Here is a 285,253-nt window from a genome sequence, read left to right as displayed (position 1 = left end):
TCCCACATTAAAGCCGTTATATGGATTATTTCTTATAAATCTCAAAGCTTGTCAACTGGCCTTGGTTTAATTCCTGCTTGACGAATGGCAGGAGGAACGCAGCGGTTATGTACAGTGCCTTTAAGTGTTTATACACACAAGCTGGAACCATGTATTTCAGAAACCCAGAGATGGAAAAATAGCTAGAAGGAAACCAGCAATGAAAGCAATCCAGAAGAAGAGAGCTCAATAAAATACAGTGTTAAGAGTTTGTGCTTATAACGACACAAACTATAAAAACGTTCTCAGGTTATGTACACATTTCCAAGGTGTTGCATCTGTAAACATGAGACAAAACGAAAATTGAAACATTAAAAGAAAAAAAAACATGAAACAAAATACGTAGCACCTGTCTTTGTGTAGAACATGATTTCATTCTTAAACTCCTTGCGCTCCTCCAAGGCCTCGTCGATGCTCAGGATGATGCTTTCGCTGGTCTCGGGCCCGTACAGGAACTTACAGGCACAGCTCTTCTGCATGACCTCTGTCCGAGAAAAGCCTGTGAGTTCGCAGAAGCCATCGGAGCAGTAGACGATGGGAAATCCCTTCGACATCTGAGCATTGGCCAGGATGAAGTTACTGTCTGCAATGAAGCAAGAGAGGAAATAAAAAGTGAGCAAAAGCTGTTCTGGTCAGTGGGGACTTTAGTTAATTACTGTAACACTGTAAATGGAACATTTGTAAAAAGGGGGGCGGGGGGAAGCACATTCTCTGTCTATTTCATTTTTTAGCAAAAAACTAGTTATGAATCAAACCACGTGATCTTTTTTTTTTTTTTTTGTCTTGTTTATACCACAACTGCAGGAGTTTGTGTCCAACAGCGATGTTCCTATTAGGCTAAAGCCTCTGACTCAGAACATAGCAAAACGTATCTAAAAATAGAATCATAAAAAAGGAAGGCATAAGAAATACAGAGCCAAACAATTTTTTAACATTAGGTTTTAAATATGTTTATGTCGCCCATGAATTTTGACATTTGAAAGTGCTGAAAAGGATAACATTTGAGCGCGGCGTCTGCGGGGACTGATAAAGGTTTACGGCCACCATTAAGCTGCCGTTCTAAAAAGCTGTTATTTTTTCACTCTTGTGTTGAGCCTGGAAGTTGGGACTGAATTTGGCTTTTAGCAGAACTCCTCCTAAAAAGTATGCGGCTTGAAATGAAGTTTAAGAATAGAAGAAAAAAAACTGAATTTGCAAGCTGATTTTTTTTTGTTGTTGTTTGTTTGGATTCAATGTGAAAGTCAAAAATGCGGCAGTGGGGGATTTTTCAGCTACAACACAATATGAGCTCAGAGCATAAACTGAACATTAACCAGCATGTCTTTAGGCAACAAAGCTGTGGTTTTGAGACATGCATGTTTAAACCTTGCAGTTCCCCCTCACCACACCACCAGCTTTAAAAACTTCAAAAATGGAAACAAACGCAACTGGTCAAGTGGCGCCTCTACAGCTCTGCGAGAGAGTTGCTCTCAGTGGACACAGGACTGATGATGTGACTTTTAACGCAGCGATCCACAGCATGATGGGATCTTCAGTTCAAGCATATGACGGCCTGGTGTAGGTTGAATGAATAGAGGTCATGTGGTTCGGTGAGCTTCCCGTTTAACTGCACGCTGGAGAGCAACTGAGCCCGACAGTTTACACTCAGCTACATTTTCATATTATATTTCATATTAAAGCTATATGCAGGACTTTGTTTTGGCAGATTTGCATCTAATGATATTGGTTTCTTTCTTTTTTTTTTTCTTCTTTGAAACAAACTTTTATTCAGAATGAAGTTGATGATTGGGGAAGTTCTGAATTGACGACGGAAAGAAACCTCACGCGAGTTGACGTTTATCACAGTTAATTAGCCAATTGAGGCTCATTCTGGACAGCCAGTCGAAGCTAAGCAGCTGTTTATACCTGAATATCTACGATGGCTCACAGACCTGCTATACCAACATACACACATGGTGCCACAAGGCTGAGCTGTGCTGATAGACAGCTAATATATCCAGCACAATACTCATTACACATGGCAGTGGACAATGAAGGTTTGACAGATTGTGAAAAGTGTGTACTTGTGGATTTGAGTGTTTCCTGCTGCCATTTGATAAGCAGCCGAACAGCGAACCCTGGCCAGCCTATTATACAAGTGCACTAGAATGGTCTGACACAGTAATTGCAGAACAAATAAACTTTCAGACGTTTGCGTAATTACAGTGAACGAATGAGTCACGCACACATTTCCAGACGTTCACACGCGCAAACATGAGCAGCGGTACGAGACGTCCACCAAGACGGCTTGTTTCAATTACACTGCATTACAAAAATCTATTTTCTACATCGATAACTCACTTTTTGAGCAACCTGGTTGTCTAAATTGCTTTATGTCGCAAGTCAGGCTTTGTTGAGTAAAAGCCACCTTCGGTTTGAGCTACAAATGGAAAATCAGAGAGTAAAAGATTGCATGTCCGGTTCTCGAGAGGAATCAGATGCTTGTTTTCCATTCTGTAGGAGACATTTAACTTTTCATGCTATTTGTCGAAAATAAACTGCATAACTCTTGTTTTAACTGAATTTTAGGTGAGATTGTCGTATTAGTTTAAGATATACTCAGCTTACACTGTAGCTGAATCCATTGCAGACAACAAGACACACCCAGATATGTCATATAAGAGATGACACTTTGATGGGACAACCCGGACAACTGCAGGTCTCTGTGTAGGGACTGGCTGTCAGGGGCCACTGAGGCTCTGCTTAAAGAAAGACTGAAGCCACTGTGTCCCTGACAAGGGCCTAAAGCGTTTCTGGTACCAACTCAGAGCAAAGGAGGCTAACAGAAACCTAACGTTTACAAAGACATACAACTAGCATAACATTTTTATTATAGCGGTTACGCAGATGACATGTTGTATATTCTAAGTGTTTTTTCTGGAGGGAAGAGACTCAAATTGATGCCACAGCTAGGAATGGGAATTGAATTTAACTATTTCAATTCCATTATCAGTATCACTTATCGATTTGATTCCTTATTGATTCTCATTGAAATAGGGAATAAACTCCATAACTCTCAGGCAGTCCACTCCCAACTACAATCATAATAAATTAGAATATTAATGAAAAAATCATGAGTTTCAGTAACTCAGCTCACATAATTCCACACAGATTGATGTTTTAAAGCTTTGTAAATGATAATGATTGTTTGCTTACAGCTAATGAAAACATATTTAAGATCAGAATATTACATCAGACCAATAAAAAAAATATATATTCTTAATGGAGAAATAGGGGTCGAATGAAAAATTTGATAAACTCGAAGGTTTAGGTTTTTCAAAAGGTGGTTTTAATCTGACAAACGAGCCAGAACCCATACTCTAGTTTATTGAATGTGACTGCAAATCTTAACATGAGACGGAGATTATTCATAAAGCATGGTGCTAATATTACCTGGAGGAGGACCGAAGGAGTTAATCGTATTGTCTTCATGGCAGAAGACGATAAGCTCGAAGCTCCCCCAATCGAGTCACCGACGTCACTAGGCAACGTCAAACACTTTACATTCACACAAATCTGTTTGAGGGTATTGGAGGTATTTTATCCTTTTATTGGGATTAAAGCTCTGCACACATTGCAACTGAGAAGTTTTTTTGTTTGTTTGTTTTTGTAACTTTTTCGGACCATGGAACGCCATCTTGGATATTATTCCCAGCGTGTAGGAAACGTCATCACGCAAATACGTCTGACGTTATTGGAACCGACAAGCGAGATCGTTTGGCAGGCAGGTTCACACCTCTTCCAAAACTTCTACTTATATTGTTGTGATAGTAAAAAGATTACTTTGGCCAGAAATGGCGTGCTTACACAACTCTCTATCAGTTATTAAACTAATAAGGCCACCATCAAAAACATATATGAAACTATGTAACTAACAGCATTATTACATTATTAACTACATTCTTTTTGTACTCTTTCCTCCTCTACAAGTGTCCACACCATCTCAAGATGAAGAGGATATTAGGACCTGCTAATATCCAAACCTCTATGGACAAGATGGTGACAGATATTAATATGGCACTCTGTCATTTTTAGTGGTTCTGCAAAGTGAATTTAACAAGCAACTAGAGTAAGCAACATGCTGTTGTACACACTGCATTCCACATTGGTTCGGTTATCAAAATAATATACTCAGATACAGTTTGTGCCCTGATAATGATGTTTGTGCTAATTTTAATTCAAATGTAATTCCTTTATTGGGGAAAAAAAGTGAATGTCTGCATCCTTTATTTGTACTTCTGGATTTCTTTAAATGCACTCTAAGCATCTACTGCAAATAATGAACCATAATCCTCATTAACCTTTTTTTCATTTTGGTTTTCTCCTTATTGCTCTAATATATTCTCACCTATCTTCCCCTCCTTACCTATTGCTGTCCTAGTTTCTCCTACTTCCCTCTCTTCTTTCCTACCCCAACAGAAACACATCCCACTGCACCACACATCTCTATCTGTTTTCTACCTATGCTCCACCATGTAGCCTCCCTTTCTCAGTCTCAGCAACTTTTCAAACCTTTCACCTATCATCAACCTTCACTTCCTCCCCATCCACCATTTTGGATCTCTGGACCTAATTTCTCTTCATCTTCTTCAAACCTTGGATTTCAACCAGACTCCATTTATTTGCTTCCCTCCCTGCTTGTGTTCACCTTCTTCCCCACAAACCACCTCCGTAAAACCATCATCTGTCTATGTTTACGCTCCCCCTCTCCCCACACGCCCCAATTTAGATGCACAGTCTTTGGCAGAGACTTTTACTTTCATTCAGTTTGTCTTCAATTTCTTGTTCTGCAGCTCAGTGACCATTTTCTTCCATTTCTCCCTGTGTTTCTTCCATTCAGATTTTCCCTTTGGTTTACTGGCTACAGTAGCAGCCCATAGATCATCTCAACATGTGCTCACACTGCTGCCTGACAGCTGCTGAAGTAATCCGACAGGTACACAGAGGATGGGAGGAGACGAACACAGGCAGGAAAATATACTGTGATTCTGGGCAAAATATTTGAGGAGCAAAGGAGATTTTACACAATTTAATGTTTGAACGAAAGAAAGCTTAGTGAAAATTAATAAATGTTTGACAGTAAAAACAACTGAGGGTATTTTCTGCTTAAAGAATGATATGAATCTTTATCCTGAGGAGCTCAGGCGCTGATCTATATGAATGTAAATTTCTTTTTTATTTTGTTACAGTATGGCCAGTCAGTAACATGTCTGTTTTCAATATTTAATGTCTATACCTGCTAATTTAGAGAACTTAATTAACCTAAACCAGAGTACCAGGGGAGAACCCATAAATGCAGAAGGAGAATATACAAACTCAATGCATTAAGTCCCTAACTTCACAAGACAATCACAACAAGCATACAGTCACGATACATTAATATTTTTATCAACCTGCACACACTTTTAGATGAAGCAGGGCTTTTTTGTTTTGTTTTTTTTTTTTCCAGGAGCCTTTTCCGTTCTTCTGCTATGTGCACCTATCTTATGAAACAAATACCTGATGGGCACAAAACATTCTCCAGCTCATTGACAAGCTCCCTCAATTCCCGAAGCATTCTGGGGGCTATTTGAGGAACAGGTATAATTCCTACGGTGTGTGTCCAAGCACTGGGAAGCAATGAACATAGAGAAAGAGCGAACAGGAGATGAGAAAGTGAAACCAGCAGAGCAGCACAGCGGGAAGAGAAGCAGATGAGACGGAGAAAGAGAGAGAGAGAGAGAGATGAGGAGAAGGTGGACAGGTAAGGGAAAGGAGAAGAGCAGGTTAGGAAATGTACAGAGGAAGACATATGAGTGTGTTAGGAGGGTAGAGGGCGAGGGGGTGCCAAGAATCACTGCAAGCAAGTGGGATGGAGCTGCAAGAGGCAGGATGATGAAAGATGGAGAGGAAGTGTGATAGAAAAAAAATGGTGGAGAAAGTGGGGAGATGGATGGAAAGATATTTTTCCGTCTGAATTTCTGCAGGTCCTCTAAGAAAACGGCTACAACGCAGTTACATAACTGTAAAAAAAAAAAAGTCACTTTTCAGTTGCCACAGTAACCATTGACACATCATGGAAACCAAGGTTACAACTGTACAAATTTCCTTTTGCATAGAGTTGCAGAAATGTGTGGAAAACAAAAATTAGGTATCATATTCATCACTCTATGCGAAGTACCAACAGACTGGAGATTATGAGTCTGTTGCCTGGATTTTGTGTTGGACACACCTGAACTGATCACACGAATGCAAACCATGACAGAAACACAGTGGCATGAATAACAGATTCATTTCTGTTACTACTTTTTTTTTTTTGTCTTTCTCAGACATTTTTTCAGATCGTCAAACAAAAACCTCACAAAAACCATTTTGCATTTCCTAAGACATCAAAACTGTTCGTGACCTGAAACATTTTTAACTGTGACAAGAAAGCAAAAACAGAAGACCCCTCCCAAGGGCCTAATACTTTTCTCAGAATGGTTAATGGTAATCCATTCACACTGTATAACTGAAAGAGAAAATCATTACTCAAATCCACAGCTTTAATCACTGCTCTCTGCTCTTCATCACACATTCCCCAAGGCTCCCACCCAAATGACACATTACACCAGCCATTAAATTCCAGTAATTTGCCAGCTGCATTCAGCTATTCCCCATCTCTCATCAATATCTTATTTTATTTAATTTTTTCTGCTTTCCCCTGAAAAACTCCTATGAAAAGGCTTCCCTCTTGTTCTCACGAAACCAATAATTAACCTGGTCTAAAAATGGAAGGACTTGGCCCAGACTACCTCTGGTGAAACCCGGTTTGTCAATTGTTTTGGACAGTCCGTTAGACACGCCGATTGGGAGAGGAATCTCACTAATTAGGTGGTGTAACAAGGCAGAACAATCTCGGTGACGCGCAGGCTCTCATTCAAAAAATTTTGCGAGTTTGATGGAGCGGAAAGGGATGTTGACCTCATTTGAATTCGTAGCAACCCTCTTTTTTTTTTTACAGAGACGGAGGGAGAAAAAAATGCTTGCTGAAATGAAATTCTAAAGGTGTGCGTATGGAGTGAATACTTTATAAAAGTCCTGTTTAATTCAGGAAATCATTACCCTGTTGCCATCATTTGAACTTTGTTTAGCCAGAAAACGCTTTGCCAAAGTCTGGCTAAGACAGCTGTATGGTGGTGCAGTTGGTGACGCCGTTGCCGTGCAGTGAGAAGGTCCTGGCTCTGGATCTCAGTCTTTCTGTATCGAGTCTGCGTGTTCTCACCACACACGCGTGAGATCTCTCCTGATACTCTAAGTTGCCCTTAGGTAGTAGTGTGTGCATGCATGGTTTTTGTCCTGTGATGAACTAGTGACGTGTCTCGCCCGATGACCCAATGGCGACCCCCGCAAGGACAAGCGGGCATAGTTGATATAGATGATGGATGAATTTGAGATTTTAGCTACTACTACAAAAGCCCATGTTGGTGTATAATGTGTTAAATCGTGGAATAAGTATGGATTTTAATACTGTTGCATTTTACTGTTGTATTATAACACCGTGTAGAGTCTGTTGTAGAGTCCACTCCGGAGTCTAGGACTTGTTTTTAAAAGCGTGCATAAGCAAGCAAAATGAGGATTACTTCGTTAAGAGTTTGTTCAGTCTTAATTATTTCAGGTGGAAAGTAAGAAGCTGCATGAGACATCTAAGATGGGTTTTAGACATCTAATAGATGTCTGCGTTCAGCCAAAGTTTGCAAAAATAATTAAATGGTGTCAGGGTTGCAGATCCAACTCATCAGCTCTGGGTCTCAAGCTCAACCTCTTTCTTTCATTATACTGCCAAGCAGTACGAATGACAGAGCAGTGCCACCGTACACGTCAGTGACCAGTCCTGTTTGTTTGCAATTCATGTCTGTTACAAGTGCATCATAGAGTTCAAGTGTGCTGCATGTTGGAAAACGATCATTCCTTTCACGAATAACTTCAGGAGATTGATTAAGAACCCTATCATACCTTACCCACACCTGGCAGAGCTCAATCTTTCCTTGATACACAAATTTCTGATAAGACAGCTAAAGAGGTCTCTAAAGAACATTGCCTCAATTCATCGGACTGTACAGAAAAGAGTCTATAAATCAAGGACCTTGCAAACAAGTGCCATACTGCCCAGTTCTGGTCACTACAAAGAAGTTCACCCTAAAAAGCAGAACGGAAGAAAACATCTACAAAAATCCTATTACCTCATCAGTTCACCATCCTACAAACCACCACAAATTTCACTGCGTATCAGAGAGTGCTTGGAAAAGATTTGTCACCATCTACTTAAAAACATAAAGTCGAAGCAGAACTGTACCAGGCAACCTGACAAGGATGCCAGAAAATCCACCAATGACCGTCTAAGATTCAAGAAATACCGTGGGAAAAACCCCTCAAACATCTCACAGCTGAAAGTGAGGAGTGGGAAAAACTTTCTGCACTCTGATGTCAGAGATTTAGATGAATCACCTCACTGAAATTATTTTAGCGATTAGTGCGTAGAATGTCAGAATATTTCCCTCTGGGGGGAAAAAAACATCTATTTGTTTAGATATTTTGCTCAATGTGTAAAAGGAAACTAAATTCTTCTTGTTAAAGTGAAATTCAATTCTTTTATTTCCAGATGTAAGAAATGCTAGTTTGTGCTGATTATGTGGTCATGTACAAGAACATGTTAAAGTACATATTGTGATTGTTATATAAGTAAATAATTTATTTTGAACTTTGAAATATGGGACAGTGTCGAGCATAATATACCGAATACGATTAACAACTAATCTTTCACGAAGACTTGTGAACAAATTTAAGGTCACCGTCTACTTACTCTGGCCTTCTGTGCCAATTTTGCTTATATTTTGTTAACCAAACTTTAAAAAAAAAAAATCATTTTTTTTTTTTTTTAGAAATAAACAACAAATTGTACAACAGTGTCTCAGCTTCTTATAACGTTGCAGCTGGTTAACCTCCCAAAACCAAGCTCTTTTTTTTTTCTATCTTAGATAAAACTTTCCCAGAATTAATTAAGCTCTGGAGAAAATTGGAACAGTTGTAGCAATTCACTGCCAGTGAGTGAGAGACCTCCCGCACCCTGCAGCGGTACAGTCAATGATGATTGATTACTCCGTCAAAGTCTCATAACTACTCTCATTATTTCTTCCAGACTCGTACTCTGACTGGGGTCAACAACACACTGGACTAATCACAACTTTACATCATATTATTGACTAACAAAATACTTTTAAATTCCCATGTAGGAATGTTAAGGTGTGGCAAATCGCTTTGGCCTCTTATTTACTGAAGTAAACCTCGCTAAAACGTACATGTGACCACACGGTCATATGCATCGCACCTCCATGGTCTCTCATGTTTGGTAATTATCTCTCTTTGTCTTCCTGGATGGTCAGAGGATTGATGGTAACAGAAATCCCCGGGGACACTGTACTCTCTGTAGCTTGAATCTCCTCTATTGTGTAACATTCTTAATTGGGTCTTAAAGCGCTTGTCTAAAAGCAAGTGGTAATTACAGTGTTAGACCACTTTGGGTAAAAAAGTCAGCACATAAAAGTGTTAATCAGGCAGTCAGGAGAATTGCTTTTACTATTTTAATATTGTCAGACAGCTGAGCGCACACGTAGACATACCAGGCAAAAGACACACATCCTCTCATAAATATGAAAAGCAGGAAGCGCTGCACACTCCTTTTGCTTTTTCTGGCTCAACTCCTTTCCCTCGGTTCTTTATGGAACCGGGACTAGTGTGTATTAATGTTAGAAAAATGGCAGTGTGAAGGGCTGGTTCAGAACGGAGAGGAGGTAGCACAGTAAGAGGCTTTAAATCCTCCCTCTGTTAGAACAGAGACACTAAAATGTCTGCTAAATTTGGCAAGAAGACAGCTAACTTTGGCCCATTTCCCCCCAGTAATGGGCATCACTAGTTATCTGAAAATTCAAGTCAGCAATTATTTTTGAAAAGCACCTCGTCTGGTAAAGGAGTGTCCTGTTTACTTGAAATGACTGAGTTCTGCTCTGGTTGTAGAGCGAGTCGGTAACTTTTCATCACGATAGAGGAGTGGAAAAATGTATGGATGAATAATGTGAGTAATATGCAGTCAACCATTATGTCCATTACTAAATAAAGGAATGAACCAGTGACTATATTTCAGTACTTTACCAAAATAAAAATACCAGATAGCTGTTTTTACAATTGGCATGACGTCGGCTCCGCCCCCATATTTAAGTAGAGTAAACCTCCAACAAACAGTGTTATAATGGTAGAGGTAGTGGAACTCAATGTGCTGCCCTAGACATCTTTGAGTAATTTTAAAAAGACACTGAAATGTAAATGCTACATTTACTGCAGCACATGTTTACCATTGGAATTTGAACACATAAAATCAAGCATAGCTAGCTGCACTTATTGATCTTTGATATTACTATCAATAAGAGTTGTTGTGACAAAAAAATGGGATGTTTACTACCAGTTACCTTCTGGCAGACAAACATGTGGTAGTTGCCTTAGATCACAGTATCATTCAACTGCATGAGGTCAACTGCATGAGGCCATTTTGAATATGGCTTCCTATTATTTTCCTCAAAATCTTTATGACCACAACGCGCTAGCAATGACCAACCTAGTAATGTTGACGGAAGTTGAGTTCTTCCAGATAAAGGGCATGTACTTCGAGACAAGTACCGACCGCTTATTGGTCAGTTGCTGCCAATCCATTAGTTTAAAGAGGAGGTAAATACAAACTCTGTACTATTATTTCCACACAAATTACCTAGGCGATTTAACAATCTATAACCTATGAACATTTTTAAAATAAATATGTGAAAGTTACATGGAGTATTGCAAAACAGATAAAAATCTAAAGCCGGCGGTTCAAATTAGGGGACGCGTTTCAAATTACTGTGGTAATTGCCAGGCGACAACATACGATTTATAACAAGCATCAATCCCACACCTTACAGCAGCAGTGACGGACAGGTGGTGACATTAGTCACCTGCATGGTTGCACAGTCGTAAGGTTGACAGAAGGTGTCATTCTCACACAGTCACCATTGAGCACAGCTAGTCAATGTTTCCACACATTTGTAAAGAGAAAATAATCTATATGCAGAGATGCGTTGATCTCAGCAGCAGTGTTTAAATTTTCAGTACTATTAGCAAAACGTGCTCGATGTTATGTAACTTATTCTAAATAACATCTGCTAACTTCAAATGCATTTTATCAAAAATTGTTGAATATAGGACACATTTATAAAGGTAAGTATCCACTGTGTTCTGAATACCATAAATAGCCTCGATCTTTAAACGGTAGCTGTTGACTTGGGTTACGAAGGTGGCATCTCACGTTACACAAACTAGCCGAAGTATGAAAAAGGAGCGCAATAAAAACCTACTGGAAAGCACGAAAACAAATACTCCTCCGTTGAAGTTCCACCAGTAAAAACATATAAACCTTCTCTCTGAGTACAAATGAGATCTTGTTAAAGAGCTGCCCGCTCGAAGGTTCGGCCATTTATCACTCTCTCTGACCCTAATCTGGGCGATGAATGACCTCGAAGGGGATCCCGCGGTGATAAAACCTTAGTTCTGTACTAATATTTGCTCTTGACCAGGCTATCAGACCCAATTTGTACCGTCAGGCTCTACTGCCTCCAGGTCCGCTCCATCTAGCACTTCAGATCCAGCGTTAATTTCCTCCACCTCGCCAGCTCAAGGACAGCAGCTCACTCTTTGGAGCTTGACAAACTACTTGTGCTGCACAGAACCACTCTAATTCTCTTATGTGGGAGCAGAGCTCGTGCCCATGCAGGCAGTCGAGGCTTTTTTTTTTTCTCTTTCTCTCTCTTTAGTTTGCCACTAGACATACTGTACACTAGCCTGTTCTTACTTGTACAGTGATGCTGGATCAATAGGTACAGGGGCTGAAATCTTAATGGATATCTCTGATTATTATCAAGCTTCTCTGGGTGTAAGGGCCATGTTTCAGAAGGCTGCATAACGGCTCAGGTGAGAGAACGGTGTTATTATCATGGATGTAACAATTTTAATTAAAAAAAAAGTAGGAGATACTGCTGCACAGAGAACAGGTTAGAAGACAATCAAATGAAAAGAAAGGTTGAGGTAAATTTAAATTAGAGCATGAAGAATTAAAAGGGGGGAAATCATTTATTGTATTTTGACAAAATCGGTAAGTCACTCTCAAATCTTTGCACACGTGAGAGTACTTTGCATAAATATTCACACTTCCTATGAATTTTACCCTAATTTTCACATCCTAACCACAAGCCTCAAAGACATTTACTAGGATTTTGTGTGATAATGATGCAAATTTGCATGGTTTTGGGAGGTGAAAAAAAGTGATACATGGTTTTAAAAAAATGACAAAATTCAGAAAAGTGCTGTGTATCATTTACTCTGATGCCCTTAAAAGAAAATCCAGTGCAGTCACTAACCTTTAGTTGTCATTTGATTTGAAAGTAGAGTACCCCATGCATGTAACTATTCTCAGAGTAAATGTGGCTGTCCTGTGAAGGCTTTGAGGTTTGTTAGAGAACATCAATGAATAAACAGCATCATGAAGACTACAGAAAGAAAACATGCTGACTATTGACAAAGCTGTGCAAAAGTTTAAGGCAAACTTAGGTCACAAAATGATATTGCAAGCTTTAAATTAGTCATCAAGGTAAAATGCATTACCTGAAAAATTGAGAGAGCAAGATAAGAGAAGCAGCCAAGGCAGCTGCTGTAACTCTGGAGGATCCACTAACACCACACCTCAGACGTGATAATCTGTCAACAGTTCCTCACCTCACAAAGCTGGCTTTATGGAAAAGTGGCGAGAAGAATAAGAGAAGTGTAACCACAAACGTTTTTCCAAAGTCTCACACAGTAAACACAAGTACGGGTCAAATAAGACCAAAGTGGAACTTTTTGACCTACATGTAAACCAGTATATGTAGTGGAAAAACTGAATCTGCACATCACACAGAACATACCATCCTCACAGTAAAACAAGGGAGTGGTAGCATCATGCTGTGGGGATGCTTTTACTCAGCAGGGACATGAAAGCTGATACCTAGAAGTTTTAATTTGCCATAAAAAAGTCATCCAGAGCTACAATAATTTTTTTTTACATGTCCTGTCCAGCAGTGTAGAACTCTCCCCAATCCCCCACCAAGCTGGACTCCCCCAGTGTTCCCACCCAGCAACAGTGTCCCACAGGATGAAACCAAAGGCCGCCCATCACCAGTAGGTGACCAAAGGAGCCCAGAGAGATTGATCTGATGTGGAAGCAGAATTTGAATCCTTCAAATTGATCTATTCAAGTGTTAGAATGGCCCAGTCAAAGTCCATTCCTTGGTCCAACTGAAGATCTTTGAAAAGACATGAAAATAGCTATTCATATATGTTCTTCATTCAATACATCAGAACTCGGCTGATTTTGCTGAGCAGGATGGAAGTTGAGCCTAACAGAGTAAGACAGTTCACAACCATGAACTTTTATCAGTTAATTGCATAAATAAAAAACAAACAAACAACAACAAAAAAAAACTGTTAAATTTGGTTGTAGCATTGCTGCATGTAAAATAGTTCAACATGTTTCACAAACATTTCCCATTTATTTCTGACTCCAAAGTTGAAATATAAACAAACACACCTTTAAACTTTTATCCAGGCTAACAGGATATTCTTAAAGGTTGCTAAAAGATACATTAAATTACAAGAAGTAAAAACAAACACAAAGAAGATCTTTTTTTTTCTACTTTTTTATGAGATAACGACTCTTAGCCCTCCAGAGTTTAGAGGAAGGATAAAAGAAGGAAACTGCGTTTATGTTCTTGTTGTGGAGCGGCAAACTTTGATTCTTGTGGACTCTGTTTTAAGACCAGTCATGACAAGAAAAGCCAACAGGTCACGCTGACAAATAAATGCAATTTATCTTTAATACGGGCTGAAACTTTTAAAGAAATCCAGTGAAACTGAGGGAGAACCCAGTTAACCCTTATCGTCGCTGTCCGAGGTGCTGAAACCTCACCACCAACAGTCTGAACTCCATCCTTTGGCCTAATGAGCTTAGTTGAAGTATGCAAACATTTGGATGCAATATTTAAACTGAACTGAAGACAAAAGATTATCATCATTATTATTATTTCTTTTCTTTTCTTTCTTTCTTTCTTTTTTTTTAAATTTTTTTTAGCAAACCTTATTGTTATTTTTTTGTTTGCTATTCTGAGCAACCGCACGGATCAAGCTCTGCTTTGTCAAGCTTCACGCAATCAGACCAGCAAACAAAATTAAAGACAAGACAAATAGTTCGGGTCAAACTTACGAGTGCCATCAAACCGTGTGGCTATGGTGTCCAGGAACGTGTTCTGCGGCGCTAATAATCCCTTCATCACAGGCATTTTCCCAGCCTAATGTCGAGGTCCCCATCAAAGTTACTGAAGAGAGAGAGAGGGCGCAAGTCGTCCGAATGCGTGAGGCGCTCTCATTAAAGGTGCTGCCGAAGCTCCGAGCGAACCAGCAGGCAGGCGAGGGATCCAGTCAACACAGCACTACAGCGAACCCCGGATGGGGGAGTTGGGGGTGGGGGGACAGTGCACGTCATGCGCGCGGCCGTTTCACAGTGGCCTGCGGTGACGAGGGAGGGAGCTGGAGCCCGCAGCTGCAGATCACCTAACAGCCAGAGGCGACGGCGGCAGACTGAAACTTTTCTGTCATCGGTGCGATAATTGTTTTTGAGCGATTCTTGCAGTGCGCTCTGCCAGGACGGGTGCGAATGCAGCTCCAACGGAGAAAAAAAAAAAAAAAAAAAAAAAGTTTTATAGAAAAAAGAATTCAGGTTTTACAAAATTTTCCATTGCATTTTCACAGTACGTCAGACACATTTATAAAGAGTGTTGTCTTTTTTTTTTTACATAGCAAGAAAAAAAAGAGTGAAAAAAGATTTATCCATCAATCCATCAAATTTATTTGAATAACGCATTTCAGCAAGAAGGCAGTGCAAAGTGACTTACATCACACAATAATTAAAACAAAATTTTGCCAAATGTCGTTATTGCACATTAAAATGTATCCATATGACTCCCACTTACTTTGAAAACGTTTAAATTTGCAGAATTGTGTCATCGCTTTCTTCACTCTTTCTCTCTCTCTCCCAGTGTTCATTGGAAATTTCTAGAGTTTTTATCACCACCTGCTGGTCCAACGTAAAACGCTGTGCGTGGAGCTAAATGTTTCTCAAGAAACGCTCAGTTCAAAAGGATAATTGCACAATGGCGCCCTCGTGTGAGCAATTGGCTGCAGAGACAATTCTTCATATAACCCTGTTTCTGATCAGGGCTGATTCCCATGTCTTTCCGGTTTTTATTTAAGGGATTCACATAAATGTTCCACTCCGCCAAGGAGGTGACACATCATCAGACTCTTTGGATGTAAACTTATGTACTTCTCGTGTAAGCAGCTATAAACCACGCAGTAGATGTCAGGAAACTTTGTTTTTTCTTATTAAGGAAAAAGGAAGATCGTTTTGATGTAATGTTCTTTAGCAAAACGATTGCCCACCACATCTCAATCTCACTCAAACATCTTCGTGATCAATTTGACTGTAGACTCAGAAAACTGTTCCCAGCAGCAGTGAAAATTGATCTCCGCTCAGATTATCTTGTTCCTGTTCTCTCATACAGGAACAACCCTGAATGAATGGACAATCTGTTCCAGGTCATTTCATTTATCCTGAAATGTTTTTTTTTGTTTTTTTTTAAGGAGATAATCTTAAATCCAATTACAGACTCTTAGCCTTCTGAAGCCTTTTGAATAAAGATGTTAGAAAGCTCTTTAGATCTTGGTTTGATAATAATAAATGTTACTAGCAGGGAGAGCAGCATCTCCCAGAATAGATTTTAATCCCATGTAGAAATCCTGACATAAAAACCAAACGGTTAGAATCACTGAAGACATAGAAACACATTTATATCTATGTTATTGCCATTCATACATTTAGATGTTTATTTATAAAAATGGCTGTGGAAAAATAAAGTAATTTATGTGTCTGTGAGTTTTAGTAATTTTGGCTATTTATGTAAATTTGAAGTGTTAGGCCATTTAAATGAGCTAATTCTTTTAATTGTTCACATGATATGCAGAATTGTTTAAGGCATAAATATTTCACATGGGTTTTACGTGTGTGGTTGTGACCTTGGCCACGTTTCACTTTGCACTTTGTTTTCCAAAGAAGGACACTCAATTAACCTTATTGCTCTTGCAAAATCTCCAGGTTCATTATTGCTGGCGTTTATATTTTGGAGCACTTACTATGGATATTAAAATAATTGCAAATCTTTGGTTTCCTTTAATATTTCTTGCCGTAACACACAATGCTTGCAAAAGCACTGATAACCCTTGACTTGACCTCCCTTACAACCTTGAATGTTGTATTTTATTGTAATTCATGATAGAGCTGATCAAAGTAATGTACTGTCGTGAAGAAAAAGAAAAATAATTGTTCAAAATGTTACTAATAAAATTGAAATGTATGGTGTACTACCAAAAGTCATAGTTATGAGTTTGATAGGATATCTCTGCCGAATCAAACAAACTGAATAAAAGATTCAGCAAATATCAAGAAGCGTCATGGCTTCGCACTCCAAACCATTCACATATGCTTCGGAAATGGGACACAACCCACCTCCATTCTAGATCAGCAACACCAAATGCTATCAGTCAGGCTCCGTGACTCCTACTCAAATCCTCCACAAGACAAAGAGGCTGTAGCTGCGGTGATGTCAAAGTTTAGTCATCAGGTGCTCCGAGGCTCACCGCAGCAAAGCAAACATCTGCTGAGCGACTTCAGACGAGCTCACAAACATTCAAACAAACCCATTCGGGACGCGCAGTGAGAAATCTGTGACTCACGTCCCTGAGGCGAGGCACCGAGAAGTAGCTAAGCACCACCGAGTTACTTCCATGAACGTGGCGGCTAATAAGATTAAAACTGACAGCCAAACAGACAGGGATGTTTCACCTGACTAAATAAATAGCTAATGCATCATTTAATCCTGATCACTGTTCCAAAACGCTTCATCTGTACATGTGTGCCATTATTAGGTTCAGACTGAAGGGAAAGTTGAGTCAAAGTTAGTTTCCGTGGCCTAGACAGAAACTTTATGAAAGCTCCATGAGTGTAGTGATTGGAGTGTGCTTGCTCCAATCCGCCTCTGGTGTTCCTTCGGTTTTCAGCCAAAGTATATTTGAGGCTCCATGTAAAGTCTTTGCTGTAGAGGCATTCAGCTAGAATCAATTTTATGATTTCTTTTTACCTACTTTTTCTACCTGGACAACGCCTGCGTTCAGCGGTTTTTCCAAAGAAAGTAAACTTTCTGAAATCACATGTTCAACGTTCCAGTTTCAAACCATTTGGGGTGATTTCACTGTTCATGCTCTTTCGTCACCATAATCTGTTACAGATTATGGTGACCAAGTAATCATGTTACATAAACAACTGTTTGACAAGACATGGTGAGGAAAATGAATAATTTTATTGTTTGCAGGAAGAATGATTTGAGTGAGTCACTTGTTGCTTAGAGGTCACATAACTTCAACAAACTGGAAAATGTTTGATGCTTAGGGTTAGCGTCAAACATTTTTTGTTCTTTCAGGTGGTGTGAAGGCAGAGCTTTTTATTACCGTACTTTCACCTCAGGCCTGTGTGTGTATTTTATATATATATATATATATATATATATATATATATATATATATATATATATATATATATATATATATATATATATATATATATATATATATATATATATATATATATATATATATATATATATATATATATGTTGGTAATGGCGAACCAACCGGACATTGTGGTGGTGGATAAAGAACAGAGGAAAGCCGTTGTGGTGGATGTAGCAATACCAAGTGACCACAACATCAGGAAAAAGGAGCATGAGAAACTGGAGAAATACCAGGGCCTCAGAGAGGAACTGGAGAAGGCCTGGAAGGTGAAGACCACAGTGGTGCCTGTGGTCATAGGGGCCCTCGGGGCAGTCACCCCCAAACTGGAGCAGTGGCTAAAACAGATCCCAGGAACAACATCAGACATCTCAGTCCAGAAATGTGCAGTTCTAGGCACAGCCAAGATACTGCGCAGAACCCTCAAGCTCCCAGGCCTCTGGTAGAGGACCCGAGCTCAGAGGATGAAAGAGACCACCCACGGAGGGTGAGAAGGGAATTTTTTATATATATATATATATATATATATATATATATATATATATATATATATATATATATATATATATATATATATATATATATATATATATATATATATATATATATATATATATATATTGGAGAGGCGACATTTTCAATGAGTCAACACATACATCCACATGCCAGCTTCGTACTTGCATGTACTTTGCTCCGCAGTCCGGGTGCGAACATACTTGTGATCGAATGAGAGTATAAAGTCAAAACGCGGAATGCAGAGAGCTGGGTAAATCCGCCCCCCACACCTCCTCTAACGTGCCAACACGATCCCTCCACCCATCTAACAGCAGCAGGCTCACTAACCATATCATGAGTTTATAATAACCACATCACATCCGAGGCGAATGAGGCGGAATGAAAATCTAACCTAATTTAGGGGGGGGGGAGATACACGGCTGTGTAAGTAGTAGGGTGTCCCCCGAGACAGGGCTCCAATCGAGGGAGCTGTGTGCTGCGCTGGTAGCATGCTCTGCGAGCGTGTAATGGTCTTAATTATCATTTAGCATGCCAGCCTCATCAGCGCTGTATCGAGCCAGCGATAAAATAGCAAAAGCTGAGGTTGACGGGGAGGGAGTGCAATTCGATCCCATAAAGATCGGTGGTGGTGACAGAGGTAGACGCAGAGCAGCGGAAGATAACTTTAGAACGAGCCGAACTTCGACGGCAGCGTACCTGGAGGTGCACGTGGGAAGATGCAGACCCAAACACACACACGCACACACACACACGTTGGCAGGGCTGCTGACTGACATCTCTCTCACTGAATTAGTCACGATGAGTGATGTGTAACCAGCCGTGACTCGTTCTGGCTGGGGAGATAGTCTAATTCACTTTGTTTAATTAGTCAAAAGTAGTTGAGCATTGGCTGCTCCCTCTCCCCAACCCCCTTTATGTTGCTCAGCATCTACCCATCTGTGGCGAAAACAAACCTGCAATCACACCTGCTGGAGTTTCAGGGGGTCTGGGGTGGGGGTGGGGGGGCAAACAAAAGGAGCTCTTAGTGCCTCGAGTTCTTTTCCACCCGACACGCTCGCTACATTTGGCCTTTGGATACCTTCACAAGGAATCCTTTGGACCACATTTGAGAGGGAAAGAGTGCATCTCAACAATGTGGGGACTCCTGCTGATGCATGGCTGAAGTCTATTGGTTCTGCAAACAGGAAGAAGAAGATTTTTTTTCTGTCATTTTTAGTACATCCTTAAGAGGTACCGATGATTTACGTTTTGTTGTTGTTGTTTTTTTTTTTTATCTTTGACTTGGTCCTAAAATTTGTCAGCACATCTCAGTGAGTATATTTCTACAATTCGATGCTCTACATTTAACGAGAAATACAATACTTTATCAGAAAACATATCAAACATTTGGATACTTTTTGGATTTTAAATCCTGTATTACGGTTTTTTTTTTTTGCCACAAATTTGAATAAACATTGAGCATTAAAGGCCTACATACGTCATAGTCAGATCTATTCTGCGCTGTGTTTTGATAACAGTAACTAAGAAAATGTCAAGAGAAACAGAAAAAAATATTTAGTGATTTAATAATTATAGCTTTGGAGCAATTGCACATGTTAATATTTTTGCGGAGATTTTGTGTCTGACCTTTCAGTAGATGTCAGATCTGACATTTTATGTTTTCATATCTGACATTTTATGGGTTTTTTAATCTCTCTGATATGTATTCTATGACCTTTTTGTTTGTGTCTGTGAGCATGGTGTGCCGATGTTTGTACATAGGTTGAATGTGAAAGGGGAGTAGAAGTCCTGGAGCATGACACAAGCAGTAAAAAGTAAATAAATAAATAATGTCAATTGCGACCAGAAAAAAAATCAGTCTGACGTTTCCACGCCTAGTGAGTGAGTAACGGGCGCCCCCTTGTGTTGGGAACCGTGTAACACTAAAGAAAATGTGGGCACACTAGCAGATGGCTAATAAAGTTAAGGGGGTATCTGATGCGCAGCTTCCAATTCAGAGCTAAGGTAATGAGCTCTTCCTAGGATTTTATGTTGACTAATGCGTTTTGAGCATTTATAGTTTCAAATCCAAAATTCCCTGACAGGTTAGAGAGATGTTACATTGTTCTAAATTGAACAAACGCTTGTTATGAAACACAGTTTGGGTTGATGTGAAAACAGAAAGGGAAGAATTTCCATTGCTCTCCTGGCATGACACAATCAGCTTGTGTATGTGTAGATTTTTTTCAGGTTGCATGAGAACTGAAGGGTTCTTGTTTCATATTTAAAGGACCTACTTGGGCTCTAAATATAACCCATTCAGACACCTTGTGAGTCCTAGTTGAGTCTGGTATGTGTAGGTAATGAGAAAATGTGTTTAAATAACACAACAAATCCTGGACCCATATGGGTTCCACTTATCGAGAGATGATCTGCATCAAACCTGTATTGTTAAGTTAACACAGGCCTATTATGTCCTTGTTTGTAATAGTGAAACATTTTACTCTATTGTTGAAAGAGAAGATGCCAAAGTATTTATAAAACCTTTGTGTTAAAAATATCTTCAGGTATCTATAGATGTTGCCTCATAAAATGCTGGTTTATTGGTTGAGTGCACCATACAAATGAATTTTGGAGGAATATTAGCCATTAGAAGCATATCAATTTTAATCAAGCTTATTGGTTTGGTCTGGGAAATGAATGAGACCCCCCGATTAGAGATGATCTTCTGGGGAATGGCACGGAGCACTGAGCACATGATGGATTAGGGAATTGGCAGATAGTGCAGCAGGGGGTTGTTTGTCGAGGTAAATGAGTTCACAAGCCTTGGAAAATCTGTCTCTAGTGGCTGGGATTATGTTTTGTCCCTTGGATGGTAGAAAGCCAAAATGGCTACTATGGGATGTGAGACTAAAGGATGGCTGGCAAAGCTAAAGGTTGATGTTTTTTTGTTTATTTTTTTGTCGTATTTACTTTTGTCCACAATCTATACAAGGCAGGAGAAACTCTTTAGCATATTTCAAGTAAAGTCAACAGTGGAGTGAGAAAAGACCTTGGATGCATAGTCAAGTGCAGGACTTGTGAACAGATGGGAGCACTAACATAAAGTCAATTGAAAAGGCCATTATAAGGTTTGGGTCAAGACAGAGCTTGGCTGATATGGCCCCTAACGTCCCAAGAGAAAACACCAGGATAGTAAGTAACGGTAAAGTTAAATGTAGGTGACCAATGTGACAGACAAGGGTTAAAACTCTTAGCTGACATTAATTATGATAAATTCTTGTGGTCGGTGCAGTTTGCTATAAAAAGTGCAGTTTCATCACGCCGAGTTCCCAATGTTGAAGGGACAATTTCACTGCAAGCAGTTCTCTTTTCCGACAACGTAGATTCTCTCTGGGAGCATCAAACTGCAATAAAGTAAAACATGTTGTACCTTAGGATAAGAAATCTCCCAACCAGAAGCACCAGTTTCAAACCAGGATCTAACTGGATCCAAACTGGTATCTCAGAAAGTAATATGGGTTTTTGAAATGTTGGGTCACCTCCATGTAACCAAGACAAGGGGCTTTTTTGATTGAGCTGCGGTTGGAAGTTTTGCAGATAGTCACATATATATATATATATATATATATATATATATATATATATATATATATATATATATATATATATAATTCCCTTCTCACCCTCCGCGGGTGGTCTCTTTCATCCTCTGAGCTCGGGTCCTCTACCAGAGGCCTGGGAGCTTGAGGGTTCTGCGCAGTATCTTGGCTGTGCCTATATATATAATCCAACAGTAGTTTATGCGTATTTTAGTAATGAGCTCTAAGCCTTTGGGGTTGGAAGGCAACATTACTCAATACTACTCCCAATCAGAAGAAAAATGTTGGTGACAAAAACAAAAACAACTTCCACATTTAAGTCTGCCAGATTACGATTTAATAAGCTTTTAAAAGTTAAGTAAAAAAAAAAAAAATCCACCTTGCCCTGCTGCGGTTTGTTACCGTGGAGGGTTCCAACACCCTAAAGACAATGAGTAGAGCGTGAACAGCATGCTGCAGAAAATAATAAATAGATTTATGCGCAAATGTCACATTTAATACAGTTACGGCGCGCGCGCGTGAATTCATTATTACACCATATGTTAATGCAGCTGCTTCTGTGTAATTCCGAGTGTGAGTGTGTGCGTGTGTGTGTGTGTGTGTGTGTGTGTGTGTGTGTGTGTGTGTGTGTGTGTGTGTGTGTGTGTGTGTGTGTGTTGAAGTGGGGTGGGGGCAGTGGGTCTCTTCCTCTCTTTCTTTCTCCGCGTATTCGCGCTTTGAAGTAAACCAACAACTACTGTCCTGGAGTCAGCGGGTGTGGAGCCTTGAGCGTGGTAGGTCGGTAGGCAGGTAGGTCAGCGGAACCTTGCAGTGCATTGTTCCCTTTTCTGCAGCCTGATGCAGGGACATAGAGCAAGTCCCGGTGATCTGGATGGGTGACGGGAGGTCGTTCTGAACTTGTACCGAACCCGATTTACCGTTCAACCGAGGAGCAAAGCAGCACCGGGGGGAAACATTCGATGTTAAACCGGGGAATATTCGATTCAAAAGAAAGAAAAGGGGACCCACGAGGAGGAGAGTGCACCGGGGAGACGCGAGTCTGCTCCTCAGCTGAAGATCGGTGGAAGCGACCGAAACACATGGACGGAGATTATTTCTGCGGGAGCGGGTTGTTGATGAGCGATCGCACCTCGGGTCGTGCACAAACAGGTTGGTTTGACTTCGATCAAACTTCATCTGACGCCAACAATCGGAGCTCGTCGAGATGCGAAATGTTGAACTCAATTTGCTGTCGGGTTGTGCACAGCGACGCGCCTGGTGGCGACGCCTGGGTGTATTACTGGAAACTTAGCCGGACTTTAGTCAGATGTAGGGCTTTTCTAAAAACCCTACATCCGAATGAAGGTCATAACCTTCAGTATAAAGGACGTGTTCCGGAAAAAAAAAAGATAGTTAGACGTGTCTATAATATAAGATAAATGAATCCAAATTTACTATTCATTTAATGCATTACTTGGTTGACGATCTTTAAACTCTCAATGTTGCAGAGAAACCCTATGAATTCAAATCAGTAATTCTATAGTTTGTCTTTTCCCCCAAAATCATTTCTTACTTCCCAGTTTATTTTGCATTTATCATAGAAAAAGTACTAGGTATTTAATGTCTATGGTTGAAAGTATTTGTATTCTAAAATACAAATCGTTTTCAAATAAAAAAATAAAATAATTCAAGAAGGGAACATCAACATCAAAAACACAGTCAAATTAAATATGATCAGAGACACACAAGCTATGTGTTTGTATGGGAAGAATTCCCACTCAGCTACAGCAAACATTTGGAAGAAGCTGCTCTGGTCATAGCAGACCAATGTTGAGCTTCTGGACTATTTGCAAAAATACTAAATATGGGGAAAAGCTAACACCGTACATAACCCTGAACACCACCACAGTAAAACAAGGTGGCGGCAGCTTCTTGCGCTCGGAATGCGTTTCATCTGCAGGGATGAGGGATGCTGGTCAGAGTTGATGGGAAGATGGATGAAGGTAAACACATGTAAGGCGATGAAATGTGGGGGGCTGCAACAGACTTGAAATGGTGACGACACAGGAAAACAGTCCTAAATATTCAGCTTTACTATAGAGCACGTTCATGGCCTAGAGTAGTCCAGCCAAAGTCCAGATGTAAATCCAGGTGAGAATTATTTGCTAAACCTGACAGCTGATATTTAGATGATGTCCTTTTCGGTCTCACCAAGTTTGGCCCATTCTACAAAGGAGACTGGGCACAAATTTTGCTCTCCAGGTGTTTTGAGTCTAATAGAAAAGATAAAAGATTTGTATAACCTACCTTGATCACCTTAGCACAATGTTTGGTATCGGTTCGGTTCCAAATCCTGGTTTCATCACTGCCCGTTTTTACTTTCCCTGTTTAGATTTAAATTGGTATGAGAACTTAAAATCACTTCCTTTATCCTTCTAAGAGATGAAGCATAAACAATTTTAATTGGGGCAGTTTGATCTCTTGATTCTTAAACCTGCCTTTAAGAATCACTGTGTAGAGTGAAGTTTGTGTGTTCAGATGCTGGCTGTTTTATGTTGGTCGTGTGTGCTTCTTTTGTTTAGGTAATCAGTCAATAGGTACATTTTTATTAGTAATACAGAAATATTCCAATTTTGAGAATTAGCTCTCGTTGATTATTCCATTCTCATCTAAGTTGTTTGATAGATTTTAAGCAAGTTTTTTTATCCTGACTTCCTGATTTTGTTTTTCTTCTCTATAAGTTTCTCAGTGGGAAGGAAACAGTTCCACCCCTAAGATGTGGTTTTATGAGGCTCATTGATTTTTACATTAAAACAATTAAACAGAGTATATCCTTGCTACAAGACTCTGGTCATCTTTACACTAGCTTGAAATACTGCTGTACGTAACGCAGTGGACAGCTGACTCCAGAGCTGAAATCGTATTACACATGAAGGCAGCCATATATAAACTCTGGGCTGAGCTCACTCCTGGCAGACAGAGAAATGGACAACAGGGAAATCTTGTTCTTTGGGCAGATTAGTCCACTTTATTGAGGTATTTTATCTGTGCCAGTGGGTGCCTGCTGCTATGCCCCATTATTGTAAAAGTCAAACGTATTCCATGCTACTTGCAGCTAAAGCATGGAGTCAAACATAAGGAGAGCAAGAACAAACCTATTGTACAGCTGAGTATGAACTTCTTTCCAAGGCTTTTCCGTCTGTACGTCTGGATGTGTCTCTCTGTTTCAGGATGCATTTGCAAGCTGTAGTCAACCTTTCTTGAAGCTGCTTTTGGTGCAATTGCTTCTTCCTCTCAGAGTGGCCTTTTAGCCCATGTTGGTTCAGAACAGCTGACTGTAAATTACTCAACTCTCTTGCCAGCTTCACTCAGCAGCAGCTCCACAAGATTTGAAGCTCCTTATATGTACAGAACACTTTCATCTCTGGAGCACAAAACACATCTTTTTTCCTGAAGAAAAGTTGTTTTTTGTAATTCGCATTTAGCTACACATTTCTCTTCCAGGTACGGCAGCATAACTGATTCGTTTTGATTGTCCTATGATTGAGATGTGTGTTCGTGTGTGTTTTTAAACATCACCACAGATGCAATTTCATTTTACTCAGTACTTACTTAATTACAGTGTACTGTACTTACTAATCGGCAGCTTCCAAAGTATATTGTATATCACCTCATGACAATGCGTGTAATCTTGAATCAACATAAAAAATAAAAAAAAATTCTGAAGAATACACAGGTTTTTGAGCACCAAGAATGCTGAATTACATTCATTCTGATGTTCAAACATCTCTGTCTCAGAAGTGTGAAACCACAGATGGATCCACTGTGTGATGGAATCAAGAAAACCGAGTCCAGTGATCTGGCTGCAAACTCTCGGCCCCCTCCAGCTAAGATGGCTCGGCTGGAGCAACACAACGCGGGACCCTCGACCCCAGAAAGGACGAGGCAAGGGAGTCCTTTGCCTGACAGTCCCTGCCCGACCCAGAAACCCACCACAGCAAGTTGGCACTCCAAAGGTACCTGGTCACAATGACGAAAACTGTCCAAAACTTTTTATGTCGTTTTATGTCAATAAAACAGTCCATACTGTTTTATGGACAGTAATCATAAAAACTTCTTACAGCACGTACTGTGTGTCTGGTACCCCAGGAACCCTGCTGCCCGTGTTCTGTGTGGTGGAGCATCAGGAAAGTTCTGTGGAAGCAGAGAGGAGAGACGAGCACGCTGAGTTCGTGTTGATCAAACGGGATCTGCTGTTTAATCAGCTGACAGAAATGGCCCTGCTGGCGCTGGGGTACTCCCACAGCTCTGTGGCGCAGGCTAAAGGTAAGCAGTACACACAGACACGCGCACAGAGAGCACAAGCACATTCGTACAATTTTAATTTTCTTTCTTTTCTTTTCTTCTTTTTTGTTGCCGCGTGTATGAGTGTGTAGGTCTGATCCAAGTCGGCAGGTGGAACCCAGTGCCTCTGTCGTCTGTGACTAACACTCCTTATGCGACAGTGGCTGATATGCTGCATGATGTTCACCATGTTGTTACGCTGAAGATCCAGCTTAACAGGTAGATAATGAAGTTACATTATTCTTCTATGAGCTATTTTTATCTGCAGCCATGGACAGACTTAATGAACGTACTTTCACTCGCCCTTTATGCACTTACTCCTTGCCCCTTCCTTTGAAGTCACTAGCAGTAAAAGAAAAAATAAATAAATAAATCATCCAGTTTTAACAAGCAGAAGCCATCATCAAACGTTGCGGATTCCTTTAAATCAATTGGAAATGTGAAAGTCATGTTTTACACAGATTTCATACGCACGGCGTCAGAATCAACGCCATTCGCTAGGTTTGCTCTAGTCTTGTATGAGTTCTGGACGGAGCGAAGGTCAGCCCTGATGATCAGGCTCTCTTGCAGACCTGATTTGTTCATTCAGTCCTGTTTTGTGACTGACCCGAACCGCACAGTGACGGGTGTGGACAGGACCTGCTGAATAAAGCCAGTTTAGAGCAGAAAACAAACATACTGTTGCAAATAAGTGGCAAAGGCAATTATTAACAAAGTCAGCAATTTTAATCATCATTACCAAGTCGGGGCGCTGCCTGATTGTCGGGGAATAATAAGCCAAATACCTTTCAGTCTTTCAGTTTTTGTTCTACGAGTATCTGCCTGGTGAGGTGTGGCACTATAGAACAATAGATGAAGAATTACTTTCAGCGGTGATGTTCTGAAACAGTAAGCCCTGCACATATCTACAGTACAAAGACAGACACCTTCTCTTCAAATATGTAAGAAGATAACAAAATGTTAACTCATTCATCACTCTGCCTAATCTAGTAATTCCTAACTAAACTAAAGTAAAAATGAAGGGTAATAAACTTCCAAAAGTAAAACAGCAAAGGGAAGAAAAGAGACAACAAACAGTTTAGCTTTTATCCATTAGCAACTGAAATAATTGGCACAACAGCTTATTTTTAGTAAGAAAGCAGGAAAAACTACAAATTAAATGGAAATAAAACGAACTTTACCAAACTATTAGTGCGTAAACCACTAATTTCACTAACGTTTGAATTAACGTCAGCTTCGGCTTGCTCTAGGCCTGCTCTGGCACGACCCTATTCAAGTGTCAATACTGCAAAAACCTGATGAAATATTAACATTTATCATCAACAGCAGAGTCAACAAAATAGTTGCGTTTGTGTATTTTGCCATGCTACGGCAGGCTAAAGATTCCCAGCAACCCATGGGGGAGTCGCAACCCAAGTCAACAATTCTCTCTAGATATTTATGGGGCCGAACCATTTTCATGCTCGAGCCGTCGTACTCAGCCAAACACAGCCAAACACAGCCCTGCATTTCTAATCTGTACTCAGGCGCCAAACAGAGCTGGAATCAGAAGGTCAGAGGACAGATGTTGGATAAAAAAGAAAAAAAACAAAAAAAAAACATAAAGACACAACTGATATTATGCTCATGAAATATCCGGTTGTGAGAACCCATAAAATGTCAGGCATTACCATCTCCAAAAGAGCCAGATGCTGAATCCCAGAAAATGTAATTATTTACTAGTGTGTCCAAGACAGCCTGGGAGGCGTAATTCACCAGCTACGCTTTCGGCTTCCATTTACACATACCTTTCCAATAATCAGGGTGGAGGTTGTTTGGTTTTTGTACCTTTTTACTCTTTCTTCAGACTCTCCAACATTGATTTCCAAGTGGAAAGTGATAGTTTTGTCTGTGTGCTGACTTTTAAAAGTACTGATTTTAGCAGCCGTTCCTGCCCCCTGTGTATCTCCTTGAACTCCTGAATAGGCTTTGTGTCACTACACTGTATCCCCTGCTGCCAGTGTGCCTTTTTTTTTTTTTTTTTTTTTTTTACTTTTTTTTGTTTGTTTTTTTTACTTCAACTCCAACCTTTCTGTGAAAGGCCAGTTTCCTTAGCAATGACCTTTTATGGTTTACCCTCCTTGTGTAACATGTGTCAGTGACTGCTGGACAACTATTAAGTCAGCAGGCTTCTCCATGGTTGTGTTTGGCTATATGGCATGACATCTCTGCATAAATATCCCTTTTATTATTATTATTATTATTATTATTATTATTATTATTATTATTATTATTATTATTATTACTATTTTATTTTATTTTTTTATTTTATTGCTTCGAATAATATTTTTATTTTCTGAGAAATCGAATTTCATTATTTCATTAGTTCTAAGCCATCATTATTTTAATACAAATAAACACTAGAAATATGTTGCTGTATGTGTAATGAATATGTATGAGCTTCACTTTTTGGATTGAATTACTGAAGCGAGCAAATTAACATTTGATGAAATACAGATTTATTGAGATGCTCTTTTAGTCAAAGACTACATAAAACTTGGCATTAGAGTCGCTGTTGAACTTATAAAAAACATTAAGTGAGAATTAAGAAGCATTTCCCTCTGTTCTTAGAGCTTGCTAACAATAGTACAGTTATAAAACAGCAATGGCAATACACAAACTGTACAAATATGTCATATATTTTTCTGTGAATACTTAAATTAATGTTTGGTGGCTGTTTAATATTAGGGTATATTACCAAGAAAGAGAAAAATAAATGAAGACTATGTTGACAGACAAACAATAGTTGATACAGGACATTGTTGGAAAACACTGGAGCAGGGTTTTGTTTGTTTGTTTGTGTTTTTAGCTTTTCCCTACTCCAATTTGGAAAAGACTGATTTGTCTAAGGTGTAAAAAAAGAAAAAAAAGTATCTAATTTGCAGTAAAATACTGCCAGCTGTGGTTGCCAATAAAATCTTTAGAGTCCTGAACTAAAGAACTGAAGGAAAGTGACAAAAATAAGATATGAATACAAAGGGAACTAAGCAAGAGACAAAATGAGAATCTTAGCAAATGCACAAAGAACAAAACACAAGAGTTATGCAACACCCTTGAAATTTTCTAGCGCCAACTACTGTTAGCATAGGAAGTGGACATCAACAGGTTTTGCTCAGTTTATATAACCAAACCATCAGAAAGAGCAGATGCAGACTTTGATGATGCTCCTCACGTAGCAGTGTTATTGGACATTAAAGTAAGCTTGTCTCAGAGATGGTCAACTTTCTTTGTTGAAATTTTTAATCAGTGATTCTTCTAGAATCAAACTGAACAATGTGTTTCTTTTTTTAAGTGTTTGTCTTCACAGTTTTTAAGGGTTAATTCCAAACCCTTGATTTTTTTTCTTTCTGCCTGCCTACAGTACAAACTGCCTACAGTACACTAAGAACATTTTAGTGTTTTTCTTCTTTTCCTTGCTTTTTTTTTTTAAGTTGTCCCAAACTGGAAGACCTGCCACCAGAGCAGTGGAGCATCTCCAATGTGAGAAATGCTCTGAAGGAGCTTCTTAAGGACATGAATCAGAGTTCCTTGGCCAAAGAGTGTCCGCTTTCCCAGGTACGACGGACGAAACTCACACCTTAACTAACCACAAATGGTTTAAAACGGCTAAAACAAAAGTCATTTACGCAGCTCTCGGTTTGCTAAATCACAAAAAGACCTCGTATTAAAAACATACACGAGTCACGCGCACAAACCAAACACAAAGAAAAGGACAAACACGAAAGGAATATGCATGTGTTGCCCTTGGCCTTCATGTTTCTGTGTGTTTGCCAGGCTGCGTTCATAAGCTCGTATGTGGTCCAATAAATTTGCAGGAAGTCGAGATGCTGGGGTTGATAAGGTGTGGGGGCAGGGTGCAGGAGAGAGAAACGGATAAAGGAAGATGGCTATCTCTTAAAAAGCCATACCGCCCAGACTGCTGCCTGTCTCTGTCTACTGACTGGAGGCCAGTATGTCTGTCTGTGTAGCCTCACCAAACACCTCATGAGACTATCTGTTCATCATTTGATATCTATTTTTTATAGACTATTTAAAGTGTTTAATGTATTTAATTTAGCACAAACAGCCAAAAAGGAAAAAAATAAAAATAAAGAAATAAAAGGGTCCTTTTGTCATTTAGTGAAAATTCTCATATGCATATTTCTAATTATCATTTTAGTCAATGTTATATTGCCGAAGGGAACAGAGTCCAGTTTTAAAAAATGGCCTCTATTTCAAATTATTTTCTTCTCTGCAGCCTTAAAATCTGATACGAACCATTTCCTCCTCCCCCACATCCTCCTAACCCTCTCACCCCCGTCCCCAACACACACACGCACGTGCGCACGCACGCACACACACTTTCTGATTTGTGAGTGGCAGATTACAATAAAGATCCAAAGATGAAACATGTAATCAGATGTAAAGAGTGCACAGGATAGTCTTCAGGGGGGAAAAAATAAAAAAGTACATCATCTACTAAAAGACAGACATTGTCTCTGATGACCTCTAGTGTTTTGTCTGATTGCGCACACATGCTTGCACACATTCATGCGCGCGCCCAGCTCACGCGCCGACACACACATCTGTCTTTATTATGCTGTTTACCTGGGGGTCTTTTTAATAACACGGATCTGAGTTCATTAATATCAGATGTGTGAGCAGCTGAGGCACTCAGGCCGCCCAAAATGTAATAAATACCTTTTGTTTTCTCCCCCCGCTTCCCCCCCGCTGCGTTTCAGGGAATGATATCATCTGTTGTAAATAGCACTTACTATGCAAATGTCTCGGCTGCCAAGTGTCACGAGTTTGGTCGGTGGTACAAGCACTTCAAAAGGTCCAAATGCCACCAAGGTAAGAGTTTTTCTAAAAATGTGAATTTTAAATCTCGATTTCGTTGTGCTAATGTATTTAGAAAAATGCATTTAAACTTTACCTTTCTTTAATATCACAGTTTTCAATCATTCGTTTAATTTGAATCGGTTCACATTGAACAATTTAAAGTCCGTTTGATTTTAAGGAATCAAATCCTTCTTTCCTTCTGAACGCGTCTTGTCAAAACTCACATGTTGACCAAACAGAGCTTGCAATAGTCATTCTGACATTCATGTTTAGTTTAGTCCCTTTTTTAATGATAACACATAAGCCCATTTGTTTTTTTTTTGTGTTTTTTTTTGTTTTTTCATCAGACGTAGAGTGCTTTTCTGAGCAATCCTCAGATATTCCTCACATCCAGCAGCCGATCCCAAGCAGCCCCGTCGATCAGAACTCCAACCTTCTTTTCCCTCATGGATCAGTCGCCAACATCTGTGGTCGGCCATCGCTCGGTCTTCACCCTCCCGGTTTGGTCCCGCAGCCTCTCAGCTCCCAAATGGTGAACCAGCAGCTGATGATGACCCAGTTTCTCAACCAGCAGTATGCCGTTACCCGCATTCTAGCCGGCCAGGGTCTCTCTTCTTCGCCGCAGCAGTATCTCAACCACCCCCCAGTGGGGAGGCCTCCTGCCAAGGCCTTTTCCAAACCCTCTGATTCTCAAGCATCACAGCAGGCACAGTGCGGTTCTGGAGGGTGTCCAGCAACGATGCCGCAAAATCAAACGGCGGCTGCGATGTCTTCAGTGGCACCGACAGACGTACCGAGTGACATCTACCAGAATGTGCGAGAGGAGCTGAGGAGAGCGGGCATCTCCCAAGCCATCTTTGCCCGAGTGGCCTTTAACAGAACCCAGGTATTGTAAGATGGATGTGTAGAGTGAATGCTGACACGGTTTCCTGTTAAGGGTTTGCGAAAAATAAAATGTTAATACTTGTACTACATTTTTGGAAACGTTAAAATGAAAAGAGGATGGCACAACTTCTGCTGCATCTACAGCAGAGCCATTTTTACAAGAAAACCACAAAAGCTAATAATCTCTCTTTGGCATGACCTGCATCTGGAACAGAAAGCATTTGGAGAAGATGCTCTGGTCAGGTGAGACCAAAAGTAGATTTTTTTGACCAAAATGCAAACCATTGTGTTTCATGGAAAGATTACACTAAACATCAGCCAGACCACGCCATAATAAGAGCGGTGGTATCGTATAGGAGTAAGTATGCTTTTCCTCAGCTTGAACAGGAAAGCTGATCAGAGTTGACGGGAAAACAGGTGCAATAAATATATATAAATACCATAGTTAACTTTTTTTTTTTACCAGTAAAAATGTTGAAAAATATGCGCCCCTGCGTAACATTCAAGTTCCAGGGATAAGGCCACTTTTGCGAGGCTTTGTACTTTTGGCCTGCTGCTGGTGTTCCAGTAATGGTTATGGCATCTCGGTTCGCACGCTGTCCTCGCCTCTGCTGCACTGACCCCCTCCCTCTGCGAATGTGTGATTCTGTGTATGTGTTTGTGCCGACACTCTGCAGCACAAAGCCGGTGCCAGCAGTAAAGCAGCTGCTAGGCCAAGTAATCACAGCCCCTCAGAGAAATGTTGTCTCGCTCCCTACCTCCTGCTCAATCTCGCTGTCCTTCTATTATGCCACCTTTCACTCTGGCAACTGAGATCCCTGCTCTCTTCACTCAGTGTCTCAGACAGAATATATGTCTTTTTTTAATCTATTTTTTTTATGTCCTCTTTGTCACTATGTGTTTGTGTCCAAAGCAACCTGGCCCAAAATCTTTAATTCCTAAACTTACCCTGAAAATGTATTATTATTATTATTATTATTATTATTATTATTACTACTACTACTACTACTAATAATAATAATAATAATAATAATAATAATAAATCTCTGCTGTTATTTGCTGTCCACCCCCATGTTTTTCTGTTTGCCAAGGGTCCTCTCGTGCCAGCCATAAGCATTAGGCATGATGCCAAAACCCTATCTCAAAGTACAAGGCATGTTTGTCATTTGACGATTCGCACAAAGACCCGTTTCTGTTTGCAAGCTGGCGTTAGCTATGAGAGTCTCCAATGACTCTCATAGCTTTCTCAAACGCCCTGTTTGAGAAAGCAGGGCGTTTCATCTCATGCTATTTCTTTTGTCTTATTGGAAAGGCAGGGTTGCTGTTTGTGCACAGACTTTAATACGTACGGCGCTGTTGTTAAACTGCACGATGCGAATTGAAAACGTTCCAGATGTGGTCACTGCAGGAATATGTCAATGGGTTAATGGGGTAGTGTCTCACATTATAAGACAACAAAAGTGCAGGTGAATTCGAAAACAGTTCATATTCGGTTCAAAGTGAATGACTTGGTTTTAGCTTGACGCTCCATTACAAATGATACCGCTACGCCGTTTGGGTAAACCTAAAGTATATGTCTCAAAAGATAAGATAATGAACTAGGGTTGTAATTTAAAAAAAAAAAAAAAATTAGGAAAAGTTATTTTACAAAGTTCAACAAAGTTGATATGTCAAAAAATTATTTATATCCTTTGTGATAATTCATAGGAAAAGCTTAATGGACATTTAAGCGATCAAACAATTTTTATATATACTGAAAAGCTTTCTGTATTTTTACATAGACAGTTCATATTTGAGCTCTAGGACTCTTAAATTAACCTTTCATGGAACTATGACCTATTGTTTTGGTCCAAGTGTGAAGATAAAGCATAACTAACACTAGCATCATTTGCTAACTAGCTTGTAAAGGGCTAACTTTATCCTAAGTGAACAAACTAGTTTACTTAGAATTGCTGGGTCGCATTAATGTTCATTAATGTTCATTAATGCGACCCATTGCCATCAATATTACTACACAGAATAATTTGCCATCTGGCTATTTATTATTTCATCCGGCAAAGGGAATCAGTAAAGTCCGATCAAGCCGAAAAGTTTAAAAACGATTCTCTATGAAGAATGTCCTTCAAGTTCCTTCTTTAGTCTGGCAAGCCGGATCAAAATTTTTGACCCAATGTTTTGGTTGAAATCTTCTGTCCATGTAGGATCTGGATTAAAGAAACTCAATCATTCTTTTAGGTTAGATATCTATTAACGTGTTTGTAGCAAATGATCATAACACACAAAAGAAAAAGAAAAAAAAATGAACCTACATTTATTTTTGCTAGGGTTTACTCTCAGAGATCTTGCGTAAGGAGGAGGATCCGAAACACGCCTCCCAGTCTCTGCTGGTCAACCTGCGGGCCATGAACAGCTTCCTGCAGCTTCCTGAGGCCGAGAGAGAGCGCATGTACCAGGAGGAGAAGGAGAGGAGCATGACCGGTTTCCCACCCAGCTGCAGCAACACGCCCCCAAGATCCACACAGGTCAGCCAGCGCAGAGACCTTTATTTTCCTTTAAAGTGCGTCTTTAGTCACACATTAATATTCTGTGCCCACCTAATCATGTGGTTCCCTCGCTGTGAGGCGACAGTACTAATAACAATTGTACCCTTTTCTTTTTCCAATCCTAATTTGGTAAAAGCCTATCTGACTAACAATCGGTGGGCGGCTGATGGACTGGACATTGAAAGAAAAACAACAAAAAGTCTCTCCTAGAAACAACGATCCAGCCTTACTTTCTGTTGGAGGGATAATAGGCAGATGGAAAACAATAATCAAAGAGAGCGCACCAAGTTGAAGCAGATGGTATCTGTTTGTGGCTTTTTTCAGGAAAAAGATGCACTGAGACCCAGATACACTGACATAGGAGTACCCTCTATATACTGAGGAAAAGAGTGGAGAAAATTAGCAACTGCTGCAGTGGCTTCTTTGTTCCCACAATCCTCCCACAGTCTAAGCCTAAAGCAGCATACCCTCTAAAATATCTCCACGGCGAGCTTAAGTTAATAGTTTAGTGTTATCAAAAACAAATAAAAAAAAAAGATAAGAATCACAACAGCCATTTCCTCACTTGTGCCCACAGATTTCTAGTTTTAATAGTTTTCTTGCCTCTGCTGATGAGAGCACAATCCCACATATTGTGAAAAAAAAAAAAGAAATTGACATAATTGTAGCTCTGCAATTAATAACATTTTATTTGCTCTCATTCCGAGAGTAAATCCGACTCCCTTTTTATGCAGTGTGCATTGAAACCGTTTCCTTCCTTCTTGTCTGTTTCCTGCAAGGCGAGACTGTCACCGGTCACAGCCGACAGAGGGCTCAGGACGGACAGCTGTGTTCTTAACGTCAGCGCCTCCATCTATGACGAGATCCATCATGAGATGAAGAGAGCCAAAGTGTCCCAGGCTCTGTTCGCTAAAGTTTCTGTCTCCAAAAGTCAGGTAGGAGGCTCTCTCTCGCTCCTTGCCAGCGAAAATCCACGGGCTTGTCTAAATCCCGAACTTGTGCGCAGTTTAACCGCTCATTTTCGTTGCTTGATTAAATGTTTAAATTTGGCATTTTTAGATAACTACATGCTCCCATTTAAATCAGAAATAGCTAATGTGTGTGGAGAAAAGCCCAGATAATCATCCAGCAGCTGTGCTCTGCAGAGGACTATCGTCGGTGCATCAGACTGCTATTGTGTCCTAAATTATCGCTTTAATAGTCAACGTGCACGCACTCGCGCTGCCTGCTCATGCACACAGACGTACAGTCAGACCGCACGCGCCAATACACACTTGCGCCGACGCGCACAGATCCGCTAATGCAAACGCACACGCGGGCATGATTCGAGTGTTTATTGTTCTCATTTTTATGGCGGCCCCATAAGCTTGTTATTGCCTTTTGTTTTGAGGATAATTTTCCTTCATAGAAAAGGGGGGATTTGAGCTGTCTCGCTTTCCCTCCTTCTACAGCAGAACCGCATTTCCTTTTTTTCATTTATATTATTTTTCTTCCATTTTTCTTACCTTGTGTCTTAATTTGTTTCTATTTTTTTCTTCCTATCTTTTTCGTTTTCTCTCTTTGTCTTTTTTCTTTCCTTCCTTCTTTCTTTCTAAGGTCATCTTGCGGTCATGCAAGTACAGATATTAAAGACCCCCAATGTTCTATTTCCCTTCTTTTTTTCCCCCCCTCTGCCTCTTATCTTCCTTCACTTTCTCCATATTGTTTGTGCAGTTTGCTCTCTCTTTTCCACTTTCTTTTTTTCCCCGCTTTATCTCCTCTTTTCCTCTCTCTAATTTGCCCAGTTGGTTGGCAGACAGAACCATGCTCAATCTCTCTTTCCTATCTGCACTGTGCATCTGGATGGCTTTCAGTGCTGAAACTGGGTTTCAGCCAGGTGTGTGTATGTGTGTGTGTGTGTGTGTGTGTGTGTGTGTGTGTGTGCGTGTGCGTGCGTGTGTGTGTGTGTGTGTGTGTGTGTGTGTGTGTGTGCGCGCGCGATTAAGCCTGCTTCCAATCATGTTGCCATTCATGAATAAAACTGGGCTTTATGCTCCTCATTTTCCTCAATCTGCCACTCACAAGTTTCTTCTCCTGTGATGCCGAAACAATTAAGGCAGACGAGAGAATTTCAGTGGATTAGTGGCATGGAACCAAGAAATTCACCTTTTTTGCACGTTTTGTAAGTAAGATGACAAGCATTTTTTTTTCAGTTGTTGTGTAAAGAAAATGAGAAACTAGACCTAGAAACAGGAAAAGATTTAGTTGAAGTGCTTTTAAAGCTCTCAAATAATAATCTGAAATGTGTGATGTGCTTTAGTATCCACTCCTTGATTATGGTACCCTTAAATGAATGAAAATCTAGTCGCACTAACAGCCTTCAGTCATCACCTCTTTAATGAGTTATTGATTTGAATGTTCATCGTCACGATGTGGGAATGCTTTTCTTTGGCAGGGACAGGAAGTGTATAGTCTAAGTTGATAAAAAACAAAAAAATAACATAATACAAATACACACCACACTTTTAAGATTTTATTTGTAAAAAAAGCTTCAAAAACCATTGAGCGTTCTCGTTTATCTTCTTGGGTATATTCCCAGCGTCCCCTCTCTCCAGACCTGCAATCTGTGTACAGACGCTATCTGAGCATGCTCACAAATCCAAGCAAACAGGTCACAGGATAAAATGTCAAATAAATGTCAGATATGAAATTCATAAAATGTCAGACCTGAAAACCTATGAAATGTCAGATATGAAATCACCTTAAAGGTTAGGCATTTAGTCTCAAAGATGTCATTATGTACCGATGTACCAAAGAAGTGAATTTAAGACATACATTACTAACTACATTTCCATTATGCCTTGATAGCGCTACTTTGTGCTTGTTACATAAAATTATCAAAAATATGGTGAGGTCTGTGATATTTATGTGACACAGATGTAAGAACATTCAGCAGGTATGAAGACTTTTGGATGCAGGGATGATGCCTCCTGCAAAGCAGTGCAAAAAGCAAAGTCCACAGAGGTGTGGATGAGCGAACTTGGTTTGGAAGAACTTAACCGATCAGCACACAGTCCTGATGTTGACTCTGTGGACGAATTAGAGCAGAGACCGTCGGGGCAGGCCTTCTCATCCAACATCAGTGTCTTACCTCACCAATGTGAGGAAGATTGGTCATATATATATATATATATATATATATATATATATATATATATATATATATATATATATATATATATATATATATATATATATATATATATATATATATATATATATATATATATATATATTTTTTTTTTTTTTTTTTTTTTTTTTTGGGGACATTTTATGCACTCAGACACAAAATGAGTATGCTTATAAACAAACGTTATACATAGAACTAGTTTAACAAGATATAGTCCACCAGTAATTGCAAAAAGTAGTTTATTTACAACGTAATTTACTGTTTATGTTATTCGGCCATATTGGATTTGAGGCTAAACACCTCGGGAAATAACAATAATTGGAAAATTGTAGCTTAAAAGCATGAACAGAAACACCAATAAACATGGTTTAAAAAAAATTGATAAATTATATATTAAGCCGAAAAGAACCGTTGCACATATTTGCATATCAATGTCGTCATGTGGTTTTGGAGGGCTGGCTGTGTGAGCTTCTGCGGTGGAAGGAGGATCCCTGCCCAGAGAACCGAACGCTGTGGGAGAACCTGTGCATGATCCGTCGATTCCTCAGCCTGTCCCAGATCGAGCGAGATGCTATCTATGAGCAGGAGAGCAGCAGCATGACTTCCCAGCACTGCGCCGACAGGCTCACTCTGCTCGGCAATGACAGCACCCTGGTAAGAGGACATCAGTAACGCACACACAGATAGCAGTTCTAAATACTAATCAGTTTAGGCATAAACCTTTCAGTTTCGCTGCTATAAATCTGAAGGTGAAGGTGATTTGTTTTTAATCAAAGCACATGTCCTGATCATTTAATGAATGACTTTATTACAGGAAAATTAAAGTTTTAGTTGTTGTGATAGCTGAATTAAATCTGACTCATCTGTGGATCCACCTTAAGGTAGGTTCCTGACAAGAAATCTCACAATCCAATTGACAGAAGTAGACTTTTGCAAGTAAGAGAGAGGGCAATTATGTTACAAAGCTAAGATGTGGGATGTTGTTGGACTCCTACCAAAGCAGACTAGGTACTGTAATTAAATCAGAGTGCTTTAACAAAATATTAGTTGATTCCAGTCCACTGTGCACACTTCTTTTGTACACACACACACACACACACACACGCACACACACACACACACACACACACACACACACACACACATATATATATATATATATATATATACATATATATACATATATATATGTGTGTGTGTATATATATATATATATATATATATATATATATATATATATATATATATATATATGGTTTTTTAAATTATTTTAACAGTTTTGTTTGTTTTTCAGCTAAATTGTATATATATATCACATAATTTTTACCAAAGTCCCTTGTTTCTTAATTTTTGCATTTGCAACTAGGAGTGTTTAGTCAGATGCAAAAAATTCTGACCACTGCATCTCCACCCATAAACGTATATTCTTCTTCTTTTTTCTTATCACTGTGTATTTGTCTCAACAGCACCAACGCAACTGCATGATGTCTCAGCAACATCATCTTCAACCCCATCACCCACTGCAGCCTGAGCCAGGCCTTGAGCTGTCTCCACCCCAGCCATGCGCTGCATCACCTGCCGAATCCGAGGCCGGGGCCGCCTGGGGGCACTTCAGAGTAAAACTGCACAGCAGACCCAGCTGGGCGGACGAAAGGGAAGACAGTAAGGAATGGGCCGAAGGGGAGAGAGAAAACGCTTATAATCCAGGTGTGGACTGGGGCGTTACTGGAAGAGTGGGGTGCACTGGTAGAGATGGTGATGTGCAGGAAAGGGATGTGACCATACGCCTGGGAAGTCAAGGCGACTTTAGTCACAGCAGCAAGAGTGAAAATGTCAAGAACAACACGTTTGCGACGAGGCCTTCCGTCAAGAGCGAGAACAACGGCAGGGTTGGAGTTTGCTCCGGGACAGATAGTAAAATAATTGTTAAAGAAGAGGTCCCAGGTGACAGGTTGACGGTGTCCAGTGACGCCCTGGGAATCCTGCAGAGCTTCATCCGGGATGTTGGTCTCTACCCGGACGAAGAGGCGGTCCACACCCTCTCTGCCCAGCTGGGCTTGCCCAAAGACACGATCCGCATCTTCTTCAGCAGCCAGGACTTGGAGCAAAGCCAAGACAACAGCCGGAGTCCGGCGCACGGTCACGACAGCCGGCAAGTCCGTTCGAACCCAGACCTCCTCGTGGCAGACTTAACCGCACGGGAACCGGACGTCACTGTGAAGGCAGAAAGGAAAGAGATCGGGTTGGAGAGAATCGGTAGAGACACAACAAGCGAGGTCTCTATTTCACGGGAATCGGATGTTGCCACACAGACACTTCCGCCAATGAAGGAGGAGCAGGAGAGCTACGTCTGAGACATCCAAAACCTGGTTAGAACAAGCAATATTTTCTCTGTGAGCCCCATAACGGATCTAATCGTTATTAGATCCACGAGTTAATAACTCGGCTGGTCTTGCATCTTCTTTCAATGCAGTTGACTGTGTTTTGGCACAAGGTAATAGGCATGTTCTGTTACACGCAGTAGAATATTACTTGGGCTGCATATGGCATAACTTCTGGAAAGTGTACATGTACGTGGGTCTGGACATTCTTTGTTGTTGCAACCACATCTGGATAATATTTTCTCGCAGATGTTTAAACGACAAAAATTTCAGAGTTGATCCCACAGAGGACAAAAAAAACATATAGTAAACATTTATTGTTGACATTTCAAGCATGTTAAAAATGCTCTGCTGTATTTATACATGTTTTTTTTTCTTTCTGTTACAGTATCCAGTGTTATTGGTGCAGTAGTTGGATAAATCCTCGCTAAGAGATGTCAAAAACTAGCTGTGATTTTTTTTTTCCCTGTTCTTGCACTTTCTTTAAGTATTTTAGGACTGTATTGCGCTCTTAGGAACTCTACGTTCAGTCACGTTGAAAGGAAAGAACTGCCTCTTTTAACTCTAAGGCTTTATGCATTAGTGTAATTAAAAATATTCTGGTCCTCGCCTATCAAGTGCCAAAACGTTCACAGTACGACACGCGAATAAGTTGTCATATAAGTATTTATTTGTGGAAATAAGTTAAATAAAGAAACAAATGCAGAAATAGTGCATCAAAGATAGCATTTGGATCTGCTTTGAGGTGATTGGGCTTTAGTTGATTTGCTGTGCAGGTTGTCTCTAGTGCCACAGTGGCTGTTTGAATGATTTCATGAAAGACATTAGCGCAGGAAATATGAAGTAATCAAATAAATACTAAAGAAAACCAGGTTTGATTTTTATTTTTTATTTATATGTGACAGATTTTATGTTCAATTTTTGATTTGCAACATTTAATTGTCGGAACACTGAAATAATAGTACATATATTTTAATATGTCAATAATATGTCAATCACAGCTTTATTTTTTTTTTTATTTACTTATCAGATGTGAAATTCTAACAAATTATTTACTTATCAGCCAGTTGGACTTGAGGTCTTTGATATTCACTACATATTAAAACTAGGACAAACAATACATCAAGTTTTATTAATATTTGTACACCTAAAATTTTCAAAATGAAGAGAAACAAGAACAACCGAAGGGTATTTTTTTAATTTGAAGCGGCTGCAGTGATCACCCTACTGCCATGTTTCCTGAAGTTTAGGGTGTTTTATAGTACACAGGTTGATATTGGCTTGTTTAAAAGGTTTTGTAAACAGAACTACCAACACAAATACCTAATGCCAGCTTTTTAAGTACAGAGGTAGGAGAGCCATCATTTGTGCTTTTTTGAGCTCCTGCCATAGAAAATTTGATCATCAAAAGTGAAGCTGTACAATATCTAAAACCTGGTCCCAATTTGGCAATCAGATAATTAGTTCAGCCCCACCTAAAGATCTAAAAAAGGATGCATGTTTATTAAAATGCTGCTGTGAAGCATGAGATATCTTTTTATGTCAAAATAAATGAAAACCTGGGGCTAATCTGACAGAGAAAGCTCATTTTTTTAGACTTATTTTTAACATATTACCTTATCTAACCCTATTTTTAAAACTATCATTGCTATTTTTTGCCCTTACACTGGAGGTCAACTGTGACTAAGTGTACTGAGGTTTGTAAATGGGTGATGCGTGTATAGTATATCTGTCAAATAAGGTGAACCAATTCAACAAACCTCAAGCTCTTAGTGTTTAAAAGGAGTAAATTGTTGCTAGTTGTCGAGAAATGTAGGGACCAATAATGCCTGTTTGAAAGCGGCACTGCCTTCCTCTGTCTGTCTTTACCTCTTCATTATTTACCATCACAGTGATTTGTAATATGTACTTGAAAGTACTCTTGTGAGCTGGTTTTAATTTGTCTAATTTATTAAAAGTTGATTTTTGTTTTTTTCTCGTAATATGTTTACTGACTGACGCAATAAAATTCAGGTCTACATATTTCCTGTGAGGTTGAAGAATTAACTTTTTTTTTTTAAATAAAGATGGTTGAACATGTCTGAGTAAAACAACGAAAAGCAAACGTGAAACTTTACGACGGTGCTGACTGGAGGAATTTAAAAAAATCAAGTAAGTAAAGTGTCTTTCCTGAAAACACCAAAAGGCCGGTTACTGTTTTATTGTGCTTTTTAAAGAACCAGCTTGCTTATGAACACATTGTAGTTGACACACAGTATACTTATCCATGCATGAATTTGCAAAGTCTCTCGAATTATGTTTCAACTGGAGCGATAGCCTACTTTTAAAGTTTCCACAGAGACCATGCTGACGTTTGAGTGGACGGCTAACAAATAACTATTAATGAGACAAAAGTTGAAAGCATAACAAATGCTTTTATTTAAATCCTTCATTGTTCAGTGTTGCAAAAAGATGCACATTTGTGTAAAATTATTTATTACTATCTGTTGATCTGATTTTAAGTACAATTTTGTTCACATCAACAACAAGCGGACAGCCGTGGGTTACATTTAAGAAGTTCTTAGATGCTGATCAATTTAAATACATTAACTACACATTAAAAGTTATGTTTATTTGCCAAAAAGATTATTAGGGGTATCATTCATTGTGTCATCAATGATTTAGTTTAAATACTCTCAAATTAAATTGTGGATTTTTTTTTCCAGTAGGAGCTACAATAAAAAAATGCATTTATTCTTATAAATGTTTATGAGGGTTTGCCACCTTGGTTTGCATTTGGTCATATTTAAGAGGATGCGAAGCAACTGATTTGCAGCACAGTCTGCAAGTCGCAACATTTGGATCACAATAGGAAACGGTTCAAATGATGTTCGTTCAGCAGGGACTATTTTTATTGTGCTCATGAAGATTTATTGGGGATTTAACAGTTGAATAGAATGCTCTGCTTATTTTCTTAGCACCACTTATTTTCTTTCTTACATGGCTGCTGGTGTTTCTGTGAATTGGTGTCATTGTTTTCAGTCATTAAACAGTATTTGTGTCTCTCTGGTCACATGCCCTTCGGTGCCTTCAGCGCTTTCTCCCTCTTTAGTCTCTCGTTTCAAGTCTTGGAACAGTTGTTTTATTCTTGGGTCGGTTTCTTCCGTTCATGCCCCCCCCCCCCACACACACACCCCGACTCTCAAACGTCTCTTCTTCAGGCTCGCCGCTTCATCGCTTCTTTAGTGTACAGAGACGAGAACAACATTCAAGCCCCATTTGGTCATAAATAGCTTCACAGAGTAATTCAGCAATGCCGTGCACTTTGCTGTCGCCTGTTTCCATGACAATACTTTAGGAAGGGCCAGCGAAAGGTCGTGAAAGCCTCATCATCAGTAATATTAGCTGTAATAATGATGATAATAGCACTCTTGAACTGCCTTGCCTCTGATAATGATGGCAATAGCAACGACGGTCATTATTTATGCTTCTAACCACCACGCGAAGCAACGGGAACATTTAAAGGAGTAATGATGTGTAACATGATTATCTGTATGAAGTATCAGAGATTTCAGTTTTGTCTTGCTACGGCCATTTGATGGTGTCCTCGTGTTTGGAGGCGTTATTTTGATAAAGGTGCTTTAAAAGGCACATCGGCCTGACTTGTTTGACCTCAGACATGGCAGCGATCAAGCTGACACAAAGATACCTGTTGTTTCGTAGGATAAGTGCTAAAAACAGACATTCGTCTTAGTGGAAGGAAGTCCTTCTTGATGCACGGTATTTATCATCTCTGCTGGGCCTATTTGGCAGAGGGAGTTTAAAATAACTGTGAAAATTATGTTGAAGTTACACAGAGAAGAAATTTATGGAGATAAAAAAAAATAAATAAATAAAATTATTTTCAAACTTGAGTTTCAAACTGCACGGCGTCTTGTTATTGGCTATTGGGTCCATGCAATGCAAAAAAAAAAAAAAAAAAAAAAAAAAATCAGAGCAGGCTGGATTCTGTTTGTGTGTAGAACATGTAGTTATGAAGACAAGACTGTCTGGATTTGAACCTCAGGGTTGCAGCTTTGTTTTTTGGCAGACGATGTAGTCCTGCTGCTGCATCCTTAGAATGTGACCTTCAGCTTTCACCGGAGAGGTTCACAACAGAGTGATAAACGGCCAGGACAGGAGTCATCTCTCTCTAACTCATGTTTCTAACTGGAAACAGATTAGATACTCCATACATCCGGCAAATAAAACTTTGCAGAGTCTTATTCCTGAAACATCACCACAGCAGCATCTTGAAGACACTGACAGAATACACCAATAAGATAGGTTTACTTCCTTCTCTAACCTGTTTACGCCCCTGGATGGATGAATGAATTTAAATATTATTATATTGATTATACATTGAAAGAATAAAAGAATGGAAAGAATGAGGAGAAAGATTCTGAATAGGTATGTCAATTAATCAGTGGTGAAGGACCGTGGCTCATTATTATTACTGACCTAGATTAACCAAGTCCTTTAATGATCCAGGAATTTCTTTACAAGAGTGGAAGGACAAGACTTTTAGACAGAAGAAGTAGGGAGAAAAATCATTTTAGGATGAGCCTTAACCGTAAACTTGTGGACAATTTTAACATAAAATGAACAGAAAAACATAGACAACCTAATTCTCTTAATTTATAAAATGATTATTTTTTTCAAAGTTGACAAAATCCTAGTTCATCCTTTGTTGAACAATGTGACCTTTAGGATATAATAGTTCTTACAACTGTAGTAAATATATTTATTACTTCATGGAGTATTTTCTTTATGACAGGAGTGTTTGCACTTTTTGGGGGACTCCGTATCACCTCTAGTAGTGTTATCAGCCTGTCTACAACTGGTTACAGCATAATTTAAACCACTTACCACATGAAAAGCACCAAATATCTTGCTCTGAATAAAAGAACAACTAAGAATTTCCTTTTTGGCTGCATAAAAAGTCACATTTAATGAGCTGATCACATGACCAGTCAGCTGATCTTCAGCATATCCGCCTGACCAGCTAGTGTTTACAAATCAGCAGTCAGTCTCACTACATCAGAATGAGGGTCCCTGCATGATACGGAGAGGTAAGTGAGCAACTTTCACACCTCTGTAGCTGCTCATATTCACGTTACTGCTTATGGCTGCCGTCCTGTTGACCCTGGCTCGCGAGAGGAGGAAATGCGCGTGTCACATTTGGTCTCGTACCAGTGTGTGTCGGAAGTAGCGCCTGGGCCCGTGCACTGGCTCGTTTACATGCTAATGGCCTAGCTAGCGACATTAGCTGTACTGTCATCTCGGTTCATGTTCTGTGACAGCTGACAGCTACATTTGGTGGTGTTACTGCTTTTCAATTAGTTTAGCCTTCATTTTGCGTTGCAGCAGATAGAGGCCACATGCTAGCGAAGCTGTTGTTCGGTTTTGTAATGTCCGAGTGATGGCTGGCTGCGACTTTCCCACAGCGCAGAATGAAAACTGTGAGCATCTTGCAGTCAGTGTTTTATTCTTTGCTCGTTTTATGACACGTAAAGCTTGGTATTGTTACAGTTGGGTTGAATTGGACTTTTTGTTCTTTAGTTTGTAACTCGAAACTATCTATAATCGGACTGAACTGGATTGTGTACAATTGGATTTTAATTTCCATTTTCTGTAAACTCATCCTGACATTATTTTGCATGCGAATTATATCAGGACTTTCCTGGTTGATGATACAGATTTTTTTTGTTTTTGTTGTCCATTTTTGATTTATTACAATTTTCTTTTTTTATAAGGAAGCGAAATGTCCTTCAGTTACTTTAATAGTAAGTAGTTTTTGAAATTCCAATAGCAATTCAATGAATTACAAAGATTTCCCCTATGTATGGATTAAAATGTTGTTGTTTTTTTATTTGTGGATCATGCTACATCAAATTACAGAGTGCTGCTTGAATGGCTAATACTCCTAATATTGCATGAATTCTTATTTTTGATTAATTTATAGAAATGAGTTTACCAAAGAGTGTTATTGGCAGTGCAACTTGCTAACGTTTACCTGTGTTGCATTCACTGTTCGCAAAGAAGTGGGACGTTTAGCTTCCGACCTGCTGATTACTAATTGGTTCCAGTGAAGTTCTATGGTCTCCAGTAACCTTGTTCTCATGGATATGATTTCTCTAATAAGAGCAGATTTTCCTTGCGGGCAAAACTTTTAACTCTGTTTAACTTTTTTTTTTTTTACTGTTGTTCAAGAGTAATTTTTCTGCCGCAGCTGGCAATGCGGATTACAGGGCATTTTCAACACTTCAGCTAAAGAATGCTTTCATTGTCTCCTGTGCAGAGCACAGACAGGATTCAGGTGCTAAAACAATTGAGTGAACCCTAATAAAGTAGTTAGGAGAGAAAAACTATCCCCCGTCTATTTTTTTTCTATCATGACCTCTTGCGGGGTGTTCAAACCCCCCAGCTGGTCTGCTAGTCTTCGAGTTCATCCTTTAAGCACAGATGCCCGCTAATTGAATCAGTCAAGACTTGGAAACTTCATGGTATTTTGTAAAGGCAATGATTCCTAGTAAGTTCTCAGCTCTTTGCAGAGCATGTGACTGTAAAGGCTCCAGAGCTCTCGCTGCATGCTGAACTAAAGACATGTGAGTTTGTTTAGCTGGGATGTTTCTCTTTGACTGAACCACAGGCCACCTTTTTTTAGTTTTCACAGCTCCTCTCATCGTGAATGTTTACTGGCTTTCGTTTTCGCAGCAGTCTACTCTGACGAAAGTGGATCTTGTATTAAACCGATTTGTCATATTAAACCGATTTGTCTAATTCGACTGACTAATCTGGCTGTAGTTACGAAAATAGTTTGGCCTTTTGTGTTTCTTTATGGCAGTGAGGAAAGTAACTCTTGATTGTGTTTTTATCTAAATCCTTTAGCTTTGATATCAACATCATATGTTCTTCTCTCAGGGTTAAGTGAATCTGCTAATTAGTTTAATCGTTTTATTCTTAGACATCAAATATTGTTCCGTAGTGACTCTGGAATATTCTCTTACTTTAAAGAATGTTATGTGCTCTCTTTTTTCTTACTGCAGGATGAGTAGGAGTTCAGGTAGAAAGGAAATTAATGTGAATCCTGAAGCAAAGCATCTTTTTTTGAACTTGAAATTGTTTTGAGAGAGCAAGTGAGGCCACATTTTTTTTTTCTTGCTTAAGGGCAAAAAAAAAGTGTGCTTACATTCACTCTTCCTTTTGCTTCCAGATGATTCTGTACGAGACAAGGAAAGTAATTCTTCCTGTAAAACTACAACAGTTTCACCTGTATTGATACCTATATGAATTCAAAACCTGAATTGTTTCACGTGATGTAATTTATCGCATGATAAAAAATAAACAGAAATCAACAAACCTTATGATTATCACCACATGAGTCTTTCCAATTCACACTGAAAAATGAGCTCAGACTAGCGCTCGGCAACACGTCTCTTATTTATCGTGTCCCACTGTGCAGACACAAAAAGTGGCTAATGTATCCAATTATTACTTCCTGTATCTTACAACCCATCCATAAACCCTGGGCTTCATTATTATGGGAGTGTTTTGCTGTTTTTTTTTTTATTGTGTGTGGTTTTTTTTCCTTTGTTAAAATTTAACGTCGGCTACCTTCAACCTGAGACTGCTAGTTTTCCCAGCAGTTCCATAATAGAGCATTCAAATAAAGAGAGTTTCATTAGCCTTTTGTCCTGAGTTAATTTATTAGAGACATAATAATAATAATAATAAAAAGTCAGCTTTTCCTTCACTGTGACCGAAGTTGGATTGGATGTTGCGGTTTTTGGACAATTTAATTTAAGAGTCTCTCTGAACGGCATTTTCAAACCTGGCCAGCCAAAACCAAGATTGTTTTCTTTTTAGTTATCTGTGATTTCAGGCGACAACACAAATGCTGCTAATCACAAAAACATGTGTAAGAGCAGTGCTTAATTTCCCTGTGGAACTGCAACAATCAGTCAAGCAATCTGGATGTTTGCATTTCAGTGTTTCTGTTCAAACATTTCAGGTACGAAAAATATACCTTGAAACAGATGGACTGTTATTTGTCTATCGATTTATTCATGCAGCTCATTACGAATTGATTTTGACTGTCTCATAAAACATCTTTGCTGTTAATTATTGAAGGTACTCTAGTTACGGCGGATTAAATAATACACAATCTGCGTTGAATACTCCCAAAGTTTCCCAGTGTTCAGTTGCCGTTTTTACAGCGGAGGCGTTACTTTATACCGGATTGTGGAAACACAGAAAGGCCTCAAGCCTTTAGACGTGCATCTTTCATCCAAACGACAGACGCATACGAACCTGAGAAAGTTCTAGTTTTGGAGAGAAAATGAAAAAAAGCGTGATGTGTGTCTGCAGACCGGCTTGTGGAGAAAAAGGATTTCTTAGTCCTTAATTATGAATTGATATTCATTACTAACCAGATTTTTCTGCCAACTCAACTCAAGCACCTATAAACCAGTTTTGTTAAATTGTTCAAGTAAGGTTAAGAAAACGATATTAGTTACCTTTTTCAGCAATCCTCTGCTGTTCTCTAGTTGTGGATTAGTTCTGATCATTTACTGGGAGGGAGAAGAAAAAAAAAAACAACCGGTCGACTCAAGGCTGAGCGTTAGTCTCTGAGTGGGACAGATGTTTCCTAACAAAACAGAGCCATGCATTATTCATACCAAGTCATTTCTATATTCCTGGCATTTCTTTGCCAATCTGTCGTGCCGTGTTTCATCCACACCGTTAATGGGTTTTACGAGGCCTCTTTGTTTCGGTTCTTTCCACAATTAATAAGGGGAAAGTCTGTGAAAGAAAGACCGCGCTCTGCAGATCAGTGCTGCTATTCTGCGGAGCTCAGCTTTAGCTAAAGCATTATCATAAACACGGAACAATCTTAAATTTTGTCGCGAATGGAAGATAAATAACCGGGTTAATCTGGAGTGTCTCGTCGAAGTTACACTCTTCTAAGAAGTCGGCAGGGATGAACGGACTCGTGGTTTACCTGCTCGGTGTTTCAACCCAGTTTTCTTTCGGTCTGCTTGGTTGCTTGTGATTCGGTGCTTCTTTTAAAATCTGCTAAATCAAATGATGAAGTGACCTGAAAACTTGACTAACGGCCACACTGATAAATGCTTGCTGAGTAAATGATTTTCGCTGTTTCCCCTTATTAATTGTGGAAAGAACCGAAACAAAGAGGCCTGAACCAGGATGAAAAACCAGCAGTTTCTCATGCTGGTATTTCTCCAGCATGAGAAACTGGAGAAATACCAGGGCCTCAGAGAGGAACTGGAGAAGGCCTGGAAGGTGAAGACCACAGTGGTGCCTGTGGTCATCGGGGCCCTCGGGGCAGTCACCCCCAAACTGGAGCAGTGGCTCAAACAGATCCCAGGAACAACATCAGACATCTCAGTCCAGAAATGTGCAGTTCTAGGCACAGCCAAGATACTGGAGGAGAAGCTCAAGCTCCCAGGCCTCTGGTAGAGGACCCGAGCTCAGAGGATGAAAGAGACCACCCGCGGAGGGTGAGAGGGGAATTTATTTTTTTAATATATTTTAAGAGCAAAGAAAATAAGTACTTCTGTTTGGGTAAAATACTCTAGAATATCCATATTTACAGCAGAAATGTCAACGTAATAGTTAGATTTTCAAATGTGATGATGAAAGCTGGTTTAGAACATGTTTTCTGAATAAAGTTTTTTGCTTGAACCAAGTAAAAAAAAAAAAAGAAAGCCCCTCCTCCCCCTTGTCTAGAGGACTGTCCAGATTTTGAAGCACTGGGCAATAAAAACACAAACATTGCCACATGTTTAATGCACTAAGCCACTTCAGTAAGTTCCTCAATCTAATCACAGTTCCTCTAAATAAAAGCAGTTCCTCTTTTGTTTCATTTGGAAATTTGTCATCGACATGCATTGACACATTGCTACTATTTTTTCTTTGAGCGTAAATGCATTTCTTTTGGAGTGGTTGAGAAACTGCTTCTAATTTAATAGATAGCCTTGTTGTGTTTTTTATTTATTTTTTTTAAAAAAAGGGAAAAAGAATCTCTTCATCTGCACCTTTTTGTTATTTTACAGTTTTATTCAATAAATTAGAATTTACATCCTGACGCGTCTCGTTTGTCAGATTAAAAGTATCTTTTCATCAGGTGTTAAACATACTTATCAATAAGCCCACATTGCTATTTTTTAAAATAGTTTGTCTTTTTTTATTGGTCTGTGATATTCTCATTTTAAATGTCACTTTTCATTAGCTGTAAGTGGAAAGTCATCATGATTAAAATAAAGGCTTTCAAACATCCATCTGTGTGTAATTAATCTATATAATGCGTTTCACTTAGTGGTAAAATTCCTAAAACAAATGGGATTTTTAAATAATATTCTAATTTATTGAATGGCTCTGTGCCGTTTGGATCTACAACCCTAATGGAAGGCTAACATTATGTTTGTCATATTGCTTAGAAAAGGAAAACAACTTCTGAAACGACCATTATTCAACAATATTCAGTTAGAAAATTTCAGGGTACCTCTGGAAAGTGTGACTTTCGAGCATCTATGCTCACACCTTACCACGGAGAACGTAGCTGGCTCTGCACAAACTTGTTTTGTAACCTAAAAGCAGCAAGAGAAGGTTTGCCTCAGGGCGGCCTTCTGTTTGGATGTATCAACATATCTCATCGGGGAAGTCGGCTCCTGGCTCTCTACCCAACTCCTTCTTAATGACCCAGATTCTCTCCCCGTTCTCAAAAGTTGATGTTGCCATGATTTCTTTGGTCCTTTGCTGCCCAAATTGCAGAAACTTCTCCAGCTGAAGCCAAAATCCGGCCTACCTTTTAGGTTTTGTTTTGAAGTAGTCGTGACGGTGAAAAATATGTCTCCTATTCATAAGAAATGCTGTGGATTAAGCCTGACTGTACACTAGTTTGGTACCTGGTTGGGCTTCGGATTCATAAAGGACGTTTTATGGTTCCCATATTTCAGAGACGCCTCAGTTTGTTTTCTATTAGAAGGAAAGTCTGGCATCAAAACATTTAAGTGATGCATTTATTTGCTTTTCTAATGACTTCATTAGCTTTGTCGACTCTCTTCATATATCAGCGTGAGCTCAGACATCTCTGGTGCTGCTTGTTAATTTCAGTCATTCTTCACCGACTATAACCGCTGTCAGAGTTCTGTGAAGTCCGTATCGGGTCAAAGAAAATGGCTTAGCCTTTTTTTTTTTCTTTTGGTTAGCTTCCCTTTTTGTCGATGCATTACTGATGTGACACTTTCCTCCTGCAGAAACATCCTGGCCTTCTGAGTCTTGACCTGGGAGAATCTCGCGGCTTTGTCGGTAAGACTTAAAAAAGCAAGTTAAAAGTTGATTGTTTTATTTTATTTATTTATTTATTTTTGTCAAAGCAGAGCTCAGGTGTTGCTAAATCGACTTGGTCAGACATGATGAGGAACGTTGGTGATGAAGTTTAGTTAAATATCCTGAAAATTGTTGACTCATCTATTAGTAATCTGCAAAAATAATTGCTACTGTTACTACAGAGACAAACTGAAATGTATTTAACTGTGATTTTGATCTAATAAATGGTGACCAACATGGGGTAGAAAATGCACACATTTACATTTTCTTTGTTTTACAGCAACAACAAAAACTAAAGGAACTTTAGAGAGATTGGCTAAGAATTAATATAAATGCATGGCAGATTTAACATGTTTTTCCTTGCCAAAAACAAGAACAATCTACCATTCTCATTTATGCACTACTGTAAGTACTGGTCTGTTACACAAAGTGCAAATAAAATGCGTGGCGTTCCAAGTCGTAATGTGAATGAACAAGAAAAGATTCGAGGAGTCTGAATGTTTTTAAATTGCATTGTAAAACAGTGTTTGTGTTTTGCCTCACTTTTCTCACTCTAGTCCAGCTGGGCCGCAGTCATGCAGCACCCCAACTTCGAGACCCGCCACCCGCTCCAGACAGACGAGCAGCAGGAGACCGGTTTCGACCCGCTTCACAACTTCAACAAAAATCGCAGCAGTATGTCAAACCCTGAAATAATTTGATTCGTTTCTAAACCGACAGACGCCTAACCGGAGGTTAGGGGGGTAGGGGGTCTCTAGCCAGTTGAGGTTCACGACAAGTGTACAAGCCAAAACAAAGTAAAACGAAAGCTGACTGAGGTTTGAGTCACAGGCGAGACGGGGTGCGCCTCGGGGCGAAGGATGTTTTTTAGGTTTATGTGGGAGAGAAAGAAAATATTGTGGAACTGATGAATATTCATTGTGAGCGATCTACTCCTTTAACTAATGCTGATAGACAGCGCTCTGACTTGAATGCTTGTTTACCTGCAGGCCAAATTAGACGTATTACCGCCAATAAAGAGCAAGAGGCAGTTTGCCACTTTGGTTTCTGTCATGACTTTCCCCCGCTTCTGGCCCGTTTCTGCTCCATTGACCGTAACGAAGCCAATGGAAAAAAAAAAGAAAAAAAGAAAACAACCAGTCATTTTTGGATGCAGCTCCTGTTAGGAGTTTACAGAAAAAACAATCATCAAAGAAAAATTTATTTTTCTTTCACTTTCCAGCACTAACACCTCCCTCTTGTGGTTACCTTTCAGGAGGATCCCTTGACAGCAGCTTCTCCTCCCAGTCTCAGTCCACCTTCCTCTCCTACAGGTCTGTTCTTTCAGTTTCACTTGAACCTCTTCCCTTCTGGAGGACACTGCCGATTAGTCGTGGTGTCAGATTTGGGTCGAGCAGCCCAAAACCTCTTAATCGTCTTTCTCCTGACGTGCAGAAAAGAATGGGACGACTTGTTCCTCAACAGTAATTACCTGGCCAGGATCCGGCAGGCCGGCGTCAACGGTCAGCTGAGGAGTAGTCGTTTCCGGAGCGTTTGCTGGAAGGTAGCCGTCGAGTCGATCAGGCCGTCTGATCGAGTTTCGATTAAATAATCTATTTTACTTTCGAGGAAAGTAGAAGCTCAAAGTTTTTAAGTTGTGGAGGGTCCGATTTTTTTGGCACATCTCAATGCGATGTCCTGTGTTGGCAGCTGTACCTGGAGGTCCTTCCTGAGGACAAGGGCCAGTGGATCAAGAGGACCAAGGAGCACCGGGCTCAGTATGAGAAAATCAAAGAGATGGTGGGAGTGCCATTCTGCTCAAGATTTAGTTTATTTTTATTTTACTATTACTGCTGTATCACTACATTGTTTTTTTTCCTTAATATCTAAATACACAGTACCATACTAAAATTGTTTTGGAATCAATCTTCGACCTTTAATGTACGATGCTGTCGTATAGCCAGGCTAACACTTCCCTGGATAATGTCTTTAGAAGTTATTTTCATACATCTACATGGTGTTCTTTCTTGATGAAGCCCTGTATTTTGTCCTCAGCGAAGACATGTTTCGCTGTAGTCCATCTTAGCAAGGTCTTTTAACTTTGTTCTGTGTTTACACTTCAGGATTTCTCCCAGTTTATTATAGGCCTGGCGGGCCGCCAGGCTTTACTTGTGCCCCCACCAGGCTAAGCATTGCTTATTTTTTTAAGTCTTTTTAAAATGTTTACATTTTTTAAGACTTTATCGTTGGTGTTCAGGTATTCATTTTCCAGTCTTTCAATAACACATAATTATCAAGTGATATTTTCAAATTTCTTGTCAACTTTAAACATTTTTTAACTCAAAAACACGACGGGCTCCTGGATGAATGACGGCCCTAGCGCCCAACCACTGGGCTTAGCAAGTTTTCTGGGGAAAACCTTGCACTTCCACTTTGCAAAACAGTGGAAGGGATTGAACCGAGGAGCTGGCCCCGTTTCCAAAAAACAAAATCAAAACCCAGTTTATTGGCCTCTCAGATTGTGTGTGGAAAGCAACTGTAGTCCTTCGTCTTTCTGTCCCAGAGTATCAATGTTTATTGTTAATTTGTCACAGCACATCACGAACCCCCGTAAAGCTGCGGGCCAGCAGGACCTGGTCGTCAACAATCCGCTGTCCCAGGATGAGGGGGTGAGAATTTCTGCCTTTTCTTCGGGTTTTGTCTTGGATGTTAACGAGTGAATATTCTTAGCAAGTCACATCCTGATCTCTCAGCGTTGGTCCCAGATGCTGCTGACAGTTGCTGCTCTACTTGTTAGACAGTTCCTATTAAAGAGCCACGTCAAATCTTTACGTGGTAAACAGCTGGAAAGCAGAATGTAACATATGTAAAATGGTTTTTATGACAGCCTGCCAGATGTTGGTGCACATAAAATGTTTTCTAGTGATTATAGAGATCAATATGCAGTAACAGGAAGATGGAGCGCATCATCCTAGTTATAAAGTCCTTATACTGGCTCCCTGTAGCTCAGACTTTAAAATACTGTTGCTGGTTTATAAATGACTGAAAGGCACCAAAATGAATCAAATATCTTTTGTTGATCTATCAACCTTCCAGACCTCTCAGGTCTTCTGGTTGTGGTTTCGGTTCTGCTCTGCATCCCCAGAACCAGAGAAGCAGCATTGAGCTTCTGTGCGCCACAAATCGGGAACAAACCTCCAGAAAACAGCGAAACACCCGAAACACCGACTTCCTTTAAACCAAAACTAAAAACCCAGCTTTGTAGAGTTGCTTCTGAACCGTAAACAAATGAAACATTGACCAGCATATTTGATGTGGATGATTTTGCTGCTGGCACTGATCAAGGTGTAATGTTTGTTCAGTTGTTGACAGCATGGTGTTTTATGATGTGAAGCATTTTGCACCGATTTGCTGCTGAATTGTGTACAAATGTACTTAATTGAGTGACACTCACCTTAAGTTAAATTCAACACTTGCTGTCTTCTTGTACTTTGAGACAAATTACGTACATTTTTTTCCCCCCTGGAAATTATGAAGAGGTTGTCTTAAAGTTTTCTGATGCTAAAAATCTCCCCAAGTTCCCTTCAGCATTTTATATTCATTTATATCTGTCTTAACAAAAGGCATGAGCTTTTGTTAATCCATTAATTTATTCAGCCCACTTATTATCGTGTCTAATTAATGTGGCCGCACGTTTATTTCTCCTGCTGCAGATCCTTCAGATTTGCCTAATTCGTGTCTTGTTTTTGTCCCCAGAGTTTGTGGAACAAGTTCTTCCAGGATAAAGAGCTGAAGGGGATGATCAAGCAGGACGTTTTTAGGACGTATGTAACCGTGTCTCTGTTTTTTTTTATTTTTTATTTGTTTGTTTTTTTTAAATATTTTTTTTAACTCACATTTTCTGCTGCTAGCATGAAATCACGCATTTGTTCTTATCCTCCTGTAGATTCCCTGAGATCTCTTACTTCCAGAACGAGGACGTGAGGACCAAGCTGACCGACATTCTCTTCTGTTACGGCAGAGAGAATGAGCAGCTGCTCTATAAGCAGGTGTCACCTTTTGTTTTCTTTCTGTGGCCGAGTCAGGGTGTTGATGATCATGATTTTTGGATGGATGAGGCGGTTAAAAAAGTGTAGGGTTTATTTTCTTAATCCATTTTCTTTCATAATCCCTTTTATCTTTTCGTTCTTGCTCGTTTTCATTTCCTTTCTTTCTTTCTTTTCCTTCTTCTGCTTCCTTTCTCTTTTCTCTTACTCTGTTTCTTACTGTTGTTCCCTTTTTTCTTTACACTTTCTTTCTCATACTCTGTTACTTTCCTTCTTACTCTCTTCTTCTCTCTTTCTTATCCTTCCTTTATATTTTACTCTCTTGCTCTTTTGTACTCTTTCTTTCTTACTTTCTGCATTTATTCTTTCTCTGCCTTCTTTTTTTAAGAGCAATTCTTGCTCTTTTTCTTTTCTGTCTTCCTTTCTTTTTTTTCTTACTTTCTTTTCTGCCTTCCACTCTATCATTCGCTCTTTTTTTTTTCCTGTCAAAATGGCTACAAGCTCCCAGAAGGACCCTGTAAAGACGAGGAACAAAGCTTGTAGTAGCGACACCTCGTCTCGGCCGAGGCTCTCCAACCTCGAGGAGCTCAGGCTGAGGAACAGAATGCCTCCGTAACCTTATCGTTATCGGTGTCAGTAACAGGTGCCAGCAAATAAATAGATGGCTAGTAAAACATCTACTTTCCAAACTGGAAGTGACACATGGCGGGGCATTGGCTAATAATGTCTAAATTAAAGCTGCCATCAGGAATTAGAAACCTCGTGCATCATTATTAAAAAGACTGATCACAAATGAAGCATGCTCCTCCGTCTATCGCTACCCTTATAGCTCAATGTGTGTGTGTGTGTGTGTGTACGCGCAGGGGATGCACGAGCTGCTGGCCCCCATAGTGTTTGTGCTGCACTGTGACCATCAAGCCTTCCAACACGCCAGCGAGACGGCCAGCCCCAGGTCAGTGTGCGCTGAATCCGTTTCCCTTTCGTTCCAGCCAACGTCTGCTTCTCTGCAGTCGGGAGATTCTGATTTTTGTTTCTCCCCCCCCCACAGTGACGAGATGAAATGTCTGCTGGACCCTGCGTACCTCGAACACGACGCCTAGTGAGTGCAGAGCGCATTAAGGGGTTTTTGGCTTGTGCAAAGTGAAAAGTGCTGTCGTCTCACTGCTTGCCTCTCTCGTGCCACCGCTCTGCGTTCAGCGCCATGTTCTCACAGCTGATGGAGACGGCGGAGCCGTGGTTCTCCACCTTCGAGAGGGAAGTGAGGAAGGTCAGTGTGATTGCGCTTCGAGAAACGGCGCGCTGCGATTGTGCCGCCTTAGATTACACCGACGTTAAGTAATAATCCTGAATCAGAGGCCCCTGCTTGATTTGATGCCACTCAGCCTGTTGCCATGGTAACAGCAGATGCAGTTTAAAGTGCAGGCTACCAGAGGATAAGCGGATGCTTTGTCAGACGTGAAGACTGGCTGTGTGAGTTTCCAATATCTGTTTAATACAAAGACAGCCTTTGTATTAAACAGATATTGTTTAATACAATAAAGAGATAAAACTTTTTTTTTTTTAAATAATTTTTCAAGAAATTATTAAACAGGGAATTTTGTCCTGGAAAAAGCGCCACTGTCCGCCTGCTTTTCACCTCGTTTGAAGTGAACTGCAGTAGAAAGTGGGAAGCCGCGCCAACTGTAACCTGATTCAGTTCTGCTGTGGCGTCTGAAAGCGGACCACGAACGTGGAGGCTGTGAAGTAAAAATCAAATTACTTGCCGCATAGTTTCATATAAAACCATCACGCTCGGCTTGGCAATTTAGGAATGGCAAGCTGTGCTGCTCGCAAGAGAAACGGTGCCCACGAAGACGATCGGCGCAAACTCGTAAGTAAACAAGCTCGCAGAAAGAAACTCAGCCACGAGTGTTATTGCAGACAAGGCCGAAGAAGATGATGAAAGTTTTGAATTTAAACAACGGAAACGACAAAACATTGACTCTGTTTCTTCTTCAAATTCTTAGTACACTTTGAACATTTTTACATCTTAACACATGACAGCCAAGCAATCTATTAATAAAGTCCTGTTGTCTGCAGAAATGAATTGAAAATTAACCTATCAGAAATAACGGTTCATCTTTGTATAAGTTACATTTTACAGTATTACTGTGAATCCAACTGAGGATCTTTGGAACTGGTGTTTTCAGGCGTCCAGTCGGACTGAGTTTGAGCTATTTTTGTAAAGAAAATGGCCAGATATTCGATCTGTAGATTCACAAAGGTGGTAGAGACACACAAATAACGGCTGTACATATTTTTCACTCAGACCAGGCGAATTAAAATGCAAATCTCACTATTTAGATCACCATTTGTAAAAAGAAAAAAAAAAGGCAATTAATCCTTTTCCTTCCACTTACAATTATGCGATGCGAGTTGTTTTATCACGACGCAAAATTTTTTATTAAAAATGCACAAGTTGCAATGTGACAAAATGTGAAAAGGTTTAATCGCTAATACTACTTGTGCTGGACACTGAAACGCCCGCTGTTTGCTCACCAGTCGGGTGTTTATCTGCCCGTTTTTCATACGTTCATGTTTCTCCGCAGGGTAAGGAGGAAATGCTCACCAGCATCCCCTTCGCCCGGCCCCAGGACGCCGGCCCGTCGGTCGCCGTGGTGACCAAAGTGAACCGCATCCAGGACCTGCTGGTGAAGAAGCACGACATCGAGCTCCACATGCACCTGAACCGGCTGGAGATCGCTCCGCAGATCTACGGCATGTCAGTAGCCTCTCCTTCAGCTTAGCCTCAATCTTTTTCTCATCTCTGCACAGACGTCCCTATTTTGATTTTTGATTTATTTATTTATCCCCACCCTCCCCGTCTCTCAGCCGGTGGGTTCGCCTGCTGTTCGGCCGCGAATTTCCCCTCCAGGACCTGCTGGTGGTGTGGGACGCTCTGTTCGCCGACAGCATCACTCTGGATCTGGTGGACTACGTCTTCGTGGCCATGCTGCTCTACATCCGAGACGCTTGTACGCTCCATTTATTGCCCAGATCCTCCAGTGAAGAAGCCATGCGTTGGCCTTTGTGGCATGTAATCTGATAAGACACTTGTGAGCTGAAGAATCACATTTACTCTGCTTCATTTAATCAGACGAGGTCGTATTTCTTGAAGCAGAAGGCAGCGATGCGTTATTTCTGTTATACATATAGGCAGGTTGGGTTATGTTTAAGGTTTTTGTTTTCCTTAGTAATCTATTATTACCTGAAGATGTGTTGCATTTAAATGTACACTTACAATTTGCACTTTAAATTCTGCAACAGAGACAGAACGTTGAAGGTTTTTACAGCTTGTGCAGTTTCAAACTTGTTTTAAAGTGCAAAAAATCTAGTTTTTTTTCACGCTTGTTTTTGTTTTCCTAGTAATTGCAAGCAACTTCCAGACCTGCCTGGGATTACTGATGCATTACCCTCCCATAGGCGACATCAACTCTTTACTGCAAAAAGCCCTGTTCCTCCGAGATCCCAAAGTAAGCCGACATTGCACCAGAAAAGCAACATTTTGTTGTCTGTCCCAGTTCGCCTGCTAAGTTCTGCTACGTTGCCACTCCGTTCAAACGGGGAACAGAAAGTGAGCGGCGTCGAAACAAACGTGGAGGGCGTTTACGAGTTCTCCGAGTCGAAGCTTTGTCTGTCTGCTCCTGCTCAAGGAGGGATTTGCTCGACTTTTCCTGTAGCACAGGGAGAAGATTTGCCAAACTTAACCGCCCACGTGGAAAGCAGTGGGTGGGAATCCTCCAGCAACACTGTATCCAAAAAAGACATCTTGTTGTGCTGCGACACTGTGAATGAATGATAAGGGGGGTGGGGGGAGGAGAAAAAAAAAAAGTCTGAAAAATTGGCGTTGAATGTTTTATTTCATCACATTTCTTCAGCGGTTGGGAGGTTTTGACCGTGAGATCCTGAAGCGCTCCAAAGGGTTGGAGATTAAATTTCAGTAAACTGTAGGGCGTTGCCTGGATACAGCGACTTAAAGTTTAAAAACCAAAACCAGGCATCAATACTGTGATGTCAGTTAGATGAATCAGAATAAATGCACGATAGATTTCACATAATTGATTGTGAATTACATTTCTTTGATTACATTTGTGTAATTTTTATTGTATATTTACTGAAATACCTCCACAAATGGAAAACATACTTCAGGTTTATAATCTTTATATGGTCTAACTTGCTTTTTATATATATATATATATAATTTTTTTTATTATTAATTATGTAAGACATGAAGTGATGTTGGATGGTTTTAAAGCTGAATTTCTAATTTCTACTTCCCACTCTTGCACTGAGATTAGGTAATTATTTTAAAATAACAAATGAGGAAGATATTTTGTGTTCAGTGTATTTTTTTTTTTTCTTTTTACCTCTGGACCAGGTGCTTGGTCAAATAAAATGCAAAGATGATCCAGATTCCTTAGCGTTAATTAAACTTAACAAAGTTGTGTGTATGAATAAAACAAAGGGGAAAAAAATAACAGCAACAGCCATAATGGCAATAAAAATAGAATTGGACAACCAATAAACTATAGAGATATAAAAATGCTTTTAGGTCAGCTGAGCCTGATAAAATAATAATAGATTATGGCCAAAATAAATTCAGAAAACCTGCTGCAGAAGGATATTATTTTACTCGTGTGACTACATTTCTTTATTTTGGTAAATTGAATAAAATGACTCAAGATCTCAAGTTGTTAAGCAGGTGCACAGCCTCCATGAAGACAACGGGTAAAACAAGAGTTCAAAAGTACTACAAGATCTGCACATCTTGGAGCATGTAGTTTTCCGCTCACTTTGCTCTTCATTGGAATAAAACGCTTAGCCAAAAAACTGTAAACCCAGATGGGGGGAAAAGAAACAAAATTGCCCAATTTGTGCCTGTTCTGAAGTTTTCTACGAGTTTCTGGTATTAAAGCTCTTCAGAATCTAGTAAAAGTTTGTGTTTTTTTTTTTTTTTCCATCCTCGCTTTCAAATTTTGCGGTTTTAAATTGCACTATAATTATAACTGCACATGAAGTGAAATGTTCTGAAATGGCCCAGCGTCGGGTAAACGGGATGAAAACGTTGCCGTTTCCCCACAGTGAAGGCCGCCTGGTTGCTGCGGCAGCTGCTTCCTCCTGATGCAGCATCAGATAATGTGGGACCATCTGACTGTCTAATCCATCCAGCCTCATTTTCTGAAACCTGTGACAGCAAAGCACTGCCTTGTTTAAATACTGGGTTGATCTTAAATTTCGGTCGGGTTTTCGTCCAACGTGGTGTTTTTTTTTTTTTTTTTTACAACCTGAATTAGCATCCGCTGTGACTCAGAGGCATTTTCTGTAGTTATGCAGTCATGCATGGCCGCAGCTTGTGGGTCGTTTCCTCTCCTCTGATCTTCATCACACACTCACAGATTTTATTTTCTTTCTCTCGTGCAGAACAATCCACGCCCGGTCAACTACCAGTTTCAGCAGAACCTGGATTACTACAAGACAAGGGGAGCCGATCTGATGAACAAGACACGGTACGGAGATTTTACGAAGTTTGGTTTAAAGCTCCAAATGTACATGGTGATGCTTCACTTTAGTTGGCAGATTTTAGTTTGTTTATGAAAGTGTTATTAAATTTATTTTGACCTTTTCATTGATTCATGTTTCTCAAGTCGGTCTGATTGGTCTCAAGTTTATTTAGGTTTATTCCGTTGCCTTTGTGGACTCGTATAAAAAACACTTATATTTATGACGACGTAATCAACTTGCCACCGATCAAAGTCGTCCAGTTCTTCCTTCATCGCGATCTAGTCGGTCTTTAAACACGTCAGCAATGTTTTGATGGACGATGTAACGTCAGAATCATCCTGGTCAAAGTTCCAGATGAATTTTTTTCTGTTCATATTTTTGCCGTTCTCGTCTTCATCCGCAGGTCCGCCTCTACGGCGAAACCCGCTCCGCTGAACATCAACAAGGTGTCCAGCAGCCTGCTGAGCTTCGGCAGGAAGCTCATCGCTCCGGCCATGTCGGGCGTGTCCACCAGCGTCGCTCCCATCAACAGCGAGGTGTACTCCTCGTCCTCCTCCTCTTCGTATTCCTCCTCGTCCTCCTTCACGCCTCCTGCCTCGGCGCCCGCCCTGTCTCACCCGCTCTCTGAGCCCTCGGCTCCGCTGCCGCAGGTCCAGGGCCAGACGCAGCACTACCGTCTGCTGAAGTCTGAAAGCATGCCGGTCCACCTCAGCAAAGGTGAGGACCAAGAGACGGCGGGGAGTGGGGTGACAAAAAGCTAATCAGAACAACAGACTCCTCCTGCTTTTCTCCCATATATTAATGTGTATTTTTGTTCCCAGTTAAAACACTAAAGTCTTCTCTGCATGTCGTTAACACTGATGAGTGTGTGTGTGCGCGCAGCCACTGGGGGGTGTGGTTGTGGCTACATCAGCTTTGACTCTCCTGTCTGTTAGATGGAGTTTCAGGTGCGGTGTCTCAGGGCTCTCTCCCAGAACAGACTCTTACTGACACACAAGGTAACCGCTACCAAGGCAACCGCTTGTGTGCCATGCAACCCCTCCCTCCCGCTTCCTCCCCCTCTAATTTGGTTGTGCTTTTGCAACTCCATTAGCCGCTTTTTCAGCAAACGCGTCCGCTCCTCGCTCCTCGTCTGTTTTGCTCGTGTGCTGCTGTGTAAAATGCAACTTGTTGCTGTAGAGCAGACCCGAGTCCCGCACGTGGATGTGACTGCAAGCCTTGACCAGCAGGGGGCGATCGTAGCTTGAGTGTGATGGATGAGTCTTTAGCTGCCATAAACACTGTGAACACTGACCTGTTTTTACTGCCGGATCTGATGGCTGTAAATATGCTTTGAGGTCACTGATGTATGGAATATGTTTATTGATAGTTACACTTTGTAGGATCTCCGAATAGATCTGGTTTGTAGATGTTTCACTGCAGCTAGTAGGTGGTACAGACTTATGTTCTGATTGTTTTTTGTTTGTTTTTTCAGACTCTGTTAGCCGTAAGAGAAATAAACCCTTGAAATACATTACTTTGTGTGTAATGGGTCTTTAAATAACGAGTGTCCCTTTTTATCCCTGAACTATCTTGATGACAACAATGTCCTCTTGGACCCACTGACTTACATTTATTTGATCACATCCACGTGCCGCAATGTCCCGAATTTTAGTCGATTCTTCCATCTGCATTTTCCCAGTTACTAAAGTCAGGAGAACCAGAATGTTGCTTAGTATTTTCAATAAAAATGTGTTGCAGTTCGTTCGTTCTTTTTTTTCTTTATTGCTTTGTTTTTGGTCATTTGAAGTCAAAATCGAAACATAAATTCTGCTAAATCGAAAGATCAAAGCCTGGGAGCGGTCAATTGAAGGGCAGAGTCACGACTTTTTAAAATTTAAATGACATGATTTGTTTTCTGACATTATATATATATAAAACCCTGACTTTAACACCTAAAAAAATCAGCAGATACTCAAAGGATTCATAAGAAAAAGTTTTTTTTGTTTGTTTTAATAAGATTTCTCTTTTACCAGCTATAGAAATTTCATAGTTCATCTGCTGTGCTTCATTTGACCACCCAGAAAACAACAATGAACAAAATGTACTCAAGTTTAATGTTTTAAGGAATAAAAATATGTCTCAAGTTCATACTATTATTTTCTTCTGTTTTTTCAATCTTCTCACCTTTCCTTCCCTCCATCTTCCAAAGGCCAAAGCTCCAGGACGGTCAGCTCCTCCCCCAGCACGGAGAGCCTTTCAGGTGGGCAGGGCCAGTCCACTGCGTCCCCGCCTCTCCCGCCCTCCAGAGGGAGTGACGTCAGCTGCTCGTCTCCTCCCCTCTCGGCCACCAAGAAGGAGTCCTTCTTCAACATCACTCGCTCCCGGTCCCACAGCAAAAGCATGGGCAAGAAAGAGACGGTGAGCTGCTTGCCTCGCTCTGCTCTTTGCTTAGCAGTAACCTTTTAATTCCTCCCCTTTCATTCGAGCTTTGTTGTATTTTTTTTATTTTTTTTGTATGCCAAAAGGACGAGGATCTGGAAGCCCAGGTGTCCTTCCTGCAGGGCCAGATTAACGACCTGGAGGCCATGAGCAAGTACTGCGCCAAAATGATGAATACGCACATCTGTGAGTTCCGACGCGGCTCCTTAAGTTATTTATTTCCTGAAATGAAAAACACAATATTTATCTCTGCATCTAAATTCTTGTCGACATTAAGTGGGGTCAGGATGTTTAAGTTTCGTAGAACTATTTGATTTGGTGTCATTTTAAAAAAGGAGCTTCTCTGCAGGTAAAATCCAGGAAGTGATTCTGCAAGAGCACCTGGAGAAAGAAGATGAAGTCCTCATCTCTCTAGCTGGACTTAAACAGGTGGGGGGGGGGGATGTTTTAATTACGGATTGTACAGTTCGACTCTCCAGGCTTCTGCTTTTTCCGTTTGTTTTAATGTAATAAAATGTCGTCAGATCAAAGACATCCTGAAGGGAGCGTTGCGCTTCAACCAGAGTCAGCTGGAGGCCGAGGAGAACGAGGAGATCACCATCGCCGATGACCACTACACCTCCACCGCCGCAGCGACGGAAACCTCCCTGGACAGCGCGCGTTACCACCGCGAACGGCTTCAGGGAGGCGACGGCACGCAGAGCAGAGACTCCTACCTGGACCGGGGCGCGAGTGCGGACGAGAGGGACGAGGAGACGGCCACGACGCCGCCTGAGCAGCAGGTTGTTAGATCGTTAGTCCTCCTCTTGACAGCTGTAAAAGTGTTTTTATATCGCTTGAAGGCCCTTAGGTGAAAACAACTAATTGTTTATTACTTTGGGATTTCATGTGCTTTAGTCGGTTTTAAAAAAATTGGTACCAATAAACATGTGAAACGTGTGGAATGCATTTGGAGTCGGTACATTTAAACACCTTTTACTTCAACCACAGCAACAAAACGGTAAGAATTTGTGCTCAGCATTGTTGCGTAGTTATTTTATCTCATGCCCCCCCTGAATTGAAATACTGTTGTGAATCAGATCATATTTATTTACATGTACAAACCATTGGCACCGATTCCATAACATTATAATATAATTTCTTAAGCTTTCTTTTTTCTTTTTCAAAAGGTGTAGCTTTTTAACATTGTGCAAAACTAGCAACAATATTGATTACAGCAACTTGTCAGAAGTGATGAAAAGTACTTAACATTTTGCATTCACAGTAGGCTTCCTCTGTGCACTGCCCCCCCCCACCCCATGACATGCAGTTACTCGCTTACGTTTTCCTTGTTTGTTTTTAATATACTAATGAGAACACAACAAACTGCGTTAAACTGAGGAATACAAAGCATATTATGAAGATATAGTTGGCATCGGTTTCACGAGTAAGAAAATCATATTTTAACAATTATCAGGACTTTGAAACAATTATTTAAACGACTGTCCGCTTCGAAGAAAGAACCACGGACTTGCCAAGCTGGTCAAGTCGCATCTTGATAACTCCACCGAAGCTTTTTTTTTTCCTAATAATTTTACCGGCAATGTTGCGTTTTTATACTGCCAATAGTATTACTATTGTCGTAATATTCTGACTCCGTTTTTCTTCTCAAGGTCACAAACTTCGTTTCTCCTGTATGGAGATATGTTTCAATAATCCGCGCTTGTTTCCTCCGTTAGGTTAGCTCTGTTTACACCGGCCTTCCACTGGCTTGCGCAGATGGCCTGTTGATTAATTTGAACACTGCCGCCACCTAGTGACCGGAGGTTTGTTTGTCGAGCATGAATAAAGTCCTGCTTCTCGTGCAAGAAGTACCGATGTACGACAATGTTAAAGTTTGCCACAGACTTTCAGTTAGATTTAAACACGTGAAGAAATTTTGATCTATATAATTCCTTTTTAGCTTTTTGGCTGCATGTTTAGGGTGGCCGTTCTGGTGGTAGTGAACCTCCACTACAGTGTTTTGCAGCCTCTGTATGTATCATCATCCACACTGAGGATCTCACCTTACCCTGCTAAAGAACAATATCCCCTATGAAAATGTTAAAGGGGTACGAATATTTTTGCACGCCAATGTATGTGACCTCTGCTTGTATATGTACACAATGTTGATCTCTTTGAATCTCTTGCCTACAGGTGGCATCGTCTCTGGGCTCCGAGGGAAAGAACTGGGACGATTACATCCTGGTGTCTCAGGACGGAGACCTGCTAGCCGAAGGGAGGGAAGCCGAAGGAAAGCTGCCGGCGAGGCGAGGGCGCGCCGCCGTGCGAATGGAGCCCGAGGGCTCATCCGGGACTTTTCACGACCCCTTGACGACTGGCGCCACATCGGGCTCCTCCAGCCCGGAGGAGGGCTCCACCAACAGCAAGGACTCCGACTTCACCATAGTTAACCCCAACGACCTGTGAACGGACGGCAGTTCTCCCTCTCTTGCACCCGTTGTGGAGGTCTGACAAAACTGAGTTCACAGGGTCGGGAACCACCTGCTGTTGGTGCCATACCACTAAAAAGTTGCACATGTGGACTGTGACATGGAGAGTCACAAACGCCCCTACTCTTCATCGCTTTAGCCGTCATCTGTACCATGCAAGTCCTGTCTGAACTGATGCTGTAAGCTGTCTCATCCAATGCCTGCTAGGCCTTTTTATGGATTGCTTCCCCCCCCCTCTCCCCATCACCCGTTTCCTATTATGATTATTGTAGTGCCCTTCTCTGTAGAGAGAGGGCACTGTTGGACTGCTTTACTCCATCACTACACGGTTATTCTGAAGGACCTGAGACTGCAGTTTTCCTGCAGGGGAAAACTTTCTCCTCCTGCTGTGCTGATTAAGAGTGCGAGGATGTTTTTGTATGAATGTGGAGATCCAGCCATACTTCTGCCTGTGGTGTGTATGTGTGTGCGTCCTCGTGGAGGACGCCGTCTTCTCCGATACTGTAACAAAAAAAGGACGAGGTCCTCCGCGTCGTCGTCGAGGGCAGCTTTCTCCCGCTTCTAAACCAGTGCCTCTGACCATTCTTCTCTCAGCCAAACAAAACCTAACTCTGTGATTTTTTTTTTTTTTTAGATTTTTTTTTTTTTATTGTCTAGAATGAATATTTTTTAACCCTTTAGATTGTTGATTTTCAAGATAAAGTGATTAAATTAAGGAATGAGTCTGATTTAACTTTGTTTTTAGATCTCAACTAGTTGCGGACATTTTAATGTGACAAGTCGGTTCTCGCGTCTGATGTGGGTTGTTCCTCCTGTTCTGTGCGAATCATGTGCGGCGGCACGCAGAGAATGTTCCTCCAGCTGCCCGTTCAGCGTAATTAAACCTAGATCAATAAAACTATATTGCTCTTGCTACAAGCTGACTGCTGTCTGGGGAGTACTTCTCTTACTTTTAAAACACATTAAGCATTGAGGTTGAGCGGATTTTGTTTTAGCCAGCTGTCCGATATTTATAAATGCTTTATTCTCATCTGCATGATTAATGTCCAGTCGTCAAGAAACAATCAGGGCATTCTTGTTTTATAAACATTTTTAACTTTAGGTTTGTACGAAGTAGTTGTAAGAAGATTTGATGGAAAGGTCTTGCCCTGTTTTACTAAAACACCTACAGCTAGCCAACAATCCAGCATGATAGTGGTAGCACTATATATACGTGTGTGTGTGTATATACACACACACACACACACACACACACACACATACATACTCACACACACGTAGGTTGACAGGCGTCTTGGATAACGGTTTTACTTTTTGGAGTTGCGCTGAAACTATTCTTGAAGTCTTCATGTATCCAAACAATATATATATATATATTTATTTTTTTTTTTTTCAGATTTCTAATATGCACCCGAGTATGGGAAACTTCATTGAACCCCATATATTTAAAGAAAACAATCCACACCATGATGCTACCACCTATATAAGTTCAGTCCATTTACCATTTATGGTAACACTTTATTTGAAGGGGGTTGAATAAGACTATCATGACATTGTCATAAACATGACATAACACCTGTCATGAACATGAATAAGCCTTCATGAATATTTATGACTGTTGTCATAAAGGGTCATTCGGTAAATTGACACTTTTAATACAGAGTTGACATTATTCAAAATGTCTTTATGACAACTTGACATTAACCAGGAAATCATTACTGTTTAAACTTTACCTTTAATAACAAAGATACCTGATTTTTAAAGTGCAATCAGTAATACTTTTATAACAAATTTATACCAGTAATGATTTCTTGGTTAATGTCAAGTTGTCATAACAAAGACATTTTGAATAATGTCAACTTTGTATTAAAAGTGTCATAATTTACCAAATGACGCTTTATGACAACAGTCATAAATATTCACAAAGGCTTATTCATGTTCATGACATGTGTTATGTCATGTTTATGACAGTCTTATTCAACCCCCTTCAAATAAAGTGTTACCCCATTTATTTACCACCACCATTTTCTCTGGAAGACGAGACGTCTGGAGTCGCTGCGTCTCTGCAGAGTTACCACATGGTATGTTGGAAAATTAAATCTGAATACTTAATTACATCTTGGATGAGGAAAACCAGGTTTTGGCATATTCTGTCAGTCCTGCGAGGTATGGGAGCGACTCTAATTTGGTGCAAAACTCCAAAGGACTTGAAAAATAAAGAAACGTTGCAGTGAGACGTGCCAAAACTTCACCATTCTGCTCGTTAATGTCGACTCCTTCGTCCCCCTCCAATGAATTCTTCAAGCTACAAATGAGCTCCGTTAAGCTTAACAGCACATATGCAGAGGGCCATATGTCTGCCACCCATACCCAGCAGATGAGCGTCCCCAGCTGTCTTCTCAGCCCCACACAACTTATGTCGTGATAAAATGAATGAATATTAGAAAGAGCTTGCAGAAAAATAAGAGTAAAACACACACAAGCATTAGTCACTTTGGAAAAAAAAAAAGTGTTTATTTCCATCCATCTACTGCCACAACACCAACACGCATCTGGAATGTTTTTTTTTGTTCCTTTTTTCTTCATTCAGCATCAATAACTTATGCAAAATATTCTTCACAGCAAAAGGATAGAATCAAATATTAAAATACTGTACAGTGTTTTGCACGCAAAGTAAACGCTTTCGATGGCAACGGCATCGGTTCCCTGGAGGCAGAAATCAACACCTCTGGAGTTGATCGGTATGGCAGGTACAGTAAGAAGGGTTTAAGTAGCACATGGGGCCCAGGGGATTCTGGGAATTACAAAAATATAGAATACTGTTTGTAAGACAACATTTAAAAGGGGATGTCGGGGGGGAGGAGAGGGGAGGAAGGTGAGGTTTGGTGCAAAAACAATCTCATGGCAACTGAGTTTAGAGCAGCAATGCGGGAGCAAAACGGCACTCGGTAAAAAAAAAAAAAAAGAGAGAAGCTGAAGACACACGAGGCTCCACTGGTCCGCACAACGAAGGCTGAAGACTTCAAATATCTAAAGATTTACACACAGAGTAGGTTTTCTTTAACTTAAAGGGCAAGGCGTCCTGTTACCTGACCTGGTTTGTTCCCTAAACAACAAATTGACAGACCCACCTCACTGGTTGGCATGTAAAAATGGCACACTTTAAACCTAGAAAAAGTTCACATGAGAGAGAGATCGTTAAACATTTGGCAGGTTTACAACAGTACAAACAGCAGAACCTTGGCTTCAAGTCCAACTACATTCATCTCTCCGCCGCTGCGATTCTAGGATCTCCTTCCGGCAGCACATCGCCCTGATTGTATATTCAAGATTTTTACTTTTCATGAACACGTTTGTCGGTCTCGGAGCTCGAGAACCCTCTGGCGGTGCGCGAAAAGTTCGTCACAGCAAATATGGCAGCAGTGTGGTCGCGTCGCTGAGGCGAGGCGTCTCAGGCGCTCGCGGTGTCATCCGGACCTCGTCCCGTTTGGGAGCGGACGCGCCTCAGTCCTCCCCCCTTCTTGCTGAGGTTTCCGGTCAGAGCGGCGTCGTGCACCTGCTTCATGTTCTCCTCCACCTCGGCCTTGGCGTGCTTGAGCAGGTCAGCCTGACCCTGAGGCAAAAAAGAGGAGGAGAGATCGGAGGGATTGTGAAATTTTGAAGCTGGAGGCAGAAAGATGTCGCAGTAAACTTCCTACGTGACGCTTCTTTTTTTTTGTTTTTTCCTTTAAAGTGTGGGGATGAGTGACTCACCTTCAGGATGGTGATGTTCCAGCTGAAGCTCTCCAGCGCTCGACTAACCTTGGAGCCTTTCAGCCCTTCCTTCATCGCCAGGCTTTGCAGCTTTTCATGAAACTCCATCGCTACAGAGGAAAAAAAAACAAAAAACAAAATGCTAACATTATGACTTTGGAAATATTATTATGCCAACATGGCTAGTGGGCGAAAAAAGAAGGTTTACATGTGTCCAAACATGACGGAATGATTGGGAATTTGGGGATCGTCAAAATCTCTTGGGTCACTTTTAAAGAGCTCCCATTCTGAATAGAGCGCGTGTGTCGGGATCGAGGGTGTGGATCAATTCACAACGTCCAATGTGGCCAGACTTGTTTTTTTGGTGCTTCGTTTAGTCCCCCTTGCTCCGTTTTCAACACGCATCCAAGAAAGACGACCTGCTCAAGGAAAACTTCTGGAAAAATCAACGGTAATGAGATTCTAATCAGGCGCACATTGTTCAAAGCAATGACTCAAGTTTTTTTTTTTTTTTTTTTATTTTAACTGAAACCCTTTGAAATTCCAACAGCAGGTCGCTGTGCTGCATTCTAAGACTAGCTTAAACATGAACGGGTGCAGCAAGCTTCCTGCTTCCAACCCTGGCGCCATTTACCACAATATATTTGGGGCTAAATGCAAGATTTACCCTCCGACTTTCCAGAAACAAACTTTAGATATTTCTTGCAGAAAGGAAGCGCAACCGTTTCCCTCAAGGTGATCTTTGTTGTGCTCAGCATGTGTGTGTGTGTGCGTGTGCATGTACGGGCGGCCCTTCGGCTTGTTTTAACTTGGCTGCAACGCCTTTGGCTTCGCTTTATGTGTAGGAATTTAAATTGAAGGATCATGCCCTAACCATCAGCACCAACAGAATAAACAAACTTATTTTTTTTCCACCCCTATTTTATTATTTGTGTGTTTAAGAGACGGCAAGGATGAGACGAGGAAATTGTCTAGGCACTTTTTCCACTTTACTCTCACGACCGAAGATTTTTTTTTTTCCTCAAAAACTCCATTTTTGTCACTTAGATTCGCAGTTCAGACGGCAAATTAAAAAGAAACGGCCACACCCTGTCTGAGCTGATGGATGCACGGTAGACTTAAAGGACTAAATGAACCACTTGTAAAAGCCTCCAGTCATTTTTCTTTCTGACGGCAAAGCACTAAATGTGACCCTGTTGTGTCTGAACTTTTGACTGTGAAGTTTTGTACTCAAATTTAACAGATTTCAACTGGTTGAAATGAGAGTAATTTAGGAGCGTTAAAATGTCTTAAAGCGTGTAAAACCGTTGCACCAAACTTCATCCGATAAATTCTGGACAAGCTTAATTATTTTTTTTATTTTTATTTTTTAATGCGAGATGGCATGAAAACGCCTAGGGATAAATTTGCGGATCACGGTGAACTGGCGGCGCTTGTGCAAACACGGAAGCCATATAACTATGAATTATTATTTCAAAAAACGGCAAACAAGGATCAGCCTTTGATAAAGATGTGCGCACACAAGGATCTTTTCCAAACCCCTTTACCTGGAGGCAAAGGAAAAACAAGTCAAAACCAGGGTGAATACTTTGCAGACATCAGAGGCAGAACTATGAAGAGATTTCACAACTCTTGAGCAAAGACGAGCATGGAAATCTGAGCAACGTATGACGAAATCTGCATAAAAAAAAAACAACCCTCCAACAAGGCAGGATCTCAGAGTCCAGCCTGCAGCTACTCAGAGCGTGTGCGCACCAAGTTGTTTCCTTGTGTCTGGCTTCCTCTGGCCGCCCCGGGCCACCGTCCCGCTGTTACCATGGAAACCCGAAAGTGGGTTAACACAGGGCAAGGCATCACAGCGAGCCATCAGCCAGAACCTTGACGTTTAGCATGCTAAGTTGTGGGCCTCTTTCTCTCGCGCACGCAGAGAGAGGAGGGTGAGCAGACTGAGGGCGAGTTCGATTCCTCACACGGTTCCTTCTCTGCACCTTAAATGTCTGCAAGCATGACCGCACACCTGCACACGCACACACACACACACACCAGTCCCTTCTCCACATTTTCACACCTACATAAGTTGCCTTAATAATAACCTTTACCACACAGTTGCTAGGTAACTCAAAGCAGTGTTGTTCCCTCTGCTGGCTTTCTTTCCGAGGGAGAAAAAAAAAAAAAGGATGCATACAATATATCCAAGTCAACACACAACAACGTTTTGTTTTTTTGTATTTTTTTTTGCATATGCAAACAAAAAAACTAGTCCCGTCTGACCCGCAGGACACGGTAAGCGTCGGGGCCGACTCATCAGGATGTAACACGCATTTCATCACTTCTACTTCCTGCACATCTGAAGCGGAGGAGGAAATGATAAAAGAAAGAAAGAAATTCTCAAATCCTGGTGTGTTTTTTTTTTTTTTTTTTTGTTGTCGTTTGTTACACTTCCTGGTGTGGCTCAGAGGACTATGCTGTACATCGCTCAGCCAGACTGGGAGAACAGCTGATCGCCCGAGGTTGAGAAAAGGTCGACGACGAATATGGGATGGTGTGAAAAAACCGTTAGCAGATGAGGACGCCGTTTCTTGGAAACGCCGAGTTTAAAAACAGACTTTCCATCCAATTAAGATCTGCTCGTCACTTTGCCTGCAGCAGTTTAATTTCTCACTTTGCTGCTCAGGAAGCGCACGACGCACGCTCGGGCCGCACCTTCGTGTTGTCGTTTCTTATCGTTTGTTGTGGTACAAATGGTACGAGTGTACACAATACTGACGACGTGCTCGTAGTACAACGAAAACAACAAAAGATCCGTATAGTACGTCGCATAGTACGCTCCCCGTTGCTCCGATTGTCCACAACGAACATTTACGAGTGTCACAAACATCCTGATGATCTCTAATCTAATCTTTTACGATTCAACCTCGTCTGAAGCTGCAGCACATCTTTCCTCTCCTTCCTCCTTCTCCCCTTCCCCTCCCCCTTCCGTTTCCTCTCTCTGCCCTGATGTGACTTCCAGACATCCATCTCTGCCACCAGCCATCCCATACTTCCCCTCCAAGTGACCCATATAGGCCTTCTTCCGGTGCGCGCCCTCCTTTCAGACCACAGAGTGGACCTCCGCCTTGGGGATCACCTGATCACCATCTTTGCCCTTAACACACAGGAAGAGCTTTGTTCAGAACATCGGTCTCCGGGCTCCATAATCAGATGAACATACAAACAGTGGGCCGACTCCCGCGGGCGGGAGGAGGGAGGGCTGAGCAATCGCAAACTTAAATCTGTTTACATGTGACCGCCGGTGAAATAAAGGATTCATCCAGAGTTCAGGGTGGCAAGATGGGATCGCGGCCGTGTTGCAGAAAAGGTAAAAGTGTTAAATGAGAGAAGTCGGTTCAACAAAAACCCACGAGGAGGAATGAGAGATGTTTTCTCGGAGAGAAGAGTCTCCAGATTTGTTAAACAACATTAATCAGATCGCATTTAGCTTTACGCAGTGACCCGAGATGAACCCCGACTCTACAGAAACGTTTCGCTTTTTTTTTTTCTTTCCCCCAAAACAAGCAACTGATCATCATTTCTGAACATCAAATACACAAAATGTACAATATATACGCCCAAGGAGGATCTGACTCTTGTATGATACAGCAAAAGTCTGGCTGTTAAGAGTCAGACGACCCAAACTGTCCCTTGTTGAAGTAAACAAAAAGCTCATGCCAGAAACCACAGACGGGCCGGATTTCAGTGACGGAGAAGCAACGGTGATGTTAGTTTAAACCTGCTGCTTTCAGAAAACATGCATATAAACCACACCAGTGCAAAAGTTGTGACCTAGTAGTAACTTGCAAAAATGATTCATACCCCTTGAGGTTTTTTCTCCCGTCTTTTTGTGACGTTTCATTGGGGTTTTATGTAACAAGTCACCATCGTGACAGTGCAGAATCATGAGTTTAGAGGGGAAAGGATTTAAGGCTTTTCACAAATAAAAATCTGAAAAGTGTGCGACCTGCCTTTAGATCGAGCCGTACTCAGCTAATAATTCACAGAGCCGCTTCTCATTGCAAATTATAATTGCAAATCATTTGGGGTCAGATTTTGCCCAACTGTCTAACCAATTGTTCTTTGCAAAGTAGCCCAAACAGACAAAAAAAAATCCAAGTTTTACCAAAATCTTACATTTGGACCCAAGCCTGAGTCATCTGAGTTTAAATTACAAACAGGTGAACTCAATTTACCAATTAGGTAATCTATAAGGCTTTTATTTAGGGATATAAAGGCCTAGGAAGATTCATAAAAACACATCCCCGATTCTCATCTTGAAAAATAAAATTGTTTGTCTCTGTTTTAGAACATTTGATGCACGTCTTTCTCATCTCTCTCCTTCCGGTGCCCAATTACTGTTAAAAAAAGGTTGCAAATGCCTAAAAATATCTTTAAAAAAAGAAAAAAAATATGGGGACTAGAAATCAAAAAGCAGCATAAATGAGGTAAAAAAAAAAAAAAAAAAAAAAAGACATTTATAAAGTAATTAAAATAAAATACAGAAAAAGGAAGGAGATCCGCACAAAAATAAGTCAGAGCCTAAAAAAAAAAAATAAAAAAAAAATCAAAGTTGGGAAACGTGATGGTAAAGTAGCTTTGACCAGAAGAGAATAAAATAAACTTAAGAAAAATGAAAAGAAGCAGATGAAGTACAAAGCATCGTGCGTGGGAGCTCTCACAAGCACGAGCCGGTTATATGAGTTTCCCCTGGAGTTATGTCCATCATAAAACACCTACTCACCCGTTGTCTGTATGTGCAGGATTTTTTCATAGATTGCATCTGCAAACTCCATCACAGCTTTGCTTGCGTTGACCATCTGGGGGGTGGGGAAAACAGGAAACGGACACTCCGTTAGCAACAGGGGGCCATAAATCGCATTTATTTAACCGATAAAATCCTACCGTCAGGTACATTTGCAAAACTTTTATTGGGTGTAACATAACAGAGCTAGCTGGTGGATCTACAACGAAAATGAAAAAGCAAGAATCATTTAAATGGAAGACACGTCAATGTGTTCTGTAACACACGGAATTACTGCTCCACATTGATTGGTTGGAAAAGAAGTAAAAAAGAAAAGAGTTTAGACTCAAAGTACGACTATATGAACGCACATACAAAGCTACATATGGATGACATGCAGAGACTGACTGAATAATGAGACACGTCCTCTCAAAAAGCCTCGACCCCGAGTGGGGAGGGGGGGGGGAGAAAAGAAACGCTCTTTTCAAGCAAATAAGGGATTTTACTACCTCGTATCGCCGAAAACCAGATCAAATTCCACCAGAAGTGCATAATCGGATTCTCATTTCCTGACTCTTCCTTTCTGTGTGTCGGGGACTCAGGCGAGGAATCCATTTAGCCAAATCGCATTCAAATCTATGCTAATGGTATTCAGCGGCGGGGCGAGCTTTTGCAGCTCCGCTCCGTTCAGCTGGAACGGAAGCGACTGGAGACACAGACTAACCCACTTGTATGTGCTAGCTGAGACCCGCGGTGCACAGGCCTGCGGTCCCACAAGCGAGATGCACAGCGCTGATAAACAGCTGTGGGGCGATTTAAAGTGTCCCAGATTGTGCACTGGAAACCGTAATCAAGATCATTTCAACTTTGCAACTTGTTCTTGTCTGAGAACCTGCAGCACATCAGCGGTGCATCTTCACACCCAAGATATTCCTAAAAAAAAAATTATAAATAAAAATACTTAAAGTAAAATAAACATTAAAAGTAAAAAATAAACATTTACAGGCAGTCTTGGCAAAAAGTGGCCTCTTGGGGTCACTCAACCTCTATAAGAACCCTCAGATGCCTTTTGCATACCGACTAGTTGTTTGGGAAGAACGCCAGGAAAAAACCCATTCTGTCCTACCACTTCAAACGTAAATATCGGCAGCTTGCTAAAATCTACAGGTAGGCCTGTCATGGTTTATCTTGCTGGATGATAAAATGTCTCAGAAATTAATGCCATAAATGATGATATAACCTTCAAGGAATCTACTGATAATGGCATAATAATGCAACTTCGTCCTCTCAAAGATCAATAAACTAATTTAGTAAAGAACATTTTAAATGTCCAAAACAAAGCAACCAAAAGCAAAAAATAAAACTCGTATAAAAACTCACACACACCACCGAAACCAAGAAGAAAATGCATTATAAAGTCTCTGTAAACAAAATTGCCCTTCAAAAAAATATAAATCAAAATGATTGAGGTTATTTTTAATTCACCGTGCGATTCATTTGTTGCTTATCGTGGCAGGTTCAGCTACAGGGACTTTATGAGAATCCTGCTCTATCAGATGAGACTGAAATTCAGCTTGCTTTAGCAATTACTCTCCGATCCCTCTACGTGAAATGAGGTTCCAATAGCTGTGACAATATTTATTTTGTTAGAAAACAAAACCAACATATTCTCACCATGGTTTTCTCCCTCTCCCCCCAAACCGTCTCCATTTACAATAAAGTCAGCATTCTTCTAGATTTTTCTGTCAGACTAGGCTGATGATTATAGTTTACCCAGTAAGTGTGAAGAAAACTATATTTTCAAACAAATAAAAATAATAATAAAAAAAGGGGCTAGTTTCCTCATTAAAGCTGCATGAAACCCACTTATTAAAGAGCGACTGGAGCAAGTTCAGCCAAAACAAACTAGGGAGGAAGAATATAGAGGGAAGAAAGACATTAAAAGACAAACCGACACCAAACATAAGCAAGTGTAAATAAAAGCAGCTTTAAACCTTTTTGAATACAAAGATTTATGCCTCCGCCACTGCCGGTCTGTGAGACGGTAACTAACGGATACGCCTTTGTTTTCTTTGTTTCTTTCAGTCTTTTTTTTTCTTCCCTGCAAATTAACTCCTCATCGCCTGACGCCCGGTCGCGTATATTTAGAAACTATTCCATAAATCAAATCTGGTGAACGACTTTCCCCTCCGTGCTCGGTGGAAGTCTGTGGTTTATTTGGGTGGAAACACATGGAGGCTTCGCGCCAACATGAGGATGTTGCCGGCAAGCTGAAGACAAACGGAGGGTGGTGGGTGTTGTCTGCGACGCGACAATGAAAGCTCACTTTGTACTTCGAAGCTAGCTGCCTCAAAAAGGAAGCGTCTGATTGTCGGGTCAAAGAGTCAGAGGGGAGGGATGCGACTCGCATGCCATTTCTCGTCATTTGTTTTTTTTTCCCCCTTTCGTTTCTGATCGCACGTTTTCCAAGTTTCATTCTTTCCTCACCGTATCGTACGTAGAGACGACTCGGCGCAGGACGTCCGGCAGGGGCCCCTGGGGCTCCAGCGTGGGGTAGCCGTCTCTCAGGTCGAACAGCAGTAACGGGGTCCCCTCTGGGCCCGACACTCTGGAGCCCAGGGCCAGCACACACTGCATGAGGTTGGCCACAGCCGACACCCCACACAGCTCCCTGAATACTGCAACGGAGTTCTGTGAAAAAAACAACAACAAAAAACTCGTATTATTTAAGTATTTAGAGAATATAAATAATTTTGTATCCTATTTGATCTAAAAAAAAAAAAGGAAAAAAAAAGAGACATTTTTAGCCTGATATAAATATCACAAGTGTGTGATGCGTTTCACGCATAAACATCTGGTTTCAGTTGTATTTCTGTGGGCCGACAGAAACTCAACATAATTTGTAGAAAGTATCAAAACAAATAAACCCGGGATAATTGTGAGATTTTTTTTTCCCCTCCTTCCCATTACCGACTTGATTTATTTTCTCCACAAAGCAGTTTGTCTTTCCTTTCAGAAATCATTTATTCTCCTGCCGCAGCAGTGTTGCGAAGGTTCGAAAGAAACGCCGGCAATCTCGTATTAGTGACAGTTTAATTGGCATAATTAATACAGGCACTTACAGACCAAACCGACTGACTGACTGGCTCATGAAGTACGTTTTGAAAAGGAATATTGAATAATATTTCACACTGGAGTGAATATTGATTCTGTTGAATAATTACCAAACTGAACTGTATGTGTTTATGAGTGTATTGAAGTAATTAATGGTGGAGTAAAGCCGAAGCTAAAGGCAAGATTAAAGAAACCGACTGGTTCGCAGTGGACAAACTGTGGCTTCGCTTTAAATGGCGCAGAACTAACAACTGGCCACTTTGACCTTCGTCGGCTCTGACCGATGGTGATCTGTAACACATCGGTTAATGTTTGCCACATTTCATGGCTGATTTAAGACAACGCTTACCCGAATTAGTTTGTAGGTTTTACCGTCTTCAGAAAGAAAATCTGAAAAACCTAAAGACAGACCGGGAATCTGTGTCGGCCATTAAAAGCCTGACTGGTGTAAATCTTCTACAGGGACGCACGAGGTCATTACGTTCCACGTTTTGCTGTCGGGTGGTGTTGACGCCAATGCTGATGTTGCCTAGTGTTTGATTTGGCAAAAAGACGTAATCTAATTTCACTGCAAATTATGCCATTGTCAGACTCTGCTTAAATTATAAGTGGTTAAGTTTGATTTTAAAAAAGGTGAGCAGAGGTGACTTGATTAGCTGAGTCACATCTTGGAAATCTTCCAAGTGAGGCCCTTCCAGTTCATCTGAATTGAAATTGGACTCAGGGGCCTCTGGTATTTAAAGCCTCTTCCTGTAGTTTGTTCCACTTTCTTATTATTTTCAAATCCATCTATGACCAAGTCTTAAAATGATATTAACTTGCTTTGTTGAGTAGAAGTAAAAAGGGTGGGATAGTTCACGTTATCTACACGGCTTTCTGCACATAGATTTTGCTGAAAAGCTTCCACTGCTTGCTGCTTTCCACAAAACTGAAAGATGCGAGATGAAGATTGATATTGAAGATTTCCTAAATAAAACCTTTTTGGAATCCAGTCACACCAGTCTTTAGGACTCATCTGCTATCAGCCGACCTTTGTTCTCTTTTTTTTTTTTTTCTATTAATCTGAAACATATCTTCAACACCATTGTGTCAGAAATACCGCTCTACAGATAACAAGCAGTCTGTACATTTGTCAAGATGTTTCATCTAAGCCTTACATTGAAGCACATATTCCATGAATTGTTTCCTCACCTGCATGTTACCCCTCAAGTCTGCCGCTTCTCTCAGAAGGGGGGCGGCCATCTTGAAAACCTCGTCGACGGTCCGAACTCCCAAGTCCCTCAGAGCTGTGTACTCCCTCCCTTTTCGAGTCTTTCGTACCGAGAGGCCTCTTTTGTAAGGTTTTCCACCTCCTCTCCGGTTTGTGAGGGCCACATGTACAAACAACTTGGCGTGTGGAAGGTCCTCCCCAGTGAGGGACTGGAGGGGCACGTGTCGGTAGCCAGGTTGGAGGCACTCCAGTGGTATAGTATACTGGCCTGCAGTGGTTGAGAACTACTTTAATTGCAGCGTCACAAAGCAAAAGCTGGTCATTGCTAACCTGAATGTTTCTTTCTGTTCACATAGCATGTTGGACGTATTGTGGTTGTGACATCTACACAACAACAACAACATTTCCCACAGTACTGCCACCGGAAACAGGTATTTCCACATCTGGTTGCATCACATCCTGTTTTATGTGCACTAATAAAACCTTTTTGTACTAGATCACATCTCTCACAAAAAACCCCCCTCTTTGTTTGCTGTACGGATATGAACAATTAAGAGATTTCCTTTTCCAATAATAGACCCAGCACACTGACCTATGAATTCATCCCCAATGAAGTCATCGTCCAACACCACAAAACGAACCATGGCAAGCTCTGGCAAGTTGATCTGGAACTCGAAGCTCTCGTCAAAGATGGGGTTGTCCCCGTTCTGCCTCACCGTCCTGGTGCGGCGCTCGCTGCAGTCGGCTGGGATGCCATGGATCTCCACGTACACGTATGGGTCTACAACGTCCCCTTTGGCCCCAGAACCTTTTGGCTTGGGCAGATTCTGGCCACTGATCACCTGGAAGAAAAACACCAATCGTTTTTAGTGCCCACATGGTAGCAACACATACGCAGTCCATTCTTTACCTACAACGAGGTGAGTTGTAACATGGGACTTTCTAGAACTAGAAGATTACAATTACAATCCTGGAACTGACTAGTAACTTTTGACAGGGTTGGCAAAGAGAAGAACTGACTTTTAACTTGGTAATTTCTCCTTAAATTATTACCATCTGAAATTTTAGGTTTACTTTTAATTAGATAAGCGTATTGAAAATTACAGTCATCATTTCTAGACATCAAGCTGTAATATGAGATGATTTACAAAGTGACCATTTTCTGAACTCCAGTGAGTCTTTCCAGAGCTTACAGGTAACGCTCCTTGAACTTGAAATGATACTTTTGGAAATTAAGTTGCATCATCAAGCGACTCAAATTCTCTGTGGTGCTTTCCAGAATTTTGGGAATAGTTTCTATAACTTACCGTTCACTTTAATTGTTTTATTAGGTAACTCGTAACATGGTACCATCAGGAATGTGCACGTTACGTTCCTGTAACTTATTAGTTTAGAGGACAAAGCGGCTTGTGTTTTTGCACACACCTGAACTTTGAGGTTACTTTAAAAAGACAGGTGTCCAAACGTACAAATAACTTATGAAAAACTACCTCATAAAAGTAGAGAAAAGTACCCTGTAAGTAAGCATAAGCATTTCTGAAAAGTAATCTGTAAGTTTCAGGAAATTCCCCTGTAATTTCCAGAAAGTTAACACTGTTATCCATTACAAACATACAATGTTATAATAATGCAACTGAAATTGATACAGTCTGTAAAGTTCATACTTTGACTGTCAAGCACACTCTAACTCTTATTCAAGTTCCCTAATATTTGTTACTTTTAATATAGTTTGATCAACAAATTTGCCAACGTTTTGAAACTGGATGCTAGCATCTCAATCATTTCTAGCACATAATAATAATTTATTATTTAATGATTTATGCTCTACCTTTACATGCAGCAGCTGTGGCGACACGCCCGGTACAGTGTCTTTGGTGTCAGCGCTGAAGTAAGACACTTCCTGCCGCATGATGGCCGGACGCAGCACGTAACCGCAGCTCCCGTTCTGCCGGAACCAGGCCGTGTTCAGGTCCATCATCAGTCCTGCCGTCTGAAAATTCATTGACACAATCTGACAGCCGCACTTCCACAGGTCCTGGGGATTCATATTGCTCGAGTCAATGCGCATGGGATTGGGGTAGACTCGAGACAAGAAATGCTTGTTGTGATTGACGAAGTCCCCAGGGCTGTCGCCAGCCAGACGCAAAGCCAGGGACTCGTGGAAAGAGCACAGTTCCCAAGGCTTTTGAGCCTTAGAGGAAGTTTTAAAGTCTTTAAAGCCAACTGAATGACACAGAGTTACCAAGTCGGACAGTTCCCGCAACAGCTGGAAACGTTTTGGGGAAGGATGAGGCATGTTGGACTGAGGGACAGATGTGAGAGAGACACTTTTCTGCACAACGTCCTTCTCGGTTCCGCCAGCATTTAGCGCTTTTATCCTTTGGCTCATTTCTGCTCCTTCATCTTCCTCACTCACCTCCCCATCTGAATCCGGCCCGAGCTTTTTACCCTTCAGCAGGATTCGATGTCTTAGTTCCTCTGGCGACGGTAGGTACAAAGCTCCTTCAGCTGGTAGATCTCTATACAGTTTATCCCCCAATATCCTTGTGAGATGCTGCAGCAAAACTTTTTGCTGTTGCAGCGAACAGTGATTTTCAACACAGAGAATTAACGGGTACTCCGACGCCACAAACGCAAACTTTGCAATTGCCTCCAACACAGAATGCAGAGCCAGTGGACGGGAAAGGCTGTGACCCGTGCACACCACTGGCTCCCCGTCGGGGCCGTCCCAAACGTCCACCTCCACACAGCGGCAGCCCATCTTCAGGGCGCGGATGTAACCGGATTTATCGGAGGGACCTCGAAACTGGTCCTCGATGAGGTAGGTGTTGTGGGAGGAGTTGATGTAGTAGTGAGACAAAGGCTGGGACATGTCTTGACAAATGGTGTCATGCTCCCGGTCGAACAGGTGGCACTCTGACGAAGTGAGGTAGCTGGTGAAGCCGTCCAGTGACAGGTGTCCCTGCTGCCGACCCTCTTCTGACGGCTCGTGGGCCTGGATGAGTTGCAGACTCATTTCCTCACTCGCCTGGATGGAGAAAAAAATTAAGACCAAGAAATATATGGAGAAATTACAGACTACAAGGAGGAATAAAAGTCTTAGAACAAGAGCTTGTCATCCAAGTAAAAGGAACATTTTTACATTTGACCCGTTTTCTGAATTTATGCATCGTTTCATGCTACCCACTTGTGCCACGCCCTGCTCAGCTTCTATGAACCTCATCAGGTCCTTTGCATCCAGGTACTCTTTGTTGCTGGAGAACTGCACCAGCAGAAAGTAGATCTCTGGACGGGTGCAAAAGTCATGGAAGACCTCAATGAACTCCTGCTTGGTCACTTGCTCCTTTCTCGCTGATGGCTTTTCGTTTTCGGCGTGGTCTTTAGAGCCCGATTCATTGCACGACGTAAGAGCGCCCGTCTTCTCCCGGAGTCTCTGGATCTCCTTAAACCTGTGCTCCACTTTACCGCTGCTCACTCCAGGATTCACACTTTGTACCAACTTAACAGCCGACTGCAAGGGAATCCCCTCCTCGATGACTTCCTGTTTATTTTGATCGGCGGCAGAGGAAAACAACTGCTCCAGCCAGCGAAGGCGAAGGCTGTCCTGACTGTTGGCCAGTATGTCAAGGGCGTGTCTGCCGTACTGCATCAGATACCTAGAAGCAGATAAGAGATGGAAGAGCGCCGATTATCTAACAGGACACATTACTTTGTTTTCAGGAAAACAAACGATTTCCCCCCACCCACAACTTTCCAAGAGACGCGTGGCTGAGAATTTGCTTGAATGCCAATCTTGATCAATGGCAGTGGCTTTTAAAACGGGCAAAATTCAGACGAATAGGCCAGTAGAGTAACCCACCAAAACTCCTGATTTGACCCAGTGGAAAAAGCAAGCTAAACCCTAGAACATGCAGCAGTATGCACATATCTTGAGTCGGTTCTCTAATGAGACTTTTTTTTTTTTAAACTCATTTCTGATATAGTTTACTCGATGAGACACAACCTACAGAGACTGTTCATCCACTGTAGATTGTCTTTTGTCCTTTCTGCCGACTACTTTCTGATTTCTCGAAAGATACAGTTCCTCCGACGTTCCGACATTTGTCCAATCACCTGAAGGTTTTGGGTCAAAAATTACTCATTTAGTTGGATTTAGTTCCCGATTTTAACCACCTTGACTAAAAGCCTTGTTCCATCTGAAAATAATCCCAGAGCATGATGCATTCACGGCCATATTTCGTTGTGGTTGTGGCATTTTTCTGGAGATGCTCAGTGGTGGTTTTGTGCCAAACTTTCCCTTTGGAATTCCATAATAAAAACTATTTGATACATTGAAGGTTCTGAAATGACTTTTTTCATTTCAGAACCTTCAAAGTCCACTGTATGTCTCACAGACCTTGAGGCTTACATAGTAAGTTTATCGATGAGTTTTGTACAGTTTAAGTGCCAAATCTGCTTTTAGTTGTACGTCTTGCCTTACCTTAGACCAGTCACCCAAATGTTCGCCACTTCAGCAGAGTTGGCCACCAGGTCCAAGCTCTCGTACATCTCTCCGTAGATGATGGAAAATGCACAGTCCTCCGAAATTTGCTCATAAACTCCACTGGTGCGGAAGGTTTCCGTGTTACGACCTGTCCGGACCTGGAATTTGTGATTCATAAAACCTCACGTCAGACGCCATATAAACCAAAATAACTGCTGCCCTCAAAAAGGTTGTAAATATCTCTGAAGCTTGAAAAACACTCAAAGGTCACGTATAAAGGAAAGGCCAGGGAGGGCTGCTCTGATGGTCCGATGATCTGCTGCTGCACTCTGAGCAAAACAAACTCACCTCGCGTATCGAGTCGAGAAAGATCCGCGCTTTGTCCGACTCCTTCTTGGACGGCTCCCAGAACAGAGCCTGCAGGCCCGCGTCCAGAAGGTAGTAACGCTGATATACACGAGAGTTGGGGCGGATTTTTTTCAGCTCGCTGCCTTCGACCTGGAAGACGGGACATGAAAGCGACCGTCACTCACATGAGCTCCCAAACTCTGTTGACAAGCTCTGTCGGGTGTTTGACAAAACAGAAAGCCCTTGATGCGTGTGTGAAACATTAAATATTTCATGTACAGTCGTGTAACTCTTGTTTATTTTTTTCGGAAGGTCACACAGTTGCAGACGCACCATGGAGTGGATACACCCGGCAGCGCTGCTGATCTTCTTCTCCGACAGGCTGCTGCTGAAGGACACAGTCTTCTTTTTCTCCCGACCGGCACGTGAGCCATCCTGAACAGGAAGGAGGGAGGGATGAAAGGATGGGACAAGCAGGGGAGGAGACATGGCAATAAGTTTATGAAAAATGTTTGCATAAACAGAGACATCAAGACAATCAGTCATTACTTTAAAGACTATTCCCATCCTATTTATGACATTTTTAAACCACGCAATGGAGTTCAAGGGATTAAAAACCACGAGCTTATATAAGCATACAGATTATTTGGCTTTCTCATGCCGGTCTGTTATTGTTTTTTTTGTTTTTTTCTAATGCCAAGCTAAAAGCCTTCATTTGCCCTTGCCCTTCAAAACTAGTCCATTAATCAAACCTGACTAGACGGGAGGCAGCAGGCCGCAGCATTCTAATTCTGCCCCATCCACGACGACGCTCAATCCGTTTATCCGGGCTCGCCATCACAGCTCGTCCTTTTGATTTATCGACTTATTAGACATCGCCCACGCAAAGAGCCCCGCGCTAACGGATAAGAACATGTAGTATGTGGGCAAAAATGATTTAATTGCGGCTGCATTTGTCCAGAAGTAATCAAATCAAAGTGCTAAGTAGAGTTAGTTTGAGACTGGATAAGCAGGGTAATGTAATTACATCGGGAGAGCAGGTAGGACGGGGTGTAGCAAAACACAGAACCGCTCTCTCACTGCAAAAATGTGGTTCACTAAGGCTTTTCGAAAGACCAAAATTTAAATAAAAAGGAACTAGAATCAGTTACATTCTGATTTGTATCACGTTTAGCGCTCCTACACATTCCCTTAAATGTTTTTCTTTTCCCCCTAAGTGGAACACCTGAAATTAGATGACATGTTTATATGCACTAAAAACTGTTGTTTTTCTGTCTTAGGTTAGTTAGGACTAGGAAATTTTTCATTTGCTAGATGCCAGCAAGTGACTTATCAAAAATATATATTTTAACCTCAATTCAGAAGCTGACAAATTTGCTAGAATGGTCCTTTTAAGCAATAATATTTTAGATACCTCCCTTAACCTTCCCATAATTAATTTGGTGAAATTTTGGCCCATTCTTCCTGACAAGAACTCAGAGGCGATCACACAGACTGAAATCTGCCAGAAAATGTTTAAGTTTCATTGCAATCAAGTTAATTCTTTGCTACATTTTGCTTTCCATGGATTCGGAGGGATGCAAAACATTGCAAGCGTTATGCCGACCCAGAAAAAGAAAAACAGTGACTTTTTTAATCTAAACATTTGGGTTACTCGACAAGTCGCCTGTTGACAATCTGACACGTCGCTCTACTTTTTGAGGAGGCGAACGAGACCAGCATAAATCAGCCTAATGCGTTTTCCTGTTTAGGGTAAACATCTGTGGACACTCGGCGGCACCCCCATCATCATCATAACTCTGGTTTCATTCAAATAAGGCTTCATATTCACCTCGAGAGCACTTGTGCCTTTCATGTAAAAACAAAAAAAAAAAAAGAAGACATGAGAGAGATGTTAATATGAAAGAAACATGAGGGGATATGAAAGGCTACAAGAGACAACAGATAAAAAGAGGAGAGGGGTGGGTCAGAGCCGCTTTTCATCTGAAGGACGTGAATTAAGATGAGAAGGACGAGACTCTTCTCCCCAAAACCCCCACACCCCCCAAAAAAAAAAAAACAGAGGGAACGGCAGCCCAGCAGCATCACTGATTCTCACACAGTTAATTGAACCTTTGCAAAGGAGAAGCGCTCCCAACATTTAGAGGGTTCAGTGTGACGACTGCACTCTAAATATATACCTGCCTGGGCCTTTAGGGTGTGATGGAGAGACAGGCTGGAGCTGAGGATCCCCTCTCCCTCCTCCACCCGCCAATTTAATTGTGGCGCGATGGAGAGGAGGAGGGATTTTGTCACTTTCCAACTCTCCGAACCCAAAACAAGCCTCGCATTAACACATTAGCAATGTGAAGCCACGGCCCGTAAACGAGCCGATGGGTTTTCAGCTCGTTAAAAATCCTGCCAGAGTGCCTCAGCAGCACTTCTAATTTCTGCTCTAAAGTAAGGGGCAAAAACAAAAGTACAAGAGTAATTTAAAGAGAAGTGTGAAAAGCTAATCGGGGTGATGCTCTGCAAGTTAGCCCCACTTAATTTTAACAAGTTAGCCCCACTTAATTTTAAACAAGATAATAATCGGAGGGAAAACTCCCATTCGAATTAAAATTACAAACCTCTACATAGTTTTTACGGCTCCACCACCATTCAAATTTTTTTTAATTTCTATTTTTTCATTTTTCAGTTCTGCATTGCTGGCAAGAGGGAGATTAAGGTCAGTTTTAATCCACGGCTCCTCTTCGCGTGCATTTTGAAGAACGCCACCTCTGTGGCTCCATTACCAAGCATTTGCTACCCAGCAGAAACGCAGCACAAGTAATTCCATCTCCGGTGGTGTCCAACCGTCTGACAAGTGGGTTACACACTGTCCTGCATTAATAAGTAATAGGATGAAAATCCTGCAGAGGTAAAGGATACGATTTCTAAACAAGCTGCCAAGATGTGAGCCGGCTTTGGGTATCAGTGTGCATCAACGCTACAAGAAGACGCCGTTTCCAAACCGCAATAATGTTCCATCATGCCGTTCTGCTTCAGGTCGAATCGATTACACGTTTCAGAATACAACTGTACGGAGCATAGGCGGGGATCCATTTCAGCCCCACCCCCACCTGTTGCCAGCAGGCAAAAAGAAAGCTTCTGCACCTTTGCCTTGGTTATTGTAAAGTCAAATTTGGTAGCTTGGAAATATTACATGGAGTAAAAATCATGGAGTTTGATGGATGTCAGGCAATTAGATCATTTAAATTCATTGGACTTAAAACAGATCCAGTTTACATGCATAAATGTGGTCAAACTAATCAGATTTAACCAATTTGATTTAGGTGTGATAAAATGCTATCTCGTTCAGCTTAAAAGATCCAACAAAGCACTGCCTGTACGCCACATTAAGGTAACACTACTTTCACTCTAGAGCTGGCAAGTTGGGAGCAGCATGTCTGATTCACACCCTTTTGCAAAACTAAATTAATTAATTAACCAGGTAATATGAACAGGCTGTACTATAAAGAGTATTGAATATCCTGTGCAATAAGCACTTAAAGACATGTGACAAAATTAGTGAGTGCCTATTCTAAAATTAGTTTTTCAGATCAAGAATAACTGAACTATCCTTTTCTAAACTTTTTGTTAACTGTGTGTATTATTGTGTAATACCGTATTTTTGACACAGGGTATATGTCCTGCTGACCCCATGTCTGCTGCACTTGGAAGTCAGGATTCAGTTATCAGACACGGCCCTTAATGGTAACCTCAGTTGACCTACAACTTTAAAAAAAAAAAAACAAAAAAAAAAAACATCCTGAAAGTGAGAAAGCTCAAACGCACGACACCGTCTCTTGGTCTGAATAAATTGCCCTCACTAGATGAGATTAAAGGTCAACCATTCCCCAGCAAGCAGTTTGAACAGAGTGAAATCATTTTTACTTTCCCACTTCAACGCGAAAGCAGAAGTTATAACAACAACAACAACAAAAAAAAACAACCAAGATCATTCTCCATTCACAGACATAACTCAGGTTTCATTCCCGCCCATTCTTTGTACGAGACGTCTGCATCACAGACGCTGTGTGTTTTCTCACACATGGCAAGACAAGCCTTCAAAACCGCTAGTGTGCTTCAAAACAGGAAGCAGCTCATCAGCCAGTCACACAGAGCTTCCTGTAACGCCACCGAGACCAGAGATGAGCGACAGCAGACGGGAGAGAAAGAGTATTAAAGAAAAAAAAAAAACTGTCATGCGAAACCCACTTTACTCTCAAATCTAGATATGGGTTTGGTTATTTATAGGTTTCACACTGAGCCCTGGCATGTGATGCAGAGCAAGTTCATAGCAACGGTTCCAAAAGCTCTTTTGTAAATTTTCAACACATGGATGTTGAACATATTCCATTTCTACCATTTATTGTTCAATATTTTTTCTCCTCGACAACATTTGATTTAGTAGTGAATATGATGCAAATGTACTTAGAAGGCATTTATTTAATTAAACACTTAACGAGTTCTTTGTTCATCCTGCATAATGACTGTTAATATCTTCATTTAAGTTCATTTTGTTCTCGGTGCTGCACATTTTAAAGCTGTGAATTTAATATAAATGTGAATAAAATTGCCGTGGCTTTAATAAACCCGCAGTAGAGCTGTACACAATATCATTCACAGCTGGTACAGTTGTCCTATTAAATTTTAAAGTAAAATTAATATTTTTGTTTATTTTCAGATAATTGTACAAATGTATATCTTTTTGGCTGTTTGTTACCTTTTTTATTTTGTTAGACGTTGCGTTTCTACTTATTTAAATTGCTAGGATATAGTACGCTAGCCACTATATGCTGGCATACTAGCTACTATATGCTAGTAAAATATGCTAGCAATATTTTACTAGCCTATTTTACAAGCTGAATAACACAGGATAACATTGTTCAAATTGTCTTTATTAAGTGCATTGCAAAGGAATGCAGCAGCCTTTTCTCTGCTGCTAAAATTATTTATACTTGTAGGAAACATTAAAATCCAGGGTTTAACTTTTGCTGTTTTTTGCCGTTTGTATAAAACATAAATTGGGCTGATTCCTTCTAGGCCACAAAAAAATATGTAATTACATTTTGAGATACAACCTCCTTGTAGACACAGAGACAAATCAAAAGTTGCAACTGAAAGCTAATTTGAATAAAGTTATGACAAACCCCAAAGGAAGTGGCCCACCAAAAGACAAATGTTGAAGTGAGTCATAAGATGGGACTGCCAGGAAAGCATTTCAAAGATTTTAGTTTTTCTACTGGTGTCGACTTTAGTCTTCCAAATGTTGGATTTTATCACATTTACTCTCACTGACCAATTTATACATCTGTTGAACCGATTCCTATCATTACAATCAACCCAGCGACTCGAGGACATTGGGCAACGTGGCGTGATGGAAACGACTTGCTGGTTGCGTTCATGCACGACTATCTCTCAGGTGTAGACAGAATGTCCCAGAAAACAGAAACTACCCAGCGGGGAGCAGTTGTGAGGACCAGAAATGCTTTGTAAATGTCAAAGGTCAAAGGAGGATGGGCATACGGGTGTAAGATAATAGAAAGGAAACAGCAGGGCAATTGGCCAGATCGTTACAAAAAAGTAATCCAGGATAGCATCTCTGCACAAAACAGCTCAGAAAACTTTCCGGCAACTTGTTGGATCCAACTCCTCGTGCGTCAATACAGCTAGGAAGAGAGAAGGGAGTTCAATAAAGTGGTTGATGAGCGTTTAAACAGAAAAAGATAGGAAACCTCAAAACAGAGGTAATCTGATGGCTGATTAATTTTAAAAAGCGCCCAGCAAATATCTGAAATTAGGTCGGAAAATACTAATACAGTCGTCGAACCGTAGTAGAGATGATGCCATCTGATAAGCACTCGCTCTCTGTGGGAGTTTCCTCCCACAGAAGCATCACTGTTAGTTCAATGGGTTACTCTAATCCGTCCTTGGGTACGAGCGTGTGTGAGTGGTTGGTTGCTCTGTGTGACTCTGTGTTGCCCTGTGATGTACCGGTCCAAGGTGTACCTCATCTCTCGCCTGATGGAGAAAGGTATACACATTTTGCCATGGGATGATAGTCAAACTCTAACACGGTGCAATATTTTAGCAACAGTGGGACTATTTATTTTTCTGTTAGAATAAAATCAATTCGATTGCGTTTGCTGAAATGTTCCTGTAAATGCAGTAACATTGTTTTACGTTTCATGCTCACCGGACATGGACATTAATGACCGTGCTATTCCCATTGCAGCATGAGACCGAGACACTGAACAGATGGACAAATGTCTAAATAAATGCAGTGCGTGAGAAATGGAAGAGAGACCGAGAGGCGCAGCTTATAGGATGCGGTCGTTACAAAGGAGAATGCGAGATTACAAACGCGTCACACAGAGAAAATTATGAGACATATACACAAAAGAGATTAGACTCCAGTTGGGAAAGTAAACTGCAGAGTATCTTTTGTGTGGAAAAAAAAATAAAAAAGGAGAAAAAAAAGATTCTCCCAATGCCTTCATTAGGCAGCTAACGGGCACGTAGAAGTTGCCTGACAAGGGCCTTTGTGTGCAACATGCTTGTATCACTAATTATAGCTTCTCAGAGTCAGCAGAACCAAGATGTGGGTCATTAGTGGGTGGCATCTTTGATCCACTAATTAAGACAAAAAGAGAGGGAAAGACAGTTGCTAGGTGAGAGCAGAGAACATCGGCGGGGATGTGAGAACAGCTCCGCCTGTGGCCTGGTGCGAGTTGTTTGTTTGACAGAAGATAACTGATTATTAACAACGCTGTTTATTTAAAGAGGCACTCAGCCGAGAGCGCAGCACCACCGACGGGGCGGGGGGTTGATTTTCCTTTGTTAGGAATAAAAGAGTGCATGTGAAAGAACTTTTTCGAAGCGACGCGCCAACGTCGACAACAAACGCCGCGGCAGAAACGTCTGCGCAGGATCATAATAAAACAGCTGAATTACACCAGACACTAAACAATAGGACAACCCTGAATCACGAGGAGCCAACTGCGGAGATGCTTAGCAACAGCAGCTAAGCTTTAGGTTATGTCACCAGTCAATCCTAATTGATTTACACTCGACGAGGGTTAATCTGGTGAAGAACAATCTTTTTTATTCACAGAGAAAATAATGGACAGAAAAAAACAACATCCTGCCACAACGGTCTTTCTTGGTCTTTACTTGTACTTGCATTTACCTTAAGAAGGGTGAATATACTTGGGGCTATAAAAACTTAGAAATACTGAATGTAGAAATTATGTAGCCAAGCTTTTCACCATTGTTTATGCAAATACAGAATTTTAAAAGCCCTACTCCAAGACAAAAAAGAGGACAAAGGGAAATAACAATAAAAGAGTAGCATACACAGATGATGACACATAGCCTGGTTCCACAGAGTTCATATGGACGTTAGGCGTAAGGCAGACAGTTTGGCGTTTTATTTTGAACGGAAGCGATCGTTCACCAGTATCGTCACTTTCTCCGGTTGAAGTCTTGGTTTAGAGCCAAACGACGTATTGCTGCGGGGAAACTCACTGCAGTCGGATTCACTGAGTTCGAGCGGTGTGCCAGATGCTGTCCAGAAAAACGTTTTCAAAGCTCCACTAATGGTGTGTGATTAAACCTTCATGGTTAAAACAGAGATTGTTTATGTGGAGAAAAGTGAGGCTTGCACAACCGCTGCACAGCCACCCAATATCAAACAGGTCAAGGATTGACAAGCTCCAGGGTTTACGAGACGGCATCCTGCGTGTTTAGACATTCCCTCTGCTTCGCAAACCCAAGTCAAATGAACGTTTCGTTAAAATTGTTCTGAAAAAAACTTGAAGAGGTAATGATGCCATTGGTCGGAATAAGGCAATGTCTGCGAGTTGAGGCAGTCCCTTGAGGCTGTAATGCTGCTACAAATGTCAAAATTACACTGCATTGGCCAATAAAGATTTGACAAAATCCAGGTAAAAATCAGAGCAGAAGTTACAGAAATATAGTGTTTCAAATTTCAGATTTTATTATAAGTGTTCACTTTCTTTTGAAGCAAGCTACAGACAGATAATTTTCCATCACAGAGTACTTTTTAATCCCTCTGCACAGTGCCGGACTGTTGGGTTTCCAATGTACTGCTTTGAAACCACATCTGCCTTGACTTCCTCTTTCTCACTGGATAAACTGCCTTCACTTTTGAAGATGGTTTACGAACGCAAAGACTTTGATACATCACTGTGCTACGTCCCTAGGGATGTGTTGACATGTTTTATACTTTGTGCATGCAAAGGTCTCCAGGACAACAACTTTTAAAGTCTGCACCAGAGGGAGTTAGACTTTCCCTGGAGATCCGCCCTGAAACGGTGTTTTTTTTGGCAGTATGAGGTTTGCGTTCGTTTGCATCCTTAAAGTATTTTGATTAATGAGTATCAAGAGAGAAAACCTCTTAAAATAGGAAGAGCAAAAGAAAAGCAAAAATCATTGACCATTTACAGTTTGCTGAACCTTTCAGAAGAGACGGGAACCAAAAGTGAGTGCTTCACAGAAAGTGGCAAAAACACAAGCAGTAGGAGAAGTAATATGAAGGTACAAGTCTGTCATACTGTCATATCTTCACGGATAAGCAATATCATAAGAAGTTTCGTTCTTACATTTTTTAATACTTAAGCGTTTTATTAAAACCGTGCTGAAATGCAGCTGCAAGACAATTCAGTACTTTAGAATAGTTTGCTCTGCTGGAAAGAACAGCAGACTGATCACATAAAGCCCAGCGCACAAGAAATGAAAAGGATTGACTGCCTGTTCACCTGCATCCTCTCTGATTCCCCCTTAAACTACTTTACAAAAACACACTGGTCTGCCCGCTCTCTTACTGCGTGCAACTGTCGGATTGAGCTGCAGGATATTACACAAACTGGAATTGCACATCTTTTTCGGCAACAAATGCCAAGCTTGGGGTGGAACACAGCAGGAGGGCCATTTCTATCAAAGCTGACTTAATTGCACAGCAGTCACACCTTTACTTTACTGGGGAAAAGAGTTGTTCAAAAAGCAAAAGTAAACAGAAAAAGTATATAAAAAAATTGCATTAGATTTCAGTTTAAAGCTCCAACAGTGTTATTCTTTGGTTTCTAAACTGTCTGTCATTAATATTGTTCCTGATGCTTAACGTTTTTTTTTTTATTTTTATGAGATACCAGAGAAAGTGTTAGAGCGTCTGCTCTTTTTATCTGTCTGTGCCCCTCCCTCACCTGTTGCTGCACGCTGTTCTTTAAGTGTGCAGTTTAGAGATATTCCCAGTTACTAAAAAAAGAAATAAAAATGTAATAACTGGAAATTAAATACCTATTACCTATGACTCTAAATAAGCTAAGGCCCTTTTACAAACACACTTGATAAGCTATGAGCAGCATGTCTGTAATGCAGGTGACTGCAGGATAACTGCTCAGGCAACTTATAATGACTAACTGCTATAACTAACATGTTGGCAAAACTATAAATTATATTTTTCTTCATTTTAAATGAAAGCAGTAGATTTTGTTGTGCAGCTTTATTTGCATTTTTTTTGTCATTGAAGATACCATGAGTATATCCTATGACATGAAAAAAAATATATACATGTCAAGCTATGACTAACTACAACTTGTCACACTAGTTGCCGTTTGAACAGCAGGTCCTGGAGTTTCTGGTGATATGTACAAGAAGTCCTGAAAATACCACTTGGCGGGGGGGCATTTCAACCACATCTCCTAATAAGACACCTTGGATGATACACGATGTCCAGCCACTCCTCAGACGCCATAATACTGTCAAGTGGCAAAGTTACAGAGGACAGCCAGAGAGACATCTTGGGAGAAGGTATGAAAGCAGCCAAGGAGGAAGTGTTACATCACAACTACAACTTAACTACACCATGTCAAAGTCAACTTTTATTTATTTATTTTGTACTTAAAAGAGAAGATGCATTAAAGCTCTGCAATGCAAGAAGAATAAAATATTTGACTGGAGTAGTTAAGAAAAAGAAAAGGGAAAAAAACAGAATATGCAAAAGGAGAAAAATAAAATAAGAAATAGAAATACTTAAAACGCTGTATTTAATTTTAGATTTGGGAATATAGAAGCACTTTAAAGAAAAGTCTAAAGATTATGACCAGCTCTTATATGGATCTGTTCAGGGGATCGGACATAGAAGGTCCCCTTAAGTTTCTGACTGGATCTCAGAGCAGCTGGTTCTTTGATCCTTGTGTTCTTGCGAATGTACAGCCTTTCAGAAGAAAGAGTGTACTTCTTATATTTAGAAGATACTCTAAATATAACAGGTTGAAACCATTAAGAACCTTAAAAACCAGTTGGACATTTTTCTTTTTAGATCAAATCCTGTGCAGAAGGGGGTGCCAGTGGAGGGAATCCCGAACTGCAGTCATACGTTTCCGTTTTCTAGTTCCTGCTTTTGTAAAACCTGCAACTGATTAAGGCATGACTGCCTTAAAATGACATAGAGAATTACAATAATCTAGGAGAGCTGAATAGAAGCATGGATCAATCTTTTAAAAGTCTTAAGAAAAGAAGGCTTTAGTTTAAAGAGTGGTAGCTGAAAAAAAAAACAGATTTGTTTTATGAATTTCAAGATGCAGTCAAATAATAACTCCAGATTCCTGATAGAAGACTAATTGTTAAACACAAAGGACTCAAGCATGAGACTGAAAAGAGTTGTTCTCCTAAATACCATAACCTAAGGTTTAGCTTTGCTGAGATGGAAGTTGGGAGTTCATCCAAGCATTTAGATCAGCAAGACAGTCCAAAAGCCAGCTTCAAAGAGTAACTTTTTAATTTTTTTTTAGAAGTGCATAGATAGATTTGAATGACAAACCATAGGTGCAACATATGAGGGAAATAACTGTGGCTCTACGATGGATCCTTGAGGAACTCTACAAGTTTGGGGTGCTGCGCCTGAGGAATAAGCATCTATCTGTACCGACAGGCTTCCTATTCCTTTAAACCACTGTAAAGTGGTTCCATTAATGCCCACACAAAGCTCAAGCCTTGATAAAAGGATACAATGATACAGTATAAAACATGGCACTTAGTTCTAAAAGTGTCAAACAAGCAGGGCTTCCACAATTAACAGTTATAATAAGGTCATTAACAACCCTTTTCATTTGGAAAAAAAAAAAAAAAAAAACAGAGCTTAGAAATAAGTAAAATCTTACAAGGCTGTCATACAATTGTTAAAGTTGGTGTTGGGATTTACACTTTTTTTTTTTAAGCATAAACACCTGACACTTTTCGTGTGATTTAAGTGGGGCTGTTGCAGCAATAAGTAACTGAGTGAAACAAGCCACGCTCAAAATCATTTCCCATAATCTCGGTATCCCTCCAAAGCTGTCCATCCGTAATCTTAATGACTACAGGTCAACTGCAGTCATGGCAGTTCTCATGAAACGCTTAGCGGATAAACACACATCATGGCTAAACATTAAAGTGTACAAAAAAAATAAATAAATAAAATCACCGAAGCTCTTCATACCGAGCCACCTCAAACTCCCAGAAGGCTTTGCTGCAGTACTCCTCACAGTCATTAACTTTGTCTGAGGATCAAGACATGAATCAAAATAATAAGCCGGAGCCAAAAAGTTGACTCCGCCGCCTCACCTTTCTCAATTATTCTAACGCCGCGCCGCAACATCGACTGACCCGAAATGCTCCAAACACGTGCATGACGATGCCATAGAGTCACAGAGGAATGCGAAGAATCAGGTTGTAGAGACTAAGGTCAGAGATCGACAGCTGGCTTCCAGGCAAACAATCTGATGAACTAATGACCCGTCAGCAGAGCGCTCTCTCAAACTTTAAATTTCCTGAAGTTCTGTGATCAGAGAACCTCTAGTGATTCATGAATAAGGATTGCTGGTAAAAAAAAAAAAAAAAAAACCTGCTAGAGTGGCCGGCTTCAAAACAAGAAATATTCAGATTAACAGCTGATAAACATCTCGACCTGTCTGATGCCTTTCCTGGAAGATCTCTCCAGCACTTCATGCGTTCAAAGGTAATGTTAAAGATTTAGCTCAGCAAACACATTTCCCCCCCGACCCTCTGCAAGACGATCTAGGAGGAAGGAATAGTTTGGGTTCTTTTGAAGAGTGGGCCCGTTATCAATAGTTAGCGTGTAGCCTGCAGTCGGCGTCTATCTGAATGACCTCAGTGAAGAAAAAAAACATTAGTTCTCTTTGGAGAGTTGACCCAACACAATGTCAGACAGAGGTCACTTTCAAAGAGGATTAGTGCAATCTTTTACACAACTGGAGTCTCTCAGGTCTCTCCCTTGTTCATATGAATATTTATTTTATAAATCTGACGGTATGTGCAGTCAAATATTTAAATATTTAGAGTCAAGTTGTTGTCCAAACAGGGTTAGCAAGGTCAGACAAGTTTAGCCCAAAATGTTCCAAAAAAAAAAAAAAAAAAAAAAAAAAAAAGCGTTATACTTCCCCAGTGTTATATTTTGCCACATTACAAGTTCCGGTTTATTTTCAATTCACTTCAAATTAGTTTATTTATCTAGCTCTACACTTGCAGCACGTCCCATCTCAAGGCACCTCACTGAAGAAGTCATTTCGATCCAATCAGACATGCATTCCAACGCATCTCAATTGTCAGACAGTGCAGTTAAGTTTGGTTCATTATTCAAACTGGTTCAAAAGCTTTTTATCTAACGAACCCCAGCAGATTTCATTGAGTCATTGACCTGCGGTCTTCACTCTTAAGCTTGCATGTAGAGATGGTGGAGAAGAAGAAACCTCAAGCAGAACCTGGTTCAGTGTGAGTGGCCATCTGTCACGACTGACTTGGGGTTTAAAATGGGGCTATCATGAGATTGACCAACACAAAGTAGAGAATAATTCTAAAGAAAATTAAAAAAAAAAGGTGTAATATACATTTGGATTCAGCCTCCCTAAGTGTATATACACCCTGTCAAATTACCTGTTGTTGCAGTAACAGCTGGAAGTCATCTGGGGTCTGTCTCTTCCAGCTCTTGCACTTATAGAAACTGACACTGTTGCCCATTCTTCTTTGCAAAAATAGCACATGCTCAGTCAGACTGACAGAATAGGGTCCGTCAGTCTGAACATCTCATTTCAAATATGGGCACAGATCCTCAATTGGATTTAATTCTGGGCTTTGATTGAGGAAACTTTCATAAATTAATTAATATGACTTGACTTAGGTCGCATTATGTCCGAAAAACATGTAATTGCAAAACTGCTGGTGATATCACATGATGGGGGGGGGGGATCTATTTTTTTTCAGTTCTTTTATTTCAACATTAATTGTCCTCACCACTCTCATCTGAAATATAACAAAAATAATGCAATGTGTGATTCTGACATTACACACACACCAATAAAGGCAAATGTCACTAATTCATCCTGAGGTGGTGTGTTCAGGGATAATCGGCAATGTTAATGCTCCACCACATGCAGCATTTTGAAAACAGTCCAAAACAATGAAAATGATGGTCTCATCGCAAGCTTCATTTCCTGTGTCCATTCTGTTGTCAGCGGTGGTTTTCTTCTTTTCCGTAAAGGCCAGATCTGAGGAGGAATTAAATAATTCGTGTTCACTAATGTTCACCAATAAAACCGCCCGAGTTATTCAGAGGACACTAAATCCAATCATGTTCTACTCCGCGTCACACCGTCACAGATGTTCTGCACGTGTTTGTGCAAAAAATTGAAAAGGTTCGAGAGGCGTGAAAGCCTACACAGTGGCAGCGGAGCGGGTAGATTCTAGAACTTCAAATGAGCTCATCTAAATGAGTGAGTGACACATGCGCTCAGCCTTCAGATAAAGGTAGAAGAGGAAGCGGTGTGGTCAGGTCAGTCTGCTCGGGGTACGGCAATTATGAGCTACAGAAACTGCGGCGAGCGTGTAGTCTCAACTGCTGTCTGCGACGATAAGGCCCGGCCCTCGTGGTGAGCAGAGCAGCAGATGCTCTTTAACGCTCCGACCCTTTGATGCCCCATGTGGACACGTACGCACGATCGCTAACACATGCAACAATGCAGTGAAGCAAGTAAAACAAACAAAACAAAAATCAAAGGGTTGGTTTCAAAAGGTCATCTTCTAAAGGGAGCTAACCACAGTTTTTGCTGATGAGCGTCACGGATGCATTGGCGGACATCAAGAACAGACAGTCAAAGTGGTGATCAAAGCGCCAAGAGAGATTTGACTTTTGCAGAGAACAGAACAGGAGATAACCATGTACAGACTGCATAATCAGAGATGTTATGAATATAAAAAGTGCCTAATATGAGTAAAGTACACCTGTCTTTGGCAATTCAACTTAGCTATAATTACATTGTATAAACCATTTAGATCTGTGGTATTAGACAGAATGTACTTTCTCCTCTTAGAAAATAAATAACTCTTGTTATGAGTTGCAGCATTAAGTCCCTCTGATGTCTACAGAGAGTAAAAGAACATCTGGGAAGAGGTCCCAGTAAGTTCTAATTCAATAAAACAAATTATATAGTTAAAAATCTTCCACGGAGCCAAAAAAGAAATGGACCCCCAGGTCTTTGGCACTGTCGTGTTTCTGAGGAAGTGACTGTGGTGATTCACATCCTGTAGAGCTGCCCTGAAGTCACTTTTTGTTTCCCCACACATCTGAATTTTGGAATTCATTTTAAAGATCGCAATCATAGACGATTCGGATTTTATACAAACACAAATGATTGGCATTTAAAGAGCAAAAAAAGTACCAAAAGGAGATAAAGATGCTTTTAAAACCATGCTTTTAAATAAGGTTGTGACACAAAATGTTATGATATGAAGATACCATGATACTTTGTGAAAGAGAACTGATGAGTGAAGCATCAGGTGGCGGACGGCATCGCTTTTTGTTTGATAATTTTTGCAACTTAAGCCAGCTCAAAACAAAAAGATTCATAGATTTTCTTCTGATGAACTATGCCCATCTTTCCATTTCAAGTTTGTTATTGGACCCTGCAAGAGAACGATGGGTAAAAAAATATGGATTTACATAGCTAGTTAGCTTCCGCTACCTCTGAGAAGTACATATCTAGTTCTGCAGAACTAGATAAAAAAATAAGCTAACACTTTATTTGACGGGGTGTGCATAAGACTGACACGCCACTGCCATAAACGTGACATAACACCTGTCATGAACATGAAAGAGTCTTTGTGAATATTTACAACTGCTGACATGAAGTGTCATTTGGTAAATTATGACAATTTTAATGCAAAGTTGCATTGAAACATGTATGAAAAGTCCATTAAAAGTGTCAAGTTTGCATTATTTGAGTAAATAATGACACTTTTAATACAACATTGCATTAAAACTTGTATCAAAAGCCCATTAAAAATGTCAACTTTTCATTAGAAGTGTCATTATTTACCAAACGACACTTCATATGACAACAGTCGTACACATTCATGAAGACTTCTTCGTTTTCACGACAGGTCCACAGATTTCAAACTGTGGAGATTCCTAGTGTTGTTCAAAATCTGCAAGTGCAATTATTGTGAGTAAGCTCAAGCTAATGTTATAAGCTCTATAAGGGAACAAGAGTGCTTTAACCCTAAAATCCGGCATACATTTGAGGCTCTTTTAGTGAAGAAAGCAGCTCTTCAGTTGCTTTGTGTCGACTAGAGGTGACAAATCAAGCAGGTGAAATCACTGGGATTGGAAAGCAGCACAAGATCAAAAGACAATGACTGTTTGACGTTTTTCTGTTTTAAACGTTAAAGCACACCTGTGCCAAGTTAAGCCTCATCAGTTGTATTTCCTCCTAAAAAAAAAAAAAAAAAAAAACTACCCTTGGCTGAAGTCCAGGGATCCGTTCGGTCTTGTCAAACAGATGAACAAGCCGTTCAGTTAGTATGAAATGGAGGTAAATGAAGCATGGCGCCACAGTTGCAGTTTTGTTTTGGGTTTAGATTTCCCAGGGCAGCTGATCACACGCGGCAACGTAGAATCACTACAATGCACAATAAAGCTGGAAGGGCGTCTCACTTCAAAATAACCTCGTCATTAGTGGGACTGAGAAGCCCCCATTTTTATTGCAGACCTTTCATAAAACATACTGATTTAAGAAAAGTCTAAGCTTCGAGTGTTTCAGACAGACACTTAAGATGCCAACAACACTATGAACTTACTGAAGAAACCCCCACCATTTTCACATCCTTTTTGTTGCTACATTTTGGACACTCGGTAGAGAAGAAGAGAATGTGGTAAACAAGATGTAAACAATTTGAAAGAAGTGTAAGAAGAATACTACGAGTGGCTAACCATTTTCACAATATTAGCTTAGTGGTGCCAAAGTTCAGTCCTTAGGCTCTCTTGGATCTTCTAGATGCACTCCATGTCAACACATCTGTATCAAATGGCTAAAGTCCCTCACCAGCACGTCATTCACCTCTCCAGAGGCCTTGTATTGAACCACTTTTTTGATTCTGCCTTGTTAGTGAAGGAATCGCAGCTAGAAGTTGGAGGATAGCAGCTCTCAGGGGCTGGAGTTGCCTCGGGCACACCTGGCTTAGCTTGATTTTGTTTGCATCTTTTAGTGCACAACTATTGCAGAAAACAGACTCCCAGATCTTAAGTCTTACCTCCAATAAATTAGAATTACTAATAATCCTGAAGCAAATCTCCCAGGTTCATGTGGGGAAAACGGCACATTTATGCGAGCACCCCAAAGGCCAAACTTGAGCAATTCGCTGCACCACTTCACTTCACTACAGTGTTTACTTAAAGAAACGTCCTGAAGGTTTATGGCAACAACAAAAAAATGCTAGTTTTATTAAAATGTTTAATTTAGATAAACAGGGGGGAGGCTGCTATATCAATAACAGCAGCATTTCCTCTTCGCTGCAGGACAATAAGCAGGGAGCCTGACTCCCTCCCCGTCTCTTACTCACTCCAGTTAAAACAGTTTAAGGCAGGGCTTGAAATGAAACTGCTATCATCCCCAGGATTTGTGCTGACACCTTGCCTTCAGTGAATGCTTCCCCCTTCAGGCTGGAGAACAGGCACAGACGCAAAATGCTTCTTCACCATCAGACATGCATATATAATACAGGCCACACATATGGCACCCCAGAATTATATATATTAAAAAACATGTTAAAAGTAGATTATTGCAGTGGCAAAATCTCACACTAAAGAATTTAGAAGTGAATCATCATCAGCAACCCTGCACTTAATAATTTGTGCAGCTGTACGGTACTCGGTTTGCTCCAGTAATTTATGTTGTTGGACCGTTCAGAAGGAAATATCTTTGAAGACCATCCCAGGTTCTCCCTTATCCTCACTCTCCCTCTTCAACTCCTCACACTTTAATTGAATTTAGACCGAGAGATCCAGAAGGCCATACAGGCTGATTTAGTTTCCGATTAAAAGATTTGTGTTGACTGTTGACCCAACCATATGCGTCTGATTATTCCGCTGCCGAAGCCTATAAAATATCCAAGCACTTCAAAAGTGTCATGAATCCAAGTACTCTGACAAGCCTCCCATGGCCTCTGGAAGAAAAACTATCCATCGGCATCACAGATATCCCACAGCGCTCGGACGGCATGAGGTGTTTTTCCACGCACTCGTCTTTTCTTTCGCCCCAAATCCACGCTGGAGTTCTTGTCGCCAAAAATCTTAATTGAAGTCTCATCAGAACAAAGCACACAGTTCCAGTTAAGATCTCAGAGTTTTGCAAACTCTACGAATTTGCGTCTGATTTCCCGACAGAAAACTGCCCCCCACCCCTGTCATTGTTGAAGAAAAGAAAAATACAAGCTTTAAACTTGAGAGAGAAGTAGAGGCACCATCCGAGACTTCTGGAATGCCAATTTGCCGTTTTAAGTGGAATGAAAAGCACACAGAGACATTAAACGGAAAGCCTGTTGGTGTCTCTTGGCAGGACAAATGAGGATTTTTTTTTTTATTCCCCCTTCTGATAATTTATTACAAGAAAGGTCAGAACAAATGGGTATCTTTATTAGGAAGAGAGGTGAACGACTGATATCTACATCTCAGATGAACTTGAAATGTACTTAACCTAAATGGCTGTCTTTTTCTGCATCTCCTCCACGCAAATGAAGGAGACAGAAACCTCCCCTCCCCAAAAGGAAAATTAGAGGACAGGGCGCGATACAGACTAATGAAATACTCTCATTAACTTTGCCAACAGGACCAGGAAGACACAAGCGCACACAGCGGAAACAAAGCCTGAAGTCCTGTGAAAAACCCATTCTGGAATGTCACATTTCCTGTTTATCAACCCAACATACCACCCCGCAGTAAAGCATTGAAGAATCTTGACTGTGACCTTAAGAGTATTGCAGCAAAGCAGACACCCATGCTATTATGTGGACAAACTGGATTAATAACGTCTAACATTACGAGGATGAGCTACAATCATGAAAATCTGCATGTTCTGACATGTTTGGGGTGATCGTAGCATCACGCAAACCATTGATCTGATTTGGTTAATGACGTCCGAGTCGTGACAAAAAAGCCTTGGATAGATTTAGGTCTGGAGTTTGACTAGGCCACCTTGGAAACCCATACATTTCATGCAAATCATTCCACAGCAGCTCTACGTGTATCCTTAAGTGTCGGTTTCCTGCTGGAAGGTGAACCCCCTGCTCCAGTCGAATCATTTTTGCCAAACACGTCCACCGAACCCACATTTGCCAAGCGACGCAAAAAAGAAGACGGCAAAGCAGGCGCCGCGTTTTGATCGGCCCCGTTCTTTGTGAGTCACCACACAGTGGTACTCTAAAGTCGTTGAAACATCAGACGGGACACCGCATATCAGACTCCTCACCGGGAGTTGCTTAAACACCACTCTCGGCGCCGTGTGAGGCTCCAGAAACTTCAGTCCATTTCAGACTGTTCGTGTTAGGAGCCGGCTGCGGCAGAGGAGCGTCTACGAGAGCAGGCCTGTGTGTGGGCAAAGAGGTGAGAAACATTTGTCTGATTTTATGTGCATGCATGTGTATGCGCTCCAGGGAAAGTGATTTGTCACCACCAACTGCTCATGGCTTAATAGCAATATTGCAACACAAACTGTACGAGGAAATTGGCCAACGGGTCCCGCTTCCTGTCTTGCTGAGTCAGAGCCAATCACTCAGGCACACACACACACTCGCATATATCCACACAGAGTAAGAGAGAGGGAGAGATGATGGCATGTTCAAATAATCATGTCTTTGCAGGCAGCAGCCCTTCAGACGGGCTACAGCTGGAGATCCTTAAGACCTCCCACATGCCCCCTGGGGGACCAAAACAGTAAAAGGCAAAGTCAGGGAATGAGGTATCGATTAGTGGATATTGATATGGCAATACATTAAAGGTTAATATCATTCAAAAGCAACGGTGCGCGAAGAATGTGGATATTTATGTTTAAATAAAGTTCACTGTTTAACTGTGAACTGAAGAGGGGAGAAAAGAAATGTAATTTCTCACTTCAATCAAAATGGACTGTGGATGACTTCACTTTTCAGTTCAGCACGGTCAGCCAAATCCGTGCTTATGAGCAGAAATACCTGCCGTCTAATAATATATGCAAAAGCATTCATGCCCTTTAAACATTGTTAAACTTATTCACGTCACAACCAGAAACTTTGATGTCTTCTGTAGAATGTCTATGTGATAAACTAACAACACGTAGTAAGAAAGATACGCTGAAGAAAAATTATGCGCGGGTTTGTACGAAGCAGCCCCAGTCAACACTCTTTCAGAAATTGCAAGCTGTGGGTCATCTGGAGTTGAACTCTACCCATTTGTCTCTGCAAAAAATACATCAGTCTTCTGACAGAAGAGTAAAGACAAGCACCCCCACAGCATGATGCTGCCACCACTATGTTTTATATTTTACCACACAAAGTAAAGACCAAAAAGCTAAATCATGGTCTTATCAGACCAGAATACCTTTTAACACATTTGCAGTGTCCACGGGTATGGTTTGTGGTGACTAGCATAGTATTAATATGGTTTTATTTTTTTATTTTTTTATTACAAGTTATATTAAATACAAGGTGGACTCTATTTTCTATGTTTGCCCGTCACAAAATCATACTCAAATACACTCAAGTTAGTGGTTGTAATAAGACAAAATGTAAAAAAAAAAAAAAAAAAAAAAAAAGTTTCACTTTTGCAAGGCATTGTGTAAACTACTTTGGAATCTTAAGTACGTTTAGCTTTTAAAATGACACATTTGGCTGTTTGAGAATATGATCATTCATCACTTTCCACATTTAGCGTCACATTTCTGGACCTGTTCAGCAGAATTTTGAGAATTTTCTCAAGAGCAGCCGGCACATGTGCAGAGATGGTGTGACTGATTATTCTGCTGGTTGACATGCAAAGAAAAAAAAAAAAAGCTGACGGCAGGCCCGTTCACTGAATAACAACAGTAGTGGTCGTATCTCGGGTTGGATGAAAGATGTGTGTAATGAAACGCATCTGTCTAATATTACTCAATGGGTTCTTCCAATCTAACTTTGTTTTTCATTTCGTGGTATTTTCCCATGAAGACAACCTTCCTGCATGGCTTCTGTTGAAGATGCATCTACAATAAATCCTGTATTTGGGTGGCATGTACGCCTGCCGGTTATTAGAATCTATTCGGGGATTGCTCTGTATTTTTCCATAAACATCTGTGCTTAAAAGAGCCGCTTCCTCCAAACCGAAGTGATGACCTACCTTGATCAGACTGCTGCGTCGAGGGATCGCCGATTTGAGAGCCGACTCCGAGCCCGGGTTCTCCCACGTCGGGGACTCGCAGCCGGATTCGTTCTGGACCCGTTTGACGGTGTCCGGCGCGCTGCAGCTTCCGTTTGACACGGGCTCTCCTCCCCGGTGCGCCTCCACGCTCATTCCGGCGCTGGCCCCGCCGCACGCCGCTCTCCAGCCTGCAGCAACCGGTGGGCCGACGTCGTTCTTCTTATGTGACCCGAATTCAGACATGGAGACACTTTCTTTTAATTGTTTTCTTTATGTCGCTTCTCATAGGAGGTAACGGGGATCCCCAAGCAGCGGCTTCGCACACAGACGCAGGCGTGCCATCGTGTGAAGTGAACGAATCGGCGACAGTGTAGCACCAAAAGGACAGGAAACTTCTCTTTCTCTCTCTCTGCCCCCCCTGTCAGTCTGTTTCTCTCGCTCCTTCTCCCTCCCTCTCTTTCTCTCTAACTGAAAGGTGGGGGGAGGCGACCAAAGCTGGGGCGACAGCAACAGCTAAAAGCGACACACCTTCCAGTCCGTCACCATCAAACATTCCTCACATCTCCGTCACAGCTGGGCGTGCGCCTGCGTAAAGAGAATTTAAACAGCTCGGGGGCTCGATCTGCCTCTCTCTCTCTCTCTCTCTCTCTCCAGCTGGGCGTTAAAAACCCCTCAACGCTGTCTGGAGCAAGAAGATGATGTCGACGACTTTTTCAATTCGCCCTTCTCCTCTGCTTCAATCAGGCTTCTTTGGATGGACTGCCTGAGGGCGAGAGAAAGCTCATCATCTGGGACAATGCCGATGTTGCTTCATAGTTGCTTACGTGTTTTATTCGTACAAGTCATGTTTTTATTTGTCTATAAATAATAATAATAAAAAAAGCTACGTGTGCATCTAAAAAAAAGTGGAATATCATGGAAAAGTTCTTTAATTGCCATCATGAAAAAAAAAAATAGATAGATCTATCCAAAAGATATTATATAAAAAGACAATGGTTATTGCATAGATAGCTACCGGGAGAACTTCCCTTTGCACCCAGTTTTAAACACACCTCACCTCTTCCCACCAAAAAAGAAATAATAATAAAGAAAACGCTGTTTTAAGTTTTCATTAGGTTTGCACTGGAGCGTGCATGTGTTCTGGAAGAAAATCTTATTCATCCATCCATAGGACCTGGAGACTAAGCTGGTGTGGATATAATATTTCCTGTGCAGAAAATAAGGAAAGAAAAAGAATGAGAAATGACCTTTGCAGAGAATACATCTTCACCCACCGGTTGGCAGCATTGTTTGCCTGTTTTTTGTTTTTTTTGTTTTTGCTGACAATGAGAATAAACTCCTATAGCTCTTTGACCAAACTGTAAAACTATACCACTGAATTTACTTCAAAATTGCGATGCGGTCCACTGTTTGGACATCATTATTAATCAATTGTCAGTGAGATAGCTTTTTTTCTTGAAATCTTTCAGCTGAACTTTCTAATTTGCACCGTATGAACACAAACAGACAGAATGTTAATGCCCTAATTTTGACTCTGCCAGACTGTGGGGCTCTGCAGAAGAAACACAATCTCTTATTTTGACAATCGTAACACTTGGACAAATTAGGCTCAACAACACCAGCGAGACGTTGTTTTTCAGGGCCATTACGGAATTTTGAAATACCGAATCTTAATTTGAAGAGAAGATATTCTCTCCTCATTTCATCATCAGGTTCACGTTTACATGAAATAACTGTAATAGGTTAGACTGTAGGCTTTTACTGCTCAGGGATAAAACTATAAAACTGAAGGAACATATCGGTAATGAAAACTGAACAAAGTAAGATTCTCTGGGGCTCCAGTCGGACTGCAGACTTCATCAGTTATATTTATACAACAGAGCTACAGATTTAGGCGGATAAAGGAGCATCTGCTAACTCTAGATGTTATAAAGGAGGAAGTAAGTGTTTGATCCTCCACTGGTTTAGTGAGTTTGTTCATACACAGAGAAAATAAAAGCATTCATTTGGTGGTTTCTTCAATCCCAAAAGGGTTGAATATGTAAAAAAATAAAAATAAAAATCAACTAAAAGTGGATGTATAAATAGTCATACATGGCCTCTTGGTAGCCTGATCATGATTCTAAATTTTATTTTAGTCAATTCAAGTTCTCTTCTAAAGCATATGTAATTAACCAAAGGGCAGCGATCCTGAAGAATAAAACAAACAAATGTAAGGGAAATGATAAAAAACTGAATCTTACATAGATTGAGTTTAAGTTGAGTAAGAAGTAACGCAATAAAACTGAGTCAAACTCATTGTGATTCAAAAGATGGAAAGCAAAAGCGGATTTTCAAGCAGGATTTGAAAGCATCTGATGTTGGAGAGGTCGTGACATGGAAAAGCAGTTTTGGTCTCCCTGGTGCTTTGATTTTGACCAGCCAGGAGCAAGCTCTGTGTAAATCACAGTGATCTAGAGAGGGGCTGTGCGCACTCGGAGAGGTACAAGATGTTAAATTATGCAAAGCTTTAAGACAAAGTAATAATATAATGCCCTTTGTAAGAGCTCTTAAAAGCTCTTACAAAGTGTCTAGAACAAAGGTATGGCTTCACTTATGCGAGTGATTTGACATGTAAGACAGTAACTTTGATGTCAGCATTGATGTGTTTGTCAAAAGCAAGAGAAGTATCAACAATATAGGAACCTAAAGGACCAAAAGTGTGGAGGTCACAACCCCCAAACACAAACACAATCACCTCTGTTTTCAGCTAAGTTAAGCTAAGAGAGTTTAGATTATACATTAAATATTAAGCATCCTAATTTTGAGAAAGTTATATTTAAATTTGGTTTGGCGATATATGAAAAATATTCGGAGGTGTTTTTGTTTGCCTTTATTGGGACATTATTGAAATTCTAAATAAAACAATAAATGTATGACTTTATGGCAAAACCATTAAAACAGAATTTTACAACACCATAGAAGTTCAATGGTTTGCCTTTGCTGCCATCTAGTGTCAGACCTGGATAAAGACGTATAGGATACGTTTTTCAAGTGTTGACATGATGGTAAAACTCCAGGTCACACATTTGTCTGATATAGCAGATAAATACGTTGATCAAGTATTATGATTTCAGAGTTACTTTATTATCAAAGGTTACATTTTAAACCGCCGTGCGGTGGACTAGCAACCTGTCCAGGACGTGTCGGGCCTCTCGCCTGTTAAACGCTCAATACTAGCCAATTTTCTGTTTCTTGTAAGCAAAGTGTAATAGCCTTCTTACAGCTGACTGGCAGTTTGCAGCATCAATTGTGGGAGAGTAACAGTGTTACTTTATGCAGCCAACAGCCAGATAAAACTCCAATCCTACTCAGACTTAGTAAACTTCCCCCTTGCTCGTATTTCTTGTGGTTGTAGGAGTCTTGTCTGTGTTACCAACAATTTAAATAAAATAAATAAATAAATAAAAAACCTAGAATATTTCTTGAATTGCAAAAACATGTATTTCATTGGCTTGTGTAGCAGCTGACAAGATCAGCAGCTGTTTAAAAACTGGTTGATTGTTAGTCGTCAAGCTGGCAGAGACACGCCACCCCACGGTTAATCCAGTGTTTCTGTGGCTTGTCAGAGGGCAGCTCGATGGACAGGACATAGTTGGTGGAGTGCCCGGTGGTCGACAGCGTACCTCGACGGGCGCTAGTTTTGTAAACAGGGCAGACGTAGATCTTCTCGTGCAGAAATCTGTCCATTTCTCCTGGTTTGAGCTTAATGATGGGCAAACAGTCAAAGAGAATCTTCGGTAGAGACTCCCCAATGACCATGTTCTCCCTGTCCCAGCGCGCTCCTTCCATGAAGAGACCCTTAATGTATGCCCCATCTTCGGGCTTTTGTTCCATATAGGTCTCCTCCTTGGTCACCTGGTATGTGGATGAGAATGTAAATAGAAAATAAGACTGCATTATTATGACTAAAAGTGACTAATTAAAGTTAGAAACCAAATACTTGCCTCAAATTCAAAACCAATATAGTCGATTGGGATGGTGTACTTCCTGGCAAAGTTCTGAGACACTCCAGTTAGAAACGACTGGGTAAAATAAAAACCAGAGATCCAAAAAACTGTAGGTGGGCCCTCATTTATCCAGTCCTGTACAGATCACCATCATAATACGTAAAGGTATTAGAATCTTTATATGAATACTTTTTAAGTATCAGAACTCAAAACAGAGACATGGAAATAAGAAAGCTTTACAGACCATTGCAAAAGTATTCATTCCCTTTGAACTTTTCCACATTTTGTCAAGTTAAAGCTACCAATCCCAATGTATTCTAAAATGATTTTATGTAGTAGGCCATCACTGATTAGTGTATAATTGCAAACTGGAAGGAAGTGGTGAGTATCTGTTCAGTCTTGTAGACCTAAATAAAGTCCAGTCAAACCAAACAGGAGCCTTTAGAAGTCACCTTATTGGTAAATTGAGTACACCTGCATGTAACGTAATCGCAAGATAAATTCAGCTGCTATGTGAAGGCTTCAGAAGAAGAATAATTAATTATAGAAGCATCCAAGAGGCTTGTGGTCACTCTGGAGGAGCTGCAGAAGTCCACAGGACAGCTGGAAGAATTTATTGACAGAACTATTATCTGTGGTAAGAAGACGGCCATTGTTGAAAGAAAGTTGTTAGATGTCCCAACACCCATATAACAATGGGAGAGGGCTGGAGCTAAATGCATTAGAAGCTTGAGTTAAAAAAAAAAAAACAACCCAACACGAGTGCAACAATTAGCAATCGCAAATACCTCGAGAGAGAGGAAGGTCACATTTCAGCAGAATGACTAACATCCAGTCAGAGCTACAATGAAATGGTTTTGAGGAAAGTATGTTGACCTAGTTAAAGTCCAGAGTGAGAATTTACGGAAAGATTTGAAAATATAAATCATGTCCATCAAACAATCTGACTGAACTTCAGATATGTTCCAAAGAAAATGGGCCATTAACTCAGTATCCAGATGAGCAAAGGGCTGCGCTAGTGATTCTTACAAAAACAGGTTCTACAAAGCATATACTTAGTTGGGTGAAATACAAATGCACAGCATACCTTGTAATTATTTGAAAAAATAATATAAATAAATAAATACATCCCAATGAAGTACACATAGGTTTGTAGTTGTGACATAAAAAAACTTTGTAGAGTTCAAGGGGTATGAATACTTTAGTATGACAACATATACTGGCCTAAACTTGCAATGATTCTTACTTGGAGGAACTGTAGTCTGCTCAGTAGATCAGCCACATAGCTCCCTAGTGGTTTAAGGGAGGGATACGACTTGGCTGCCCACATTCCTGGTACTTTGCCAACCAGCATGCTGTTAAAGACATCCTCAAGCTCAGAGGACATAACAATTTGGCCCTTGAGAGCTTTGCAAATGTTTATCAAACTTTCACGCACCACCTCCGTGAGTCTAAAAGAGAAAACAGCTTAAGATGTAAATTATCACAGCTTTTCTAATGTGACTGCGGCGGGACAGAGGTCAGTCTTACCTGTTAAAGCGGATAATCTCTTGCCTCAACACAGTGTTCATCGACTCTTCATAAACAACTGGATATAATTCCATCACCAAGTGGATGTCAAAGTCTTGTGGTAGCTTTGTCAAAATATCCTCTGAAAGTTCCTCGACTACTTCCTACAACACAAAAGACGCATTTACACGAACGTATTAGTTAATCCATGAGGCTGATCTGAGGGAGTCAAGACAAAACAACTCCAGTCTAAATCGAGGTCGGAGGCAGAGTGCCACCAATAAAACACCAACTGAAAATGTGACATGATGCATTTCTGGAGAGAGGGGACTGGTAAAAATATGGTGTTAAAAGCAAAAATATTATATTAATATTTATGACTAAATAATAAAAAGGTTTTTGACATAAAGACAAGAGGTGTTATAAAATAATGAGTTTCAGGCTCAAGTAATTAATTACACAAATTATTTGGTCCTATGAAGTCCAAAATAATTGGTCCTTGAGTTATCAGCAGCAATTATTAGATTAACTAACCGTAACCTTGTGACGTAACCTCAGTTAAAATTTTTTGAACCGTTCCTTTCGAACCTGTGAAAACATAATCTATTATGCTGCGATCTAGATAAACCATTTCAACACTTTGCTGTTGGATTTTTGTGTCTACTTTCAACATGCTGATTTTAAAACATTTCTTATTTCGCTGCTTGTTGTCCAAGCCTATCGGATGTTTATTTAGCACATATTTCAATTCCCACAGTTTCTTGAATGACTCCATACAACATAAACTATGTGATCATATTTAGACACATATTGCAAACCTGTGGTGACTTGCCCCCTCCGCCAGTCTGCCTCGGCAGGGTCAGCAGTATTCCATCCAGGAGCTGATTAGTTTCTTGATTGTCTTTAGTAATGTCCGCATTGCTATGAAGTCCAAACACGCTTGGATCGGTACAAATCGGCAGACTACGAATGTAGTTTACATACGCCTGGAAAAAAGTAAAACATGTGATGTTCTCTCTGATTCTTTACAGATTTAGGTTTTCATTTAGCCTTTTTTTACAAGGACAATATTTTCCTATGAGAGAAAAATTGGTTAGTTTTTTTCTTACCGTACTGGCCTGTGTTTATTGTGGCCAAAATGAACAGATAAATAGCATAATACTGGACAACCCTCTCTTGCATTAAAATATAAATTAGCAATACATGTGTGGACTCAGGCAGTACCTGATAGGGTCCATGAACTGGGACATAATACTCATCTCCTTCACTCAGATGGTAGCAGTCCTGCTCAATCAGCTCCCAACTGTAGAAGGTGGACAGGAGGGACAGCAGCAGACGTCTGTCTTTGTCATCGGTCACTCTGCCTCCATAGTTACACTCACCTGAAAAAAAAAAAAAGTGACCCCAGTTGTTCTTTAGGAATGGCATGTAATGAGATGCTTTGATAGAAAGAAACATCTTGTAGTTGTGCATGCAATGAAACAGAGTCCTAGAACGTTTCGACTCTGGTAGCTGGGGCAAATGTGTGTGTGTGTGTGTGTGTGTGTGTGTGTGTGTGCCTGAACACAGATGCAAGATCCACTTTTCAGATTTTTATTTGTGAAGCTTTCCTAAATCCATCCTTTGTCCATTCGGTTGAGTAAATCTTGAGTAAGATTGTTGATTTTCTAAGAAAACCAATGTGAAATCACCTGTGAGGTATGTGAGCGCCTCCAGCGGAACATCCACGTATTCATCCAAGAACATCTGGATCTGCCTGACGCTGATTCGCAGATCTGACTCGTTAAACTCATAGGGAATATTCCACCCTGAAGATGGGAGAAGAAACAAAAATTAATCTAAACTATCTAGTTTTGAACAAATACTTAAGCTTGGAGAAATTAAAAACAAGAGGAAAAAAAAGCTGTTTCAGCATTTTTTGATTTTTTTTTTTCTTTTTTTACCAAGGGGCCCGAAGTTTCTCCTCTCCTGAACCAGAGCATGGAAAAAAGTGAGACCGAACAAGAGCTTCTGCCAAATGGCCTGTTTTTTGGAGCTGTAAAAGAAATCAGCGTCCGAAATGGGGTCACTGAGGTAGGAGCGCAGCAAGTTGGCTCTAATTCCTTTAGGAGGCTCATTAGTCATCTTCAATCCATTCTGCAAGATGCTAACTGGGAACTTGTCTGATGGATAGCTAGTTAGCCACAGCCTGTGGGGAATAGAAATAAAAAAAAAGAGTCACAGGGGCCAATTTGAATTCCTATTCCACTTTGAAGAGAGCATTGTACCTAAAGCTTGGGTGTGTGTTATCTGGAATGATGATTTCTTCACAAATCCTCTCCAAAGCGGGCATCCAACTGGTGGCCAGGTGGCAGTTTTGCAGTACCACCCAAGTGCCGTCCACTATGGCTTTGTCAATCATTTTAGCTGCAATGGGACCTTGTCCTTGACCAAGAGAAATGGTCTGGAGCTTGCTACCCCCCATATCCAGGTCATCGGCAAACTTCAACAGCACTACAAAAGCCACCCGACATGTAAGAATTTCTGCATTTTCTTATGTATAAATAACAAACTTTGGCCTGCTATTGTGACACTTCAGCGTATTTATTACCTGCAGTGGGATCTGATCCAGGTGACAGCACAAAAATGAGAGGAGAGCAGCAGTTTGAGTCTTTGTAGCTCCCTGCCAAGTCGAAGGTGGGTGGTTCGATGTAGGCATGCCCCATATTCAGCTCTATGAAATCCTGCACAGCCGGAACCAGTTTGTCTGGTCTAAAGCACCGGATTACAACCATTCGTTCTAGTCCCATTAAGTTATCCCAGTGGTCAGGCAGCTGTTCATCATGGGGTTTTGCTGAATCATAAAGATCCTTCCATTTGGAGATGCTTTCTCTGACGTGAATGAAAAGATCATTTAGGTTTGGAAGTTTGGAGGCCCTGACAATCTCTGACCAAGATTTGTCGGACAGCCACTCAGAGGCAGGGTTGGGATAAGGGTTATCCAAGGCGACACCACCGGTTAGGAGGAAACGCCACACTTCATCATTAACCTGACCCTTGCCTTGCAGGATGCCTACTGTGAGCAGCAGGGAGAAAAGCAACTTGTCCTTTTCAAAAAGTGAGCGGCAGACGTTGTTGTAGATGCAGAGGGTGAAGTGCTCAATAATATTGTTTATCCTTACAGATACAACATCGCTTTTCGTACTCTCGGATATGGAATACTGGTACAGATTAATGAACCACGTCAAAGAGTACTGGTACATGGGTTCGATGTTGGCCATTTCTGAAATGCAGAAAAACAGAATGGAAGAGTGCTCAGCTACTGGACGGTAGCCCATGCGGGTGTTGTCTATCTCTTTCTCAGTGATGCTGGCGACCTTTTGCTTCTCAGAAATCTCCTCAGAAAGTATTTTGGAGGACGAGAGAATCTTGATGGCTGTCTCATCTTCCAGAATGTTGCCCTTGGAAGAGGAGAGGACTTCCAAGATCTGATCTTCAATTTCTTTTAGCTGCTTGCTGTTAGCAGCACTCTCTAAAATAAGCTGGTTCTTTTTTTCCTCCAGCTCTGGTTTCTCCTTTGCCGCCACAAGTCCTAAAAGCTGGTCTTGTAAACCCTGTGGAGTGATCATGAAGTTCAGCAGGCAGACTTTCACAGCTACCTCTGGAAGATAATGAGGGTTTCTCAGCCCAGTGGTCATGTAAAACAAAAATTCTTTAGAATATTCCACAACATTTTCTCCAATTTTCATGTACTCCACCCCTTGTTGTTTGAAGGTCTGCTTCAGCAACACAGGTTCTAGAACTGGATCTAACTCCTCTCCAAGTTGTTCCATGAGGACTGGCTTCCCAAACTGGATGCAGTTCTCCAAGATTCTCACATAGTTTCCATCTGATTGCTTGATGACTGAGAGATTATTAGCCTTCTCCATGTTTTTGACCCACTTGTTGGCCTGACCCTGAGGATCAATCATCAAAGGCCAACGGCGAGAGTTGAACACGATAATACCATTGTCTGTGGAGAAAGAGTCCACAGGCAGTCCAGCAATCTGCCAAGCCCTAATAGCCACCTGGTTACCTAAAGTGCTGGTGAGGGCAAAGTCTTCAGAGCAAGGGATTTTCTTTTCTTGACACAGTTTGTGCCATTGTTCCTGACAGTCTATGCGGTAATCCACTGTAAAAGCCCCAAGGTAGGAAACAGTTCCAGAAGAGAGCAATATGTCACCTGTTAGACTGATGTATCTGTCAGAGAAAAAAAACAAAGCATGGCAATTATTGCAGCTGGAAATGTGAATAAGAATTCAGTGCATTTATAACTGTATTTACCTTATACCCAGTTGTCTTGCAGCCTCCGTCCACCGATCCTTCTCTCCACCCAGCCCTCCAATCAGTTTCTCTGCCCTAACGAGCTTTTGAGAGCACAATTCAATGTTGTCTTCCAAATCTTTCTTTTTATTAATCATTGCATCCAAATCATCATTGAGGCTCTGTAACCGATCCTCAACCTTTTTCAGTTCAGCCCTTTTCACAGCCAGCATGTCCATCTGTATAGCTAGTTCATTCTCAGCTAGCTTCAGTCTCTCCCTTTTGGGGGCTACAACCTTGATTACGCGCTCATACACCTCCATTGCTCGTACCCATTTACAGAGACCCTCACAAGCAGAGGAGACATTTTTGATTACAGAAGGCTGGAAGTCAGCATGCTCAATGAATTTTTCTCTGATTTTTTTGATGTACAGAGGAGAGATATTGTCCTTGTCATATGATTTTAGGTTATCCAAAAACTTTAGGTCTGAAAGAAGCTTCTTAGATGGACCCCAGTAGTCCTCAATCATCTTACCTGCAGCATAGTTAGTTACAACAATTAAACTACATACTTATTCATTATAATGAATGCTGTAAAAGTATGAAATTTGTCAGTAGGATGGCTTCATATGAAACATTATTCTTTCTATTATGTAACCACACCTGAGCCACTAGGATCAGGTTTTCTTTCAGGTTTGATGCCCATCATAACACATATGGACTCCATCACCAGTTTTATTGGCCCTGGTGGATTCGACATGGACTTGACAACTGTAATGTCAGCAGGTTTCAAAGTATCCAGGGCTGAAAGGGCAGCCTCCAGTGCAGGCATTGCCACTGCTAGATCTCCCTCACATTCATCCTGGAGGAAAACCAGTAAGCATTAAATTGTATCCATAAACTGGAATGCTTTAGATCAGATTATGGTTACAATATGGTCTTATGAAGCCTTATAAAAATATATATATTGGCTGTACCTTGATAGCTTGAGCTGCAGCTGCTGCTTCATTAGCCACTCTCTCATCAGCAGAAACAATTTCTTTTTTAGCATCAACTTCTATTGTTTCACTTTCTATCTTGACCATCATCTTGTCTGTCTCAGCTGAAGTCTGAATGAGCTGTGGCTGCAAAGCTGTCAACTCTTGCTGCATCACTGAAACCTAATAAGACATAGCATTATAACAGTCCTTGTATGAGTTCTATAAGGCTCTTTTTTAACCAGTCACTTTTTAAAAACTTTGCATAGCAGCCATTTACCAAATGTCAAATGCAAATTTTAATGGGCAAATATAAGCAGATGGCACACACACCTATGCAAGTATATATATATATATATATATATATATATATATATATATATATATATATATATATATATATATATATATATATATATATATATATATATATATATATATAGTATCTTTCATTTTATTACTTGCTTAAGTGCTATATCATCAACCTGTGTATGAGGACAAATTAAAAATTTGCTACTTGGCAAAATCGGGTCCATTAATTGGGTCTAACTATTTTCATCATTTGTCAAGTTCCCATTTAAAAGAAATTAATCTTTTATTCTTATTCTTCTTGTCATTGTCACAGTTCATTACCTGAGATGCAGCAAATTCCAACTTCTCAAGACCAACAAGATAGCGGTTCCTTGCGGTGTTCACCTCGTCCCTCTTAATCCCCAGCAAATTCTTGAAGGTAAGAATAAGTTCAAGATAGGATGTGGGAGTGACATAGTTGTGTCTTCTTAATCTGGAGAAATAAACCTCAGACATCTCCCTGACACTCGTCTGGAAGGTCTTGCACATCTCTACAACCCTTAGTAATAAGGAGACAACAAATGTCATTTACTAAAATTCTTGTAAATAATTTACTTTTTCATAATTTTGCATCCTCTTACTTCTGTCTGATGTCACTTTCCATTTCCACATCCTCAAGGAAGTGGTGGGCTACCATTTCCAGAGCATCACTCGGCCATCCATGAAACCAGTCAATAGTGCAGCAGTTGATGAGAGAAGGAAACATCCTTAGACGGTTCCTAAAGGCATCTCCAATGGGACTCATGGCTATCAAAACAATAAATCCTCAATTATAACCAGTTGGCCAAATCCGAGTCAAAGCTGACATAAAAGTGCCTACCTAGCACAATGTGAAGGTTGGCCTTTACTCGGTCAATGAAGTAGTTGTACACTGACAATGGAGTTGAATCAAGTTTTTTCCCTTCCATCCGTGCAATACCCTGTGCTTTATCAATAATTTCTGCACGTTCATCGGCTGCAAAAATGTTTGGCACGTCGCCAGTGTTAAGTAACATGTCGACGTCTTCTAGCATGGCTTCATCTTTAATTTGGCTGTCACTGAACAGAAAGACAAGACACTTTCCTTCAATGCCTGCTTTGAGCATTATCCGTTTGAGATCATCACGCCAGTCCGTCATGCTGTAGTTTTTGGTCAACTCAATCTGAAACAGCACATAATCATTGATGAACGTGCCCAGTTTAGACGTGCTCTGGCGGCCAGAGCCACCAATACCAACAAGCAGAAGGTGACCATTGTCTTGTTTCAGAACACGACAAATGCGGGAAATGTGCTCAATGGCAAACTTAAACATCACGAGGGACATGGGTGCCTTGCTGCTGCTGTTGTACTCTTCCAGATATAATTCCATCACTTCTTGCAAAGCTTGCAAATCTGTGATTTCATCATAGGCCCTAGTGTCTGAATCAGGCTTGGCGTAGTCACCAAAAAACAAGCTACGGATGTCTTCATCTACCACGGTGCCATCTGCGCTTAGATGGCCTAGGAGCTGGGAAAAAATAGAAGATAGGAACATTTAAACAGAAAAGCTGCAGTTGTAACACTGAGATTTTTTTTTGTATAGTGCTCACTGAGTTACTTTGTCCAAATCCATCTTAAAGACGGCAGAGGTTTTGTCTTTGACGATTTCAAAAAACATCTCCTTGTCTGCATTGTCAATAAGTCGGTCATAGAAAACACGGTAGACTTCATGAATCCACAACCGGATAAGTTTATCTCCATCCTGAAAAAAAATGAACAAATTGAATGACACATTAAAAGGAGTGACATAAAAGGTACCCAGGTTATTTTTCCCCCTCACCTCCATGTGTGTGGGTGGTGCCAGAAGCACACCTCGTATGACCCTGGAGAAGTCTCGCAGGTTGAAAATGTAATGAGACTTTGATGGGGTTGGGAGAAAGCTGTCAATAGTGGCTTTATAGAGGTTCATGGTGGCCTGAACCATGAGCTTGCCAAATCTAGGACAGGACAATACAGTACTTCCTAAATGTATTCACACATCCCTTGAACATTTTCACATTTAGTGTATGACATTACAACCTCAAACTTCAATATTTTTTTATTTTATTGTATGTGACAGACCATGAGATGTAATGCATAATTGTAAAATGGAAGGAAACTGATATATGGTTTAAAATATTTTGTCCTCAAATAGAGATATAAAAAGTGCAGTATGGCTATGTCAGCACCCTTGATATAATAGTCTAGCACATACAATACCAAATAATATTAAAGTTAAATTAGGTTTGTGGTTGCAATGCGACAATATTTTCAATAATTCACATATTATTTCCAACATCCTCAAATAAAAAAAAGTTACCTGATAAAAGATCCATCAAACCCCTTGCTGAAGTGCCAGTCAGAAATGGAACTGAATATCTTAGTCAGCGTTTCATCATCAAAGCAATCAATTGAGATGATATTCATGTGTCGAGTAAAACGTCCTGCCATTTCAAATATTTTGTTACCAACTCTTCTGACTGATGGATGTCTCGACACGCAACAAGTAACTTTCATCTCAACATACCTGTAATGTCGCTCTTTCCACCACCAGGAGGCCCCATTGCAGACATGAACAGCACATCCACTATGTGCAGAGTGGAGGTGTCTTTCTTGTCATACCAGTGGTGGTGATCAATCCATTGTCTCAAAAGCTCAATGGGAGGCTGAGCACCATACTTTTCCTTAGCTGGCATATTTAGGTCATCTTTGGAGAGGAGGGGGAAAACAATCGCTATTTCTAATTTATCCCACAATTTAACAACACAGAGGTTTTACAGGGGCTAGCATACTTACCAACAAAAACAATAGACTTCTTTCCCATGGGAGGTCCAAACACTCCCTTCCTCCTTCTGTCCAGCTTTGCCATGATGATGTCCTGGGTCTGGTTAGCTGAGGTCCTGGCTGAGAAGTTTATGCAGTTGGGCGTGTACTTCTCCTTTGGTAACTTCACTAGAAAGCTTTTGTTGATGGCAGATTTGCCAGTGCCCGTGGGACCCACAAACAGCATGGGGATTTCATGTGACAGGTAAGTGTGGAGGAAAAATGTCTGACGTGCCGTCTCTACTGTAGGGATGATCAGGTCTGACACCTGGTGATGAAAAAAAACAATGTTGTATGAGAGCATGGCTCTCATACAACATACTCAATACTTGTAATCTGCTTGACACAATAATACACTTATTATTTACAGTTTAATTTCTGAAAAAAGGAGGTTATTTCACTTTCACGCTGAAAGACGGAAACTAGAAAAGAAAGATCTCACAGTTGGAGCAGGCAAGGAACAGTATACACATGGGGATGCTGACTTTGATTCCAGCTGGGATGATACTCTCTTCTTTAGTGATTGCTTCAGTCCAGGCGTTCCACTGTCCATATCCATCCTTGTGGAAGTAGTAGTCATAGACAGTTCCTGCAAAAGTATGGTAGTATGGTGTTGACATGAAAATCGCAGGAGTTTGGCTGATATTTATATGCTAAATTTATGCTTGATATGTGGTGACCTCGCTCCGGGAAGATGTTGTGCTTTTTAAGTTTGATGCTTTTGGGACGAGGGTGCTCAGTGTCAATGCCCAGCAGCATGTTGCGAAAGAAGAAGTCAAACTTCTTTCGACTCTCTCCAGTGATGGTACCTCCCACAGTCCAAACAAGGGCAAAAAGGAACAGACCCTGCAGCCACATGGTTATCTGCTCACTGGTCATGGGGTGTGCACTCTCGGATCCTAATGCAATTAGCTCATCTGATAAATAGATATATCAAAATAAACAAGTTGGCCAGTTAAACAATCATCATTATGCTACTAAACTGTGTTCTTACTAACCCATCAGACAAGTGTACAGCTTCATTAGACTGAAGGCCAAGTGAATCTGAGATGTCTGCACCATAAAGCAACACTCCTTCTCCATGAAGTCCAAACATGGCTGAACTAACCAGTCAAACAGATCTGTGATCTATGAAGCAAAATATTGAATGAGAAGAGGCAATATATGTTTTAAGTCTTCAGAAAGGCAGCGACTATTCAAGACTTTAGGAAATTAAGAAAATACACAGCATCTGTTTTCTAACCAGCACTATGTGTTCATCTTCCAGGCTTTTAGGCAATGTTTTCAAGTAGGAATCTCGTAGGGGAGTCCATCCAAGCTGCTGAGGCTCCATGTAGATCATACCACACCTGCCGATGAAAAGTTACAGAAAAAAAAATAAAATAAAATAACACTAATAATTTAACCTGTGTTGTGGAAGTTCTTATGTCATAGCACCAAAAGCTGCTGTAGATAGAAAAGACAGTTCTTTTTTTTTGCAAATATAATCAGAAATATAATCTTATTTCTGCTTACAAATAAGATCACTGCAGCTGCTTACCGACTGACTGTTGCTGGAGAAGCTTGCTCCAGGTCTGCAGGCTCAAAGATTAGACTCATCTTGGCACTCATCTGAATGATCTCACCACTCATCAAACAAAGCTGTTGAAGGGCAGAGTGAACGGTCCTTCTTAAAACTCTCAGAGGATTGGTACTAGACGAAAGTTCATGAAGTGCAGTACCTTCTTGTTGTCATCCAGCACAGTATTCATGTTCTCAATCCAGACTGCATCGATTGGACCATCAAAGATGATCCATTGACGATCTTCTAAGGGGCAAATTGACTGATTCCTGAAGGTGGTGGCCAGGACACCATCAGACCACTCATGGCTGACTGGATCAAAGCAACCATATAGTTGACCCATTGTGATAGCTTTAGGGTTGATAATGCAGTAGCTTACTGCAAACTCCTCCATCTCCTCGGCTAAATGAGGATGATTTGAAATCATAAAAATCAGAGCATTTATAACTGACCACAAAAAAAAGCAGTGGTACATTTTAAATTCTTATAGCAACCTTCACAGAGGTCTCCAAGGGCAGCAGCAAGAACTTTATAAGCAGAGGTCTTCCCTCCAAGAGGTTCTCCCACTATCATAAAGCCGTGGCGTACCAACATCATCTCATAAATCTAAACAAAAACAGATTAACTACATTAGTAGATCATTTATATATATATATATATATATATATATATATATATATATATATATATATATATATATATATATATATATATATATATATATATATATATATATATATATATATTTAAATACTATTATCAGAGCCTCGATACCTGGATGATTTTGCCAATGAACCAAGGCACAGACTGGAGGTTAAGCTTTGCAATATTGTCATCAAGTGCCTTGAAAAGTAGATCATAATCTGGTTTTGGGAGGACAACTCCAGGAAACAAATCTGAGATGATGCCCTGTAGCCACCAGCACAATGTGAGACATTGCAGAGAACAAACTCACGGATGACCAGTGTGTAGAAATGGCATGAAGTCATGTACCTGAAACAGCGGCACGTCCTGTGCCAAAAACTTAGCCATGTTGACATCCATCAGCGCCCTGAGTAAAAGCACACTCTCATTCTCTTCTGGGTATTTCAGCTTTAGGTTTCCTGCCGCAGTCAGGACAGACTTCACGGCTCGCATACCGTAGTCGTAGTGGTACTGCGAAGACAGCTGCTCGGAGCACAGCCGGTAGGTGGCCACAATCTTCTGTGCAAGACTGCCGGTGAAATTTGAATTAACAGTTTGTATTAAAATCAACTCATAATGCATTTACTAAGTTTTGTATTATACCTGCGAGAATCAATGAACCCCATTGAGTAGAGTGAGATCTCTCCAATGAGAGCATAGTCTGGCACCATCATAGCAACTGTACGAAAAAGAGCCTGCAAGACAAAATAGGCAAGTGGACAATTAGAGTTCTTTACAAATGTGCATCAACTTGAAAAGTTTGACCTGATAAGTACCTTTAGGTTGTCAGGGAGCTCAGCCCTGCCTGCATAACCAGGATTCATGGTAATGAAGACAGAACAGGTTGGATTGAGGGACAGCTCTGTCCCCTCGAACAGGAACCTCTTCAAATGCTTAGCAATAGCCTGTTGTATGCAGAGCACCTGCTGGGCCACCACAGACAGGACCTCCACCTATGACACCAACATATGTTGTCATTGAGATAATTCTTAAGAGATAAATGCAAGCTCCTTTTAGTACTTAAGTCTGTATGTGTTGCTGTAAAAAGAGCCATAAACGACAACAAGCTGAAAACCCTTCTTTACATTTTCCTGTATGAACCAAGCAAATTTTAGTTTGTCTACAGACTAATTAAAAAAAAATGTTGCTGAGACCCAACCCATGTGTAAGTTCCTGGAGACAACATGACTATCTGTTATATCTCCAGGAAACCTTTATTAAACCTATTCCCTGAGTGTCCGTTGGAATTGTTTGCAGCCTCTTCAGGGGAGCTTGTGTCACACTTGCCCCTGTTTTTTTGTTTTTGTTAATGTAAACATATTTTGATTTTAAATCTTATCTTAAAATATTGAGAGTATATCTATGAATATTGTAGTATATATCTTTTAATATATACCCTAAGCATCTCAGCTGGAAAATTTGTTTCAAATAAAACAAAAACAAATGGCCTGGTGACCTTCCCAATTGACTGTTGGAGATAGCCACCAGCTCCCCCATTTAAAAATATATTAGATAGATGAGATAATGTATGCAATATATTAAAGTTTACATCCTGAAAGTGTCTGCAAAAGGATTACACAATTAATTTTTAAATAAATTACTAGCTGTGTAGTTATTGGTGAGTTTGTTTTTTTTTAAAGTACATTCGTTAAAAAAAATACTACAGCGATAAGTGATGCCACTGCATCCAAAATTACACAGAGTGATTTCAAACAATTACAAAAGATAATCATCAAATAGAACCACTAGCCCCTAATTGTAAAAGGTTTTAGCACTTGGAAAATTCCTTTTCAGGAAGTGAAGCCGGTGTGTGCTTCATCTGACAGGCTGTCAAGGAAGACACACTTTATTTATTAGGATTCCGATTGAGCTATTGTGCAAAAAACAAATATTACACTCTCTGTATGAAAAGGTGCTGGATAAATTCCTCCTCTGTAATTAATCCATATAAATAAGTTGGATCATTTAGCTTTTAGTCATTTTAAACCCCCTCTGGCAAAGTTTTAAAAAGACTGAAAGCAAACCTGGTGTTTGGTTCATTATGATAAACTGACATGCATCCACAATTCACCAACCTAATACAACCTGAACTCACCTCAATACGATTAAACTCGTCAAAGCAGGCCCAGGCTCCAGACTGAGCGAGTCCTTTGAAGAATTTACTCATAGCTTTATAGTCTAGACCATCAGAGCAGTTGAACACCACACACTAAAAAAAGTAATGTATTTGGCATCAATATTGGGTTTCATAGAAAGTGGATAACAACTGAAATGTTCTGATTACTGTATACCTGTTTGGCCAAAGCTTTTGCAAGATCCTTCGTAGTTTCAGTCTTGCCAGTTCCTGCAGGGCCTTCAGGAGCTCCACCTAAATTCAGCTTCAAAGCACCCATAAGTGTCCTGAACAATGTAATTGGACAAATGTATATTTCTTAATAAAAACACTCCAATTCAACGTAGATGTTGTAATCTGTAACGCACAGCACTGTGCCTTTCTTTATGTTTAATTTAGAGACCAGACTTTGACTCCGCAAAAGTTACCTGTAGCAGCGATCAGTTAGAGGCGTGATGACCAGACGAGGAGAGTTCCCCAAATATTCATAGCCGTATTTCAGGCAGGTGGTAATCATGCGGAGCATCACTTCATCGTCTTCCCAGAAGTAGCGCAGTTGAGAAATCCATGAAAAGTCATTCAAGGAGGATATACGATCTTCTGCCAGTTTAGCGACAACATCCCGAGCTGCAAAAAAGATAAAAACAAATTTATTTAATGCAAAAAGAACATACTTGGTCACTTTTATTTAGCTTAGAATTTAGAAATTACCATGAACGTCAATGACAGTCAGAGCCCCGAGGGTCATTCGAGCTCCTCCTGGCAGCTTTCCTCGCACTAGCTCCACAATGTCAGCAATCTGACCATTGCACTTCTCCACATAAGCCTTTGAAATACATAATCTCAAGATGTGGGACAACCTCACAATAACTGCATACAGCTTTTCTGGAAAAGATCAGGATAAATGATTTGATAACCTACCGGCAGACTATTAGCTTGGATGGCCTCGCATACTTCGCTGGTCCAAAAGATGGACGAGGCACAGATGATAACTTGGCCAGGCCAACTCAAAACCCACTTCTTACGGGGCATCTGCGGGATAAGAAAAGGGGAAACATTTAATAAAGTTAATTTAATCCAAACTAATGATTTATTTAAACTATAATTCCTTGCTTTTGCAAATATGTTTAAAAATTAGTTCAAATGCAATAAACAACTCATTTTTGATTAGAGTATTCATTAAAACTTGAATTTGTTTCGTAGTGAAGCACATACACTTTGGATGTGACCTTTGACCTACAGAATTGTCCGTCTTCCAGGTCAATTCGAATGGCCTCATAGAATCATAGCTTTAATCAGGGCAAACACTCCATGCAGGTTCTTTTCTGTAAAGCCACATCCGATTGTTCTGTAAACTCTCTCTACTGCTCTACCCAGGAAGTTAATGCTTCTGCTGAGCTCGAATTTCAATGTCTTATCAGAAATTTAGCTGTGGAGGTAACATGTTCAGGAGACAAACCCAGACCTTCCTCTCTCTAGAAACACTATCCAGCTCATTCACATTAAATCTCAAAGCATTACCAGACTAGGAAGGAATAGTACTTCCTGCAAGTCTGTCCTGGAGTCTCCTCCCAGTGAAGCATGCTTATAAGCCCTCCAAAGCATGGCACTGAGCTCTTACTTTACCAAGACACAACACGGCTTGAATTAAACATGCAAGACAATGCAATATTCACAGATACCTCTGCATACTGAATCATTCCTTCATAGATGACATGTCGAACGCTCTTTAGCATAAGACTCTCCACCTCCAGCAGCCACTTCTCCACCATACCCTAAAGAGCAACAGCAACACGGCCCAACATAAACGAATCCACCATACTGTTCTCTGTGAGAAATGCAAAGAAAAGTTCAAAACCTTTGCGTGGGCCGGATAAATGTTGTTTGTGAAGGGCACAGACTCCTTCTCAGAGCTGATCATGCCAGTAATCACCAGGTCCTTAGTAAACTCTAGTTTTGCTATGCCCTCAAAGCACTTCTTCAGGTGAGGTTGTACACGCAGAGGATCTTTGGTTTGTGACAGAATTTCTAGCAGCTCATCGTTTGAGAGAAAGAAGAATCTGAAACAACACAGAGAATGACACTATGGACATTTCTTCCTGAAGGTGGTAGCTGTGAAACAGAGAAAGAAGCAACCGTTGGGAACCAAAACCTTGGGAAAAACAGCCTCTTCATTTCCAAGTAAGCGTTGAGGCCTTTCTGAATATCGTCCAGATAGTCATTGGACTGCTGCAGCCGCTCCAGCATGTTGGGCTGGCCTGTTGCCACTAGCACATGTGTGTCTTTAACCTGATCAGATGCAAGTGAGCACAAGATTACCGGAGCAAGTTAGAAATGATGGGCCTTGCTTTGCAAATCTCTTACAGCTTCGGCAAGTATGTCCTTCCAGTATCTGTCCACGATCGCAAATTTGCGGCCTTCCTCTGGCATTTGGGCGATGATGTCCTCCGAGCTGAAGATGGGTTCCAGATAGAGCCACGTGACCTGACATTTCAACATGGCATCCAGAATGTCCTGCATACTTAGTAGCTTGTCCTCCCATGCCTATAACAAAGGAAGTATCTGTGAGAGAAGGGTAATTAAAACGAAACAAATCCATACATCCTTAACGTTAGCAATTGATCAATATCTTGATTCACAGACCTGTATACCACCTGAAGCACAACATCTGATCTCGCCAAGGATACAGTTTTACAAAACTGATTACCTGTAATCAAGCTGTTCCCATATCTTACCTTACATTCAGCTTCTATCGGCCTAATAAATGGTGAGCCTCGCATGGTTTGTGTCTTAATGATGTGGTCATCAAGGAGGACTTGGATATCATCTACAGCTGACACAATTTTAGTATCCTACAATAAGATATAAAACTGTCTGAGTAAAAGTTAATAAATGAAAGAGTAATTTCATAGAACTTCATTGTAATGCTGTTCACAAACACTTCAGATCTAATCATTCACAAAATACATGTATTTTTGTTTTAACTGCTGCATAATACACAACACAGAAAAAGATTGAACTTGTCAATCAAGCCATATCTGTGTGTTTTAGGCTCTCTTACAGTATCTCTGTAAGCAGAGAATGAGAAATGCAGGTTAGCCCATTCTTTTTTCATCTTGTCCATTGATTTCTCCAGAGAGTACTCTTTACTGGCTGTTCCTCCAATCTCCTCCAAGCTTATTGAAGTTAAAGAGATAAAAGAAAAAAAAAAGTCAACAGACCGTTTGCCAAACTCATAAGTCGTTTGATGTGCAATGTTCATACTCTTTGGAAAACTGGGAAAGCCCGAGGTCCAGCATGCTCAACAGCGTGTTGTTCTCCTCTGGATTGACTTCGAAGCCCACAATGGTGCTAATCTACAGTCAGACACAAGGAGTCGTGAATCATTCCCATCTACTTTGCTGATCATTTCAATGCAAGACACTCCCAGATCCCGACACTGAAACGACAATTCTGACCGAGTCAGCTTGCCTGATGACGCTAATGAAGTTTAAGGCACCAACCTTCTCCCAGTGGCGACTCTTAAGACCAGGGTTACAGATGGTCGTCAGGACAGGCACGTGCTGCTTGAAGCGGTCTATCCTGTTTTTGAAGGTATTAGCAACAGAAGAAGGCCCGTGAAGACTAGAAAATGCCTTTATCAGCTTATGCATCGTCCTCCACATGGTGTCAAGCTCATCGGAGATTTTCTCAGCATCCAAGCCCTGGAAAGGACCTATAGTAAAAATCAGAAGAGATGAACGACAATATGAGAAAATCTTTTTTGTAACTTAAGCAAATGAGAGCACTTAGAATATGCTTGCTGTGGAGAAAAAAAAATCATGGGTGTCATTTGCTATGTGTAAGTTGCCTACCATTCAGCCACACTTCTGACTTGCTCTCAAAGTTGAAGGCTGTATTCCATAGATGTTCGTAAGGCTGTTTATCTGCTATAAGTGTCTGGAGCAACGGAAATTCGCTCTGGTCCCTCTCAAGCAAAGACTGCTCCTTATTGATGTCCTATTTGAATAAAAACAAAAAAATCATCTCTATTATTTTTTATTTTTTTTAGCTAGACTTCATTACAGTGCTTTCCAAATCACAACCATTACTATAATTTTCTTTGCTTGGGAGGAGTGCACTGTCTCACCTCCAGGTCAGTGACAGCTGCCTCCAGGTTGGCTGTGATCTGAGCGAGAGTAGCCACATTCTGCTGCATTTCTTCCATGTTCGTCATCTCCTTTTTCCTAAAAGCCAGGATCCCCTTGTTCAACTCCTGCAGCCTCGCATCAAATTCAAACACCCTGAGACATCCAGACAGAGATGATGCAAATTTGAAGCATTGTACGGCTACAGAAATAATCTCCAAAATACAAACCTTCAAATATGACAATTTTTTTTTTTTTTGCTGTCCACTTGGTCAAGCTAAATATCTTCTATGGAAAAGTTTTACAGTAAGACAAGACAAAGATAGAGTTTTTTTTTTTTTTTTACAACAAATAGTTGCCTTTGATTAGTAATAAACCTAACACTAATCAACATATTTGGTGTGTATTGATCATTTTGATTATAGCATTGCTGGTTGTGGAGGTGGCGCAGGGGAAAAGCGCAACCCATGTTGTCGATGTTTTCCTCCATTTTCACTTCCCTGTCTCACAACTGTCTACTAAAGGCCACAAAAACCTTAAAAAAAAGAAAAAGAACAGTTCTTGCAAAGGATGAATGGGTGGATTAACCTCTCTTGGAGATGTTCTTCTGCCTGTTCTCTCAGGATTTGCAGATGTAATCTGCTATTTTCTAGTTTTGACACAATCCGACGGGGCCAGCAGAACACACAGGTGTTCAGATTCAAGTCAAAAACTAGTGTAGGAGAAACCAAAGAAAAAAGAACAATGACAAAAATGTACAAAAAGAAAAAACTTGTTTCATTTTGCAATACATTTGTTAAGAATTTAGTCAAGTATTATCTCGGGAACAAAGAAAATTCAGAGAATAGTTGATATCCCGGGTAAACAATTCACATTTGTGTATATGCTATATGCTATTTCATTAATTTAATAATACCATATACCTGACTGAGTAGCATAGTCCATGAGGAAGCTGAGACGTTCACATGCATCTTCAATCTCCTCTATTATTTTGTGAATGGTGTAATCCTGGCTAGTTTGGACGTACTGGATGAGGGTCACTAACTCCTCTGTATTCTTGGGGCTGGTTTTGGCAATGTTTGTAATCTCCTCGTACTTTTTACAGATGCTAAGAAAAGAGAAAAAGCTCAAGGGTCGTTTTTCCCATACCTCAAATTTCAGCTCTCAATTTTTGCTCCTACTCTATGTTGAGTCTCCGGTTCTCATCCATTTCAAACGTAACAATCCTGGCAATCAGTTTGTTTGCGCAGTCACACAGGTAATCGTTCAGGTCCCTGGCATTCAGGCAGAACATGGACAGCGGCACTGCAATGCGGAGTGAAGCTATCTCCATCCACATACACATGATGCTGTCAATTTTCTGAGGATTCAAACAACAGGAGTTGTCTTTAAAAACACAAGTAGTATCGTGAAAAACTAACAATGTCATGTTTCAGATCAAACAAACTTCCTATAAGACAAAGATAACTTCAGTAAATATAAATTGACTTAAATCCATTTGATCACACACATACATTATCTATCTATCTATCTATCTATCTATCTATCTATCTATCTATCTATCTATCTATCTATCTATCTATCTATATAGATATAGATATATAGATAATATTTTATAATATTTTTCACATCATAGAGAATTATAAAAGAAAAAAACAAGAAAAGAAGCTGGAAATAGTGCAGGTTTCAGACTGAATCACCTTGGCAGAATCTTGTAAAGAGTGTGTCCCTGAGAGAAATTCAGAAATCTCCTCATCTGATGTATTGTCAAGAAGATTCCTGTATTTTTCATATAAATCCAGGTACCTAAAGAATAAAACACAATGTTGACAACTTCCATATTCTTCATACCAAGCGAATTTTAAAATCTGGTCATGTGTCATTACCTTTTTGGACCGACTGTGTTCTTCTGGAAAGCTTCTTCGACTTGGGAAAGTATGTCTGTGACCAATGACTCATCGGGTTTGACAGTGCGTAGATACTGTCTGTCAATATCAGAAAACAGCTTACATTCCAGCTGGTCAAAAAACACAATACGTAGTATTAATGTATTTTATACAATCTCACAGAGAAGTTGAAAAACGCAAAAACAGTAGAGACATGTACAAATCAATTTAAAGTTTTTACTGTTAACAGATCCTCTGCACTTCTGATGATCTGCATAAAGGCTTCACGAATAACTTCCCAACATTCCTGGAAGCTGGGAGAAAACTCAATCTCAGAATTTTTCACTTGTAGTTTAACCAGCAAAATTTGAGAATGAACAAATATCAGCACATCAAAATCTCCACTGAAGTCATTCCCCTCCTGGGAAGAAAAAAAGAAAAAGAAAAAAATCAGGAAATGCTCTACAGGAGTAATAGCTCTGAAAACTCTCATGTTAACTAACAACTCTAAAAGAAAGCAGCATGTTTGCAAATGTTATTTTGAAATTTCAAGCATTATGTCCAAAAAAAAAAAAAAAAAAACCTCAAAAAGTCCACACCTTGTGTCTCAAGAAAAACTGTAGCAGATCCTGTAATGAGTCTATGACCAGGCTTCGAAGTTGCAGCGACATGAGTGCAGCCACGCAGTGGAAGAACTCGGCAACCAGGATCGGCTCATTCTCGGGTAAAAGGTTCACCCACATGTGCTCATGCACAACAAAGAGTGACACACAATATGGCAGCCACCTTAAAGAAAGAAGACATCTCTGTTAAAGTCTAAATAGAACAATCCTGATCTCAGTTATCAAAACATATTTTAGTGTCCAGTAACATTCCTTTATTTAATGCAACAGGGAATATTTCTAAAGAGATTTATTTTCACCTCAACATAATCTGCCATCAACATCACTAATCCAAATCTGAACAGTGTTCATTGATGGCTGTGTTTGTTGAAGGAATACATACTCAAGATAAAAGAAAACGGAAATTATAAATATTATTTATGAATAAAGTTTGTCTGCAACTTCACTTTCTTAATATTTTGGATCAAATAACTAAAATACCTTAGTATTTTCCTTAAACTGACCTTAAGTCTTATTCAAACTTTAGTTTTCTCCTTTTATTATTTTTAAAATTTTAGGCGTAAAAACTAATCTACATCAAACAACCTACCTGTTGTTACTTCACCATACTCCTTTTCAGACTCACCGAACACTTGGTGTATTTATATGTATTTGAGTATATATATGTGGTAATTAGGTATTGTATTTACACTTAAAGTCCTAAAAGTCCTAAAAAATAATGGTTTGATACTGATTAAGCAACATTCTTGCCGATTTTCTGGAAATAACTGTCTTACAGTTAAAGACACAAATAAATTCGAAATGAAACTGTTTAATTCAGTGAAAAGCAGTCTGACATGTGTCTGACAAAGTGGACAAGATGGGAACATCAGGCTTCATGTTAGGTTGGGTTCCCTGGCAGAAGCTAGCAATCCAACTACGCTGATTAACTCTGGACAGGAGAGGAAGAACAACTTATCCGACAGGAAGTACTCACCCTTCATCCAGTTCCTGTCTGGTGGCTTCGCACTGTTCCTGGATAAAGATGACAAACTCAGATGGCGAAAGAGGGAATGTGGTGGAGCACAGGTCTGTCGTTTTCACAAATCTCAAGGATGAATAGCTGAAATAAGAAATGTGAAATGCATCAACAGTGGAAGAGTGAAGAAAATAGTAAAAAATTACATTACAGATAGAGTTATTTTTGTTTGCTTTTTTTCACATCATTGAAGTTTACAAGATAACAATAAATCAAGTTTCTGATCATAAGAAATGTTCACAATAAATGATAAATGATATAGATAAATGGGCACCATTTATTATGATTCACATGCCACTTTTACAAGTTGCAGCTGCAAGTCGAAGTAAGCACTACACTTACTAAATATGTATTTTTAATGCATTAAAGAACATGAACTACTCAAAACAATAATTGAACAGCATGCCTTACCGTTCTATCCAGATTTGCTGTAAGAGGCCCATAAAAGGACACACATTAAAAAGATGTTGCATTTGCCACAGTTTGGCTTCCCTGTAGCTAACAGCCCAGGGAACCGGAGGACGAATCACCCTCCTGGGAAAAGGCTTTGGAATGTTGTTTATTGTCAGTCGCTGGCCCTCCGATGGGTCCATTAGAATGTAATCCACTGATGAAAAAGATCAAAGCATTTATTACAATGATTCCAGAAGGTGTTTCATCATTTATTACTGTTAACCTTGTCGGAAAGTGGACAACGTTCTAATAAAGCCAAAGATGACCGTTAGGCCATGATTCCAAAAGTAAAGTTTTGCACAAACATTATACTGAGTGTTACTTAAAACAACACGATGACAACAGTAACACCTGGTGGAGGCAGCATCATGCTGTGGACATAATATGTTTTTTTCTAGAGATGGAAAGGCATTGTGAGTCTGAAGGAAATTAGGAACAGCTCTGCAAACCAGTTTATGAAGAAAAAAAAAACCATACTGCCAAATTAGAATGCACATGCATATTGTTTTTCCCCTTATAAAATGTGACTTTGTTTTTCAGGTACATTCACACGATTTGTGTCTTGGTTACAGGTGGACAACATTTTGGATGAATTTATCAGTGTTCTCACTTTCTATGTTACAGAAATCTAGAAATTTATCAGCACTACATGCAGTTTTACCTATGCTCTTCCTGAGGTTGAAGTAATAACCTTCTTCAACCTCCTCTGTCAAGTTATTCCTCAGGGTTCGGATGGGTTTTTTCACACCCTCCTCTGGCTCAGGAGGCAGCATATTCTTAATGTTGACCATCGACTGCTTTGGGTAGGGGGCCAACATGTAAAAGGGGATGCCTCTTTTGACGTAGTATGTATACCTCTGTGTGAGAAAAGTTAAAATTGCCAATGAGTTCAAATCAAACACAGGAGGATGATCTCTCGAAGTCTGTGAATTAATTCACTGCTTCTTACCTCCAGGTCTGTCTCACTGTATTCATTCTGAGCATTCTGAGTTTCCTCCTGCTTGTGCATGATGACAAGCTGCTCAGAAGGACTCATTGGCGGGCTTCTGCATATTCTTGTCTTTCTTCTCTTGGATTTTGTCTGAGTGGGGCTAGGTGGGCTAGGTGGGCTGCGCAGTGGCCTCCTGTGAAAATCAGAATCACACGCATGACGTTCTTCAAGATAAAGAATACGGCACGCATGAAACTTCTTTTGCAACATGTGTGGAGTGTGCTATTACACTCTCTTTGGTCCAGTTGCCGTTGCCGAGGACTTGCGTGATGGACGATGTCTGGTGAGGTTTTCTATCTTCAAGTCCTGCGCCTTGGGGCTGTAGTTGTTTCCGATAGACTCGCTGGGAGCTCGGTGGTGCCGTTGTTCTTTAAATGGAACAGACACGCGGCATGTATTGGTCTGAATGATGGGTGGGTAGTTACTATGTCTTTGTACCACCTGATAGAGTGAAATGACAGGAGTTCAAGAAACATAAAAAAACTGAACTTGCTAACAAGTAAAACTGTGTTTGACAGTCTTACTTGATATAGGTCTGATGGATAGGCAGCACACTTTTCAGGCAGGGGAGGTGGGAAAGGGTGGTCTATAGCCTGACCCAAATTATAGAGGGAGTCATCTTCCATCTGTGGGGATCAGGAAAGGAAGGGAAACATTTTTATGTTCATGTTAACCATAGTCTCCAAATGTGAATTACAAACAACTGTAGGATTTAAATAAAGTGTTTTGCAGAAGCGTTCACATGTTATTACATTAAAGCGATAATATTGAATGCATTTTATTGAGATCTTAAGTGATAGATGAACAAATAATTATGAAGTGATCAGAAAACAAGGTTTACAAGATCTTTTAAAAATAAAAATCAAATAAGTATAGTGTGCACCTGTACTTAACTCCCTTTTACTTTCTCACATATTTAGAGGTTAAAACATTTTTTTAAAACATGTTGGTGTATTGCATAAAGTAGTCCATAAATACAATACGTTTGAAATTACGGAGTCACAAATGTGAAAGGGTTCAAGAGTTATGAATACAACTTTTGCAAGGCATATTATTTTTCTGCAGCAGTTAAGGTTTAATCCGTAAACTTTAGATAACCATGACAGCAAAAAATTGTTTAATTTATTATTTTTCCAAAATTCTGACTGAGAGTGAATTATAATGTGGGAAAAGCTGAACAACTCGTCAGAAAGAGAGTCAAAACCTTACCTCCTGAAGTCGCTCCATAATTGTTCAGCTTCAACAAATCTAATGGGGGAAGAAAATGGACATGTTAGAACAAAATTCCACATGACGTCGGACTTTTTTCTAATCATTAAATAGCTTATTACCAAACACCTGTGTACCTTCTCCCGTGTGCTGCTGGTATGTTTTAAGGTAACAAGCGGTGAAAAATAAAGCTCTACTTAAAAATACATGACTGCACTCACCTGCTAAACATGAAACTATATCAATGTGCTGATATTTTCTCTGCTGAAAACTTTAACCCGGGAAATACCATCAAGTTCCTGTAAACAGAAACACTCGTTGGTTTCAAGCAATGTGGTCTCCGTGGCAACGTCAATTACCGTTTTTTTCTCCTCCCATAAAAGGACGATAGGCTAAATACTGTGCAAATACTATTGCTGAAGATTTTATCAAAATGTACGGTCTAAATAAAATAATAATAAAAAAGGGAGTAATTTTAAATATTTGTTATTTGGGGTTACTTTATAAATGCCTGTAAAAAATAAAACCCCGCAATGCCACTGTCTTTTCCGGTTTCTTGTTTACAACCGAGATGTTGAGATTAAACAACATTTAGATAGGTGTTCATCAGAAACTTGAAATATTAAGCGAAAAATGATAGTATTTCATAAATAATTATATTTATTTATGACTATTATTTTGAAATGTATAATTAGTCTGAAGCCGTGATTACGGATTCATAAACTAGCTAATGCACATTCCAAAACATTTTTGAATAACATGTTTTTTTTTTATGTTTTCCTCGCTAAAAAGGCAGGTAAAACGTAAAAAGTGCTATTTAAAAACAAAGAGGGTTTTACTAAATAATTAGAGAAGCATTATATATAAAAAATAATTATAAACGTACAATTTAAAAGTTATATGAATTATGTCACTGTGAGAAACAATTTAAAAAAAACGTTTTTATTTGATAGATCGTTCATTTCGACAAACATAACATTTCGCAGGCAAAGTTTGTTCACATTTTCAGTAGCTAGAATCTGGATTTTACTTATTTGCTTGTGAGGTCTGCAAGCATCTTGAGTCACGTGGTGAGCCTTGGGTGTGGTTTAGTCTTACTGCAGTGGTTGTCTCGGCAGAACGCAACAGGTCGTCGGCTTGAGAGTCAACCTAAGTTATTGGTTTTTATTGTTTTAGCCATGGTAAGTCTCTGTATACAACGTAGAATGCATCTTAGAGGTATAAATTATTTAAAAGAGCGTGCTGACTGGAGATTATTGGTAATAACGATGATATGCTAGCTAACCGATGCTAGCTTGAGCTAAAAACGGCGGAATATTTCCACTGGCAAATGTTAGCTTGACCAAAAACAAATTTAACCTATACTTAACATTAGTTTCGCCCAAAAAAGTGAGTCAGGTCAACAGCGTAGACGATTTTGTCGACGTGTCTTTGTTTCTTTTGTGCCCAGTGATAAAGTCTGTTCTTGTGAGCTAAAGCGGGAGTGTTCAATTGTGGAAGCACCAATATGTGTTTTATTCGTAATCGCCTTAACACTAGAGCGTTAAATTCCAGAACAAAACTCCATATTAGTTACAATATAAGTTGTTTGCTTGAAAATTGAATAGAGAAATTGTTGAATTTGCATATATCCATTTTTTCTTGTAAAGTTTTTTTTTTTTTCTTCAGGCGAGAACATGGCCGCCATGTTGTTAGACAATGTAGCCTGCTGCTCAAGTTCAAAATGTCAACAAGCCCCGACTCCAAACTTTCCAACGATGTAGATTTTACTACGACCAGTTTCTTGTGATAGTCACACGACATTCATATATCTCAAATGTAACTTTTTTTTTCTGCAAGGATTTCAACAAGCCAAGAACCATTACCCAGACTGTACCTTCTTTGAAGTTATCTAATGGATACATTCTGCCAGAGGGCAGACTGACCCCCAACGCCCTCTTTGTGGGTGGGATCGACATGAAGGTGAGCTTACACTTAATTGTACTTTCATTGAAATCATATATAGGTTAGTAATGGTTCTGTGTGGACTGATGCTGAACTGGGGCTAATATTTTTGTTCCTTCAAAAAAAAAAAAACATGGCTTATTTTAATTCTTGGAAATAATAAAAAAACAACAATGGGATTAATTAAAAGCTGAATTCTAGAATAACAAAAATTCTTATTAGCCACAAAAGGATTTTTAAGTACTAACTTTCTTTTTAAATATGATAAATCTGTGTGTTAGTCAGTGTAATTTTCACATTTTTAAATAACTGCATTTAAAAATAAGAATAATTTTTCAACTTCAAAGCAATCTGTTTTGATATTGAAATACTAGTTGTGCTTCATATTTCTCGTCAGCTTCAGCAGTTTCCAGAGGATCCAAGCTTACAACTCTTTTTTTACTTATCCAAAAATATGCACTTAATTTAGAGTGAATCCATTTAATTCTACTACAGCCCTAATACATAAGCAGCATCAATTTCTGTTACATGCAGCCTCATTCTTTTGAAATTGCAATCCAGTCTTAATTTTATGCAGTCAATCTCAGTTGATCGTAGGCCAATTAAAAGATTATGTGTTTAAAAACCATAGCAATTTATTATTTTTTGTTGTTTAAACCATTAGGTGGATGAAAATGAAATGCGGGACTTCTTTACAAGATATGGCAATGTCAAGGAAGTAAAAATAATCACGTACCGTGGAGGGGTTTGCAAAGGGTGAGTATGTTTAGAGGTGTGTTGTCATAGTTACAGTTTAAAGTTCATACAAGTTTGTTCTTGAAGAAGGGTTAATGCAAATTTGTGTTAAGTGGAGACAATAAGTCTAAGAATTAGCTTTTTTTTTTTGAAAGATATAAAAAAACATGTACAAAGTAACTTTTACTTTGTTCACTGGTTTAATGTTTTATTTTTAAACACACCTGAAGTAAGCCCTTCTCCCTAACAGGTACACAGCCTAAGCTTTCCTTTTGTGTTAATGTTACACTTTTACTTGATTTACCACTCTGTAGAGAGGTTTGTGTCCATTTAGCACAAATTTTACTTTCACTAGATAGACGTCACAAGGACAGTAGCTAATACTGCCACCCTGTGGCAACACAACACATTACACGCAGGTCATTTGGCACCTAGACATTCCTGCTCACATATTGGTGAATGATGCAAGTTAGATCCATTCTTTAATGGGTTTGCACAATGTTCTACTGTATATTATTAGTTGATATGAGTGAAGGGATTTTTATGGCTATTTTCTGCTTCATATTTTCCATCATTAAGCATGTGGACTGCTTTGTGTGTTCCTAGGTACGGGTTTGTGTATTTCAATGAAGATGTCAACATTCAGTCAATCATTGAGGTCAGTGAATGTTTTATGCATACATTTTTTATGTAACAACCAAGATTCATATTTTCTGCATAATGTTTTATATATATATAGATTTTTATTTTATTTTTTTCGTCTGTTACAGCAACAGATCAGTTTTAAAGGGCGGAAACTCAAGCTGGGCCCTGCAATCATGAAGCAACGGAGTCCACGTATGTTAATTTCTCTTCACATTAATTTCCTGGGAATAATTCTTTGTCTTTCAACTGCGTCAGTGTTCATCAGTGTGTGTAAGCTTGACAAAAACGACAGTGGTACCTCTAGAACAGTGGTTCTTAACCTTTTTTGAGGTACCGAACCCCCCCAGTTTCATATGCGCATTCACCCCACCCCCCCACACACACACAGAAAATAATTTGCGGTATTCTGATTTATTAATGTAATTATATTAGTTGTATTACCTCCTCCACGCCACTAGAGGCAGTACCAACCCCGAAAAGATGTGACTAAGGAGCAGATTTAGACTATAGAATTTGGTAAAAACGGTGAGCTTTACTGAAGTAATTAAAGACACAAGTTCAAATCCATGCTGAGAGTGGAACTCCTTCCCGCAGCTCTGATTGGCTCAGCAATGTAACGTGATCCTCTGCAGCAAGTGATGGCAAAACGGGGCATCATCACGACTTTACACAGTGTGTCTTTACCTCCGCGGCAGAGGCTCCGCCGAACCCCTGAGACCGACTCACCGAACCCCTGGGGTTCGATCGAACCCAGGTTAAGAACCACTGCTATAGAAGTAATGGAAATGTCCGCAACTTAAAAAAATGAAACAAATAGCCCTTTTGGGAAAGTTCAGTGTGGTTCACCATTGCCAAAAAGAAGCTGATGTCCTACTTTCTTTTTACTTTTTTCAGGATCCATACCATCCCGTCTGGTCGGATCCGCTCCTTGGATGAGTCCTAGCCAATATATCTACTGTGCGTGTTGCTCACCAATGGGAGGAGGGGTTACACAGCCCTCACCCGTCTACAGCGGAGGCAACCCGTATAACCAGGTAACTGTTTTCCTCTCTCCGCTGTCTTTCATCTCCACGTTAACTGTTAATAAGCCTGTTCTTACTGGTTCTTGGAGCAGCCGTACTCCTACAGCAGCTTCAGCGGGGTGATGGTTCCACAGGTGCCGATGAGCTACGCACAGAACCCCTACCCCTACCAGGTAAACGCATAAACACAGCAGATAGTAGGATTTAGCCTGCATTGCTTCTTTCACTGTAGTTTCTGCTTGTGAAATAGACTTTAGTTTCTCTAGCTTCAGTTTTCTTTAAGAAGCGAGCTTGTTGGGTTGTTGCTATTTGCTTGACATCTGACCTCTCCCCCCTCCCCCCTCCAACACGCAGTACACCCCAGCTCCCTGGACCCCCGACCAAAGGACTCGGCCTGTCAATCAGGTGATTATTTATCTCACTCCAATTCATTGGAAACACTTGTTTTCTCCCTTTTTGTTCAAACCAAATTTTCAAAATAGTCTTCTGTTTTGATTGTAATATTCAATCCCACCACTAGAGGTTGCTGTTGTGCATAGGAATTTTTAATCAAGTACATGACCTGTCTGTTTTCTGATCCTAAATCCTGTTTTTAGAGCTTTGTGGATTGTGGAGTCCAGACTATGTTGACTGTGCTGTAGATGAAAGCTACTGAGCCTTCTGCAAGGTAAAGCTACATCTGTATGGTTTTGTAAGCAATGTGTCCAGGAAGGAGATAAATTATTCTCAACGTTTGACATAAATTTTTGTACTTCAGTACAATTATGGAGGAATTGAGGAATGTAGTTTTTTCGGGCTGCTTAAATCTTTGACAAACCCCCCTTTTTTTTTTTTTTTTTTTTTTTTTACAACTAACCAAAGACTTTATCTTTGGATGGAATTGATAGAATTTGTACTCTGAATTTCACACTGCATTTATGTAGCTGGTCGTCAGTTTTTTTTATTTTACTGATACAATAAATTACCAGAAAAACAATTACTTGAGTTTTCTTTATCCTATAACCATAGTCATAAAAATTAACTAGTTTTAAGAAATGGCTCATTTCTTTGTGTTCTTTCGTCTTTTCCAGACGCAGACTGCACTAGTAGCTTCAACAAGTCAAGATGTGGACATGGTGACATCTTGGCATTCTGGACGTCTGAAAGCATCCTGACTCGCCAGATTGTTTTCAGAACGCCCTCGTCTCTCCCGTCAAATCTTTTTTCAGAGCCGTTTTAACACCAGACTTCTTGAGCTTTCAACGTAAACCGAACCACTTCGATCCAAGTCACTTGAACCAAGATCGGTGAGGTTGACCTGTGGTCGGCTGCTTTTAACTCACACAGATCACAGAGACTTTTATAAAAGATGAGAAGAGCACATTTGGTATACCAGCCGAAACATGGGATCACTTTTTTTTTTCTTATTTCCAGTCCCAAGCATAAAAAAAAAAGAAAAAAAAAACGGAAAGGCTTTTAATCTCACTTTTTCTGTTTATTTATATATTATGTTTAATTTATTTTTTCCTGTTTTATTGGTTTTGTCCAGTCTGTTTTAAGGGCTCTCTGTAAATAGGAAGGAATGCGTTTGTATATTTGTACATTGTTACAATCTGTTCTCTACAGTGGATTGTTTTTTTTTTTGTCAGGTCTAATGCTCCTCTGATTAAGATCTTTATTAACTTTCCTACAGCATAAGGGCACGATCATAAATTTTAAGCACTGGCATTTTGCGCTCCCTTTTTATTTCACTGGGTGTCACTGTGGTAAATGAAAGGCAGGCTTGGCCTCGCACCTCATCACCATTAGTAATTTTTGTTTTGGTCTTTAGTTGTAAATGTTCGTCATGTGCCTCCAGAAGTTCACAGTCGAAGACAGTCGCAGCATCAATTCACTTTGCTTTGACTCATTAATCAACTAATGTTAGGATAAAAAGGAGAAAATGACAGTTTTTCAAAACTTGTTACAGCCTGTTTTTCACTAGTTGGGTTATTTACAGTTCAGTTTTTACATATATATATATTTTTTTTTTTTTTTTTGATGGGGGTTTGTTTGATTGCATGTCTTGCGTAAAGGATTATTTTAAACATTTAGTAAGTGAATGCACCGGATGTGATTTTAAGTTTCATTTTAAACATAGCTTAATATAGATGCACATTAGCATGTGGTGTACATCAGTTTTTCTTTCCATCTAACAGTTTCTGGACGTTGACTTTTGAGTTGCTGAGGCACCATTGTTTTGAGACGTTTTTGTTCAGAGAGCCTGAGAAAGTCACAGTTTGAAGTCTTTTTTTTTGTTTGTTTTTTGTTGGGTTTTGGATTATTTTGTTCAATAAATAAGTTCAGTTTGTCATAACTCTGTCTGATTTTTACCGCAACTTTGTGTCGAAACTTGTAGGACGTGTCTCGGATCTGCATGGAGCTGTCGAGAGCGGCGTAACTCCGATCCGCCCTCCCCGTCGGTGGTTGCCGCTCCTCAAGTCAGGCTTGCCTGGCAACAAGCTCCTCGTCTTCTGGTCAGAGGGCGTTTTGTTTTTGTCACAGCCTGATGGTGTGACTGTGGGTCCCCAGAGTGCCCTTTCCAGCCTTTGGCCCACCCTCCCCTGAGCCCCCTGTCAGACGTTTCTGAATTATGGATTAGTCTGGATAGCTCCTTATGAAATATAAATTTTCCTAAGAAGACCCTTGAAAAACATACAGGTGCTGGTCATAAAATTAGAATATTGTGATAAAGTTCATTATTTTCCATAATGGCATGATAAAAATTAAATTGTCATATATTTTAGATTCATTGCACACCAACTGAAATATTTCAGGTCTTTTATTGTTTTAATTTTGATGATTTTGGCAAACAGCTCTTGAAAACCCAAAATCCCTGTCTCAAAAAATTAGAATATTATGAAAAGGTTCTCTGAACGAGCAATAAAAATAATCATCTGAATCAACAAAGTAACTCTAAACACCTGAAAAAGATTCCTGAGGCCTTTAAAAACTCCCAGCCTGGTTCATTACTCAAAACCGCAATCATGGGTCAGACTGCTGACCTGACTGCTGTCCAGAAGGCCATCACTGACATCCTCAAGCAAGAGGGTGAGAAACAGAAAGAAATTTCTGAACGAATCGGCTGTTTGCAGAGTGTTATATCAAGGCACCTCAGTGGGAAGTCAGTAGGAAGGAAAAAGTGTGGCAGAAAACGCTGCACAACGAGAAGAGGTGACCGGACCCTGAGGAAGATTGTGGAGAAGGGCCGATTCCAGACCTTGGGGGAAGCAGTGGACTGAGTCTGGAGTAGAAACATCCAGAGCCACTGTGCACAGGCGTGTGCAGGAAATGGGCTACAGGTGCCGCATTCCCCAGGTCAAAGGTCAAGCCACTTTTGAACCAGAAACGGCGGCAGAAGCGCCTGACCTGGGCTACAGAGAAGCAGCACTTTGGACCACTGTTGTTCAGTGGTCCAAAGTACTTTTTTCGGATGAAAGCAAACTTTGCATGTCATTCGGAAATCAAAGTGCCAGACTCTGGAGGAAGACTGGGGAGAAGGAAATGCCAAAATGCCAGAAGTCCAGTATCAAGTACCCACAGTCAGTGATGGTCTGGGTGCCATGTCAGCTGCTGGTGTTGGTCCACTGGGTTTTATCAAGGGCAGGTCAATGCAGCAGCTATCAGAAGATTTTGGAGCACTTCATGCTTCCATCTGCTGAAAAGTTTTATGGAGATGAAAATTTAATTTGGTCTGGAATCGGCCCTTCTCCACAATCTTCCTCAGGGTCCGGTCACCTCTTCTCATTGTGTAGCGTTTTCTGCCACACTTTTTCCTTCCTACTGACTTCCCACTGAGGTGCCTTGATATAACACTCTGCAAACAGCCGATTCGTTCAGAAATTTCTTTCCGTTTCTCACCCTCTTGCTTGAGGATGTCAGTGATGGCCTTCTGGACAGCAGTCAGGTCAGCAGTCTGACCCATGATTGCGGTTTTGAGTAATGAACCAGGCTGGGAGTTTTTAAAGGCCTCAGGAATCTTTTTCAGGTGTTTAGAGTTACTTTGTTGATTCAGATGATTATTTTTATTGCTCGTTCAGAGAACCTTTTCATAATATTCTAATTTTTTGAGACAGGGATTTTGGGTTTTCATGAGCTGTTTGCCAAAATCATCAAAATTAAAACAATAAAAGACCTGAAATATTTCAGTTGGTGTGCAATGAATCTAAAATATATGACAATTTAATTTTTATCATGACATTATGGAAAATAATGAACTTTATCACAATATTCTAATTTTATGACCAGCACCTGTACATTTAACCTTAATGGTAGTTTTATGGGATTCACGCGTAGGCTGAACAACTTGGTATTAATTGAAATAATGTGGAAAAACTTTACTTATCCAAGTTCATATTTGTCCACTCACTCATCCATACTTCCATTTATTCCACCATCTATCCCCTCATCTAGTCTTCCATTTGTTTAAATCCATTCATTTGTGCCACCACTCATTCATTTGGCCGTCCATCTACTCTGTTCATTATCCATTATTTTAATGATGCATCTCTCCATGTTTTCTGCATCTTTCATCCACCAACCAATCTATTTGTCCATCATCCATCCATTTAATCCTCCAAGTTATCGTCTGTCCGTCCGTCCTTCCATCCATCCAGCAGCTATTAGATTTTTTTATTTGCTGATCCATCTCTTTTTGCATTTATCAACTATTTTTCATCTATTCTCTCCATCTTTCCTCCACGCACAGGTCCACTGTTTCAGTTTCAATTCAACATTCTTTAGTTATACTTTTTAAGTCTTACCTGTTCGTCCATTTTACGTTCAATTATTGTCAAGTTTGATGTTTTCCATTTATATTTTTACATTTAAAAAAAAATGGACTGGGGAACTTTGGAAGTGTATAAAGTCTTGAATTTTGACATAGGGAGAAAACAATTACCAACTAATCCAAACATATAAAAGAAAGATATTCGGTTGCATACCTCCGCTCAGTTATAATATTGTAGTTTAATCTTGCTCGCTGTTTGTATGCAACCACGTAAATCACCTGCATAGTCAGTCATCTCATAGTCCTTGCAGGACGTGCGTTTTTCCTGCAGCGTTTGGTGCAGCAAGAAGGGAACAACAGGAAGGCGAGGAGAGATGATAATCCGCCCTCTCTTCTCCCCTCCTACCCCCTCCTCAAGCAGTCGGAGCCAGACGGAGTGTTTACCATGAACCGAGCTTCCACTCAGTTGTAGTTTATAGATGAAGGATTCATGTTTTCCTCCCATTGGATCGCAGTGGCTGCGGGAGCCGCACGGGGACAGACAGTGAGGACATTAGAGAGAGAGAGAGAGGAGGGACTCGGGAGTGAGGAGGGTTTCAGTCCACTTTCTACTTCCTAAACAGACCGAGACCACCTCTAACGGGTAAGTATCTCTTTATTTGCTGCTTTTTTTTTTTTTTTTAGATGGGTTTATGCTGAAGATGTACAGTAAAATTAGCGACCGAAGTTAAGTCCGTTATAACTTCCTAAATATTCTGACTGAACATGTTTTTTATCCCCCCCCCCCTCCTAATGTAACACGTTTAAAAACAACTTTACAGTTAGCTAAACTTACTACACATTCTCAGACTCTTTCACAATAAAACTAATGTCATCTCCGAGCATCCTGTCATTTCACTATTGCTTTTCCATTTGTAATTGAGCAGCTGAGCGAACTGAATAAAGCCCTTCAACTCGCTGTCACAGGTTAGAGTGAACTCGGCGTATGCGTGACGGAGTGCGTGTCCGTGCGTAAATGTGTGTGCATGTCACGCGAGGAAAAAGCCGTGCGGAAGCGACCTGTCGCGTATCAATTATCTTTCATCAAACCATTGCAGGATCTACAAGGAAACTTTTCAGTTTTACGTGGTTAACTTGCTGCTTGTCAAAAATCTTCATCAGTTGACCGAAACTCTCCGATCCAAAACAAATATCGACTGATTTTCTATATAAAAGTACTAATGATAGATCATATAATCTCTTAAATCATTTTACTATCCTTAAACGCTCTCTACGTATGTTTAAACTTGAATATAAAATCCCTGGCGTTTATGTTTATGTTGTATTTAAGACGCTTTATTTTCTTTATACTCTATCAATTTTGATGCAATGTCTTAAGACTTAAAAGAAGGAAGAAAACAGTACCACAGGATCTTCCACAGCCATGTGGGATGAACTTGGCTGTGCTGACCCAACAACGTACTATTTCAAGCAAGGTTGCACCCACACAACATGTAAGGGACATGATGAGAAATTTCACACAAGTGCCCACTTCCAACTAAGCCAACATGAAAGCGCCAGTATAAGACTCTCAATAAAGAAGAGAATATAAGAATAAGAGAGAATAAGAATATCAAAATAATATATAAATATGCATTTCACAAAAACAAAATTGAGTTGGAAAATATTAGTGTAAAAATGTTTAACATCCCAATCTGTGTTACATATGTTTCAGTGCTTTTACAATTAACCTCAAGTGTTCATTAATCTTAATTTTACCTTTTAATAGTGTTGGTTCTTTGTATCATAAATCACTTTAGGTTTGACCAGTCTGCTTCAAGTAAATGAAATTGTCAACTGCAGACGATTCAAAAACAATCCAGTGTCTTTAAAAACAGTGAAATAGCCATTTAGCTTAAACAGAACTGGCATTAAACAACTACAACAGTTTCTTCTGAACATTACCGCTCTCTGAAGGTAGCATGCCCTGGGTGGAGGGTCATATTTTCAATTTTCAAAACCTCCACAGCCTGCTTTAATAATCTTTTATTAAAAACTCACATTTTCTCAATGTTGTCAGATAACAGATGTCTACTTTTAGATCACATTTAAACCAAGCAATTTTGTTCTTCTGAGTGTTTTAAATATCTTTGACAAACTTTTAAAAGGTCCACAAACAGTCTATAAATAACGTTGAACTACCAGAAAGCACATTACAAATCTTAAATAATCTTCTTTATCTATGTGTGAAAAAGAATATATATAGATTTGTTTTAGCTAAGAATTGAGAAAATGATGATAGATAGGAATCCATGTTTGAATGTTGGATAGCAACATATTTTTTATCTTGGTGAACATTTTCTGGATCCAAGATGAAGTTGAATGAGTCACATTTGTAATTTCCAGCCAGAACCTCTATGCTCTTCTAGTTTCAGCACCTCTGCACCTTTTTTATTTCCCAGCTGCCCTCCTAACACGTATGAAGCAGCTCTGACTGGGTTTCTGTAAGGCAGAAGAGGAATAGAGTTTCACAATTATTACATTTTTTGTTTTAAGTCATATGTAAAGGACAGCAAAGTCATGGTATAACTACAATAAATGAGTTACATGTTGTTCATTAACTGTACAGTTATGGAGCTAAACTCATTAAGACTGAAGACTTCTAAGAGTAAGAGTTTGGTCACAGTGCATGTCACTTTGTTTGGTGTGCTTGTCAATCTTGCGTCTACATTTTAGCTACTAATAAACAACTACAGATCTGATTTAAACTCCCAAAAATTGTTTACTTTTTGACCAAATACACTATCATTTTAGCTTAAGCACCTACACACAATTTACATGGATATATTTCCAACCAAAAAATGCTTACCAAGACAGATTTAAGAATATAGAATAAACTAGGATGCATGATACGTTGGTACCAACATTGGCACTGGCTGATTGGCTCAATTAGTAAAACCGGGCTGATATTGATAACCAATGTTTATTTCCATTTTGTACTTGTTTCTGCATGTGTTTCGGGAGTGGGATGGGTTGAGTATGTGATATTTGTTTACGTATGAAACAGTGATGCAGCACAGGGCTTTTAAAACAGAAAAGCAATGTCAGTGGTGGGGTCGTTGATTTTCACTATACCAAATGGGTATGCACCTACCTAACTAGCCATCAATCAATTAATCATGGGCTGTAATGGCAATATTCATATTGGTTATCACCAATATTGATATAAAGATTTGATATCACCCAGAATAAGCATCATGAAAACTACTTCTGTAGTAGTTGGATGACAACTATTGCTAACTGTGGTTTTAAAACTGTTTTCTCCTATTTACCATGATGGTTGGCGGTGAAAAGGATGTCAGTGTTTTTCTTCATCTGGAAATATTTCCAAACAGCCAAATTTGAGTTTTTTTTTGGGGGGGGGTGTGGGGGGGTTTGTAAACAGGATATGAGTGGAATGGCTTCATTTCTGCAAGCTGACATGCAGTGTGCAGCAGGGAATTGGGGGCATATGCAGTATTTAATTTCACATTAGTACAATCTAGGGCAAAATATAATGGCTTCTCTCCTATAACCAGTTATTTTTTGTGTGTAATCCTCTCTGTTCTGCCTAAGCTGCTTTGTTTTTAGGGAACTGTGCAAGAAGTTGTGTGGCAGACCAATACATCACTGTCATAATTAGTTTTTATCCTCCTTGCGCAGCCTCATTAAAACACCGTTTGAGGTGACTACATTTCTGCATGGAGGAATCACACCTCCCTCCAGGCAGCTTGACATGCTCCCCACTCTGCTCCCTGCCTGTCTGTCTCTCTCCATTTCCTCCTCCTTCTGTCTTTTCCTCCTCATTTCATTACTGCCCCCCCCTTTTTATTTCCTCCCTCCATCCATGGCAGCATCCCACATCTGAGACTCGGTGCAGCCCAGTGGGAGGGAGGCCCCACTCCGCAGGAATCGGTCTGTCACCTCTGATTTTGAAATGCAGTGAAATACTGTACGATCATGAGGTGTACATACAAGAACCATAAAACTACAGACTGTTGATTCTGTCTCGGCTTAATCAAATTTTTATTATTGTAATTTATAGGAGACAGTACTGTGCAAAAGGAACTAGAAATGTACCCAAAATCTTTCCAAAAATAATTAATTACATTATTTTTTTTCAATTAGAGATAACTAGAAGGGAAAAAACAATCAAATCTGTTTTTTTTTCTTTAAAGCATCCAAAAAAAAAAAAAAATCTAACAGGTCCTGTTGAGCATCTTTTAGTACTTGCCACTGTGTGTTTCTGCAGATATAGGCTGGGCTCTGTGGGCGTCAAACCATCTGTTATAGGGATCTTGTTCATCTCACTGCTGAAAAGATGGTTCTCCCTGCTAAAGTATTCCCTCTCCAAGGATACCAAAACAGACACATTGCTAACTAGGGTTTTGGCTTTAGGAAAATGTCTAAAAAATGCTTTATACAACAAGTAACAAGCAATTTGTCATCTTTTTATGCAGTGTTACAAAATCTTGTTTCATCAATTGATTCCTAAGCACCAGTGCTAGCTAGTATGTTTATCTGAATTTGGATATGTCACAAAGAGGATTGTATAATCAAAAGCGCAACAATCTTTGAATTGTGGGTTTATGTGCTGCATGCCTGATTGCATATTTAAATAATCATTGCCCTCATCTGAGGGATAACAGACAGGTTGCTGCTAAGCCAGTTTTTATTTCTTGTTTTTGTTTGGTTGTGTCATAACCAGGTTTTTAGCTAAGAAAAAAAAACTGCTGCCGATCTTTGTCCTGCAACTTTGAAATGTGTTTCTGCTTCAACACACCTGAGTCAAATAATGAGGTCATTAGCATGACTCTGGAGAACATGGCTATATACTGCGAAAGTGATTCAGCCATTTGACGCAGGAGTGTTAGATCAGAGACACGTCTAAAAGTTGCAGGACCCCAGACTTCAAGACCCCTACTGTATAGCAACCATGCTTTTCTAATCTTTTCTGGAATTTGCTTAGTCTTCTGACAGGAAATATGATTGAGTCTCCAATCTATAATTTTTCTTTTTTCTTGGCAGAGATGATGTGAGGACCCTTTGGCATAATTTTATTTTATTTTGTTTCACTCTACCAATTTTGCTTTTTCTGTTTTTATTTTTCCAGATTTTAGGATGTGAATGTTAAATGTTTAAGAAAAACAAATGGCAAAAAAAAAATGATGGTACAAAATTGGAAATGGGACTTATTATGCCAGGGGAGAATTTTGCTGCTACAAAGCAGCAGCTATAAGCTCTGGTGTTAGTCTGTCCCAAAACCTATCAAGTAAAATAAGTCATCTACCATCATCCATTTATCATATTTTTCACTTTATGCAAAACTGAATATAACTAAAGTAGATTTAGTTTCTTAAAATATTCTTGCATCAAAATACATTGAAAGAATTGAAGAAAAGCATTTGGACTCGTTTACCTGTTCACACCATTATTTCTTCTGGACACATGATGCAACTAGTAGAACCATTTTAGTTTAAGTCATAAGTTGCATTCAAGTATACAAAAAAAATGGCATGTAATTCTTTCTTTTTTTATGCAGTGGTTTTGACTTAAGATAGTGCTTAATGGATGGGAGGGGAAAAAAAACATGTCAATCTTTTAAGAATGTCAGCCTCTCAAAGGTGGTTTTACCTAATTTCACTTTGATTTTTTCTTGGTCTGAGTCCATATGCAGTTTTCTCTCCAGATGAATAATGCTTCTTGTAAAACCATCATCCCTCAAGTGGCACTGGAGGTAGTACAGCAATGACAAAGTGCAGGCAGATTATGCTCTCACATAAATCCCCTGCCATTTCAAAACCTCTCCGTTACAAGAGATTCTCTAATGAGAAGCCCTCCGCTACTCCCCGTCTTTCACCTCAATCTCTTTTTTTTTTATTCCTTTCATCTGTCTCACTCTTGTCTCTCCCTTTTTTTGGCAAAAGGGTCTCTTTTTTGCTGTCAATGCCCTTTTTCTCCCAGTGTGTTTGTGTCACAGCAAGGGAGCGGTTGTATTTGAAGTCAACTCACAGAGAAAAGGGCCCCAGAAAGGCCTCCAGTCTTAAGCTCAGATGAGTTTCTCTGCCACCACAACCTTATGTTTTCACATCGGTGTGTTGTGTTCAATTAGAGATGTGTTTTTTTAACCTTCTCTGACAGAGTTCATCTGTTAAAAGTGAGGTCTAGGCTTAGAACTGAATTGTCGGTATACAATTAAAGAGCAAATGAGATGCTGGATCAAACACCGACACACTTGGCTTGTCAGAACCTAGACGTACAATCAGTCACATTTCATCTGAGGGAGACAAAAATCAACTGTCATTTGCAACATAGCGAGTGTAATTTCAACAGTAGTTTAAAACACTGCATGGCGCAAAGGAAATGGAGAGAAATATGGTTAAAAATGTGGGTGGTTTAGTTTAAGTGCCTTGGATTGGAATGGGGTTGTAACGACATATATTCAAATCTAACCTCAGAGGCATAAGAATGTCTGCTTTATGGTACAATTTAAAATCTTTTCTCTCCTGTGCTTCAGCCTCCTTTTCGCCTCAAATCCCTTTTCCCTAACCAGCCGGAGATGAATCCTGCTCAACATACCCACATGAAACTTTTGTCCCTTTAGCTGACAAATCATATTAAAGTAAACCCCTCAAGGATGATAAGTTGGGAGCAGGACTGCATGCTTTAACATTGTCATAACACAGAGCCCTGTTTCCTCTCCTTGGAGACATTGTTATACAGTAGTTTTCAGGACAGACTTGGTAAGAGAGTTACCTGAAAGAAAGTGTTTAAAAATGGAATGAAGAATGGAAAGCAAATATTTTTGCTGTTTGTCTAAAGATGGTAAAGAAAGAGGGGTTTGATGTTGTAGGGTGAGCTTTCGTCCAGAAACTTACCCATTCGCTCTCTTGCACTTATTCAAAAATGGGCCAACGAAGTAAATAGTCAAGGAGGGAGATGCAGGCATTCATTTCTCCAGCAACACTCTCCAACTTATTCTGAGGTATTGTCAGACCAGAAGCGATGCATGGTCCCTACTGATGCCTTTCAATGCAGAGAAGAACTGATTGTATTCTGAGGCAGTACACCCAATGTTCTGGTTGCGATGTTGACCAGAGCGTTGCCTTCTGGGCCACGGTTGGACTTGGAGCAATTCAACCTTCTGAGTGTTGCCAAACCACAGTGATTGGCAAATGTCACCCAATTAGCATGGCACCCTTGGCAGGCTCCACCCAAAAACTAATACAATGTCTCATTTACCTGAGTCCACCACCTCAAGTGAAGGAGTTCTGCTGTTTTGAGAAAAAGATGGATCAGGACAAGGGTAGGTTAGGTGGGATCTCCTCAGCAGTATTGGCTAGCTCTAGGCTGTTGTAGTGAAGAAAGAGATGAGCCTATAAGTGAATCTCTTGATTCGCCAGTTTACCTTTGTGGTCATGAGATAAATCAAAGAATAACATCACTGTAGGGTTCTCAGACTTACCCTGATCCCTCATCCACCCCAGCTGCTTGAGACTTGGCCAGAATGTGACAGAATAAGGAAATCTGACTTTGCTGTGGAGAATACAAATTCAAAACAGACAGAACGTAGAGGTCAGACGGCACTAAGCAAAGAAAAGCCTGAAAGTCTTGTAATCAAATTGATTGAATGTAGTTTACTATAAAACTAATCAAGGCCATTGTAGAAGATGAATGGAGGGAGGTTAATCAAAGATGGTAGAAAGAAGCAGAAAATAGCTTAAACGGAAAAGGCGTGATTAATGTTTGGGGTCTGATAAGTACTTCTGAAACGGAGCGAGCGGAAGAGCTAATGGCAGAAGAACTTAGGAGGAAAAAGTGCGATGGTGGGAGGAAGAGGAGAGCTAAGAAACTGAGACATACTGAGTGTTTCACTCTCCTTCCACCAGAACTCCATCCCTGCATCTCTCCTCATTTGTACTCATTATGAAAGACATGTTGTATTAAAAGAATAATAACACCTAATTATTCCTACACTGCAAATTTTAATATGTGCCCTCTATAAAACGGACGAGCTAAGCATAAAAAAAGATGCAGTCCTCTTTAGAACTTCATAACCTTTCAAAGCACTGTCAAAGCTAGAAGTCAGAAAACACACACACACACGCACACACAGCATAATGTGCTCTGTTAGGATCGTTAGCAGAGTTAATGTCCGTGCAGTTGGCCCAATGAGAGATACCATGTCATTCTCCATGCTCCCTGAACAGATACAGAGATACAGATATAGACCTTCCCTTGGGGAAGACAAACACATCAACTCACATATATAGATATGCAGATGTGCAGACACAAATATTAAGCGTATCTGTGGGGATGGTTTGAGAGCAACGGTCCTGTCGTTTCGAATTAGCTTGATGAAATTTGACCCTTCCCCCTTTTTTGGCGATTCTACCCTCTTTATTTTGTCTTTCCTCTACTTTTGTCTGTTTTTCTATACTTATACATATTTAAACTGGCACTCTTAGGTAAAAATTGCTTTTTGAATTTTAAAGGAGGAAGGATATCTTAAAGAAATCCAACGGCTTATCCAAATCCTTCTCCCAAGATATTTTCAAGTGTTTCCATTCAGAAAAAGCCTTATATTATCACATATTTCTCAGATCAGCATAGAAATGGGTTATCTGTTCGACATCCTCAACGTTTTTTTTGCTTCTGCTTTCCTCTTCCCTGTCCGTGTCGTCTCATGTCGCTCTGCTTGACAGGGCAGGAAATCGCTCTCATTTCTGCTTTAATTCATTCTGATCAAACATGTCGCTCTCAATCAGCCCTATTTGATTAGGAGATGCCCGTATCACAGCCCGGCGAGTAGGTAATGGCTGACACGCTCATATTTCAGTTTGTGTGTGCGTGTGCGTGTGTGTGTGTGTGTGTGCGTGTGTATGTGTGCGTGCACGCGGTTGGAACGTGTCGGTTTGATTCACACATCGTTTCCCGAAGCCGAAGGTGGCATATGAACAATAGCAGTTACGTTTGTGTGACTATCACACTCTATAAAAAGTGCAAATACATTGTTTATATTTAGAAATCATAACGATGCTCTCTCCAGCTTTATTGCCACAATTCTCTGAATGTTCTTGGTGGTTTTTAAGTACTTTTAGCGCAATTTTCTCCTCAAATTTTTCCAGAGAAATGGGGTGTAGGCTCCCGAAGCTGAGGAAGGCCGAGGAAAGGCGTAGCCCTGGCAACATCTACTCCACCCTAAGACGGCCTCAAGTGGAGACTAAAGTTGGAGTGGCCTACACCTACCACTTTCTGGATTTCCTGTTGGGGAAAGAAGGTATGAACAATTGGCTCCTGTTGTTGGAAAGGATTGTCCTCTTGTGAGTAATTCATATCGTAGGAATCCTCCGTTATGTCCTGAAGGTTTTGTTCTTCCCCAGAGTCCGGCCTGTAAAATCCAAGCGAGACATCATGTGATGTGACACAACTTGACTCCCACACTTGCATTCTTGAAATAGTCATGTGTTACTGTTTTTTTTATTTTTTATTTTTTCACGTATCATCTTTTGGCTAAAGAGTCACTGGTGACTGAGGTTGTCGAGAGCCGGAATCCTGTTTAGATTTCCACCTTCTGGAATCTGACTTCACTCTGCAGAAACACAAAATTTTACCAAGTATTTTTGGTGTACTTTCTAGTACAAATATCTTAGTACACTTGAAATTGCTTTGTCTTAGTTAGACAAAACTAACTTGCACATAACTTTTCAGTATGACATAGAAGCTTGCTTTAAGCAAATAATTCCTTAATATTCATGTAAAAGTACTAGTTATAAGTGAAATAATCTGCCAGTGGAAAAAGACATTTTAACTTATAATGTGGAGAAAAATGTTTTGTTCCACTGGCAAATATTAACAAAAGCCTTATGGATATATTTATGTCTTGCATTTGATTTATTTTATACTAACTCCTGCATGACAAGAGGAAACTGCAACTTTTAATTGTCGCGGCATGGACATAACCTCATAGGACTTAAATTCTTCGACAAATTTTGGCTCGGCTACAAAAATGCAGCTACATGTCGGCTATGTGTGTGTTTGACAATAAATAGATTTTAAAGTAGATGACAGGCAAATATTGGTCCATTTCCAATCTTCACTTTGCACTTTCCATTGCAACCAACTTCTTTCAAAAGTCTCATCAGTAGCTATATTGCAACTGAGAGTAATTTATAAAGTTTACTTTTCTACGAAGGCATCAAATGTTTGTTGAGTAAACATCAAATCATGTGCTGTTTTAAACTTTTTGCCACATTTGACTGAAAGTACTTGCAGGCCCCTAAAATTACGTTCTTCCCCCAAATAAAACAATTTAAATATGCTTAGGGTCAAAATTTGAAGACCAAGAAATAGAAGCTTGCTTCAAGCAAGTTTCCAAAGTTAAGGAAAAAACAAGAAGGGTGAAGCAGGGTTTGGTTGTGAAACAATATCCCAAAGTTTTAAGAGATTGAGATGCCAGCATGTAAATTTTTTCTTAAGCAGAAAGAATTGATTCTCAATTTCCAGAGAATCAACTCTGGAAATTGGCCAGAGTTGATTCAGTTTGTCGACAAGTGGATCTTTTTTAGTAGCAGCAAAATAAACTGAATACAAACGCATGCCATATTTTCCAGACTTTTTTATAAAAACAAACAAAAAAACGAAAGTCGTGTTTTATTATTCATTCTCATCACAATTATGCATGGGCTTCTATCAAATGCAATCGCAATAAATTACACTGAAGTTTATGGCTGTAATGTGAGAGAAAATCAAGTTCAAAGCGCATGAATACTTCTGTGGAACACGGTTTCTTTGCCAGTTTTAAATCATTAAAGTTATCTGGCCTTTTTGTTTATTTCCAAGCTTCTCTGTTCTTACTGTTCTACATCCATGTTCTCCCTTTCTCCCTTTCCTTTTGAAATAAAGTTAATTAATGAACAGTGGAGGAATATCAGACACAGCTCCAACGAAAAGGACAGATCTTTGGCTCTGACATATTCTGGGAAAGCTTCATTCAGATCTGTTTCATATTTGTCCCAGTTCCAGTCTGGAGAAGAAGGCTTCACATTTCCTTCGTACCGACTAATTCACACACCTTGTTCAGTTTCTTTTGTGTGTTTCGGTGGGTAAACAGGAATATATAGCTTGATTTGTTTTGGTCTACTATGTGGTGCCTTCTTATAACCAGAGCTGCTGCTATTCTGCTTTACACCCCTGAAAAAGGTTTGGGTCAGCAGCTTTACAAAGCTTATTTTTGGAGCGTTGTGCTGCAAGAGTCTTTAGGGCAAAAGAGTGGCTTTTAAAGCTGAAGTTGTGTCTCTGTGCAGCTGGAGTTGCAGAGAGTTCAAAGACTTCTTTAATTTTCAGACTCAGCTACACTGTTCGTGCGATAGCAATGCCCTCCAACTCCCTCCCACAACGGCAAGGCGCCAAAGCTAAGGTGCATTTCGAAGGTGCCGTCTTTGGGATTGCTTTGTATTTGCTCACGAATATGGAAAACAACCAAGTTAACGGGGGCGAATACATTTTTAAGCACATTGCATCTTGAATATATTTGATGAGAATCCTCCTGAGGTTGCTATTCTAAAAATACCAATTCTCCCATTGTGTGTCGGTGTGGTCTGTGAAGAAGCAGATGGGATGGACGGAGTAAGGCGAGGTAAGAAAAAAAAAAGGATTGAAGGAAACAATGCATTGAAGGATTATTTTAGGGGAAAAAAATTTTTTTCTCATGGCTGGCTGTTCCCATAATCCCACGCAGCGCACTCAATCACCTCACAAGCTGCAGGTGCGAGGAGCTCATTCAGATCCCATTTACATGCGTCCTCAAATGCAACAGTGTAACAGACAGCAGGCGCGACGCCACAGCCGAGTGGCAACAGTCCGGTTGCCAGTCGGCTTCGCTGTTGTGTTTGGCGAACGGGTTCGGGCTGCTGGGTTGGCAGAGGGATTCCTGGCAGCCCGGAATGACGATGCTGATCAAGAAACAAATCAAAGACATGACAGCCACTTGTCTTTTCTTGTAACAGATACAGCGGCTCTGGGGAAAAAAATGGTCATACCACTTGAATTTTTCCAGTTTTTTCACTCTGCAAGTGAAACATATTATTCATTGCAACAAATTACCTTCAGAAATAACATAATTATTAAACAGTATCCACCTAATAATTGTGGATTTAACCAAGGTAGCATTGATACAAAGAGAAATTGTAAAGCAATGACATGTTTTGCTTGTGATTTGCCTAAAGTTTTGTATGGAGCATATTGAAAATGTGGAGGAAGGTGCTCTGCTCAGGTGTGACCAAATATGAACTTTTTGGTTAGCATTCAAAACTAGCAGTGCGTCTCCATAGTGCAACATGGTGTTGGCAATGCAAAACCGGAGCGACAGTGGAATGATTTAAATCAAAGCTTATTAATGTTTAGAATGGCCCAGTTAAAGTCCAGACACGAATCTTGCTGAAAATCTGTGAGAAGACTTGAAAATTAATGTTCACAGACTCTCTCCGTTAAATCTGTTTGAAGCTGGATATATTTTTAGACGTGCGAAGCTGCTAGAGAAATCCCGAAAGATTTGCAGCTGTAAGTACAGCAAAAGATTGTATTGACTCAGGAAGACCAAATAGAAATGCACCACGCTCCTCATACTTTTATTAGTGGAACAAAAAAAAAAAACACTTCTATCTCACGACTATGCCCTAGTTTGTCGGTCTTTCATGTATATCACCAAAAGAACATGTTAAACTTTAAAAAGAAAAGGGGAAGAAGGAAAAAAAATTCTAGGGGTGTGAATTCTTCTTCAAGGCGCTGTTGAATAAGAAGTACAGCAACGAACACACACAGAGAGAGTGAGACCACACACAGGCTCAACACTGTGTTCCTACCAGCAACCAGGTTGGCTCGTTCGCTCTCGCACAAAATGCTTTATGGCACTCAGTCAACGGAGTAAGTTTTATCTACCGGCAGGCAGGCAGGTCATTTATATGGTAAACTCCCTGATGCCACCTGAGCTGCTTAAGATGGGCAGACTATATTTTAGGATAAAGGCAGCTGCTATGAATCGAACGCGTCTGTGTGTGATTGTGAATGGGTATGTGTCCGCCTCCCTCCCCTCCCTTTTTATCTGTGATATAGAGACCACGAGAAGTAAAGGATTCCTGGAGGATTATCTGATTGTTTGTGGAGATTGAGAGACCTCATTCCCAGCAAAGGGATTATTTGTATATATATATATGACTGTGTGTGCGTGTGTAAGAGGCAGATAGAGGAATCTCTGTGTCAGCCCATGACATTGAGGAAACCCACGGTCAAATCCATGCTTTAATTCAATTTGGCTTTCATTAATGGCATTATTTTTTTTTTCCCTGCCAGTGTGACTTGGTGACTCTTAGGCTGCAAGGGAAAACAAATATCTCCTCACAGGCGCCCTTGTGAAATATGTGAGAGACGACTGTTTATGAAGCTACATTGTGTCCTCAGAATGAGCCACTTTGTGCTCTGGATGAGGAGGGAAACAGTGAGCTTTCCCAACTCGACCTTTGACACGCGAGTGATGAAACAATGCGGCCAATGAGTCTGGAGTCTGTCTTCGTTTTTATTAGACTTGATTCCAAGCAATGCTTGAGCTGAGAAATATGTCTGTGTGACTAAGCCTCATCCTCTCACGCCGGGTCACGGCGACCCTGTGGTGCACCAGGGGAGGATGAGGAGAAATTTGTTGAATGGTTCAGGCATTTACCCCGTGGGTCACACACGGACGGTTTTCTTTATTTGTCGGGGGGCCGTCGCATCATATGACCCGAAACCAGCAGGCTAGTTCTCCTCAATAGCCTTATCGCTCTGTGATCGCCAATCTGCTCGGCCATCACTGCGGGAGCCCTGAGGCTCAGGTCACAATAGCTCCACACAGAACCAGGCCAAGAACGTGTACAATTTAAAGAAACGGGGAAATATGTTTAAAGAGAGAAAATGTATCATTTTACAAGCCTTAATAAAACTCGAGACAAAAATGTTGTCCCCCCCTACTTTCCTTTTCACTTTACTATACAGTTTCTTAGCAATCAGTTATTTTTGAAGAGTTATGGAAGTAAATGATGATAAAAATCCTAAAATATGATACAAAATTTAAATCAGTGGCACACAATTTTAAACTTATTCATTTGATGCAAATCAGCAGGATCAAGGTGTGCAGAAGACGACTTGCTGAATATTAAAGGGAGGATCAGAATTGGGGAGAAATGAGATTTGAGTGAATTTGAATGTGAATTTGGCATGATGGTTGAAGCCAGATGTGTTGGACTGAAACAGCTCATCTCCTGGGATTTTCACACACAATCATCTCTCAGGTTTACAGAAAATGGGCCAAATAAAGTGTCACCATCCAGTGTGCAGCATTTGTCTGGAGAAAAATGCTTTGTTGGCATCAGAGCAGCAGGAGCAGTCTGGTTTGAGATGATACCAAGGTAGCTAAAATCAGCAAGTCAGAAACCTCGATGCAGATGGGCCACAGCAGCAGAAGGACCACATTGGCTGCCACTCTTGTGAGCTAGGAAGAGCAAACTTGGGTTTTTTGATGAGGAAAAGTTGCATTTTAGCCTTACCTGACAAGTTTACGCAATGGCAATACTTAAGAAGGAAAAAAAAGCACATCATATATATATGATGTGCTTATCTTATATCTATATCTATCTATATGATAGATATAGATATATATATCTATATCTATCATGGGATGTACCACCGACAAATAACTGAAGTGGCTGATATCAGGAAATCCTACCAATGGCTGGAGAAAGCTGGACTCAAGGACAGCACAGAGGCCCTCATCCTGGCCGCCCAGGAACAGGCCCTAAACACCAGAGCAATAGAGGCTCAGATCTACCACACCAGACAAGACCCAAGGTGTAGGTTGTGCAAGGAGGCCTCTGAGACAGTCCAGCACATAACAGCAGGGTGCAAGATGCTGGCAGGGAAAGCGTACATGGAACGACATAACCAAGTGGCGGGCATAGTGTACAGGAACATCTGTGCAGAATATGGTCTGGAAGCCCCGACATCAAAGTGGGGAACACCCCCAAAGGTGGTGGAGAATGACCGAGCTAAGATCCTGTGGGACTTCCAGATCCAGACAAACAAGATGGTAATGGCAAACCAACCGGACATTGTGGTGGTGGATAAAGAACAGAGGAAAGCCGTTGTGGTGGATGTAGCAATACCAAGTGACCACAACATCAGGAAAAAGGAGCATGAGAAACTGAAGAAATACCAGGGCCTCAGAGAGGAACTGGAGAAGGCCTGGAAGGTGAAGACCACAGTGGTGCCTGTGGTCATCGGGGCCCTCGGGGCAGTCACCCCCAAACTGGAGCAGTGGCTCAAACAGATCCCAGGAACAACATCAGACATCTCAGTCCAGAAATGTGCAGTTCTAGGCACAGCCAAGATACTGGAGGAGAACCCTCAAGCTCCCAGGCCTCTGGTAGAGGACCCGAGCTCAGAGGATGAAAGAGAGAGAGACCACCCGCGGAGGGTGAGAAGGGAATTTTTTATTTTATTTTATACACATACACACACGCACACACACTCACACCATATTTTCCGCACTATAAGGCGCACCTAAAAATCTTCAATTTCCTCAAAAGCCGACAGTGCGCCTTATAATCCGGTGCGCCTTATATATGGACCAATATTGAGCCACAACAGGTCTAGCAACTATGGTAAGCAGCCGCCGATTTAATTTTCGCCCGTAGAAAAAGAAGCCCGCGGTGCATGCTGGGATAGTTGTCAGAACGCTGGTTTGTTAATAAAGTTTGACTGACCTATCCACCCATAGACATAATATAAGAATAGATGCCTCATGGACCGCTCTCGCCTGTTGTCGCTGACGAGATTTAGGGCGGCCATCTTGGAGCGGTCCACCACTCCACTCAGCATTATGTGTTTAGCAGGCACAATGACGTATCAGCGCATTTAATCGATCATAACACACTTTTTTGTTACTGGAAACCATATTCAAACATCTATCAAAGCAGCATTTATAAACAATTGTATTTTTTAAGTATGTTTTTAATACATAGTTCAGCTTTTTTAAATATGCTTAGTGGCTATAACAATAGAATAGGAATGGAATATTCTGATATTGATATGATGAGCATATTACAAAGCACACAGCCGTTCATAATTTATTTAATGAATTATTTAGTAATATCAATACATATTATAAATAATGATTAATAATGACACAAATAAATAATGATTATTTATTTGTGTCCCTATACATTTAAAGCCGGGGAGGGGGTGGGGAAGAGAGACAGAGACTGCGGTGGCAGCGTGTCGGCTGGTCTGTGTTACCCAGAAAGCAGTTGGGCACAATATCGCAACACCAACACCGTGAGTGAAACAATGACTGGGGCAGCCTACTATATAATGTACTCGGGGACCACTTCTTTATTATTGCACATCCATATTTGTAGAGTACGGAACAAATCACATCTTTAATTGTAGTGTCTGTTCTACGCACCTTATAATGCGGTGTGCCTTAAACATATAAAAAGTTTTAAAATAGGCCATTCATTGAAGGTGTGCTTTATAGTGCGAATAATACGGTATATTAAAGTCTGCTTAAGGAAAAGAAAACAAACATTTAATTCAGAAATATGATGCTGAAAAGTTTTTGTCATATATTTTTCCTCGCCAACTTTTTCACCAATTTAAAAATGAAAAAATTATTTTAAAAAATCCTTGCACGTTTTAGTGCGTCTCTTTGAGGCCACCATACTCTACGTACTACGATCGTCATTAGCTCAGTGGCTGCACCAGTTGGTTACTCTGACATGTCAGCAGGAATGCTCAGTATTAACTCAAACAGCCAGGTGTGACTTTTTTATCCAAGACTCCTGCGCTTCCGGGCTGCGCTCAGATAATGAGCAGCAGGAACAAAGAGACAGGAAAACTTGAATAGGAAAGGAGGACGTGGAAAAGAGTGACGGAGGAAATGAAAGAACGGTGGAAAAACATCAAGGAGGTGTATCAGAAGAACAGCTCATGAAAAACCAAAGCAGCAGCGAGCCAGAGTTTGGAATCGGGGAGGAAGGGGAAGAGAGAGGGGGCGAGGAGAAGTCAATCGAGAGAGAGACAGAGAGAGAGAGGTGTGAGGATGAGCGAGTGGGAGTCAGGACTCGGTGTATGTGTGAGGAAGGACGTTAAGTGTGATGCAGTGTGACTGACGCCTGTGTCTGGAAGCAACGAGGAGCTGAACTCTGCTGATGACTTTCTTCTGTCCTGCAGAGACAGAGACCCACTCAGCTCATTAAAACCTATAACAAGTATCAAATGCTCAGTCCCATGTGTGTGTGTGTGTGTTGGTGTGTCTGGTTGCAGGGCTTTTGTGTGCCACAGGGAGACTTTATTTAGAACAGATGTATGTGTGTGTGTGAGGTTTAATGCTCCGATTCTAAGAGTATTTGTCTGCGTACGTGATCCCCATAAAAAAAATCATATGATCGATGTCTCCTCCGTCCACAAACAGTGATGTATTCCTTCCACCTTTTTATGATATATATCCATGCTGCTGGGATATGTGTGATGAATTTGGCACTGCACAGATCCATCAGTCTTAGACAGCTGCATTGCCTGACACACTTTTCGAGGCAAGCGCTTGCACATCAACGTTTTCTTTTTTTCCCTGAAAGGCTGTCAATCTGACATAGTTCAAGTCATATTTGTGCAGGATTTTTCACAGGGCGTCAATCTTATTGGCACCAAGCCTTGAGATAATGCCATCAAGGACAGCGGAGTGTTGCTGTGTGTCAAAAGCGAGCCAGGTTGGAATTTCGCAGCCTCACAAGTACACCGCCACTGCGTGCGCGTTAAGCTTCACGCCATGTTTTCTCACCTTGCCTCCTGCTTCTACTTGCCAGTCACTTTTTGTGAACCTGGTGCTGGTCTCTCGGAAAATTCTCAGACCTCTTTTCGAGAAGGATCGGTAAATCAGTGATAAAATTTTAGAGATGCGCTGATGAAGCTTTTCCTGGTTCACACCATTTCTTTTTTTGGTTTTGTTAGATGTCTGACCTCACAATTCCAATTAACTGGTTCAAGACAAAAACACATAAAAGTAAAAATGCAACATTTTGTTGGTATTCTCCAGTCAGCAGGTTTTTGTACAGTTTTGAGCTGCTGAAACTGATTGTGCCAAGTTCTATTTCCCGTTTATGGACTGTGACATAAGGCAGCAGCCCCTTTAGGGTATTCAGAGAAGGTTGTAAAAAGTCTAACAAATAGAAAAAGTTAAGTAATTCTATGTACATTAAAAAAACATTAAAGAAAGTGAGCCATGACTATTATGTGGTGTAAACTGAACCTGAGTCTGAATTCTATTGTAGCATAGCACATTACCATGACTGTTAAAATGATTTTTACTGTTCTTTATCTAATAAATTATTCCCTACTGGGACTAACCAGTTTTGGTTTAGTTGGAAAATATTCAGTCTCTTAAAAAAAAAAAGAGAGAGAGAGAGAGAGAAATTGATTATGGAGTTAACATTTAAAATTGTCTCCAGTATCATACATTAGCATGTTAGCAGCATTAGGCTAATGCTAGAAGGTTTGCTAGAGGGTTAGCATTAGCTTTCTGAAAGTGTAGTCTCTGTTAGCATAAGTATGTAAACTCATATTTTCAAAAGGCTGCCAACATTTCCCAAATCCTGCATTTTCCCTTATGACTGGGGATGGAAGCTTAAAAGCAAAAAAGGAACAACTTTGCTGAACCCTAACTCTCTCTCACTCTCACAGCCCGATCTGACTGCAAACCTGTCTCGACATGTCATAGAAGCTGGCTTTCTTTTGTATTTCTTGGTAAATCTCTCTGCTTTTCCGCACTTGATTTTGTGTTAAACACCTCACTGTTATTGAAAATACCTACGCTTAAGTCTGCTCCTCTCGGTAACCGCGCCCCCGTACCCAACGAGTGTCATTGACGGCCTGACCTGATGACGATAACGTGCATTGCGTTATCTGATGGAAAAAGATTGGATATTTGAGTTTCCAACCAGCTGGTCACCAGTCGAGGCAGATAACGCTGGAATAACCACTTTTTCTCTGCATTAAAGCACAAACATGCCTCAGGTTCTTTGATATATGTCAAAATGAACAAATTACAAGATTATCATCTATGCGTGAAGGCAAACATTCCAGGTCTATATCAGATTTTTCTTAAATAAAAAATCGGAGTGCATCAAAGTACAGATTGTTGGTCAGTGCATTTATAGACTGAAAGCAGTGGGAGTTCTTAGTGCTTTTACTAAAAAAAAATCCCATTTGTCAGCATTTGGTTTGCCAACTCTGGCATCAATATAAACTAGTAGCTTTTGTCCGCATTCCCAAACCAGCATGGAAGCTCCTGGCTGCTGGGAAGTTGATTATTTTATAGATAATGTTTTGGCCCACTCCCTTTCGTAAAACCTCTGCAAGTCATTAGAAGGCTATTTGAATAAACGTGAACCTCCAGCAAGCACAGGGATAAGCCTTGAGGGGTGCTGTAAGTAGTAAATCTGCCTGCATCACCTAGCAGGCTTAGTGGAAACTCTGCTTCCTCATGCGTACGAACGGACAAAAAAAAAAAAAAATGGTTCATACACACACAGCAAAGATAATGTCCTCCACTTGCATTAGGAAAGCTCAACGTTTGTACGGCTGAAGGGGAATTAATAATTTCCTTTGAAGTCGCCTCCTGAAACACCTCGTAAAAAAGTCCGGTTCAAAAAGCGAGGCGTGTGACTGATGTGGTCAGAGCGGTTGCTGGGGGACCGAAATAGAAGATCAGGGATCAACAGCTGAACAGCCGCTCAGATTCTCTCTGGGTCCGTCTGACAATGCCGCCTCGGATATGTTCTCACTCTCATAAAACCCCCACGGCCTCCCCCGACGTTTTAAAGCCTCAAAACCACATCGCCACCTCCAGCGTTGGTTAAACGCACACAGAGTTTGTACAGTGTGCTAATACCGTCTTCCCCTGGCCTCCACAGCTGGCTCTATAAAACCAGCTTTCCTGCCCTGAGCCATTCCCATGCTCCTATTGTGGAGCAGGGATTGCAGCCTCCCATTTTTTTTTTTAAATCCCACAGTGGCAGACAGTATAAATGAAGTGGCTTCCAAGCCTTAAGCGCAGCGCATAACACCCTAATAACTTTCTGGATGTCTCGGCTGAATTAGCTCGGGCTGCGTCTCGTCGGTGGGTGAGTGCCAGCCGAGCAGAGCTAATGACAGCTAATGACTGTTTACAGTGACAGGATCGTTGTTATCCCCCCTCGCCCACCACCGCCACCTTCCATATCCCACCCCCAGCTCTACAACTCCACAACTCCACCCTCGTCCCCAGCTGTTATTATTATTATTATTACCACTCCACTGCTTTTGATAAGTCTCCACAGACACCCGTTTAACTGCTGGCTTGATGAAAAGCTCTCTCAGTTCCAAGCGTTTATGCCAAAATGATGTTTTTCTTCTTCTTCTCACTTTGTTTAAGTGAGATGGGAGTCAGGAAAGTGTGTGCTCACGTGCAAGTATCCTAACGCTCCTGCCAGCTTCTCGTGTGCGTGTGTGTCTGAGTGAACACGCCAGATGATGGAGAACAAATTGAAAATGAGATGGCTTGCAGAACCCACCGCCCAGCTGCCCGCCGCCCCCTCCGCTCAATCTATGCGTGGATGTGTGTCCATGCGGTTGGTGTGTGCCTGGTTAATTTATTCAGGTTATTTTCTCATCTCCAGACCCATGCAAATGAGACTGAGTAGAGGAGGATGACAAATGTCGAGATGGAAACAGACAGCCCCATTTCTGCCTTTTCCCCGCAACACCTTCTTCCCTGTTTTTGTTGCTGGCTTGTTTTTCCACTTGGTTTCTGTTGTTTACGTCCTCGCAAACACCTGGCACCCCATTTATTGAAAAATCCCACTTTTGATTTGAGAACATTGATTCGGATCCATCTCAGGAGGTAATTAAAAACCAAAAATATAATAATTCCTAATTTGTACTTTTACTTTTTGAGATGATCGGACTGTCTAGGAACTTTTCATTGGTAATCCATGACTTCATGTTTGTCTAGAATCTAAATATTACGTGTTATCCGTGACTCTTTAAAATTGAAGATGCAAAAGGACGTGCCATTCAAGTTAAGCAGACATCCACTTGTTTGAAATAACTTATTGCATTAACTTGACCATACCAGCAAATTAAATCAGCTTCAATTGAATCACTTCTGACCAGATGTAAGCAGATTATTCCAATCTTTTTTTTCATATATATATATTAGCCACCCTGCACTGGCAGAGCAGAATGGTGGCGTTTGTTTTCCTCTTCCCATCTATCATGTGCTTCCATGCTACTCTTTCAAAGCACAGAAGGAGATTTTATAATTCCACCTTGTATCCAAGGGTTAACTGAGGAAAATGTGAGCCCATCTCTTAAAAATATTAAAGCTGAAGCAGAACTGGACTCTGCAACAAAATGGCCCCAAACCTGCCAGAGAATCCACTAATAACTAAAAAGCTATAAAATGGTATCTCCTAGCTTAGTTAAAGTCTAGCTCTTGTATCAAGATGCTGATTGATCATGGCTGAAAATATGGAAAAGGGACAAGCCTTCCTCAAACTGATGTAAAAGTCACAAGAAATCTCACTTAATTTGTCTAGGCTAGCTAGTGGTTAGCAGGATTTCCTGACTTCCTTAATTTGAAAACACAAATTTGCTAAAGTCTTCTTTTTATTGAGTACAGTAAGGTACTTTATTGTGTCCAGAGCTAAAAAAAAATTAAATAAAAAAAATACTGCACATAAATATGTGAACATTTCTTTAGTTTTACTAATAGTCTCATGTTTACAAATGGTTTGGCTAATTGTTAACTTTGCTGCTGTGTTTTAATGCCCATCAGTGTTGGATTGTGTTGTTGGAAGAACTTCCAGTACGAGGACTGAAGTAAAAGCTCTGCATGTGTGCAGTTTAAGTCTTTACAAGCGGAGAATGCTGGAGCGCCACAGTCAGGAGCCTGGTGTAGATTCATTATTTTAAATAAATTTGGTAAATTTGAAGACTTTTGGGATTATTTTTTCCCCCTTTCCTTAAATGTAAACTGGTTGTCAAAAAAGCCTTTTCCGTCCTACCATCACAGAAGTCAACATGTTGCATTTACTGCACATTAGGGGGACGTTAACTGAGGTTTTTGCCAGCAAGCCACCCCAGTTGCATTTGGAATAAAACAAATCAAGAATGAGTGGGAAAGCTGTTAATGGCCACTGCTATGTACAGTGGAGGATTTGTGAGGCTGTGCGCCTGCATGGCATCGTAAACTTTTTTGAAACACTAGCTTTCAGGCAGAAATGAACACAGACATTATTCATTACAAGCAAAACCAACACGTGGAATCCAATAGAAAGTCTGTGCGGCAATGTGCCAGCGCAGATTTTAGTAAAAGTAAACATTTCTAAAAATTAGCACTCTCCCTCACTGAATAAAATGTAAAATAATGGGCTAATTTTAATGTTAATCTTAATGCCTATATGAGATTACGCTTCTGCGACAAAAGAGGAATTAATTTGAAGGCTTTCAACACGTCTTTAGAAGAGATGCCAACAAATTTCAGAGCGTCTGACGTGCTCCGTTTCAAGCTCGCTACTGTAGAAAAAGCCTTAATCATCGCAATGCTCTGACCTCAGGAGGGACCCTCTCACCGACGTCGGCGAATTCGCTGCGACGGTGTGTTTCCATACGATAAGCTTCCCCCTAACCACTTCCACTAAGCTGAACAGGTTTTCCCTCCATTATGTCTGGTAATAAGGGACCAGGTCTGCACTCACAATTGCTTGCTGATACCACACACGTAAACAAACAAGCAGGGTGATAGCATTGTCTCCCGGCCTTTCTGTAGGATGGTGTCTGTTCGTGTCGGCGTGAACGTATTAAACCCCGCTCTGCATTAATATGGATGGGAGAATGTTCAGATGAATCTCTGCAAGCCGCTGTGTTTTCCAAAAGCCAGACTGCCGGTGACAGTGAGGACACAGGCTCATAGCTCTGGTGTAATTGGTTTCAGATTTAGCGTGAAGATGCCATGTGTTGTTGTTCAGTGGGAATTATCATAATGAAACGTGCTCTCTCTTTGTTCCTTTATGCCTTTTGGCCCTTTTTTTTTCCTTCTTCTTCTTCCCTCCTCCTACTCTCTGTTCCAGCTTTTTGTTTTTTTGCCTCATCTTTTGTAAGTGTCCTCATAATTGTTTTGACCATGCATATTTCCCATTAACCCTACTTGTCTAACCCTGTTGTTCCCCACCACTCACCCCACCCCCAAACTCTCCTCCCTCGACCCGTTCTCCCTGCAGAGGTGTCGGTGTCGTCTGTGCTCTGCCTGTCGTCGGTCAGAGAGCTGCCGGTTCAGGTCAGGGAACTGTACGCTCAGGGCTTTGTCCTGGTGGCGGTCCACCCCTTCGTCCATCCCTGCGGCCCTCGCCACGCTCACATTCAGCGCCAGCTCCACCGGGCCGTGTTGGTTCGCGAGACACAAAGGTGAGAAGATCAAACGCACCCCCGTTTTGTTTGAGGTTCTTTTTTTTTTCCCCTCCCAGCATCATTACCACCTCTGCTTAAGAAAGTGGTTTGAACTGTAAATATCACCACTGTGGGCTGATTAAGATAAATGAGATGATTAGCTTGCAGCCAGATTTAGCTAACAATTAGAGGGTGCCTGCTGGTGCGACTTCATTGTTTTGACACAAGAGCCAACAGAGACTCATTATCACAAGCCTCCTCACCTTCTTTTGTTAATGTAAAATTAATCGTGGGCGATTCAGCCTCTTAAAGCGGCTGGGTTTAGTCCCCTATCCCAATTCTTTAACTTCCTTTTTGTGTTGTACACAACTGATAGCTACACTATATAGCACATGTGTCAAACTAAAGGCCCGGGGGCCAAATCCGGCCCGCCATAACTTTTAGTGTGGTCCTCTAGAACGTAGAATACAACCTTTAAGATAGCAGTTGTGTGCGTAAGTATTATATCAATAAAATTGAAGCAGTTTTCATTTGCATACTATCAAATTACCTCAGTGTGAAAGGATGTTTAATATTATTTACCTTTAAGAAGCAGTGGTGTGCAGAAAAAAATGCACAAGCATTAAAAAAGGGGCATCTTGTGTGGATGTATTCAGTTTATTATTATTTTTTTTTCTAAAAATGAATCTAGCCTAGATTAAAAATAAAAGTGCACAGAGGCAGAAAGATCTGCACAGGAATTTGGGGTCTGCAGGTGTCAGGAACGGCTCTCGTGGCGACGAGATGGAGGCAGGGTTCTGATAATAGTGAATTCAATAATGAAAAGACTGAGAAAAATAGACGAGGAATCGCAGGTGGAACACAAACGCACTTGGAATTTTATAGAAAAACTCAAGGGCATGAGGTTGATTGCTTGCTGCAAAACAGGTGAGTCTGATTAACTGACTGCAGCTGCGGGGGGAAAGGAAGGAGCTAGAGATAACAGAAGGGACTGGCTGGGAAATGATACTGTATGAATATAGAAGGAAACCCAGTTGATTCTAACGAAAACGAAAAAATGTCTACAGCTAAAATGTTCAAACGAGGAAAAATGTGGCCAATTCATACAGGTGCTGGTCATAAAATTAGAATATTGTGATAAAGTTCATTATTTTCCATAATGTCATGATAAAAATTAAATTGTCATATATTTTAGATTCATTGCACACCAACTGAAATATTTCAGGTCTTTTATTGTTTTAATTTTGATGATTTTGGCAAACAGCTCATGAAAACCCAAAATCCCTGTCTCAAAAAATTAGAATATTATGAAAAGGTTCTCTGAACGAGCAATAAAAATAATCATTTGAATCAACAAAGTAACTCTAAACACCTGAAAAAGATTCCTGAGGCCTTTAAAAACTCCCAGCCTGGTTCGTTACTCAAAACCGCAATCATGGGTCAGATTGCTGACCTGACTGCTGTCCAGAAGGCCATCACTGACATCCTCAAGCAAGAGGGTGAGAAACAGAAAGAAATTTCTGAACGAATCGGCTGTTTGCAGAGTGTTATATCAAGGCACCTCAGTGGGAAGTCAGTAGGAAGGAAAAAGTGTGGCAGAAAACGCTGCACAACGAGAAGAGGTGACCGGACCCTGAGGAAGATTGTGGAGAAGGGCCGATTCCAGACCAAATTAAATTTTCATCTCCATAAAACTTTTCAGCAGATGGAAGCATGAAGTGCTCCAAAATCTTCTGATAGCTGCTGCATTGATCCTGCCCTTGATAAAACCCAGTGGACCAACACCAGCAGCTGACATGGCACCCAGACCATCACTGACTGTGGGTACTTGACACTGGACTTCTGGCATTTTGGCATTTCCTTCTCCCCAGTCTTCCTCCAGAGTCTGGCACTTTGATTTCCGAATGACATGCAAAGTTTGCTTTCATCACTGAACAACAGTGGTCCAAAGTGCTGCTTCTCTGTAGCCCAGGTCAGGCGCTTCTGCCGCTGTTTCTGGTTCAAAAGTGGCTTGACCTTTGACCTGGGGAATGCGGCACCTGTAGCCCATTTCCTGCACACGCCTGTGCACAGTGGCTCTGGATGTTTCTACTCCAGACTCAGTCCACTGCTTCCCCCAAGGTCTGGAATCGGCCCTTCTCCACAATCTTCCTCAGGGTCCGGTCACCTCTTCTCGTTGTGCAGCGTTTTCTGCCACACTTTTTCCTTCCAACTGCCTTCCCACTGAGGTGCCTTGATATAACACTCTGCAAACAGCCGATTCGTTCAGAAATTTCTTTCTGTTTCTCACCCTCTTGCTTGAGGATGTCAGTGATGGCCTTCTGGACAGCAGTCAGGTCAGCAGTCTGACCCATGATTGCGGTTTTGAGTAACGAACCAGGCTGGGAGTTTTTAAAGGCCTCAGGAATCTTTTTCAGGTGTTTAGAGTTACTTTGTTGATTCAGATGATTATTTTTATTGCTCGTTCAGAGAACCTTTTCATAATATTCTAATTTTTTGAGACAGGGATTTTGGGTTTTCATGAGCTGTTTGCCAAAATCATCAAAATTAAAACAATAAAAGACCTGAAATATTTCAGTTGGTGTGCAATGAATCTAAAATATATGACAATTTAATTTTTATCATGACATTATGGAAAATAATGAACTTTATCACAATATTCTAATTTTATGACCAGCACCTGTATATTGTCCGCGGAGGTTTCTAATGATGAAGGAGCTGAGGGAATTTCTCGATGGTATTGGTTGTATTGTACATGTGACAATACAAAGCTTTTTCTTCCAAAGAAAAAAAAAATCATATCTTGGCTAAAATCCCTCAACCTTATGGAAGGATGCTACAATCTGTTGAAACTAAACTTGAAATTTTAGACCGCAATTCTGAAAGTTGTAAAACTAGCGCTGCACAGTACCTGAAAGAGCACCATAACCAGAGTAAAAGCATGGTGGTGGTAGAATGATGTTCTGGGAATATAACCCCAGAACATGATGGGAGGTGCTGAAGTAAAGACTGAATGTTAAGCCTGAATCTAAAGCTGCTTCAGCAAATCACAGGTTTGTTGAAGCAGCTTTAGAGTTGATGGGATCACAATAGCGAGGCTGCATAAATGGATAAATGCTGACTCAGATTTCTTGTAAAATGTGAAGAAAGTAGGAGAAGAAGTCTGGATTATTGTAATGCATCAATGCAAGTCTTGCTGGGAATCAGCCAGTTTGTATTGGCAGATTCATTACAAACCTGGTTGTACTGAATCAACCAATAGCAGCACTTCAGCATTCGCAGCAATTCAGCCTGCTACAAACAGATGAGAACACACAACCCAAAATTGTGTGTTTCCTAGTTGCCATGCTAGCCTTTATGAGATTTCATTTAAAAATTCATATTGAAGTCCTTTTTACATGTTTTTTTATGTCTCTTAAAGGAAATTTAGCATGTATGCACCCCTTCTTGTTCTCTCAGATCAGTGGATCAGATGTTCTTGATCTTCCTAAAACACAATTCAAGTCAGGGTGACAGAGTTGTTGCTGCTACAGGTACATAACTTTGGAACACCTGGTGTTTTCAAAACTTAAAGAACTTATGAACACCATTCCAAGCATGACAGATGCCGTAATAAAATCTTTTTTAAAAAAAAACAAAAGAAGGCATCCCTGGTGATCAAAATAGCGTTTTATACTTCAATTTTATGTTGTTTGTGCGATTTTTCCTTTTTCAATCAAAGGATTTAATGTGCTTGGTTAACAGCTTTGGACATTACTGTAAATTATGTTAATTTAAGTTGTATGCACACTCAAACACTCAGCACACAGATAGGTGCCAGGCTGCTCCTCTGATGCCCCTCCTGCCAAGCTGTCCTGCTGCTTCCTGGCACCTGTCACCGTGGAGACGGCTGATTGCATCACCAGAGCTCGCCAGAGGGGAACGGCGCACTGAAAGAGAGTCCATCTCTCCATCCTTTCATCTGTTTCCTTTTAGCGACCATCCCATACACACACACACACACACCTTTTTTCCCCCCCCTCTTTTGTCCTGATCACCCCTCTTTGTCCCCTTTACGCTGCCTTTTATCTCCCCGTCATCACAATCCCTTTCATCAAAACCATAAAAATGAAAGAGGGGGGAAAAAAAATAAAAAGATAGCTCTACTGTTTCAAATCTAGCTGAGAATGTCACTCACGCCTCAGAGCACGAGATATTACTACGGCCTTCCCACTGACCTCAATCCAAATCTGAAGAGGCGTATCTGAATGCGCCTTTCATGATGGTGCCTTGCAGTGGGAGCAAAAAGGAAATTTGGTTCTTTTTTTCTGTCTAATAAGGTTTTTGTGCCCGTGGTAAATGGGTGCTCCCCTTAAATGGAAAATTCCCCTTCCATCAGATTTGACATTACGTTTCGGCTGTGATCATTCTGGGTCAACAAGTGCTCGAGAACATGAGCACGCCTTCCAGAATCTCTAGAGCCAACACCCCCTCCCGTATGAGTGTAATGTTACTGGGTGATGTGCAGTAACTACTACAGGAAGAGAGGAAAATGACGCTAAGGCACTTTTTGGTCTGGTGTATCTTGACATTTTCGGGTAAATAAGACAGTATTTGACCTGAGCTAAATGACATACGACCGTCTTCTTTTCATGTCTCGCCTCCCAGTCCAGAGAAAAGCCAGCTGAGGTGGGCGAGAAACCGTCTGGAGACGGAGGTCTGCGTGGCCAGTCAACAGGCTGCTGACCCGGAAGCCATCCAGAACTATGTTAAGAAGGTCAGTCCAAAGATGATTCATTCGGTTTTACGTTGGTTTCCTGTGTTATGATAGTGATAAAAACATTTCTGAAACTTCAAGCTATATCGAATAGTATATGGTTATTCCACCCAAGATTGATTTCTGAACTCTTCCTGAGTTAAAACATTAGTATTGTTGTTTCTAAATGAGTATGAACTTGTTTTCTTTGCATTAGATGAGCTCTGAAACCTCTGCATCTTATTCGTTATTTTGACAATTTCTCCTTTTCTACACTAAACTTTTGCTTGGAATTCCAGAGACATGTTGTTAATTCATAGAATAAAAGAACAATGTTCATTTTAATCAAGCATATACCTATGAAAAAGTAATATCAGAGAAACTAATCATTTTAAATGGTCTCTCAATTTTTCCCAGAGCTGTATGTGCCGCTGCTATCGGGTCTGTGTAAGTGCTATTGAAATGCAACTTGTTAATGGAATTTCAATGACTTGCTAACCTCTGGATGCCGAATGCCTGGAGTGGCTCGAGTTGATGACAGCCTGACCTCATGTCTAATTAATTCATCTGATAATTCTTTGGAAAATTTAGGTCAAGTAAAAATCATAGCGCAACGAACTTTCATCACCACGTGGTCTCAAGATTCCTGAGTATTTGAGAGAATATAGAAAGTTAGCTGCGTCTTGGCTAAAGTAAATAGTTCCTCATTAAGAAATTCTCACATTGATGTTTTTTGTGTCTGGGGGCGGGGGAAGCAAAAATCTGCCTTTTTATGGTTTAAATAAAATATATAAACATAAAAGAAACTGAGCAAGAACAGAATTGCATAACTTGGGACTGTCTTCAGTGTGTTGAAGCTGGTAAATAAATAAATAAATGGTTGGACTACTTGAAAAGGGAGATAAAACACCATGGTAGGTAAAGCGTCATTATTGGAGCAAATAAAGTTTTGACAATGCCTTGAGTCATAACTAATTTCTTTAAATTTAGCTTCCAAAGAGATGGACTTTTTTCTTTTTTTTTTAATTTATAATGATAATGTTCAAGGTTTTTGAGACATTGTTTTCCAATCCTTTTACCAGGACATTTTTAGTTTTGCTTTTGGTACATGTAAGCCACTCAACACTGGCCTTTACTTTGTTTAAGCATAAAAATAAGCCTCTTCTTGAGCACATGTACTTTTTTTTGTCACCACACAATTGATATAAAGAATAGATTTCAAATTGCACTTTTAGGTAATTTGTTTCAAGGAACCCTTATCCAAAGACTCGATTAGTTGTTTTTTTTTTTTAATAAAAAAAGGACAAAAAGCATAAGAGAGATTTTCTTTCCGCACTAAGCTGATTATCAAGGAGCTATTTGCAGGGTTTGCAAAAAGTCTTTATTTTTAGTGGGGGTCAGGGATTGTATCGGCAACGAGGACTGGAGGAAAACTTTTCCCCTCCACTCCCAGAAATCCTCAGAGATTGGTAGGTGACGACAAGAACTCACCCTGAGGTTGTTCTAGTCAGAGTTGGCGAGGTTAGCTATTAATGATCCTCAAAAGGAGTTTCATAACTTATTCCTCACCTGATATATTTTATTTAAGATATCATCTATCAGTATATTAAAATTCCTCAATAAAGAACTTAATAGTTAATGGGCTCTCAGGTTTTTTTTTTCATGAAACTTTAGTGTAAAAAAAAATAATACATTTGCATTATTTCTGTTTTATTGGTGGCATATCTAAGAACTTGTTTGATGTGGATTTAATTATGACGGAAAGAGGCATATTTGTAAAACATTTAGTCCAGTCATGCTAATGAAGGTTGTTTAAAAAAGTTGGAGAAAGTGTTACTCTCTGTCATACCGTTACAACCTTCCTTTGTTTTTATAACTCATGATGATTTGACCAGCTTGGGCTGAGAGTTTGTTGATCTTTAAACAGTCTGAGTGCCCCCTTGTGGTTTAAATAAATATTATACAATTAAATTGAAAAAACAAACAAGAAAAGGTTGGTGTCCTTGCCTTGGCGACTCCTCCTGGCATTCGGCGTGTGGATGTGAGTGTGTCTTTATCAGCACAGACCGAGCTCTGCATAGGGTAGCATGAGGTTATTATTGTTATAAATTTGTGACATTTGGCATACAGAGTGTCTGAGTCGTGGTGCTTTTGCTGATGTTTTTTTTTTTTTGTCTCCAATACAGTCTGTCTAAGATGGAGATCTAATTATGTATGATAAAAGTATCAGATGTATGAAAAGTTCATTCTGAACTTTTAGTTGTGAGGCAGGCTATTGTGAAGGGATATTAAAAAATAAACAAGTTAAAAATCTACCAAAGCATGAAGAAATACTTTTTAAGACACCATAAACAAACACAAGTCAGAGTCTTTGGTGCAAACATATAAAGGAAGTAGGTGTAGCTCAACACTTTTGCACAGTCCCGTGTCTGCTGTTAAACTTCCTCTGCGTCTCCACTCATGAATTCGCCAGCAGTCCCACATTGGGAAATGAAAATGTGCTCTGTTGAATAGATTTGCATCTGAACACCCAGCGAGCACAAAGGAAAACCTGATTGGATGGAAATGCACATCACTGAGCATAATGTGATAGGCTCTGGCAGCGTGACATGAATAACCAATCAGATTGCAAGCTGCCAGTGAGAGTTTGTGATAAGAACCAAAGCAAATGCAGACACAGAGAAGAGGGTACATGGTTTTTTTTTTATGTGTGTGTGTGTGTGTGTGTGTGTGCGTGTGTGTGTGTGTGTGTGTGTGTGTGTGTGTGTGTGTTTTGAAATCCTATACTTCTGTTTTTCCAGTACTAAGCCGGCCCTGCCCACTCTTAGCATCCCTCTGGATGTAATGATCAGATAAACTAGAGCTGATCTCTGTAAATTGTGTCCGTGGGTGCTGGAGAAACCAGTTCAGAGTTGCAACCTGCGTGTACGGATGAGTGAAATGTCAAAAAGAGTGGGTGATAGGGGAAGATGTGCCTCATTATTGTTCGGCGGTAGTTCTGGAAATCTGATTTTCCCTCCCCTGTTGAGTCCGCCTGAAACTGTCAGCCCAAATATCAACTGACAATTAACCGCTCCAGCTTGGTTGGAGGGCGGAGGGGTGGGTAGGGGGGTGGGACAGCAAACACACGTGCCACATGAATGTGTACAGATAATGAGGTCCTTTTGTCATTTGAATATTTGATCTTTCCAGTTGATTAGGTGGGCTGTTATTATGAAGAATACCCACCTTGCGTCTGTCAGCCTTTGTTTGTGTGTAAATTAGGCTTTGTTCGTCAGAATAAAAGGAGCCGACGCAGCAAGTTCATTTGTGCCGCTGTGGAAAAAATGCCCTTTCACACACAGAAAAAAAACTAAACAAACAAAAAAAACAACAAAAAAAACAATGAATATTCACTATAAGCAAGTGAACAGCCAAACATTATCCAAATAAAAGCAGAGCAATCAATGAACAGGCGAACGCTTCTCTTTGCTACCACCTCAATTTTAGCGGGGTCAATGGCTACTCCCTGGTCAGAAATTACATGGCCCAGGTAGTGCACCTCCTGCTGGAAAAAGCGGCACTTACTGAGCTCAGCTTTAAGGCCGTCCTTCTGAAGCCGTCCTAACGCCACATCCAACCTCTCAAGATGTTGCTGCGCAGAGGATGAAAACACAACAATGTCATCTAAATACAGCAAGAGGGATTGGCATTGCTGGTCACCAAAAACTGCCACATCTTGTTTCATAATGGACTTAACTATCCCAGTGTAACCAATTCTGACAGTTCATTTATTATTACAGGAAATAAAATGGCTTCATATTTCAACAGCTCTTTTTTTTCTAATTATTTTTTAATTCGGTGGCTGGTTTTTCCCTTATTGACCACGGTAGAGCTTCAGTCAGAAAATATGCTTGACATCAGTTGAATTTAAACTGTTGCATTCTGGGTACAGAACATTTGCTGTACCGCATCACGGCACGGCCGGGAAACGTGAGGGAAATGGAACTGCTGCGTAAACAGCTTTCACCTAACTTCAAAATAAGAGTGTGAACATAAATGTCTAATTGAATTCTTAACTTCAACGCGGATGCTGAATTTTATTGAAATTTTATTCAACTGAAAATTTTGAATTTATCCGGAAACAATTATTTAGTGGAGGCAAAGTGAGCTAAATATTTTCCATGTGCTAAATTAAAGACTTGCTTTAATTTAGCATGTTAGCAGATGTGTATTAGCACAATGGTAGACCGTATCCAACAACTTTGGATACTTCCCAGATGCATTCAATGACTACTTCTGATCAGTAACACTTTTCAGGTCAGGGCCCATTGAGAGGTTCTTAGGATGTTCTTTGCTATTTGAGAATATTGTGCATATAAAGCCAATTACAGTTGTATGAAATTGTGCTAAATTAACCTGAATAAAATAACTGACTAAATAACAGCTCTATAAAAAGTGTATGTTGTTTGTCGTTTAATCTGTGATTTATTTATTTTTGTTAAGAACTCGTGTGTTCACCATTAAATTTGGCTGATTCTGGAGTCTTGACAGATTTGTCATTTATGAACCATCACAAATAAAGGAAGAGTCAGCCATTGGTGCCTTCAACAATAAATAACTGAGTCATTTGAGGAAAAATGGAATTAGATATCTGATAAATTACCATAAATATTGTGTTTTGTAGACCAGGATTTAAGTGTCCCATTATGAAATCCTGAGGAACTCCTTTGATGAAAGGGAAATACCAATAACATTTCCATATACCAGATAGTCTATTGATTATGTGTGTGTATACTTTACAGATCCAGGATGTGGCGGAGCAAGGGGTGATGTTCGTGGGCTTTCTCCAACAGCCAGGCGGAGGGCCATATTTTTTGGGACACTGGGACCCAGAGGAGCTGTCGTCCTTGCATTCGAGCCCGTCGCCAATACACCAGCAGCCTTTCAGCACCGATACGAGCCCAACGGAGCCAAACCCGAATGGTGAAGATGCTGATCTCTGCTGCTGTGAATCGCAAGAGTCGGATTGCGGGGCTGTGGAGAGCGTCAAACAGGATCAAAACTCCTCAGCGTCCAGAAAACCAAACTTCAGCCTCCTGAAGCACCCGGTAAACTCTCTTCATAACCCAGAGGAGCTTTGTGATCAAATAATAACCTCACAGATTGGTGCCAAGGACTTCAATAAGCCTCATAATCACATCAAACCCAAAGCTCACAATGTGGCAGAAGTCCAGGGCAAACGGTCCGGTCTGAGCCTACCAGAAACAGCAGTCACAACGAGGCTGCCAGAGTGTAGATCACAAGAGACTAAACAGCACTTCACTGCATCCACAGAGAAACATCTTAATGTCTCCAAACAGAGAGAAAGGAGAGTTTCCAGCCCAGACAGCTGGCTCAGCTCTCCAGAGCTGGATCGTGACCATGACAGAAGAAGATCTGACTCAACGCAGACAGATGGGCAAAGACGCGTGACAACACAGAACAACAACCACATCAGGCTGAAGAATTCGGAGAACGACACAGGTTCAGGCTCACTGCCGGCACAGGCTAGTAAGTAAGCAGAAGGTTGTTATTTTGTTCCCCAATTCGACAGGCCCCATCATCAGGGCTCACTCTCCACTTCATTTTTGCTGATTATTTGTCTGTGCGTCTGGCAGGGATGCAGCTGTTTGCACTGTACAACCACACAGAAGAGCCCGACACGTCCCTGAGGTTCTACTCTCTCCGGGTGCCTCTTCATGTTCAGAAGGAGGCGGAGGCGATCACAGATGTTGATGCAAACTGGCTCGACCACATGACTCAGCACTTTAGCAGTGGGGCGCAGCTCATCGATGGGTTTTTCCACCTCACAGACGACCATGGTTTGTCCTCCGTAGTAATTATGTTTTTGACACATTGTTAATTCGGAGGCCAAGCAAAGTCGGCCACAGAAACCAGGGCTTGTTTTATGCTAGGACATTTTTGCATCTCCTTGCACTTTGCTGAAGTGTTTGTACCCCTTGAAATGTTCTTTTTTCTCATTTAACAACAACAAATCTACAAGGACTGACTGACCAACACAATTTGGCGAACCAACTGGAAATGGAAGGACAATGACACCTGAAATACGTTGCGTACACTTGTATTCAGAAAGTGCAGAAGTTCAGTTTACACTTTGTAGAACCACCTTTCACTGTAAATACAGCCGCAAGATTATTTTTGGTTTGCACATCTAGAAACAGACTTTCTGTAGCCATTCCTGTTTGACAAAATAACTCGTGCTCAATCAGATTACTTGGCACAAGTCAACTTTTAGATCTTGCTAAAAATTCCCAGGGACGTTCTATCACAGACCACCTGGCTGGATGTTTAAGGTTTTTATTCTAAAATAGAAATCCCACACCATCTAAGTCTAACCCGAGAATTTGAAAGTCTGACGAGATGAGAAAATCTTCTTAGACTCTTAAGACCGCTGCTGCATGATGAATGACACGCACGAGGGGTCGTCACCTCAAAGTCCACGACTCGTCTCACAAGCCGCTGCTCAGCTGCACACGTGTGAAGCGGGCTCGACCTAAACTGGACGTGGATGAAGAGCGAGACAATGGAGAGGAGGTCTGAATCACTTACATGTGCCTGTGTTTGTCTGTGACTCTGCTTGTTTCCAGACAGTGGCGTTTCATCTGTGGATAGCATTTTCATCTTCCAGAGCTCTGCGGAGGAGACCACAGACACCTCCTATGACGCCATCGTGGTTGAGCAGTGGACTGTTATAGACGTGAGCTTTCAATGTTGTTTCTCTGCCGTTTCTCGACTCGGGAGGCAAAGTTTTCCTGTGTTCCGAGAAGATGAGAAGGACAAAAAAAAAAAAAGCATCCTGAAGAGCGCCCTTGATTCATGAATCTCCCCCTTTTAATGCGCATTGGATAGTTTTGGTCAGAACTTTAAAATCATCATTTTGAAATGACAAAAATTGGGCGCACAGTTTTGAGTCTGACCTGACATTTCTCAACCTGAATGTGGTAAGAAGTATAAATACTGGCTCAGCTGTATAGTGTTTGGATAGATGTCCTTTACCCACTTTCTGCAGCCACTTTCTCCCCTCTGGCTTAGCTCCTTGTGGATACTTACTTAGGGCTGCACCGATAAATAGGACCTGATTTTCTTAATGTTGGGAGACTGGCAATCAGACAACACATGCATGACAAATCAATACTGTCCTCAGATCTAATCTATCTCTGCCATAGTCTGCAAACCAGTCATGGAAAGAGCTGCCTGACAGACCCGCCCACCATGTTACGTCTGCGGTTAACAGTCGTCATCCCACTGCTGCCAACTTAGCGACTTTATTTAGCAACTTTTCAGACAAATAATAATAAAAAAAAAGAAATATCGGCTAATATCGAAATTAGCAGGGTTTGGTCCTTTTAAAAATTAGCGATCGGCCAGAAAACTGCAATCGGTGCACAATTATATTTAATTGCTCTTATCTCAAATCATGGAGTCCAACGTTGTAGACAGGGTAATGTAATGTGAGTATTTACATCTTGTACACATTTGAATTATTTTTTTTTTCCCTTTCCAGGGTGTTGTGGTGAAGACTGATTACATCCCGCTGCTCCAGTCCTTGGCTCCATATGGATGGAGACTGATGTGTGTGCTGCCAACACCCATTGTCAGAACAAACAGGTACCAGAGCCCTCTGAAATTCTAAGTAAAGACAACACTTGATTCGTTTAAAATATTCACCCTTTCATCCCGCTGACAAATGTCTCCTAAACTTAGTCGGGTCTAATTACGGCTTTGCTCGATTGTTGATTCTTCTCGCCGAGCGTCTTGTCGGTCCCGTTCCTTTTGGGAGCAGGACTGACGCTGGAAGTCGGATATGAAGGACAGATGGCTCCAGATCTGACAAATCCTGATCATATGCTCGTCTCGACATGAAAAAGCTTTTGAAATCTGTTGCCTCTGCGAACAAACAAGCAAAAGAAGAAAACAACAAAAGAAAAAAAGCCATCGCTGAACCGCTTTTGTTTTTTAACCTGTCACTTGAGAAACTGCAGGCAGCAGAGCCTGGATTTCAGCACACGCCGCGCTAATGCAAGCTCCCTGAATTATAATACGGTGGGTGACGTTCATTAAAAGGCCTCCTCTTCTCTTTTCGCAGTGATGGAAGTTTGTCGACTAAGCAAATCCTTTTCCTTCAGAGACCCATTTTGCAACGCAGGAGAAAAGACTTCAAGGTTCGTCCTCAGTCTTTGCAAGAAATCTGTCACTTGTCTCTGTTGCGCCTTGACGGTGAGTGACTTTGTCACAGGAGGTAGTGTAAAATAAAAAAAAAAAAAGAAGGTATGTTTCTAAATATGGGATGTACAGCGACTGTAAAACCCACTTAGAAAACGTCTAATAATAGGCAGGTAGTTGGCCTCAAACTGTACAGGAAAGAGGCATCAGTGAACAAGGCTTTGTTGTGGTTTGTCAGGCGTCTGGGGGGGGGGGGAGCGAAAGAAAAGACGTGGCACAAAGCAGGAAACCATCTCAAAACACATCCGTTTGATTTCAGATGCTGAACCTCAGAGGTCGCAGCAAGGCAAAGAAACACTCAGCCGGGGAAGCGCTAGACGAGCAAGAGAACAAGTCCCTGGTGATAGAGACTGAGATGGACAGGCTGAGGATCAACGAAGAGGAGGAGGAGGAGGCAGAGGCGGAGGGGAGGAAGAGAGGGGACAGCGGAAGGAGCCAAAGAGCGGGCCTTCAGAAGAGCGGAGACGAGGCGCAGCATCAAAAGGCCTTCTCCCTGCTGCTGGAGCGCAGGGCTTCTGGCGAATATCAAGAGGAGGAAACTGACGTCGACGCCGTCCCGCTGTCCAGGCAGGAGAAGGCGGTGAGGTGGACGGATTTCGGTCTGGGCGACGAGAGGGGGATGAAGGAAAAGGTCAGGGTGGAGGAGCGCATCAAACAGCAGCTGTTCTCCGGAGTTTGTTGACGTATCTGCGAACGGAGCGATCGGAGGGAAGGGAAAGCTTTTTTAACATTCAGCTTGAATTCCTGTGGAAGAACTAATCTGGAGCAAAGCATATACAGTGCTGCGAAAAAGTTTTTGTCCACTTGGAAGTTCTCCAAGAAAGTGAAACCATAAGAAATCTGTAATTTCTTATGGTTTCAGGACTTTGGTGCATTCACCTTAGTGTTCATTTGGTAAAGTTGCGCTGTAGGGTTCCCTGCTTTGTTCTGTTGACTGTTTTTGTAATGTACAGTGCTGCACAGCTTCTCCTGCCAATGCCTTAAGTAGGACGTATGTTTGGAGATTTTTAATTTATATTTTTTTTACGTTTGCTATCTATTTCAGGCTAATGTGACATCAATTTGCCCTATTGCCGACCATTTCACACTTGTAAACCAACCAGCTAGTATCTGTTTCCTCAGTCAAATCCATAGCAGTTTCTTCTTCTGGTATTTAAATATTTTGATGAATTATGAAAACAAATAATCAAATCACAAAACCCTTAAATTTCTCATAGAAACTAGTTTATTTATAAATTATTTTCTATAGAAACAGATTATTTATTAGCTTGACTTATGGTTGGTAAAAAAAAAAAAAAAAAAAAAAAAAAGAATAAAAATCAACTAGCGGCAACACAGTTAGGGACAAAAAGATCCAAACCACAAAATGGCAATGGGCCGAAATGACCCCCATGAGTAACTCCTGAAGGTGACCTTTGCCCCCATTTCACTAACTGTTTCTAAAGCTGCTATGAGGACATATTGTTTTGTACATAAAGAGTGAGTTTCTTAGTTGTAGTCCAGGTTGTAAACGTCTTACGCAGTGAAAGGTGGTTTTCTCGTTTTGGACTAGGAGTTTGAAGTTTACTCACAGTATAAATAAATGTAAAATACACAAAGTGTCTTGCAAACGTATTGTCGCTCTTTGAGCGTTTGTCATGTTTTTTTTTTTTACAACCTTAAACTTGGATTTATTATATTTTCATCAGTAACAGTCACAAAGCTGCGTGCCACTGTTAAGTGGAAAGAAAATGTGACTTGGTTTCCAAAACTGTTAAACACTTAAAAAAAAAAAATGTGCGCCATGCATTTGTTTTCAGCTTTTCTGCTTAATACTATGTAGAATCACCTTTCACTGCACATAAAGTGGGAGGACTGATGGGGGCATAGAGCTACCAACTTTACACATCTAAAGACTGAAATGCTGCCTTTACTATGTTTTGCCACAGTGTGTGTCCAGTGCATTATGAAGGGTTAGTTTGCATTTTGAATGCAAGTCCAAAAATTTTCATTTTGGCGCTCCAAACATCTTCCACAGTTTTACACAAGCCAAACTTATAAGTTTGTTTTAACAGTGGCTTTATTTTTGCTCCACTTCCCCTACAGTCTTCACAACAGGTGGATTTATTCTGACATTAAGTTGCACACAAGTGGAAGCTGTTTACTAATATGAAATAACTTGGTTACACTGGATTTTAATTGAAGTGCAAAAGAGTAAAGAAATCCAAAATTCCCACCACACTTCTTAGATTATTGCACAAGTTTATTTTCCTTCCACTTGACATTACTCACTATTTTCTGTGTTCGTCTGTCATAAAATGGTAACAAAATGCATTGAAGTTTCTGTTGCACGACAAAATATGCATAAGTTCCAAATCAGAGTTTTACAGACATCTATTGAAAAGATGCTTCAATAGATGTGTTGACTAGGAAAGCAAGTAATCCAAGTTCCAAGGCTTATTTGAAATCTGCAGCAGCAAATTCACAGCCCGTTTACAGAGGCTCTCGGTAACAGTACAATATCATCACTGCAAAGATCAAACAAACCTTTCTGTAAGAGAGCAATAAAATCACAAGACAGCAGAGGTAGATGATGTTTTTATGGCAGGGAAATGAGAAAGCATTGCAACATTAGGTCAGGTTAAAAACAAAGTCCAGGAAGTAGACCAGACCCGTCCCTGTCAAATCAAAAGCAAAAAGGAAACCTTCTCTTACTTCAAAAACTGGCCAAACTAGTCTTTAGATTAGTCATCGCTGAAGTAAACAGTAGAGGCAGCTAAACTAAAAAAGAACGGTTTGGAACGAATCAAATTCATTCTTTGTCCATTTGATATTTCAGATGGACAAGAGCTCATCGGGCATGGATTTATAATGAATATTTCAGTCATACTTATGGGAAGTGAGATGAATAAGATCAGTTTAGTTGTAGATTCAGTTCTACAATGTGGAAAAGTGCTGCCTTTCATCAAGTGGAAGAATCAATCCAACTCTAAACTCTAAATTTAGACCAATTACCAGCATATGTATTATCCAACTCCAAAAAAAAAAAAAAAAAAAACTAAGTGATAATATGCCAAGAGGAATACAATTTTCAAACATGAACGTAATTCTTGTAGTGAGTATTTTAATAGGTACAACCTTTTGTGTGGTTTGCCGTTTTTCTCGAAAGCTGAAGGCAATAGAAAAGTTTTATTTGCAATAAATGACCCAAGAATGTGTTATTTAGAAACGAGCTCTTTATTTGTTTCCTGGACTACCTGTGAAGTGTGTGAGTGGTGTAACAATTGGGTCTCGGTTTAACAAGAAGCTCAATAAAGTGTTTGAAGCCCAGACTGCCTCAAAGTTAGCTCTTTTTCTTTTCTTTTTTTTCTCTCTTTCCTCCATTTCACTTCCACGTTATCGCCACGAACGGGGGAACATTACAACCCTTCGCTGAGAAACGGCAGCGAGAAGCTCGCCGCCGTCTCTGAGGGACGCTCGGTGATCCGTGCCAATCAGAGACCACCCGGAGGTTCCATTACAGAGCGCCGCGGGACGCCTAACCTGCCCTGGGATGGAAAACTGTTTGCTGATGTGGAAGATGTGTGAGAAAAGAGACTGCTCAGATGATGAGCACCGTGTGTGTGTGTGTGTGTGTGAGAGGAAAACAGTACAGTGGTGGCCAAGCATGTGAGAGATCGTCAAGTTTTCACTTGATGTTGGGAAAGAAAGTGAGGTGTAATTACAAAAACAAGCTCATCAGAATTTTTTTTTTTTTTTACTTTTGCAAATGAAGTTATTCTTTTTGGCACATAAACACAAAGTTTCGATTTCACCTGCTTTGTTTTCAGGTTTCAATAAATGGCTTCAATAAGTGTGAAGCCAAAGTGAAAGAGCACGGTGGCGAATTCTGAAAATCCCACAATTCAATGTATACAAGTTGGATTCTTTTCAAATTGACCTAGAGCAGATTCCAGCACACAACAGGAAAGCTGCTGTTTTATTTGGCATCAAATATAAGATCTACATGCAATGTTACACTGATGGACGACTGCACACAGCTGTAAGGCTATAAAGAAATGTTGTGAGCTCTTAATATCTCTTTAGCAGAAATTGGAATTGGTTAAAAACAGCGTCAACACGTCAAAGACAGGAAATTGGGCATATATCTGTGACCGGTGCATCTTTAAAATATATTTCAGTATGAAACATATTCCCAAAACTAAACTTTGCAAGGATTTTGTTGCAAATCTTACAAATCTCACTCTCAACTTAAATTAGTATTTGCTAGAAATCTGTACAGAAACTTGACATTTAAAGTCAAAGATGTTTTCCTGACTGTAATTCAGGAAATAAAAAGAAACAACTATATTTGATTCAGTTCGCAGTTCAGGGATGCTGTCATAGACCTTGAATGTGTAGAGAGGCATTTCCTCCCTTTGAAGGCCACCAAACGTTCCAACTTCTCCTACCACCACTTCTCAAACAGGATCCTGTCCTTTGGGAGCCCGAAGTCCATGAGGGTTTTTGAAACCGCCTCTATCATTGGCGGCGGTCCGCATAAGTAACACAAAGTCCTTTGTGGGTCCACGTTCGCCTGCAACTCCTCCGCTGTGATTCGCCCACCTGAGGACACACGGGGGAGCAGAGGCATTAATTAAGACGTCGAGGCTCGTGGTGCGCGCGCGGCTTTGATAGAAGCCGGCTTCACGTGATGAAACAGATAAATCAAAAGAAAAGCAGACTGCGGAGGAATGCGACAGTCAATCAATCATCCCCGGCTAAACGAGGAAACGGTTCTGTGCGCAGATTACTTTTGACGAATGGCTGAAGGTGCGGCTCGACTCCTGCCCTCTGTTGCGTGACGTGAAAGTTGCAGGTGAAGTTGTTGGGAAACTCCCCACATTTCTCAATGATGGAGCTCTGCAAAAAAGAATAAGAAAAAAAAAAAAAACAAGTCAGGCTGTGACAGACTGATGGTTATTGAATCATTTCAGATTTTGTCACATTTAGGGCTGAAACAATTAATCAAATTACTCGTGGTGAATCGATTATTCAAATAATTGTCTAACTTAGTAACTGATTAATCGTTGACTGGAGTATACAGACACAGAAAAGGCCATTTGCTGAAAGCACACAGAGCAGTAATTCAGTCAAAACTGTAAGAAAAGTATACATTTTGCACTTAAGATAAAAATACACCATTGTCTCTGAACATGTTCTACCCAGAACCTCTCAGGTGGCATAGCTTTAGCTTCACTCGGTTCAAATTCTTTAAGACAAATCTCATATTAAGCACATTTTACTATCCAATTATTAATCTGTTAATCCAAAAAAATAATCATCGGACCAGCCCTTCACTTTATTGATGTTAAGTCAAGCAGAAACAAGTGAGCTTTTCACATGTTGATGCCAGAAATATTATTTTTTCTTTTAGCTGCAGATGCATCCTTTGCTACAAAGATTAATCGACCGATTAATCGGAAACCTTAATGTGACACACATTAATGTTTGCAACTGCAACAGAAATTCTTCCAAGCATTCTCACTCTAAGTGAGGAGCAGGTACCTTGAAGAGGAGCTCCTCGGTGTTCTTGGCGCTGTAGCAGAGGTGGGCAGAACCGATGTTGAAGCGCCGACCAGCAGAGGACTGGTTGAGGCGCAGCAGATCCGAGGTGTGCAGCAGAATAGAGTACAGCGGATTGATCCCGACGCCGCCGGCAACCAGCAGCAAATCCACAGCTGGACCCGAGGGCAGCGGGTCGAAGTAGAAGTCTCCGCCGACACGCATGGCCACCCGGGAGCCTACTGTACACTGACGGAAGAGAACAGACGACAAAACCGTTTCAGAAAAACGGAAGAAGACGGACTTAATAATAAAGAGAACGCAACAAAATGCGCGGGTTTCTTTACTTCTAGTGTTTGTTTTTTTTTCTTCATCTGCTCTTGTCTAAATGATAATACATTATTTCTCGAGCTACGAAAACAGTGCCTAACTGTTCCTGGAGAACGATATCAAAGAAAAGGATCAAATCATCCCAGAGAAATGTACGTCTCTGAACGCGCAAATGAACGCCGCTGTTCCTCAGATCTTTCTATAACAAGACCGTTTTTATCACGAGACTACATTAAACCCACATGAATCTGCAAAGGGAAAGTGAAAGCTGAAGGAGAACATAACAGATTCAAAGAACGACTAAAAAACAAATTGATATTTTATTCAGAGGGGAAAAATAAACACTCACTGCCTCTCCTCTTAGCACTTTTTTTTTTGTTCCCTCCTTTTCAGTCGTCTCCCATCACTCACCACAGTGTGGACCCAGTGTGCTGGGGGATGTTTCGCGTACTTGATAGCCAGTTCAACCACACCCTCCCTCTGCAACAGACCCGGGCTGGAGCACATGGAGAAACCTCCCACCTTCTCCACACCAGGGATGTAGAAATCCACCCTGCACCAGGAAACAGCACAATGCAAAAACATAAACCCCAAACTGCCGGTAAAAACTGATAATGCAAGTCAATCTTGAGGTGGCGAAAACATGCTGAACTGCGGGGTCAGAGGCTGAATGAAGGTAGAGCGGCCCGTTCCAGAAAACCCACAGAATGAAATCAAACCAGAAGCGCAGCTGCCTGCTGGCAACTTCGTTCCAGCTGCAGCACGTTTGTTTGCCACAAAGCACAGCCACATGTGTAGCCAATGTTAAACAGCTGGACTGATGTTTCAGCAGCACAATAACCCAGTGTTTCGTTAGAGAAAGATAAAGGAGCCACACATGAAGGGTCTGTTGTAGTAAGGAAGTCATGTCCTCTTTACAAAAACTACATATTTACAGCCAGTTAAAGCAGGATGACTGGTTACCTAGCAGCCACCAACACCGTGTGCGCTGTCCAACCAAAAGAAAAAAAAAAAGGCCTGCTTTCATCAGAGAACCTATTTTCATTACGTTGAGTCTAAAATGTCCAATGTTACTAAATGGATATCTTTCATATATCTGCATAATCTGTAAAGTTCTGTCAATATTTAAAGCTTGAATCTCAAGTGGTTGAATTTGACTGAATGCTGCCACCAGGTGGTGGCTCCGAGTACTGCAGATTTAAAGAATTAAAAAAAAAAAAAAAGGATTTACAGACCGCTGTGGTTGATAAAATATGAGCGAACAGATTTGTATTTTTAAAATGATTTCTGTATTTTGGAAACACGCAAATTCAACAAGATTAACAATTAACTGAGTCCATAAATCAGTGAAGATCTTCATTGCTTATATAGAGGTGTAAACAGAGTGTGTTCTCACCACTGTCCTGCTTTGAAGCTGAAGTCTGGGTGCACGGCTATCCTCAGTCTTTTTACTGTTTCCGATTCGGTCACGATTCCACAGACTTGGGCGGGATACAGCGCCTACGTCAGGCATCCAAACAAACAGACAGACAAATAAAACACATCAATAAAATGAGGAAGGGACAGCTTTTTACTACAAATTCACACGACTGTTTTCAAAGCAGAGCTTACATTTTGTCTGTAGTTGCTCGCTGTCCTCTCCAAGTGGTCCGTTTGTTTTGTGGAGGACATATTTCTTCTGATAGAGATGAAAAAGAAGTTAGAAAATAGTTTGTGCAAAGAACCTGAAGCTATGCAGGGAGAACTTGTATAAAAAAAAAATTAAAAAAAAAGAGGCTTGGAGTTTGACCTCAATGTCAATAAAGGACAATACACTGAACAGGAAAGCGCACACAAAATACACCAAATTATCTCAAGATTTCATGTGCACAAATGGAGACGAGCTAAGCGCTAACACTACTTTTCAATCATTTAACTTATTATTGCTATACGTCATACAGGCAAAATGTGGGGTAAAGTGGACAAGTCAACCAAACTTACTTTAGATATAGTTTGTTACCTTTGTTACCTTTTCTATTTTAGTTGTGAAAAATGATTTAATCTAGATTAAATTTACCCTACAAAAAGCAAGGTTCTCCACTCCTCCTGTACTTTCTAGGACCAATATTAATTCCAATAAAAATTCTCTTCCATCTAAAAAAAAAAACAAAAAAAAAAAACAATGCTATTTTTAGTCCAGGTAAGGTGCCTCTGATGTCTATGCTTCTGGAGGAGACCATGTCTTGTGAGTCACAACCGTCTAAAGGCTGCAGTAAACCCTGTTGGTTTTGCTTTATTTTCTGCCAGTTTTTCCTTCCACTCAATTTGCATAAACATGCTGGGATATGGCACTCTGTAAACCGTCAGCTTAGTTGGCAAACACATTTTAGTGGCTTACCCACCAAGTCAAGTCTCCCCCCATGACTGTTACGCCTTTAAATATCCGTATTAGTAGTCATTTCTATATTTATTCTAATTTTCAGAGCGACTGAATTTAACATTTTAATTAGCGGTAGCCTATGCTTGTCAACAATAACATAAATGCTTAAAATAATCAGTCTACATAAAAACTGAACAAATTTCCCCTTTTGAATTTAATTCATGAAATACACATTTTAATGACATTCTCATTTCTGGAGGTATTTGTGTATTCATTTTTCTAGTGACTAAAGGTTATTAGCAAAGGGGTCCCCACTGAATTTCAGCCAAACCAAAAAAAGAGCAGAGCAGACTCACCTGTTTGAGGATCCGGAGCCCAGCAGCAGCCTGCACAGCGGAGCAGCAGCAGGACTCTGCTGGGCGAAGCGTCGAGCAGCGGTGCAAATTAACCCGCAGGGGGCGCTCATCGCTACCCGGCTTCCTGTCAGAACAGACAACATCTGGAAAAGCCGAAAACTGTCAAAACTGCTGAGAGTCACACATTAACGGTGCTAAAGTAAACCTTTTTTATTTTGCATTCGTTTAGGTTTTATTTGAGGAGCTGATTATGAAATCTATGAAATCTACAAAATTTAAACTGAAGCAAAGGCTACCTACAATAAGACAATCTACCTTAAAATGTATTGCTTTTAGCTTAAAATAGTACTAGCAATCAGCCGATACCCCTTTCACATTACCAGGTTGTAAGAACAATAACAAAATGTTTACTTTTAAACCTAGAAAATGGAAGTAAAACAACATTCTGTACTAATGAGATGAATCTAAATGGAGTTTGGTGTGACCTCTTTGGAGTAAGCTAACTAGCTAAAGCTGCATTAAAGCAGGGTTTTTATTCCGCTTTGTTGTTTCGGGTCGATATAAGATCGGTTAATTTTCTTACCTAAACAACGCCAAACCGTATTCCACACAAATTCAGGTCATATATTTCTCCACTACAACAGTAATAACCTTCGGCATGTTAGAATTACATGTCACAAGTTTCATTGGGAAAGCTCACTTCTTCGGAGCGTTGAAACACCTGGCATTGAGTTTAGCAGCGCCCTCCTCTGGCCAAATGGCGTGTTGTATTTGTGACTTTAACTGTGTGACGAGGTAGAATCTGAAATTCAGTTAATGCCATACTGAAACAAATGTCAGTCCAAGCGGAGATAATGGCACAAATACAGACAGATTAACATTTGAAGAAGTATATATGGGTGGTTTCCATTTAAATTCAATTAAAACCAATTCAGTTCACACATCTGTTTACCTTAGAAGAAAAATATCTTCAATTAATATCTAATTAAATAATATAACATGGTGAGAATTGACTACAATATAATCAAATAGCCAGATTCAGATCCAGTTCAGTTCAGTCCAAACTATAATAAAGTACGGGCAGATGCATGTGATCATTAAAATCCAAGTTGTAAGAGACCAGGAAGAGGTTTATGGAGGATTGTAGCTCTCAGAAACTGTAGCATTTCAGTAGCTTTCAGCTCATTGTTCAGCGAGTGAAACCTAATATGTTCCTGTTTTGTTGCGCTGGGTCATTCCCTGACATAAAAAGCAGCTGCTGTCATCAAAAGCATTCAAAAGTCCATTGTATATTCCCAGTACAGCACTTTTTGACGACCAGACCAGCTTGGTTTGCAATGTTATCGCCTTGTAAATATTTATTTTTTCTTTTTAGAATATATATAAACATGTAGAGAGAACACTGGGATATCTGGGTTTAAAAATATAATGCTCATCATGAGTGAAGCTCAGTGTGCTTCTCGAATGTTCATCTAAAAAAAAAAAAAAGAAAAAAAAAATATTTGTGTATTTTTGTGAACTTCAGAGAAGTTTTCATCTCCCAGCTGACACTGACACTGGAAAACTATTACATAGATCCCTTTAAAGAGTACGTTTGATGATTCTGTGTTGTTTCCGTCATAACTAGGAACAAACATTTGACATAGCACTTGTTGTGTTTTTGGCTCCATCTTGTGGTAAACTAACAGTATGCCGTGACCACAACCTTAAAGGCAGAAATTCTAGAGATATTTTAAGATGCTGAATGTATACTCTTTTCATTTAAACATTTTTTTGATTATACTGCCAAGCCTTCTATTAACCTTAAAGCTATTGTGGGCTTTAAGTGTGGCTTAAGGAAAACAAAGTCAATGTTCTGGATTGGTCAACACAAAGCCCTGAACTCAGTCCTATTGAAAATGTGTAGGTCGAGCAGAAAGGTGTGTTTGAGCCATTCAGTCTACAAATACAACTCAGTTACACCAGTTCTGTCTGAAGGAAAGAAACACTTGTGGAAGAAGACTCAAAACTTTAAACCCCAATCAGACAAACAGTTCTAAAATCATCAGAAAAGTTAATTGTAATATAAAAAAACAGTCAGCAATACAAATACAAACGTAGAGACGCAACTGAGTTGAAAAATATTTTTGAAATTAATGTATCCATGTAGTCACAGGTCAGATTTAGAAGAGGTACAATTCTAAAGAAAAATCTATTGCATTATGTGTTTGTACAGAATCAATTCATCAAAGAAAAAAAGAGTGAAACACTCTTGGTGCAATGATGAGATTGTTCACTCTCACTCAAAGGAGAGAAATGCCAAAACTATTCTTTGATTCTCTCTCTTTTTTTTTTTTCCTTACTTTGCGTTACTGGGTTTCTCTGGCTCTTCCCTGTTGGCAACGAAACAGAGACAGAAACCAGTCTGGAATTACAAACCCAAACAATCCGCTTTCAACATGCGTAATGCCACAGTCAGGAAATAATGTTTCCTAAATTCCAAAGATTTAAAATACACAGAAAACTCCTAGCATTTTGAATTATTTAGGAATAGTGAAGTTTTTTTATTAATTCTAGAGCTATGATTGTAAGATTCATACTTAAGTGTCTACACACACAATGTGGTACAAATGGTAAAAATGGCAATGTGTATTATCAAATTGCAGAGAAAGCCAGCTGCTTACTCAGAAAGATTTTTATGTTTAAAACTAGGTATTATGCTGTGCTTAAGGGTGTGCCTTTACAATCGCAAATCTCTTCATTGGGATCTCATGGTATACACAGTTAGCAGAACCATGTTTCTGTACAATTAAAGTTTTACATCTAATTTCTTTTAAGCATTCCTCTTTGCAAACTGCACAGTCAGATTGGATGAAAAACGTCCATGAACATCAATTTATGATTCTTACCACAGATTCCAGATTTGTACTTTGACTGGGTCACATCCTTTTATTGCCAGAGCAGAGAGATGTGCTATTGTAGTTCTAGCACTGAAAGGTGAATGAAAGGCTCCAGGCTTCCATACAGGCCGGATTTGTAGCGTGAACAACTAATAGTTGTCCAGTCCATAGATTATTCCACCTCAACCGTGGATCTCTGCATCTCCTCCAAAGTTAACATGGGTCTCTTGGCTGCTTTTCCGGTTTTTGTAATCACCAGCATTGAATTTCATTCATAGGCATCAGGATAAAGAGGGCTCAATACGGAGAACATTGAAATTTGTAGTTGTGAAATGACTAAATGTGGGAAATGTAAATATTTCCGCAAGATACTTTGAATATTCAAACAAAACCTAACTGAAATATGTCAGTTTTGGAAATAAATATATGAATAAATACATAGATCTAATGTCTATGTCTCTATCAGTTACCTGACAGCATTTTAGTGCAGAAAGACAATAAATCTATTGAGTCAAGACAGCTTTATGAACCTGTACTTGAAATGATATAATTGTTAAAAACACTTAATTCTACATAGTGAATCTCACAAAGAAATACATTTTTCAATCAGAAGAACACTGTGTCACATGCATGCATGTGGGTGTATAGTAGAGCTGTTTGTCTGCATATCTCAGCGAGTCTCTCTGTATCACTTTAGTAAGAACAACATTTAATAGAAACTCAGCAGATACACAGAAAGGAAAGGCTTGCAACTGTTCAGATTCCTTTCTGCATTCCTGCGAGTTTTCTTCCTCTGTCCCTGCACTAATCACAGGTCAGTCTCAATGTGCAGGTTTCATATTTTCAAGAAAGCCCTGAAGAAAACCTGTCAAACAGTACAATCCTGAAATTAAAAAGACAATTAGAGAGATTAAACTCATTCCATTAAGACAGATTGTGGTTTGCTCCACCCAAGTGCTCTGGAGGAAGCAACTGTTTCAGAGCTGCATGGGAACTGTTTAACCAACACCAAGAACAACTCGACCCCTGTTGCCGTTGGTGTGGGGGGGAAAAAAGAGTTCACATGTAAGAAAGTTGTCATTAAGTCCTAACAGGTTTGAGTTCTTGTAAAAAGTGAGCGAACCATGTTGATGTTTTTGCCGTCCTTAGGAACAGTAGCTGCTCACTTCCTTCACTGGGCTTGTTCTGTTCCCAGCTGACTCTACCAGTCCAACTGGCTGCCTTCCTGCCTTCTTTCCCATGAGCAGCACGACTTTGTTCAACCTGTTAGCCAGTACTTCAGAGTGACAAGAAGAGATTTTTTTTTTTCAGCTATGCACAGACACCTTGCTCTCGTCACGAGCGATTGTCCCAGGCGTGATGCAAACGCATCAGCGTCATCACAAAACTAGCCTTTACGCAGATTCCTTTGCTTTGGTCTGTGCGCTTGTGAGTCAACATAAATATTTTTAACACACTCGAATGGGTGACATCACGTTGCAATTTATTTCAGGCAATGACCTCTGCAACAGTTTTCTGTACAGGAAGGCACAATGGCATTTTCCATTGTTGGGAAATTAATGAAAAATATGTATGTAAAAAGTTGGTATATCAATGCTTTTTTTAATCTTTCCTTCAGCTTTATGAAGTAAGCTAGCAATCATAAGCAGGAAGACACCCTACCCTTGCAGTCTTTATTTTTTGGCATTTGTTTCGTGACATGGAGGCTGATCTCCTTTTAAACGTGGTCTGTGCAACGACATCAAAAGACTTTAGCTTTAATTTGACTATGTTCTCACAATATTTCATCGTCTTGCTTCTGCAGAAAACTTTAAACAACCTCTAAATTGTTTCTTCTTCAGCAATGGATTCTTGTGCATTGAAGGTAGGCCATTGTGGTTAAGTGCATTTCTGATTATTTTCACAAATTGTACCCGCTAATGCCAGGTCTCTCTGAAGCAGACTACAGACAACTTTTTAGAAAATTCTTTTGACTTATGCGTCCCATCTTCTTTCCACTTCCGGATTATGAGTTTAATATTGATCACTATGAGATTTATTTATTTATTTTTTTTTGTGAAGGTATCTTTGCTTTTGTAAATTGTATCACCCGTTTTTATTACTTTGTTAGTCAATGGCAGTCAGTTATTACTAAACGAGATGACATTCATTTGCAAATAGAAGCAGAGGTGCTTTCTAAATGCTGACATATTTCAGCTGGTTTCTTGGCTTTCTATGCATGGTTTTAGTACATCCCTTCCCTTGTGTTTAGTACTTTTTCAATCATTTATCCATTGAAATGTCAATAGCTTCATTTGTGGACTGACTTGCTTTGATGATAACACTGATAACAACACAAATAATTAAACAAATATATATTTTTCCTTTGCAAAAAGTACAATAGTGCCTTCTCCTGCACATTTATCAAAAAACAAGTGATCCCATAATAGCTTCTTACTAGAATAGAATGTACCAACCAGTTCTCCTAGTACATGTACTTGTTCTTGTGTGAATTTCTGTTCTTGTAGTGTACGCGTATGCTCAAAATTACTTTTCATTCTTCTGTAAGAAGGGTGTGAGGCTGCAGCTCTGAAGGAAAAATTGTTTCAGGTTGCACTAATTGCTCTTCGGGTGGCAGCAGTTCAAACAGGGAAAAAGGCATGTTGTTGTCTCTGTTGTGATGTGTTCATATTTGCCAACAGTAAATCCACTTTAGACTTCAGGTCACCTTAGACAAGATGAGGAAGCTCTTTTCATCTTAGGTGTACTTCAGCTTGTGACACAAGGCAGCTCGGGTCCGTTTTGCACATTTGAAGAACTATTCTTGTTAGAGCTTTTTAACATTTTATCAAGTTACAGTCACCAGTTTCAATGCAATTTTTGGACGTTTTATGCAATATATCCAGAAAGTTCTGCATAACTGTGGAGAAAGCCAACATTATTTGTTCTAAATGACTTGTTGCAAACCCTCTCTGGATTTTTTACAATTTTTTTCTCTGGTGATTTCTCAAATAAAAGCCATAATAATAATAGTGAATAATAGTGCTACTGTTGACAGCTTATCCTGTCTGAGCTGAAGATCTCTTCTGCTCTTGCAGAAATACAATGGGACTTGTTGCCACTTCTTTCATCAATGATCTCCTTTAGAGCCCTATCAATCACAAAGGTTTTGTCTCGGTAGTAGGGACGCACGATTTTATCGGCATGGTATCAGTATCGGCCGATATTATCAGTAAAATTTAAGACAGGACATCGGCTATTCCGTCAAAATAACTAATCGATATAGAAGGCATTGTTTTCATATGACAAACCAATGACAATGACGCCTGCACCACAGCACAACATCAAATTTGCAGTGTTTGAGTGTTGTCATTGCCTTAGAGAGAGCAAATGTCATGAATAAATTTGGCATTGAACGTAAGGCAAGTTGAAAGTGTTACATCGTTTTCAGACTCCTTTTAAGCATTTACATTTGGTAACAGGCTAAACTTACAAAGATAATGCAATATTTTAATTCCACAGTAAAGAAAGCCATACAGTTTCAGTAAGAAGGCATAGGAAAAAAAAATATTGGCGTTGATTATCGGCCAAATGAGTTTTTAGTATATCGGAACATCGAATATCGAGCAAAAATCCTATATTGCGCATCCCTACTTGGTAGTTTGCCATTATAAAGTACCCTTCATGTTTGGAAAACAGTGTGTGAAATCTAAAAGATGTTCAAAGTCTCTCATCTCATTTTCTGGTCCAACCCTGCTGTAATACTCTGCACAACTTTATCTCTGACCTGTCTGGTTTGGTCTGTTATGTTAACATTTGGTCACTAATCTTCTCTTACAACTTTCAAAGGTCGTCACAGAACAATTTGTTTCAGGTAGACTTTTGTCTGTCTAGGTGTACTTTTGAAGGTATTTGGTTTCACTGGATTTTATTTAGAGTCTTCAGATTAAAGGGGTCTGAATAAATGAATGACAACACTGCAATCTTTGAGTGAAGAGTTCTGATTTTGAAAACCATGTTTCCCTTTCTGCAAACATCACACTTGTGTGCTGCTCTGGGTTGGTTTACCACAGAAAATCCTATTAAAATTGAAGTCAGTAGTGGGTTTTTGACAAAATGTGAAAAGTTTGTGGTGGATGACTACTTCCTGAAAGGTACTATAGTAACAATACGCGGTACCTCTCCTGTGTACTTGGTTCTTTTAAAGCTTTTAGTTGACTTTGTGGAGCCAAGAACCAAATATTGCCTCCACATTTCTGAATCAAATGATTCACGTTTATTAAGCCTTGTTCTAACCTAAAAGTATACCAAAGTTTAAGTTTTGGCTGAAGTTGTTCAAAGATAATAGGGCTAAACACACAGCCCTGTGGGACGCCTCTAGTGAGCTGTGTTGATCAGTTATAACATATTGTGGCTGATGTATTTTGCAACTCTGCGACTCATAACCACAAAGGGTTTTTCCACAGAAGTTCTTGCACAGGTTCGGTGCTACATCCAGAATTTGAGCTGTTACTAGATCATAACACTGCTTTTGTTCTTATTTTACACATCAACATAAAGATTTTTCTGAAATATAGCAAACATAAAATATTCTTAGACATTTGTTTTAAATCTAAAAACAGTATTCATACAAGAATATTCTGATAATGTAAGGATTTGTTTTTTTTCTGTGTAGTCATTTAGGTTTCTGTGTCTATTGAGTCTCCTGTCTACCCTTTGATTGTTCCCAGCTGTGTATCGTTTCCCTGATTACCCTCTGTGTATTTAATCCCACCTGTGTTCCTTGTTCCTGGTCTGGTCCTTTTCTAGTTATCAAGTCTGCTGTCAGTTGTTTACCAGTTGCTACCAGAGATTAGCTTCTAGCTCTACTCACTCTGTGCTGCCTGAATCTCTGCATTTTCTTCATTAAATCTTCATTTGCTCTCCATAACCTGGGTCTTCTGCATTTTCCTCGCCACCTCCAACTGCAAAACATGAAGGATAATACCAGAATAATTTAATCTTTAATTAATAATTTTACAATTAGATTCCCCCTCCCTCAGCAAACCAGATTTTCAATTGTGCTTGTTACAAATCTCAACCAGCGTTTTAGACAGGAAGTGAAACCACATTTTTCCTATTTTTCCACACCTTGTGTGAGACTGGTTCTGTGTGTACTTTTGTTTTGACAGAAAGACACCTGTTTCCAGGTACAGCAACAAACACACATGGAGGACAGAGATTTCGCAATTCAGGGCACTGTTTCAAAATCTCTCGATGGAATCACCAAGCTTTCGACACACATTCTCCACATGCTTCTGTGCGTTTCAGTGGACTCTCTTTTAAAAGTGTTCCTTGATACAGAACAAATGGGCTCAACGTAAGATTTGCTGTCATAATGAGGTAATGTTTATTATGCGGATTCTTATCTAAACGGTCTTGGATTGATCCTTTTTTTTTTCTGTCTGATGCAATCAAAGTTAATGATCAATCTTAAGTGAAACCAACTGTAATATTTTTGCATCATGTGAAAGGAGACGCAGCTTTGCAGCAGCAAAATTTTAAAATGTGACACTGAGACGACAAAAAATATGCAAAATTGCAGAAGGATAATTTTATATTGGTTTAAGGTGCAAAACGTAGGAAAAAATAGTTTTGTTTTAGTATTAAATGCTAAAGTAAACCCTAGGCAATTCTACAAGATCTTTAAGGGCATCACTTTATAAATAATTATTTATTCAGTCACTTTCAGTTCTTAAATTTCTTCTTCTTTCACATATTATCTGTCTTTATTGTTAAAATATTGAAGTTTTTGAAGTGCGTCCATGTCTACCTTTGTCTAGATGAGTCCCCAGGTATGCAGGCCACCGCCTGTCATCGGGAAGCAGCGCCGATGGCACACATTCCAGGTACCAAAGCCATGAATTTCACTCTCACTTAAGGGGAGAAACAGAGAGAGAGAGAGAGACAAAAAGGGACTCCCTGTCTTCCTCCCTCCTCCCTCTGTGTCTGGGTTTCTTCTGGTACTCCCTGTTGGCAACAACCCAAACAGACAGAAACCGCTCAGGGATTCCAAGGTCAACAATTTTTAACAGCATAGGATCACTTCCAGGAGATGTAAAAAGACCTACAGATATATATACAGGTATGGTACCTAAAATAGGCCTTAAATTACAATCACAATTCCATTAAGCGCCCAAAAACAGACAATGCACACAGAAACAAAGAACATTGCAAATATTTGCATAAAAAAATATTTATTTATCTGCTTTGAAAAGACATGATCATTCATGTGTGATCAACCGATATGGAATATCTGATACGGACATTACTGAATTTATATTTTAAAAAATGTATTCACAGTTTTTGAAAATAAAATGACAACATCCTAAAATAATAGTTTTGGAAACACAAATGATCTTAAACATTAAATTACTTACACACTGGTATCATGTGAGAGTATTGTACGTTAATGCTTGTTTTGTGAGTTTATATTTGCAGCTACAATCAGGAAGCAGTATCTTTTATAGATCCTTAAGATAGCAGCACATTATGTTTGGTGTTGTTGTCTATTACTGCCGCAGTGTTTCCTGGTCACTTGCCATACAGCGAGACAGTTTCTACATACAGATGAAATAGAAATACATTATAGAATAATTACTAATAGAGATAAAAACTGATATCACGGCTAATTTTGGCATCTTCCTGCAATGATTTTAATACTAACACCTGCTTTACATCCGTGTAGATGAGTGTAACCTGTTGTTTTTATTATTATTATTATTATTATTATTATTATTATTATTATTATTATTATTATTATTATTATTATTATTATTATTATTATTATTATTATTATCTAGAGTAGATAGTACAACCCCTGCTGAATAAAGAATAAAGTTCCCACCGCCCCTGCTCCACTCCTTTGTATGGTGAGCAACAGCCTAAACATAATTTGGCTCCGCGGCTTGGGTTGGGTTAACCTGATACAAAGGAGTCCTTTTTATGCGTTATCTGCCGCGGAAGAGGCGCGAGCTCCCATGGGGTATGTTGCCACGCAACCATAAAGCCCCACCCACAGCCGCTCCGGACTCACCTGGGCTGTTCTGAGGTGACGCGCTGGGCTCAGCCAATAGGCAGCGAGAACAGGTGGTGCTGGACGAAGTTTCGGGCGGAAACGTGTCGGTTCAGAGGAGGTTACGCTGCTTCTTATAAATATGTAAGTCCATTTTACCGAAGACCGGTTTAGAAAGCAAGTGAACTGTTTAGCAAGAGCGACAATAAAAGCCATACAAAGTGTTTGGTGCGGGGTGTTTGAAGTGTCTTCTGCTTGAAAATGGATTGCTCATCGACCATTTGAAGGACTGTTGTCACTTCTGATCCTAGGTCTGTGGTCTAAGAAGAAGAAGAAAAAAGACACGGCGTCCTAAAAGCTTTGGAGATATCTTAGGATTGTCAAGAATATAATTTGCCCAGCTCCAACTCCCTTTAACTGTTACCATCTTTCTTTCCCACAACTCAGGTAAGAGAGCACTGGTACTTTTTCTCATCCTATGCATATTCTTGACATCTGATTCACACTGATTTGCGCTTCTGTTCTCACGATTCAATAAACCAGTTTTACAGAGAGGCTAAATATGGCTCCACTGGTTATTCATGGGATTAGCTGCTGAAACTTTGGCCCAGAAACCGAAAATATTCCAATGTAGACGTGTCGAATGACCTTTACGTGGGATTTATTGTATTTTTAAAGGTGATTATTTGGCAGTGAAGTAAAATATCAGAGATGTTTCAAAGTTGTAGAGATGCACCGATCAACCGGCTCACGACTCGGAATTGGCCAATTTTTTTTTTTCTTGGATCAGATGATCTGCAGTCAAGTCAAGAAGTGAAATGTCTTTTTAATAATAATACTAATTACAATAATAATAAACTCACCTATTCCTGTCAGTAAATTGACCAACCATCTGAGTGTATGTTTATGAATAAGTACAGACAATAAATCAATCTTTTTCAGGTAAGTGAACACACAAGGTTGGCAGCAGAACTCTTCAGTGCAGATACTGCAGCTATGTGAAGCTACTCAAAGCAGAGCTTGCCCAAGGCAGAGCAAACCAAGCCACTGCTTAAGGCCCTGAAACCAGCCTTAAATGCTTGGAATCTTATCATCATATATGAAGAATCTGCATGATTTTTTTTATCTTTTTATTTTTTTATTGAGAATGAGAATACTATTAAATTCACTCTGACGGTTTCAGCATTAATACATTACAAGTTTTCAAAACGTACATGCTTTAAAGTAAATTCACTTTGTGAAAGATTCAAAGAATCGTCTTTATGGGATGATCTTGACAGGAAGAGGGGCCCCGAATCAAACTCTGCTTAAAGTCCCATACGTTGCCTGACTCACTGATACTTTCGGTATCAGTGAGGTGTTTAAATTGCCATTTTATCAGGAAACTGTGCTTGCTACATGTTGAGAAACGGTAATTCCTATCAGGGAGTTTGTTGAGGCTAAAAAAGGAGAGTGAGAGCTGATAACAGGAGGGCTGAACAGATTACAGCAAAAGTTGCTCTGCTGTATCATTTCGAGCTTTCCAACCTCTCCCTCACGTCACTTCTGTGTGTATAAATAGATCAACAAACAGCATGTACTTTGTTACACTGTTGTTTTAGGTTTAAGACGGATCAGATAAAGGCTAAGGACAAATACTGTGTTGCCTATATTTTTTTCCATTTTCTGTTAGAATCAAAACTAGCACCTCTCTTGGTGAGGAAAGGCCACATCAGTGTCTTTTAGTTAACATTCTTCTTATTGTTATTGCATGTACTTTGATAGAGTTGAAAATGTTGAATCCAACTCTAAAGGTGTTGCAAAGTTTTGTTCATTAAAAATAAATAAATACATTTTTTAAAGTGCTTCAATCTTTTTTACAGGCCCCAACCGCCAGTTCAAGATGGCAGAGAAGGTCCCATGGTGGAAGGTGTTCATCCCAAAGAAAAAGAGTGCGGATCCTTACGGCTTGGGCCCAGACTTCAACCCTTTCGCCCAGCAACCGGACAGGCTGAAAGACCCCTCTTCTTCGTCCAAGACCGCCACCACCACCGACCAGACCATCCCCGCGCAGGGCTCCAGCTTCCTCAGCGACGAAACCTTCGACGACTCCAAGCTGGAATCGGTGTTCAACGAGCAGACGTGCCGCAGGAACATGAAGGTTTCCCGCTCGGGTCGGTTCAAGGAGAAGAGGAGGCCGCGATCGACCCTGCCCATCGAGGAGAAGGGGAGGGAAGCCGCAGCGGCAGGGAGGGAGGACAAACGGTGACCCTGGGAAGAGGGGTGTGTGTGTTTGTGTGTGCGTGTGTAAAAAAAGACTGCTTCACAGTATTGCTTCAAAAGAAGGAGTGGGATTTAAATAGCTGAAGGAGCTTTGGTCTCATGAGGCATTGTACTGTACAGAGTGCTGGGGATGATGTTCACCTGGGTTTTATATCAATAACGCAGAATTCTGAATACGAGTTCAAATATATTTTTGAGATTTAAGACATTTTGTAGGGTTATGTTACAAATGTCTTATGTTTTGTTTTGCTTTTATCAAGGTTATTGAACCGTTTTGCACATGAAATGTCACAAACGCAATTCAAAGGACAAGTATAAGAAGTAATTGGCTGGTATCGGATTTTCTCTCTATGAAAATATTGAGTAAAGGTATCATGAAATGTACAGCGTCGCATCATGGACTGGCGACTTGTCCGGTAACCGTCCCATGGTTTTTTCCCCAACTGTAGTTTAAACCAGCAATATCTTAAGGTTGATAACTGGGACTTCTTTAGTTTCTACATCTAAATTGTACACTGCTTTTGCAATTAAAATATTTCCAAAAGGCAGAATTGGTTCACCTAAAGAAGCCATCGTTAAGCTGACACTGAACAGCAGAAACTTCTGTGATGGAAATATTTTTGAATGGTTTTGAAACTACTTTTTTAAAACCTTGATTTTGTTTTTCGCTCTTAATTTTTTTTTTTTTTTTTTACAGTTCATCAAATCACAATAACCTTTTTTTTCCTAAAAAAAAGAAGCAGTAATCAAAAGCTGTTTTTCTCTCAAAAAAGTGAAATGCTTCTTTGAAATGATGTTCAAAACATGTTTTCCAATATTTGTAGTAAAACAAACAAAAAAAAAACAATGTTAAAATGCTACAAATAATTTTTCTATGATGAAGGATAGTGCTTGTTTTTGCAAGACTTTTGTAAAACGTTTGACTCTGGGCGGTCTGAAGGATTCCGGTGAAGGTGAATCAGACATTTACCAGCAAAAAGCAGAAACTATTTTAATGAAGGATTAAATTCAATCAGGCATATTTTTACAAGGTTTGTTGCAAAGCTGCCTCTACTGAAAACAATATGCTCTTGGTATCCAGATGAAGACATGACATGTGATATATATATTTTTTTTAATTTAAAAAAAGGAGCTGTGTAGTTTTGATCACCTGTGAATGCTTGACACGAAGGCAAAGTTAGAAATAAATCTGCAACGGCTGACTCTACCGGTGTGTGTGTGTGTCTGTGCGTTAATATCCCATGAGTGTCTTAATTTGAACATTTAAAGGAGAAGTTTTTTTGTTTAGTTTTGCTTTCTTTGTTGATTTTGTCACAGTGCTTTACGGAAAGGAAAACTAATTTTCAGAACAAAACAATGCCCTTTCGTCAGCCATTGTTGTCGTACGACTTAATCCTATAAAAGCAACAAGGTTTTACAAAGTGTTCACACACAGGCCCTGCAGCATACGCCAAACCTATATGCTTCAGGGAGGACCTCACCTGTGCTGCTGCATTCCTCTGCAGCTGCTAAACATTAAGGTGTGTGTCGACACTTATGAAGGATCGCTTCTTTGCAATCCCATTAGCAATATTTTTAGTCTATCTCACAGTAATTAAGGTGCAACAGGTTAAACAAGAGCTGGATTCCTTGGAGATGAACGTTACGAGTGACTGAGAGGTGCAATGGCGTCTTATCAACACAAGAGGGCGAGCTTGTGCGCTTAAGTGTCAACCTCACAGTTGTGAGCGCGGGGGAAGAGAGGATGGAATAGCTTAAAACTATTTGTAAACTCCTAAAATTTACACATTAATGTAATCTCCACTCACTGCACTAGACCTCAAATCGATTAAATTACCGTCCATGTGTTATTTAAAGCTACAAACCGTTCTCCCTCACCATTGGTCGCTTGTTTGTTATGTGGCGTTAAGGTGTGGCTTGGCACTGTGAGGCTCCTGCAGAGCGCGTTTGGGAAAATAAACCGCAACTGCTGCTGCTGCTGAGCTGGACCAGCGCTTCACAAGCTGGTGGCCGTAGATATGAGAGAAAAAGAAAAGTTTCTTTAAGAGTTCCTGCAAGAGGAGAGGAGTTTACAGGTGCTTATAGGACCCAAATGGGATTGTACGTTTGATCAGCGGCGTCTTATTGGCCTGTGTTGACTAAAAATAACTTTGTCACAGTCCCGTTATGAAGAGCGCACCATGAGGACTCAACTGTGCTGAGCTTTGTGGCACCAAAGCTGTCTCTGCTGGAAAGTTATTTTTACAAGGTAAAGTCTTTCTTTTTACACTGTTTTATGCAACAAGTGGATGTTTTTATTATTATTATTATTTATTATTATTATTATTATTATTATTATTATTATTATTATTATTATTATTATTATTATTATTATTATTATCTGCAAATCCATTCACCTATTTCTCACCAGGTGAAGCAACAATTACAGTCCCTCGCAAAGTATTCACTCCTTTTTCATTGTCCAACATTTTGCCACACAGCCACGAGTCTTAGTGCAGTTTCAGACCAGGATATTTATGGAACAACATAAATTAGTGAGTTGATGTGAAGTAAAATGAAAATGACACGTGATTTAAATTGTTTTTTTGTTTGTTTGTTTGTTTTTTTAAAGAATGGATTGTATTTGCACTCAACCTCCTCATTTCTCTGCAGTTACTGCAGCAAGGATGCTTACGGATATGTCTCGAGCTCAACTTCACACTTGCAGACTGAAATTTATGTATGTTCTGCTTTGCAAAATATCTCAGTCTCAGATATGTCTGATTAGGTCTGACATTCTAGCCATTCTAACACACCTTTATTTTTCCCATCCCATTGTTGCTCTGTGTAAATGTTTAAGATTATTGTCGTGCTGGAAGGTGGACCTGTCCGCAGCATGATGCTGCCACAACCATGTTTCATAGTGAGAAAGTGATGAGCAGTTTTTGTACTCTGCCAAGAATAGTGTTTAACATTTTGTTGAGTTTTAGTCTCATGTAACTACTAGCACTTTTCCCAGATGTTTGCAGATTTCCCTACATGGCTGATAGCAAACTGTTCCTTTAACTTTTTTGTTGCCACTCCTCCATAAAGGCCATTTTTGTGGATTGAGTGACTAATAGTTTAAATTGTAGATTTTTGCAGCTGCTGCCGAGTTACTACTGGCATCTTGGCTACTTCTCTGATTCATATTCTCCTTGTCTTGCTTGTCAGTTTAGGTAGACGTCCACCTCTGGGCATGTTTACATTTGAGATTTTTACAGCTTGACATATATAACCCTTCCTCAAGCTGCTCTTCTGTCCTTATGAAACTGTTTGTTCTCTAACATTTTCTGGACTTCGGTGCCTCTTAAGGGTCTTAGAGTAAAGAGACTTGGATACAAATGCACGGCACACCTTTTCAGATTTTTATTTGATGAACAAATCAAAAGCCATGGAACTTGTATCCTCCACATCAAAATTAGGCACTAGGTGGTGTCACAAAAAATTAAAACGGTTTGACCCACAAGAAACTAAATCAAGCATATATCAGAGGCTATAAGTCACAAAAAGATATGAATGTAGATCTATGCATTCTGGCTAACACTGACCCTGCTTGTTTGTCTTGCTGAAATCTAGTGTTTGCTATCTGCTGCATTGACGTGAATATTTGTTACTATTTGCCGGAACACATTTGTTTTTCAAAACTGAGTATTATATGATATTAAATATAACTTTTAGCTATTCAGATGGCTGTGGGTTTCACTTTTTCTTTCCTTTTTTCATTGCCTTCCCGCTTAAAATGTCAAAAAGGAGCAACTTATCTTCCCTTCCTTCACTGTTTCACAGCTTCGAAGAATGTTTTTGCAAATGTTTCCATTACTGATTAGAGCGCAGCGGAAAGAAACTTCTTCTAAAGGCAACGTGTTGTCTGTGTCATCAAAATGCTCCTTATTCCGGTTGAATCTGCAAGCAGTTCCAGTTACTTGTCTGGAGTCACATGAGCTCCTTTTTGCCTCAAGGAGGCCAAACAACCTTCGGGGGGAAAGGTAACAAAGGCTGGTGGAGACGGTGTACGTGCGCTCTCTGCAGCACCTGCTCGGCCAGAGCTCGGCAGACCAGGGTGTCTGGCTTTTGGCCCTCTAATAAATCTGAACAGGGCAGAAGATCCTTGAGACCGTTATAAAGACAGGAATAGCAACAGCGGACAGTCTGCCAGGTTTAAAACTCCCAAAGCACGAACTGGGCACATGTAAACACGGAGGGGACAAAGGAGCTTCGTTTTTAGCAACAATACAGGTCCTGTTCAGCGTTTATTAAATTGCTAAGGAGGAGCAGGAGCAAATTCCACAGAGGGGATGAGTGTGCAAAAACGTCAGGATGCTTTCAGTGTTTGTCACTGAGCGGCTGTAGAGGCTTTTGCAGGACCAAAGTTGGTTGGAACCTGCTGACACCATCCTGGATCTTAGAAGACATCCTGAGTATATTCAGGAAAAAAAAAAAGAACAATATGTTTGAACAGTGCAGGTCCTCTTCCTCTGGTCTTTCCTTGATGTGTTTTCCATCCCGTAGCTGCACCGAGAACCTTTCGTCACACATTGACTAGCGGCTAGGGGTCTAGTACTTTTCACACAACGCTCCCCATTGTTCCCGTCTCAAGCCCAGCATTGTGGGAAGAAGAGTTAAATGGGAGGCGGAGAGTTGTGTCAGGTTTCTGCAGAGAGGATGGAGTTGCTTTCTGTTTCCTGTTTTGTGCTGCACAGCCTTTCCTGTTCAGGAAGAAAGGCCAGGAGGTCATCAGATGAAGCCCCCTTCCACACAGTGGCAGTCCATGGTGACAAAACGGGATCTGAACATCACCAGTAGCCACGCTGGAAGAAAATAGTTGTGGTGATAAAGCGTGCGTTTCTCTTGTGCAGGTATCTGAATCTTCGGTATGCCACCCCCAGGTCCCCCGCCGCCGCCGCCTCCACCCGGCCCCCCGCCACCGCCTCCCCCCTCCGCCGCCCTGCCGCAGGTGAGCCTGTCTACCTCTAGATCTTCCTCATCCATTTGTAAACACTCACCTATAACCGACACCTGGAGGCGGCTTTTGCATTATTGATTGAGCAACGCACGCAAGCACGCAGACAACTGGACAAAGAGGCGACTCTGGCCGGCAGGAAGGTGTTGTGTTTCCACAGTGTCCTTGTTTTAAATGAGCTGATGCATGGAGCAAACTGAAGAAACAACTCAGTGATCTCAAGTTTTCCTGCTTCTCTGCGTAGGGGGAAGACAAGTCGTGTGGAAATGTATCATAAAAAAATATTCCCTCAGTTCATCTTGTTTTTTATTTCTTCTGATTCCTGTGTGTCCATTAATTAGCAGTTTACAGGAAGATAATTCGACACACTGCAAAAACACAAAATCTTAGCTACAAGTAATTTACAAGTAATTTTTGTTACTAATATAATATAATATAAAGTTATATTATTGTAAAAATGTATTATTCTGCTTTCAGATTATTCCATATAACTAGAATTTTTTCATTAATATTAAATAATTATTGACTTAAATCAAGCTCATATTTTTTTACTGAAAGATAACTTGTAAGTTAGTTTTATCTTATTTAAAGAGTACTAAGATATTTTGCACTAGAGACTGAAAATACCTGGTAGAATTTTGTGTTTTTGCAGTGTACTTTTATATATTTGCATTATAATCATTTGTTTGATTATAATCATTATAATAAAAAAAATGATTATATGGACTGGAATATAGCCATAAAATAAAAAAAAAATAAAAGATCTAATAAGAAATCATTTAGATTTACAGTACTATGAATAAGTATCAATACTTATTTCATCTTTTTCAAATGTTGGTACATCACAACCAGAATAATAATGCAGCTTGGGGTAGATTAAATGTTATAAAGTAGTACATGGTTATGAAGTGGAACTCTGAAAAGTGTGGCATGCATTTTAATTCACCTTCCCTTCGCTCTGTCTGAGTATCGATATAAATGCAGCTGTTCTGTGGAGACCTGAGGGGTCAGAGATTCTGTAACTATATCTCAGAATCACCCAAAGTCCAAATCTGACTCTGAGTGAGAATTTCTGGTAGCAAGACTTGAAATATCACAGGCTCTCTCTATTCGATCTTACTGAGCTGAAAGTATTTTTGCAGAAAACTTGGAAAAAATGTCAGTCTCCATGTGTGTGAAGCTGGCAGAGGCACACACCAAAAGACTTGCAGATGTCACTAAAAAGTGATTCTACAGATTAAAATCTACCGAATAAAAAAAAGCACTTAATTTTTTTTATTTTTATTATGCACTACTCTAAGTTTTTATCACATTGAATCTTAACAGAAATGATTGTTGTCTGTGGTACGAAAATGTAAAACAACAAACAAGAAAACATATCAAGTGGTATAAATATTGTGAGGAACTTTTTTTCCCTCTCGTTTGTGACATAAATTACGATAACGTAATAGAAATGACTGATACTTGTTCTTTTCCCCCTGTTGTAACGTAGTGCCCTTTGGAGCCTCCTCAGCTCCAGTCTGGCGGAGGAGGAGGGAGAAATGCTCTGTTGGCCGACATCCAGAAAGGCGCCAAGCTCAGGAAAGTCACACAGGTCAACGACCGGAGCGCTCCTGCAGTTGATAGTAAGTCCCCGAACCGTATCGTCTAATCATGTGGAGATTTGATAAAAAGTCTATTTTAAAACGCCCTGGTGTGATGTCTTCTAGCGAGAAGGGCATGAAAGATGAGAGTGTGGGAGAAGATTATGTAGGTCAAAGGGGGAGCTGAGGTGTGGGGTGTCAATGTTGTGTGTCTGTGATCTATATTTGAACACATGCACACAAATTGGACCCTGTTACCCTTCAGGGAGGAATCCCTGTGGAGGTTAATAAAACACAGACAATGTGATTTATAATCTCCCTGCTTCTGATCTTCTCTTCTTAAAGATCTTATAATAATTTATATGAAGTGACAGCCAAACAGTTAGCATTTCAATCCACCCAAAAGAATGTAAGTAGGTGGATGTTAATTCACTGACCTAACCCGAAGTATCAGTTTCATCATTTTAACCTCATTCTTCTATTATTTTGATTCAGTTTGATGACCACCATTGACATATTGTTACTAATCAAATGTATTTAATGTGGGTTTTTTTCTTAGAGTCCAAGAATAACACAGGAGATGTTGGCTCTTCTCAAAACCAATCAGCTGGGATTGGTCCCACAGGGTCCTCTCTAGGTGGATTGTTTGCTGCAGGGTTTCCCACTCTCAGGCCTATTGGTCATAGAGACTTACCAAGCAAGACCCCAGGTGAGTTCAACATACCCCTGTCCTCAACAAACTATTTTTTGTTTACTGTATTAGCCTAACTATGGTTCCTGTTTGTCTGTATCCTGTGAAGTGTCTCGGTCGAGCTCCTCTGTCTCCTTGAGGCCTCAGTGGAACGCTCCTACATCGGCGGACTCCAGCAGCCTTTCAGAGTCTCCCAAGACTGCAGAGATCCAAAACTCCTTCCAGCGTCTTCTCACTTCCTCCGCCTCTGCTCCACCCTCCCCCTCTCACGGCAGCAAGCACCCGCCACCTTTCCCGGCGTCCTCACCCCCGACGCCTCCGCCCGCCCCTCCATCTGTGCCTCCCCCTCCTCCGCCGCATCAAGCCGAGCGACCAGCCAACAAGCCTCCTTCCCTTCCCTCCTGCCCGCCTCCTCCCCCTCCGTCCCAGGTCACCAGGCCAACATGGCTACCTGTTCAACATTCTCACCACACGTCCTTGCCCCAGCCATCGACTCCTCCTCCTCCGCCTCCCCCACTCACACACCCGCCTCCTTCATCCATCCCAGACCGCTCGTCAGGTTACTTCTTCTACTCTCCACCTCCGTTCTCTGAACCGTCCAGGTTCCCCATTCTGCGTGATAGCCCCCTGGGACCTCCTCCACCTCCTCCTCCGCCTTTACCGACGTCCTTCACCCCAAGCTGCCCAACCACCCTTCCACCACCGCCGCCCAAAGTGGCCCCGGTGCCCTCGGCAGCCATGCGCTCGCTGCCACCGTCATACCCTTGCAACGTTCCCACTCGGCGCCCGCCGGCTGTGCCCAGGAGTTTGGGTAGGTGGTGCCTAATGTGTCTTTGATGTCAGCAGGGAGGCTTTTTAATATCCAGCTTTTTTTGTCCACAGCTTTCTGCATCGTGCAGGTTGTTATAAATAGCTCGAAGGTTAAAACTGCTCACAGTGATTTCACAAAGCTGGAAAAGCTTCCAGTGCAGTCTGAGTCATGTTTTAGAAAAAAAAATAATAAAGAAATAAATAAAAGTGAAAGGTAGTTAAATTCTTAGCTAACTTCTAAGCTATCTTGTATTGAACAAGTGAGAAGCCAAGATGTAACTTTATATGTGACTTTGTGGCATTTATTGACTGCCCAAAAGAATATTAATATTTCAGAATATAATTGTCCAGAGATAAAATGGTGTAAGACAGGGGTGTCAAGCTCGTTTTCTTTTAGATTCATATCAAGATCATAAATGTCCTTAAAGAGCTGGTTGTCAGCTATAGTAGTGTTGATGATTATTAACAGATTGTTAGAATATTAATATATTTCTTTGCATTCAATTAAAATTTTTTGAAATTAAATAATATTGAAAAGCTTTCTATGTAATTTGGCAGTATACATGTAAAACTCCTTTGATTTGTTTTTATTGATAAAATAATATTTAAGCACACAAGTTGTATCTCGAAAGTTCTGTTTATGTGGCTCTATGGAGTCTGGAGGCCCACATTAAAAATGATGGTGGACCGGATTTGGCTCCGGATCCTCGAGTTTGATACATGTGGTGAAGGACAACCACAGAGTTGCTGAGATACATGGAAAACCGTCACCTTTCAAAAATAGTATCTTTTTAATTTTTTTTTTTTTTTACAAAAGTTTTTAACCCTCATATAGGACCAGAAATTAAACCATGAGACAGTGAAACGATACAGTGACAAATACAGTCATTATGAAATTGTTTGACTTAAAACGAGCTCAGATCGACTCCTCTGCTGATTTTCTGCATGTGTGAGTGAACAGAAACATCTCTTTGTGGACTTTCCTGCAGAGTCCAGGTTGGATTCTGTGGCGCTAGTCTCACCTTGCCATTAAACCCAACACTGTGTGTGCTTTGGGAGTTTACGTGAATAGTTGCTTTTTCCCTGAGTTACAAATAAGCATAATTAAATATTCTGTGTGTGTTAGCTGGCATTAGATCAAATCGTGGTGACTTTGCATGTGGTCAGATCAAACTGCTGATCCCCCTCGTCTCTCTGACAGGTGTGGGTCGGCTGCTGGCTCCTCCACCGGCTCCTCCGGCACGTTCCCCCACCACAGAGTTGTCCACCCGCATTCTTCCCCCTCCGCCGCCTCCTCCTCCACCTCCATTCAGCCTTAGGAATGGACACCTCCACAGTCTGGGTAAAGTTTCACTATCTTATTGCATATAAAGAGAGAGAATGTACAACTGTGGTAAAAAGACAGTGCGCCACATTTAAATTGCAGGGTTTGATGCACTGTGTTTTCTGATGCATCAGAAAACACAAAGTTCTTGTGTTTTCTGAAACCTTTATATCTTTCCTTTGTTTTTGCTTAACAATAGCTTAAACAATAGCCTGGGAGGTATTGTTTAAGCATGTGAAGTTTTGCATTCTAGAGGCTGACTTTAAATATTTAAATATTAACATTAATCGTTTTAGAAACTTACAAACATGGAGGTTCAAACGTGCCTCAGTTTTGCTAATGAATAAATAAATCATTACATCATTGAATAATTATTTATCTATGACAAGAAACTGTGGCAACTTTTATGCATAAGTCAATAATTTAATAAAAACATAATAAAATAATTGAGTTTTAAATTAAAAATAATCATACATCATAATTATTATGTAATTGTGCATTTGTATTTGTTGTTTTTAATATTTATTTATGTACTTTTGTAACCTTTTTAACCATTAGCACATAAAATATTTTTTCCAAATTGAAGTAATTTGTAATTTCTCCCATTAGTAATTAAATTATTTCATTGCTTATTGATTTGTGGCACCTATGGGCCTCCATAAATGAAGGCTTAAAGAAAGCTATAAGGTGAAACACATACAAGAAATAAGTAGATAAAGCTAAACATGAATATCTTCTATTTAGAAGATCCCATCGTCTAAATAGGAAGATGGTATCGATACAATACCGATACAATTGTATCAATACTGATACAATTGGTATTGATTTTATCTGTTATTTTGTGATATTGGCTAAAATGAATTTTTGTATTGATGAGAACTCAGATCTGATGGAAAACGAGCTTGAATGTTTTAACTACTAGCTGCATCTTTTCTGTCCAGTAGACGACTTTGAATCCAAGTTCCAGTTCCACCCTGTAGAAGACCTCCCGCCGCCCGATGAATTCAAGCCCTTCCCTCGCGTTTACCCAAGCAAAGAAAACAGAGGTACTCACTCTGGACACATGCAGGACCTTTCCCCTTTTCCACATTTTGTGGTTGTGCAACCACAAGCCCTAAAGTTATTTTAGGGGGATTTCATGGGACACACATACGTCAAGCAGTGTATAATTGTGGAGTTGAATGAAAGTGTAGCACAGCTACATATAATTGTAGCCTCTCTGTGTTGTTCTCGGAAGTTTGTAAGTGAACATTTGCAAACAAACAGCATCTTAAAAGTCAAGGAACAAACCAGACATTGTGGAGAATTTTAGCGCAGAGTTAGGTTATAAAACCCAATCCCAAGCTTTAAAGCATCTCATAAAACACTGTTCAACCCACCCAAAAAGACTGCAAACTTATAGACAATCACCCTATCTTGAAAAAACAGGTAACAATAACATTATATATACAACAAATATAAGCCATATAGGCTACGAAGCAAACATGTGAAAGAAGATGCAGGGCTGAAGGCAAATACATTCACGCCACATGTTTTTATACCTATAAAGAAATGGGAAACCATGTATCCTTATACTTCCTTCACATTTATGTGCCGCTTTGTGCAAGTCTAGCACACGAAGTACAATAAACCTTGTGGTTGAAACTCAAGAAAGTGTGAGAAGGTTCAAGGCGTACGACACTTTTGCAAGACACTAAATTATGTTTACACTGTCTCCTAGCATTGCGGTCTCATTTGTTACTTTGTCTTTCAGTGAACCCAAAGCCACCTGGAATCAGGACACACCTCAGATGAGTCACTGAGCCGCCAACTTCCTCCTCACTCAAAGAACACTGGTCCTCGGTCGGCCGCTTGACGGCTCCAGACACTCACAAAATGGACACAGAGACTCATTTATCCTTGGTGTGTTTGCGTGTTCTGCGTGAGTGTGAGTGTCAAACAGGGTCCAGCCTTATTCTGACTGTGCGACCTCTGACCTTCTTCAGCTCGGAATCTTTTCAATGTGTGTGAGGAGGAGGGCTCGACAGACTAGATACAGTCTCTACACACTAAGTCGTGGGACACAGTCTTCCATCACTTTTTTTTCCTATTTTATTTTTAACATTTTTATCGATTTACTCACTAATGGAAGGACTTGAAAAGGAAGATTTTTGACATCTTGTGTTACCTCAACTCTATATTGTTTACTACATTTATAGACGCAACTTTTTAAAGACATACAAACTTGTCTTTGTCCAAGAGTTGCATTTAAGTTGAACTTTAATAATTTGTAAATTTCATTTTCTTTCCATTTCTCAACACACATTTTGGAGTAAAAAACAAGGTTCCATGTAGATCCTTTATGATTACTCAGTCTTACCTGTTTGCTTGGTAGTCTTTGTACATGTGACTTTTATTTTTTAGAAAAATTTATAAGACTGACATGCGAGGATGGATAAATAGGATGTTCGGGGTTCAGATTTTATGAGCAAATAGTGAGTTCTGCTGTTTTCTAGCGCAAAGTTTAACTGGGAGGACAGTGCCATCTGCTGGTCAAATGTGGAAGTATCAGCAAATTAACCAAAGTTGGCACAAACAATTTTATTGATGAGTATCTACTCCATTTCTGATTATCTCTACAGTGGAAGACTGACCACAAGCACTGAACAAAAGTATTTGGAAATAAAATAAATTGTGCAGTATTTGATACACCATCTACAAACAGTTGTAGGTGGTGTGTGACTGACAGCTATATTCTGAATATCATGTCTGAGTTCATTTTACTAGAAAAAAAAGACCAAATCTGTTTAAAAAATCTATTTTAATGCTCAAGTCAATAAATATAACATGTTCCAGATTTGAAGGTAAATTTGTTTTGGAGAGTTTATGTTTTCCTATCCAAATGGATCCAGAAAATTAGCTTTAGAAAGATGTCAAAAAGGAAAAAGAAATACAAGGCATTTCTACAGTAGGAAAAATGTGAGCACCATAGGTTTTTTTTTTTAAATTGAGATTCAGTGGAGTCATTTGACCTGCAGTTCTGGTCAGAAGTTTACATACTGCATCTTTCAAGCCAGTGCATAATTGGCATGAAAGTCATTATTCTGGACATACAGCTCTGTACATGGAAAAAATTTACTTGAAAGACAGGTCCATGTAAAAAAGAGAAATATTTAAAATAATTTAGCAGTTTCTCATAAGATGAGTAGTGGTAAAATACTTAGCACTAGAGCTTGGTGAAGGCCCCGCCTGAGCCGTATGGTTTTTCTAAAAAAAAACATAAATAAATAAACCAACTACTTGTGGAGGTGTATATAAAATTTTGAGATTATTGAGAGTCAATGAAGTTTTTTTGTGGTATACTTATTCCACCAAAATAACATTTAGCTGCTGTTGAGTAGATGAAAACTTCTGAATAGAACTGCTTGTCTTCAATGATCTTATGAGTTAACATGGAAAGCCAAATGATTTACCTTCTTTGCTGTTCTTGGTTTTTAAAAGTATTACCTCTGATTGAAAACTTGGGGCCCAAAAGCAAAACAGTCTGCTTAAAATGTCTGACGCAATGAGTTTCACAGTTCTGTGTCACACAAGCATGCTGCTTTAGATAACCTGAGAGTCTCTTGTGTTTAAGCGACAAGCCACAGCAGTGACGCTACAGTTCGTCATGTTTGTAGGTGAACTCTCTTGAAGACAGGAAACCATCCTTGTTCGTGTCCTCTTTGGCGAAGATATCGGCCGCCATGTTCTCATGTAAAGTGTCGTTGGGCGGGTAGCCGTAGCGCTCAAACTCCTTCCTGAGATATTCTTTCACCTAAAACATACAAACATAGTGAGATATAGAGATTAAAAAAAGTAAATATTAAAAAAATTAAGTAAAACAAACAATAAAAAATCTTTTTCTTGACTCTGTACAGTCAGAAAAAGAAGAAAAAAAAATCTTTGTTTTCACCTCATATTTGGAAAGCCTCCAGTCGTCATTGAGGTCCATCTCCTGAAAGGACTCGTGAGACCTCGGACCATTTCTGATTTCAAGCAGTTCAACCAAGAAGGTCAGTGTGCTCTCCGGTGGGATCTTACCTGGTCACAGGTAACATGGCAACAAGTCAGCTTAAAAAATGGAGCCGTCAAAACATTGCATCAACAAAACCGTAAGTAGGTAGTTTGAGTCGTCCAGCCAAGCTTTCGGATGTTTTTCCGTCTATAATATGGATGGTTAGCTCCTACAGGGCGATGGGTTTGGTTAGTGTAGTTTGTGCTTACCAGAGTGAAAGCACAGTACTGTTTGCATGCTCCATGCTGAGTCAAAGCAGACGACTGGCCCACAATAAAGTTTCAGTTTAGCATGAAAATCCTAGAAAACCAGTGGAAGTAATACAGAGAAACATGAATATCACATAGAGAGACTGACTGTGTTCAGCAGCATGCATTGAAGACAGAAGACGGACAAGGCCTCTCTCTACCTTTCCCTTCCTTCCCATAGGCCAGGGCTGGAGGTACTACCAGTTTCCTCTTCTCTCCTGAACACATGTCCTGCAGGCCTAGATCCCAGCCTTTGAGTACTTCCCTGATCCCCAATGTGAACCACATTGCTTTCTCATTTTGCCTTCGACTGTTGGGAAAAACATATTGAGAGACGCCATTTAAACGTGTCACCTCTGCCTTCATTCACAGTTAGTTGTGAGCAAATAAAAATAACCTCTTCACTCTCAGCATTTAAACCTGTTAAACCTGGTGGTAGATGCGCTAGGGCAGGAGGGAGTAATGCCTGGTGGCCTGCCAGGCTTATATTATAATGGGGGACCCCTGAGTCTGCTTAATTACAACCACCGATGTTTCACAGTTTTATAAGACACAGAACCATTTTATAAAATATTCAGGTATGGCATGATATGCAATGCTGCTATTGCCCTTAATAAGGCAATAATTTTACATCTGTTATAAATGTGCGTGCTGGGATGACCAGCAACATTTTAAAACTTGAGGGATAGTTTCCACTGCTGTTGGGGTGTAATGAGAGTTTCGCCATGTAATAATATTGAGACAAATTAAAGCAATTTTACAGTTACAATAAAATACCATAATAAGGTTTCCCCCAGAAAACCTGCTAAGCCCGGTGGTTGGGGCGCTCGGCGGTCATTCATCCAGCGGCCCGTTGTGTTTTTGAGTTAAAAAATGTTTAAAGTTGGCAGCAGACATGAAAATATCACTTGATAATTTTTATGCTATTGGAAGTTTGGATGATTAACACCTGAACTTAAGCTACAGAGTCTTAAAAATGTAAACATTTTTAAACAATTTTAAATAAATAAGTAATGCTTAGCCTGGTGGGGGCACAAGTAGAGCCTGGTGGCCCGCCAGGCTTATACCTGCCATAATTAATTTGAACCTTTAAAATGCATAGCATGATACGGTGGCTGAAAGACAATTATTTTTCCTGCTGCTAAAATAATACAATATATTCACCAATAAAGCTGTAACAATGATGATGTAACATTTTTCTTATCGATTTTATATTTAAGAAAAATATATAACAATTAATACTTTCTAATTTGAACAATTATTGCACCTCATATTATACCTTGTGCAATTTATGAGACAAGCTGATCACCTGGTTGATTAATGAGTAATGGCTAAAGTAGCGAAACTGCCTTTTGTTATTGTAGTCGTTAAAACTTCCAAGCAGTCACATTTATCTCTCTCATCCTGTAAGAGAAGGTAAAATGTAGCAGCCTCCTTTCAGCCAGCCGGGTCCATACAAGCACCATCTCTGAAATCTAATCCAAACTTTAAAGTGCAGTAGACTGGACTTGCTGTATCTTTTCCTTTATGCAATATTAACCCCCTACTTCTGCAAAAGTATCAGTTCTGGTAAGATTTTAATCACGTAATGTCAACAAATAGAGAGTATTGCGCACAAACAATTAAGCAGTTTTTTTTTCCCGTTTTATGATTGACGAAAACTTTTTTTTTTTTTACTGCCACAGAAGAGAAGGATCAGTGTTACAACTTCTGTTACACAACATGCCAGACCAATGCATAATCCACCAGGAACAAAAACATGAAGACTTTTTTCCCCCTCCAACTTATTATGTTTCAAATTCTTTAATAAACAAGGCGTGTGAGCCATGGAAACACTTTGTACCTGGAGTAAAACATGGTCCCGTTCTCAAAGTATCCGTCATGATGCACCAGCAGCATGTCTCCGTACTTGGACCTTCGGTGACAGATGAAGGGCCTTTGCAGAACCTCTATGTCCACCTCGGCTTCGGGCAGCTTCCCGCCTCGGACGGAGGCCAGCATGGAGGAGCCGAGGAGGCTCAGCACTATCAGGAACATGCCCACACACCCAACTTCAGGCAAATTTAAGCAGAAAACAAAAAGAAGCAGCAGGAGCAGCAGCAGCAGCAGCTTCTCCTCTACGTGGCAGTGAGTGACGCTTCAGTGAACAAGTTGCTGCAGGAATCCTTCCTCTGATTGGCTGCTTTCCACAAAAGCCCCGCCCACAAGCCTTCATCTGATTCTAATCTGCAGACAAGCGTTATTACTAAGTTTATTTACATTTACACTTCTTTCTTCATTCATACTTTAGGGCAGATCCAAAAGTGTTACTACTTTATTTCTGCTATGTTATAGTTGCCTCAAGAACAACAGCAAAATCCGTGACTTTTTATAGATCTGAGCACGTGGACAAACGTACAACTTCCTGTTTAAAGTAGTTCTGTTAACATGAGCGTGAAGCAAGGAGATAGTTAGCTTAAAAGAAAAAAGAAATCAAAGTTGGGGTTAAAATTCATGAAAATATGTCCATTTACTCATTTGTGGCTCAGTTTTATGTTTTATTTTCCTTTTTTATAAGTAAAATTCTTTGCAAAAGCATTTTTTTCCACATATGAAATGACGTAGTTCTCAGTGAGTGACTTAAAAAGATATTTCACCTCCCCTCACCATCCTCAAATTATTCTTGGGTCCTTGTCTAACCTCTTTTGTTACACTTGAAGTTGCTTTAAACTTTCAAATGAATTCACCTCAGGACAGTTAAATTATAAACTATTTCCATATTTGTGGCACTTTAAGTCAAGAAAGTGCGTTTGGGAATATTCACATTAATAGCTTGTCAATTTAAAATGCATGCTTCCGACTGTTGAAAACAATGAGGTCACCTAAATCAACAACATGTACTTTATTGGTACATGTACTGTTTACAGTACAACATGCACTGTTTGTTCAGACTTTGTCTCTGGACCGAATGGATGTTGTGTAACCTTCTGCTGAATTTCCCTCACACAAGTTATATTTCTTCACAAAAATTTCAACTATACATAAATTGCTGCTTTAAAAATGTCCAAAGAGGTTGGAAAAAATAATTGTAAGAAAATGTGGATGGATGGGAATAAAAAAATATAAGTTATTAAACCACATCCAGTGCCACAAATTTCAGTTCCAAAAAATTAATCTTGTTTTTTGTTTTGTTTTGTTTTCTTGGTTTGGTTTTAATCCGATCTAGTACTTGAGATGTACTACATCACAGAAAAATGTAGTAACATTTAGTTACAAATAGTATTAAACAATCATTCACAAAGAGGACATCAGCTTTCTTTTTTAAATTAATTATAGAGATTTATTTCATGACTGCAGACACAAGTTAAATTGGACAGCAGATTCAAATGATTTTTTTCTGCCTCTACCGACAAGCGCAGTGCTTTTTACAGACGAAAGAGAATGTCAGTGAGCACACATAGTCATTCCACTTATAGTGCGTGTACATGTTGGTGTGTCCACAGTTTTCATTTTCTCCTGCATTATCTGGTTGTCCTTCGTCCCAAAGGAGAAAATCCAATTTGGACCCATCTGACCACATCCAGGATCCTTCCTTGTGGAGATCGCTGAGTCCAATCCAGGTGAAGGCCTGAGTAGGATCATAGCTCTTGATCATGACATTGACAAAGTTGTGTTCCTCCAGACTGTGGATGGACACCAGGTTGCTGTCCACGGACCGACAGTAGAGCTCCGCATCAGCCCAGGTCATCTTTGTGGCGATGTACTTGTAGCAGCGGCCGTTGAAGCTGTACCAGAACTCTGGACAACTGTTTCTCTCTAGCACAAGTTCACCCCCGTTCGAGGGAGACATGGCAACCAGAGCCAGGCCCAACAAGAAGAGCAACGACATGTTGGAGTTAGAAGACAAAAAAACGTAGCTTGGTGTTGATGGCTTCCTGAACTTCACTGATGGATGTTATGAAGTCATCCGCCTCTTATCGTGTTTTTAAGCATCTCACACAGAGAGGCGTGTGCTCGATTGGTGAAGTTTCATTGGTCAAATTAATTTAGCAAAAAAAAAAATAAAAATAGATAATTATTAACCTCACATTTCCCTTCAACCTCCAAGAGTTGTATCACCCTAAAGCTAATATTTAATCTTTTTAACTAAAAAGAAAGTTTTTCTACTGCAGTATGTGATTGTTGATTGTTTCCCTGTACTTTCACTAGTTATTCACATTTCTAAACTCTAAAGTAAAATAAGTCATGCCACATTTGTTACTTTATCTTGTCCTGAAAGCACACAGCAATGTAGGTGATTTATCTTGTTTTTTTTCATGACTGCAAGATTACAGGGGCAACGTTCTGTGTTTTCCAGAACGGGGCAACGTTCTGTGTTTTCCAGAACGGGGCAACGTTCTGTGTTTTCCAGAACGGGGCAACGTTCTGTGTTTTCCAGAACGGGGCAACGTTCTGTGTTTTCCAGAACGGGGCAACGTTCTGTGTTTTCCAGAACGGGGCAACGTTCTGTGTTTTCCAGAACGGGGCAACGTTCTGTGTTTTTCAGAACGGGGCAACGTTCTGTGTGCCATTTTAAAGCATATAGCGTAACTATGTTACCTTCAGTTGCTATAAAAATGCTATACATATCAAATATGACAGGAACAAAAATACACCCATTTATCCATCTTCACCAGGCCTGTGCTAAAGAGAAAAGAAAGAGAAATCTTTTAGCACCTCAAAAGTTGTGAATAAAGAGACAGAGTCTGGACCAAGCAAAATAAAAAAGAAGGAAGTGAGATCATGATTATTTACATTTGGGCTTTTCATAGCTAATGCAGGTGAGACATCTATGAATGGAACAGTAAGCACAGTAACAGCAAAATGTTTGCATGAAATAATACCAATGAAGTGGTTTGGGGTGACGCTTTTACCTTCTCACATATCTGTTGTTATTCTTAACATCATTAATATTTATTTAATAATCACTTTCTTTAATATAACCAGGATAACAGACATTTGAACAAAATGGTAAAGAGCATTATTTTTTCGCTCCATTTAAATATTCTCAATACAATAGTTGCAGAATAAATCATTGGACTTTATGTTTGTTGCAGGTGAGGAACAGGACTGTGTTTCTGTGCTGCAGAGATCCATCCTTTGAATGAGAAAAGCAACAAGTGCAGGAATATTTACAGGAATATCTTTAGGAAGCTGCTGCAGATCTTTTTCTTCTGCTTGGCTGCTTTCCACACAAGCCCCCGACATGAAGATCAAGTCTTTATTAGTGTTATTGTCTTATCAAATGTACACTTACATTCATACATCATGCTGCTTCGGTAACCGTATGTCATTACTATGTTTTTGCTAAAGGACATTCGTGTTTTCCTGTCGGATTGTTTGCAATTTCTCTGCTAGAGGAGACACAATATGGCTACAGGGCTGAACAGATAAAGCAGTCTTCTGTGCGCTTATACACATTTGCATGCAATATCACAACATTGCACTTAATAAACACGTGTTTTGTTATACATTGCACAGGAGTAAGAACATTCAGGCGCCTTAGGTTTGCATACTACAATACGATACAACCCTTTTTTAACGTCTTGTGGGAAAGAGCACATAGCTTATTTCTGCATTAACAGTCAGCACGTCTTAAACAGTGTAAGTATTTGACATGGTATGATTATTACATCCTTAGAATGTTTCCCACCATCACTAATGATTTTATAACAGTGCTGCAGCCCGTGGAGCTGTTCTCGGAGGCACGTTCAAGCCAAACCTCAAGGTGTGGAGGGTACTACAGTTGATGTGACAGAAAAAAAAAACATTCTTCCATGACTTTTCATGCCTCGGAACAGGCACATCAGCTTCGCTTTAGTGCAGTCTTTCAGTGCATCACTTGTTTGTTTCAAAGCTTTGATACTCCAGAGGAAGTACTGAAGTACGATTTCTGCATTCAGGGAGGCCTTCTGTATTCAGGTGAAGTACTTGCAGCCAGTAGAATCAATGAGGCAGGACTCGGTGCATTTAAGCTGCCCAAAGGACCTGCAGAAGCATAGAGAGTGGTTAAAAATGAATGAAATGTGCCGTTTGCTAACATGAATATGAAAGCGGGGCTAGCTTAAAGAAGTCGGGGAGTCCCGATAAAAATGCATGAAAATATGTCTACCTCTGCAGCTCAGTTTAAAAAAATAATAATAATAATTTAACAATATTTCACGTTTACAAAATGTTGCACTTTACAATCAGTGATGTATTAAAATATTTCAACTCTCTCACAATCCTCAAATTTTTCTTGGGTCCTCATTTTGTAGTTATCTCTTGACTTGGCTCTATATGTAGCTTCATTCGTCTTCCCATTAGCTTAAACAGACTGAGAGGTCCATGCTAAGAAAAATCAGCCCCACAGCATTATGCTGCCACTACCTTTTTTTTGATTCACGCCACAATTGTGCACCACTTTGTGTTGGACTATGTCAGAAAACTCCAATAAAATACATCGGAGTTCGTGATCGTACCGTGGCACGACTGGAAAGAAAATTCAAGGTGTATGAATTGTTTAGCTTCCTTTTATCGAATGATCTTAAAATCTGTAATGAAAGTTGCTGTAATAAAAAAAAAAAAAAAAAAAAAATCCAGTAAAACACATTTGTACATGCTCTAAGAATCAGTTAGCGTACCCGGGAAGATAGGATTTGCAGGTCTGGTAACCAAAATCTTTCCCATCGCACTCTTCTATACCCTCATGTCGGTATCCATCTCCACAGTAGGCCCACTTACAGTCTGCAGGGGGTGCGGGATAAGAGAAAATGTGAGAACGCAACGGAGCGGGAGAAAGAAGACGTTACTAATTTCTTTGGCACAGCGACCCGTGTTCGGTGATGCCAGCAAAGCATTTTCCTGCTAATTTAATTGGATAGAGGCAGAGCGTAGTGAGAGGCTGGCAGGGAGAGGGAAGGGTGAGGGATTAATAAAAGATCAAGGAAAGTCTTTTAGACTGCGCCACATGAGCACAGGATCCAGTGGCATGCTGTGGCTTTGCTCTGCAGCATACTTTTATTTTTTCCTGTGGCAAAAATCTAGACTAGTTTATAGTAAACCTGGTGCATAATTAACTGAAATGAAACTGAGGATACAGTCTGTGCGTTTTACTTACTGAGACAAGCGTCTGTGACGATCTGGTTTCCGTCGTCGCACTCTTCCCCGTGCTGGATCTGCACCTTCCCGTCCCCACACACACCTACTCTGTCTGGGACGGTCTCCGTGGACTGGAATGGCTGAAAGGGCTGCAGGGACAGAAAATATGAACGGTAACCAGGTGTTGCTATCCAGACTAGAAGAATGCTAACACGAGATCATTTTAGAGACTAAGCATATTCTGCTTTCAAGCTGAATGTTCGAATGCACAGTGCTTTTCAGATGTATTACCACTGTCCACATTGCATTTGATTGAGATTTCATGTGCTAGACCACAAGGGGTCTGCAGCCTTTACAGTCCAAAGAGCCATTTTTACCCTCAGCATGCCATGGAATCAAAGTAAAACAGTAAAACTGTTATATGTGTCACCATGGCCCAGTCAAAGTTCAGCATTCATATCCAATCTGTGCTGTTCTGCGTTATTCCCTTCTTTTTTTTTTTTTTTTTTGCAAGACAAGTACACCTTTGAGTCTAATTACCTGTATGGGGCTCCAGCCGTCTTTATCCTTATAGTAAAGCATCCGCTTATCTTTCCTTAGTACGATGGCGTTTTCAACATGAAGGCGGCCCATCTCCTCCTCGCTGTTCACCACAAATATCTGCATAAAGAACCGGAGAACACTCACAAACTTAATGGCCACACTGATGACACGATTTCAGTTTGCACCGTCATCACCCAGAGTCTCACAGCAGTGAGTTTGTTGACGCCTCGTCGCGTCGTGTAGTAGTTTCCAAAGGGGGCATTATTTGATCCAATTACAGTATCGCAGTCACAGTGACCTGGTGGTCCAGGGAGGCCCTTCTCTCCTTTCTCCCCCACCAAGTAGAGACCTGCAAAAAGGGTGCATGGATAATGCATACAGGGGTCAAAATAATATATAAAGGTGAAAACAGGTGTGTGTTGTGTGTGTGTGTGAGAGGTGGTCACAGTACCTGATGCTGGAGGCCCAGGTGGGCCAGGGAGGCCATTGGGACCTGCAGGTCCTGGGGGTCCCATGACACCTGGGGCCCCTGAATGTCCTTTGACACCCTGTTGCACAAACAACAGCAGGCCAAATGTAAACACAAACGCAGAGAACTGTCACTTTTATCATGTACAATTTTAGTCACACAAACAGTACAGAATTTCTTTACCTGTTTGCCTCTTTTCCCTGGTCTCCCAGTTGGTCCTCTCTTCCCAGAAACACCCGGCTCTCCCTTTGGGCCCGCCTCACCCTGAGAGAAGAGCATAGGTCAGGTTTCCGACTAATTTTTAATGTGAAAATTCCTGACAGTTTATCCAATACCTTCTGCCCGAGCATCCCAGGCAAACCAATTGAACCCTGGACAGAAAAGAATAGGCAAAAAAAGAAAAAAAAACAACAACATATGGTTAAACTAATGTAGTGATAAAAAATAAGTATTACTACAGCAATTTAAATCAACTGTCGTGCATCAGGCTTTCTTTACTTGGAACTTTTAGCTAATTGGAGAAGATGCTTATATTGTCGATCTTTAGGTCCACTGGAACGCAGTATGAGCAGATTATCATAGAACCAAACAGAAGAACTAAATGCAAAGACACAACAGTTCCCAGGCGACTTCAGGACCTGCAGTGTAAACAAACAGACCTTGTCCCCTTTCGGTCCTGCAGAGCCGCGGTCGCCTCGGTCGCCCTTGTCGAAAACAAAAGATTGAAATGTGTCAAAATTCAATTAAAAACAGAAAGCAGCAAGCATTTGCTGGAACTTTTTCCATCAGCGGGTCAGTCGTTGATATTATTCTGTTGCATAAATGTAACTAGGTAGGCTGTAAATTACTCCACTGTCAGGAGGATCACCCCCCCTCCCCCCATTTGGTGAGACATTATTGGTTGTTTTCACATTTCCAACTTCTTTTGGGAACAGTTACGGTTTGGTAGGAAGAACGTCTGTCTCTAAGCTCACCTTGTCACCTTTGTAACCAGGTAAACCCTGGAAAGACAAGCAGAGAATGTTAAGGTTGACCTTGAATCTACCCGGCTGTTTTCATGATGGAAACATTTCTCTGACCTTTATTCCCGGCGGACCTCGCAGCCCTGGTAAACCCATGAGTCCCGGGTCTCCCTTTTCTCCCTTATAACCAATAAAATAAATCAATCATTCCCAATATGCAGATGTCTATGAGACATATTTCTCCTGTGTGCCATTGTAGATAGGTGTACCACAGTACATAGTGATATATTTGTAACTTATGGCACTTACTTTGGGTCCTTGTGGACCAGGAAATCCTGGAAATCCTGGTGTTCCTGGAGGACCGGGAGCACCAGGACGGCCCTGCAGGAAAAAAAAAACAAGTGCCTATTAGAAATACTGATGCATATATATATATATTTTTCACTATTTCTTGTCATATTATAACCAAAAACAACATCACTACCATGATACACTGTGGCAGAATCATGCAGCATGCTTTTCTGCAGCAAAAACAAAGACGCTGGCCAGAACTGGGGAGAAGATAGGGTGGAGCTAGATGTGGGAAAATCTGGAAGAAATCTGTTCAGACTTGTATTTAGAAAACAAACAAACAAAAAAAATATGCATTTTCCCTCCCTTACACAGCAACCTCGCAAAGGCCTACCAAAAAAAATTAAAATAAATAAAAATCTGAATACATCACAGTTTGTGGTTGGAACATAACAAAACAGAGTATTGGAGATAAAAAAAAAAGCTTACATCTTCCCATGTATATTTTACAGGGGAAGAGTGCAGTCTTCACGCTATACTCGACTAAATCTGAAGCAGAGACATATGAAGAAAGAAAGGCAGGATGCAAAACCTTAATGAGGAACAGAAATAAAGCCCTAATTAGTCCCACTCTGCAGCTCTCCGCTACCTAAATGAAGAGACGCATCCTCACATCTTGTTTACACGTGAACTGCATTCCAGAGCCGCAGCCCCGCGCTTTCGTTCGGCGGGCCGTGTGTAAGGCTGCGGCGTCTAGAGGCACGGTGGACCTGCTGTGTGATTTATCATGGAAAGCAAAAGCACTTAGGAAGATTAAAATGCACAAGCAGAGTGCTGGCAGAGGGGCTTGATCAGCAGGACTTGGGTTCAGTCGTGGAGGTGAATGGGACCAAGCCAAGGAGAGCCGGAGAGTAAGGGAAAATGAGCAGGGTACCGAAGGATGCCCCAGGAGATCAAGCTTCAAAGCTGAGACTAATGTTGCGTGACCCATTTAGTAACGGGAGGAGAATTCCGGGGATATTGATAAACAAATCGGATTATAGAGAGGGAATGCTTGGAAGAGGATAGAGAGGGGTATGAAGGAATGCGTGCAAGAGAGAAGCTGCTCACCCTTGCCCCCGGACGTCCAATTTCTCCCTGGAGGACGACAAATGGAAGAAGAAGAAGAAGAGATGTCATTAGAGCGCAGGTGAATGCAAGGACAAATTCCTTCGGCGGAAAACTGATTAGAGGCATAATTCTCAAGGAGAACACACACCTTTCTCCCTTTTGGTCCCCTTATACCAGGCAATCCAATTTCACCCTGAAAAATGACAACATTTTTATCCAGCTTGTGTGACCTATACTGAGGACAATACATTTGCAGCGTGATCAATAGTAACAAGGTTATCGAAATTCCCGTCTATGCTTGCTTAACAATATTTCCATCTACTGCTTTAAATGTCCGTAGCTATCCAATGCAACATGATTTAATCAAAAGCTAATGCACAGGGCCCGGCAAAGCCATTTTACACCCTTTGACCCTTTCTATATTTTGCCCAAAAAAAAGCATCCCATCAACATGATGCCGACAGCACTATGTTTCTGATACCACAAATTATGAATGCAGGAAATTACAGTTCAGAAGTTATACAGTTAGTAGACAGAATATACTTAAGGATAACATTGTGGAGAAGCTAAGGGTAGGGCTAAGTTTCAACCTTTATCCCAAGAACTGGATCGGCACAGCTGCAAACCAACAAAGATATGGGCATCCACCTGATCTGGACATGTGGAAGAAAGTGTTGTGGTCACAAGAAACCAAAGTTGAAACTTTTTGCCCTACAAATTAACACCTCTCACTGCACCATCCTTGTGGTGACACATGGAGGAACCAGCATCAAGTTGTGGTGATATGTTTTTTTGTTTTTTTTCCAAAAGTGCACCGATTGCAGTTTTCTGGTCAATCTTTAAAGAGCCTAACCTGCCTATTCTGATTTAGACTGATACTGATACTGATTTTTTTTTTGGAAATGACTGACACTGTCAGGTGTTATAAGGTTACAATACACCTTTAATGTTCCAGTCTTATTTTACTAAAAAATACTGAACAATGCACATGGCACAAACTTTTTTACCTGCACATGAGGTAGTGCTCTCAAACATAAATGAAATGTTTACATGTGACCCGGTGGGCGGGTCTGTCAACTCAGCCCTCTCTCAAGGCAGAGACTTCCATATCTTTTGTGGAGATCAGTGCAAGATCCATGGATAAGATCACTTTGATATTTGAGAATCGGCTGATCACCAAAAGCTAAAGAATTCAGGGCTGATCAATCAGTGAACCCCTAGTATCTTCAGAAATACATTGAAGTTTGTGGCTACATTGGAAAGAGTTCAAAAGACACAAATATGTTTTCAAAGCACTGTAAATGTAATATGTTGAGGTGAGTCCTTACCTGGGGTCCTGGAGGTCCTGGGGGTCCTGGTGAACACTCTGGGGTTACATGTGTATTATCCGGCCCTTCACCTCCGAAAATGGTTGGTTCCAATAAGCTCAGTGCGTCCTTCATTTCACCAATCGTGTTAGCACATAAATAAAAACAACAGCTCCTCAATGAGTGGCCATCAGTGGGAATGGAAGCACAGGCCAACGGGGAGAGGGTGCGGTACACAAACTTACAGGCGTGCCCCTTTTCCAAAGCCGAGGAGGAGGAGGGAAGAGCGGCGGTGGAGGAGGCGACATGAGACAACAGGGGTCAAACCTCAACGCCTCATCCAGGAACCTGAGGGCTGGGAGGACGCCCCTCTGCATCGCTGCGGCGAAACACTCATGTTACACGGTCTACCGTTGCATCACATCTGGGCCTGTTTCCGTTCTGCAGCACATTCTCACAGCTTGATACCTTACCTGAGTGAGGCGACAAGATGCCGTCCAGGTAGGAGTGATGGGATAAGGCCCAAGCGGGACACAGAAGAATGGGAAGGGACAATGCAATTTTCATCAGCTCCATGCTGCCTGTTTGCCGTCCCTGAAATGAACACAAGCTCTCCTAAGCACACGCGCTAATCCTGCAGTCCCCTGGCAGCTGTCACTTTTCCTTTTTCCTCCCTTCAGAGCCCCCAGCCCCACCCAACCCAACCCACCCTCTGTAGGCTGTCACTGCTGCTCTATAAACTTGTTGAAGCCCCTCACTGCAGCAGATGCAGCCACCGCTGTAATTCCAGCCGTGCACATACGCCCTCTGTGCCAGAATTAGACTAGAGAAGGAAGAGGGGGTGTATCACTAGCATACAGTACAGACACATAAGTCATGCAACTGTAGTAATGGGTCCATTCAAACACAGTTTGTTAGAGTGAACACATATTTCAGCACTGTTGATCAGTGCAGGGATGTGATTAATCAGGATGATCCCCCAGTTTAATGTTGCCCTGCTTTGTATAAGCGATACAAAGCAGGTCTCGGTTCATCTAATGTACATGAACCAACATTAGAAAAGTGGCATCAACAGGCTCTCTCCTACCTTGCACTTGAATCTGATTGTGTGGCACCTGCAGACACGCTGTCTGACGCTCCTCTCGCCTAGAAGAAATGAAGCGCGCTGGGCAGAGGAGGCTTCGCTGACATTCACCGTGCAAAAATTTGCAACCCTGATCAATCGGATCCTACTTATCGACCTCCTCCTTCCATCTGCCGGTGAATAACACAATATTTAAAGGAATGCAGTTTTTTTAAGCCCCTCTTCATCCTCCTCCTCCTCCTCTTCCTCCTTCTGGCACTGAAATGCCCAGCAGAAACCACAGAGCAACAGTGCCTCAGTCCCGCCGGATCGAATGGATCTGATGTATCTGTTGTGCCATCCGGATCGACTTCAGATTCGCCAGGACGGATCTGACACTTCTAAGGAGCGTCTGCACGCTGGTCTGGCGCGATTTGTTGCGCTTTAACGGCCTCTTATTAGAATAATAGCGCCCTCTGCTGGGTATTTTAGAGTAAGACATAAAATCTATATTTACATGTAACGCTTCAAACACGAGGAGCAAACTCCTACTGAGGGCCAAAATGGACCAAATAAATAAATATTTCAGTTTCTCCTAAGGTAGATATGAAACAAAAACACTTGCAGATCACAAATTATGATTTTGAATATTGCATGTTAAAAACATACATATTCATTTCATAAGACTCCACAGTGGTGAATGTGTGGCTTGTTCAGCCTTGTTTGTCACAGTTATAGCTGTTTTAAACATTTTAAATACGTGCACATTTAGGCGGGACATTTTCCGACTTATTCAGAGCAACACACGCGTCTCACTCCAGTAGCATGCTCACGTATGGTGGAGGTTCCAAAAGCTGAGGAGACAGGACCTCTTTTAGGATTGGGAAGTGTTGGATCTTGAGTTTTTTCCAATGCATTTGACCAACAATGGCGATTAATGCAAAACATGTGCTATGCGTTTTGAAATATATAAGAGAAAAACATTGTTTAAAAATGGTTGAAAGCAATGTACTCGCTGTTGATGCCATCTCCATTTTCTCCATACTCCTGTTTGAATCCCTCATTAGAAATCCTTGTTTCCCTACAAGGTGTCTGGGATATAAGACTTCTCCTCAGTTTTTTTGTGATTTGTTTTGTTTGGGGTAAATTCTTGTCAACTGTCAACTTTATTATATTAATGCAATAATTGTGTTGCTGGTGGTTTTGTTAAAACAATTACTTGTTGACAGAGTTACATTCCTCGATAAAGAAATGTACTCATGCTGAAAATTGGGTATTTCTATCGTTCTCCTATTGTATCTGCAATAAAATCATTTATTTGAGAGTTTTCCACAAAAAAACCCTGAAAGGTATGTTGAGGAGAAATAGAAAAAAATGATATAGCTGATTATGTTAAATCTGAAGAAAATCAGAATGTAATTGCAATTATCACCTCTTTACAAGGTTATTTCTGCGACATGCTAAATTACATATAAAAATGTGCCTACGCAACACATTCGGTTGAGCTTCCTGTCCTCAAAACAATGACTGTGTGAAAAAGACAAAGTTTTTGTCTACAAAAACACAAGCCTGTATGACACTATAGCCTCCAACATCAACTAACAATAAAACCAACCTTTTCCATTGATGCAACGTGAAAAAGGATCACAGTGTGAAACTTGTAGGTCAAAAAATAAAGTTAGGCAAAAAATGCAAAATAAGAGCATAGCATAAAAATGCAGCTCTTGTGCGTGTGGCAGTAAAACTTTTGCTTTCTGGAATAGTTGCAAACTGCAGGCGGTGTGACTCATGGCCATTAAAAACAGGCAGTTCCACGAAACTGCTAACAGCATGGTGAGTCAGCGGTTTTTAAAAGTTTTGACACCCAACTTTTCAAGAGCAGGTCACGGACAAAACATGTAACTATTGTTCATAGGCAAAACGTTTATTTCGTCAAGGCGAACACTGCACTCGTACGGGTCATCAGCGTATTAGGAGGTCGCATCCTTCAAGTAGGCGATAAGGTCTTCTCTCTCCTTTTTCTTTTTGATGCCATTGAAGATCATCTTCGTACCTGGAATGTATTTCTTTGGGTTTTCGAGGTAGATGTTCAGCGTTTCCTCGTCCCATATGACACCTGTATGAAAAGTGTACATTTGAAATGCTTATCGGCAACACAGGAACCTTTCATAAAGGTGGCCTCATAAAAAAAAAAAAACTGTCTGCCGTCTCAGACGTGTGGTGACAGTTGTAAGGTTTTTATGTCCTGCTGTCGGAGCGTAGCTCAGAGTCAGAAATGAAAAGTATCGCAAACCCCGGCCGGCCTGTCCAGACCTGCTGTTCTCACTGCCATGTCAAGAAAACAAGCTTCCTTTCCTCACAACAACCAAAAAACCCTCCTCTTGGCTGAGATGAACAGCTTTCAACAAAAAGTCGTGTGATGTAAAGTTATACTATAGTAAATTATTACATCATTGCAAAGAACAGGCCACAGAGAATGGGCTTTGGTGTATTTAAATATAGATCAATAATCTTGTAGTGCTCATCTCTATCACTGTGCCAACGCACTAATGATATATTGCATCACTTTAACCCCTAGAACCCGACGAACCCACCGGTGGGTCCAGCTGCCACGTGACCTCGGCTCGCTCTGTAAATAAAGGCTCCACGTGCCTTTAATTTTTTTTTTTTTTATTATTATTATCCGCTAAAAGAGGCTTTAATCTTTCAAAAACTATTCCGCATAAAGGTTTTGCCCAAAATGTTAAGATTTAAATTTATTTATACCCCCTGAGGGTGTAAGATATCAAACTGACTCTCAGTTTTGATTGAACCACACTGTAATAAAACTCTTCAAATTCTTTTATGGCTTTATGGTTTTGATATGCCATTGCGAAATTGTCAGTAAAATCCCCTTCAAAAAAAAAAAAAAAAAACACAATCTTTTGGATATCCTTTAAAGCTGCTAGCCAGACACCTCCGTCTTGCTCAGTTTTTCTGTTTGTTTGGTAGTTTTATTGTAATCCGTTTTTCATCGAGATTAAACGAGCCCTCCCACAACAAAGCTCCCCTGCACACATTGCCCCAGAAAAAGAAAAGTTGTTCAGGTAAGCTGACTGCAATCACAGACGCAATGCGGTGTCAATTTTCGGGGAAGGTTATAAAAGTAGAATACTGACGTAATTCATTTCAAGGGAGACGACTAAGGTGAAGGGAGTCCAAACAGACCAAAAAACTAATAAAAATAGTGGAAATACAATAAGATTTGTACCAGAAAGTTGAAATTGTGATCATTATCACTGTCTGCTTCAGCATCACTTCCGCTTCTGGTCTTATCAACCAAATTACACACAAAGCAGAATTAGATGGGGTTTTTCCCCCCCCCTTTAGTGTCCTTTTTAAAAACTCTGCTTGTGAATTTCTGATTTGGAAATCCACGTTTCATTACCCGGTGGTGTTATTATCAACGTTCCCTTGTTAGCAGAAAAAGGAAAAATGATATTTTATATATATCTTTGTTCCTTTGTCATCCAACTTTGAACAAACAACCTGATTGGTTTCTAATACTTCTAAAACGTGCACCTTTATCAATGTTGGCCTGAGTGTAGGTGAACCCAGGAGCCTGCCCCGTCTTCCGTCCAAACATCCCCCCGAGATTTGGTCCCTGCATGTGGCGGCCTCCTTTTTCCACAGTGTGACACTGGGAGCATTTCTGCATAAACACCTTCTTCCCTTTCTCGACGTCCCCCATGGTCAGCAGGCTGGACGGGGAGGAAATGACAGCAGGAGACACAATCAGCCACACTGCCGCAAAGGCATGCCTTGAGGCGGGAGGAAAAACACAATTTTCACGAAACGTTTGGACACACCAAGACTTCTTTTAGTCTCTCTAAGAATGTTGTCAAACCTACAGCAGGCTGATATGTCGAGGTGATGAGCAAAAGCTGCTAACCTTGAAATATCTTGAATATAAAAACATGCCTTATAGAGCTACTGTGATGCAAACAATGGCTTTGAAAAAATCTTGGGAGGGAAAACCTTACCTTCAGATGGGATTGTTTCCCTAAAGCTTCAGGCAAGAGTTGGCGCCTTCTGTCTCAAACTCACGCTCCTTCAGAGTTCAGCGTTTCCTCGTATTTGAACCTCAAAGCATCTGAATGAAAATGTTAAAGAGGGGAGGGGAGGGGGCTTAAATCTGCTTTAAAAGAGCTGTAGCTCACGCCCACTTAAAACAGCAGGTGTGCAGATAGTGCAATGCATGGCAAGAAAATGCGATGTCATGATTATAAAGCAGTTGTGTGTGCTCCTCCTCCTTCCGTCTTTCTCTCCCGTCTCATCTCTGTTTACATCTCATTGTATCCCATCAAAACACCAGAGCAGGACTCTCTTCTGGCGCCTGATTGTCACTTTATCATATGATTTCAGTTACAATGGAGCCATAACTTAAACCAGCCTCTCCAGTTCTCAAGATCACTCTATATTTGAGTGAAACGCCGCTCTTAGAACACGACAAGCTGAGCTGTGACTTACTTTTTAATCTGTTAAAAAAAAAATGAGTTGCTGTGTCATTTACTTTTTAGGACAAACTGGGGTCATGGAGCATGACCACATCAAGTTATTTTGCTGGGTGAAGGCTGTGTGGAACTCAGGTAAGCCGAGTTATCATTGTTCTTGAAGGCTTGACTCTCAGTAACTTTTCCCATGATGTTGATGATGTAAGAAGCAAAAAACATGAATAAAACAGCTTGTACAAAGCAAAAGGTTGTGGTATTCAGAAGGCAATTGAACTTGCAACTGATTCCAACTAGTTAGCAGATAAGCAAAAATAGATTGTTTTATCAAACTTGAGACTTGTTTCACAATCGGATCAAGGATTGTTGTGTCTCTGTTTGGAATAATTGTTTCAACTCAGCAAGGCGACCCATTAATTTTGCAACAGTAGCATTAAGGAAAGAAGTTTGTCTCCCTCCAGTGGTCAAATATGGTAAAGACTGTACAGTCACATCCTCTGCTTTTCCTCCTTCTCAAAACTAGTTGATTGTTGGTTGATCTAATGCTTCACACATTTATTGTGTTCGGTGCAAAAAGTCAAGATTCACATGGGATCAATTTAGCAGCTCAGGACAGATTTAAGAAGAAAGAAAAGCTTGACATATTACGGCAACTTTTTAAAGCGTTTTGCATGTAAAGACCTATATTACAAATTTATGGCCAAATATTGCAGAGGTTGAGATCATTAAACAGAAAACCATCTTATACATTTTGATGACATAAGCAGAAAACAATGTAGGAAAAGGCAAGTAATTGTACATAATCATTTGTATTATTGACCAGCGCATTTCAACCTGCTCAAATGAATGATGAACTGTGTGTTGGATGTGCACAGATGACGTTGATTTGAAGACTGAACAAGTACAGTTTTGAACATTTCAAATCTGTTCTGAGAAATTCAACAAAATGACGGAGAAAACTGCAACGTACTTTTCACACTTACGTGTATGTAAATGTCCAGTAACACAAAGAAAGGTCTGTAGCCTTTAACTATTTATTTTTGAGCAGCTGACAGTAAAAAAACAAACAACATTCAGCTCATTTTATTAAACACAAACTGAATGTTGATGATGTAAGAGAGAAACCCGTGTTGGCAGGTCAGAGCTTCAGCAAACCTGAAAATGCTAATGTTGAATGTTAGATGGTTTTGCTTTAACAATATTTTCATTCATGTTTGGGATATTAGAGAGAATCTGACCTTTTCCTCTTATGAATATTTCAGTCGTTTAGAAAAGAGCCACCTGAGGGTGCTGTTATCCTTTCACACAACAACAAGGAGTTTGATTAAACTGAATTTCCCTCATGTAATGTGAACACAAAAGTGGTTTATCTTTTCAGAATTCGGAGGGCAAATCTGCACCTAAATGCTCCTTGCTCTTAAGAGGAAATTCTGACATGTGGAATCCGCCAGAATTTGCTTCATTCATCCACTATGCTCTCCGTCCAGGTTTTTAATCACCCAGCTGCTCAAAATCAAATTTTTTCTTGCATGAATTTCTCCCACTTCTCCTTATTATTTCAATACAGTGCTTTAACTTCCCATGAAGCAACCAGAACACCTAATATAAAACTCCTGCTAAGGAAAACCAACAACGGGAAAAAAAAAAAGAACAAAAATCCCCTACCTTCCTCGTCTGGTCTGAGGTCTGAGACACAGCAAAAAAAAGAAAATACGAGATCTGACACAAAACAATTTTATTTATTGGTTCAGACATTGTAAAACGCCCCTTAAAAAAATTAAACAACGTGACACGACTTGTTACTATTGATCCAGTTGCTGAATTACAAGTACACGCATAACCTGTCAAGATCTGCTCTGGTAAATTGAAAATCAAAACGTTTGTTTGTAAGCTGTTGTTCTTAAAATAGGAGAAAATGAGAACAAGAGTAAAATATCTTCCCCATTCAACCCATTCAAAAACAAAAAGGGGCCAAATACAAATCTAAACCAGAACTGAACAATCAACATCTTCAGCAAGAACAAACAAGATAAATATAATTGAACAAATAAAAGTTCAGCGTAGGTGTTACTGTGTGCATCGAGCGGCTAATTCCACAATGAACAGGCGTAGAAAAATAAGAGAAACGGTACATTTTTGACTCTTTAAAGCTCTTTCAATCCCTCTGTGTGTTGCTGTTTGTGTCAGTATATTAGGAGGTTGCGTCCTTTAAGTAGGCAATAATATCTGCTCTTTCTTTCTTCTTTGTGATCCCACTGAAGATCATCTTGGTACCAGGAATGTACTTCTTTGGATTTTCAAGGTAGACGTTCAGAGTTTCCTCGTCCCAGATGATACCTAAATGGGAAAACAAGACAGAAACAATCAAACACATGCGGTGTGTGTGCACTAATGGACTTCAGAATGTCAGTGGAATGGGTTTATAGAGCACAGAGAGTCAGAGAGGAGCAGCAGTACTGCCAGCTGCATGTTCAGACCTGCTGTCCTACTTTATATAGAGAAAACCAGCTCCTTTTAAGGAGGAGTAAGAGAAACATGGATATTATGTAGAGGGAGAAAGCTACTAATAGCGTTTTCATATTGATTGAAAAAGAGAAGAAACATCAGGTAGATTATTGTCAGGAGGTCATCGTATCAGATTTGTTATCTTTGACCTTTGCACTTCTGAAACAAATGTTTTGCCGAAGTATTGCAAACAGTATGCAGATGTAATGAACAACTTTCCGCATTAGGTCGCTTGAGATATGGCATTATTTTTCATATTTCTTAAGAAATGATGATGGTTAGCTAATTGATATTTTTCTTGAGATATTTGGCCACTGTAACACATGAATACGTGTCGATGTCAAACCGTTCCGTTGCGGCTTTCGCTTTATGTTCAGAATGAAACATCGCTGCAGTCTCAAGTCAGCCTCAGTCAGGTTATCTTCCGTTATTATCCAGTAATTAGCTCCATGCAACTTTAACCAGCTTCACTGTCCCTGCTGATCAAAGCGGCCCCACAGCATGATACTGTCACTGCCATGTTTCACAAGTGAGACAGAGGTAGGCATTAAGACGTTCTGATCAGATGACCTTCTTCCTGTGTTTGTTTTGTCCTATGCAGGCCTCTTATGACTTTCTTTCAACAATGTTGACCACCTAGCAAATCCTCATACCTACGTTGTGAATCTCGGCAACTCCTCCAGAGCTACCAGGGGCCTGTTGGCTGCTTCTCGGGTTCATATCTCACTCAGCCCATCCACTTAAATGGACCAACACCTGTTGGCGGGTGTCGTGGTGCCATGCTCTTTCTATTTTCAGAAAACAGTTTGTTTTGTCAGATCCTTAAAGCTGACTTTTCTGCTGTATTCCTTGATTTCTATGGTTCTCTTTGTTCCCTAATGCTCTCTGGTAAATCTCTGAGGGCTTCACAGGACAGCTGAGTTTATACTGAGATGAAATTATGCTAAGATGGACTCTGTTTAAGGAAGCTTTTAAAGCAAGATATGGTCTAACTGGATTTCATGTGGAGTTATTAGAGTAAGGGGTCTGAATGCAAAAGTGCACTTTTATAACTTATTTGTTAAAAATTTTTTTGCACAGCACATGTCGGTGCTTCTTTGTGTTGGTCTGTTCTATAAAATCCAAATAAAACAGGTTGAGGCTTGAGGCTGACTACATTTGAATGGCTTTAAGATGCTCAGCCACAAGTAAAGGTTGACCAACTTTGCTTATTTCTCCAAACCCTAACCATTTATTCATGGTCCTCCATTTTGAATTTGATGATGAGGGACTAGCATGCATTCAAATCCCATTTATTGTGTTCACAAGATTTAAACTACAGAGATGACATCCGCTTTAGAGCTGTAGAATACACATACATCTACTTTACAATGTCAGTTATTGTGCTCTGTTATCCAGTTACCTGGTTAATTTGTCATTTCTTGAATAGACGTTAATATTCGGAGCATTTTTGTGGTGATTCATACCTTTCTCCATATTGGCCTGAGTGTAGGAGTATCCAGGCGCCTGGCCCGTCTTCCTTCCAAACAGCCCCCAGAGGTTTGGCCCCACCTTATGGCGACCTCCTTCTTCCACAGAGTGACACTGGGAACACTTCTGGACAAACACCTTCTTCCCTTTCTGAACGTCCCCCATCGCCAGCAGCTAGGTATGGGAAGAAAGGACCGGCAGAGACACAATCAGCCACATCACTGCAAAGAAATGTCTGCTGAAGCGAGTGGAAAAATTACCACATAAACAAACTTTTGGGCACCTTAAACTTTATGAGTTTTAGCAAAAATTGTATCCGGACAAGAGAGGCTGAACGAGAGCGTAAAAGCTGCTGAACTGAAAAAGTGAACAGCACAGAGCAAAGGAATAACGAACAGAGGAGGATCAGAAGGGGCAAATCCTACCGTCAGAGTGGAATGTGTTAAATCGCCCTCAGGTAGATGTTGTCACCTTTCTTTCTCAAATTCACACTCCTTCCCTTTTGATTGCTTGCTGACCAGAAATCTTGTTTTGCTATGATTGAACTGTACTTGAACCATAAAGTACATGAAATAAAGTTTCAGAGAGGGGCGTGGTCCGGTGGTGAGGGTTGAATAAGCTCTAATATTTGAGTCACACCCACCTTGAAAGACAGGTGGGGTTGGTTTGCCATGTGTGTCAGTTGCATGTTTGAAATGCTTTGACTCAGTGTTTGTTACACAACAGTTTGAGTCAGATTAAGCTCTGATGACTGGTTACAAAAAATTGAGAACCCAATGAGGAAATTTTGATAATCCTCATAATAAATGGCAGTTTGTAATATGCAATCAATCATAATAATAAAGCAAATATTGCACAGGAAGGATCTATTATATTCACTTGATATTTCAGTGTGTAATTTCGACAAACTGTTATATTTAAAGAAGTGACACCCTTACACAAACTACCCGGAACTGTTTATCTGATACACTTATATGGTGGTCTATGAAATACAAACCCTAATAAAGTATTTTAAAGCCACTGTATTGTGGAAAAAATGTGAAATAACCTGTGGTCCACTATCACAAATACATGTGTATCTTTTATTCTTTCAGATTAATATTGGGTAACTTGCAAAAATCTGAATGATGCAACCTGCCCAAAAAAAAAGAACAAAAAAAATAAAAAATAAAATAAAATCCATACTTCTCATTTCGTATCAGAAAAACAACTGCTTGACTGAAAGGAAATAATTGAGGGTTTTTTTCTGAATAATGTTTCCAATTTGTATGTCTTGTAAAACTAAATCTAAGTGTGATAAAGTGTATTATGCAGTTTCTGTTGTTCTCTCGTGTTGTAATAGTGACATGATGATTTTATAACACAGCAGTCAGGGAAGGTTTTCGATTTAAACCTAGAGATTGCACCCTCTAGTGTTCAAATAGTGCAACAACTGCTTCCTCAGCAGCTTGATGGAGCAGGTTCAGTTTTGCTCGTTTTTTAAGGAACCACGTTAAGCTCAAAACGTATCTACTCCCCTCTAAACCCAGTTCAAGAAAATAATTAAAAGTCAAAGGGCTTTATGATGAACTTTATGCTTTCTCTCCAGAATATCCCTAAGAATTTGGGGACTTTTCTACAGAAATGATGACGGGTTAAGATGAATAACACAATAACATTTTGCATTCTCATTGCTTGAAGCTTTATTTTTTACTTTTTGTGTAAACTTCATTCTTCTACAAGATCAGTTTCAGTACAGAGAAGAACATTATTTTCAGAAGACAACATCTACATGGAAATACTCCAGATCTAAGCTTTGTTATAATAACTTGAAGCATCTTTACAATAAAAACACTCAATGAAAGGACCAGGACTTAATAGAAGATCTGGCTATCCTTTGAAGGTCTTTTCGTCCGTGTCTACATCTTCTTCAGAACTGGTTTTGTAGTCAAAATCTTCTGTCCTGTTGGATATTAAGACACTTTAATCATAGCAAAGGAAGCAGAGTTAGTGGTTACGATGAGGGATATTTTAGATTGTGTCATTGCCATACCAGTGCAAGCCAGCGTCCAACAAGTGTTCACTGGCCAGCGTCCTGAGGAGGCTCCAGTAAGGAGCGTCTCTTCCAAATCTCTGAGGCAGCACCGGGCTGGGGGCGTCTCGCGCCTCGCGGCACTCTCCGCACATCTGGATCAACTCCCAGGACCTCCCGAACCTCTGGGGCATGTTGGGGCTGGAGTTGGGCACCCTCTCGTCGTTGCTGTCCCTGCCGAAGCGCAGCGGCATGTTGGCGTGCATGTGGAGCGGTTTGGCCGTGGGGGGGTACAGCTTGATGATGGTCGGCAGGCTGTTCCTGCTGGTGGCCGGGGTCACGTGCAGCTTGAAGCTCTCCAGATCCAAACTTCTGCGGAGCCCACTCGGTGCCTGGATGTGTTAGGGTTGCATTTAATCAGGTCAAGTGGAATTTCAATGCGGGCCTTTTCGTCTGTGTTCTTCAAGAAGTGACAGTAGCAAAATCAACGTCTACTATTTTTAGTTAAGCTAAAGAGCAAACATTTAATGTTTATTTTTCAAAAGTAAAATGTTTTGGTGTTTTTATTTTTGGTGCTATCTGACCTTGATCAATTAATCGATCAATTAGTCGTTATTTATTAAGCTTTCATTGACACTAAATAACCCAAAGTACACATGTAAATAAACTTAAAATGAATTAGACAAACAGTTATTTTGAAACAGGAAGTGAGAAAGAGCTCCTGAAAATTATTCAAAAACAAGAGTCTTGAGATACAAAATTGACTGATGACGATGATCATTACTCTAAGAGGTGATGCACAGCTGTAACTACGCTATGCTCTGAAAGCAGATATTTCTTTTACTGTAATCAAACGGCTCTTTCTGCTTGATTGAAGCAGTTTGTTGTCATTTGAAAATCTGCGCCTTGTACTACATCTTAAGTTTAAGTTTAGCCCTCACAAAGCTGGAGAAAAGGCTTCTTCCACTCATGATGTACAAGATCTAAAATGAAGTTACACAGAGCATCAACTGGACCTCGGTTATCTGGAGACCCAGAATATAAGATGAAGAAAACACAAAAAAAAAACAACAAAAAAAGAAAAGTCATTGGTTGACTGGTTGCTTCTTACCTGCTGGCGCGGCTGTTTCCTCACAGAGTGCCTGTCGTCGACGCTGCTCCGCAGGGTTTCATCGTTGTGGAAGGATTTCCCGAAGACGTGGAAGTCAGACGCCGCCGCCCCTCCGAGACCCCCCATCATCAGGAGCGCTGACAGTATCGCTGCTGTCAACATGCTGAAATCTGTTGTTCCTTTCTGAACTGTGTTTGGACATGTGGCTCATTTCCCGCTGAGTGACCTGCCGCCTGTCATATAAGCCCTGTGAAAACCCCACGTCACATTAAAAAAAAAACAAAAAAAAACTGACACTCACACACACACACACACACACACACACACACACACACACACACACACACAAATTGATGCATGCACATTTATTGTTGGCTTCATTTAAACAAGGCAAATTCCTGACTGAGCCACCACTCATACCTGGGAAGGTATCTATGTATGTATGCACTAATTGGGTTGATGAATGAACGGGGTGCTTTTGTTTCTTCTAAAGAGGAGATGACATGAAATAAATAAATAAATAAATAAATAAATAAATAAATGAATAAATAAATAAATAAATACACTTTACTAATTGTACTGAATCAGCCATCAGTTGGGAACAACTTATCATAGTGGAACCAAAGTTTGATCCTTCAAGAAGCTTTGCAGCCAAACATCCTAACCTGTGACTGAACGCAAGATGAACATTTTTGAAGTTGAACTGTATACATTTGGAAATAAAATCAAAATTTTCAGAAGTCATCTGATTAGTAATTAGTCTATCTGTGCATAATTTGATCTCAGTGAAATCAACGAAGGCCTCAGAGGCTTGTGAGAGAATTTTAGTGAAGGAGCAGAATCACAAAGACCAGGAAAACCACAGAAGAGAGGTCAGGGAGGACGTGGCAGAGAAGTTTAAAGCAGTTTAGGGGGTGAAACAATATCCCAAGTGCTAACTATCTCATGAAGTACATTCGTCATTATTTTGTATTGGCCTATCATTTATAAATCCAGAGAAATGCATTGAAGTTGGTGGTTCTTTCTTAGCAAAATGTAAAGAAGTTTGAGGGATATTAATGTAAATATAATAGATGATTTTAAGAAATCTTCTGCTAAATATGCACTGACAAAATTACTCATATTATTTTCATATTTTTCATGGTTTTGTCAGCTCCAGTGGCCTTTATTTATTATTATATTACCAATATTATTGATATTGGTCAGACAGGAAACCAGGTTGTGAGAGAGGGGGAAGACATGGGGCAAAGGTCATCGGGCTGAGACTCGAGGACTAAGACCTCTGCAGATGAGCCACTGCAGTACCCAAACTACACACACACACGCACACATATATATATATATATATATATATATATATATATATATATATATATATATATATAAATATATATATATATATATATATATATATATATATATATATATATATATTTTTTTTTTTTTTTTTGTATTTGGCTTCCACTGATTAGATTCATTTAGATTAGGTTGGATTATATTAGAGAGAACTTTATTAATCTCTGGAGAGGTTTCCTCTGTGAAATTCAATTACCATGTGCTGTACACTGACAGAAAGAAACATAACTTTAGCAAAAAAAAAAAAAAAAAAAAAAAAAAAAGGGGGTGGTGGGGGGGGGGCAATAGAAACATAAAAGAGGATGATGCCTAGAAACAATATAGTGAAACATGAGTTGAATTCAACATGCATTCATTAATGGCTTGTTTATCTCATGAGACTGATTCACGTCACCACATTTTTTTATTTCTCAGGTCTCTACAGTTGAAGCCAGTAATGAGCCATTTTTTGCATTTGGACCAACAGCAAACTGAATGTGAAGAATCCCTGTCAGGCAACAGCGACAGCCAGAGATGGGAATTTTAATTTGACCGTGGCAGTTTTCCCACGTTGCCACGTCTGAGCACGCAGAACATGCAACGCCGCGGCTGAGGCAACTCAGCGGGAAAGAATTTCTGTCCCATCTGGTTTCAGTGATTCAGACTTAGCCTTGAGAAGGCTTACGTCTCAGTTTACTTTTCCGTATCATCGTTTACCTCCCATCTCTTCTCGGCTCGCCTCTTTTGTGCTTTCTTTGCCTGACCCTGGCCCCAGCTCGCAGTCTGTGGGATTTGGGATTTACGACCGCGTGTCGGACACTCATCCTGAGCACTATCAGCAGAGGCCTTCAATAGACCTCTCCCTTTGTTCTTTAGCTGAGCTCATAGAGCACTCCCTGGAAGACCTTGTTCTCTGCCACTGTAATTCTCTCTTCCCAATGTTTTTAATGTTCTTCTTTCGCCACCCCTGCAGCCTTTTCATCTTTCCATCTACATGCTTTCAGGCCTCCTTCCCCCTGCTTCTACATGTTATTAACGCATGTCATGCTTCCTTGACAGAAATATAGCCGTCATTCCCATGTTTAATGAAAAATGTTACCTATATTGGGAAATCTCGCGTTCCCATAACATTGCTTAGACATTAAAATGTTCTTTATTTGCCTATACAGGTGTATCATATTTTCTGCAACTTATAAATCAGCAGATTTATCTGAGCGAATCATTTGTAGTCCGTTTTGACTCCTCACTCGATGAACTAAAACGTTACTTCTTGGTTTCTCTGGAGTTTGCCTTGTGCTAGTTTGTTTATTTCCACCTTCCTTCTCCTAATCTTGTGACCGATTTCCATGGAGTTTCCAGCAAACCGGAGAAAATAAATCTGCAAAAGGCAAATATAATCAGTTAGTGCTATTTAATTCTCATAACATTATTAATTTTTTTTATCACCCCCTTGCTTAGCAGATGTTGTCCAAGATAAATCTTCCCTGCAGAGAAAATGAAGTATACCATTTAGATAGATAGATTTTTGCTCTTTTTACAATTCAGTAATAACAATTATCATCAATTAATCACTCAGCATCAAACTCTGAGGATGTTTCTGGGCAGCATTCCCTGGAAAGCTTATAAATGCACCAAAACATAGGGGAGTAGTGGAGGAAGTTTTTTTTTTTTTTTTTTTTTTTTTTTTTAATTGAACAGTCCTAACTCATCATATTTGCATTTTAACAGATGCATTTACTCTGGTTTGCTGGAAACTCCGTGGAAAACTGTCTCGAGATTACGAGGAATAAACAAACCAACCCAAGACGAACTCCAGAGAGACCAAGAAGTAACGTGACAACAGGTTCACCACGATCACCGCTGCCTCCCCGTCTCTCTAAGCTGCTTGTTTAAAGTCTGGCAACGATCGCAGAGTTCCTTTCTCAGACTAGATCTCAAATACCTGATATGATATGTGGGAGTCTGCGGTTGCCTCTCCACCGAGCTGATTTACGTGGCGCTTTATCCTCACCCTTACTTAGACAACAGCCAGGTCATCATCACAACACTTCGCATGCCTGCACACGCCGGAGAGGAGACCCATTCATCAAGCCTTCCTGACCGCTTAAGGTTCAGACGGTGATCAGATCCATTTCTGTTGGATCTCAGCGTCAGAACGTATGGCACAATTAGCTGACACAAGACACACAGCGCTGCGTGTGTGGTCTGTAAAAAAAAAAAAAAAAAAAAAAAAAAAAAAAGCAACTGGTTACAGAATGAAAGAAAAACTATTAAAGATTCACCAGCGCAAATGTTTTCCTGTCTACTGAGAAACATTGGATTCCTAGTATTTTATTGGGATTTTAAGTGATACATCAGCTAAAGTCATGGCTAATTGTCAAATGGTTTTATAAGAACAATTTGAAAAGGGTCGTGGTTATTTGCATAGCTGAAATCCAGTGCTACCAATTTTTAAGGGGTTTTACTAACATTTTCTGCCACAACCAGCCCCTTAGAGGACATTCATGATCTTGATATGGCCCAAAACGAAAATGAGTTTTGACACGTTTAAAGTCATTCAGCCAGAGTCACAACAAAACAGTTTAGCTAACATGATGCTTTAGAATCATCCAGTTAGGGTTCAGGCCTGAATCCAACCTGGGATCTGTGGTCTGCTTGTTTTTATATAAGGCTGTAGATGTAATGCGGATAAAGTTTGAGAAGTATGAATTATTTGGGAAGCATTTAAGCTTTAGCAGAGGCTAACCTGAGCTTTGTTTCTGGGCGATAGTGAGGGCAGGGCTAGAAGTCTGGACTAAATAAAAGGCTATACCTATGAATGACCCAGTAGAGGACAATACTCTTTCCTCGTTTGTTTTCTTGTGATGAAATATTATTAAATTGTATGTATAAGTGCAAACCAGTGATATGTATATTATCTAAACAATCAGGCAACTAAAAAACTCAAAGGTCAGTCGGTTTAAAATCTCCAGCTGGCCTTAATTAGAGAAGCAATAAAAGCAATCACTGGTGAATATTTTCAACTGCACCGTTGGTATTATTAAGAGCTACAACAGCATTATGAAAGCACATGATGACTATCACAAGACAAACATTACTCATGCCGAAGCTGGACAATTACGGGCCTCAGATTAAACAAACAGTACGTCTTAGCTGAACGATGTGATTATTGCTTTTTGGTCTTGTATACGTTGTGAGCGGGGCTGGGACTACTTCCTAATTTCTACGACGGCGTCCACAAACCGATGCCAGCAGTACAGTTTTCTTTCGAACAAGCAAATGCAGCAGTCTGCTGGCTTGAGTATGAATTTAATGGCACTCATTGCTCTCAACATTAAACACTTAAAAACACACAGTGGTCATGGCTGGCTGCTCTTTATAGGCCATAAAAAGCACCGGCTACTGTAGTTCAACAGACTGGGTTTTAGCACCGCATTAATATTCATGTGATGAACCAGGCGCTATAGAACACCCTGGATAAAACAATCTTCGGTCCAGAACACAGTAGCCAAACATAAACAGGACCACAGGCAAAACTGTAACTGTTTTTCACCAGGGCTTTCACACCATCTGTGAGATCTTGGTGTTCTTTTAACAATGACACATAAAACAAATGTTGGTTCCAGCCACACCTTAACGTTCTCTTCCCAGGAGGATACACTCTTGGGGGCTTCGCAGATCCCCACACAGACTGGAAAACTTTAAGTTGGACTCAGAGCATTTAAAAAGAAAAAATGGATCAAGGGATTTTTTTGTTTTGTTCTGTTTTGTTTTGCATCACCTAGAATCAGTTGGCAGGATTTCACAATTGGTGTTCTTGGTTAGACTGACGACTGCTGACATAAATCTTGGTATGCAACGCAATCAAAACTGTTTAATGATAAGTTCAGTAAAGGAAGCTGTGAGAGTGAAAAAGATTGGCTGACCTTTGAACCTCTGACAGGGCTAAGATAGCTATCGGGATGATACTGACAATGAAATCATGCTCTTATATGTGTGTGGTACCTCATCGCCTTCCTTTTTTACTACTATTGTACAGGTGGTGGTGCTGCTGCTTAGCAACAACACTAGATGGCACTAAAGGACAGAGAAATAAAAAAATGTTTTTGTTATTTACACAGATATGTCCTTTCTGCTGTACATTTTTCATGTAATACATTATTTTACTGTTTTTAGACTCAGGTATTGCATTTTTACAAGAATTTTTGTACAATATTGCTTTTTTTTTCAAATGTAGAACTGAATAATAAGCCTCTGGGGTAGCACAATGTCCTAATCTAAGATAATCACCTACACCAGGTGGAGCTCCGGCACACTTATTCCACAAACCTCAAGGAAGGTGGAGCATCTAAAACAGAGGCGGAGAATTAGAGGGGGTAGGCCGTCCTAACACAAAGCAGGAGGTTCCAGTAAAAAGGGGGAGGTGTTTTCAGGAAGAAGGGGGTGCAAAAGAAGGTCCAATCAGAGTCTGGTCTGAATCGACCAATCAGAGGAAGAGAAGAAAAAAGCTGGAATAGGCAGGAGGAAACTGAGCAAATGACCCTTGATGAGAGAGGAGGTGGAGGATGGGAAGGACGGGGGTGGCGCGGGAGGGGGGGGGAGGAAAGGGGCCCTGGAACAGGGATGTATGTGTGTGCGTATGCGTGTGTGTGTGTGTGTTTAAAATGTTGGCTTCGCTCAGAAAATCGTCTACGTCTTTTGACGCTCTTCAGTCGGAGATGCGTTTCTGTTTTCTAACAACACTTACGGCTTGTGAATTTAAAAAGCCAAAGTTTGCTGGAGAGGCCAAGTTCTGTCGATAAAGCACGAACAGAGGCAAACATTTCAACGAGAAGCGAGGCTCAGGGACAGCGTTAGTGGGAGCGGACCAGGAAAAACCCGAGATTTCTACATTTACCTATGAGTTACGATTTCTCCAACAATGAGGCCTCGTTGAGCGATTAATGCTCAATGAGGTTTAGACATGCCTGCTGTTTTGGGGTGGAAAAAAACAAGTCTTTTTATTGCTTTCCTTGCTCTCTCTTGATTTGAATGTTTACACGGTCATTTATCTGTTGAGTGACTTTCATGATCATTGGGCCCTGGAAACCTCTTAAAAAGCCTGGCACATAAATTCCAAAAACACGCCTGTCTTTAGAAAAATAAGCATTTTTGCCCCACCTTTGCTTCTACTGGTCATGGCACATGTGTGCCATTGTTTGTGCAACTCTGGTTTCAAGAGGATAAAACGAGAAGCTTCAGTAAGAGAAAATAGAGGGAAAGAGCAGAAAACATGGTGGAGAGAAAGCTTTTTCCTTGATTGTTCCCCCTGACCCCCGGTGCATCCTCTCCCACTCCCAGTTGGACGGCCAGTTTGGCTGCTGTTCAGTGGGTCAGAAGGGGGTCAAAGGGTACTAAGACACCCACACAGAAATCTACACTGTAACCTCTGACCTGTTTCCCCCATGATGCAGCTGAATGCTGGGAATGCAGCACAGAAAGCGAGGCAGAAAAGATTTTTTTTTTTCCAATCAGTTTTACACCAAAAATGCGTTTCTGTGGTCTTGTAAAAGTCTTTTTAAATGTTCCAGGAGGAAAATTAGACGTGCAAACTGCTTCTTCTTTTTTTTTTTTTTTGCCTTTGCTTTAAAGTCTCAGAAAAGGTTAGATCCCACTCTAACTGTGGTAATGTAGATGCGAATGCTGGGTATTATCTGTAATTGAACACATGAGACTTTCATAGCAGGAACCAAAAGCATGTGCTTCTCTCTGACCCGTCAATGAAGACCAGCAACTTACAAAAAAAATAAAAATAAATTTTAAGTAGCCAGAATTTGAATGAAAAAACATATTTTTCAAGATTTTTGTGATCCCTAAGTAAATTCGGAAAAAAGTTTTTTAAGAAAAGACAATAGAAATATATATTACGCATTTTAAAAAAAATAAGAATAGTTTATTCCATTTATAAATTACAAAAAACATTAAGAAAAAATACTGTCAAATGTGCATCTTTAGTTTGAAACCAGAGCTGTTGAAGTGAGTGTGTATCTCTGTGTGTGTGTGTGTATTCTGGGAGATGATAGGGGGAAAAAAAAAAAAACTCACAAATCCCTGAATGAAATCAATGGAGATATAAAATAACAGCTCTCCCAAAGTTCTCCATTCAAAAAAAAAAAAAATGTTTAAACACAAGAGTCAAAGTGCATGCACTTACTGTAGCTGCTTACGGTTCTAGTAAAAGCACTCATGTTTCATTTCCAGGAAGCTCTCAACCTCTGATACAATAAAGCCTTTAAATTAGGATTACACAGTAGTTGATGCTATGTTAAGCTCTCTAATCTGTTTTTCTTTGAGTAATGCTTCTTGCTGTCTGAGGAGATATGCATGTTTTAATTATAAACAACAGTGAATGAAAGGAAGGTGTTTTTTTTATTAGTATGAGGTTTGAAAAAAAAAACATTGCACGTTGCAGAAAAAGTATTTCTAAGTGTAATGAACAGAACAGAAAGTAAAAGCATGTTGGAAGAACTTTAAAGCTGACTCTATAAAGTTTTGTGAGATCAACTAACAAGCTTGCACTGTGGGAGTGACCCGGCATTTTGGCTGCTATAATAATTTTACAGGAGCAACGGGACACATGGTAGCTACTAACGTAGTGTACATTATTTCAGGGGTTGCCTTTGAAAAAGCCACTATGTATCTCATTAATTTATGAGATTAGTGAAGTAAAAGGCACTTTGGGGACGTCGTGGCATCAGTGAGGACCTAAAGTGAACTTTTATTTAGTTTTTTTGTTTGTTTTGTTTCTGGTTTATAGAAGCAACTTTTGGTAAAAGTCAAGTGTTCTTCACCTGTGCTTTTTCTTTTTTAGTCTAATCTAGGGAGCCTTGCAAAAGTATTCACTCCCACTTTCACATCGTCTCATGTTGCAGCCAGTAACGTGAAAATATTCTACGCCTTACTTCAGCAGAGAACTTGAAGCTGGTCACAGTTGATGGAAAGAGTTAAATTCAGGGCGATCTGGGATGAAAAAAGTTGTTAGATACAGCAGAGACGTCCCAACTGGGCAGAAATGAACCCCCCACCCCCAACAAAAACTGTGGCCATTTAGCCAGCATATTCATATGCCCAAATATAAGTAGAAATAAGCGGCAACACCTGAAAAGGCTCAGCTGCTTTGTAGAGATGAATAAGAAAAAAGAAAATCAGCCTCTAGATACCAGCAGAACAGCAGATCTGTGGTGTAGTTTTATATTGACTCAGGGGGATAAACACAAATTCACACCACACCTTTCAGATTTATCCAGGTGAATTTGACTTCATGTTGACTTATGAACGACTTGTCAAACTCATTTTCATTATAGACCATATCAAGGTCATAAATGTCCTTTAAATGTCCTCAAAGGCAGAATGTATTGTTAAAACCCATTAACCAACCGTTAAAATATTAATAAATATCCATCTCTGCATTTGATGATAACTTCTTAAAATGTAGTAATACTGAACATCTTTTCATACTGATGTAATTTGACAATATACAGATAAAAAAAACTGCTTTGATTTGATTGATGAAATAATATTTAAGTACACAACTGTTATCTTCATGGTTCTATTTATGTGCCCTGGAGGGCCACATAAAAAGTTACGGCGGGTCAGATTTGGCCCCCAGGCCTGGACTTTAACACATGTGGTCTATGACATAAAATCTACTAAAGTTTAAAGTTGAAGCAAAACCAAATGTGACAATTTTTTTTTTTTTGAATGAATACTTCTGAACATTTAAGTATATTACATGCTACACTGGATTGGTAACAAGACTAAATCCTTTTAAGCATTATTATGCAAAATATGTAAAGTTCAGAGCAAAATTATTAATATCCAAGGCACGTTAAAATTTAAAATAAGATTTTTAAATTTTTACATAAATTAAACTATGAGTCTAATTTAATTTGGCCATTATGAAATGCTTTGGGTGGGATTTGAATCCAATAAATAATCTACAGCTTTGGGTCGGAGAGAACTCCACATAAACTTTCAATCTTGAACACTTGGAGCTTCTTGCAAAAGACGAATCAGCAAAAACACCAACATAAAAAGTTTGATCAACAATTCCAGGAAGGTTTTTACATTTATAAATAAAGTCGGACATGTCATTTTTCATGTGAAAATTCCTATAAAAACAGATATTGTTTTTCTTGAAAGTGACATTCTGTCATAAATTGCTGGTTTGCGATCGGAACAGAGTGCAAGCAGGAACTCTGGAGGATCGCGATGTGAAGACTTTTTTAATGGCGATAAACATAAACTCTACAAGCAGGCACAACAGGATCAGGATGAGGAACAGACAGGAACAGGGTGAACTGAGAAACCATAAAGTAATGGGAAGCAGCAGGCAGGATTCGGGGAAAGACAGACAGACAGAGACGAGGGAAGAAGTGGAGAACCAGGAGGCAAGATGGGTGAACAGAAGAATGTGGCAGATAATGAGGAGCTTATATACTGAAGAGCTTGATTACCTGACAAGGAACAGGTGATGGATTAGAAACAGGGTGAAGCTGAGAGGGAAGACCAGGCAGGCCGGCTGAGGGAGTTATACATAAACCGAGAAATTAATTCCCTGTAAACTGTCTGTTCTGTTCGGGTGAAAATATTTTTTGTTGTTCTTGAACGAAAAAGACTCTGAAACATCTAGCTAATAGTTGGATTTAAAAAAATAATAATTTTTATACTCTGTCTGGATTGCATGTTTTTTGAATTTCCACTCTATTCTCCCACACTCAGGATACAGGGATGTGTGTGGCCTGTTTTGTGTGAATAAAATATTTCTTTACCCTGATTGTTTGTGATGGTGCTGCTGTAAAAGAATCCCCACTTTTCTCTCATTTCCCCACAGCCTCCCCACCTACCCCAGAGCCATTCCCGGCAACCGGAATTGGAGCATACAGCGCATGTCTGTGTGCATTTGGGTGTGCGTGTGTATGGGTGCGTGTGTAGGTGTGTGTGTGTGTGGCTCACATACACACAGAGGCAACATGATCCAGACCATTGCTTTCAGAGCGGCGTGCAGGATCCCCAGAGTTTTGAGAGAAGACAGAATTAAAGGGCGGGAGACGGAGAGAGATTTGACCTGGGTGAAACTGTTCGGGCACACACACACTTGTGCACGTTGTGTGTGCACGCTTGTGTGTGTGTGTGTGTGTGCATATCTCTGAGTGGTAGGGACAGCTGTGGGATAGTGACATCATCTGGTTGCTGATTCGCGTATTTGATCTGGGCAGAGAGAGAGAGAGATTGAAACTGAAACATCTGACTTCTCTTTGGACCTACATCCTTTGGGAAAGTTTGGGAACGTCTGCCTGCGTGTTGCTTCCGAGCACATCTGGATGTGTGTGTGTGTGTGTGTGCGTGTGTGCGCGTGGGTGTGTGTGTGTGTGTGTGTGTGCATTAAAGATATAGGAGCAGCAATAAAAACACCACACTGAACTGTACACCTCGTTCTTTCTCTCCGTCTGCCTCCCTGCTGATTGATGAGTTGTATATATCCTGCGCGGTAACCAGATCCGTTTTATCCAGAGGTTGCTGTAAATACAGTCTGCTGGAGTGCCAGGCTGCCAGGCAGACAAGCCGACTGTCTCTGGCAGGGATTTGGCAGAAGCTGTAAAACCCTGCGGTGGAGGCCTCCCCCCCTGGGAAGCAACGGACGAACACACGGTGTCCCACCGTAATGAGACGAGAGCATGGATGCAGTGGTGTGCGTTTGACTGTGCGGGTGTGCACGAGCTGGGATAGAGGGAGGTCAAATGAGGCCCGTGTTAGCATAGATGTGCAGATTCATTAGACACCGGAGTTGATTTAGGCGGTAAATTAGCTGTTACATGCAGATGAGCGAGGCAGAGAGGTGGTGCGCTGATGTGACTTTTTGCAGTTCACTGAAGAGGACAGAAACTGGAGGACATGCAGAAGTCGTACACACAGAGTGACACAACCATGTTAGAGTGCAATTATCTGACAGCAGACACACACACATGCACACACAAGTTTGTCTTTCTACCCATATCAGGACTTTGCATTGACTTCCATTCATTTTAGTCACTATTTATGCCTAACCCAGACATATTCCCTAACCACTACTGACCTAATTTGAAATCAAATTCACACTTTACCTCCAAACCAAACCAAACCAAACCACTGACCCTATACGAGGGGGTGCATCATATTGGAACCCGGTTTTTGTCCCCATATGGCCCATTTGTCTCTAAAAGGTTAGTAAATATATTATAAATGGCCCTAATTAGATAGATGTTCAATTGCAGTATGCTTTTCTATCTTCACAAGGACTTTGCGTTGACTTCCATTCATTTTTTTATTCATTTCTATAGTCTTAACCCTAACCCCAAAACCTAACTATTACCAGCCTAACCCTAAACTCAATTCACGCCTTAATCCAAAACTTAACCTCTAATCCAAAGCAACATTTCTTCATGTGGGGCCCATTAAAGTAAAGGTTTCTGACACCATACTACATTTAGAAAACCATGACCCTTTGCATGCTAAGGGCCTAGTATGCCTCATCTTGTAAATACTCTTCATTATTGTTGTTTTTTTTTTCTATCATTGTCTCCAACATGTCAAAAGCAAACTTAAGAACAACAAAAGTGAACTGATGGATAATTGACCAAGATGCTAATGTTTATACTTTTAAAAAAATTAAACATCACCGTGTCTGTTTTTGATTTTGTGAGCAGGATGTTCCGCTCTGCTTAAACTGCGATCATGTTTGCTGTAGCACTAGCCAAACGCAACGCCACTGCAGCACATTTGCAGTGAACAGAATTGGCGCACTGAAAACAAGCGGTCAAGTGACAAAGACAAGAGAGAAAGAGTGAATCTAATGAAAGTAAGAGGAGGGCTACCACCCTCCGGAGCAGACAGCACACCCTGTCTCACTCTCCAGCAAGTCAGCTCAGACACAAAAGGTACAAAAGCCATCTGGGATAGGTGGCTACGCTACATCCAGAGACAAAAGGGGCTCATTCACGCAGTTCGGCCCAGCCAGAGCCATCTGCTCTTGGTGAGAGCGAGTGGGCGAGGGGACACCCGGTACCTCCAGAACCCCCCATTGCTCAGAAGCACGACATCTGATTAAAGCATAATATGAGGACTAGAAGTATGAAAATATGAATTTGGATGAGCCGCTTTACAAAGCAGGCGATTACAATGAGAACGGTGGCCGACAGGAGCATGAAAGGCTCCCGCATTGGGAACGACAACATGTGCTGCCCTCTGCACAACAATACTAAAAAAAAAAAAAGAAAAAAAAAGAGAGAGAGCAACTGTTAGAAAGACAGCAAACGAGTACGGATGCAGGCAGATGTACATGCGCTCTGCAACGTAGCACGTCATTCATCATGCAGTGGAAACTAAATGCAGAGACAAGAGAAAGCTGGAGAGCAAATGTCCTTTAATGTTTATATTGTAAACTTCATCTAGCATTGTCTGAGCCCAGAAGTGTCATAAAATTTCTGCAGAAAAAAACGTTCCACCGGAGCTCAGATGCTTCCGCGCTTCGGCATCGCAGGAAAAGTTAAGAACTAACGTCGCAGCATGACATCAGAGCTGAAACACAGGAGGTTGTGAAGTGCAACTGAACCCACACTGAGACTTTATCTGAAGTAGAGATTGGCATTGCATATCAAGCATGCAATCTTAAAAGTTATGAATGTGCACAGTGTCCAATTTTTACCATCTGGACTGGGGATTTCCCCTCCATTTGATTTAGTGTCCTTTCTTTTTTTTTTTTTTTTTACTCAATAATCCTCTTTGAAAGAAATCTGTTGAGAGTTTATTACTGACCTTATGAACATAGACGCAACACTTCACTTTATGCATTAACCTCTTCAGTCAGACAGTAGACTGAAAACGAAAATTGAGTAAAAGTTTTGAACATAAGCTGCAATAACTTGATTTATTGTCTGGTATATTTTAAAGTTGCTCTTGGAGTTATTAGAAGCTTAAGCATCAAAAATATTTAGGAAGTTTGCTAAAGATTTATCTTTCAACAAAAGTGGTGTTAGATTATGCCTTCTAGTGACATTTTTGTACATTTTCTAAATGTACTGTAGGTAAAACAAGCGAAGACAAATTGTCACTCTTTTTTTTTCTAAACCCCAAAACTTCAGATAGCTCAATCCTTCAGAGATACTGTTCTGTTACTTTGTGATGCAGCCTTTTACCGACAAACCAGAATCAAATTACTCAACTCCCTTCCAGGCCTCTGGAGAGCTGATGGAAAAAAAAAAAAAGCTTAAGTAATTCACAGCAGAGAGGCAAAATGGACTCGAGTCTCTTCAAAAATGGCAACCCTCCCCCCCCCAAGAACAAACATTTCACTCTCTGACATATTCTCATCACGTTCCGTCTCTGCTTTTACGGTTTCGAATCAAACTCAGAAGACACAACAATCTGCCCCTAGTTAAACTCGCAGCACAGCAGCAGCACTTGGCTGTCATCAGCAGCTATTGTTAAACTGTATCAGACACAATGACAGCCTGTCAGCGGTAAGTACTTGGCAGATTCTATTATTTCAGTGTCAACACCGTCATCTCAAAGCTTTTGTCTATCCACTCTTCACGGGCAAAACACTGTTTACACAGTCAAGTTTTAGCAGGCAGGTAGTATTTTTAGCTTTGAGTTTAAAGTGTCTTTTTTTTTTTCTTCCTTTTTGTGTGTGTGTGTGTGTGTGTGTGTGTGTGTGTGTGTGTGTGTGTGTGTGGGTGGATTACGGCGCTGCTTGTGTGGCAGTGAGCAACGGGCTGGATTTGTGAATCCGTTCGAGCAGGGAAGCACCCGAGTTTACTCTGAGATCAGACGTCGAGGTGCACACCGACGAGAGACGCGGTGTCAAAATGTGCGCCTCCAGCGCGATAATGAGTAGCTTTGTTCTCAAACACAACCAGACTGAACAGTGTGGAAATCCCTCTCAGCCGGTGACAGACATGTGTCAGAGACCTCAGATTAATGAAGGCGTCTCTCAGTCAGCTGTGTCCCGGAGTTCATCCCCTGGAGCTTAGGGTCTGCTCCGATCTTGTTCACAAGATGTCCCGCAAACTTAACGGGCACATTCATTTCCGTACGATGTGTTGTTATTGTTGCGATATCTCTGCATGACATGTTATTCATAGAGCCACGAATTAAACGTAGATCTGTCCGTTCCAGGCTTGATTACAAGCCGGATTCTGCCGCACTAAATCAAGGGGATTGTGTTCTGTCAGTTTGTGCCATCCTGAGTGAAGTGGAGGCAAAAAGAAAGAAAGAAAGAAAGAAAGAAAGAAAGAAAGAAAGAAAGAAAGAAAGAAAGAAAGAAAGAAAGAAAGAAAGAAAGAAAGAAAGGGGAAAAAAATGGTTAAATTGAATTTTTGCACATTTCCCTTGTGGAAAACATGGAGACCAAAATGGTTCTCAGAGAAGCAGGGTACTAAGAGGAAATCCCTTTGTGTAGAAGTGCAACAATACATTCAGAGATGAGGTGATACACGAAGCAGTGCATTATTTTTACGATATTATTGAGAGGTAAAATAATTCACATAAATAAAATGTAAGAACTTTAATCAGCATGCAATATTCTAACCCAGATCTAACTAGCGTTAGACAAATAAGCTACTTAGTTGATAAGACATAAACACAGTAATAAATCACAAGTCGGGGATCACCGTTATAGAAAATATTTTGGTGTTTTAATTGTCGCTCACGTTAAACTCAAAGCTCAAAGCAACAGGATGTGAAATATTTCATGCGGGTACACCATGAAAAAGTTACATTGCTGCGATTCGATTTGTCCCAGTTTGACTGAAATGTTGTTTCAGCATACAATATGTTCTTAATGAGCCAGGAGCAAAATATGCATTTGCATCTGCAAATGCAAACATTCAACATTCTCACTTCTCCAGGCTCATGCCGCCCCCCCCCCACCCCTCTGTTCACAAGATGCCACTCTGGGCGGTTGCCCATGTCGCCCATATCAGAAACCGCCACCGTTTGTACCGGCTCATCTGGTTGCACGTGCATGTTAGTGCCTGTGTTTCCCTTACAGAATGTTCAAAGTGGGCTTAGCTTTCTTGATTTTCGCTCACCTACTTAGTCACAGTCTGTTGTTGAAAAGCCACCCACAAAGTGAGGGATTACACCACTACAGCTCGAGCTAAATACACTCAAGTGTACTGAAGAGTAAAAGAAAAAGCTGTCCTTTGCCGAAGCTTGACGGGGTTTTGTTCAAAGTCGTTTGCGGTGCTGTGTATATTGTATGCTGACGTCTCGCACGTTTTTCATTGGAAACAAACATATTTCTATCAAACTGTCAAGAGGCCTGCTAAAATAAACGTTCGTGTGCCTGATGCTGTTACCCTCGTCATATTTTTTGAAGCCTTGTCCTTTTCAGCGACATTTATGTGGTCCAAGTTATCCAAGTTGCATGTGACTCAATTACTACTTGTCCTGACTCCTAGTACATTAGAGAATTACTGAGAAAGTGACAAGGAGTAAACGCTGAGGAATTCACACTGTATTTTTTTTACTTTTTGGAAAGCTGGAACAAAAGTGCATTCATCTCTTCAATGAGTCCCTTTTTTTTCAGAGGATACAAGCTACATGCATGAGTTGGATCCACTGAGTAGCATTAAACAGCCTCTGTGATGTGATGTATTGAATTTTCGAACTAACCGGATTGAATTTGCAGAATAGATTTAATTTGTAGAGGCAGTTTAGGTGCTCTGGGGCCAGACCTAAAACCATTAATGGCTCACTGTCTCAACAATTTCCATCGTAACTTGTTTCATGATTTGTATGCCGGCAGCTTATCAATTGCCACATATGGTCATTGAGAAAAAAAAATAAATAAATAAAACAGCCTGCTCTTGTTCTTCTCCTTCTTCTGTTTCCTTTTCTACGCTTTGCTTCTGTTTTCGAAAGAGTGTGTGTGTGTGTGTGTGTGTGTGCGCGTGTGCGTGCGTGTGTGTGTGTGTGTGTGTGTGTGTGTGTGTGCACCCGCAGAGTGGAAAGAGGTTTTTGACAGGTTTTGACAGGTACGGCATGGGGGCAGACCTCCTGGCTGTCAAACAAACAGACAAACCTATGAAACCAGACATAAACAGTGCTCACTAAAGAAAGATGACGGATGGATGGCTGCGCAGTCTGGGAGGGAAGTGTGCAAGTGGCTGAAAAACAAAGGAAGAGAATAATAAATATTCTTCACTCGCTCCTTTTCCTTCCCTTTTGTCTCCTTCACTCAACACCTGGCTCTCACCTGGACGAGTGGACAGAACCGCAACAAAATGCTGCTTCGCACAAGTAAATATAAACACACCTCAAGTGCTCGGAGTCTTGAAACGGGCCCGTGCAGGAGGAAAGCTGATCGGTGTTTGGAAAGAGTTTTGCCAGTTGGAACTTGTCGTGAAAGGATACACAGTGCCTCGCAAACGTATCCACACCCGCTGAGCGTTTGGCTCATTTTTACTGGGATTTTACATCCAAGACCAGTGCAAAGAAGTGAAATGGAAGGGAAATCATAGATCATTTTTTTGAATACAGAAAAAAAATCAAAAGGCTTGCTTTTGTATTCAACCACATCTACTTTAAAAGCCCCACGTAAAAGTCAGTGCAACCAATCACCTTCTAAACAAAAAGTTTAATCTTGAGTAATTTTGCACAAAAACACTTTCTCTACGAAAATCTCAAAATGTTAAAGAACTTTTATAAACGAGCAACATCGCAGAGATCAAGGAACACAGCGGGGATCTTAGAAATAAAAGTTAAAATCCAAATCAGGACAAAAATGTCATAAGCTCTCAGCATCTCGCCGAGCACTGCTGAATCCATCATCTGAAAACCGAAAGAGCGTGACAAAACTGTAAATCTACCTACATGCTCACGTACATCCACAAGTTATGGGGGGAATTTGTCAAGATAAATTACAAATTCATCATGCAATCCATGAGTCTTGCCATCAGCAGCAAGTAAGCCATAATAAGCAGTCTGGTTAAGGAGACGGAACCCTTGTGGTGACATAATGTGCTCTGGTCAGAAGGGACCGAAATGTAACTTTTTGGGGTTTCTATGCAATGGCGTATATTTGCATAGCACTTTATCAAGCCAGAGGACTCCAAAGTGTTTTACACGACAACCAGCCAATCATTCATGCACACATCCGTACACTGATGGTGGTAAGCTTCATTGTATCCACAGCTGCCCTGGTAAATTTTTCCACATATGACTTGAGTCATGGTGTCTTGGGCAAGACACTCCACCCGTCTTACCTGCTGGTGGTAGTCCAAGGGTCTGGTGGTGCCAACTGAATGGCTTTCTCACTTCTGTCAGACTGCCAAAGGGCAGCTATGTCTACAATGTAGCTTTATAGAATGAGCTTGTCAAAGTTCAGACCTAAAAGGCAACTGAGAGTCTGTGACAGTCAACCCAAATTTTACTGAAACAGTGGGCAAAGCCTTCATTTTTAAATACAGTGAATGTGTATCTCAAAAGATTAGAAGATAGTATTAACTCAGCAGGCTAATTAAATTTATGTCACACCTTCAAGGTTTCCACCAAAAAACTTGCTGAGCCTGGTCGTTGGGGCACTTGGCAGTCATTCATCCAGCGGCTCGCCGTGTTTTTGAGTTAAAAAATGTCTATAGTTTACATGAAATTTGAAAATGTAATTTGATAATTATGTGTTATTGGAAGATTAATATCTGAACAGCAACTATAAAGTCTTAAACAATGCAAACATTTTATAAAGACTTTAAAAAATGAGCAAAGCTAAGCCTGGTGGGGGCAAAAGTAAAGCCTGGCAGCCCACCAGGCCTATAATACACTGGTGGAAACGCTGCACCTTTTGGGTTTTTATGGCAAAAAGCTTGAAAACTATGTATGATTTTCGTCTTACTTCACAGTAATGCTGCGAGTATGTTGTGTTGGTCTAGCAGATATTGTAGCATGATGCAATGAGGTGAAGTTAAAGTAATACAAGCACTTTTGCAAGTCACTGTTTAGTCAGAGGGCGCAATTAGAGCATGTGGAATGGTGGGAGAAGCACAGAGTGAGCTTTCAGGAATAAGTAACAGACTGGAGGGAGTGTGTATAAAAAAAAACAGGAGATCTGTGTATTTCCTTGGTGAGAGGGTGCTGATGGTTGAGTTGGAGTGGTCTGTCAGGGCTTGTCACCCCAACAACCAACCCTGTATTTCACTCACTTGGTAAAAAAAAAAAAAAAAAAAAGAGGCCCCTGGCTTCTAAACCCCTGTATACACCAACATACACAAACCTTCCCTTACACCACCCAAAAAACTCTCTTACACACACAAAACTAATTCATTCCACTTCCTCATTTAGCTCTGCCAGCCAGAGATCCGTTTCAGAGAAATTACACAACCTGTTGATACTGTGCTGAAACTCTCGGGAGTCTTTGCGAGTCTTGTTTTAGCAGAAGAGCTGCACCTGGCATGTGCGAGCTGAAATCGGCACGAGGAAAACGACATCTTTCTTCTCGCTCTGGCACACTGCAAGGCCCGCAGGTGCGAGCTATCTGCACGAAGGCACGCAAACGTTCGGCTTCGAATCTGTCACCGTGTTTCTGCCGAAAGCAGCCGAGATCACAGCAGCAGTCACAACAGCATCTCGGTGCACAAAAGGCACGATGGACAGATGAATGAAGGAGGGATGAGCTGAGTGAGTCGCATGAAAGACGGATGGTCTAATGGATGGATGATTTAAGTGACAAGAGAAATGACAGATGTTGCCGAATAAATGGATAGATTGACAGATCGATGGAGAGGCAGACAGATCCGTGGAGATGTAAAGTGACAAAAGGCGGGAGGAAAGAAAAATGGAAGCACACGGGGAAAGAAGATATCATGTTCAGTCACTGAAACACTCACAGAGAAGAAAAAAAAATCTGAATAATGGCTCTTGAAGCCATCTATCTTTAAATGTTTTACGGCACAAACTGAGGTTTTGACAGCTCCTAAAACGACTGAGAAAAAACATCTCTCCACAAGAAATTCAGCTTTGAGAGTGGACTTCCGTTTCTTCCGCCTCCTTAGATAGATGAAAAAGCAGGATGGGGCAGGAATGTTGTGTTCCAGCTTGAAGGCAGGACAAACACACAGACTCAGAGGCTCCCCATCCAAATCTCACACGCAACAGATAGATAGAGGATGCGGGCAGGGACAGAGGGCTTCATTATACATCTGTATTTCATAATCATCTTGTGTGGCTTCATAAGACTTTTCAAATGGAAAACAGTAAGTGAAAACAGCAAACACAAATGTGGTTCATTTGTGTTTTTAACATCAAGCAAGAAATTCCATGGAGGGAAGCATTCCCACTGCCGGAGCCCGGCGGCAGAAAACGCTTCCAGATATGGAGTATGAATTTGCGCTTGGGAGAAATGCTTAGAACTGCGTATCGGTAGAGGTGTTTAATTCTTAATCTGCTGCCACACTCTTTTTCTTTATGCAGTCTATGTCAGAATATGGCCTAAATGCAAAACTTTGGCCGCTTTTGTAAAACATGTCCATATTAAATAAAGATGGTGACTCGAGGTTTGTACTTGGACTCGAGTTGCTCCTAATTGGCAATTGAGAATCAGCAATTGATAACTTTGGGCTAACTTACCTCAAGCGTTTACCTCAGACACGTATTTAGGGTTAGGGTTATTCAGCACGTGTTATGCTTATTTTCCCATTAAGTTTTAGTTTTGTTTTATTTTAATAATGAAAGGTGAATGTTTTACACACAGCTAACAAGTGTCCCTGAGTGTTCAGATAGACATTAGCTTAATAAATCAGAAAGACTGCCGTCAGTTAGAGCTGCTTCAAATGTTTAGCTTGTCGAGGTGAGTAAATTAGATCAGTGCAACGGCAGTAATGACCAACATTACTGATGCTTTTCTAAAGCAGATATAATATGTCGTTGTTCCACATGTTGCTGCTTGGAGAGCTTCCCCAAGTGCTAAAATGTGTAGCATGCTTCCTAGTTCTTGTGACAATGTTAGATATTATTATAACAGGCGATAACGAAATTAGCACAAAGCCTTCAGGTCTCAGCAGGGATCCAAATAATTATTTGACCTCAAGATGTTAAATCCATCCAGAAAGCAGGTTTCCTTGATGTTATTGATGGCTGTTTTTACAGCATATTGAGGACATTTACAGCACAATGTAAAACAAAGCATATTCTTTTTTGAGAGATCCTGCTGCCATTAAATCTTAGAACTCTTTTCTTAACAGACATAGCTCAATGCTTCTGTTGGGTTTTTTTTTGTCTTTTTTGTGTGTGTGCGTTTGTGTTTTTGTGTGTCTGATTTCACTGTTTTCTCCAAACATCAGTCAGTCAAGGTAGACGACCGACCACACAGGACCAGGTTCTGTTTGAGGCTGTTTCTTGTTGAAAGGGAGTCCTTCCTTTCCACTGTCACCACATGCTTGCTAAGTATCTGGGATTGCTGCAAAGTTAAAGTAAAAATTTAATGTCACCCCTCCCAGACCAAAACACACATCTGTTTTTGCCCTGAAGTCCCCCCCCCCCCCGACTCTCTGGATCTGCGTTCCTACTTGGAGCGCTTCACTGTAACACTGTTCAGCTGCAGTTAATAGAAGCTGCAGCTAAATACAGCCGCCACGAAACGACTGAAGCAGTTAAGAAAAGTTGTAAAATCGGGTTTTCAAAAACAAAATAGAGAGAGAGGGAGAGAAAAGGCAAAAGTGGTAATTTATAACCCAATTTTTCTCCAAGAGAGGTGGGTAGACTGTGTGAGATTATCAACCATTTAGCATAATTAGCTTAGCTACAAACTACTGTTTGCCTCCATTTCACTAGCATTTAATAAATTAAGGAAACAAATTACCAAAATATTCATATATTTAACTTGTTCCCTGTGCCTTTTACCACTTAACAACAGAAGAGTGAGTCAGCAGCAGCTATAACCCACGTCCCTCCTGACATGTTCTGTCTTGAGTGAAATTAAAGCTGCAGTATGTAATTTTTTAATCAATATTTTTTTTTCACATATTTTTAAAACTGTCATTATGTTGTGACAGTATGGTTTGAGAGGTAATATGTGAAAAATCTATTTCCTTTGCTTTCTCCCAGTGCTAGAAACAACCAGTCAGTGGCAGGAGAGTTTTAGTGCTGTCAATCACAATCTCCTGTGGTGCTGCTCATCCTTCCTCCCCTGCGATTTGTGCAAATTTAGCAGTGAGTGAATGAAGTTGATTGACAGTGCTAAGAGTGTCCTACCAGTTCTGAATGGTTGTTTTGATCAGAACGGTGCATTCCTTTAGCCAGCAATAGTAGTTCAGGAAGCAGGTGAAGGAGATTGATTGTTTTCACAGACTGTCTCATAACAAACTGCTAAAACATGGTGACAGCTTTAACAAATATGGAGAAAGCATTTTATTTATTAAAGTTATGTACTACAGCTTGAATAAAATGCAACTACATAGCATTTTTGAGAAGTCTGGATTGCTTCATGTGTAGTTGCACATTGCTTTTGACTGTTGCTCATGGAGAGGAATTTCAGTAATCTAAAACTAATAGAAAAAAATTTAAGCAACCTACTTGCATACTGGATGTGGACTGTTGGATGTAAAATTCATGAGCAGTAAATATTGTGCTAGTATCAGTATTGGGCCATAGAAAGCAAGGCGGCTGAAAGGCTTTAAAATTGTGACGCTTTTTATGGGTCAAATAGACTCAAAAAATTGTAATAGCAGCTGCGCGGGGTGGGGGGGGGGGAGCAATCTAAGTTTTTTCTCAGGGGCCCAAGATTTCTGGCAGTGCCCCTGCCTAGAGGTGACATTTTTTTTGCAAATTAGCCCAATATAAATACATTAAATGGAATTGGATTACCACTTTGGTCTAAACTTTAAAATTTTCTGTGTTTTTAATTTGCATTATAAATACTTTGAATAATAGTTGCTAGAGTCCCTTCCTTATCACTCATCACCTATCCTTCCTGCATCATGGTTATTAAAGGGAAGGTACTAAAAAGCCTGCAGTTGGTCCACATATTGTTAAACAAGTGAAAAAGAAAACAAAATGCCAGCTCAACTAGACAAAATAGGATTTTATATTTGTAATCAGCTTTGGGTGCCCCGTTCAATAGAAATTGTGCGTTTTTTATGCTCTTTATTTTGGAAAATTTCCTGTTTTTTTTTTTTTTACATTTTGTAAGCCTGTGGACAATAGGTGCAAGCAGCATGATGTAAAAAGCTCATATGTAAAATACCCCCAGCTATATAAAGTTAGTTTTACTAACACTAACTTTATAGTTTCAATATGATATCATTGATTAGTTTATGTATTTTTTATTCCACTGTTTTGTTTCCTGGTGTGTCTGAACATTGTGAAATGCATCGTCCTTGGGAGACTTACTAACCACACATCACAAGCAATAGCTAATTATCATCAGTGATTTCTGAAGGGAATATCTGGGGCATATTTTCCCGATGACAGCCAAGCGATCTTTATCAGCTGACATTGAACAAATGACCACTTCATTCGGTTCGGACGGAGACTCTGTTCCCCTCAGGAATGACTTGAGTTCATTGTTTGTACAGAGACATCATCTTCTGGCAGTTTAGTGCAAAATAAACAAAAAACAAAAAATGGCTTGGAAGCGATCTTTTTAAGTGTTTTTATATGTTTTTTTGTTATGTGAGTCATTGTTTCTGAGGTTTGTGTTCAAGTTAAATTAACCCTGATTATTTTTTAACCGAAGACAGACGATATTTTTCTTTTTATGAAATGAGTCAGCAGAAAAATTAACAATTTTCAAAATGAGAACAACAACAACAAAAAAATCCTTTTGTAGCTTTTTAAAAATAATAATAATTTAGCTGAAGAAAAACTCCTTTGACTTGTTGAGTTGTGCCGTTATAGGGGAGCTTTGTGAGCTTCTCTCAGGTCAGTCTGCACCTCGCAGCTGTGGGACAAGAGGTGATGAAAAGTCAAAAGATACAATTTAACCAGGCACACACTTTTACAAACCGCCACCTACACACCGTGTGCACACTCAAGTTTAAGTCTGTGCGCAGTTCGAAGCGTCCGTTGACCCTCCGACTTCGTCTGCACACACACGTTACCGGGACCTTATTCATTAATCTTCATTTCAACACACACTCCGGCTGCCGTCAGCACATATGCTCCCAACAATCACTTCGCACTGTGTATTCTCTCTCCCACGCCGCCTCGCGCACACACACGAGTTCTCAGCGGGTGAGATCTGATTGCTGACACTGATATCAGGTCCCCTCTTGCTGCTGAGCTGTCCATCTGGTTGCCCGATCAGACGACAGAGTGGGGTCCTCACCGCGGGGCTCCTGTCACTGTGTATTAGGGCCAGGCTGACGGGAGATCTGCACTGACATTGAGGATAATATTGGCATCAAAAGATGTCTTTGGAGCTCGTATCACGTTGAGTTTACAGTGGAACATGATGACATGTAAGGTGGCCGGGTCGAGTCGTTTGCAGGGCACAGTGTACCCCTACGATCCACTGTGTATTTTTCTGGATTTTCAAGAGACAAACATTTGGAGTCTCACTAAGCTACTGTCCTTTGCAAAGGTTTTAAATGCGATGACAATTTTGTCACGTTACTGCAGCAAACATTAAGGCATTTTGGAAGTTCGTGTGACAGAAGGAGAAAGTGCGTGGTCACGTGGTTGTGGGATACACCTTTTATACACGGTGCAGACCACCAGGGGGACATTCTTCCCGCTTCGGTATAAGTGACACCCCTACGCGATTGCAGAAATGATCCGGTGTGCCGTTACACGTCAGTCACCTGCGGGGGCACCTGGAGGGCCAGGGAGCAATCCGTTGTCAGGGGGCGGCGGCCATTTGAGAGTCTTTGTAATGAAGAATCACAAATGTGAATAATTCCTCGCTGCGTAGGATAAGCACTCCTCTAACGCAGATACAAAAATGGTAAAAGTGGACGAGTTGAAGCATTAGTGTCAGCATTACTGTCTGAGCGCGTTTCCACATAAAGCATGCCCAAAAAAACTTCTGACCAATCACACAACACATCCAACGGAGCCCTGTGTGGTACGGTTCAACTCGGCCAAAATGACGCAATTTCCGTAATTTAACATCGTCCATATTCCTGTTTTTAGTTCCATCTGGCGTCTAATCAGCTCTGACTGGTTTTCCTGTCTCTGCTGGAGAAAAATATCCCCATGGCATTATGCTGTCACCACCATGTTTCACCTTGAGAATGGTAGGCGTAGTTTAATGTGCAGTTAGTTATTAGCCAAACACAAAAAAATCTCAAAATTTGGCACAACAATTCCCTTGTGAAAAGATTCTCTCACCTCATCTGTGTGCTTCTTAGCACACTTCTAGAACCCTAAAAGAAATTCTGTATTTACAGTGTGATTACATTACACACCTTTGGTTTGTGTTGGTAATAGTAATAAAGCGACTGCTGAAGGTAATTAGTTACACTGGATATTTATTTGGGGCTCTCGGACCGAATGCGAAAGTACGTGCCACCTTTATGATTTTTATTGAGATTTTTATTGTGATCTATTTCACTTTCCATTTCAGAATTATGCTCAACTGTGTGTTTGTTCCTCATAAATCCGGAGTGAAAATGGATCGAAGCTTGCAAGATGTTAAGCTTTTGTTACGCTACACTGTCATATTTCTCTAGTGCTATGACATTTCCGAGTCACAAAATTTCCGGACATGAATCACGTCAGTAGACATGTACCCCCGATGCACAGTGTGCCAATCCAATCAGCTTCTCGGTGCTGTTTTTCACATAACGTCCAAATTGTTGGGGTCTTGTGTTTGTTTGAAGTTTGTTTCTAGCAGGGCCTGACTGATTCAGTACAACATAGACAAATAAACTCCAGATCTGCGTCTTGCCAAGCAAATCAGAGCTGCTGAATGATTCAATCCCACCGTTTATTATGGTTTTTACGGCATGAATTCCAAATGAGGGCCCGAGCACGAACAGGCGAGTGGGGGGGGAAGAAAAAAAAAAAAAAGGCAAGCACTTATGCTTTGTATATTTATTGCTCCCACGTCCTGTCTGTATTTTCTCTATTAAATCTTCTCTGTTGAAACGATTAATTCAAAATCTACAATGCCGCATTGTCAGAAATAAGAACAATGCTTCAGAAGGAAAGTCACACTCCAGCTCCCAAATTGCACCGAACAGAGGGGCCAGTGTGGGCTGGAGTCATTTCTCCCATCGTCCCCAGCTGTGACTTGGCTGTCAGTGAGACATTTGGCCCTCTGGCTGAGGGCGACAGGAAGGTTTAGGTGTTGTAATCAAGCTCCCCTTATTCCTCCAAGGCTCGTTACGATGCTCAAATTCTACACTAATTGGCCAGTGAGTCCCCTGGCAGCCAGGCACCCTGTCTGCCCAGCAACACCCCATGGGGGGAAAAGAAAGAGCGGTTTTTATTATTTTCATATTGTAGCAATATATAACCTTCTAGTGAATTTTCCAGAATTTAGAAGAAAAAAAAAAAGTACACATCACCCACAAGTGAAACCAGGTATATACATACAGTGTATGAAAAGAGAGGTAACCATTATCTTTGGTTAAATTAGGCTAAACTTTTCTTGCTTTAGGTCTCTTTATTATTTCCATTTGCTAAATGTCAGAGTGATAAAAGTTGTTTTTGGAGATTTAAATGTATTTTTCAAACACAAGCCGTTCCATATGCAACATTTAGAGAGTCCAGTTTGAGGTTTGATGATGTAAAGTCTTTGACAGCATGTTGACTGGCTGATTTTCTGCGTGGGGATCTGATGCTTTTCACATAACAACAAATAGGATGAAGTAAAACATGTCGAGATATTGAAGCAACATTTTAGGAATCGGTCAGGAAATTAAAACTTGGACACATATGGGTTTTATGCTTGGACAATAAATGTAAAAAAAAAAAAAAGGTACCACAATATTTGTTACAAAGTGGCCTAAGAACAACAAAGCCTTCATCTCAGTCCTACAGGAAATCGATCAGTTAAGTTTATTTGTAAAGGACATTTCAGCAGAAAGAAAGTTCAGAGTGCTTAACATCATAAAAACACCACAAAGTCATTAAAGACACCATCCAGTCAAAAATTGAGAAAAAAAATATGTGTGCAAGCAAGGTGGACTTTACATCTGACTCAGTTGCATGTGTTCAGTCTGGAGGAACATGGAAAAATCAGAGAAAATTACTCTGAGATGTCTGTGGAAGAAAACACAAAAGGTTTGACCTAAACCATTCAACTCAAGACAAAAACGGTCAAATTCTAAAGTCCATGGAAACTTCTGACTACGACAAGTTAGTTTTAACAAAAAAAAAAAAAAAAACAATTCTGACTGAGCTTAAACACGCATTGTTTTGTTTGATTTCATGTCGGTCAGTGAGAAAAATAAGGATATGCGTCTCTTTATCCTGTTTGTTATGCTAATGTTGTTTTCCAACTGTATGTATAAGACCTGTAATTAGCAGGTTTTTCTTTTGGTTTCAAGAGCAGAAGTTCCTTTGAGAGGTGGGAAAGTGTTAGCAAATGAACACTTTCTGACCAAAAGGTTAACAATGTGCTGGTTTTGTCATCCTTGCGGTGGTGCATGATGTGTGTTTTCATAGAGATTTATCAGGATCCGCTGCAGATGGATTTGAAAACTAAATGGATTCTGACATTGCCAGGCACTAAAGATAATGAAGTGTAACACATAAAGCAGGGTGATGCAAGTGTGGTTTTTCAATAATTGGAACTGGAAGATGAAGAGCCTACCTTCAACTCCTCCTCTATCTCTGTAAATACCTCTCCTGTTGTCCTCCTTCATCTCCTTTAATCTACTTTGCTCCCTTCCTCGCCTCCCTTCCGCTAGTTTATGGCTAGCACTTCTATGGTTGCTGAACCGTCACTCCCTACTCCTCCCATCCTTCACCCTAAAGTAACAACAAACTGATCCACGGTCAGCGGAAGCGTTTTTTGTTTTTTTTTTGTACACCGGACAGGTGAGGAATGTTCACCTTTCCGTCTCTCTTACGCACTTACACATCCAAACGTATCTTTCCCATTCAAGCCCGGGGCTCAGCACTTTAAAGATGAAAGGAAAAGGACTGCTGAGGACAGAAAACAAGAGACTGAGGATGGCTGGAAATATGATCTATCATGGGACAGGTTTCTTCTTTTCTTGTTTTATTGTTTTTGTGGGGTCTCCCTGAACCAAAGCAATTGACACATGTAAGCCTCTACTTCCTAAACCTTGAACAAGAGTTATGGAGAAGTCTTTAAAAGTAAGACATTGTTATAGTTTGAGCTTTGTTTGGTACAGACCGAACATATTTTGTCACATTACAATTGCAGTATTTTATTTCATTTTTTACTTTGCTTTCATTCTACTGGAATTATATGTCCAACCATCACAAAGCACTGCTTCATTGCGAACTAGAAAGAATGCGATACATGGTTCTTAAAAATCTTCTGCACGGTAAAGTCTCTGGCATGCATTTAAATGTGGTCCTTTTCATCTGACATTCCAAAATAAAATCATGTGCAAGCAATTGCCTTCTGAAGTCGCAAAGTATACTCATGTGCAACTCAGTCTATGCAAATGCAGCTGTGTTGCAAAGGCATCAGAGGTTTGTCATAGAAAGAATTAACCCAAGAATGGAAAGAGCGTAACGTAGTGTAAAAGCTATGTAGAGATCAACAGCTTGGGGTGTGAGAATCTTCCGACATTCCAAGTAATAGACATGCACTCAACAAATCTGGCTTTAATGGAAGAGTGGCAAGAAGAAGCTAAAGTTGAAAGAAAGGTATAAAAGTCCCTATTTGCCGTTTGCCAAAAACCAAGCAGGCAACACAGCAAACATGTGGAAGAAGGTGCCTTGGTTAGATGAGGTCAATATTGAACTTCATCATCACCACATATCAGGACGCATTCCAGACGAGAGACAGGGAACCTGGTCAGATCTTACGGGAAAATGGATGATGAGGTAAACACAAGGTACACTTTGAGCAAAATATATTTAATAGATGGAAGGGCCAAGACAATGTCCTGAGGGGACTGGTCAAATTTTAACCAAGTTGCAGTGATTGGTCAGAAAAGAAGGAAATACAGAAAACCTTAAGGTCATTGGTCAGATTCGCAAAAAAGTTGTGATGACTGGTGAAAATTGCAATATGAGTGAATTTCCATTAATAGCTGCAATCAAAACTTCCTGTGACTGCAGGAAGTTGTGATTACGACTCTCTCCCCCCCCCCGCTAGCGGTATGGTAACCCCCCTTCCTCTCCTAAAACTTGACCCCCCGCCCCTAACTCTAGCAGTACGCTAACTCCCCCTTCTCCCCCCGCCATTAAATAATTTATACTTTGTGTTTTGAAGAAAATAAATAAAAAAATGAGCAAAATTAATGTGCCATAAAAACCATTGTGTATGCTATGAGATGCCTAAGATAGAAGTCCTTGTTATTTATGGCCAGCAACAATATTTTGCCATAAAAGTTTGCAATGTGTTTACAAAAGTACCCTTCGAAATTATTGCCACCGCTGGCAATGATGTTCACGAAGACATATGAAATGTGAGGTTTTTCATGTAGGTCGAAAAGTTGAATTTAATCTGACTTCAGTGTGACTTCTTGGATAACCAAACATGATAACCTGTTTGCTCTAAACAGGATAATCTTCAGAGTCAACACAGGACTTCTGGCTGCTTCTCTGATCAGCTTGGGTAGACAGACATAGCTTGGTACACAATGTTTGCCATTGTGTCGTCTTCAAAGACAATCTGGGGATTGACAACCACAAACCACATTAAGGTTTGTGGTAAGTATTCATGTCAAGATGAACCTCATGACATGAATACTTTGGCTCTGCACAATACAACATTTATAGACTGATGAATGATTGGATAGCTTTATATATGTTTGGCAGCTCTGAAGGCAATTTCTCTCCCAATTAAGAGAAATAATACTGAAAGCCAAGCACACTTTTTCACTGCGAAGCACGATTCTCCTGCAAGTTTCCTCTGCTTTCAACAAGGGGTTAGGCTTTTCATGTTGATCTAAATTAAGTGTGAATTTGTTCATGGTCATGTGGCTGATTAAGAGCACGTCTCATGAAGGCTTGGGTTTCTCGCTCTGACCCACCGCCCACCCAGCAGGCATCATTGGACAGCTGCAGGCGGAAGAGCCGGATAGAGGGAAAACACGGAGGCCTGGGGCCTGAGTGTCACCATTGCTCAGTGTTCTCAGGCCTAGCTGCGAGGACCACTTACACACACCCAGACGTATGGAGACGTATGAAAATGCCCAAACCATCAGCTTGAATGCAACATCAGAGATCTGACAAAGACAAGCTGGCCCTGGCTGTCTCGGTTTTAACAAGCTCCAGCTGAGGGTGGACGTTGTGTGCCTGAGTGTGTGTTTAGCCTGGCACCCGTGGCGACACAAGGCAGCCTGTATATGTGTCTGCTTCTTCATTTCCTGTTCCTGTGGGGCAGACATTCCTCCAGCAGAACATGGCAGCTCACCACTGGAGGCCAAATGGGCCCTGTTGCAAGAGAGCGTGTGTGTTCCTGTACCAATGGGACTGAAATGTTATTCACACAAAATGGACTCGGTCGCACTTGTTGCTGATTAATGCCTGACTCCACCCGTTAGCTCTGTCCTTCTCCTTCTTCTTCTTCTTCTTCTACTCCTTCTCTGGCTCCTCAGCTGTGAGTGATTAAGTCGAAGGGAGAGCGGTGAAGGGGTGGAAAGGGTGAGAGGGGGGGACAGGGTACTCACTCACAGGCTGAGTAATAGCTTCCAGAGATCCACAACTGCCTGGCTCTGTGCAACACGAGAGCTAATCAGGAGTGACGGCTCGACCCGTTTGGACAGTGTAAAGGCAGCCCCACTTCTGTCAGAAAAAAAAGACCCGGACGGCCACTCCCCTGTCTTTTCCCCCTTCACCACAGAACACCAGCTTGCCCCCTCCGCAGCCATCTGACAGGCGAACGCTGGGGTAAGAAACATGAACAGAAGGACAGGAGAGAATAATTCAAGAAGATTTGAGGCTGAAAAAGGGAAAGCAAGTCAACGAAAAGCACACAGGGAGATACATGAAAGGCTCCGCGTATAGGGAAGCGGTTGATGCGGTGTGCTGCTTTCATGTTTGTACACGCTTCACTGTCAGACAGATTGCGGGTGTTTAATGGAAATGACGGCGAAACCCATCATGTTCATTTACCCCAACGGATCTCAAAATCAAAAGGCAACAAAACAGAAAAAAATACAGATGTTGCGATGCTTGTGCAGACGCACGAGCTACGTATACAGGGTGGAACGCACAGGGCCACGATGTGGTTGGCTGATTCGTGCAGTTTCCACGGCGATTGGTTTCCATCCCACGTCCGGGGGGTGTGGGATGAGGAGGGGGGGAGGCTCAGCCATTGACAGCGGTCTCCCTTTCCCCGCAACCCGACTTTCTTTTCATTTTTCAATTTCATTCTCATCGGCCGCTGCTGCCTGTATATTTTTTCTCCTCCATTTTTCTATTTCCAGCCGACGACAGAGAGCGTGTGAAGTGTGAAATTAGAAAGAGCGTCTGTAAATAATGGCGTGTAACACAGGGAATACACAGATGGACAAGCACGCACAAACACACGCATGCTGAATTATATAAGCTGGGAGACAAAACTCATTACCTTCAAACTGATTGAAGGGAAGAAGTGAGCTGATTACTTAGTCTTGCCTCTAAATAACTTGATAACAAACAGAAGTTGATAGTTGGACTTCTTATTTGCTTATATCGACAGTAAAAATTCAGCTAAACGTCCAGAAAGAGAGCCCTGTGTTACTTCCTGGCTCTGACCAAGACATTATGGGTTGAGTTTAAGAATTTTATTCCATCCTTTTGGGGTCTCTCCATGAAGGAGCCCCTGTTCCGTGTCTCTTTGGCACAAAAACACTTTCACACACAGCTTGTGCCCCCACCTGGGTTTAACTGTCTGACAGAGTGAGATGTTGGCGTGGTGGAGTGCCGGAGAAGGAGGTCAGGGGCGCAAGGGCAGCCAGGTCCCTCAGACGTCCATCAAAGTGACAGGTACCCCTGCCTTAAAACTCTGTGACCCCACCCCAAAAAACCCAGTTTCCCTCCTTTTTCACTAAACACACAAACCTTCAAAAACACACACACACACGCACGCACCCACACACACACACACACACATACAAAAACGCACGAATACTGAATTACCAGGCCTGAAAAAGCAGCCCTGCAGCAAAGTAGACCAGCTCTCCGTAATTAGGACATTCTGTGGCCATGAAATCATTCTGAAAATTAGCTCCAGGAAGCAAGAGAAGGGAGACAGAGTACTAAAGAAAGAAAAGAGTGAAGTTGAGAGAGGAAAAAAGTGTTCTGGATGTCTTCAACAGGCAAATTGACAAGCCACATGTGCTGGCAAGGTGAGAAATGAAATAATTTAGACCCATCCCAGATAATGACAGCTGTTAAGATTACTAATTAATCCTCTGGCCTTGTGACATGTTAGATTTAGGTTGGGGGAAATTGCTTGAAGAGGAGTGGGAGTGAGCAAATAAGAACTCAGTCAAGGTAGGATTCCCCCTTTCTGTGTCTCTGTTTGTGCCTCATTTGGCTGACGGTGTCCAGGCCTCTGGTCCTGACAGGAGAAAGAACCAGAGGTTTGGATCCCGGGTCTCGATTGACCAGCTCTGCTCTGTGTTCACCATTACTTTCAGGTTTTTGGCTGCAGTAACACTTGCAGATCAGCGAAGCTCCTGTCGCCACTGGTTTACCCCGTTCTGACCTTCTGCCATTGCACAAACAGCATCTGCCAGCAATCAACCCTCCAACAAGCACTAAGCTCTATAGGACAACATAAACCAGTGTCACCACGACCCTCAGGCCATCCTGTCTTCTCAGCTGAACACTCAAGAGATAAAATTGGGGAACACTTGCTGGTAGCTATTTAACTCGAGGATAAATGAATGTGTGGATAAAAGTGGTGTTGGCCCAGCTGCGAGTTGTTAACGCTGAACTGAGCATTGTAGGGAAGGGCCACCAGATGGCTGGCGAACAGAACGATTGAGAGTTGAAAGGGAAAGGTGTAAAAAAAAAAAGGCGCAACAGGACAGCATTTTATGTTCTATCCACAAAGTAGAATATAATAACTTTTTTCTATTTTCAGATAAAAATGCAACGGGGACGATGGTGGCGGTGGTGATAGGAGATCGTCCAACAGTTGGTGGGTCGATCCCCGCTGTGTCCACGTCTGGAGGCAGGCGAATTGCTTTGCCAAAAAACGCAACAACTGAGACAGTGGGGGTTTGAACCAGAACCCCACCCGTTACAGGACAAACTCCTACCACCATTGTAACCATTGCCCCATAGACAACAAGTCAGTGCAAGTGACTGCCTTGAGGAGTCTCTTCAAACTTAGCTTATAAAATGGTATCCCACGTTTTTTCTTTTTTTTTTTTTTTTACTACTCACAGCTGTTTAAATCAAGAAATGGTTATCCACCTAAACTGACAAACAGAGCAAGGAGAGCATTAATCAGAGAAGCTACCAAGTGGGACATTGTAACTCCACAAACCAGGCCCACAGCTTAGGTAGAAGAATCTGTTTGTAGAACAATTATTAGTTGTCTGAGCTTTAGAGAACAATGTCTTAAGAAGTCCAATTTACAATTTGCCACAAGCCATATAGGAGACACAGCGAACCTGAAGGATAATGCACACAAGCAGGACGGGGTTGAAATTTTACTTTTTGGCCTACAGGCAAAACCCTCCACTGGGAAACGTAATGGTGGGATTGTCATCCCAGTGGGATGCTTTTCTTCAGTTGATTCATAGAATTTGGACAGAGTTGAGGGGCAGGTGAATGGAGGGAAATGCAGGGCAATGCCAAAAGAAAACCTCGTGGCGTGAGCAAAAACACTTGAGACATCATAGTCCTGATAGGAGGTTTGTTCTCCCATCAGTACTATGATCTTAATCAGTCTGAGCTGCGATGGAATTGCTTCTTCTTCTGTTAGAACGGCCTAGTCAAAGTCAAGACCTAAATCTAACTGAAAATATGTGGCAAAACTTGATCATTTATATGAATTTGGATAGATACGTAAGACGATGTGAAGAAGTTCAACGAGTGTGGATTCTAACGAGAGGCAACGTGTGACTGCATAGATACACAAGGTAGGTAACACAGAGAGGTTCTATGAATTGGGACATCAGTAACTTTGGGGGCTGGAGGTTTTTGCACTGGGTATCTATGGAGACAAAACAAGAGTAAACATTTTTCAAAGGTTGTGTAATCCAGGCTGTGTTGCAACATACTTCCCTTTTAATTTAGCTCAAACAAAGGAACAACACTGACAGTCAAGCAAATATCACGCTATCGGCTAAACAGCTAATCAAGCGATGAGAGATGTTGGGAATTCCACCACCGGCAGACAATGGCAGTGTTTTGCGGTATCCAGAGCAGGAGGCAAGGAGAAATCAAGCTCAGATGACTGGCCAGTCAGATACGCACACATTATTATTTGACAAACATTTGGCAAGATTAGTGCCGATCTTGATTAAAGGCCGTGTGCTTGTTGTATTTTTCTACCGATGACATGTTTCACTGCCAGTCCTGTGTTAAATTTCTCATGCTATGTTAATTTGCTTATGAGTGAGTGATTGGCTGTTGTTGCTCACAGGTGTCTCTTCCTAGTCCTTATGCTCTCTAATCAGAGTTGGGGCCCGTTGCCACAGCCGGAAGGAAAGCCCAGCTCTGTGCAGTTGACCTTGATGTGACTTTTGTGCCAATTGGACATCAACTGAGCTGAGTAAAAGGGGGGGGGGGGACAAAACACTGTACCACAAGGTTTCAAAAATCCTGAGTAGGAGGGTTGGTGTTGTATGTGTTTGTTTTGACCATGCTGATCGACAACTTGTTGATATAAGAGACAAAAATTCACGCGGCTTATAGTCCGTGACTCAACACTCCTACACAGATACACGCTGTTCCTTTTTAAAAGAAATGGGAAAGAAGTCAAACCCAGGTAACGCTGTGATGTTGAAGTGCGTTATGGGTCTCTGAGACCTCACTCACGTGCTGAGTGATGATGTAAGTCTGAGGAAACCACCACTGGGACAGCAGGAGGGAAAATGAGAGCTGTGGCATGAAAACAGGGGGGAAAGATGGAGATTGGAGGCGACAGTTGAGTTGTGAGAAAGTGTTTTTGGGGCGCCGTGGCTGAGAGTGTGCTGTGCGGTTGCTGGCTGGCTAAGGGATTTTAATAAACAGCCTGCTGAAACATGACAGGACTATTGGGTGAAATCATGGTTGTTTTAAAGTGATGACTGTTGGAAGTCCCTGAACCTAAAAATTAAAGCAGAGCTCACCAGAAAGACTTCATGCACATTCAGGTCCACAAAGAGCACCCTAATTCTTTTACTTGTCTATCAGACAAAAGCAAAGACATATATTTAAAAAAATCTTCTTTAAACAGAACAAGCGCTTGCTTTGTCTTAAAGTAGATATGCTTAAAGCTTGTGCACTTTACATACACTGTAGCCTCCGTTCCTACCCCATGTCATAAGCTTTTCCATGGCAACTGAAAAACTTTATCCCTCAACAGTTAGGACATATTCTCTAGCCCACTTTCGTTAAAGTGACATGACGCTCAGGCAAGATCACCCTGCCCACACTGAAGTGTAACTCAGGTAGAGGACCTCTGAAAAACAAACACGGTTATAACGGTGGGGGTATTGAAGCTCACAGCGTTAACTGAGACATTTGGTGAGGCATTTTTGCCTTATCAGCCAACATGAAAGCAAAGAAGGTAGGCAAAATAAAGATTCAAACGAGTCATATTTTAGGTCCTTGAAATTATTTGTGGGAAACGTTAAAGCCAAATGGTCTGATCCTAAACCATTCCAAATACAGGCCATCAGGCTGTGTAGGAATATTTGTACCACATGCCTGAAAAGTTATTGCTTTACCAAATAAACTGTACCCAGAAAAAAATAGATTTGCAGCCAAAGCTCACATGTATTGTTTTGGATGAATCATTGTGCATTAATCTTTGATTTAGCCATTAAGCATGCAATGTAATGATGACAAGAAATGGAAGATTTTCTTTGCTACCTTCATAAAGACAACTATTTAGTAGTATTGTCGACCACTGTTGTAATCAGATTCTGGTGAAGTCAGCTACAGACATATATATATATATATATATATATATATATATATATATATGTATATAAATTTTTTTTCAAAACTGTTAAGGTTTTGAACTTGGAAAGAGCTCTACACCACCCTCTAAGTGCTTTTGGTAAAGCATGTTGTGACTGAATGTTCCCCACTCAGCGTTTAGCCATTTTCTTTGATTTCTTTTCACCAAATACCTCCGACCACGCAGCGTATTCGTAATGATAAACTCTGACAACCTTTTCAGAGGTAAAGCAGCTTCAGTTCCTCTGGCTTCTTCAGGACAAATTGCGACTGCTAATAAGTCAGTTGCTGACAAATGCAATGGATTGATTGACAGGTGGTGTCATAACAATTGGGACCATTTTTTTTGGTCTGCCACCCTGTAGGCATTGTTTTTTATGGACATCGCATGTCACACACAGAAGTCCAACCGCAAGACACCATGCCTCCTAATTGGATCACTCCATGTAACCTCATTGCTGCCCATGTGAGCAGTCTCACAGGAGAACAACAGAACAGAGACTCAAGAATGTTAGGCATTCTGAACTGATGATCAGTGTAGCGACACACATGCTAGTCCCAAACTTTTTCTCACATCTCAAAGTTGCAAAAGGACAATCCTCTCAGTTATTAAGGAATAATTAAACATTAAGAGACTCAACCAGGGGCTAGTGCGTATCTGCACTACCACCTCACTGTCTGGGCATCTCCAGAGCTGGAAACACACCAACCCTTTTCCAGGAGTTGGGTTCCAGAGCCCAAACCTTGTGCGGAGTTGAACTCTTCAAAACAGATGTCCTCAGTTAAGAATTTTTATAGTCTTATGTGACTAAAACACAAGATTGCCTCGAGATCTAAAAATTAGCTTCAAACAACAGATAAATGAAACAGCCTATTTCTCAAAAAAGACTAAGTTTGTGGCCAGTGATTTGCTTTGCTTCTGATTATGCACTCAAAAATGAAACATGATTCTGGACTGATTGCAAATCTAATAAAACTTTGGGTAATAATTGGCAACATGGGGTTCCATTGTATACTAAGCCAAACCTCTACATAGCAACAGCCTGTTTATTTAATCAGCAAATTGTTTGTATTATTACACATGACAATAAATGACAGTCAGTTGATTATCTTTACCACACAAAACATTAGAAAATTTGTATAAAATTCTGAGCTTATCTACTTTTCTGCTACCAGTTCTAGTTGTAGTAGAGTGAGCTTCGGAATTATTGCTCAAGCAAAACAACTTTGTTTTTCCCAACATTCTTTACTTTGAGCAAGTGGGAAAAGGCCTCAATGATAAATAGACCAATCCCACTTCTGAGAGACTCCTTAAAGACGTAAAAATGAGGAGCTGTGATTACCTTCACCAAAATCTCTGCAACAATTACCGGTACATTCAGCAATCGGATCTGCATCTTTCTTATCTGCATCTCGACATTTACATAATATAAGGACATTGGGCACATGAATTTGCCACTTGAGATGCATCAGCATTGTAGACACTTTTGACCTTAACTACCAAACATTTAAGTTGCACTGAGGAAGACTGTCGTGTATCTTGTACACTGATGTACCTGTAAGGAGATGGCAGGATAGTGTTTGTCATTCTAAATTAAACGTTAACTCCACAGTTGCCTTCATGGACTTTTACGTACAGCATTACATACAAAAACCCTTTCTGGTTTAAACACACCCTGAGGCACGCAATTATAAAATCCACCAATTTATGTAAATGTTGCAATTGCCAGTTGGCTATAGAAGTGCTGCTGCCATGGAAAGCAGACAAAGCAGGTATGTACCAGTCATGCGCTCGTGGCACTCACTGCTTCCATAGGCAATTTGGAGGACAAGAGAGGATGCTGATGTGAGCAAAAAGCCACCTTGCCTAACCCAGTCCCTCAACAGACGTATTATGCTGCTGTAAGGGTGAGGGGTGAGAGGTTACAGGCAAGGGGGTGGACTGTAGGGGAGGAGGAAGGGTGTCATGCCTCTGGATGACAGCTCTATCCACCTCATCCGCACACCAGCTGCCCATGATGCATACAAACACACACACACACACGCACGCACGCACGCACGCACACACACACACACACACACGCATGCACACACGTGACATTCATGCATAAGCACACTCTCCACATTAACCCACTCAACCTCCCACCCCCTTTCCTCCCCAGCCTCATCAACTTCTCTCCTTTTCCAACAAAGACTTTCTCGCCACTTGATGTCGGCGTTATTCACCCCGCCTCCATGCAGGTGCCTCATGTTTTTTCCATATCTGTCCTGCGGTCAAGGTTTGACATTTAGACCAATGCCTGGGGCTTTTTGTGATGGCTGACATGTTGTAGTAAATGAGCACTGGTCTGTGTTTAATGGCGATGCCACAATGAGCAGGTGTGACTCTTGAGCGGGTAGTGTTCTCAGCCTTTTTTGCATGCTGGTGGGGCTCTCCCGTTCTTCCATCGTGTTAGCCAACCTGTGGATTTTGATCCATACCTCCTTGTCAGCTGTACCGCTCAACTGCAAAGCTGGTGCAAAGTACATTTCAACATCTTGTTTGCCTGCAGGCCAGATTTTCATGACTCCATTGGCTGTGCACTCTGGCAGGTACAGTAATACTCCCAATCAGAAGGTGTTGCCACGACTAAAGAAGACTTGCCACACAGTATATTAAACAGCTCATCATCTCCCTCTAAGAGGCTATCGAGAATAGGGAATATCTCTGAGGGTAGCATTACGGTTCAGCAGAACTAAAGAGAACATGCATAGGGCCACATGCTTATTTGCAATGCCCAGTAGGTTGCATACATGACTGCAAACAGGTATGTCAATGCCTTTATAAGGGGAGTTGTTTTTCTCCTGACCACTTCAGCTTGCCAGTCAGGTTTTGTGGTTAAAATATTGTTTTTGTGAAACCCTCTGGTATCAGAAAGGAAGAATTCTTGGTACCTGGTTAATTCAAACTTCCTTTAACTCAATGACTGCATATTATGTTGCCCATAATTCCACTTCATGGTGATTGAGCAGCCACAGTTGAGCTCCTCTTGTGGGGAATGCAATTCTTTAAAAAAAGAGAAATGATACATCTTGTAGGAAGCTTGGAAAACTTTGACCAAGCTGAGTGAGAACCATAACCCAATACCCATTTGGACAGTTTTAACTGTGGTTGCAAAAATGTTTGGAGTCGTGCCCTCTGTTAAGTTTGCCAAGATATACCTATTCATCTATCTGTTCTTCCGCCCATTCATCCATCCATCCTGTCTTACTTTCTGGTTATTGTTGCATCCATATTAAAGACCCTACCCAAGAAATGTGCAATAATTGCATGGTAAACTTTCATTTTTGTACTTTTAGAAACTGTCAACAAAGGACTGAGAACTGTGTGAAATTTGAATCTGGAGAAGTATAGCATTTTGACATAAAAAAAAATGTGCATGAACCCTAGGGGTACATGCCTGCAGGGCAGATGTTAAACACACTGTGAAGGAAGAAGGAAAGAGCACAGGAGGACTACTGTCAGAGGCTGAGTGCAGTAGACACTAAAAATCGGTGCTGAGAACTGAAATGGTAGACAAAAGAGAGGGGATTTTGTTGTCTTAAACAGAACACAGTTTTTTTTTTTTTTTTTTTTTTTTTGAGATTAAACCCGAGAGTAAGAATCCACTGCTCACTACATCAAGACCAATCGAGCTGTGATCAAAGATATCACATCTGCAGGAAAAGAACTGCATGTCTCAGATGAAAAGGACGTATTCTTGATTTCTTTCCTGGTAGGTCTGAGCTGTCACGGTGATGGAAATGAGCACCGGCGCTGATCCGCGGGGCCCGATCCGCACATGTGCTGGCCCGTGAGTGTGCAGCAGTCTCTCCACTTTCTCCTCCTTCTGGTTCTCTGTCATCTCTCCGTCTCTCCCATAGTTTCCTCCCATGGTTTATTATTACGGTATAATCGCTTCCATCTGCCTATCAAGCCGACGGGCAGAGCGAGATTGGGAACAAAACGAGAGCGAGAAGGAGGGCAGGGAGGGATTTTCACCCCCCCCCCCCCCTTTCCAACACAAACACTTCTCCTCCCTCCGCTCGCCTTGTCTCAAAGTCCCTCGTCAGACCAAATCAAAATGCTGCAGAGTCACTTCTCTCTTTCTGTCTAGTATATTATAATCTAGCATGACTTCTGGACAGCTTCATGCACAATTAGGAGTTCAGCAGCTCTGGGCAACAAAATCTGATTCGAATTAGTGCTGTATTACATTACTGTTTACTCATGATCTCTCTTGCCATCTCGCATCTCTTTTTGAGGTACCTCTCGTGTGTGCATGTGTGACTTTTAGCACTGCAAAGAGTTGCAAGACAGGAGAAGAAATTTATCTGCTTACGAGAACAGATTTGAGTTCGTATAAACTCGGCACATTCTTCAGGAAGTTTTAGTAACCAACAAACGCTTGCTTTGAAAATGGATTCCCAAATCTCTCGGCAGCAACCGGTAGCAATCAGCTGTGCTACAAACAAATACGTTTGATGTGTACATCTTGGGTCAGTGCAGGGGCCAAGGGAATACTCACTCTCAAACCACACAGGACCCCCAGTCCTCTGATCTTCAATCAGATTAGCCCCTCGGCCCAATTACAGCCAATCAAAGGCAATTAAATCCAATTATGACCAATTATGGGTAATTAGAATGCCTCGGAGATTGATAACTTGGACAGATGGGGCAAGATGGGGCACCGGGGTGTCACTTTAAAAAAAAACTGTCACCGGCCTCTCACTCCATCTTTGTCCAAAATCAGAGTGCTGGCTCTTTTCAAAGGATGCCTGGAGAGTTCAAAAAGACTTGGCGATAACTAGGGAATCTAAGAATAAAAATAACACTGGTCTCCATATGCCTTTTGGATTCCCTCCTCCATTTCTTGCAAATTCTGGAGGTTAACGTGGCAAAGTGAAAAATCAATGAACACCAGTTGAACTGTGTAACCACTGCTGAGCCCAAGATGATTTTCCCTGCTGCTTTTCTTAGGACACGACCAATTTGATTGTCAGCTCCTTACCTCAGAACAATCTTCGCTTTCGGCACTTGGGTATTTTGGTAATGCGGTTTGGAAACTTCAAGTCAGGGAAGGCAAAGCAGTCGTTTCATTTCCAGTTTCAGATCAGTGTTCTTAAAAATATCAACGTTACACTCTAGTACTTTCTGGGGTTTCCTTGTATGGTGAGCGTTTTTACATTTGCACAGTCCCTCTCACTGAGTCCTGTGGAATGTCCACCAGCTATGTTATTGCATGGCTTTAGGTTTCGGACTGCGAGGGTGTTGATGTTTGAATTGGGGTTGGTGAGAGATTTAGGGACGCATATTTCCATCTTTTAGCCCAGAGAAGGTAAAATGTGGAAAATAAATCTAAGACTCCAGCTGATGTTACTCTGTTTTCAGAAGTTTAACATGTTTGTCCATCAAATCTGTTTCTGTCCATCAAAAAGGTCGACTTGTGACCGCATCTTGTCCCCGCCTCGTGCTATCACCGAGGTAGTTTCGGCTTAGCCTCGCATTTAGACAATTCTGTTTTCCATTCCACAAAGCGGTTGATGTTATCACTTTGATTAAAATCACCGCTCAGATATTCGCCTCTAATGGCTGACAGAGAGTAATGGGGGCCTTTTTCAGAAAAAAAAGGCCTGCCAAGATAAAGTGCACTGAGTGTGGACTGCAGGCTTTTGCTGTTTTGAGCATTTAAAGAACTGAAATAATTGCAACAAAATGCTTACATGAAAGCTTTCCTCTGTTTGACTCCATCAGATATTGCCTGCAGGGGTTTTCTTCCCTGGATTAGAGCAGAAATAAGCCGAGCTACAAAGAGTTTCACGGCGATATGGCTTTGAATGAACTCCATCGCTGGTCACCCGATGAAACTATGGTGTGTTTTGACAGTTGCTGTTTTCACGCAGCTTTTTTTTTTTCTTTTATGTCACAAACCTAACTCCACAAACCTAACTCTGCCCTGCTGTTCCTTCTTCCTCTCGGGTTATATAAGTTCGGATGCCGAAAATCTGAGTGCGCGTTGGAGGCACGGAGGGTACAAAGGAAACACGGAGGATAAACAAGCAGAGTTTCAGAAGTGTAGACGGCACAGCGCTGATTGCGGGGCTTAGATTGGCTCGGGCCTGGTTTATTTGTGTATGTCACAGAGATAAACATCACTCCGGGACTTCGACAAGAAAAATGAACCCACAAGAGAGGATGGACACTGGTGAGCAGAAACCGCTCACACATGTAGATTAGTACATGCTCGCATGTATAACACACCCACAAACTCTCTCTCTCTCTCTCTCTCTCTCTCTCAATACACACACATTCCGCCTTCCCTTGCAGGGCCCCATGCAATGAAGAGACCTTTTTTAGGAGCTGTCACTCAGAGCTGGTCACCATGGAGGTGACTTGGGCACACAACAAAGACCGCTAAGAGTTTCTCACAAGGCCGAAAAAAAAAAAAAAAAAAGGAAGGCACACAGAGAAAAACAACAAAGAAGGAGATAGAAAGAGACAGCGAGAGATTCACTGGGAGACAACATGAACACTTGCGAGGTAAAAAGATTGACTGACTAAGCGAGTGGGATGCCATGCAGATGAAGATGGATGGAATGGATGTGATGGACAAATGAGACACAAGCATATTGTGATAAAGAGGTTGGGAGGTAGGATTTAGAGCTGGCAACATTAAGAGAGAAGCGACATGCAGACAGGAAGCAAGTCTCTAGCAACTACCAACAAAACCCCAAAACCTCCACTTATCAGATAGTTGGGAATTATGATCATTGGAAGCTTTTAAGTGCAGATAACTCTGTCTTCGTTACTAGAAATCCAGATAATATGACTTGAGAGGCTGAAGCTTAAGACCTTTTTAAGAGAAGTCAAGTCTGAAGCAAACATCTAAAACAACTTAGATCTCAAAAATCTCCAAAACTATTTTATGAACATTTGATCCATCATCACATATGCATTGAAAAGTTGTTCATGCAGAAGCCAGTTCATATTTACATGTTAAAAGGGAAGTTGGAGGAGTTGTGTCACCAAGGATCTTCTTGTGTGAAACACGTGCAGGTAAAGGAACATATATAAAAATCTCCTGTAAAATAATTCATACTATATCGGTCTTCTCAGCCAGTGTAATATTTTAGTTTTCTTTGCACCACCTGACCTCTGTAACAGACAACTAAGATGGCTGAAATACTCGCCCTGTTTCATTCCCCACACTGAAATATCATTGATGGTTCACAGCCTGCAAATGACTCTTCAACAAGCCTTCTTTGCAGTTTTATTTCTTCTCAGTTTACATCGCTGGGCATTTACTAGGAAATAGTTTACAGTCATATCCACTGAGTGAGTTCAGGTGAGGCGTGTTTTTCAGACTATAAGTGCCTTTTGAAAATAACACAATTTAAGCAGCTACTAAGCTTCCTTTTTATTAAGACCACATTGCTGCATTAAATATGCCCTTTTATAGTCTGATGTGGTATTCTAATTTTAAATGAGCTGAGCAAGGTGGTGGGAAAAGATGCCAATAAAGTTTCATAGAGCGTCACTTGGAGAGTTGGGAATTGTTTCCAACTGGGGATGCTACACCACCTCCAACCTCTATGTCCCATGAAAATAGATAATTGGGTTAGTGAAAACAGTTTAGAGCCGCTAAAGTCAATGCATATTTGATATTTGTAAGCAATTAGCATCTTAACTAAAGTTGGTAATGCTCTCCATTTCATAAAACTCCAGATTAGTTGGTGGTGGAGGCTGAAGTAAATGGCTTGAAAGAGAGACCCCATACGTCGACTTCTTTCACATCGTTGTAATGTTTAAATTGGATAGTTATTTACAAATAAACTAATGGTGCTTTACCCAAGAAGTGGTGGTAGGAGGCAGTTTAACACTATAGGATCTGACTATACCAAAGCATTATGAAGCTTTTCCTTCAGATTCTCATATATTCGTACTTTCATTTCTCTTTCAAATAATATTTGGTTCATGTGTAAATATCTACCCAATGCAAGTAGTTCAGAATTTACTAAGTGAGTTTCTACTTAAAGGTCATTGGCAGTTGAAATGGCAACTACATTTAACAACTTTTGTGCCATTTTAATTAAGTTTAAATCCAGATTAGCTGTATCTTTGGCCTGATGCTTAGAGAGTACCAGACTAAATTAGATTTGTAAAACAATACAAATCTTTATTAATATTATTATTCTTTTAACTGCGTGAATAATTATTTACACATACGTCAATACTTTTTTTACCCCCAGCAAAATGAGGTATGAGGGAGTGAACCACAAGTGGTCTTCTTGCATAAATTCTACTGAAACATCACATGTAAAACATTTTTGATCAGAGTGACCATCTTAACCAAAAGTAAAGTGGTAAAGAAAACAGGAAACACTTTACATTTTCTATTCACTGTACATGCTTAATTTTGCCGTTTCATTGATGATACAAGGCTAATATATATTTGCTTTGTACATAAAGCCTTTTGGTAAGCAAGCCTCTATTGCAATGAGAGAAGCTTAAAAGTCCATAAATGTTCTCATAGACAGCTGTGATGTTTTTGAGAAGAGAGTTGTGTGAAGGCACTCGGTTGGTCTCTGCCTTCATGGGAACAGATGTCTTCTTTAGCCTTCAGGTCCGGCAATCTGGAACTGAAGTAATCCATGGTAATCTGGTTTTATACTAAATAAAGATGTCAAGAAGTTTATCTAGTGCAGGTAAGATATTAACAACTTTTTAAGTAACCTTGGTTCAAAATGTCTGAATTACAATAGATTATTCCCACTACATATGTACAAAACATCCTGTGTGTTGTAACAGTTGGATGAGAACATTTATGTTCTGGCTTATTTGGTGAGTTAAAAAAAAGCCAAAGGGAGCGTGGGACAGTGGGTCAAGAGGTGACGGGTCCATGGACGCAAAGGGGGGGGGGCAGGGCATTGGGTCCTGTGATCATGGGTCAGATGGGAGTGTGGGCCTCGGGCAGAATGCCAGGCTGAAAGGCGCTTGGGTGGGCTGTCCACGGATTTTTCTGGGAGTAAAAAGCAATGGAGTCGAGGGTGGGGGGAACAGCGGGTGAGGGTGGAATACACACACTGGATGAATTCTCAACGCCAATTGAGCATCAAAGTAATTCACCCATATAACGATTTCAAAATGTGATGATCACCAAGCTGTCTTTGCTGAGAAACCAACAGATTCGGGTGGATCAGCTTTTTATGTGGAAAAGAGGAGACAACACGGAAAAACCAACAACCAGAATAAACTGTTTAATTGACTGCAGTGATTCACGAACACACACGTACACAGTCTGAAGTTGCTCTCAAACACTCCTGCGCCTTTTACGCTCTGTTTAAAACACTTTCCATCCAATCTTTGACTGAAAGGCACAAGTCGGAGGTTGTCAAGTTTGTTCTTAAGAGTCACTGACACAGTGATAGAAGGCAGCACGAAGCAATGACAGGCAGAAGGAAAAAGGAGAAAGGAAGGGTGGGGGGGGGTGAACTACAGACATTAAAAAAAAAGACAGAAGCCCTCAGTGGAAGCAGAAAATACCCACAGAGAGAAAAAGAATAAGATTGGCTTGCAAAGGCGGTGAGAAGATGAGAAAAAGCCAAAGAGAGGCAAAGGAAAGAGAGGCCAGCGGGAAAAGGAGAAAGAGTGACTCAGAAAAGAGAAAGCAAAAGAGAGCGAGTTAAAAAGATTACTTTCAGGTTCAGAGACGCTCTTTCTGGCTGTTTACTGGCTGTCACTCAGTGCCTGGCTCCTAGAGAGAGGGACTGCTGGTTCTCATTGGTGTCATTCACCTGCCAATCTGCCTGACAGGGGGACCATAGGGCCCCATGTTGTGGTGCGGAAACTGTCTGTCAGCCACGCAGCAGCTGCATATGACATCATCCATGATCAGGTTCGAAACGTTCATACGCAAGCTGAGCGTGTGACAAAAACCATGCACATCGTGCACAGGAAAACGCAGAAGCCTGGATTAAGGACATGCCATGCCAGGCCATCAGTGCTTATTCCTGTGTAAAAGCACACAAGTTGTGCGAAGACAAAGCACGATTCCCTGCAGACCGTAAGCCTCTGCCTGACCAATCCCCTGGCTGTCCCGCCCCTCCCCTGTGCAGCCCAGAAGTCCCCGTTGCAGGCAAGCAACTGTGGGGCATCTGCACACCAGAGAAGACTCTCGTTCCCATCAGCACACATGAGCAATACGCACAAAGAAACCAAAGAGAAACCACATTTATGTATAAGTCTTGGTAGCAATTAGGCACACATAAACAACACAAATGAAGATAAGCACATGAATAAACTCTGTCTGGTTTACTCTGGCACAACCGCACATAGCTTACAGAGATGTCTTGGCAACAAGTAAGCGCCCTTCTGTTTCGAGCTAATTTAACAAGATCACTCAAACAAAAGAGACAAAGGCTTGCACTGTGAGTAATGGTTCGGTTTCAGTCGGCTAAAATAATAGTAAAAAAAAAAAAAAAAAATCAATTTCTACTGTATGTAGATTACTGTCAACGCACTTCAGGGTTTTGCTTTTTTTTTTCTCATTGTGTCATAGAAATCACAGCTAAAACACCAGCAATTAGGTTTACATCAGATATATTCCAGTAAGTGAGTTGCATGAGTAATGCACATGAGGAAAATCAAGAGATTCTGAAGTCGGCAGCAATCAGAGCCATCTCTGCTTGGAGAGTTAACAAGAACTTCTATGAGGAGAGTCAAGCTAACAGCAGAGTCTCTACCTCTGGTGGAGGATAAATGTCATTGTGACTTTTTCATGAGAGATGATAGGATAGGATAGGACACAGCAGACTGTGTTTCCCTGCTGGTGTTGCTACGAACTTGCAAAGCTGAATCCAAAATCTACAGACCCGTCAGCATTCCAACCCTCTCCTATATGGTTATGAGATACGGATGATGGCAGAAAGAACGACATATGTGGTTGAAATGGGCTCCCTTTACCAGGTGGCTAGGTTCAGCCTCTGAAATAAGGTGGGGGGGGGGTCTTCATCATCCCAGGTAGATTCAAAGTTGAGCTTTTGGTCCTCTTCTTCAAAAATTGTTGATCAAGATGGGATGATCTGATCAGGGTGATCCTGGGTAACTCCCTTTGGAGGGTTTCCCCCTCCCTTTTGGAGTAGAAATACAGTGAATTCATTGGAGGAACTGCATGACCTATTGCTATACTGACCTAATAATAGTGTTGCTTAATGTCATGCTGAGCTATGCAGATACTCTGTCTAGACTGATCAAGATTGATGCCTAAATGTGTTGTAAATGTTGTTGGGTTTTATAAATTTTGCTATAAATGGACAAGATCTATAGGGATAAAATGTGCAAAAGTCAACAATATTTCTCTGGCTAAATATAGACAAAGGTCAATAACCATTTCTCCATGAATGCTTGGAAGACACCACTGTAAAAAGCCAAGCTCTCAAAAACTACTACTGGTAAGTAAGACTTATTGAAGGGATTCCTCTGGTCTTGTGTAGTGTAAAAAAAAAAAAAAAAACACGGTTGTGTGAAAAAAGTAAAGAACAAAAATAACAGGTTGTTAATTTTTTTTTTTTTTTTGCTGCAACAGGATCATCAACCAAAAGTTTTTTAGTTAGCAAAAAGCTATGATACTTATCATGTCTTCCAGTACAATGACCATTGATTTTCTATACAAGACAAGAGCAGAATGTCTAAAAACATCATTTAACTTAATTAAAACGACTATTTAGAACCATTACAAATGTTAGCTTGCTGAAGTGATTTTTATTTGTCTGCTTTTCTTATGGACTTACGGAGTTCTAGATTGGTGGTTTAGATTTTGTTAAAACACTTGCCGTACATGCCAAAGCCCACCTTTGGAGTGAAAAAGCCAGTGTGACAAAACTGTGACGGATGACTATATCGTCTCGCACAGAGACTCCCTTTCTTTTTGATTTATTCTCTCTGAGGCTAGCTGAGTCTCTTGTGTCTGCTTTGTCCATGTTGTGGTCAAAAAGCTACAGGTTTAAAGGTTGTTAAGAGAAATAGCGGAAGGCACATTAAAAGAGAACACAACGAAATGGAAATATTGTAGCTTTTGAGTCAGTCCGTGTCAGCCTTTTCATCTCCGCCAATTTGACTTTCGCAGGCAACGTTTTAATAATGAGAATCCCATCTGAGCTGAGATTTCTTTGTTTACACACTGTCATCTGGAGGTTAATAACATATTTGCATAACCAACAGATCGTCAGTTTACATCAGCATGTGGACCATCTTTGAAGGGAACAGGCTGTTCTGCTGAA

General features: G+C 40.5%; 16 protein-coding genes and 1 long non-coding RNA gene across 26 annotated transcripts in view; 7 read left to right on the top strand and 10 right to left on the bottom strand.

Annotated features, from left to right (window-relative positions):
* kcnh8 (potassium voltage-gated channel, subfamily H (eag-related), member 8) overlaps window positions 1-3,715 on the bottom strand; it is a 37,936-nt gene extending 34,221 nt beyond the window's left edge. Inside the window, exons 1-2 of the mRNA XM_088009951.1 lie at window positions 3,703-3,715; window positions 389-622 (exon numbers count right to left, since the gene is read on the bottom strand). Coding sequence (XP_087866077.1) covers window positions 389-622; window positions 3,703-3,715 — 247 coding nt within the window. The remainder of the gene's footprint in view (window positions 1-388; window positions 623-3,702) is intronic.
* Window positions 3,716-25,289: 21,574 nt separating this feature from the next.
* satb1a (SATB homeobox 1a) lies at window positions 25,290-42,109 on the top strand. The gene is made up of 10 exons (XM_088010159.1): window positions 25,290-25,921; window positions 26,055-26,231; window positions 26,342-26,468; window positions 29,720-29,843; window positions 31,010-31,121; window positions 31,457-31,995; window positions 34,319-34,516; window positions 35,317-35,472; window positions 38,160-38,360; window positions 39,173-42,109. Exons 1-10 carry the CDS (start codon window positions 25,681-25,683, stop codon window positions 40,058-40,060), a joined length of 2,763 nt encoding a protein of 920 aa, XP_087866285.1. The 5' UTR covers window positions 25,290-25,680; the 3' UTR covers window positions 40,061-42,109.
* A 2,964-nt stretch (window positions 42,110-45,073) lies between these two features.
* On the top strand, window positions 45,074-66,841 carry tbc1d5 (TBC1 domain family, member 5). Of its 2 annotated transcripts, XM_014995942.2 has the most exons (23): window positions 45,074-45,177; window positions 51,388-51,439; window positions 52,018-52,135; window positions 52,716-52,773; window positions 52,895-53,003; window positions 53,150-53,239; window positions 54,034-54,108; window positions 55,196-55,263; window positions 55,386-55,488; window positions 56,349-56,437; window positions 56,534-56,584; window positions 56,683-56,752; window positions 58,074-58,246; window positions 58,357-58,499; window positions 58,891-58,997; window positions 60,946-61,031; window positions 61,430-61,743; window positions 61,962-62,024; window positions 63,218-63,426; window positions 63,534-63,633; window positions 63,797-63,876; window positions 63,972-64,229; window positions 65,623-66,841. In XM_014995942.2, the coding sequence occupies exons 3-23, from the start codon at window positions 52,036-52,038 to the stop codon at window positions 65,893-65,895; spliced, it is 2,619 nt and encodes an 872-aa protein (XP_014851428.2). In that variant the 5' UTR covers window positions 45,074-45,177; window positions 51,388-51,439; window positions 52,018-52,035; the 3' UTR covers window positions 65,896-66,841. The 2 variants fall into 2 exon arrangements, with proteins under 2 accessions (XP_014851428.2, XP_014851429.2); XM_014995943.2 differs by lacking the exon at window positions 61,962-62,024.
* Window positions 66,842-68,407: 1,566 nt separating this feature from the next.
* On the bottom strand, window positions 68,408-104,638 carry LOC106912969 (inactive phospholipase C-like protein 2). Its single transcript, XM_088010158.1, has 12 exons — window positions 104,323-104,638; window positions 83,934-84,035; window positions 83,601-83,750; window positions 83,250-83,410; window positions 81,957-82,425; window positions 80,598-81,797; window positions 79,362-79,611; window positions 78,751-79,037; window positions 76,933-77,136; window positions 74,446-74,521; window positions 69,672-69,781; window positions 68,408-69,531 (listed from the first exon to the last, which is right to left on the bottom strand). Exons 1-12 carry the CDS (start codon window positions 104,584-104,586, stop codon window positions 69,370-69,372), a joined length of 3,435 nt encoding a protein of 1,144 aa, XP_087866284.1. The 5' UTR covers window positions 104,587-104,638; the 3' UTR covers window positions 68,408-69,369.
* A 2,695-nt stretch (window positions 104,639-107,333) lies between these two features.
* dnah3 (dynein axonemal heavy chain 3) lies at window positions 107,334-132,954 on the bottom strand. Of its 2 annotated transcripts, none has more exons than XM_014996699.2 (61): window positions 132,937-132,954; window positions 132,252-132,353; window positions 131,957-132,168; window positions 131,686-131,860; window positions 131,398-131,593; window positions 130,695-130,890; window positions 130,242-130,367; window positions 129,242-129,428; window positions 128,884-129,063; window positions 128,643-128,773; window positions 128,457-128,562; window positions 127,938-128,116; window positions 127,680-127,864; window positions 127,345-127,468; window positions 126,759-126,912; window positions 126,484-126,628; window positions 126,133-126,344; window positions 125,894-125,985; window positions 125,691-125,805; window positions 125,365-125,481; window positions 124,994-125,173; window positions 124,782-124,918; window positions 124,488-124,689; window positions 124,312-124,404; window positions 123,551-123,661; window positions 123,341-123,455; window positions 123,058-123,256; window positions 122,808-122,916; window positions 122,612-122,725; window positions 121,293-121,469; window positions 121,120-121,211; window positions 120,826-121,045; window positions 120,607-120,741; window positions 120,327-120,438; window positions 119,993-120,234; window positions 119,812-119,912; window positions 119,515-119,620; window positions 119,270-119,399; window positions 118,952-119,188; window positions 118,757-118,860; window positions 118,245-118,539; window positions 117,976-118,155; window positions 117,769-117,892; window positions 117,250-117,406; window positions 117,028-117,171; window positions 116,271-116,937; window positions 116,032-116,197; window positions 115,733-115,949; window positions 115,100-115,282; window positions 114,786-114,984; window positions 114,144-114,657; window positions 112,432-114,059; window positions 112,109-112,334; window positions 111,785-112,029; window positions 111,533-111,649; window positions 111,066-111,223; window positions 110,660-110,827; window positions 109,863-110,005; window positions 109,579-109,783; window positions 108,330-108,467; window positions 107,334-108,240 (listed from the first exon to the last, which is right to left on the bottom strand). In XM_014996699.2, exons 1-61 carry the CDS (start codon window positions 132,952-132,954, stop codon window positions 107,887-107,889), a joined length of 12,096 nt encoding a protein of 4,031 aa, XP_014852185.2. In that variant the 3' UTR covers window positions 107,334-107,886. The 2 variants fall into 2 exon arrangements, with proteins under 2 accessions (XP_014852185.2, XP_087866283.1); XM_088010157.1 differs by having other exon boundaries at window positions 131,686-131,857.
* A 1,048-nt stretch (window positions 132,955-134,002) lies between these two features.
* Window positions 134,003-139,617, top strand: dazl (deleted in azoospermia-like). Its single transcript, XM_014996697.2, has 10 exons — window positions 134,003-134,117; window positions 134,776-134,898; window positions 135,545-135,636; window positions 136,222-136,273; window positions 136,386-136,452; window positions 137,155-137,294; window positions 137,375-137,455; window positions 137,637-137,687; window positions 137,879-137,949; window positions 138,353-139,617. The coding sequence occupies exons 1-9, from the start codon at window positions 134,115-134,117 to the stop codon at window positions 137,921-137,923; spliced, it is 654 nt and encodes a 217-aa protein (XP_014852183.1). The 5' UTR covers window positions 134,003-134,114; the 3' UTR covers window positions 137,924-137,949; window positions 138,353-139,617.
* Window positions 139,618-150,873: 11,256 nt separating this feature from the next.
* On the top strand, window positions 150,874-181,870 carry rftn1a (raftlin, lipid raft linker 1a). Its single transcript, XM_088010155.1, has 9 exons — window positions 150,874-151,327; window positions 165,396-165,579; window positions 170,209-170,317; window positions 175,081-175,828; window positions 175,936-176,139; window positions 176,926-177,035; window positions 177,843-177,946; window positions 178,425-178,500; window positions 178,821-181,870. The coding sequence occupies exons 1-9, from the start codon at window positions 151,084-151,086 to the stop codon at window positions 179,241-179,243; spliced, it is 2,202 nt and encodes a 733-aa protein (XP_087866281.1). The 5' UTR covers window positions 150,874-151,083; the 3' UTR covers window positions 179,244-181,870.
* oxnad1 (oxidoreductase NAD-binding domain containing 1) lies at window positions 181,125-187,854 on the bottom strand. Of its 2 annotated transcripts, none has more exons than XM_014996694.2 (8): window positions 187,713-187,854; window positions 187,130-187,253; window positions 186,026-186,092; window positions 185,811-185,914; window positions 184,826-184,967; window positions 184,088-184,333; window positions 183,334-183,442; window positions 181,125-183,145 (listed from the first exon to the last, which is right to left on the bottom strand). In XM_014996694.2, the coding sequence occupies exons 2-8, from the start codon at window positions 187,237-187,239 to the stop codon at window positions 182,988-182,990; spliced, it is 936 nt and encodes a 311-aa protein (XP_014852180.1). In that variant the 5' UTR covers window positions 187,240-187,253; window positions 187,713-187,854; the 3' UTR covers window positions 181,125-182,987. The 2 variants fall into 2 exon arrangements, with proteins under 2 accessions (XP_014852180.1, XP_014852178.1); XM_014996692.2 differs by having other exon boundaries at window positions 187,130-187,272; window positions 187,713-187,839.
* Window positions 187,855-195,268: 7,414 nt separating this feature from the next.
* On the top strand, window positions 195,269-200,510 carry LOC106923577 (proline-rich protein 15). Of its 3 annotated transcripts, XM_088010154.1 has the most exons (4): window positions 195,269-195,369; window positions 195,810-195,875; window positions 197,353-197,488; window positions 198,904-200,510. In XM_088010154.1, exon 4 carries the CDS (start codon window positions 198,924-198,926, stop codon window positions 199,287-199,289), a length of 366 nt encoding a protein of 121 aa, XP_087866280.1. In that variant the 5' UTR covers window positions 195,269-195,369; window positions 195,810-195,875; window positions 197,353-197,488; window positions 198,904-198,923; the 3' UTR covers window positions 199,290-200,510. The 3 variants fall into 3 exon arrangements, with proteins under 3 accessions (XP_087866280.1, XP_014852182.1, XP_014852181.1); XM_014996696.2 differs by lacking the exons at window positions 195,269-195,369; window positions 195,810-195,875 and adding an exon at window positions 197,063-197,185; XM_014996695.2 differs by lacking the exons at window positions 195,269-195,369; window positions 195,810-195,875 and having other exon boundaries at window positions 197,192-197,488.
* Window positions 200,511-200,642: 132 nt separating this feature from the next.
* On the top strand, window positions 200,643-211,540 carry wipf3 (WAS/WASL interacting protein family member 3). Its single transcript, XM_014996686.2, has 8 exons — window positions 200,643-201,551; window positions 204,181-204,278; window positions 205,777-205,909; window positions 206,427-206,576; window positions 206,668-207,369; window positions 208,570-208,710; window positions 209,637-209,738; window positions 210,446-211,540. The coding sequence occupies exons 2-8, from the start codon at window positions 204,198-204,200 to the stop codon at window positions 210,484-210,486; spliced, it is 1,350 nt and encodes a 449-aa protein (XP_014852172.2). The 5' UTR covers window positions 200,643-201,551; window positions 204,181-204,197; the 3' UTR covers window positions 210,487-211,540.
* Window positions 210,934-215,157, bottom strand: LOC106923573 (peptidyl-prolyl cis-trans isomerase FKBP14-like). 2 transcript variants are annotated; one of them, XM_088010153.1, is made up of 5 exons: window positions 214,817-215,157; window positions 213,135-213,283; window positions 212,935-212,970; window positions 212,624-212,751; window positions 210,934-212,485 (listed from the first exon to the last, which is right to left on the bottom strand). In XM_088010153.1, the coding sequence occupies exons 1-5, from the start codon at window positions 215,008-215,010 to the stop codon at window positions 212,327-212,329; spliced, it is 666 nt and encodes a 221-aa protein (XP_087866279.1). In that variant the 5' UTR covers window positions 215,011-215,157; the 3' UTR covers window positions 210,934-212,326. The 2 variants fall into 2 exon arrangements, with proteins under 2 accessions (XP_087866279.1, XP_014852173.1); XM_014996687.2 differs by lacking the exon at window positions 212,935-212,970 and having other exon boundaries at window positions 214,817-215,149.
* Window positions 215,158-216,265: 1,108 nt separating this feature from the next.
* LOC106923574 (C-type lectin BpLec-like) lies at window positions 216,266-216,900 on the bottom strand. The gene has a single exon (XM_014996689.2). The coding sequence runs from the start codon at window positions 216,839-216,841 to the stop codon at window positions 216,356-216,358; it is 486 nt and encodes a 161-aa protein (XP_014852175.2). The 5' UTR covers window positions 216,842-216,900; the 3' UTR covers window positions 216,266-216,355.
* A 1,004-nt stretch (window positions 216,901-217,904) lies between these two features.
* LOC106923570 (uncharacterized) lies at window positions 217,905-227,579 on the bottom strand. Of its 2 annotated transcripts, XM_088010149.1 has the most exons (17): window positions 225,227-227,579; window positions 224,999-225,132; window positions 224,775-224,882; window positions 223,595-223,639; window positions 223,447-223,473; window positions 222,355-222,426; window positions 222,163-222,225; window positions 222,058-222,084; window positions 221,743-221,787; window positions 221,419-221,454; window positions 221,267-221,347; window positions 221,066-221,162; window positions 220,821-220,963; window positions 220,612-220,731; window positions 220,091-220,220; window positions 219,615-219,717; window positions 217,905-218,979 (listed from the first exon to the last, which is right to left on the bottom strand). In XM_088010149.1, exons 1-17 carry the CDS (start codon window positions 225,327-225,329, stop codon window positions 218,910-218,912), a joined length of 1,404 nt encoding a protein of 467 aa, XP_087866275.1. In that variant the 5' UTR covers window positions 225,330-227,579; the 3' UTR covers window positions 217,905-218,909. The 2 variants fall into 2 exon arrangements, with proteins under 2 accessions (XP_087866275.1, XP_087866276.1); XM_088010150.1 differs by lacking the exon at window positions 219,615-219,717.
* A 140-nt stretch (window positions 227,580-227,719) lies between these two features.
* On the bottom strand, window positions 227,720-229,999 carry LOC106923581 (cytochrome c, testis-specific-like). 2 transcript variants are annotated; one of them, XM_014996700.2, is made up of 3 exons: window positions 229,839-229,999; window positions 229,378-229,556; window positions 227,720-227,932 (listed from the first exon to the last, which is right to left on the bottom strand). In XM_014996700.2, exons 2-3 carry the CDS (start codon window positions 229,544-229,546, stop codon window positions 227,787-227,789), a joined length of 315 nt encoding a protein of 104 aa, XP_014852186.1. In that variant the 5' UTR covers window positions 229,547-229,556; window positions 229,839-229,999; the 3' UTR covers window positions 227,720-227,786. The 2 variants fall into 2 exon arrangements, with proteins under 2 accessions (XP_014852186.1, XP_087866277.1); XM_088010151.1 differs by having other exon boundaries at window positions 229,378-229,616; window positions 229,839-229,995.
* Window positions 230,000-230,124: 125 nt separating this feature from the next.
* On the top strand, window positions 230,125-235,594 carry LOC148156406 (uncharacterized). Of its 2 annotated transcripts, none has more exons than XR_015764621.1 (3): window positions 230,125-230,444; window positions 232,568-233,525; window positions 234,304-235,594. It is a non-coding gene; the product is annotated as an uncharacterized LOC148156406 (long non-coding RNA). The 2 variants fall into 2 exon arrangements; XR_015764620.1 differs by having other exon boundaries at window positions 230,135-230,444; window positions 233,413-233,525.
* On the bottom strand, window positions 232,027-234,471 carry LOC106923569 (cytochrome c iso-1/iso-2-like). Its single transcript, XM_014996679.2, has 2 exons — window positions 234,278-234,471; window positions 232,027-232,643 (listed from the first exon to the last, which is right to left on the bottom strand). Exons 1-2 carry the CDS (start codon window positions 234,444-234,446, stop codon window positions 232,498-232,500), a joined length of 315 nt encoding a protein of 104 aa, XP_014852165.1. The 5' UTR covers window positions 234,447-234,471; the 3' UTR covers window positions 232,027-232,497.
* Window positions 235,595-236,134: 540 nt separating the features above from the next.
* On the bottom strand, window positions 236,135-237,605 carry npvf (neuropeptide VF precursor). Its single transcript, XM_014996676.2, is given in 5 exon segments — window positions 236,135-236,173; window positions 236,175-236,223; window positions 236,314-236,684; window positions 237,404-237,575; window positions 237,577-237,605. Coding segments are annotated over 5 exon segments (660 nt in total).
* Window positions 237,606-285,253: the final 47,648 nt, after the last annotated feature.

This window comes from Poecilia mexicana, unplaced genomic scaffold (genome assembly GCF_051168715.1).
Source record: "Poecilia mexicana isolate PSO_F unplaced genomic scaffold, ASM5116871v1 scaffold_11, whole genome shotgun sequence".
Lineage (NCBI taxonomy): Eukaryota > Metazoa > Chordata > Actinopteri > Cyprinodontiformes > Poeciliidae > Poecilia > Poecilia mexicana.
Note: the sequence above shows the minus strand (reverse complement) of the source record. Positions and strands in the feature narration are given on the sequence as shown.

Coding starts and splice junctions, on each gene's coding strand:
- dazl (XM_014996697.2), top strand. Junction 135,637..136,221: donor CGTGGAGGGGTTTGCAAAGG/GTGAGTATGTTT, acceptor GTGTGTTCCTAG/GTACGGGTTTGTGTATTTCA. Junction 137,295..137,374: donor GAGGCAACCCGTATAACCAG/GTAACTGTTTTC, acceptor TTCTTGGAGCAG/CCGTACTCCTACAGCAGCTT.
- LOC106923581 (XM_014996700.2), bottom strand. CDS start 229,546: ATGGGGGACGTCGAGAAAGGGAAGAAGGTGTTTATGCAGAAATGCTCC. Junction 227,933..229,377: donor TCAGGCCAACATTGATAAAG/GTGCACGTTTTA, acceptor CTTTTCATACAG/GTGTCATATGGGACGAGGAA.
- LOC106923574 (XM_014996689.2), bottom strand. CDS start 216,841: ATGTCGTTGCTCTTCTTGTTGGGCCTGGCTCTGGTTGCCATGTCTCCC.
- wipf3 (XM_014996686.2), top strand. CDS start 204,198: ATGCCACCCCCAGGTCCCCCGCCGCCGCCGCCTCCACCCGGCCCCCCG. Junction 204,279..205,776: donor CCTCCGCCGCCCTGCCGCAG/GTGAGCCTGTCT, acceptor GTTGTAACGTAG/TGCCCTTTGGAGCCTCCTCA. Junction 209,739..210,445: donor CCCAAGCAAAGAAAACAGAG/GTACTCACTCTG, acceptor TTTGTCTTTCAG/TGAACCCAAAGCCACCTGGA.
- LOC106912969 (XM_088010158.1), bottom strand. CDS start 104,586: ATGTCTGAATTCGGGTCACATAAGAAGAACGACGTCGGCCCACCGGTT. Junction 83,751..83,933: donor CCGGGTGTATCCACTCCATG/GTGCGTCTGCAA, acceptor CCCGTCTTCCAG/GTCGAAGGCAGCGAGCTGAA. Junction 83,411..83,600: donor TTCTCGACTCGATACGCGAG/GTGAGTTTGTTT, acceptor CACAAATTCCAG/GTCCGGACAGGTCGTAACAC.
- LOC106923569 (XM_014996679.2), bottom strand. CDS start 234,446: ATGGGGGACGTTCAGAAAGGGAAGAAGGTGTTTGTCCAGAAGTGTTCC. Junction 232,644..234,277: donor TCAGGCCAATATGGAGAAAG/GTATGAATCACC, acceptor TTTCCCATTTAG/GTATCATCTGGGACGAGGAA.
- LOC106923570 (XM_088010149.1), bottom strand. CDS start 225,329: ATGGAGCTGATGAAAATTGCATTGTCCCTTCCCATTCTTCTGTGTCCC. Junction 223,640..224,774: donor CAGGACCTCCAGGACCCCAG/GTAAGGACTCAC, acceptor GTCATTTTTCAG/GGTGAAATTGGATTGCCTGG. Junction 223,474..223,594: donor GGGGACCAAAAGGGAGAAAG/GTGTGTGTTCTC, acceptor GTCGTCCTCCAG/GGAGAAATTGGACGTCCGGG.
- dnah3 (XM_014996699.2), bottom strand. Junction 123,257..123,340: donor GACTGTCATTGACGTTCATG/GTAATTTCTAAA, acceptor TCTTTTTTGCAG/CTCGGGATGTTGTCGCTAAA. Junction 115,283..115,732: donor TGGAATTTGCTGCATCTCAG/GTAATGAACTGT, acceptor ATGTCTTATTAG/GTTTCAGTGATGCAGCAAGA.
- satb1a (XM_088010159.1), top strand. CDS start 25,681: ATGTTCAAACATCTCTGTCTCAGAAGTGTGAAACCACAGATGGATCCA. Junction 25,922..26,054: donor AGCAAGTTGGCACTCCAAAG/GTACCTGGTCAC, acceptor CTGGTACCCCAG/GAACCCTGCTGCCCGTGTTC. Junction 26,469..29,719: donor CTGAAGATCCAGCTTAACAG/GTAGATAATGAA, acceptor TTTTTTTTTAAG/TTGTCCCAAACTGGAAGACC.
- tbc1d5 (XM_014995942.2), top strand. CDS start 52,036: ATGCAGCACCCCAACTTCGAGACCCGCCACCCGCTCCAGACAGACGAG. Junction 55,489..56,348: donor AGCAGCTGCTCTATAAGCAG/GTGTCACCTTTT, acceptor GTGTACGCGCAG/GGGATGCACGAGCTGCTGGC. Junction 61,744..61,961: donor GCCGGTCCACCTCAGCAAAG/GTGAGGACCAAG, acceptor CCTGTCTGTTAG/ATGGAGTTTCAGGTGCGGTG.
- rftn1a (XM_088010155.1), top strand. CDS start 151,084: ATGCTCTCTCCAGCTTTATTGCCACAATTCTCTGAATGTTCTTGGTGG. Junction 165,580..170,208: donor TTGGTTCGCGAGACACAAAG/GTGAGAAGATCA, acceptor CTCGCCTCCCAG/TCCAGAGAAAAGCCAGCTGA. Junction 176,140..176,925: donor CCACCTCACAGACGACCATG/GTTTGTCCTCCG, acceptor GCTTGTTTCCAG/ACAGTGGCGTTTCATCTGTG.
- LOC106923573 (XM_088010153.1), bottom strand. CDS start 215,010: ATGTTCCTGATAGTGCTGAGCCTCCTCGGCTCCTCCATGCTGGCCTCC. Junction 213,284..214,816: donor GGGACCATGTTTTACTCCAG/GTACAAAGTGTT, acceptor TTTTCCCAACAG/TCGAAGGCAAAATGAGAAAG. Junction 212,486..212,623: donor GGAGGCTTTCCAAATATGAG/GTGAAAACAAAG, acceptor TGTATGTTTTAG/GTGAAAGAATATCTCAGGAA.
- LOC106923577 (XM_088010154.1), top strand. CDS start 198,924: ATGGCAGAGAAGGTCCCATGGTGGAAGGTGTTCATCCCAAAGAAAAAG.
- oxnad1 (XM_014996692.2), bottom strand. CDS start 187,272: ATGTTGTCTGTTCTGACAGGAAGCCGGGTAGCGATGAGCGCCCCCTGC. Junction 185,915..186,025: donor CGAGCAACTACAGACAAAAT/GTAAGCTCTGCT, acceptor TGCCTGACGTAG/GCGCTGTATCCCGCCCAAGT. Junction 183,443..184,087: donor CCGAGGAGCTCCTCTTCAAG/GTACCTGCTCCT, acceptor TCTTTTTTGCAG/AGCTCCATCATTGAGAAATG.